Here is a 243793-nt window from a genome sequence, read left to right as displayed (position 1 = left end):
TAACATAAAATTTTTTAGATTTCTCCCCTAGGTATACAGTACCTAAGTAGGTACCTAGTTAAGTATATAATATCTGTTAACTTTTGGAGATAACAAACTTGATAAATCAAATGAGTCAAAGTGTTATTTGTAGTAACTTACCTACATAGGTATTGTAATTCTGAACATAAATTTCCGAAAGACCTTAAAATAATATAACTACCTACTCTAGGTGTACCTACGCTACGCATGTAGGAATGCAATGCACTTCCTCGGTCCTCCACTATTCAAGGAAACATTATGCCAGTAAATATGATATTAAATTTTATGAATTTTGTTGATATATTTGCTACGTATTTGAGCGGAAGAAGCGAGATATTTAACCTTTCAACACGCCGCTCGTTTGCTTTCTGTATAAATACGATTATTTTCGCGACAATTTTGAAGTTTACTGCGATGAAAGGTATATAATCGATGAACTTATTACAGCAAAACTGTCTATATTCAGCAATTTTGACTTTTTAATACCAATTAGTTAAATATTTAGATGTGAGAATATGACGGGAACCACACTGTTTAACATAATTATCTGTGATAATTACCTTACAAAGTATGTAAAAAGTAAGTAACTACCTACATATATGTACTTTATACTTCATAGGCAGGGGCTATAATTTATAGAATTAAGGTAAAAGGTACCTAGAAGTAATTATAAAGTAAGTAAGTTATAAATAGGTACATTTGACAAACACTAGTAATCGATAGAGGAAACGAAAAGCGCTGAAAACATGACAGTACCTATACCTAGGCAATAACCCAGAATTAGCGCTAATATCCTGAAAATACATCTGCCGGTCAAACAATTTAACGCGACATGTATTAATGTTTGCAAATTCCTGTTTTTCATATTCTGAAATCTAGAATAGATATAGAATAACTAAATATATTGAGTTTGTGCAGTAGGTAGGTAATTATTGCAGGTAGGGTAATTGCGCCTGTTCGCGTCCACTTAGTGCAGTTGGAAAGTTTGAAGGAGAAAATAAAAATGTTCCAGAACAAATTTCAACGCAAAATTTATGTAACGTGTTTATTACATAGTCTATTTTAAGATTTACTTTCAATTGTGTTGGAAATATCATGTGGTTTTTATTTATCTAGACAAATAGCAGAATTAGGCGTTTTACCCAGTTCGCGTCCAAAAATTCCAGTTTGCGTCCACCCGTGGACCAGTTCGCGTCCACCAGCTTAGAAAAAGAATTAAGAGTGTATTGGGTGATATTTTATCAGATAAATGCAAATAAAAATTAGATTTTAATAAATTATTTATTTACGAATATAGTTATTTAATAAAAACCGGCCAAATGCGAGTGGGACTCGCATACCGAGGGTTCCTTATTAACCTGTCTTTTTTCATATGTTTTAACTGTAAATTATTATTTTTTCAATGTTTCCCTTATTTGTGCTATAAGACGTTGCTTTGTACCAAACTTGAAGTGTCTGTGTTCACCTAAAGTACCCTGTAGGTTTTGATTCCCTTGCGAATGTCGAAATTTGCGAAAATTTGCAGCATAAACGGCTGTATCTTTTGATTGCTTTGGCTTATAAGTGTGATTTTTTCACTGCTTCAAGGGACCGTAGACTTGAGTATTCAAAATAAATTTCAGCTTTATACCTCTACGCGTTACTGAGAAATAGGGTCTTGACAGAAAGACAGACCGGCAGACGGACATACAGACGGACGGATATCAAAGTGATCCTACAAGGATTCCGGTTTTTCCTTTTGAGGTTCGGAACCCTAAAATCAACATTATTATTAATATAATTCACTGTGTGAGGCAACTGGAAAAACTTATTTATATTTATCTTCTCATCATTATTAGAACCAAAAATTAACAAAAAACAAAGTTACGTTATGTAAATAAATAATAATCAGTTCTATTAAGATTACCTACCTACCCTATTTTATAGTTTCTAATGAATTAAATTTCTTTTTTGTTTATATTATTTTCTTAACCACAGACTTATTGACTGTCATTCTCAAAAATACTAGTCTCATTTTTAGAATACCCATTTTAAAATGAAAAAATAGCATAAAAATTTGCTAATTTGAATGAAAATTTAAATTATCAACTTGTGGTCTTAGTCAAAAATTTACAATCTATTCTAAATTACATATTTTAGCAAACAATTCATTGCTACGTAATGAAAAACAATGTGGACGCAATATGTTCTATTGTTATGCACTATAGGTATAGTTTGCGCCCACCGTGGACGCAAAATGGAAGTTTTACAAATTCGGTGTAGTAATTCGCGTCCACCTTATTTTAGCTATTAATTGTAAAAGAAATAAGCTGATTTATAATCCATACTATTCCAAGTTTTGTTAGCAAAGCAAAGAAACAGTTACATATTCAAAAATTCACATTTAACAATAAGATACTTACCGTCAAACGCGACGCTGCGCACTATTTTTTTCTCAAAATTCAGCGCGTTTTAGCTTTCTCGTTTAATAGCCAAAATTAAATATTTTTTTTAAATAGGATAGGCGTTGCGCAGGCATATTTTGAATATGTGTGCATGTCTCATATACATTGAGGTATTATCGGAAATTTTTCTTATTACAATTTTACATAAAGTATACTTATTTTCGTGAATTTTCTAAAAGATATCCGCAAAATGGACGCGAATAGGCAGGTGGACGCGAACAGGCGCAATGACCCTAGGTAAGCTAGGTATGCTGTATTCTGTGGAAATTTATGAAATTTTATAAAATATTAGCGGTCCGCCCCGGCTTCGCCCCATATTTCGCAATAAAAGGTAGGTAGCCTTTGTTTTGTTCTGCCAAATTTCATCAAAATCGGTCCAGTAGTTTATGCGTGAAAACCATACATACATACAAACCTTTCCTCTTTATAATATTAGATAGTATAGATAAAATATTTTTTGATGTTTTATAATTTATTCATCATATCAGCGAATAAAAATTACCTATGAAAATTGAACACTTCGAGTTCATGTTGATCTCTACATTATTGGCTCAAATCTAATATTGAGTCTTTTTTCTTTATAAAATGTTTGTTACTTATACCTACTTGTACCTACTGTACATTGGAAGTAAATATGTAGCAAGTCGATTTAAAGATAATAACATACAAAAAGTAGCATTTTTTATCTGTGCATTCCTAGTTTATTTTTCAGGTAGTCTTTTTTATTCGACAGGAAGGCAAATAGTAGCTTGATCCGAAGCGACAAAATCCACTCAAAACGAGCGGATATGCTAAAAACTACACATTCCTCAATTCCTGTAAAGTATCTAGAAAATATAGGTACTTAGGTACCTTATAAATAAGATAGAGTCAATCAAATAACAACTTACTTGCTAAAGTGTTTTGTATGCAATTTTATTAATTTTACATTCACATTTCATAAAATGAGCAATAGGATGATTTTATAATAACGATTATTTTTTACATAGCTTTTCTCTAAGAATAGAATGCGGTAGCACACTAAATCCTGACCCATGATTTAAGAGAAAAAAACTACATAAATTCTACTTTTTAGATAGTAGGTATACAGCGTTGACAATTATCACGTATTAGGTAATAATTAAATTATTTATTTAAGATTGAAGCTAAGTAAGTAATTAGTTGGCAGAGTTCCGAGTAGGTAGGAATGTTGGGGTAGCGTTACCTAACTGAAACAAAACATTTCGTGAGAATCGGACAATCAGGGAGATGTGACGGTGACCAGGCGCGTGGAATTAGAGGGACTGTTTCATTGTTAGAAATTTAATTTAATTATTAAATAAAAAAAGATGTCATATGTAAAAGCTCTTTGACACATATCAGCTGAGTTCATTCAGAAAATCAGATAATTTCATGTGTTTCTTCTTCAATAAAATATAACTATGTAAACAATTTCTACGCATTTATCTATCACTGTTCATACAATTAATGAGTTTTTTTTAATTTTTATACAAAACTTCCGTATGTTGAGTAACCTACCTAACCTACCTAAGATAAAATATAAAAATATACCTAGTCATAAATTAAATATAAATATCTTATTTAATATATAATAAAACTGTTAATACATTTAAAATAACGAATTAAATATTAATTAACAGAAACATGGTCACAATGGCCGGAGAGCTCAGTCTCCACACATGGGACGCATCTGTGCTACACCGACTCGCTGGAGGTATACCCTGAAAACCGTATCTATAGTCCGTATCTGTATTTCATTTGAAAGTTATAAATTTATAATACAGAAATATATGAATTAGTAAAGTATTTGTAACAAGCAACAAATTGCTTTAAAGAAGTGCTCAAACGTTCCCAAATTCCGATTAGCGACTTATTAGACTTTAGAGCATTCGTGAAAAACTTTATTATTATTTACAGTTCCAATTGAAAGCATTCCCTGAAAATATATAAGATTTTTATAACTAGTTATGTACCTAAATCGCCAATTGAACATTCCATATTGCATACATTTATGATTTAAGCATCACTAAATAATAAGTTTTATCTTTAATTCACAATACCCAAAAAGAATGTCGAATTCAATGAATTCCTAACTTAACAGAATGCAAATCCATTTCCGAAAAATCGTCTATATCCGACACAGGTGTTCGCAACATTAATGAAATCTTTTGAATTAACCCAATAAACAATAGAGCGTTATCAGTTAAACAGGTAATGCCGCTTGGCCTGGACTATGGAGTCAGCACACGTGTGACGTTTCCCTCTACGCAGCTGCAGAGGCCTCGCAGATGTTTTATGGCGCTGAACATTTCCAAGACGTTTTATTATTTATTACGCCGTTTAGAACCTAATCCTCATTTTTACTATCCAGAATAAAACAATGGTCATCATCGGTCACTATTTTTGGCATATTGCGCGCAGATGTGCGTTCGCATTGCGTGGGAAAGTGCTTTGCTTTATTACCAAACTTAGAAGCTTACATTTAAATAAATTTTTGTAAGAACTTAAAACTCTTGTTTTAATTGGTAATTTACCAAAATCTAAGAATATTTAAATGAAACAATAATGGAAAAGAGATATCTTTACGCCGACTTCACACTGAATAAATTATCTGAAATTTTCAAATCGCTTTGATAAATAAATAAACTAAGTGGATATAAATTGAAGGGTTTTCATAGTTCAATGTACCTACTATGGTAACTACAGGCTATAATCACCTATAATAATTTTACTTAGGTATTTAGGTACGTGTGTACGGGTACCAACATATAGGTAATTGTCTACATTTAAATCTATACATATTGGTTAAAATCTTAGAATGCATTTTTTTTTAATTCCATTTAGATACCAAATAATTAACCATCTGTGAAATAGTGGAAGAAATGCCTAGAAATTAGAGAAAATATTTAGTCAAGTGGTACTGCAATTTATTAGCAATGCAAACATTCTAAGCTTAAGTAAGTTTTCAAGCAATCTCGTTATCTAAAGCAGGTGTCACTTTCAGCCGCAAACTCAAAAAAATTAAAATAAACCACGTAGTCGTAAAACCCTTAACAAAATAAACTTAGCTAGGCGTTAATCTCTCGGTTAAAACATCTGTAGCGTACTTAAAATAAGGGGATGACACCGAAATATCTTTTTCATACATTAGAAGGGATTATTATATTGATACCGACGCGAAGCACTTACCAACTGATAAATAATACCTTATAAATGCACCTACTAATAAGATTCGAAGTAGATTCGTTCCTAGTAAATAAAATAATCGTTGAACTTTCAATGAAGAATTATCTACTTAGCAGTTATTCCTAAATATTTATTTGGATTGTGGATCTAGGATAGGATTATTTATTTATCTATGTAAATTTTTGGAAAATTGCTTATTTGATTACGATATAACGTTAGTAGTTAGTACCTACATAGAAATCTGGTTATTAAGATTTCTCTAAGATTTTTATATGGTGGTCAGTATAGTATAATATTATCTGTGATACAAAAGCAAGAGGATAATTTAATGAAGAACCGAGAATTGTCCCATTAATATTAGTTATGTGGTCATCCTAACCTATATTCAAAGTTTAAGCTTTAGCTAGTATGTATTAGTAAATACATATTTCCGTATCCTGCAACGTAGATCAGTTATCACTAGTCATTTAGGTAGTATTAATAAGGGGAGAGTCAATATAATAGTTCAAAAATAAAAGCATTAAGGCTTTTGTACCTACTAACCGTTTACCTTTTTACAACTCCATTGACAACCCCCTTATCAGCTATGCGTGAGAAGTTGGCAGATAACTGTTATTTTATGAATGAAGCTGATTACGGGAAGGAAGACTGTTCACCACATGTTGACAGTGTAAGCATGACTCACAACTTGCAGAAACATGCAGATTTTTAAACATTACACCACGTACTATTCGACAATTCTGTACATCTAAATTAGATGTGTATGACAGATTTATGAGTAACAGAGAAATTTATTGTAATACGGTTTAAGTGAAACGATTTTTATAAATATAGTATTGAATAATGAAGCTATTAATATATCGTCGCTCGACGATACTGCGGTTGGTAATTATTCCCGAAATAGGTACACTAAGTTAAATAACCCCTTTTGGACGTTAGAATGGTTTGAATTATTGTTTTTGAATTTTCAACGCCTGTCTTTTTTCAATATGTGTGTGCGTGGTGCGCCATAGTATTTTATGGTATAAAATTGTGTTATAAATGTAGGTAGTTTTCACTTAGGTTGATAATAAGCCTATGTTTTCTAATTTTTATTAATTCATATATTTTCATACCATAAACAAGTTAACTTTTGGCAACCGTTATTTCGAAAATTTTGTCTTATAGGTTTGTAATTTACTTGTCTATTACTTTCTTTGTGGTTTTAAGCATATTCCTACGTAACTCGATACAAATACGAGTGTATGTTTTAACTCAAATTAAAATACCTATAAACATGGCCAATGCATGGCCATTATAAAATGTCTGTCATACATTAACATTGTCCAGACATCGACAGCCGAAGCGATCTGTTAAGAAATGATAAACATATTAAATATTTATATTCCTTGTGTAAAGCTCGGGTCTGCCGTGGGATAGACTCCTTGGTGTGATGTGATTGCGTCAGGATTATTTTTAGATTACCGGCGACCGGGTGACGAGACGACATAAAAAGTTATAAGCAAGGGTGGCGCCCGCGCAAGCTCATTGTTTCCTAGCTACCTACGGGCTAACCGAATAAGAATAATCTAGAAAGTAATTAAAATCGTTGAGAAATTATTTTAAACAAATAGAGGAAATCATGGAGATTAAAAGACATAAAAATACAGACGCTACGAAAATATGATATCATCAACAAAGGTGCCATTTTAAGTTCGACAAATCAAAGGCAGGATGCAAATTTATTGATGCGATCAACATGGCGACCGAGCCAATATCTACCTACTTAAGTATATAACGTAGGTAAATGCGACCCCAAAGATGATGGACAAGATAAGCAAACGATGAGCGTCTCGATGTTGCCGTCTCACTCTAGCGCATGCAACCCTGCGCCGAGAGTGGGAGGTGCGCTTGGCGGGAGGCGCTTGCAGTGGTGATGGTTATTTTTTTGTATCTTGTCAATGAAAAGACGGGAAGGGGCTTGGGCGGGCCGCGTCTCAAGACATTCAGTCTCTTGCTACGAGCGGTCGCGGTCACCTCGCGCACATGTTGGACGATATTACAAACTTTTCGCCCGCGTTCCGACATCTAACTATGAGTTACGACTGTGATAACAGAGTGCCCATCAAACGCGAAAACCTTGAATATCCTGAAGAGGAAGATTATTACGGTTACGCGCCAGTGGAAGTCAAACGGGACACGGACATGCAAGGATTCATATCGTCCTCTCCGACGCATCTCATGGACCTCAGCAATGGCCCGGAACGACCCGCGCTACAGCAGTCGTGGCCCAATAACGTGATATTCGAAGGCGAAGAGAGAGATTACCAACAACAACAGTACCCGCCGTACGATCAAATGTATGATCAGCGTCAGAGGCATTACTCCCGTTTCTACTTCGAAGATTCCAATTCCCAAGACAAAATGGGTACCTATTATGAGCCGGGAGAACCTTCGAAAATGGCAGAACAGCCGTACCGTGCGTCTACAGAAGAGAGAAGCGAAGAAAGTGACGATCAGAGGAGATCAAAGAAAAGATCATCAAAGTCGTCTCGAAAGAAAACTCAATCGTTCGAGGAGATGCAAATTCAACGAGTGATGGCGAATGTGCGGGAACGGCAGAGGACGCAGAGCTTGAACGAAGCGTTTGCAAGTTTGCGGCAAATTATCCCATCGTTACCAAGCGACAAGCTATCTAAGATACAGACGCTACAATTGGCGACGCAATATATTGAGTTTTTGTATCAGATTTTGTCCAATAGCGAATCTGCGACGAGCAGCGATAGCAGTGACGCGGGCAGCGAACATGGGAAATACTTGGCGCCAGATAAACTAAGTTACGCTTTCTCAGTGTGGCGGATGGAAGGCGAGTGGACCAACGGACAGACGTGATAACGAATCCGAACCACACAAAAGACACTCTAAATATTCCATATAAAACGACTAGTGATAGTATTTGTAAAAATGTGAAGTTATTAAGATTAGATAGTTTAAGACGGTTGCGTAATGTATAAGTTTTAAATGTGATAGTCGATAGTTGTACAAGAACCAAATATTAAAGTGATATATCTAATTAGGAAAATTATATTATGTAAGATATTGCACAGCTGCATACCAAAAATGTAAAATTCCAGTTTTGTACATTTTATCTTTAAAATTTATAATAAAATTGATTATTGAAATGTTTTTGTTTTCTATTTAAAGAAACGACCTTATTTTATTAATAATTTATTGATTTCTCAGTATTCACCTTATAATATAACAATATCTATGAATTAAATAAAAGGTTACATGGATTTAATCTTAAACATATTGATTTATGAGCACAAATGTTACAAAATGAAATAAAAATCGGTTTCTAACATAATAAAATAAAGCAATTGATTACGAGCAAACCAAGTAAGCTGCATCTCTCTTAATATTTTTAATCTTCTATACAACAATCGTAAAATACACATCTCAGACAGATTTTTATGATAAAATGATATATTTCGGCATGATTTGATATCTAATATTAAAAAGACGAATCAATAATATCTTTATAAACCGTTTTCATTATGATGGATGATTAAAATTTTAAGTAATGTGTTAAAGGAAAATTGAAATACCTATTAAGGCATTGCGAATTTGACTTCCAAATAAATAAAGAAAAATTATTATTTCATATATTATTATATATGAGTCTATGTTCGCAATATATCATATAAATCGTAATATAATTAAATATATTATGCTATCTACAAATTGTATTAAAAATTCAATTCCTACCATAAAAATGGCTGCTATTCAAAACCTTTATATTTGAACATACTATGTTCGTTGCACTCTATAAAATACTAGATTTCCGCCCGCGGCTTCGCCCGCGTTTGCAAAGGAAAACTCGCATAGTTCCCGTTCCCGTGGGATTTCCGGGATAAAAACTATCCTATGTGTTAATCCAAGTTACCCTCTATATGTGTGCTAAATTTCATTGTAATCGGTTCAGTAGTTTTTACGTGAAAGAGTAACAAACATCCATACATCCATACATCCTTACAAACTTTCGCCTTTATAATATATATTAGATATAATAAACTAGCTGCTCCGCGCGGTTTCACCCCCGTAGCTCCACTCCTGCTGGCCTATAACCTTCCTCGATAAATGGGCTAACACCGAAATAATTTTTCTAATCGGACCAGTAGTTACCGAGATTAGCGCGTTCAAACAAACAAACTCTTCATCTTTATAATATTAGTATAGATATCAATTACAAACAAAAGGACACTTATTTTATTACATAGGCCTGATCGCAAATGCGGTAATGTTTTATGGTACTGTTTGAAAAACAATGACTTTGTACGTACTTTTTAATCCTCCCTTTTTAACCGTCTCTTTAACAATAACTTAAACTAATCATTATAGGATTAACTCCTATTGTATTGTTTTGGATAAACAAAATTGTAACAATGTGTTTTTTACTAATTCGATTTTTAGCAACATCGCAATTCGTAGAACGTATTTTTTACATTCCTTAAAATCTAATGATTCTTGGAAAATTAAATTGATTTATTTTTTGTTAAATTATTACAAAATATGATTGTTACCTTATAAAAGGTAGAAGCGGCATACGCGTAAAAATACAAAATACGTTCCGTTTGAAGTCAGCTAATTAGCTTGGTTGCGTTTAGTCAGTCACGTTGCTAACTCTTTTTAGCTAATGCTTTAAATGTATATTCTGTCTTTGTCTAACGCGGAACGGCTTTAACTGCCAGTTTGTTCGCATATACCGCTTCTACGTCAGATTATATATGAAGGTATTTAGAAATTAAAGATTCTTTAACGGATTTTAAACCCCGACGTTTCGAACACTTTACAGCGAGCGTAGTCACGGGGAGACTGCTAATATAATGAATAAATCGCGTTTAAAATCCGTTAAAAATATTTTATTTCTCAATTATATATGTATTCTAAGGTAACAAAATATGTTATGAATCAGTAACATCCAATAAATTACACATTTACTTATTTTTATTACACTCAACACTTGTAGTTTTTCTTACGGTATAATAAGTTCTCCTGTTTTCATTTCTATTTCATTGATCTGAAACAAATAAGATTATTGTAAATACATATTTTTTATTTGTTAGTTATGTACCTATCTGTTACCTATATCGGCTAATGTGAAGGTATAACGGTGCATTTACATCAAACGACCATACAGCAAGAGCATTCTTTCGTGATCTTTTAGTATAAACTGTAAACGAAAACTCGTATTCAGTATTAGAACATTGTATATATATTTTCGAACGCACTAAGAACAACGAAAGAATGCTCTACGCCTGTTTACACTAAAATAATTTGACATAGTGGGGTTAGAATGAGCATTCGATTGTTTGATGTAAATGCACCCTAAGACATTTATACACAGTAATTTACATAGGATTTAATTATACTATACGATTTGAAAATATGCTAATATTTGAGCGTAACAAAACTTTCAACACGTTGTAGTCACAGTAAAATAGTTTCAACGTGAACTTCGTGTTATTATGGCTCTAACGAAAACCCTCACGACGCGTTGTGACAATCACAAAAAGACCCGCAACATTTCTCTTCGTTCTCGTTCGTTCTTCGCATTTATAAGTTGATGACAAAATACAGCTTTTTGGTTAATTGAAACAATTTTAAATTGTAAATTCATACAAAATTTCGATTCTGGCACCCGCCGGCTCGTTTTGTGATTAGCGGTCAAATTTTTTACTAAAATTTTAAATTGTTTCGAGTACCTAGATAAGCCTGTTTATCGTGTTAATGTTTTGCATTCAGTTTTAATTTCTTTCAATTTTTAAGTCGATTTTTTTTTCTTAAACGTCAGTGTGGTGCAAGTAATATAAATGTGTTATTTATTTCTTTCTAAATGTCAAAATCCTAACTTGGCCAGCGTGCATATAACATAAGGTAAAGAGGGCCCCACACAGTACTGCTACGACTTAATAATAATAATCATTCCGCCCGCAGCTTCGCCCACGTTGTCCAATAGTTAAGAAATTATATTCTAAATCTTTGAGAACAACAATATAACGAATCTTTGTTTTTTATATTTTTGCTGATAAAAAAACCCTTAAAATTTCCTAACAAGATATCAACAAGTTAGAATGGTAGTAAGAATGGTTGCTTTTAATAAGAATGACACAAAAAGATACTATTGAAAATCTATATTATTTTTTTGAAGGAAAAATACCGCCGCTTTACTAAAATTATCAACTTTGATTTAAAGATGTCTCGGGGGAAATAAAATAAAATTTGAGTTAACTTACATCATTTGGCAGTTCCTTATTAAGTTCGTCCGTCGCGAGTGAGATTTCTTCTGTTTCAGGCACTTCGCTAACTTTTAACGTGTTGTCTATGAATTGGGTCTGTTTAAAAAAATAATAATAATAAGATACATAATATTCTAATTTAATTATTATTAATCATTCACTTGTGGAAAAAATTAAAGAAAAAGTTCGGGGCAAAACAAAGGATTTAAGCACGCATGTTTCGCCTAATATTTCGTCTACTATATTATTAAAGTAATCACGTGTATAATTATAAGTATGGTAAGAATATTGTATACCTATGTATGTATGCATGGCTGCATTTATATAATAGTCATATTTTGTACGTGTATCTTTTCTTACAAAACAACAAGGCGTTCTTTGTAATCAGATATGAAATATATACATATTACATATGTATCTATATATTTTTTGTGGGTTGTCCACATCCATATGTGGAAGATTGTGTGGTAATGAACACTTAATAAGGACGCATTGGGTTATTATATAAAGTAAGAATGTATGCAGTATATATATGTCCGTGTGCCTCGCAATATTTAATGTATTATGTATATATGAGCGCAAACGCAACGCACGTAGTGCGTTATTTTTGTGTGCGTGTGTGATGCGTTTGCAGTATGTGAGTACACTTTATTATGTATCTTTATTGCACACACGCTGAGCGGCTCATGTGTAGTATTAATTGTGAAGTGTTTCTGCGGTTTGTAATGTACAGTGAGTATAAATAAATAAAATATTTCTTTGAATTCATACATTAATTTGTTACATTGGAATGAGGTACAGGCCCTCTTACTAGGCCTATCCTATTAAGGGGACCTGTTTCTTCCCTACAATTTGTCGCATGAATAAAAAAAAAATAAGAAGTTAAGAAAAAGCTAATACAAAATCCAAAATGGTTGAGTGGGTGTGAGATGTGTGAAAATGTATACAATAATGATCTAAATACGTAGTAAATCAAGACTGTTTCATATCATAATGATATGTCATTTTAAAATTATATAATAGAATATTTACAGTTGATCATAACACAGATATTTATTTTTCAATACTAAGCTCGTTCAAAAAACATATTGTTAACACTTTAAACAAATTGTATAAAATTTAAGTTTTTACTTTTTAATTTCAATTTATAATTTAATTTTTATGAAAAATTGTTAAAGCGGTGCCTACCTGTAATTTAGATACGTAAAGACTAATGTGTAATTAGTTAATTTTGAATTGTTTGAACAAAAAATGATGTATCATTTTTTAATCAAATAAATAAATAAATAATGTTTATGGCTAAAGTGCAGCGTGCACAGTGCCCACTCACGTGCGGCAGGCGGTCGGTGTGCGCGGTGCGCTGGTGGTCGCGCAGCGCGAAGGCGCGCGCGTAGCTGGCGCCGCACGCGCTGCACGAGAACTTCAGGTTGTTCTGCCGCGTGTGCACCTCCATGTGCACGCGCACCGCGTACAGCGACGCGAACGGCCTGCACCCAACACATGCTTATACAGGGTGTCCCACTATTGATATACTAAGCGCGAAGGGACTTGTAGTTTTGCATAAACTGATCACGTAAAAAATACTTAAACAACAAAATTACGTCAAACATTTTTTGCTAAATTTTTCCCGAATCTCCATGTTGTCTTCTCTAGTTTCGCGCAACCGTCATATACCGCTGCTCTAATGTGAGCATTTTGTCTATGAAAACATAATTTTAAACGATAGCGCGTATTCAGCGTATGCAAAACTATAACCTCCTTTGAGCTTAGTATACCAACAGTGGGACACCACATATTAATAAAGTTCTTCTTTTTGTGTTGCGTTGTATATGTCCCCGTAAGATTCAAAAACCAGATTATATTAGTAGACTAGCTGCGCTCCGCGGTTTCACCCGCGTGGCTCCACTCCTGTTGGTCGTAGCGTGATGATATATAGCCTATAACCTTCCTCGATAAATGGTCTATCTAACACCGAAAGAATATTTCAAATCGGACCAGTAGTTCCCGAGATTAGCGCGTTCAAACAAACAAACAAACAAACTCTTCAGCTTTATAATATTAGTATAGATTACACTTTACTATGCTAGTTATACAAATTACTTAAAACTAAAACTTATAGCTAAACTAGCACATAATAAATAATTAGCTTTCCGCCCGCGTTTTCAAAGAAAAACCCGCATAGTTCCCGTTCCCGTGCGATTTCCGGGATAAAACCTATCCAAGTTATTTTCTACGTGTGTGCTAAATTACATTGTAATCGGTTCAGTAGTATTTGCGTGAAAAAGCAACAAACATACACGCACACACATCCTCACAAACTTTCGCATTTATAATATTAGTAATACATAGTTTTTTTTATGTTACGTTGTATAATGTATATTATGTCCCTGTAAGATTCAAAAACCGGATTATATCGGTAGATTACGGATTATAAATTTCCCTGAATGAATCTATGATATTATATAAAAAGGCTAGATAATGTATATGCGTGTATATCTGGCGTTACCCGCTCTCTATTTTGGCAAGAAAAAACTCAGCTAAGTGCCCGAGTTTCACTAAGTCACGCACCATTCAGCGTCGTAGCTGGACGTTCTTTTTATATTTTAATCGGCAGTTGTTATTACGAAGTACATGAGTGAGACATGTATTATGTCTCGTGCGTGAGAGTGAAAGAGAGAACAACTGTATTGGTGATAATGCGTTAGTAAGTAGGTATGTATTAATTACGCTGTTTTTAACCGACTTCAAAAAAGGAGGAGGTTATCAATTCGGCCGGTATTTTTTTTTTTTTTTTTTTTTTTATGTATGTACACCGATTACTCCGAGGTTTCTGAACCGATTTACGTGATTCTTTTTTTGTTCGATGCGGGATGGTGTCGAATTGGTCCCATAAAAATTTTATTCGGATAGGCCCAGTAGTTTTTATTTTATGAGCATTTTTGTCTGTAGGTATTTGTAAATTTTGCAAGTGCAAGTTTGAAGTCGGTTGTTTTTAACGCAGTTATCACTTGTTAGTGCAATGATGTTGGCGTATGCCGCGTCTACTAGTATAATAGGTCATTGGAATGAATACGTTTCGTGTGACTATCCCGCTCGCCAGCATCAGGTAAATCATCGGTCAGTCCATCACACTTGACTTGACAAATATGCACTTGATAATATTAGTAAGTAACTGAGAATATTAGTTCGCGTTCTGCGCGATTCACGACTCGCCATCTGGAGTTGCGTTGACAAGTTCGTACATGCGCGCGCGCTCCGAGGAATCGGCTCCGTCGCTTCATAGTGTGGGGACATTATCCCAATTTAGTGTTGACTTATCTTTTAAAAATGTGTAAGTATCGATAACGCAATATCGACTAAATCACACCTCTAACTTGAACATTAGCTCACGACTCACGTGCACGTACTATGTGTTACTTTTTCATTCTAATATCACAAAGATTTCTGAAGAATTTATCCTGCTTTTCGTAAATAATACTTGTTTTAATTAATCTCACCGATTACACTGCTGGCAAGAGAAAGGCTTGGTGTGCGAATTCTTGTGGCCCGCGAGTTGTACCGACGTCTTGAACGCTTTGGGGCAAAAGGGGCACTTGTATGCGCGAACTTCCGAGTGCGTTAACAGGTGGTGGTTGTAAACGCTGTGCGCTTTGAACCTGCGGGCAATATGGCATTTAATAGGTAAAAAGGGGTAAAACAATATATTTTTAATACGTTAAATGTGGAATGAAATGTATTTTTTCATTTTGTGATTGGTAGAAAATTTAAATGTTTTTAACCCATTGAGCCCCAAGCGGCTCGATCGGTCCCAGACACAATAGATTTTCTATTGTGTCTGTGGTTCCGGGGCCTGAGTTATTAACTAGTTCTGAATATTTATAAAACCTATTAATATTTATAATTTTTTGCAACACAATGTTCTATAATTAATTTTATGACACACTCTTTCATGTAACGCTTCATAAGGTACAAAAACTGAAACAAAATTTTAAGTGTAAAATCTTCAATCAGAAAGAATTATTTAACATTAGTTTAATTTTCCTAAATCAAAAGATGTCATCATTTGATTTAGGAAAATTAAAGTAATGTTAAATAATTCAGTCAGTGAATCATGTTACCTTTTAGGACAGTGTGGACACTCGTACGGTCTCGCGCCGGTGTGCGTGCGCATGTGTAGCGTGAGGCAATACGACACACGGAAAGATTTGCCGCAGATTTCACACGAATGTGGCTTCTCACCTGCATAAAAATAAATATAATAATTTCAAATTATATGACAGCACCTTATTTAATTAAAACTGCATGGATCACGGTTCTGGACTAGTAAGCTTTATTTTTTTCCATTAAAATGTTTATACTTTTTAATAATACAATAATTTATATCACGAGGAAGCATACAGACTGACCCGTCACCAATGTGTATATAAATAACACACGTGTTTATAAGCATTAAAGCATTATTCCATGCATAAAAAAAACAATTCTTCCTATATCTATAAATTAATAACCCTTACCCGTATGTATCCTTTCATGTTTCACTTTCTCATGCGGCCGCGCGAATTTTCGATTGCAATACAAACAGTGATAGGGCAGCGTGTTGTCCTGTTTGCCCACTGTCACCTGAAATTATGCTCTGTACATTCTTCGCATTTAATCTTATACTTATTTCAATGTATTCGAAATATAGTGGTTAAAAAAATATTAAAATTTAAACGACTTTGCCTGTATCAACTAAAACTTAAGAAATTATGGAAAGTGTAAACAACATTCAATTCATGTTTTTAAAATAGCAACTATGGGTTACTTGCCGGTTCTTCTCCATAGATGCTGATTTCCGAATCGATGGTAAATGTTAAAAATAATATGTAATCACGATTCAAAAGTGCTTCTAGAAGAAGTCTAATTGAATATAAATTAAAAAAAAAATTAATCCATTTTAGATACTGACAAAAAGGTATTATGATTTTATCTACGTATCTTGTGATGTGTTATGTTTACTGTTTTATCAATGCAAAAAACTCACCTTATCCATATTATGTACATTCATGTGCATCTCCAGATACTCCTTATTGGGGAACTTCTTATTGCATATATCACATATCATTTCGCTGCTGACCTTGTGCGAGTTCTGGTGTATAACCTTATAGTCTACGGGTATTAACTTGAAGCAAACTAAACAGAGGTATTTATCGGAGCCCTCTGTTGTCTCTACCGGTGGTTCTATGGGTCGAGCCCTGGGGGTGTAGAAAGAGGTCATAAAAATTTTTGTATAATAATTATTTTCATTTATTATGTTGGGTGTGCGTGTGCGTATGTATGCGTGTTTGTGTATGCGTGCGTGCAAGTGTGCGTATGTATGCGTGTTTGTGTATGCGTGCGTGCAAGTGTGTGTATGCGTTCGTGCAAGTGTGCGTATGTATGCGTGTTTGTGTATGCGTGCGTGCAAGTGTGTGTATGCGTGCGTGCAAGTGTGCGTATGTATGCGTGTTTGTGTATGCGTGCGTGCAAGTGCATACTTAAGTCGATAATAATTAATGAAAATTGTAAACTTATTCTATTTTAATATTTTATTTTAAACTAAACATGTAATGCTTTGGGGTAAAACCTGTCAATTACTTGTTATTATGAAATAAATAAATAAAGTGTGCTTGCGTGCATTTGTGTAAATGTTACCGTAAAATAAATAGACTTTCGTATTTGTTTTGTATGTTTTACCATTATGTGTGCGTACGTGTGCGTATGTGTGTGTGCATGTGTGTAGGAACTTGCATGCGTGTATGTGTGTGAAAGTTTATCCGTAAGCACACTTTATTTATTTAACACAGTTAACATTATAGAAATTATCGTTTGACTTACTTTATAGGATCATGCATCCGTTTGTGTAATTTTAAAGATTTGCTAGTTGGAAATTTTGTACTGCATACTTCACAGTCAAACCTAATTGGTTCCAATAGAGATGATGTATCTGAAATATACATTTAAAAATATATAACAATGCTGCGTTTATTGATTGTATATTATTTATTATTTACCTAAAATGTAACATTTGAATAATTTTCAATTTTCGTTGATATTGCTTTATTATTTCAGTTTAATTATATTTAGTATAAGTATACAAATAGTAGGTTTTCAGGTATGTAATCGGTAAATAATACATGACATGTCACATGCCACTTCTGACACAGTAGTCAGTAAGTACTATTTTGATTTTCTCAAATACATTTTATAGTGCATTCACACATTCGTCATTCACCTTGTCACAAGACAAAACATTCGTATACAAATGCCGTCGCGAATTACTGTTCACTGTGCACACATTCACAAATAGCAATTAGTTCAGTAAGTTCGTGTTCGCTATTCGTGCATTTGCATTGTTTACATATGCGTGCTCATTATTCGCCCCTATATTCGCACAAATGTGTCAATGCACCATTAAATACAAATTATAATACCTTTCGATTTTTCACTACCAATATATTTTAACCATATATAATGTATCACCTCGATACGGATCGTTTATATGTTATCTGTTATGTTACCTGAATTTCCTTTATGCTCATTTATATGGTTACACAAAGAATTCGGTTCGTCAAAAACATCGGGACACACAGGACACGCGAATGTCGCTGAAATGCAAATATGACCGTCATAAAGTAATGTGAATCTGTAACATGGTTTGATTGCTTGAACGCGCTAATCTCGGGAACTATTGGTGCGATTTGAAAAATTATTTCAGTGTTATATAGTCCATTTATCGAAGAAGGCTATATAACATGCATTTATTTATCTCATTTATCTAGCTGTAAGTACCTCGTTTTGTAATCTTAATTGGCTCATAGTTCTGTATCAATATATTAAGAAATGTTATTTACTGTAATGCTGTATGATTACGAAGAAATAAATAAGTAAATAAATAAAATAAAATAAAACATCACGCTAAGACGTATAATTGGAGGGTATATCTGTCTTTTTCGTGTCAGTTCGTAATTTTATTGGAACGAATCTTATGAAATTTGGCTAGACGGAGAAAAATGGATTAAAAGTTGTAACGACACTTTATGCTATTGTTGTAAGCCGTGCGGCGGGCACGTGTTTCTCTGTTTGTCTCTCTCTCACAAAAATTAGTTCCATCCGGGCGTCACTAGACACCTCTCAAGCTTTTCCATAAAAACTATTCAATAAATAGTAAATAAATAAAAGATAAGCTAACATAAATAACTGAAAATACATAAAACAAAATAAATTGTTGTTGTTGTTGTAACAAAATTAAACGAAACATAAAGGAATACCAACGAAAAAGTAAATTTAATAAAATAAAATAATAACAAATCCAAATTAATAAAAAATATTAAATAATCTACATAAAAGAATAAATGTTGCATTTTTTTATTAAATTATGATTTACCTGGTTTCTCTTTATGAACTTTCATATGCGCACATAAAGATTTTGGGTTGTCATACATAACGGAGCAATGGGGACAAATATATTTTTCTGAAATAACACCTATAAAAAACACAAATAAAATCATAGTTATTAATTTTTTTTTTACTATACATACTTAAAATAAAAATTGTCTTGCAATTTAACCTAATGTCACACCCCGGACACTCCATACAAAATTATAGTTTTGACAGTCACACTGTAGAGACTGCAAATGTGTGTGTAAACTCTTTATGGTTGGCACATTTATGACTAGCGTAAAAAAAAATTCGCGTTTTTCTGATGAAATACATCCGTAAACAGCACAATATCTAACCATTTTCTACGAAAAACGATAATCACAAATCCAAAATAATAAAATTGCTTTAAGTCAATTTGATTAATGTTGTCAATCTTCGTTGCGTTTCGTCTAAAGACGTCGTTGGTATCGTCCTTGCGGGGAAATGGGTACCATAACATGTCTGATCGTGCGGGGTGAGGTAAGTGTTTAATTTTGGCGGGAGGCGGAGAGTGTCCGTTCTGTAGCGTTTAGCTACTATTATGTATTCTGTGCTAATGTTTTATTATATTTTATACAATTTATTAATCGTTGATGTTACGCATAATTTACAGAAAAAAAACATGAACAGAAATAAAAGCATGAAAAGTCATGACTTACGATTTTTGCACGGATGACTTCTGAATTCCGACAGCGAGGATACCAGGTAATTGCAAGTTGTGCAGTTATACACTTTTACTTTATTTCCATTTGGTGCTTCCATCGTTTTCATCACGACTTTATGAAATTTCAAATTACTTGTATCTGATTAAAGAAATACTTTTAAGTATTAACTTATATTTACACTAGCTTCCGCGCTTCGCCCGATTCGTAGGATATTGAACTAGTTATATACAAAATTATTTCTCAAGAACCATTCTATCTACTAAAAAAACCTCATCAAAATCTGTCAAGTAGTTTTAAAGACTTAAGCATACATAGCAACTTTTTTGTGTAGTGATTTTAGCTGTATAATGAAGATTATCATAAAATGCTTAAACCTCTTATGTTGATACACCCTATAATACTGTACCTATCTAGTTTTAGTTTCCCACTTAATAGCATTGTACATGATCATTTTTTAGAATTAAGAATAACCATAGAAAGCTTATCTATAAATATGTGTTGTTGCAGTCTTATGTTTAGAATTTATAGTGATACTAGCTTACCGCCCGCGGCTTCGCCCGCTTTGTCTAAAACCTAATAAATTATATACTAAAACCTTCCTCTTGAATCACTCTATCTATTAAAAAAACCGCATGAAAATCCGTTGCGTAGTTTTTAAGATTTAAGCATACAAAGGGACATAGGAACAGAGAAAGCGACTTTGTTTTATACTATGTAATGATACGAGTAAATTACCTAAAAAACTTAACTTTTCCGTAAAACATGTATTATACATGTTGAGGAAAAGTTAAGTTTGTAATATAAATAATGTTTTATATTGTAAATCAACAATAAACAAAATACAATAGAAATTAGCCATCTTACCAACAACTGGTGCGTTTTCCTTAACAATACTATTTCCCAGTTTATCAACTTGGATGTATTGTTTATTCTCCAATTTCACATCACCATCTTTATTTATAGGAATTATAACTCTGACTTGTCCATTTTGCTCTGAAATTAAATAAAGGCTTGATTAACATTTTTTATATCTTTGAAAAGTGAAGTGTGGTATTATTATGGGGTATGAGACAAAATCAGTTCACAACTGTTATCCATGCTTGTTTAAGTTTAAATTTATTACAAACGAGCTAAGGGATAGCTAAAGGATATATAACAATCACCAACAATACATTTTGATATTCGAATCCATACTTTAATATTATAAATCCAGAAGTAACTCTGTCTGTTACTCAATCACGCCTTAACTACTGAACCAATTTGCATGAAATTTAGTAAAGAGACATTTTAATACCCAAGAAAGGACATAGGCTACTTTTTACCCCGGGACATAGCCACATAGGATAGGTTTTATTCCGGAAATCCCACGGGAGCGGGAACTATGCGGGTTTTTCTTTGACGGCGCAGGCGATGCCGCGGGTGGAAAGGTGCTTTATAAAATATGAGGAAATGGAAGGATGAATTTTAAAGAATATATCTATTACCTATTTATATACTTTAAAAATTTCACACCAACAATACTTTTAACAATAATAATAGTTTCGTATATCATCTAGATATTCCAGATAGAAATTTTTTATTATAATAGGATGATATGGTCTCTAACCCACATTTTACACTCATAATAATTACCATTTTGTCTAAGGGGTTCTTCTATAATATCGCCGGTGTCTGTGATCATTCTCCGTGAAGCCTGCTTCTCGACCACAGCCTCCTCTGGCACCGATTCGTATTCCACGGCCACTGAATCTGTAGTGCCATCCTCTAGTGGTTCCTGAAGACAGGAAATGTAATTAATATGATCAATTATATACAATGAGTACATAAATACACAACTCTTATAATTTATAGCACTGTTTATGCTACAAATACAAACTTTTTATAGCAGGGATCATTTGAAATTAAACCCTTTAGGAGGCAAGAAATAGAAAGCCTAAATATATAGTAGAACACAAGGATACTTCATTATGTTACACAACTGTTGTGTGAAATTTTTTTTTAAATTAAACAGAGAAATATCAAGTCAGAAACCTCAACGACAACATCCTCATCGTTATGGTAGTTTTGTATATGATCCATCACTGATGTAAATGAAACGCCACATGTGTTACAGCTGTACATCTCTTCTATATTATCACTATTCTCCAAATCCAGTTGGTTCTGATTTTCTGTTTTGGCATCCATTTGTTCATTTTCCACTAAATCATTAGCCTCGGACACATTGGATTCTTGAAATAAATATTCAAATGAGTTATTAATGTCACATGATAACAAAAAGTTGTAACATGATAACAAAATGTAAAGCTGTTGGATTACCTACCAAAATAAATAAATAAATAAATAAATAAATAAAAGGATTGTGTTTTGATATATGAAATTATTAAATTGAAACGAAGAAAAATGCAAACTCTGGTAAAAATCTTCTTTACTAATATTATAAAGCTGAAGAGTTTGTTTCTTTGAACGCGCTAATCTCAGGAAATACTGGTTTAATTTGAAAAATTCTTTCGGTGTTAGACAGCCCATTTACCGTGGAAGGCTATAGGCTATATATCATCATGCTAAGACCAACAGGAGCGGAGCCACGCGGGTGAAACCGCGGTGTGCGGCTAGTTAAAATAAGATATCATCATATTGGTAGAGGTGATAAAAAGTGATACCTTGAATACTGAAGGAAATTGTTCCGTCATTATTTTGTTTTGATACTAGTGTAGCCCCTCCATTGAGTGCCGAGTCATTATTTGTAACTAGTAAATATCTATTTCCATTTTCCTTTAAAAGTTTTATGTCTTGTGTTTTTATATCTATATGTTTACTTAATAATTCTGAATATATTTTACTGACTTCAGAAATGTCTTCTGAATTGTTTTCTATACAGTTTTCATTTTGTTCAACATTTTCTAAAATTAAACAAGAATTTACTGTTATATTTTATTGTTTTATTAAGCCTTATAAGCCAATATCACAATAAGAAAATTTAGCAACATGTAAACAATTTTGAAACCTTACCATTTTCCTCAAAATCTAAGTTAACATCAGTTTGCTCTACTTTATTACTATTTCCATTTGTATACTGGCATAATAATATAGTTTCTATACAATTATCATACTTTAAGTGTGTTATAAGACTATCTAATGATGAGATACTGTTTTTGCATATTGGGCATACTAATCTTTCGACGATGTGAGACAAATGATCAACTAATGATTCTTTAGAGCTGAACGTAGCAGTACAACAAAAAGGGCATTGAATCGTTAGGTCTTCCATATTCCAAGAAGACGCCTTTAGGTGACTATTGGAAAATCATGAATAGTTCTCGCTAGAAAAGCTGTTTCTTTATTTTGTAAACATTGATATGTTTTGTAGTTGACATTTGTGTCTCTTCGAATACTTTTGAAGAACTTCACACTAATTTACAGTTCAAATCGCACAAAACACTTCACACTTTACGACTTCACGCCATTCGAGTACTTTGCCCCGTCTGCAATAGGTAGCCATGACATAATCACTTAATGTTGCCATTCTGCTATGTTTACAATAAAGCGAGATACTCACGCCGCGGCCGTGTACGCCAATCGGGCTGCATCTTAGAGTATATATTAACAATAGTATAGAGCGAGTGTATTGCACAAATTGCCTAGTGCGGATCGTAGGCAGATGAGCTATAGATACTATATAGATGTGTGTGTGACAAATAGGGATGGGTAGGTATCAATTGCGTGTTGAACTATCGATAATTTATGTAAATAAATATGTATCATAAGTAAATTTTATGTTCAATAAGTTATTAAAGGAAAAATATATGAATAAAGTATAAATATGTAATTTTTTTATTTGTTTACCAACTGAATAAAGTTTGTTTATTCCATTTGAATATTAAATATTATATAAGAAATTTTCTTGTATTAATTATAAGTACTTTAAAAAAATATGTTTAATTGGAATATCAGAAAAACGTGAGTACTTTTTAAATAATAAAGTTAATAAAATAAAAGATCGGGTTTAGTGCTATTTCTTTAATAATAAATCAAACAATAATAATAATGTTTTAAAAATGGTAAAAAATATTAAGGAATAATCAATAATTTAAAATGATAATATAATAAATAATATTAATAATTTTTTTATTTAATTTTATCCATTCTACTATCAAAATCTTCAAAATCAATTTAGCGGTTCAGAAAATATATCGTAACATTACATACTTTACATTTACACTATATTACATTCGCATTCATAATATTAGAAAGTGTATCATACAAAACACACCACAAATTTATTTATAATATACATTTTTAAAAGAGTTTTAATTTTAAAGTTAAATAAATAATTTGTTAAAATATAGTTCTTCTAGTAAACTTTATATCGAGTACAGCGTTGGTCAGGTCACATCACTACGATCACGTGACGGCAGTGAGGCGCGCGAGCGAGCCTGCGCGTGTCCGCCTCCCACCTACCCTTCACCCCCGCGATGCTAGATTTATTTTCATAAAAATAAGTATAACAATCGACTTACTGATGAAATGTGATAGTGGATTTCAATTTTGTGTATTTTCTAGTATCGTTTTTGCAAGATAGAACTGCACATTTCACCATGTTTATTCGTAAATATAAAAAAAATCCAGAGCAACGCACTTCGTGAGCACTCAACCACGACTGCGAGCGCTCGCGGCGGGAGCGTCGTGTTGTTCCCACCTGTGCCTACTGTTCCCACTTGGTTGTTCGCACTCTATAGATAGTATATATACTCTAAGGGCTGCATGCTGCTGCAGGCATTGCGAAAATTTTGATTACCATTTTTTAAGTTTTTTCAACTACCTAGGTTTTTATAGAAAATCGTAAATACTTCGAAACTAACTTGAAGCGAACAACCTTTGTAATTTTCGTCTCGTAGGGAAGTGTGATTTATATATAGCAGTTTATATTGTATTATCTCTTGCATTATTGTATTATCATTGCGCTCTAAAATCGAATTAATTACGGTTTAAAAAATGTTTCAATAATTATATCTTTAGTCTCTGACATTGCCTGTACCAAAAAGCGTTGTCATTGGTTCATAATCGCCAATCGCCATTTTGTTCATTTTTGGGTTTGGCGTTTGCATTTGGTGTTTTCGTAGTGTAAACATTTTGAGTGTAATGTTTTTACACTTCAGTATACAAACGTGATAAACTTGAAAAAAATCCAAACAAAAACTAGTTTAAGGTAATGTTTCTTTTGTAAAATAGTGAGGGCATCATATATCTATACTTATGGTATTTATGTGTATGTTTATGTACCTACGCGGGTAAATTAAATTGTCAAAATGTTAGGCAAAAGAATGCATCATAATAGTAAAGGAAGACTGGCGACGAAGGGGCATGACAATGGAAAACCTGCTAGCCCAGGTTTATCTCCTTACACTAAACCTGCGAAAATACCTGGCTCAATATCCGCGGGGAAAACAAGAATGGAAATTTGTCCAATACCTTATATTCGTCTACAAGACAATCCTGTAACTTTACCTAGGCTTGCTACTATTGCCGCAAGATCTGCAGATGAACCTATCGGAATGGATGAATTGGATGCTCTACAGTTAGAGCTTGAAACTTTGCTATGTAATACCGCTTTGCGCATTCGTTATTTCCAAGGAGAAATAGAAAGTATAGATACAAATGAATCAAAACGGGAGAAAAAAAATAAAGCGGCTGGTAAGCAGCTTCAGTATCCAGGTAAAAGGAAATTTCCTGACGACAAATTGGTTAAAACCAAAGATTATGCAAAAATATCAAATCAACCTAAAGTGCCAAAGTTTAAGAACTACAGTAACCCTTCATCTGGGGCGTCACATGGATATTCTAATGACCAAGCAAATAATTCAGATAATTCTGTTAAACTAGAGATGTCTCAACTGGCATTACCAAAGAATAATATTCCATACAAATTTTGGAATTCTGTTGATCCATATTGCGCTCCCGTCACAATGGACGACATAAAGTTTTTGGAATCACTACTTGTCCAAAGCAGCAACACAACCCTGCCTCCAATTCCTCCTTTGGGAAGACACTACTCAGAAGTCTGGGCAGATGAACATATATCTGAAGATCAAAATGCTTCAAATCCAAATAAAAAGTCATCTGGCTTATCACCTGATGCATCAAATATGCGAAAGAAGATTGAAAAGAACTCAGAAAATATGATCACGGGTCCTCTCACACAAAGACTGGTCTCAGCCCTAATGGAAGAAAATGTTATGTCATATGAAATGCCCGATATTAAAATAAAACAATCTGCAACAACAAAAAACAATTATAAAAATTCTTTAACTCTGGAAAAATGCTTAAGAAAAGAATTAGTGGAACAAGGTATTTTGGACCCAGAAGACTTGCCTCCTCTTACTAATCCAGCAGATGATGAAATACTAGCTGAAATAAAGAAATGTCAAACTGAACTAACTGCAGTTAGAAAGGAAAACTGCAGGAACTTGAAAAATTTGATAGGCTTATGTAAGCAGGAGATGATAAGACTTAATTTGAAGAAACAATTAGACAATGTAGATATGGAATGTATTGATATTTATAAAAAGATGGTGGCAGCTAAGCAAAAGAAAAGACCGATTACTAAAAAGGAAAAAGAAGATGCTTGGAGAGCAATTAATGAACAGATAAGACTTAATAAAGAAATAAATGCTTTGCCATTGACAGGACCAAACTCCAGCTAATTATTATTACTTATTATCACTCATTATCAGGGCTTCTAAAGAAATAAATTGCACATTTACTTATTATATTTTGTTTTTATTTTTATCAACTGTCCGTATAGAATTAGTTTTATGTAGGTACCTTGCACAAATAAATTAGAGCAAATATGGAAGTAAATATTATGTAACTACATAATTATATTCTTGTTATCATTTTAGATAGTGCTGGTTAATTAATGTAAAGTTATTTTCTAGCGTAGCTTCAAAACCCCTTATTAAAAAAAAACAAATAATATGATTTATTTTAAGAAATTTTTTTTCAGAAACTGGCATAAATAAGCCATCTATCATACAGCAATAATAATATTGCAAAAATCTTAGATTACAAAATAAAGTACAGATGGAGCATGACAACCGCCCGTCGCCCTTGTCAAAGAAAATACGAAATCAAAAACAAATACGTCGCTGCACCAGTGCTATAAGCGCATATAGTGTCATGCAATACGTCAAAAAGGGTTTGCAATTTTAGTAAAAAAATGCCGTCTTGTGATAATAAAACGCTGTAAAATTTGTTCCCGAAAACAAAAAAAAAGATAAAACATCGTTTCACAGGTTTTCTGTAGATTATTTGGCTGATTTATTTCTTACGAATAATAATTTTACAGATATGAAGGAATACAAAACTTCAACGTATGTTGCCAGTATTTTGAAAATGAATTTGCCATTTTTATTGGTAAAACGGTAAAATGGTTAAAGGATCTTCAGGGTAATGCTGTTGGATTTTCCGATCGTGAATGTGATTATTTGTATGGTGCACTAAAGGTTCATGATAATTATTAGATTATTTTAATAAGCATAATACTTTATTTTGTTACTTTTATAAAGCTTAAAAACGTCATAGTCGTTTTCGCTGGCGATTTAATTTATGTGAACTCCATCATGGATATGATGAAAATAAAGTGTCCCGTATTCTCGACTAAAAACTACCGCTATTCGTATTCATATATTATGAAAAATAAAAAATAATATAATTATTATAGTTAATATTGAAACTTTTTTTATGTAATTTATTTAATAAAAAATTGAATACAATTTTTTTGTCCATATATAACTTTAGTAGGCAGGTACTTTATGTAATAAAAGAATTTAAATAAAAATTAAAACTTGACTTCTCATTTATGTATATAGCCTACGTCACTACCGCCACTAACATAATAATTCAGATCATTGCAATGAAACCACACAACTCAAAATCGGTCCAACGGTTTATACTGCAGGGCGTGTCAAAGAAATATTATACATACATCCATAAACTCGAAAAACATAACCCTCTTTTTTGCGTAGTCGGGGAAAAATTTGGGAAATTTTTCAATATCTGGCAACATTACACGCACACAGAAGCACCGTGTACGTACAGTGCAGCGGCGAAATGACAGCACACATAGCTTTATTGAAAATGACGATAAATTATTCGGTTTAGTTCGGCAACGCTCCATCTGTCTTTTATTTTGTAATCTAAGGCAAAAATATTCCTTTTGAGAGCAGTTGATTAATAACAATTTGCATGGGCTCCATGGGCTAGTATTTTAAGTGCTCCAAGGATGTTTTGGCACGTAGCGAAAATCGGAACTAATGCCATCTTCTAAAATGTCATTTTATGACAGATCGTTAAATGTGTTGCTTGATGCGGTAATGATGTTTCCCTATTTACAATAACTTTTATTTTATGCCATTAATAATTTAATAAAATTAAATCCAAACTGCACCGGCAAACCTTATTTCACACCCACGTGACGCCCGGGCCCCCCTGAAAAATTCATCCAAATGCTAAAAGATCCTAGTACTACCATATCTGCGGTTATTTTGATTACTCATTTCAACATTTATTTATCACTAGCTTCCGCCCACGACTTTGTACGTGCATCTCCGTTTTTCCCCGCTCCCGCAAGAATTTCGGGAAATCCTTTCTTAGCGGATGCCTACGTCCTAACATCTACCTGCATGCCAAATTTCAGCCCGATACGTCCAGTGGTTTGAGCTGTGCGTTGATAGATCACTATATCAGTCACCTTTGAGTTATATATATATATATATATATATTTATAAAGTTGTATAAATCTGATACATGATGTATTATCATTTATTATACCGTGTACGTCAATGAGCTATTATTAATACATATTTTATTTATTTATTTGATTTGATTTGCCAACAGATGTACATCTTATATTTATAATATATTTTGAGTATGTGACATAAATTAGCATATTATCACTATATTTTAACTATTATAAATATATGTACTGTACATTTAAATAAAATACGCATCCTTCAACACAAACAATGAAGTGGTATCATTACTACATTGTTTATAACAAAATCGCTTTCTCTTTCTCTGTATACTTAAACAGTAGGTACTTATGCTAAAAATTTTAAAACTACGCAACCGATTTTGATGCCGTTTTTATAATAAATAGAGTGATTCTTGAGAACGAAAAGAGCAACTATGGAGTTTCCTGTTTCTTGCCGTTTCTTCTCCATAGATACTGCTTTCCGAATCTGTGGTAAATGTTAATAAATGTTATGACGATTCAAAAGTGCTAAAAGAAGTCTAATTGAATAAATAAATGTTTGAGATGTTTTTGAATATAATTTATTAGGTTTTAGACAACGCGGGCGAAGCCGCAGTTGGAAAGCTAGTTTTCTATAAATCTTTTTATGTTCATTTTCCGACTCTGAGGGAATTTGAATATACTGGCAACATTATTTTAGGCGCTGACAGCGCCGCTCGGGATTCTTCTTCCCTTTTGTCGTTTTATTCATTGGTCGTTTTCAATAGGAATTGAATTGACATTTGATTTGACAAATAAAAGTGAAAGTGAAAACATTCAAATAATAACGACCGCAGCAATTATTTCCTTTAATTAACGTATTGTTTTGCGAAGAAGTAAATTGTTATCCTTTTGAAATAAGGTTCCCGATTCATATGCTGTGCTCTTTGTGAAAAATGGATAATCATTTAACGCCGAATAGAATACAGAGATTGATACATTTAGCCGAAGATAAGTCGTTTAATTTGCCCAGACGCATAGCACAAAATAACCATGATGATACAAACCGGTACCTTTTATTTTAATTAATGTTTTAAATTGCAACAACTACTGGATTATTAAATTATTTTTCTGATTTCAGGAGTATTTCGACGAACCATACACCATTCAATAAAACCAGCTGCGAGTCGTCTTCAGGGATTTTGGACCTAGAGCGTGTCCAAGGTACCATGGATGGTGGATTTTAATAGTTTTTGTATAATTACTATTTACTACTTTAACTAGTTATACCTAATCTTGTCAATCTTTATTACAGGGTTTGGCGAATCCGGGATTGGAAATATGTCTTTGAGTAAATCTGTATGTATTGTTTATTTTATTTAGTGCACGAAATTTCACAGCTGAGCAAAGATTTGTATGACCCTTCCCGAAAGATGACAATATTAAACTCTCTCAAATCTATCCATAGCCTACTTCTTTGCTTTATGTGCTCCTGCAAAAATTTATTATTTACCTATTTATTGTAAATGACCACTACAAGCCAAGAAACACTAGTATTTTTAATCTCATAAATCTACCATATCCACAGTATATCTTTAGTGAATTTTTATCTAATTTATATAAAGTTAAACTATATTAGTAAATAATGTGTTTATTTTTATTTAAGTCTGCTTTTAATCCTGGAGAGATGACTGGAAGATCAACTGGTGCTGATGACCTACAGAACCCTGCAGCTTTGGGCACAAGGCTATTTGAAGATTACGGCCGTCACTCTGTAGCTCTGGATAGCATTACGAGTCATATGGATAGGCAGACCTCGGAGATAAATGATTTGATGAGACATTCTATTGCTACAAATTACTCATTTAATGGAAAGGTGAGTAAATGAAATGACTTTGATCAATACCTAATAACATTCTGCAGAAATATTTGGAAATGTTTAATAGGATTTGACTTTTTTATTATATGAAAACCTTAGTAATTCTATATTTCATTCATATAGCACAGATGGACAATGTCAAACATTGTACAACTGGCTGTTATTATACAATGTTTTATAAAGTAGTCAGAAAAAGCTTAAACTTAATGTTTCCCTTAACAAAGAAATCTTTGGAATCATGGCTTAAGCACTCCATTTTTTGTGTAACTGTTTATTAGCAGCTATTTACTTAAGCTATGATTTAATTTTGTTATTCCTTGTAATGTTACAGAGGGACTTGACGGCTGATGAAGCATCACTAGTGATGAGAGAAGCACCTATGCCTGTTCAACAAAGCACTGAAGTTAACTTCCAGGATAGCATGTAAGATTCTGATATTTGTATTATTATTTCTAAAATCTACACTGACCGTCACAGATCTTGGTCACATACAATTACTGGGAAATATTACATAACTAGATTTCCGCCCGCGGCTTCGCCCGCGTTTGCAAAGGAAAACCCGCATAGTTCCCGTTCCCGTGGGATTTCCGGGATAAAAACTATCCTATGTGTTAATCCAAGTTACCCTCTTATATGTGTGCTAAATTTTATTGTAATCGGTTCAGTACTTTTACGCGTGAAAGAGTAACAAACATCCATACATCCATACAAACTTTCGCATTTATAATATTAGTAGGATTTATTTTCTATTCAATAAAAATTTATGTTTTTGGATCATCTTGAATCCTCTTTTAACTACTTCACTTTCTAATAGACTTTCATACCAAACTTCATCATTTTACAATCAGTAGTTTCGTCTGTCTGTCAGTCAGTCCTTTTTAGAAGAGTTTAACTAATATTGATTATACATCATATTATATCGTCATACTGTTTAAAAAATGTAATTATTTTGAATTTCATGTTTTCAGAGTGAGTAATTCAAACATGTCTGTTGGAGCATACTTCAAGAATAAATGCCCAATGCTGGTTAACATACTCGGCAATACAGATAGCCCTGATAGATCTATGAATCCTAGTATTACGGAAGGTAAGTTGAATATTTATATGAAAACATGTACATATTATAATAACCATAAGAAAAAAAAGTATCTTTACCTATCAATTATTGGAATGATTTGTTTCTCTAAAAATTGTATAATTTTATATCTAATTAATACCTCAATATTAAAGATTTCTTAGTTAGTAAAACAAGAAATTAAATGTATCATTTTATTTTGCAAACAGTTCAAAATAGTTCAAATATAATATAATAATATTTTTAATTGTACCAATTTTATTTCAGTATCATCACATGTGCCTATAGACTCTACACCAAATAAACAAAATAATACATATAAAATAGATCCCAGCTTGGACAGTGTCCCAGTGAGACAGCCCAAATCAATCAATTTCGAAAACTATGAAACTTCCACTAAAAATAAAAACGAACATAACTATATGCCTAAACCTACAGAAAATAGAGATATTTCTTCTTTAAAATGTGAGAAAAATATGTATAAAGGCTTGGATCCTGAGGTATCTGTAAATAAGTCAACTATGAAAGCCGAAGTTTCAATGCTTTGCCCTTTGCCAAAGGCTGTAGGTGCTTTGAAAGCCAAACCTCAATCTTCTTTTAAGCTGCACACAGAGGAAACTGAAAGTTCCTTGGAGAATTCTTTAAGCATTTCCAAAATTGCTGATTATATTCGTGAGTATTATATATTTTAACTAGTTTCAATGAATACGAAATTTGTAAATAAGGTTATCCCTAAACATTGAATAAAAAAAATATTATTAATATTGGTTTGCTTTTAACCAATAAATGCTTGGCAAAATTGCTTTTAAGCTATGTAAATGTAAAAAATATAGATAAATAGACTCACACTTATATTTAAAGCTCAAATAATGTATTAAGTTTTTTTTTTTCCAGGCCGACAATCAAACTTAAGTGTAACAGAATTAAGTGTTCAACTGAACAATCAAATGAAACAAATGAATAGAAAGCAACCACTGAGCGAGCTCCAAATGAACTTAATAGACAATAAACAGAACAACCAAGAAGTTTACGTCACAAATCTAATAGACTCAAAGAAAATGGAAACAGCCAGTTCATCAAGCACAGTGAAAACAGTTATATCCCAAGATAAATTGAAAATGTACGAGAAAAATACTCCATCCGTGGTTATAACGAAAGATTCTCTCGACGCGGAAAGTGTAGAGTTAAGGAATCTTAGAACACCAAGAATGGCTAGATCCAAGTCTCCGTCTAGTAAAAGTCAATCTACCCTCACTACTGTACATGAAAATAGGAGTTTTAAATCGTCAAATAGTCCATTGCATTCTAGCAAAGGTAAGGTTTTGGTAAACACCAATAATTGTATTACTTGGTGTGTTGTTTGCGGAGTTTTTTCAAATCTTACTATGCTTTTAGTTTTAGAAAACTTCTATTTATGAATTATGAATAAACTATATATATTATAAATTTTTATAGTATATTAAAAGCACCTATAAAATTATTACAATGTATGCCATTGTATAAATAATTATTTTATAAATCTATGTACTTCTTCCAGTGCTAACATTGATTTGATTTGTTTGTGAAAATCATTATCATTATTTAGTATAAAGTCACAACTTCTCTCTCAGATTATATTTAGCATATACTTATTTATGTATTTCTTTTTTTCATATAAATAGTGCTTCACTCTGCAAGTAGAATATGTATATTTTACATTTTGAAAAAGTGCACTTTGTGTGTAGTGATAATAAGTAGTTATTTTCAGGCGAGGCTAACGCATCACACATACCCTCCCCAAATGTTGTTTATAAAGAGTTAGATAAGTCTGTAGATTGGCACGAGGTTATGCAACAGAAACATTTCCATGAAGAACGCTTTGCTAAAGGTTTGTGGGCCTCGCTTCAATGGACGCAGAATTAACAATCGACTAATACTATTCTTTCGTTTCGTATGTTTTGCCGCTAATATTGCTTTGGGGTGTAATTTCTTCCAAATTGAATGAACAACGCTGTTGTTATTGGTGAATTAATCTTTATAATGTTTTCAGATCAATGGGTTGAAATTCTTACAAAACCTGTTGAAGGATATGTAGGTATGTATGGTATTCTATTAGGTAAATTAATAAAAAAATTAAAATTAGAAATAATTGTCTTGGACACTTAATATCTTTTTGATAGTTATTTGTCTTCCCGTGATTTTTTTTAAAGATGAAGAAATAATTAATTTTCTAAATTTTAGGTGTCAGTGAAGCTGTAGTCATCGAAATCACAACCTTAACACAGACTTGGTTAACAGCGAAAATACAATTTGAAAACCTTCCGAATGAAGGAAAAGACCTAACTATAGAACTTCCAAGACTGCCTTTACTTTTATCTCCAGGCAAAACGGAAAAATTCACAGTGTACATAACTTCTAATATAGAAATGAACACAAATCTTCCATTCGCGATCTATTTAAAAGACGCATCTATTGACTGTGAATTTGAACAAAAAGGAAGTTTAGAAGTGGATTTTAAAATGCCGTCGATACAAGCTGTGTCATGTGACGGTGTGAACAAAATATCTTTCCCGCTTATTCAAGAGAAGACGTCACTCACGAAATATTTCGTTCTCTTGAGCGATTGTCAGGCTGATCTGCAATTGGAACTATCTATTATGACAGGAGATAGTATGTTTGTGATAAAGAATGTTCAGGAAATTAAGAAGAGTGATGTTAGTAAGGCGTTAATGGAACGACAAGCTTCAAGTGAGGAGCAGCCGAAGTCTAAAGGCAAATTGATAAATAAGTTGCTGTGTAGGTTGAGTGGGGGTAATGCTATTAAAGTGACTATTATGTTCACGTCGCCGAAATTATCAGATTTGGGTATAAGTAAGTGTTTATTTTAGATTTATTACATAAATATTTGCAACAATTTTCTTTTTTTTTATTGTTAAATACGTGTCAAGGAAGTTTTTACACGCTTTATATTAGCTTCACCTGTATGTTTGTATGTTTGTAACCGACTTCTTTGGGGCGCGATTTTGACCCACTTTAAAGGGCCAGATTTCGTTCAAACTTTGTAGATTTATTGAGGACCGATGACAATACACTAATTTGATAAAATTTTCTATTTTTTAGTTCGGTTTTATATAAAAAGCGTGTTTTTTAGTTTTTTTAAACTATTATTATTTGTAGGTAGTTTCGATTAATAATTGCTTACTATAATAACGTTTTATTTTCTAGTGGACCAAATGGCGACATTCAAGGGATGCTTGAATGTAAATCTCATTGGAGTTAACACAGTGCTGAAGAAAGTGAATCTGCTCGCTTCAGTTGGAACAGCACATCTAGAAGTACAGACATCTGGCGATAGAATTGTTGTTTCCACTGGTAAATAAGTAATTTTTATTGTACAAAACAAAGTTATGCTGCTTGGAGCTTATGAAAGCCTGGACTTATTTAAATGATTTGTCTATGCCTGTAAATATAAATTTATAAAGAACAGAAAAATTCGAGCAGGGGTGGGATTCGAACCTGCGTCCTTTACGCCAATTCGGGGCGGACGCTTGACCAATTCAGCCACCCGTGATCCCGCCAAATTTTCTATGCTTACCTATAAAAAATTTTAACTTAAAAAGATATTGAAAATATTAATTGTAAATTGGGAGATTTTTTATATTTCATGTAAATTTCTTCATAAGCAAATTTTCATCAGTTTTAAACTAAATAAAATCGTTCTTTAACTCATTTAACTCAATAGTGTTTGTATTTGTTTACATAATATACAACATACATATCAAAATTCACCTATAGCATACATAGGTAAAGTTCTAAAATTACTATCTAATATTTCAGAGCCAACAAGCATTACTATGTACAACAGTGGCATGATACCGGGAGCTTGGGTAATAATGTTTAAAAGTGTGAACGGGGACACCAACTTTCCCTTCAAAGTGTCTGCGAGTAGGATCGAGGTGCGGCCCGGAGAGTCGAAGCAAATACATGTCGTGTATACAGGGCCACAAGATGTTGTTCATGATGGGTAATTACATTTGTTATAGTAAAAACATTGATAGTTTTTTCGATAATTAATTAAAAACTCAACTTAAGACAAAGTTCAGGATGAGAACTTAATATTGTAATTGTAATTAATATATAAATTAAACCAAGATATTAAAGTATATGTGCATAAAAATTGCGTTTTTTATGACAAGTAATTCATATTGAGCAATAAATTCTAATAAAAGTAACTTTTCTGTGAATTGGATACTTACAAAATTCGAAAATGATTAAGGGTTAATTAGTTAAATTATTCAATTGCAGAAAACTGATACTTGAAGAAGTTACAACATCCACGAAAACTGAAATAAACATAACCGGCGGGTCAGAGAAGCCAAAATCATTTCCCATCAAAACAAACTTCAACAACATGTCCTGGGTTCGTGCTGGCAGGAAAGAACTTAGTTTAAAGAATTCTACAAATAAAAAGATACAAATTCGCTGCCAAATAGTTGGCGATGGTTTTGCTATAGATTCTCCTGGATTGGAATCAAGAGGAACGTATTTATTGACGTTCGGGCCTTGTGAATGTCGACCGCTGCCTATTCTATTCTCACCTACTTCGTGTATGCCGTTCGCTGCTTCGCTGCACTTGGTGTATGATAAAAATAGTGATTTTTCGAGAAAGGTAAGTGTGCAAACTGAGTTTGGAATAAGATATCTGAAAATGATTTGTTATTAATATAAAAAAATAAATTGTTATTAATTTAAAAAATCAACAATTCCTCCAGAAAGGAAAGTTTCCACTTATGTAAAGATATTTTTGTGTTACTTTACTAACAATCAAACACTGCTTGAATATCGCTTCAACAAATTCCCAGTTCACTAACATAAAATATTATAATGCAAAAGTGTGGTCGTTTATTTATCTGTTCTTCAATTCGTAACGGAGTTACTTTACTATAGATATCTATGCATGTAATATGTACACTTTGCAATAATAGGGTTAATAGTTTTACATCTTAGAATACATCATTCTTTCCTAAATACAGGTAACCTAGCTAGGGAAACATTGGCTTGTATAAATTGTTTTAGTAGCCTTTTTATATAATTATACTTTTACATGAAAATAAAATTGTATGTATTGTAATAATTTGTAATAAATTGTAATAAGAAAATTGAAATAAATTGAATTGAATTATTTAATACAAACCGGTTATATTTTTGTGTATTCCCAAGATGTTCAATAAATAATGTATCCCATAACAATATAAATTACATGTTTACAGATAAAACTGCACGGTTGTGCACTACCTTCCAACGAAGGCGTGCGATGGGGCGGTGCGCTTGTCACGTACGGTGAGACGGCACTCGTGCGCGCCGCGAGACGCAAGCCCATAGACCTGACGCTGTATAACCGGGCCGGGGCACCCGCGTTTGTAGCGGTCGCTGTGCATTTTAACTGTGAGTTGTGTTCAAACGGAGAATATCAATCAATAGAGACATAAGATTTTCCTTTTATAATTTTTTTTTAGATTTATTTTTTAAAGTTTGTAAATTTTTTTTAGATTTATTTTTAAAATGAATTTGCTTCCTGTTTTCATGATTACAAAAATATTGATTAAACTTGAGTAAAAAACATAATTTTTTTGTTGTTAAACTTGAATTTAATCTCAAGTTCAAAAATGATATTACAATTAATTTTACTATGTGTAAATTAGTGTACCGGAAACGTAGTACCTACTCAATAATTCACGACTCATAAACCTACCATTCCAGTACAATACCGCAGCTTGTCCGAAGACGCGGAGCTGCTAAACGGGCGGCGCATTATCCCGCGCCGCTCAGCGCACACAGTGAGCCTGCGCGTGCGCTGGGGGCGGGTGGAGCGGCGCGCGCGAGCGGCCTGCACCAGCGCGCTCGCCTCGCTCACTGTGCTCGCGGGGCCGGAGGTCACGCGCCGCAGGATACTGAGGTGAGCAGGGGAGTGCACGAAATCATTTTTTTGTTCATATACTGAAAAAAAATGTTGTGTGGTTTTATGAAACCACGGTAAAAGTGAAACTGTTCGAACGGTTCCGAACACTGCTTTGTGTAGCGCATGTCGCGTGCCGAGTAGGTATACCTACTCGGCAGCCGCGATACACGCGACATGCGCTACACAGACCAAAAAGTTTGAGACGATGTAATAAAAGTTTCACTTTAAAAGTACCTATACTTTTTCAGTTGTTTTTGGAAATAAATAATTTTTAAATCGAAAAAATCAAATTACAAATGATATAACACATGGCTTCACACATAATATATCGCACTTGACATCACATTTGACTTTTTAAAACAGTAAAGTTATCGTTGCCAAAGGAATGACGCGCCCTTAAGAAGTAAATTACTTGTGGAATGTGGTGTCTTAAATAAATTAAATACATTACAAAATCGATATCTAGACAAAAATAATGTAAATTACACTTCTCAAAGCCTTCTGTTTTTTTTAGTAAAGTATGGTACAGGTATGAACTATTATAATATATAAAGCTACACTACCACTCACTGACTGACTGACATCGGGTTTCTCGGAAACTACGCGGAAAATTGGGGGGATTTCGACGTGACCGTGTAGAGGTGCGCCGAGTGACCAGAGGAAAAATATAGCGATCTCGATCATCTTCGAAAACCAAGTGGACCCCTGGAGGTGCGCAAAAACGGTGCCACCTGGAGGGGGGGTGTCTGAACAAAAAATGCTCGGAACTGGTGGCGATTACCAGGGGTGGTGGAAAAATGGGGATTTTCGCGAAAACAAGATGGCCGCCGTACTTTGCCAAAATCGCCGTTTATGAATCCTTACGTCTCAAATTTGGCACACGTGCTCTGTTCGAGCCGGCGAATCGATCGGTGCCCCGTTCGAGTGGCTCCGGGCCCCAGTTTCCAACTTCCATACAACGTAAAATCCAACGGCCCGCGGAAACGGTGCGAGTTGGGTGGGGGGTGTCGGAACTAAAAATGATCACCACCCTGGGACGCTACCAGGGAGCCGTAGTGGGATGCTCGATTTTGGAATTTTTCCATTTTTGGCGCAAACATAAAAACGTAAATTTAGCCGAGGTGGTGCAATAGAGAAATAAACCAATGACGCATTCATACTCGCCCAACTCCCAGGATATCCAGAAAAATCCGAAATCTTAAACTTTCCCACATCTCGCGAAGACGGTCAACGGCCCGCGCAAACGGTAGCAGCTGCATCTGGGGTGCTGGAACTAAACTTGTAGTAGACCTCGAGCAATTACCACAGAGTGTGAAAAAAATTCAAAATGGCGGAAAAAATGGCCGCCGCCATACAAATTCTAAAACGGCCATCGCTGATGTGATCGCGCTGAAACTTGGCTCAGGGGCTTTAATCGAGCCGCAAATTAAGTTGGCGTACTCATAATCGAGTTTCCACAGCTGGTTTCCGAGTTTCATACAACGCGAAATTCGACGGCTCTCCGAAATGGCGCGAGATAGGTGGGGTGTGTAGAACTAAAAAATGATCAGGAAGATGGGGCGCTACCAGGGCAATCGAGAAATTTCAAATTGGACGCAATTTTTTTTTCAAAAATGGCCAATTTTTCAAAGCAAGATGGTGGCGCCGGTTCCGTCACGATCGGTCTGAAAATTGACTTCTGTGCTCTGATTGATCAGATTTACAAAACTGCATACTCAGAATTTCTCTCCGACCCCCGGTTTCCATTTTCCATACATCACGAAATTCAACGGCTCTCTGAACTGGTGGCACTTAGGTCGGGGTTGCCGAAGTAAAAAATGTTTAAAAACTTGGTCCGCTTCCAGGCACATAAAAATTTTTGCTAAAAAGCGAAATTTTTTTTTTCGAAAATTTTGTATGGAAATTTTCATAGTAGGAAGGGTAATTGAATAGCATCGGCAAAAGACGGCACCGCGGGCTGCTTGCTGCCCACGCACCGCGCAACTTCGAGGGTTGACAGCCTCCCGGAGTAGAAAATATTTATTAACTTTTGAACTACCGCACGAGCCAAGCGAGCGAAGCGAGCGAGTCACGGCAGCGGCCAGCGTAAATATTGAAATAGGTAGCGAGGAGCGAAGCGACGAGCGTGTTAGGTTAACTTTTGAACTACTTACCGCACGAGCCAAGCGAGCGAGTCGCGTCAACGGCCGGCCTAAATATTCAAATAGGTAGCGAGGAGCGAAGCGACGAGCGTGTTAGGTTAACTTATGAACTACCTACCGCACGAGCCAAGCGAGCGAAGCGAGCGAGTTGCGGCAGCGGCCGGCCTAAATATTCAAATAGGTAGCGAGGAGCGAAGCGACGAGCGTGTTAGGTTAACTTTTGAACTACTTACCGCACGAGCCAAGCGAGCGAAGCGAGCGAGTCGCGTCAACGGCCGGCCTTAATATTCAAATAGGTAGCGAGGAGCGAAGCGACGAGCGTGTTAGGTTAACTTATGAACTACCTACCGCACGAGCCAAGCGAGCGAAGCGAGCGAGTTGCGGCAGCGGCCGGCCTAAATATTCAAATAGGTAGCGAGGAGCGAAGCGACGAGCGTGTTAGGTTAACTCTTGAACAGTTTATTATGAAAAGTCACTGCCCGCTATCGATAAGACGTTTCAAAAATTTTAACAATATTTGAATAAGTAATTTATAAGCAGTTTAGGTAGCGAGGAGCGAAGCGACGAGCGTGTAAGGTTAACTTTTGAACTACCACACGAGCCATGCGAGCGAAGCGAGCGAGCCACGACAGCGGCCGGCCTAAATATTCAAATAGGTGGCGAGGAGCGAAGCGACGAGCGTGTTAGGTTAACTTTTGAACTACCTATCGCACGAGCCAAGCGAGCGAAGCGAGTGAGTCGCGGCAGCGGCATGTTACAAATGGAAAGGAAATTCGAATGCATTTTCAAATGACTGAAGATTTCTGCCCTGGGATGAGCCGCGAGCTGCTTGCAGCTCGCGCACCACGCACCCTCGAAGGTGGACAGCCCCCCGGAATAGAAAATATTTGAATGGGGAATTTATAAGCATTACCGACTGACTGTAGAATCGCTGTTAGCAGATGTAACAAATGGACAGGAAATTCGAATGCATTTTCAAATGACTGCCCTATTGCTTCAACTCAGGGGCAAAAGGGGCTCGCGGGCTGCTTGCAGCCCGCGCACAACGCACCAGCTAGTCATATATATATAAAGCTACACTACCACTCACTCACTGACTGACTGACATCGGGTTTCTCGGAAACTACGGGGAAAGTTGAGGGGATTTTGACGTGATCATGTAGAGGTGCTCCCAGTGACCACCGGAAAAATATAGCGATCTCGATCATCTTCGAAAACCAAGTGGACCCCTGGAGGTGCGCAAAAACGGTGATACCTGGAGGGGGGGTGTCTGAACAAAAAATGCTCAGAACTGGTGGCGATTACCAGGGGAGGTGGAAAAATGGGGATTTTCGCGAAAACAAGATGGCCGCCGTACTTTGCCAAAATCGCCGTTTATGAATCCTTACGTCTCAAATTTGGCACACGTGCTCTGTTCGAGCCGGCGAATCGATCGGTGCCCCGTTCGAGTGGCTCCGGGCCCCAGTTTCCAACTTCCATACAACGTAAAATCCAACGGCCCGCGGAAACGGTGCGAGTTGGGTGGGGGGTGCCGGAACTAAAAATAATCACCACCCTGGGACGCTACCAGGGAGCCGTAGTGGGACGCTCGATTTTGGAATTTTTCCATTTTTGGCGCAAACATAAAAACGTAAATTTAGCCGAGGTGGTGCAATGGAGAAATACACCAATGATGCATTCGTACTCCCCCAGCTCCCAGGATATCCAGAAAAATCCGAAATCTTAAACTTTCCCTCATCTCTCGAAGACGGTCAACGGCCCGCGCAAACGGTAGCAGCTACATCTGGGGTGCTCAAACTAAACTTGGAATAGACCTCGAGCAATTACCACAGAGTGCAAAAAAAATTCAAAATGGCGGAAAAAATGGCCGCCGCCATACAAATTCTAAAACGGCCATCGCTGGTGTGATCGCGCTGAAACTTGGCACAGGGGCTTTAATCGAGCCGCACATTGAGGTGGCATACTCATAATCGAGTTTCCATCGCTGGTTTCCGAGTTTCATACAACGCGAAATTCGACGGCTCTCTGAAACGGCGCCAGATAGGTGGGGGGGTGTAGAACTAAAAAATGATCAGGAAGATGGGGTGCTACCAGGGCAATCGAGAAATTTCAAATTGGACGTAATTTTTTTTCAAAAAATGGCCAATTTTTCAAAGCAAGATGGTGGCGCCGGTTCCGTCACGATCGGTCTGAAAATTGACTTCTGTACTCTGATTGGTCAGATTTACAAAACTGCATACTCAGAATTTCTCTCCGACCCCCGGTTTCCATTTTCCATACATCATGAAATTCAACGGCTCTCTGAACTGGTGGCACTTAGGTTGGGGTCACCAAGGTAAAAAATGTTTAAAAACTTGGTCCGCTTCCAGGCACATAAAAATTTTTGCTAAAAAGCGAAATTTTTTTTTTCGAAAATTTTGTATGGAAATTTTCATACTAGGAAGGGTAATTGAATAGCATCGGCAAAAGACGGCACCGCGGGCTGCTTGCTGCCCGCGCACCGCGCAACTTCGAGGGTTGACAGCCTCCCGGAGTAGAAAATATTTATTAACTTTTGAACTACCGCACGAGCCAAGCGAGCGAAGCGAGCGAGTCACGGCAGCGGCCAGCGTAAATATTCAAATAGGTAGCGAGGAGCGAAGCGACGAGCGTGTTAGGTTAACTTTTGAACTACTTACCGCACGAGCCAAGCGAGCGAAGCGAGCGAGTCGCGTCAACGGCCGGCCTAAATATTCAAATAGGTAGCGAGGAGCGAAGCGACGAGCGTGTTAGGTTAACTTATAAACTACCTACCGCACGAGCCAAGCGAGCGAAGCGAGCGAGTTGCGGCAGCGGCCGGCCTAAATATTCAAATAGGTAGCGAGGAGCGAAGCCACGAGCGTGTTAGGTTAACTCTTGAACAGTTTATTATGAAAAGTCACTGCCCGCTATCGATAAGACGTTTCAAAAATTTTACCAATATTTGAATAAGTAATTTATAAGCAGTTTAGGTAGCGAGGAGCGAAGCGACGAGCGTGTAAGGTTAACTTTTGAACTACCACACGAGCCATGCGAGCGAAGCGAGCGAGTCACGGCAGCGGCCGGCCTAAATATTCAAATAGGTAGCGAGGAGCGAAGCGACGAGCGTGTTAGGTTAACTTTTGAACTACCTATCGCACGAGCCAAGCGAGCGAAGCGAGCGAGTCGGGGCAGCGGCCGGCCTAAATATTCAAATAGGTAGCGAGGAGCGAAGCGACGAGCGTGTTAGGTTAACTCTTGAACAGTTTATTATGAAAAGTCACTGCCCGCTATCGATAAGACGTTTCAAAAATTTAACAACATTTGAATAAGTAATTTATAAGCAGTTTCGACTGACTGTAGAATCGCTGTTAGCAGATGTTACAAATGGAAAGGAAATTCGAATGCATTTTCAAATGACTGAAGATTTCTGCCCTGGGATGAGCCGCGAGCTGCTTGCAGCTCGCGCACTACGCTCCCTCGAAGGTGGTCAGCCTCCTGGAGTGGAAAATACTTGAATGGGGAATTTATAAGCGTTACCGACTGACTATGGAATCGCTGTTAGGAGATAATAATAAATTGACGGGGAATTTAGATGCATTTTCAAATGACTGCCCTATTGCTTCAACCCTGGGGCAAAAGGAGCTCGCGGGCTGCTTGCAGCCCGCGCACAACGCACCAGCTAGTTACATATATATAAAGCTACACTACCACTCACTCACTCACTGACTGACTGACATCGGTTTTCTCGGAAACTAAGTGGAAAGTTGGGGGGATTATGACGTGATCGTGTAGAGGTGTGCCGAGAGACCAGAGGAAAAATATAGCGATCTCGATCATCTTCGAAAACCAAGTGGACCCCTGGAGGTGCGCAAAAACGGTGATACCTGGAGGGGGGGTGTCTGAACAAAAAATGCTCAGAACTGGTGGCGATTACCAGGGGAGGTGGAAAAATGGGGATTTTCGCGAAAACAAGATGGCCGCCGTACTTTGCCAAAATCGCCGTTTATGAATCCTTACGTCTCAAATTTGGCACACGTGCTCTGTTCGAGCCGGCGAATCGATCGGTGCCCCGTTCGAGTGGCTCCGGGCCCCCGTTTCCAACTTCCATACAACGTAAAATCCAACGGCCCGCGGAAACGGTGTGAGATGGGTGGGGGGTCCCCGAACTAAAAATGATCACCACCCTGGGACGCTACCAGGGAGCCATAGTGGGACGCTCGATTTTGGAATTTTTCCATTTTTGGGGCAAACATAAAAACGTAAATTTAGACGAGGTGGTGCAATGGAGAAATACACTAATGACGCATTCGTACTCGCCCAGCTCCCAGGATATCCAGAAAAATCCGAAATCTTAAACTTTCCCTCATCTCTCGAAGACGGTCAACGGCCCGCGCAAACGGTAGCATCTACATCTGGGGTGCTCAAACTAAACTTGTAGTAGACCTCGAGCAATTACCACAGATAGTGAAAAAAATTCAAAATGGCGGAAAAAATGGCCGCCGCCATACAAATTCTAAAACGGCTATCGCTGGTCCGATCGCGCTGAAACTTGGCACAGGGGCTTTAATCGAGTCGCATATTAAGTTGGCATACTCATAATCGAGTTTCCATAGCTGGTTTCCGAGTTTCATACAACGCAAAATTCGACGGCTCTCTGAAACGGCGCGAGATAGGTGGGGGGTGTAGAACAAAAAAATGATCAGGAAGATGGGGTGCTACCAGGGCAATCGAGAAATTTCAAATTGGACGCAATTTTTTTTCAAAAAATGGCCAATTTTTCAAAGCAAGATGGTGGCGCCGGTTCCGTCACGATCGGTCTGAAAATTGACTTCTGTGCTTTGATTGGTCAGATTTACAAAACTGCATACTCAGAATTTCTCTCCGACCCCCGGTTTCCATTTTCCATACATCACGAAATTCAACGGCTCTCTGAACTGGTGGCACTTAGGTTGGGGTCACCAAGGTAAAAAATGTTTAAAAACTTGGTCCGCTTCCAGGCACATAAAAATTTTTGCTAAAAAGCGAAATTTTGTTTTTCGAAAATTTTGTATGGAAATTTCCATAGTAGGAAGGGTAATTGAATAGCATCGGCAAAAGACGGCACCGCGGGCTGCTTGCTGCCCGCGCACCGCGCAACTTCGAGGGTTGACAGCCTCCCGGAGTAGAAAATATTTATTAACTTTTGAACTACCGCACGAGCCAAGCGAGCGAAGCGAGCGAGTCACGGCAGCGGCCAGCGTAAATATTCAAATAGGTAGCGAGGAGCGAAGCGACGAGCGTGTTAGGTTAACTTTTGAACTACTTACCGCACAAGCTAAGCGAGCGAAGCGAGCGAGTCGCGTCAACGGCCGGCCTAAATATTCAAATGGGTAGCGAGGAGCGAAGCGACGAGCGTGTTAGGTTAACTTATGAACTACCTACCGCACGAGCCAAGCGAGCGAAGCGAGCGAGTTGAGGCAGCGGCCGGCCTAAATATTCAAATAGGTAGCGAGGAGCGAAGCGACGAGCGTGTTAGGTTAACTCTTGAACAGTTTATTATGAAAAGTCACTGCCCGCTATCGATAAGACGTTTCAAAAATTTTACCAATATTTGAATAAGTAATTTATAAGCAGTTTAGGTAGCGAGGAGCGAAGCGACGAGCGTGTAAGGTTAACTTTTGAACTACCACACGAGCCATGCGAGCGAAGCGAGCGAGTCACGATAGCGGCCGGCCTAAATATTCAAATAGGTAGCGAGGAGCGAAGCGACGAGCGTGTTAGGTTAACTTTTGAACTACCTATCGCACGAGCCAAGCGAGCGAAGCGAGCGAGTCGCGGCAGCGGCCGGCCTAAATATTCAAATAGGTAGTGAGGAGCGAAGCGACGAGCGTGTTAGGTTAACTCTTGAACAGTTTATTATGAAAAGTCACTGCCCGCTATCGATAAGACGTTTCAAAAATTTAACAATAATTGAATAAGTAATTTATAAGCAGTTTCGACTGACTGTAGAATCGCTATTAGCAGATGTTACAAATGGAAAGGAAATTCGAATGCATTTACAAATAACTGAAGATTTCTGCCCTGGGATGAGCCGCGAGCTGCTTGCAGCTCGCGCACCATGCACCCTCGAAGGTGGACAGCCCCCCGGAATAGAAAATATTTGAATGGGGAATTTATAAGCATTACCGACTGACTGTAGAATCGCTGTTAGGAGATGTAACAAATGGATAGGAAATTCGAATGCATTTTCAAATGACTGAAAATTTCTGCCCTGGGATGCTTCGCGGGCTGCTTGCAGCCCGCGCACTACGCTCCCTCGAAGGTGGACAGCCTCCCGGAGTGGAAAATACTTGAATGGGGAATTTATAAGCATTAACGACTTACTGTAGAATCGCTGTTAACAGATAAAAGCAAATTGACGGGGAATTTTAACGCATTTTCTAATGACTGAAGATTTTTGTCCCTGGGATGTACCGCGGGCTGCTTGCAGCCCGCGCACCACGCACCCTCGATGGTGGATAGCCCCCCGGAATTGAAAATATTTGAATGGGGAATTTATAAGCAGTTTCGACTGACTGTAGAATCGCTGTTAGCAGACGTTACAAATGGAAAGGAAATTCGAATGCATTTTCAAATGTCTGAAGATTTCTGTCCTGGGATGAGCCGCGAGCTGCTTGCAGCTCGCGCACCACGCACCCTCGAAGGTGAACCGCCCCCCGGAATAGAAAATACTTGAATGGGGAATTTATAAGCATTACCGACTGACTGTAGAATCGCTGTTAGCAGATGTAACAAATGGACAGAAAATCCGAATATATTTTCAAATGACTGCCCTATTGCTTCAACCCAGGGGCAAAAGGGGCTCGCGGGCTGCTTGCAGCCCGCGCACAACGCACCCTCGAAGGTCGACAGCATTCCAGAATAGAAAATATTTGAATTGGGAATTTATAAGCACTTCCGATTGACTCTGGAATCGCTGTTAGCAGAAAATTACAAATGGACTGGGAATTCTAGCACATTTTCTAATGACTGCCCTATTGCTTCAACCCAGGGGCAAAAGGGGCTCGCGGGCTGCTTGCAGCCCGCGCACAACGCACCAGCTAGTTTACTATATAATTATGAATGCATAATTCTAATAACATATGTATAAATTTATAAAGAATAGAAAAAATTCGATCACGAGGCGGGACTCGAACCCGCATCCTTCGCGCCATTCGACACACCGCGCGCCATCTATTGAGATGATTTAACAACCATCTCAACCAATATGAAGCACTTTTCAGTGAATACAATATTGTAACGATGGAACACGACCTTTTTTGTTGAATTTATATTTTAGGTTTTATGGCATTCAAATGCTTTATAAATATAAATTTATAAATTTTTTCTATTCTTTATAAATTCAACATAATATGTGTTTTGACAGAATCCTACGTAACGAGGGAAATGGCCAACTAGATACATCTTTATTGCCTGAACATGTGAAAGTGCTAGCTGAAGAATTCGAAGGTGAAGATCCATCAATGGACAACTACTTGGAAAACTTTAGCGAGACTAAGGTTAGTTGATTGAACTATTAAAATATGTATATAGATATTTTCTTGAACTTGATTTTACGCGTGTATTACACATTAAAAAATTAAAAACTTTTTAACAGATTTTCAACGCGATGTATTCATAAGAATAAAAGAGTATGTTTGTTTCGCGTACGTAAGCATATTCGCACGACATTATAAACACCCTTAATACAACACTTATATCGGAATTCAGAATATAATCTACAAGAAATTCCATTATTTTGACATACATATTAAAATACAAGATTTAAAATATTTTTAGAACCTTAAACTATATGATAAGTATTATCTTTTCCTTTTTCAGGCATCCCTAAACGAGCTGATCGAGAGCCTCCAAGAATTAACGGCGCAAATAGATCTCCCGCAAGATTTCTCTGAAGATAACACAATATTGATCACTGATGACACCATGGTTGATCATCATACTCTCTGTGAATAATATTTATGTACTTTTTAACCATTCCAATGTACTTATTTTAGTTTAAGTATCAATAAGAGACTGTTTAGTTATGTAAAAACTCATTTTGTTAGAATGGCTGGTTATGTCCATGGAAAGTTCTGAAATTATTATGTAATAGATTGGTGTTTTATATAGCACAAAACAAAAGGAAGAGACAGTCAATATAATATTTATATCTTATGTGAAGTCGTGTTTGAAAAATCAGCCCTAAAAAGTTTTAAGATTATTTATAGTAGGTAGATAGAGTATTATTGCCATTATTAATAATTTTGTATACGTTATTACTAATTATTTTAATATGAAAGATAATAAATGCATTAAAAAAATCTTGGTGTACTTATTTTGACTATAAAAACATGATAAAAACTCATTCAAATATAATCAAAATCATTTGAGTGGTTCGAAACTGTAGGGATCGTCATATTACTATAAATTCATCTTATGCATGTAAGTATAAGAATCACAAAGAAATAACAGAAAACTTGTTCTCCAATAATAATGTGGTGCGAGCACAGAACTATATATGGGTGCGAGGATGCGTTGCGAAGCTGTGAAATGTGATCGGTGTAGTGGATCGGTTTCAGTGTTTCTAATGCTTAAAATTATAGAACTCTTTATCTCGGTTCCATTTCTATATCGCAAATGGTAAAATAGTAATATCTTCCAAAAAAACTCTGTCTAATACGCGAAACATGACACACTACCCGCCTCGCTACCCGCGCTGACGTGCGGACGCTCGAGTCTTCACGAGTATGTACGCGCACTGATGCGCGAGCATGCGCTAGACTGCTCGACACACTCATCATCATTCATCATTCGTTTGGCATTTTATCAAGAGATACATGTGTACATTTTCGAATAAAATGATGAATTAGGACATGTTACTGATTACATTACTTGTAAAATAATAAGAGGAAATAAATAAGAGTAGAAAAAAAAAAAACATTTTGGGTTGTCAAAATTTGCGAGCCGCGCGAGCGTGTCGGTGGCGCGCCCAGCAGCCGGTGGCGATCGAAAGCGGGTGCGCGCGGAGTAACGCGTCACGCCCTACCATTCGCATGTGATGCTCATCGGGAATAAATTGAATTATTTGATTTTGAATGAGGACAATGTCGATAATAAATTTGATAATGAAAAGTGCGCTGCGCTGCGTCTCGCCATATCTGCGCCAGGCTTAATACTAGTGCTAAGTAACTACCTGTGCTAACTACTAAAGTTGCAATATTATAGCATGGGAATATACGTAAATAACACCATAATGAACGTATTAGATGGGGGTCTATAAATAAAACACAACATCTACTTTATACTTTATTCGTTATCATAATGCTGAAGATATTTTTTAATATACTGAGTGCCTTCCCATTTTATGTCGGTTGGGTTTTCAGTAATTATTACACAAGATCCTGCTACATCATTGACTCTCATTGAAGTGTCTGTTTCGTTGTAAAGAACTTTAGGTTTTTCGTGAATATTTTCACCACTGTACCCTTCTACTGATACTATATCTGACTGCCTGCAGACACTCCTCGTGAATACAAGGAGACGATCATCTGTGGAACAATAAAAATATTACAGTTGAAACAGGATAACATGATACAAAAAAAAACCAAATTAATTATGACAATATAGGTAGATTTAAAGAATGATTTTAATTGGAAAATACACAAGAATAGTAACTATTACATATTATGCAAATTATATATATTTAAAACACTAGCCGTATTCGAGTTAAGCATGATTAAACAAACAAACTTTTTTATAGATTTTGTTACGAAAAATCAATTCAGTATTGTAACTTACATAAATTGCACATAGTAGCTGGAGGACTTGAAAACGTTGTAATGACCTGCAACCTCACATCTTCATCAGGCCTGAATCTATACAAGTGACTGAAATAGCTCTGTGTACAATAAATATACTTTTTGAATGACCTCATGCAACTCATTCTTATATCAGTACGAACAACACTATTCCACTGCTCTGTGCTTCCCACATCTTCAAATCGGTATATATATTTGTGTCCTGCGGCATACACCATGTCATTGTGTAAACATACTGCAGGACTTTGAATTGCATCCGCAAATTTGGCAATTTTTCTAAATGATCTCTGCTTCAAATCATATACTATTACTGTATCTAATACTACCCTGAAATGAGAAATTATCATGTGTTGAATATACAAACTATATAAAATTAAACAATCAGACTGTGGTAATTCTGTGTTATTTTAGATTTCTATAACTACTAACTGACCTAAATGAACCTACTCCACCAACAATATACAAAGAATCACCCTTGACAGCAAAGCCAGCATGCCTACGTGATGGCAACTGAACCCCATGGTTGGTCCATGATTTCCTCAATGTATCATATACCTTAACATCCTGCATGAACATTCCAGTGCCTCGTCCGTGTTCCCCGCAAATAACTACAATTTTACTCAACCCCCAAGACACCACACTCCACCCCCATAAATTTTTATCAGCGACTTCAAGCCATTTTTCAAATTTATTTTGCTTTGTATAGGAATAGAGACAATGTGGCAGTAACTCAGGTTTCGACTCTTTCAACAGCCACATTGGTACCACAGGAGTGCGATTCATTTTACGAGCAGAATTATTTTCAACTAAATTTAACACTTCATTGCATACTCTTTCTGTGAATTTTATACTTATTTTAATCTTGAGTTTGGACAAATTGGCTGTCTTTATACTATCGTAAGTATGAAGTAAATAAAACAAGCACTCCACTACTTTGGCAGGAAGACTATTTTCAAACTCTTTCATCATGTTAATAATATCAGATAATTCGGATATAGTGATTCTAGTGACATCTAGGCAGCCAAGAATAATTAGTAATGCATCTACACCGGTTTCCTGTCGCATTACCCACCAAGCGCCAAACTTATATACGTCTAGTTCACTTTCACAGTCCAAGTATGGATGGGATAAATACCAACTGAGTATTTTTAGTGTTGGAATGTACTCAGGCTTCATAGATTTAAACGATAATAAACCGTGCACGATAGCTAGTTTCTCTAATTTTGGGAAATAACATTGGTCAGCTAAAGACATAATTTCTAACCAATTGGATTCAGATAATTGAAAATCTAATATGTATTCAATTTGTTTTATAAGTTCCGTGATTTGAAGAAAATTAGCGGCTATTGCGATTTCCCCTATAACGGGGATTGTATGATCCCCAAGATCTATGAGACCTACATTCATATATTGCAGTATAATTTCCATTATATCAGGCTCCAACGTCTAAAACAAATTTAAACAATAAGTTCAATAAATCCTATTGAACCACCTGTACTTTAAGAATATTAAAAGAGGACGTACATCTATAGAAATTTCTTTTCGTTCATTTTCCACATAATTCCCACTAAACATAGCTTTAAAATAATCACTATATTCACATAATAGATCTTTCTTTACAAAGAATTTACGATCCTTTATCTTTAACCAAATACTGTCCATTTTTATTTGTGATTCTTACACAGTTAAATCTATTTATTGTACTAAATAATAAATATTCTAATATCTAAACAATAAAAAGCAAGGTAAGCAGCACTCAGCAGCAGCTGTTGTTACTTGTTGACTTGTTGTAATTCTGATTTCTGAAATCTGAAATGTCATCGTCAAGTGTCTACTGTCATCTATCAACTTTTTTCTTTTTGGATATACAGAACAAAGACTAAACTTTTGGTATATAAAAGTTAGCCATTCACACAAGAGATGATGATAATTACAAATTATAAGTGGCCGGTACTTCGGTAGCGTCAGCTTAGAGCATTATTAACCAACTTAATGCTCTAAGTATTAGAGACCTTAGAGTCTAAGGTCAGCACAAAATGTTAGGAAGAATATGATTGTCTATGGTTAAGAGGGAACCCTGGGGAAATGGAAATATATAGGTACCTACTAAATTCAAAAATAATTAATAATTTTCCAGAGCCTATGAGATGCCATTTTTTTACAACCAAAAGTTAAAACTTTGTACAATATAAATAACTTTGTACTTTAATCAACAAAAGAGTGCAAATGTTTTAATAGTAGGTACATATCATATTAGGCTAATAACTTTTGATCTTGTGAAAATCCTGTAATGTCTCATGTCTCTGATAATATTTTCCTTTTGCTTTTAGACCTAATCATAAGAAATTATATTGGAAGGTATTTTAAATAATCTTTTTTGGTAGATCATTAATTAATTTTCAGGTTATTTGAGTAATTGGTTATTGATATGAAACTGAAACAAATCACGAGATTTCACCCTAGGGATTTTGTCATCTAGATCAGAAACTAGTATATTGCTAAGGCAGTATTTTTATAAAATAAATATACACATATTTGATATTGCCACTATTGTCCCTGTAGCTGTAGTTCAGTTGAGTGAGTCGGTGTTAATAATTAAGACCTAATAGGTTGCATAAAGGAAAGGGATATGTCAATAAAAAATAATCAATTTCATATTTTTAAATAACAATAAAAAACTCAGACAAGCTTAGTTCATATTTATTTTCTTAACCGGTCGAATTTGTTTATTGCAAACATTTTATTTTCATAAAATGATTGAAGTAAATAGGGTTATGCATGCAACAAAATGTAATAAGTACACTGTACACGTATTACAGAAAAAAACATAACTCATATGGGATGTATAGGTATGTTTAAATTACAATAAAAGACAATGATTAATTTCATATTATTTTTATTTTCTTAACCAGTTATATTTATGTATTCCAATCGTTTTTCCTATTTTGTAATCAATGTATCTAAGAGATTCGAATATCAATCGTATTTCTGTTTAGACATGACTTTAAAATATTGCCTACAACTTATAAAACTAAAATGCATTTTCACTTACAATAATAAAGTCATTGAACGTCGCAAACGATGTTTATTTTATATACAGGACTAAACGCGGTTCATAGAACACAAACAATTATCGTTTCCACGCGAAAGATCCTTTATTGGAGCCCCCTTAACACAATATAATTAATATAATAACCATGCAAATAAAATAATGCACACAAACTAGTCTCGGTCGGGAGGGGGATCTAATAAAGGATCCCAACAATAATATGTCGAGCTTGCTGTCTTTATATTACCTTGATTGTTTTTCTCTTACACAACGAAACCAAAGTACCATTCTACACACAAACACGCCGCATACTTCACGCAGTCACACACGCATACGTCTCTCGCATACAACGCACACTCACACATACATTTCGCATTTGGCAGTTTATCATAATTTCCTCACAAGATCGATATTCACATTTGACTCCCATTTGAAAAAGTAATATATAATCACGTTCCCGTTGAACAATCATGCATAAAAAAGTGTATTTGTCGCGGAGATAAATGTGAATATCGACGATTACAAAGTGAGCTCCCGCTCGGGATCTAGACATGCGATACAAACTACGTACGAAAAAAATCTTATTAAATTGGAAGTACTTATATTTTACATGGTTTCAATAAGATACAACTAATTTGGGTCTAAAATGGCTGACATTTTATTTAGTACAGTGCTTTTATAAGACTATGCTCGTTAATTTATTGCGTTTACCTAATCTAATGTCACAACAGAAGACACAATGGAGCCTACCATTCGAGGTACGGTATCTAAAACACCTGGAATTTTCGACGAAAATAATGTAAATACATCTAAAATAATGTTTTCCAGTGACTTTCACGTAACGTGAGTAAAATGCGTGTAGCCATAGATATATACATCACACACTCACACGATTTTATAATAGGAATTAATATCCTAAACTAAAAATAAACCAGTCACTTAATTATAAATTAGTGTTAAGATTGCCAACGATTACACTGGCCTAGTGTACGGGGCGAGTTGCGACCCGTCGTATCATTAAGTTATAGGACAATGACATTTCTAATATTTTAATAATAATTACCGAGGCTCGTGAGTTTGCTGCAGTAGTTCCAAACATTTCCTAACACACTGATACGAGTCTGCAATTACTAGACGCAATGCAGATACCATATTCTATAAGAGATCATTGTCGCTTTATTGGTGTCGAAAGGAGCTAAATAGTTTTGGTAATTTTTAGTGTCACGTCTAACTTACATTTACGTTTTATTATAGTTAAATTATTTATAAATGAAATAAAAATATTTCAACCGCGTACGGACGCGATCACGATAATATGTAATTGTATTAAAAATGAGACATGAGCACAATTGTTGCAAATATTTTGTATCAATGATCATATAGACTGTCGTTTTATTAAAGTATAACTATCACAGACAATATAAAAATAAAAAAGTTGATTGTTGTGTAACATCGTATAAAGTAATCGATTCACATTATTGATCATCCACACTGCTAACAAAATATAATATTGGCGTGTGATTTATAAAGTGATGTGATTGTTATAGAGATATTTCTAAAAATTTCCAGCAGTGTAGATTCACCGAGAGTTAGAAATAATTATTATTTTTAACATCTCTACATATATGTAGGTTTTGTTTTGTTAAAGCGTAACCTTATACTTTGCTTGCTTGTAAGTAGCTCGTGTATTTTGTTTCTATAGGCACAGATACAGCGTTCGATACATCTAAATACCTGTTAATACATAATGTCTATAGCAAACAGTGACATTGCTATGGTTTATTATACAATTCGATGGCATATGTGCTGCTTTACAACAATACCGTATATAACAGAGTTTTTTTTAATAATCTTTCAATCGTAAACTATAAATTGGAGTAAAGGCATTTAGAATTACGGTTGCGTTTAACTGTCTTCATTATCACATTCAAATCGGCATAGAATATATTTTGATATATGAAACTTTGTTTTATACGGTATTATAAAACGATAGTCCTATTCTATGCAACAAAAAAATAGTGGGCTAATTTACAGACCCGCCTGGTAAACATCACAGTTACGTCCGCGCTTTAGTACCCGCATATACCCGCATACGTGACATACGAACTCACACTATGACACTAGTCTATACATAAATATATTCTATATAGGCTATAGATATCTATGGAATATTTATATAGATCTGTGACATTTGCTAGCATTTAAAAGTGTGTGATAATAAAAAACATAATATATTCGACGACGTATATTACCGTACACGTTATTGCATGTATTGCTATCTCTAAATAAGTTTAATTTTCGCACGTGTATACATTCATAAAGCGTATTTATAAGGCATGTATTTCAGGAAATTATTTGTTGTTATAACTAATTTGTATTATTATCCGATTAGTAAATTCATCTATATACGTATGTATAACAAATCTGCACAGATGTATATAAAGTTTTATATTTTCCGAGTCAAGTACTTTAAATTAAAGCTATTAAATTTGTTGGAAGTGTATACGTTATCATTATATAGTTTTTTTATGTCTTGAAAATGTTTATGTGGCTAAAATGTGTGTGAGTGCATGTCGTGTTTTGTGTTTTCAGTGATAGTTTGATTAGTGAAATGGTTGCTTGTAAGTGAACGTGTCATGCATTACTCAAGTTTCGGTGTTGAGTCTACCTCTAACTCAGGTAATGCACATCTAGTTTAGTGTGTCCAAGCTACGCACGAATTGCGCGATCGTCATTGCTGTACTCAAAATGAGTACAGTAGTGTCACGTTTTGCACATGAGTCAGTTATATACTACTTCATACTATAAATCACCAATCTGTGAATGCATTTGTCATCTATCGTACACCAGTAGCGAGTCCGTCGATTACACGTGTGTATTCTTTTGTCACGCATTTGTACAAGTTCATATGTCACGTATGCGAGTGTCCCATGTCACGCTCGCAAGCGTGAATCACGTATCACGCTTGCGAGTTTGTCACATACAACGTGCACGCTAGTACGAGTTCGTATATAACGTTTGCGAATGTGTCGTACTATTTGCACGCCAGTACAAGTTCGTACACCACGTATGCTTGTGCGTCCCACGTGTAATATATCACGCGTACACTTGAAGTTCGCATGTTGCGCTTGCGAGGGTGAATCTCATATCCCGTTGGTGAGCGTGCGTTGCGTGTCACGCTGGCTAGTAGCACGTATCCTTGTTGGCGTCACGTGTCATGCTTGCGGGTGTCACGTGCGAGTAGCACGCATCCTGTTAGCGTGCGTCACGTGCCACGCTTGGGAGCGCGGGGCGCGGGGGCGCGGCGGGCGGGGGCGCGAGCGTCACGTGGCGGGGCGCGGGTTTACCTCGGCGGAGCGCAGGGGAGCCGCGCGCGGCTAGGGCGCCCGGTACAGCAGGTAGGCGGAGAGCGCGGGCGGCAGCGCCAGGCGGGACGCGGCGGCGCGGAGCCGCGCGCGCCCCACGCGCTGCCGGATCACGCGCCGGCACAGCTCCATCAGCGGCAACGGCTCGGCTGCGAATAAAACGTGGCGTTACATAAATCATATCAGACACGTGGTAAGAGATATACGATCTTTATAAAATTGCGTACAGTAAAATTATAAATAACTTCATCAATTTATTAATATATTTATAGACAGGATAACATTATAAAGTGTGGTATAATGATTGTGGAGTTAGTTAAACACTTAATTGTTCGGTTCACTTTTTGAAGAACATACTAAACAGTAACAACAGCAGAATGCATCCGTTAGAAACTTACGAATTTACTAATTAGGTGCATCTGTAAGAGTACTGTAATTCCTAATTATTGTTTAGTGTAACGTTATTATTTGTGCATTTCAGCTAAATGGCAAGGTACTCACGGTCGAGGCCGCCGATGTACTTCATGGTGATCTCGGCGTGGCCCCACACGGCGGACACGATGGGGTAGAGCGTCTTGCCGCGCAGGCCGCGCGCCGCCACGCCGAGGTAGCGGCCGTCGGCGCAGAAGGCCAGCGTGCCCTCGTCCATGTCCAGCACGACCAGCAGCCGGTCCGGCACGAGGAACTGCTCGTCGGGCCGCAGCAGCGCCGGGTACGTGCTGCCGCCGCCGCCCGTGCCCTTCGCGTTGTGGTACACCTGGAAACGTTAAGGATCATTCATTGCTACAGTTCTCAGGCAATTCCAAATGCATTTCATTCATTCCATTTTGTGAATAAATCGAGTATGTACTGTATTTTTTTTATAACTGTATCTTTCAGCACTTATTGAGCTTCTTTAAATATTGACTTTCAGCAAATAATTTCATTTAAATTGAAAGATATGCTGCACACGGTCGCATGGTAATACAAATGTCATGTAATAACCTGACTTCACGAGCATACCAGATATAATGTGTTTTATGCGTGAGAGTAAAAGAGAAGGTTAAAAAGCTTATAAACGACCATTGCCAGATGGATTCGGATTTCCAGAGGTCAAGCTTAATTATTGCGGTACTGGTTTGTATCATAAGTTTGCCTAACACTTATCAACATTATTAATACAATCCAAAACGAGCACAAAACAAACCTTATTTCTTCCAAGATCCCATCCCCAGCTCTGATCCGTCGCACCGACCAGACTCTGGTAGCCGACCGAGTGGAGCGGCGCGTGCGAGGTTGCCACGCCGACGACCGCGTGCGTGCCGCGTTGCCGCGCCGGCCACACCACCTCCCAGCAGTGCAGCCCGCGCGAGTAGCCCACCCGCCCGCGGATGCAGTCCGTGCTCTGCGCGACCGGGTGCCGGTGGAACGTTAACGCGTCCTCTTCTTTCACGAATATGTTTAATGATCTGGAATTGATAGAGTATTGTTTAATATTGAGTTACTCTGATTTTGAAATCTTGTGAAGAAGAAGATAACTAAAATATACCCGAAGCTAAAGATGAAAACACTCTCACTTCCACAGTTGATACATTAATTAAACATGCAAGTGCACAAAACCTTTCTTCTGAGGATATTAGCCGCTGCCATCGTATGGGTTCTATAAAGGACGGCAAGCCCAGACCTGTACTTATAAAATTCCGTGACCTCAACACAAAGCAGCAGCTATGGTCTTCCAAGACAAAACTAAAAGGCTCTGGCATCACCTTGTCCGAATTCCTCACCAAAAGCCGTCATGAAATTTTCATGGCTGCTCGGAATCAGTTTGGTGTCTCCAAGTGTTGGACCAGGGATGGGATAATATTTGTCTTAGACTCAGATGGAGCACGTCATCGCGTTGAGAGTGTTGGTGATCTCAAGTGCATCCCTTCAACTGTTGCAGACAATAACAAGCCTCCTCCAAGTGCATCAGCCTCTAATAGTGACCTTGCTAAAGATATCAAAGGTGTTCCTCGTTCTAAAAGGCCAACTAGAGCTAAGTAGTCTTATTTTATTTAACATCAGGTTTAAAAAGATTATGTTTTGCTTTTACTCTGAAAATATTAATTATCTTTGTACTTTATTGGTTAAAACTTATTAATTTCACTTGACTGTTTGCTGACTCCCAAAATTACTGTAATAGCTAATTTTCATCTCTGTGACTTGATTCTTTTTTATTTTCTGGTTACGGTTATATGCAAAATGTATTTAATAACGTACCTTCACAAAGTTAATTAATATCAATTTATAAGTTTGTTTTGTATGTGTTATTTGTTAACTGTCAGATGTCATGGGTTTGTCAAATGTCATAATCAAAGTCATTTCGGTTATTGCCAGTAACAATTTTCGGTTAAGTTTTGTCTGTGGTTTTTGTTAAGTAATTATTGATATTTTGTCGATATGTGTAAACTTTTATATTGTTAAATTGATTTTTTTTTTTTTTTTTTTTGGCTTGTTTTTAAACTGTCAAATGTTTACCTATATAATGTGCTTAATTGTGATACTTTTACTGTTGCGGTGGGTACAGGGTAATCAAGCGTACCTTTAATTTATAAATTTAAAAGTTTTAGTTTATACTAATATTAATATTTATCTATATTATATAAATATTATAGTTTTATTTAATTCATATTTATATATATTATTAATATTTATTTATATTATATTATAGATGTCTGATGTTAGTGTGAATTTTGATATCAATGCCGATTTATTATCTGATTCGTCGCTTTACAGCGAAGATAGTTTTCATAGTGCCATTCCTCCTCCTCTCGATTTTTCCCTTTCCTCCTTTTTTAATGATGTCCCTAAAAATTTTAATGTCATCCACATTAATGCACAAAGTATTCCGGCACATTTTCCTGACATGCTCTCAGCGTTTACGTCAAGAAATATCCATGCCATCCTTGTTTCAGAATCCTGGCTCAAACCGTGTCATCCATCCGCTGCTTATTCTATCCCTGGCTTTCACCTCATACGCAACGATCGTGTTGGGAAGGGTGGTGGTGGCGTGGCGATCTACCTCCGATCTCATATCCCGTTTAAATTAATTTGCTCCTCCCCTCAACCTCCTCCGTCCAATTCAACCGAACATCTCCTCATTGAAGTACACTTACCACATTCCAAAATCCTTCTTGGCGTTTTTTACAGTCCTTCTCTCTCCATTGATTACTTTTCCTCTTTTGAATCCCTCCTTGATAACCTGTCTCCACAATATGAGCATTTAATTTTGATGGGAGATTTTAACACATGCTTGCTTAGAGGTGACAGCCGTGCTAATAAGCTGCTCTCCATCATCAACTCCCACAACCTCCACACCCTTTCCTTAAATCCTACTCACTTCTTTCCTGGTTGTAATCCCTCACTCTTAGACCTGATGATTGTCTCCCTACCCAACCTCATATCCAAGCATGGGCAGTGTGCTGCCGATGCTTTTTCCTTCCATGACCTTATTTACCTTTCATACAAGCTCCGATCACCTAAATTCAAACCCTCCACTGTTCTGCTCCGTAATTTTTTGGGGATGGACAGAGATCTACTCCGGTCTGATGCGAAAAATATCTGTTGGCGTGAGGTCTACGAGGCAGAGCTCATAGATACGAAAGTGTCCTTATTTAACAAGCTGCTTGTAGATTTATACGACAGACACGCGCCGTTACGACCAGTTAAAAAGAAGCACACACCGGCACCCTGGCTTTCACCTGAACTAAAAAGCCTATCGTTAAAAAGGGATCGTGCTAAATCCAAACTTAAAACGGCTCAATCGGACGAAGCGCGGGCAAAGTACAAACGAATACGCAATCGCTGCAACGTATTGTGCAGAGACGCTCAACGTCGTCACATCCACAAGTCTCTTGAGAACGGTGACTCAGTCTCAAACTGGAAATTCTTGAAAAGTTTAGGCGCTGGTAAAGTGACTCATAACTCTCCTAACAATCTCGACATTGAAAAGCTAAATGGGCACTTTACATCGTCTCCTTCTCTTGAAACCAGTAAGAAAAACCGTACTCTTGCCAACCTCTCCTCGCTCCCTACTCCTGACTATCCTGCCTTCCGTTTCAACCTTGTTACTGAGCGGAATGTTGATAAAGCGATATTGTCAATATCATCAAACGCAGTTGGCTGTGACCTTGTTAGCCGTAATATGATCATTCCTATCCTTGACCTCATTGTTCCCATTATCACTCACATTTTCAATACCTCCATTTCCACTAGCGTCTTTCCAAGTGTTTGGAGAGATGCACAAGTTATTCCATTGCCTAAAAAATCTAATCCTAATTCCTTTTCTGATTACCGTCCCATCTCTATACTACCTTTCCTCTCCAAAGTCCTCGAACGTCTTCTTCATAACCAACTCACCTCTTTCCTTAATACACACAATATCCTTAGTGATTTCCAATCTGGTTTCCGTCCTGGTCATAGTACGACTACAGCTCTTATCAAGGTGACTGACGACATTCGTGCTGGTATTGACAATAAGCAGCTCACAGTACTGACTCTGCTGGATTTCAGCAATGCCTTTACTACCGTTGACTTCGACATACTGTTGGGTTTGCTGCGTTTAATTAACATATCTCCTTCGGTAACTGACTGGTTTCGTTCCTACCTTACCGGTCGGAGGCAGCGTATCATGATAGGTTCTAAACACTCGTCTTGGTGCGCAGTCTCTGCTGGTGTTCCGCAAGGTGGTGTCCTATCTCCTCTCCTCTTCTCCATTTTTATCAATTCCTTATGCTCCCGATTGACGGCTCTGTACCATATGTATGCAGATGATTTACAGATTTATACCCAGTCTACTATCTTTGACTTACCTAAGGCAATAGATTTCTGTAATAATGAATTAGCTTCTATACTTAGCTGGTGCGATGATTTTGGACTAAAACTAAATCCTTCTAAAAGCAATGTCATCATAATCGGCAGTCCTTATCTAATTTCTGAAATCGACTGGGGTATTTTGCCTAGCATCAAAATCGGTGACGTAGTCTTGCCTTACCAAAAGGTAGTCAAAAACTTAGGTGTTCTGTTTGATCAAACGTTGTCCTGGTCTAATCATATCCAGGAATTGAGCCGTAGGATTTATGCCGCTTCCGCTACGCTCCGAAGGCTTCGTAACTTTTTGCCCATTCCCACTAAAATTATGCTAGCACAATCCCTTCTACTCCCTATTCTTGATTACGCTGATGCATGTTTTCCTGATTTATCAGTAGAGCTAACTGATAAACTTGAGCGACTCCAAAATTTTTGTATTAGGTTTATTTTCGGCCTTCGAAAATACGATCACGTTTCTATCTACAGAAAAAAGCTCAAGTGGCTCCCCATCCGTTTTCGCCGGAATCTCCATTTATTGCAATTACTGTTCCGTATCCTTTTTGATCCTTCTGCTCCTATTTATCTTAAAAACAATTTTTCCTTCCTGCACAATGAAAACTATTCTCTTCGCTCGGCTGATAGACTCACCTTGAGTGTTCCTGTTCGACGTACTCACTTCCTCGCTAAATCGTTTGTTGCCACTGCTGTCAATCTTTGGAATTCTTTACCACTGCCTATTAGACAAGCTAAAAATATATCTTCATTTAAAAACCTTTTGCGACGACATTTTCTCACCTCTGCTTTCAACTCGGCACATTAACTATGTATTTTCATATTATTATCTATACACAGATATGTATATGTATGTATTTATAGTATTTTATACTTGTTTTATGTAGTATGTATGTATTTAATTATATGTATCATGTATATAAATTATAGTTATTTATGTATATGCGTAAATTGTATATATTATTATTAAAAATATAATTGTGTATATTCGAGTGTAGTATATTTATTTATATGTATCAAGAATTATATAATATCTACCTGTATATCTATTTTAATTATTATTATTTATTTATTTATCTTGTTCTTTTTGTTCCTTGACTTTTTTCTTCTTCCTACCATCGAAATTTCAGTAGCTTGTTACCTTTTGCCCAGGTTGCCTGGAAGAGATCACTTCTAAGTGATAAGGCCGCCTAATAAACTGTACTGTTCTTTGTTTTGTATAAATTAGTAATAAGTTTCCCATGTTTGGTGTATAGTTTTATTAAAGGGTAATAAATAAATAAAATAAATAAAAATAATAGGTCTATGCAAAATATTAATTATTAATATATGTATTTGTTGAAATTGTTGTCACCAAATATATATGCAAAATATGATTAGGTACTTTATTAAGGCAGACACAGAATATTTATCATCTTTCTTTTCTGACAATTTAGAAAGTCTATACTTATTACACAATGATTTCGTAATAAAATCGAAGTATTTCCGTTAAATTGTCGTTAAGTTGCATTAATTACAAGTGAAGACCTATTGACCTACGACTTTATCGATAATACAACCTTGTGCTGCCAAATACGAAATGTATGAGGAGAATTGGTTGCTAAATGGCAAACGACAAGGACATACGTATTTGTGAAGGTATACAGAATAATGGCTTGTTTAATTTTTGGTTTCCTGAACTAGTACAGGATCTCGTTATTTACGTAACATTAGATTTACAATTATTCATCTAATTATACCATACGGACAAAACGAGAATTTTGGAACAAGTTTGGCATAAAACAAGATCATAATTCGTGGCCTAGCAATACAGCTTTTATGCTTTAAAATGTTACAAAATATTCAAATTGAAAGCTTTGACACATACATGCGCGAACTCCGTGTAAATAATACTATAATATGTTAGAAAGTTGCTCACGGATGCAGGGGATGTAACTCCGAGTGTTTGTTCTTTAAGTCAATACAAATATCCGCTTAAAATGTGTTTCGGCTTAAATCTCTTTGTTACTCAGAAGCAGTTTTGTGAAGAGGAAAAAACCCTACACTAGTTAACATAGACTGTTTAAATTTGTTTTGTTCTCTTCGGCTCTTGCAATGAAAGTTTTTAGCATTTTGGGAAGTAATTATGCACGAGCAGATTTACTGTATAATTCATACAAAACATTAGGAAGAAGAAGTTCGAAGAAGTTTATGCCTGTACGTGTTCTTATTTATTTTACAGGCTCCGAAAGAAATATCAGTCTAAATATTCATGTAGCAGTTAGTACTTGTCACAGACACAACACTCTCATAAACCTGATGGGTAGGATAGATAGCTGACCAAGTCGCAAATACTCAATATAAAAAGCAATCACCTGTCATCTGGATTCCACGCATGTTTGACTTGCGTGTCGGGATGCGCGGGCGGCGCGTCGAGCAACGCGTCGAGCCGCGCGGGCCGCGGCGGCTCCGGCGCGAGCTCGCGCGCTACCACCGCCTTGAACGGCGCCGGGCACTCGCGCGACACCGACTTGACACTGCCGGAGAGCTTTTGCCCCATGTTCATGCCCCTGCAGCGAGTGCGGGCGCGCTTCGGCAGCGCCTTGAGGCCGCCGCGCCGCGCCTCCTCCGCGCCGCCGCCGCCCCCGCCCCTCACTGAGCGCTCCCCGCTCTTGTACCTGCAATTATACATTTCATGTTATCATTAACTGTTTTTTTACAAGGAACAATATAGGTTTCATAGTTACGTTGAATAACTGTTAAATATCAACCACAAAATCAAGGGCGCTCATAAAATATTCCATATCTTTACGGCGCATAATGCAATCACAAGCGGATAACAAATGGTATTTCGTTGTACTTTCTAAAATTATGCTTATTTAAGTAATGAAAACGTAACTTTAAAATGACATCGAATTTAAAAGTAATTAGAAGGAGTCTAATCATTATTGACCATTAAAAAAATATATTAGGCGTTGGTTTGAGTATTTTAAAACTAACATTGCTATCAAAGCATCAAGTTTGATAAACCGGTTTAGCAGTGTTAAGTGAATGGTTACAATGACATCACAGCAGATGCTGGCGACGGGCGTCTCCGCATCAGTATCGAGCGCTCATCTTATGTAACAAGCGGCCGTCTAACCGTGAAAGTCGCCGCTCAAAAGCCAAGGTTACCGCGGCCCTGGGGCGAGCTTCTAACACATGCGAACATTATCTACAAATCCACATCTATAATAACTTCGTTTTACATTGGGCCGTTTTTGCGTCCACTATGATGTCAGAATGTAATTGCAAACGAAATCTTTAAACGCGACAGCAGGAAACCGCTTCCAAATATTATTAACGATGTATTGAATTTCTGCACATGGTTTCTATTAATTGGTCCTTCGAGAATACTCCGTCTTACGATGTCATCTATGTTTGATTCTGTGTAAATTATACGACGAGAAGGGACGCTCACTGGTTATGCGAGGTACAAGGCCGCCTCCGGTCGCCCAAAGCGGTATAATAAAAGCGGGAAGTGAAAGGTAGTGAATGTAGGGAACATTCACGCCTCAATCGTGACTGCAAACTTCTTCGACCAAAACGTGCGGTATTCTTTAAGTCAATATTAGTTTTTCTTTAACAACGTTGAACGATCACTATTCACTTTGTTAATGTGTATTAAATACTCTGTAACGTCTGAGTGAACGACAGAGCTATTAGTATTCTAGCGATAATCGAAGATTACCGTAGAGTTCACATGGCGGGCGGTAAATAAACAGACGATTGACACGTGATACACGCTTCTTGGTTACAAATAATTTCAATCAATTTCTGCACAAAGGCTTTATTTTACTGACTATCATATGTATTATTATGAATTGAATAATTATAAGCAGCATAATTGGATGATGAAGTAAGTCAATTCTATGAACTGATTGTAAAAAAGGTCGATGACTCATATCATGATTTATATCGTGGGAAACGTATCGGCTCGCAAGTGATATCGGTCGAGGCGATGGATAAGTATAAAATTGGAATATGTGCTAGTAAATGTAAGACCGGGTGCGGCAGTATTCAACATAACCGTTCACGCTCGGTGAGAGGTGAATGGAATCGAGCGTTGCTAGGCCGACTACATTAGCGTGTGCCAACGCGCTCGAACAATGAACTAGACAAATGACGAACATTCGCTGCACACCTCACTGTAAATATTGTGCCCACACCTACTTACAGTTTACATTGTTCCGCGCTGCTAACATACGGACCGACGCGGCTGCAAGACAAGCTTTCCTCAAGCCGCGCTTTATCTCACTGAATACCTTGATTATTATTAGGTTTGTTTGTACTTTGTATTCTTAAACAGATACATCGACTATATTATAATTGTTTCTTAGAGTAATTATTTATAACTAGTTGTAATATCCTTGACGTGAGTCACGTGATTTAATTACTGTGTACATACACTTCACATCGAAGTAAATTAATACGATAAAACCAAACATGGTTAAATTATAAAAAGTACGTACCAAATGTACGTGCATACCAACAGTCAATACATTCGGACTTGTTGACTTCACGTATGCATACTTGAACAATGAAACAATTCGTATCATTAACCACCATGTAGCATGACGTAGAACACGGAAATAGTGATCATTTGTACGTAGGTTTAATTAATGAGTAGATGGATGCGAATTACTCGATCGCTGTGACGGAAACATAGGTTACAGGGGTAGATTAGTGATAACTACCGTGGACACTGCCAACACTGGGCGTTTAGCCGGCAACGAGCCAGACACTTGACCGGCATTAAGCTTATTGACTGCTTTACAGCTTCTGTAGGCTTTGTGGGGGCATGCCTTTATGTTTATGGCAATTCGACCATAATATGAAGATAAATTGCGTAGACTATCAATATATTGGCTACTTACATTACACGTGTTAAGATACCACACTATGTAAAGGGAACTAGTGTAGTAAAACGTTTTAAATGTGTCTTTAAAATAGTACTGAAAAAGGCAGACAATGATATAATTGGATTTTAAAATCTATAGTTGCCGAGCTCGTTATATTCGAATAAATTTTGATTGGCAACATGGCAACGTTTAATTCGGAACACAAATAAAAACAACACACCCGGCCGAAATTGAAACGTCCCGAAACTCAATTGAATACCGACGAGAGCAGCGAGGAGGATTTATTATTAATTGGATCATAGACAATGCATAATTCATGGTTTATAATTAAATGCTTTCAAACGTTCAAGGCAGCTCTATAGTACATACGTGCATTAATTTACGTTTAAAATTAACATTCAAACCAATATTTGATGGGGATGCAGAATTTTCGGTTACTCTATTTTATAATTTTCTATAACATTAGGTATTTCTCTTAGTATAATCAGGTATTTTTATATTTTATATTACAAGATAGTTTAATAAACCTTGATAATTCCTTTTATCATTCTGTAGTTTCATAACTACACAATAATAATTCATCCCATTATAAAACAAATGAATTTCAACACGATCTACTTAGCCCAGTTCCATCAGGAACACGCGGTGGTGTCTAACAATAAGACTAAGTCGAATAGTTAGCCTTACACCCAACTACTTCCGCAACACCGTGCCGTAAACTTCTCGTGGAAATGAGTTCTGTTGCGTCAGTCATAATTATTATTGTTAATATCAAATTGTGCCATTTACTTATAGTTTTATGCGACTTTTTGATACATTCTGAACGGTTTAATCTCTTGTAATTGAAGTATGTCTTTCCGTTAGTATCTTAAACTTCTCCGAATACAGGAAATAATTGGTTTGGTTATATTATGCACGTGAACAGCGTGTCGAATGTGGTCCAGAACCGTAGGGTTTGTATGTATGCAGATGACATGTGCCTGCTGCTCGCCGGCAACGACACAGCAGTCATGGTGGACAAGGTACAGAGGGATTTCGAGAACGTGTGTAAGTGGGCACATGACAATGGCATAATCCTCAATATACAAAAAACCAAATGTTTATATATTTATTCACCACACAATAAAAATGCTAAAAACTCGACTTTTCAAATTAATTTAATAGGCCACACATATGATTGTTTTCATAATAATAAAACTAACTGTAAATGTAGTAAATTGGATGTCGTTGACAATATTAAATATTTGGGGTTGATAACTGATAAACATTTTAATTGGAAATTACATATAAATTATGTGTGTAATCGTTTGAGATCAGTCTTGGAACAGTTTTACTACCTAAGTCGGATATTAAATAAACATACTCTGTACGTTGTTTACTATGCACTTGCTGACTCAATAATAAGTTATGGACTGAGTTGTTATGGCCTAACTTTTAAAACATATTTAGATCAAATTAAGAACTTACAAATAAGATTAATTAAGTACTTAGTTCATAAGAAAGTTCGAAAAAAGTTTAAAAATAATTATGACAAATTATTTACATATTGTAACATCCTACCTGTAAATTATAAGGCTACTAGCTTACCGCCCGCGGCTTCGCCCGCTTTTTCTAAAACTATTTGAGATTTAAACTATCCTATCTCTCAAGTTGAATCGAACTGCACATGGTGTGCGAATTTTATTATAATCGGTTAAGTGGTTTAGGAGTCCATTGAGGACAAACATTGTGACACGAGATTTATATATATTAAGATATATTTAAATGCCATAGATACATATTATAGTAATGACTTTAAAATTGTAAAACAGTATAAATTCAATACAAGAGCGTCAAAAGTGAAAAAATTTTGTGTGCCACCAGTAAAAAATTGTTATGAACAGCGATCTAGAAAATATTATATACCAAAAATTTGTAACATGTATCCGATTTTACTAGATGATAATAAATTAAAGATAGGCTCTGTAAAGACTAAATTAAAAAAATACATTTTGTCAACTATCTAGTACTAGCTTTCCGCCCGCGGCTTCGCCCGCGTTGGCTGAAACCTAGTAGAATATAGATTCTAATATATTGTACTAAAACCTTCCTCTTGAATCACTCTAACTATTGAAGAGAGACTGCACCGAGGTCCATTGCTTGGTTTTGGAGGGCATACAGAGAAAGTGACTTTGTTTTATACTATGTACTTAGACTTTGTTTTATACTATGTAGACTTTGTCTTATACTTTGTAGACTGTTTTATACTATGTAATATGTATGTATTTAAAGCGGTTTGTAATATTAGTAATAGGAGCGCATCGCCAACAAACTGCTCTACAGTTTGGCGAAAATTTGTAAAAGCAAAGATTTTTATATCAATAAATAAATTATATATATAAAAAAAAAATTGAATACTGAGAATAATGTTCAAAACCAAATTCTACAAAGACTGATGAGTTGAATATACGTTTTCCAATCAATTTATAATTCAATTCCAACACAAAACATTTTAAACTCAATCCATTTAACACTTGCCATGTAAATATAAGCTGCATGTAGGTCAGATTACTGCATTGCACGAAAACTGAAAGCGATAAATTTTCACAGGTTTAAAGTTCACAGGTGAGGAGGAGGTTTTAAGTCGAATTGCATAAAGTGCTGTAGAACATTTCACATTATTCGAAACGTCGGGAGAAAGTGCCGACTCAAGGGTCGCCTTACGAAACACTTCAACTTTGGTCCGGCCCCGTATAAGTACATTAGTGTTACGAAAACTCATTCCGTCTTTAAATATTTGGATATGGGAGATTGATTTTTGCTTTTAAATGCGATTAGTGATTATTTTTATCTTTCAATTATATAAGTATTGCATGTTTTAATACATAAGTATTTTTTTCAATATGTTATTTTGTCTTTGAGATTATTTATATTAAATTAATGTGATGTGTTTACTATTTAGTATGTAAATTGTAAACTATGATAGAATAACAGTTAATAATGTTTGTAGGAGCTAACATTGCCATCGGCTCGCTAAGCCCTTTATCTTCTAAAGTTCCAATTCAAAACTTTGATAAACTTTATAATCTAGTTTGAGAAGATAAGCTACATAACATGATATGAAAATCTTGTAGCTAATAACATATACTCATTCGCAAACCAGGCTTTCATAGGAAGCCGTATCTTTCCCTCATATTAAAAAAAATAAGTCATATTAAAGAAGAGTAAAGATTGAAAAATGTATTTTATTTTGGTTTTTCATACATGAACTTATCCGCCAACCCGCACTTGGCCAGCTTGGCGGATTATGGCCTGTACCCTCATAGGAGGCCCGTGCCCCAACAGTGGAAACGTATATGGGCTGATGATGGTGATGATGACATGAACTTAAAATTCATCAAACTCGAAATTAATACAACTTTCATAACCATAAATTTATATCCAAGATCCAAGAATTTCATTCAAGCGTGTGTCGCTTTTCTAGGCTCAAATATGTAGTTCATTTTATTGGAATAACGTAATTCTCTCTATCTATTTGAGTATGCCTAAACAACTTTCCTTTTAAATGTCCCTTTTTAATAACAATTAAATAATCGCTAGGGCGTGTCACATCAGCCTTGTGTCAGTTGCCGAGTTTCAACAGAGTCTTGTGTCAAGGAAAAGCCTACTTAGCGGTTTCCCTGGCCCTGAACAGACCTATGCGAAGTTGTTTTTTCGCGAATACTTGTAATATACAGTGCGTACTGGGGCTAAATTTCTGCTTCATTTCGTCAAAATAATGTCTATTTAATTGGATATAATATAAAACCTGGACATAGAGGTTGATTGTGGTGTGAGTTCTCATAAATTTGAAGAAATATTGTTAGCACAGAAGATTATATATAAATTTTGGTAGGTACCTACTAAGGAGATTAAAATCTTGCATTAGGCAAATATCTGTAGGTACTGTATGATATCCTTATATTATTGAGATAGGTATATTTAGTTGGAAAACGACCTTATCACGTGAACCTTATTAACGTTTCGTTTAAATTATAAATTCTAGTATTTATGCCAAGCAAATGGAGGTCTTTTGAACGTACCTACCTCTTGTCAGTTAAAACTGCATTTTTGACCTTGGCCTGAGCAATTATATGAACATCTTCATGGCACACGTTTTAAATATCAAAACAGGCATTTTGTACATTTTTTTCTCGTGTGCATCATTTACTGTGAATAATAAATTGATTCTTATCTTATATTATATTACGTATTTAAATTTCAATCAAAAGTGCAACAAAATGGTGATTGTATAATATGTTTGAGATGCTGTTTTATTTCATAAGTCTTCGATATAAGATGTTGCGGGTGGTCCGCATATTGCATTACTTACGATACCATTGCGAGCTATATGCGTATTGGTGTTTGTTACTTCGCCAAATAACAAAGTGCACATATTAACTTAGTTTCTAGGTATAGATTAGAACGTAAAATATTATAAAGTTTTCATTTGCGTTCAAGGTGTCGTTAAGTTACCTAAAAAGGCGTGCACGTGTCATAAAGGAATGAATCAATCAACACAATAAAACAGCTTTATAGGAGTCGACCAGTGCAGCGTGAACCTAACAATTTGATACAAAAAGTATAAACATTAATCATTGTGATGAATTCCTGGGATAGCATACGAGTGAGATGACAGTGAATCGGTTAGATGTTATGATATGAGTAATAGGTAATGTTTATGTAAGTTTGTACTGCGCCTGCGCCGCCGGTAGCCGAGGGCCTTGACTGCAATGCGCGTACGCCGTAGCGTGTCAAGGGAGCGCTGCTTTCGCTGCCACGCCTGTAGGGAACCTACATAAACAGTCGAATGGTGACAACTATGGTATGGCTATCCGAAATAAAAAAGATCATGAATTTGAATAAAAATGCCTACTTTTTTCTGGGATATTCAGTTGCTCTGAATATTAAATAATGCGGGTGTTTTAAAAATCGATGAAAAAGTTATTCACTATATTCTCAATTGGCTTATACGCATTATTCGTGTCCTCTATACTAAGCAGTAGAATCACCATTATCAGTCTGCTGTGGCCTGTGTATACGTAATCACAAGAACTAGGTACTTATGCAACAACCTTACTTGAAATGTAAATCAGAAAAAAAGACATCATCAATTGATCCGTAAATTGAAAAGCACAACGTGAATTCTAAATGTTCAGTTGCTAAAACGGTAGAAAAAAATTAAACGGGGAAATAAAACTTTGACAATGTGAAGGAGAAACTGGGTCATTGAGTGTTTGGCTGAACATTGGCGCACAATAGGTTATAACAACAGACCGAAGGTAAAAACAATTTAAACACGACCTCCGTGTCGGGGTATTATTGTGTGTAGGTTCAGTGTAGGCTTCGAACGCACTGCGTCGGGCAAAATGTCCATAATTTTATGTTTGTGCATCGATACGCCACGTACGTGATTAGATGCAAAAAGATTTCACCTTGTGCACGTTGGTCGTTTTGTGGCTAATTGGCGACTACTTACGGTGCAAACGGCATTTGCATAATGAGCCGTACGACGGTTTAATGGCAGAAATGTTGGTTAGCTCAATTAATTAACGAAACACAAGTTATTGGCATATTACAAACTTTAAAAAAGCGAATTTCAAAGTGGATTATAATATGAGTACTTTAGAAAATATTACACTTGGACAAGATGGCTGAATACACGGGTCACGGACCAATATAATGAAACTGTATTCATACCAATTTTCATATAAAAAAAATAAATTGTTTTGTAAAAAAATAATTACGTTTCCGAACCTAGAACAAATCCCAAAGCTATTAAGCAAAAAGTAGTGAACGTAGTAAATTGTTTAATACTAGCTTATAATTGGCATCAACAATCCTCCAGTCCTATGAGAAATGGGAAAAACTAGAACAAGAACAATTAACCGATATTTTTCTCATTATATTTTTATGTAAAGTAACAAATTTCAATTTAAAAGGCTCGAATGATTGAGTCACATATAATTCGCCAGAACATCAACACCACATCATTAATTCATCAGTAAGTGGACGTAACGAGCAAAAAAAATATACCCAATAGGTTTTCTACGTCTCCAATTGGGCTTCAACGTCGTTAAATAAACGATCATCATTATCATCAACGATATCATCATCATCATCACTAAGTCTACAGATGAATAAGATATTATTTAATAATAAAGTCACGATACCATTTCTATAGAAGTATATTTATGGGCTATTTCCATTAATTTTAAAATTACCTGATTAGTTTTCATCTATATCACTATGGTACCAAAATTATTGGTATAACACCTTTAAAACATACTTATGGGCTTCCAGAAAATTGGCCTGCGATAGTAATTTAAAAACAGCCCTTCAATTCTTGTCTGATTTTGGGTAAAACCAATGAAAGTGCTACAGGCTTGAATTATTCATGCACTTCGTACCTTAGTCGTTATATGGCAATTCAATCTAAGGGACTATATGGAAGAACTTCGTTTTAAAATTGAAAACATTCACTTTTGCTAAAACTATTTTTGTCACAAAATAATCCTTCGGATTAAATGTTGTTTTTTTATTTGAAAAATTAACTAAGTATGCACTTGGAACTGTATAAACATAAGAGTATGACGAGAGACAAATTTAAGTTGTTAACATCAATTCTTTGAATTTGTCTGATGAACGACAATTGCTTGCACTGGCCGATCCAGGTTAAGTCACAATCAAAATTCATTGTAACTTTCCCCTGCAACGGCTCACTATCAATATTGTTTTAAGATCTTGAATAATTTTACATACATATTAAGATTGTTGCATGTATTGCCCAATGCCCATTGTCCATGTTCAAAATTCATCACAAAATGTAACAAAACTGGGCTGGCTATCTTCAATTCCATACCAGTTGCTACAGAGTGAGGATCGTGTGATGGCGGTGTAAAAAAGAAACTAAAAGTGAGCGATTGTTTCATTCGTTTTCTTTTGTGGTCGATGCAATACGTCTGGGCTGGAAACCGGTACCGCAGTGGTCGGATGAGCCTCGCGGGTATCGACCATAACGTAAACTTTACACGAAAATTACATTCTTTTGTGTGTTTTCGTAGTTAAATACCATGCATTTTACTGCGACGAATGGTAAATCATTCGTCTTATGAATAATTTTAACATAAAATCGATTATTTACTTAGTAACGAGCGATAAGGAAATATGTCATGACACATTCGGGCTAAATATATATTAGGCAGAACGAAATAGACAGCATTAGCATCGAACCGTGCGAAATGCATATCATTGATAAAAAGAAGAGCAGACTAAAAAGCAGGGACAACTGTTTGAACGATACTAATAAATAATAGGCAACACAAAGGGCAAAGGATAAATGATGTGGTGTATGTGTGTCGAGCATGGGGCTGCAAGAGGGGTCAATGACACGCACCCCGACCCACGTTGGGCTAGATATATACAGGACGTGAGTCACTTCTGGGGGTAACCAGCTGCTGTGCACAAAAACCACCCTCGGCTGCAATGTAAGCGCGCGTGTCCGTGCATACGTCTCTTTGTTATAGCTACTAATTAAATAAAAAATCAAACATTAATTTGATTAATTTTACAGATAATCTTATACATGTAAAAGTACATTTCGTGTAAATATTACCATCGGTATTTCAATATCAGCTTTCTATTTATCATGAAACTTTTAGGTTAACCATTTGGAAACAAAACTTTGTTGGCAGTTGGAGAACTAAAGTAACTGCATTGAAAGCCACGCAAGTAGGTATCGATATAATGTCGCGATTCAGTCTGAAACTTTGAATAACGTACGTAACAATGATTGTGATGCAGGGAGTGAAAGCGGCGGCATATGCCGGCCTCATTCGCTTTGTAAAGTGTGGATCTGTCGCCATATGGTTACTGCACTGGGTCACCCAAAATAATCAATACAGCCATAAAAGTATGTAATTTATGGGTTGGTCGATATTTAATGTTGCTACATACATTTCATGTTTAAATTGAATGGATTGTTTTTTGAATATTATTTTAAAGTAATTAAAGTGCATATTCAAGGAGGGATGATGAAATGCGGAGGATAATGTAGCTGTATCTTGTCAATGAGTGGTTTTCAAAGGGCGAGGAACTACAACAATCGGCCTTCACCTAGGGCTGGCTGGGCATCGATCCTACGCAGTTCTTGCCAGACGAGTATATTTATAACTATGGTTGAGAATGTGAAAATCCATTTACTCTGAAGGCACATGATCAAGGTAAAAAATATTAATGTATGAGCGGTTTCAATAAGGACATTGCTCTCGTCAACGTTCGATTTAAAGATCATTTGATATAATATTATACTATTACAACAATATAAATTTCGTCAGTTGCGTGACTCATGTCGTTAGCAACCGAAACTTTGAAGGCGGAAACTAGCTTAGCAGTGACGTAATAGGCTTTGTACTTAATCATTTATATGAAATCTTTGTGAGAACGATCGCATTCAAGGAGAAGGCAAACATTAGTAATGTCAAATCTATTTGTTACGAGTTCTCATGAGAAATGAATAGTTGTCTCGAGGCGTCAATAACCTCGTCGGTACGGATCGTGGAATTGCAATAAATACGACATCGGCGGCACTGGCCTGGTCAAGAGCCTTTCAAGGCCGGGAGGCGAGGCGGGGAGCGCCCCATATCTGTACCTGGGCTACTTTTGCTTTATTGCTCGCATTCCAACAGATTCTAACCAAAGTCCTAGGTCCTGCGTAAGATTACTTGTTGGATCATTGGAAAGTGCATAAGCCAAAATAATTGACTTGTGCGCATCAGTTTTTTAAGCCTTGCAAGTTTTCAATGTTACAGACGGATCGGGAAGACAAGAGTCACGGTCACCAATTTCATCGAGATTACATGTGCTCAAGTTGCTGGTTTCATAACTTCGTCAGTCAAGGTCGCGCATTAATGGCTTTGTACTTGAAATGCTAACGTAACCAACTGGAAACTCATTGTAAATTACTTCTTCAAGTAAAATCCTTGCAGACAACTTAATAGCACTATTATTCGCTTCCTCAAACGTCTTCACAGTAAATAATAATTGAACAATCAGAATAATTTTATAACTATGTCGATATCTATTGTGTTCGTACTTTATACACAACGAAGCATCTGATCGTAAGCAGGTAGCCCGAGTTGAAAAGGGACAGACGCATATCACTCGTAAGGAACATAATAAAAGGATCCTCGGGCCACGACAGGAAGTACGAAGCGGCGAACTCACCGCAGGTCGAGGAAACGGGCGGCCTTTGTTCTCCTTTCACAGGACATATTGTTTGTTGACAAATTCACAGCGACACAGATGACACTTCACAACAGAGGTGCAGGCACCATGCTCACAATGTAGGCGCGTGCGTCCGCGCACCTCGGACACTACCACCGGCGGCGAGAGAACGCGCGCACTGACGGTTCGGCGAGCGATACGCGGGCTACCTGCTTGGTGGTCGTTTCCGCGGTGAGGTGAAGCGGAGGTGCGCATCGTGCCGACCAGCCACACTACACTCCACGCGTGTTCCTCCGCCGTACATCTGTTGTGCTAACAAGTGCATTTGTTTCCTTTTGCTATCATATTATCTAGTGTCTGAAAATTGCACAGCTTTCTCCCACATCTATTACTATAATTGATTCCTTTGCACATAATTCATGTTCAAAAAAATATTTTTTATAGCATATAAATAGTACAAAATTTATATACCATTTCATAAAATTTTAGATTAGTTAAACGTTAATTAGTTATTTTACTTCAAGAATAGAAATTAGAATGTACAAATATAGCAATTTACTAACTAGTTAAATGAAAGTTACTCAGTAGGTAGGTAGTAATAGCTTTGATAATTGTTCTAAACAGGCCAACTTCTGCCTAATTGCCGTAGAAAGGTTCAGGTAAATATTAACGTAAATATGAAATTTCAAATTGAACCATTATTTTAAGTGGCAACGACCGATGTATTTACGGACTGATGGCAATAATGTCGTGAAAAAATTGGTCAGTTAAAAGGGCAAGGAGAAACTTTACCAACTTGACTTATAACTTTGTCCTAATTTACATGTAAATATTGTTTATTGAAATATGAGTCATTTTCGAAGGCACGGTCAACTTTCACCATTGCTCGAATACAATTAACGAGTAGACGGTATGAATGACCCCGAATTAATGTGGTGTTATCAACTTTTTGAAAACAGTTGCCGAGTTTTCTTTCTTTTTCAAGGTAAATAGGCTTTATTTTTTAAAACTTTATTTTTATAATTCACATCAGTATTTTCTAAGTTCAAACTGGCTTTGATAGGATTGTCCTTTGATTAAAATAAAAATATAGCGTATGCCACTCTGTGAAACAATTTCCAAAACAGGAGCATTTTTCCATTTGAATTCATTCAATAAAAACAGACAAAAATCAAATCCTTCCTAGTTCCTAGTACATTAGGGTTAAAAGGTGGAAATTTCTTAGCTTCATGTCTTGTTCTGGTTTTCATGACCATAACAATATATTTGTAGCAAAAGTATGATATTGCTATCAAATATTATACGATTGACTATTTGTAATTACAACTGGTTTTGTTATACCTGACTACATTAAAATTAACTTCGGGCTTCTTGTAAGCCATCAAGTAGGTACACCGTCCCATGATTCTGCATGGGTAATGAAAAAGTTGAACCCAAAAAGTTTCATTTGTCGCGGTCGTAACTTTGAACTACAACAGGCACATTGTAGTAGCGATGCGAGTGTTTCTCACTTCTCACTTTCTACTTATCCCACTTGCGGAGGACACAAAACAGGACGAGATGAGTATTCCCGACGGAGCCTCAAACGACCCTCTTGTTTTTTTCCTTCAGCCGAAATATCATCGCCGCCTCGCTCCCCGTTGTTCTTAGAGTAATTTACTTTATTGTACACAAGACAGCGAGCGGGCGTTGTATTTCGTGTTTTCAAAGAGCAAATCTGCGCCAAAATGTCCGTAAACAAGTTCAGCGAAGGCGCTTCGAGTTAATACTTTTGAGAATAAAGGCATTTTATAGCTATCCCTTCATTTGAAGCGGTCGTTACAAAAATTTAGGTTTCTTTAGTCGCGCTAAAGAATAGAATTAAACAAAATAGAGAACGACTTTTTCATAAACTCTAAAAATCTGTAGGATTTAATAAAATTTCACTTAACGTTAAGGCGCTAGTATTTCTGTGAACAATATTTCACAGAAGAAGCACTTTAAAAATAATTCAAACGAGAAAAATAAACAGTAGTTTAATTATTGAAATATGAAAGTTCATTTTAAATTGCAACATGAAAGTCCGTTTTATATTGCAATACTCGGCGATAGCAATTAAAATTTCGGTAAACATTTCCGCACTGAACATGGGGTTTTGCTTATTACCTACTGACAAAGATAAAGAAAACTTAACTTTTGTTGTCACTTCACAGTTCACACGCTGAGATCTATTTAGAGTGTTTAGATAGAATAGAACTCATTCATATTATGACGGTTACAACTTTTACAATTTTTAGGATCGTAATATCTCAAAAATGTTGGGTATGAAAAAAAATATTAATACGTTTTTTGTCAATCATATTATGATCTACAATTTTTTGTCTGAGATATTTTTTCCCGGTAAAATTTTCCCTGAAAATCACTGTCAAAATCAATGTCATTTATATGCATCATATTCAAGATAATATGCTTCAGCTCTAAAATAATTAACCTTAACAAATTTTGTAAGAATTTAAATAAAGGAGGCAAATTTCAACAGATACAATATATAAGATATTTCTAACGAAAACTTGTCCATAAAATAAATAAACTTTGATATGAATTTTACAGAAAATATATTGAATGACGTATAGATTCTCAAGAACATATTATATTATCATGCTATAACTATGATGCTTTTAAAATTTTTAAACATTTTCACAAAAAGAGAGAAATGAATGAAAGATGACCTATATTCATATTTCCTAAGAAACGTTATTCACCATTATAAATTTAAACGTCGTTGAACTCGTACTTATTTAGTTTTTGTAGTAGTTCTAGACGACAATGTCGACAATTCTTTATCCTGACTAATTTGAACTTATTAAATTACTAGCTTCCGCCCGCGGCTTCGCCCGCGCAGTCAAAGAAAAACCCGCATAGTTCCCGTTCCCGTGGGATTTCCGGGATTGTGTCATTTTCCCGGGATAAAAAATATTCTATGTCCTTTCTCGGGTATAATAATATCTCCATACCAAATTTCATGCAAATTGGTTCAGTAGTTTAGGCGTGATTGAGTAACAGACAGACAGAGTTACTTTCGCATTTATAATATGATATGAGTAGTATGGATTAGCGACGGATTTATTAGTAAAGACAAATTGTAATCATAATTATCAGTCCTTATATATACATTTCAATATTGCTTATTATAGTTTGCATTATTGATTATAATTATTAATTATGGTAACAACATCATTAAAATAACTGACTGGACAAGAAGCAGCATAGGTACTATGTTATTATGTTTACGATTCGTATAAATATAGCAATCTGTTTAAAAACACGTACGTACATATTATACGTGATATACCTACCTATACAGGGTGTAATCGTTAAGTGTGCACAAGCGATTATTCCGTAACTATTGCAGATACCAAAAAACTTTAAACTGATATCGAAAGTACTTAACCTAATGAGTAAAATGGCCATAATAAATTTTTAAAAATAAAACGAGAAATATCCAAACATGTTACATTAAACGCTCCCATACATTTTATTTCCCATACATTTTGTATTTATAGCAGATTTTCGAAGTGATGTCCTCATTGTGCAATACAATGAGGAGCTCTATTTACAGTTTCTAAATGAACTTCCCTTCAAATTTGCGAAGTAATTAAAGCAGAAAACCAAAAAAAGAAAGAAAAAGCTAAAATCTTTCATAATAAATGTACTAGGTTGATCCAAAAGTAATGATAATTGGGTATTTCCTGTGCACATAAAAATATAAAATAAATGTTTTTTGCTTGCTCATGTATTCACTAAGTAATCACAAAAAAATCATATCAACAGGCCACGTTACCAATTATTTACATTAATTTGAATATGAACCGTGCGTGCCAGAATGTTTCCCGACGAAAAGAAGAAACAACGATTCGACATGTAGAGGGTAAATTTCTAAATTTTTAATGATATCAGGATAATTTTTTGTCACGTTTTGTGATCATGGACGTTACCCAAGTTCACCATGTTTATGCTGAAACCAAAAAACAATCAATGTCCTGGATGCGAGCTTCCAAAGTGACGATGAAGAAATTCAAAGTGAAAATCAGTAGGTAAGATTAAAGCGGTAGTTTTTTGGGACGCTGAAGGAATAATTATGGTGGAATATTTTAAAAAGGTAGCCACTTTATTGGGCTCTTACTAAACAGACCAAATCAAAAGATTGCGGTAGGATAGTAAGGAAAAGAGACATGGCAAACTGCGGACCTGAACAGTGTTTCTCCAAGACAACGCACCAAATCACAAAGCGTCAGTTGCGATGGCTGCCATTCAAAAATCGGCATTCCAAAGGCTTGAACACCTACCCTATTTTTTAGATCTAGCTCCTATTTACTTTTATCTCTTTCCTCGGCACAGGAAACACTTTTTTAGCAATAAATTATTTTAAGACGACAGCGAAGTGATGGCCGCGTGGAGGGGTTTTTGTGGATGAAGTCAAAGTTTTTTTTTAAGTTTAGGAAAAAAATATTGAAGTATATTTTCTAGTTAGAAGACTATCTAGAGAACTACATAATTATTATAACTCTAATGACCTTGTTTAATATTGATTATCATTACTTTTGGATCAACCCAAGTACATGGGATATTCGTATCTCATACTAAATGTATGGGAGGGTTTCAAGTTAATTTTTTAGATATTTCTCGTTTTATTTTTAAAAATTTATCATGGCCATTTTACTCATTAGGTTAAATACTTTTGATATCAGTTTAAAGTTTTTTGATATCTGTAATAGTTACGGAATAATCGCTTGTGCACACTTAACGATTACACCCTGTATATACGGAAATGGAAAATAAATGTATTGTATTTCAAATACCACTGATTTTAACAAACCACATAATATTCGTTTAAAAGAGCGATAAAATAATTATATTATGATCTGGTTTCTCTCGTAAATTTAATTTTAAATTTTAATTAAAATAAATGCTCATAAATAGGCTTTATTAAAATGGCTACCTATGTATGAGTTTACAGTATAATGAAGAACCGACCCGGTAAACGTTGCTAGGATATCCTTATCACTTAGCTTTATGAATAATAGATTACGATAGATTCTCAGACTAACATAAAACTCATTAAAATTGGTTTAGCCGTTTCCGATGAGTATGGCAACTAGCAATGTGATACGAGAATTTTACACAAGAGAAATAAAGGTATAGATAAAAAATTTAAAGAAATAATTTTTTTTTTACTTTAAAGCCTTGAACATGAAACTTTCTAGGATCAATCAAAACATATGAAACGATGATCACAGAACTAATATAATGTAAACAAATTGGACAATAGTATAATAGATTCTCGGATAGCTAGACGTATTTAAAAGCTAAATGCACGCGAAACCGCCATTAGGAAATGGGCGCTGCCGCAACCAACATACGATAACGATTTCGCCAGGCAGCCGCACTGAATGGGGAAAATTGCGCTTTTCAGCAAAATGAAAGCCAGCTATGCTTACAAAATTCCTCCTAGATAAAAAAAGCGTATAAAATTTTGGGGGCGCCGCTTCTTTGATATTATATGCGTCCGTAAGCCGCAATAGAATCCACCGAAATTAAAAAGCTCCTCTCGTAATGAAAGATTTTAAAATGTTTGTATCGAATTTTTTTATTATTCTACTTATGTCCTTACCGTCAGTAATTAACCACCGCAGTCAAGTACAAAAATAGACAATCCGAACCAGACTTCTTTCAGAGGGCAGAATTGAAACAACAATGCATTAAGTTTTATTTAATTATAATAAATTGATTGACCCAATACTTCTTGTATTAAGAATAAGAGTAAGAGGTCGAGGTGAAACCTTGATTATGTGGTCGAATAGGCTTACCAGCTTAGATGTCAAATGCTATTTAAAAAGTTGACCGTGTTTCATAAGTAAATTAGATTTCCCTTGCGCAATGCAATCCTGCTATTAGGTCCTTAAAAGGTTTAACTAGTTATGAATGTAAAATTCGTTACTAATTGCTGTTCATCGACGTATTTTGCAATATTCAATATTGCCAAAATGCGTTACTACCTACGATTTTCATGTACTCAAACAAAATTTGAACACGTCTGATTAAGAAAATTCAACATGAAAACATACGACCATTGCATCAGTCTTTTCCTCATGCTTTGGTACCTTATTTCACATGAATATAAAAAATGTTGTGTGGTTTTATGAAACCACGGTAAAAGTGAAACTGTTCGAACGGTTCCGAACACTGCTTTGTGTAGCGCATGTCGCGTGCCGAGTAGGTATACCTACTCGGCAGCCGCGATACACGCGACATGCGCTACACAGACCAAAAAGTTTGAGACGATGTAATAAAAGTTTCACTTTAAAAGCACATTTTTTTATTTGATCGTTTTGCTTGCTCTCATAGTAGGTATAGAGCGTAGCTGTAGGTGTGAAAACGCTTGCCAACCTACAATTAAAAACACGCCATTTATTACACCTGCACCGGACCGTATAACTGTGACACAAATTGGAACAAAAGTAGTAGCTACGTTATTACTGTGTAAACAAAGGAGACGCGACTCGAGAGCGGCGCGGGCGGTCCAAGTGGGGCAGGCATTGTGGCTAGAACAAGGAAGAGGAAGCTTCGCGAAGGCCTAGCGACAATACCCAAATATCCCTTAACAACACTTCGTTCAATGTTACTTGGTGATGTTTATACGGAGCGGCGATTTTGCAAATTGTACTTTGAGTCAGCTTTTCTGCATATTTTGCTTGTTGTAAAATTGAATTAGGGTATGAAAGAAAGTTGATGACTTGAAATAATTGATGACTTGGTCATCAATTACTAAACTTCATCTAAAATTCGAATAATCGTCCAGTTGTTTGGGAAAATACTAAAGAGAGGATTAAAGAAGCATTTAAAATATTTGACCCAAAATAAAAGAAGAGCTTCGCGTCAACCTACCCGTAAATAATCTCACTACATGTATAAATAATTCAACAGAAGCTTACAAAACGAATTGTAAAGCTGTATCTATTTGCTCAAGTCGCCCGACAAATCTATGCAGCATTGTAAGCTGTATCAAGTAGACGAATTAATAATTGGTTGCGGAGGCGACATCGTCAGGTCGTCGGGATTTGCTCAAATCCCGAAACTAACGAAGCCGTTTGTTTGAGCGAACAATCCGTAGTGTTGGCTGTGCACCTCGGTACTCGGTAGCTAACCTACATTTTTCCTAATCCCGAATAGGCTTTACATAAAGCTCTACGTTGTTAGTGGTGTTACTCAGCAATCTGCTGAGACCCGGCGCTACAGGATCAAAGTACATTTTTATTTGTTTTATCAGACTAATAGAATTACGTAGGTATCTTTCTATAGATTATTTTAAACAAATATAAAACAAGGACCAAACGTTATGAATTGGTCCATGTATCGATATTAGGTAATTGTGCCTTTTTGTTGTACATATTTATTAACTAACTGTAGGTAGCTTTCTATTACTGTCTCTGGTGCATTGACCTATTTTCCACAAAATGTACTTTGTACCCTTTTCGTTTACAATTAACAATACACATACCTACTAAATAGGAGGTTACTTTCCAAATTAGCTAAGAGAATACATGTACAAAATATAGAAACAAAAAACTGTGCTAATTTAAAAGAAGCAGTTTCACAACCAATTAAAACACTAGTTCCTCATTCCAACTAAGTACTTAATCAAAGATGACAATGTTAAAACGATTGTTATTCCTTCCTCAGCACGCAATGAAATTTAAATAAAAACTTTATAAACCAACTGAAGAGATAAAGTTGAGATGAGGAAGTCGGTGGAATTGGTTTTTAATTATAATTACAGAGTGGTCGATAATAAATGGAGACTTCTATAAACATTTAGATTAAATCTTTAAAACGGATTAATGAAATTGCAATATTGCTAAAAGTAAAGGCTTTATAATAGTAATTAGTATAATAAATCGTACCTATGCACGATTAAAACAGTTTTCAGCAAACATGGTCACGTGATGATGATGAATAGATCGCGTTTTCATTTCGTTGTAGTCTTTAATAATTTCTTGTATACTACTCGCGTAAAATGAACACAATTCAATTCATAAAATGAAAAACTAGAAAATAAATTCTTTGTTATTCAGTTACAGTAACCGGAACTGAGTCGTAAAACTATAAAATATTCAAAGTAAACTAACCACTTAACGAGTTAAAGTCATGCAAAATTAACGAAGGATAATGAGATAGGGTTCAGACTTCAGAGGCAGTATTGCGAGCGGCTGTAGTTCGGGGAAAAACCTTTCGAGTATAGCGTGCTTCGTGAATAAGTGATACGTTAGACGTAGATTATACATAAACATAGACCGGGAGATACTGACACAAAATTTCGAGTCATTTTTAACAGGATGGCGGTTCTACAGGGGTCTTAGTACGCAATGACAAAAAGAAAAACGATGGTGTGAACGCTGGTACCGGCGCGGCGGCTTAGTCGCGTGGGCGTTAGTCGAACTCGTCGGAAAAATAGCGAAAGTCAAACGATTTGTAACACAAAAATTTTAGAATTTACCGATAGCCCATAAAAAAGAAGTAGGCGGTAGTGTCATGCCATACTTTTCCGGTGTGACTTACAGCCCGCCATACCGACGCGAATGTGTTGATTTAAATAAAACAATTATTCAACCATTTGTATCAGGCTAACTTTTGCACAGGTAACCATCGTCGTGCAGCCATTTACGAAAATCGCCATGCCATACTTTTCGGACGATTCCAAATGGTCGCCATACCGCCGAAAATCTGCAAAAAATTTTTATTTCGCCAAACTTTTTGTACCAGTATTGCATTTGGATTTTTGGAGAGTATTTGATAAAATGTGACCATTATTATATTTGCCATACTTCTAGTAGGGGGAAAAAGTGCTGTCATACTTGAAAAATTAATTTAGTATTAATTTATATAAGTGAAGATTTCCAACACCTAGATCTTTGAAATTTTGTATTTATATTCGTTGATCCTCAAACTTACAAGAAAAATAAGTGCCATACTGTTACAAATCGTTTGACTTTCGCCATTTTCCGACGAGTTCGACTAACGCCCACGCGACTAAGCCGCCGGTACCAGCGTTCACACCATCGTTTTTCTTTTTGTCATTGCGTACTAAGACCCCTGTAGAACCACCATCCTGTTACAAATGACTCGAAATTTTGTGTCAGTATCTCCCGGTCTAACATGTAGATATTAAAATATCAATGTTTTACATTTTTGAGAAATAGAATGATAGATTTTTTGGCGGATGGCCATTGTGCACGTTAACTATAATAAAATCAAACACGCTAAACATACGTATTTTTATAAATGTTTAAAATTAATCGAATTTAAGTATTCGAGCCTTATAAAAAAGGAGAAAACACCACAATAGGCTAACGTTGCTACATAGTCACATTTATAGACTTGTGAAATAAGTATCGTGGTTAATATAATAATCAAATAGGTAGATGATCATAACCTTCAATTTTCGTAAATTAAACCTTTACCTACTTCCAATTATATTAATGGTTTTATGGTGCTAATGAAATATGACAGTAATCTCATATTTTATTCTATGTAGCATAAAATGAGTCTATTATTACATTGATAAGGTTACATTCTGAAACCCATAGCATGCAAGTCCGAGGTAGGTGATGTTATTAATTACAGGTTAAGTGAATATAGTGTACCAGCGGTCCGCCCCGGCTTCGCCCGTGGTACATATTTCGCAATAAAAGGTAGCCTATGTTCTTTCTCAGGGTCTAAAGATTATCTGTGCCAAATTTCATCAAAATCGGTCCAGTAGTTAATGCGTGAAAACCATACATACTATACAAACCTTTCCTCTTTATAATATTAGTATAGATGATAATAATTAATAATATCATTATTATACAATTTTTTTATATTAAAAAACAATTTTATACCAAAATATTAACACTTATCCTTAACCTCTTACATAAATAAATAGCATATCTTATTTTTCCGATTGTTTGCGCATATTGAGTGAATGTAAACAATTCACGAGTAAATAAAATTCTTAACCCTAATCTTGCCTAATTCGTAAATTCTAAATATTACAATAATTTATCTGTGTGTTTACTTAGTGTTATCGGCCATGTGACGTCATGAGCATGAATATTTGCACAATCGTATGTGGCCGTCAACAAACAACCGTGCAGGTCCCTACTCGATAATACCAAGGCTTTCCACTTTCCGCAACTGTTACTGCTTAAACAATGTTTAAGGCTTGAGATTTCATTTGCTTAATAATTTACGCAATTATTTACAATTATTGGCCATTATTAAATACATAATTTGATGGAAAAATATGTGTAGATACCTATAGCTAATAAACTATGTTCGTCACTCGTCATGGCTAAAACAAAAATATGTTGTTAATACAAACCGATCCGATATAAAAAACCGCAGCGATCGCACATGTGAATAACAATATTTCCGGTTTATAATTGTAAGAACTGCAAGGACATACGAAATGAGTCCATTCCATAATTCTACAATTACCTTGACAATCTCCCACGTTAAAATAAACCCAATGATTGCCCTCGATATCCAACAAACAATTATTATTACACGTTTGAATCGATCAAAAGGTTTCAGTCGATCGATGATAAATGAGAATCCCAAATCAGGCACAAAGTATTTACAAAACCTCGACGGAAACTTTAATGGAGATTAAAGATATATATATATAAAAATAGTTAGTATAAATACGTTTAATGACGTCCTCGAGGGAGGTCATTAGGAGCATAATTTCCGCACAGATAAATAACACACAAACACCAACAAGGAATTGACTAAATGTGTTAGTCTTATTCAGTAAGTCTGAAGTCTGCAGCTACCAAAAACATCCCACTCAATAACTAAATGTTTATGCAAATAATGTGTAGATGAGAATTACGTGTACCTTGTTAGTGCAATTCTGGGCAGAGGTCATTGATAACGCAGTCAGACGATCTAGTTTTGTTTTTATGATAACCATATCGCATCGCATTCTAAATAAACGCACAGACCGATTAATTAATGTTTACTTTGAAAATATGTATGTTAATGACAGAATTATGAATACGTAATAAAATATTTTCCGTGTTCCTTCTTCGCAACTAAGTTTCATTTTTTATTATTATTATGTCGTTATCAATAGAATTGCTTACCGGAAAAAATAAATAATTTATTTAGCTAAAGACAATATTGAATACGTAAGTCTTTAAGTCGCACATAATCAGTGATTACAATTATTCATGTGATTCAATGCTAATGCTAATGCAAAATATAATGGTTGAGAAACTAATCTAATCATAATGGTAAAGTTTTTTAATAGTAATACAATGTACAGGAAAGGGATAACATTACCACGGGACCATAACAATATAATGCAGTAAATGTCAAAACAATATCTAAAAACAAACTAAAGTTTACGACTTAACCGATTAGTACCTGCCCGTAAACTTTAAAACTGGCACACCGAACGAGAGATAAAACATACCTCAAGCAACACACCGCGACACTGATCCATACAAAGTTTCCACGTTAAATGCATTCATTTCATCGCAAGCACAGTTGGAACTTCAAAGCGAGGATAGCACTAAACGTTAATAACAAGAAATGGTTACACTATAGATACAACACGTGTACAGAGCAACGCGCCGAAACGAACTGGGACGGACGATCTATTATAGCGGTGCGCGTACGCAGGACGGCGACTGCGGACCATTTCCCCCACACTGCTTGCTCCGTTAGATTTTGTCGCATTACGTTTTCTCTATCTTATAAACAATAATATACTTGGTGACGTACATTTTCCTGGTACATTAATTTATGCTATCGACTTTTTTGATAACCTCAAATGACAAATCTATCGTCTTACGTACTTGCTTCTGTTTAGTATTATTCAATCAGTCTGTACTCTGTACCTACATAATATGTAAAATGTATGGACGAAAACAGTTCTTATACCGACTCAAATCTATATTGCCTTTCCAAATTTAAGGTCAACGTGGTAATTATTAAAAGCACAATTCCTTCGCTCTGTAGCTACTTGTATGAGTTTGGCCGTGTACAGTAAACAAAATTTATGTAGTTTGAGATAAATATGACAAAGATTTCATTCTACTAATATAATTCTATAGTAGAAAGTAATCATCAATTATAGGTATGAGCAACTTGGATATGCAAAAGTGCTTTTTAAAATTCAAGGAAAACCAGATGTTTTATTTTTCCTCAAAAATATTTTATGCCAATTGCCAAATATTCAAACATTGATGATTCGTATTATCTGCGAAATTGCATATATAGAAAATCTTTAATATTTTATCAGTTGCTACTTATTTTCTATAAGTAAATTATATACCGCCACACCTTACCAACGTGCTGGATCTACAACTTACAGGTTCGTATGGCATGGCGGCACAAATAATTACTGGCGTTTACCAATGTGTACCGGAATGGATTACTAGAGCGATTTGCAGAAAGACAGTACCGTTATGCACTTCTGCAACTTTTTCTGATGCATTCGTGGTGTTCGCTGCAAGGCCGTTATTCACCGGTTCTGAGACAGGTGTCGTAGTTACCGTCAGTTTGCGTGAGCGCAGCGTCTCCAATCTTTAAACGTTAAAGTACTTTCTTATCGCTTTGTAACTGGGTATTGGGCACTCGATATACCCTTCACTACATCGCATTTTACTTAGGACGCTAATGGACTAATTCTTTGTCGACGCTTACGACATAAACGGTCTTCGAAACTGTTGGTTTATGGTTAAGTAACAAGTACCTCAAATCGACTACACAATATCAAAGTCGCTGTGGTTTGATAACTCCCAATCGTCGCAATATGTTTTTTTTTTTTTAATTTGTCTAGTAATAAGATGACATTCATCATTCATGTTCATTGAGCGTACATGAGCACTACGTGAAAAGAAAACTGTGTTTAAATATGAAGTTAAATGAAGGACGTCAACGTGATCAAAATAATGCCCAGAAAAACCATCTCGACTGCAGCGACCTGCCCTCGACATTCCACATAATTTAAAACCTGACACAAGCTGTTTCTGAATACGGCCTTACGACTTTCAAAAGATTTTTTTACCTAATGTACAAGAAAACCTTGCGGCTCAGCCTCGGTGTCAAGCTAATAGAATTTATAAGTTTTGGCTATTGCGGCATATCTTTCGCCAAAAGGCACAATAAATTACGTTGATTAGGCGTTTGTGTATATTGACGAACTCTAGACAGTTAATTATTAAAGTCTGTTTAATATAGGCTATTACGCGTAAATGGAAAGGTAATAACATAATCAGTTTCATGAAAGTTTTTCACCGTTATTTTGTTATTCACCGTTTGTTTCGTCTCGTTCTACCGGTTCTCCCAGGAGATGCACACCGAAAACAAAGATGTTATAAAGATTACAGCTAAGGCTCTTAGAATATCATTGTTTTTGGTTTCAGCGAAAGTTCAAATAAAATTCAGTGTTAAAAAGTAAAATGATAAAGTCGTGTATTTTTTTTTGTTATAAAGAAATACCTATTTCATATGGCCTTTTTTACACTATCTACTAGTTCCTAGCTAGTTGATATTCAAAACGTAAAGACGAACTTCTCTGAAATCCGCTCTTCTGTTATTGAACTACGATTTTATAGACGGACATACCGACAAATAGATGTGTTAAGCAGTAAAATTAGTATCTTGTTTTTAGAATGGGTAAATATGGTGGTTCGGAAGTTAACAAATGCTACAAAAATTAACATACAATATTTATTTTACAAAAATAATAATAATAATAATATACAATACTGTAATGAAAGGCGAGTCACAACATCGAACTGCGAGTCTAGACAAAAGGCTATCTAAACTTACCGTTATGGGAAAATTATATTCCAAGCTGCACCCATATAATTAAAAACACTCTGGAATTGTTTATTCGCCATTGCAAGAAAGTTATTACCTGAAACAAAAAAATATAAAGTTATATTTTTATGTTATAAGTTTTCAAGGAAAGATATCAGTGCTCCCATATTACAGTGTAGGATTCCTACAGAACACAAGAAATAGTGAATTACATAAATATAAAAAATTGATGATGTGAAGAATTGATTTTCATAAATAAGTAATTAATTATCGCAGGCCAACCAGGCAGATAAGCTCAATTTGATTGTAGGTAATATACCTTAGATATAGATAGGTACTCGACGACGACAGCAAAAATATTCAAATCGAACCCATCTGAAGAGTGTTTATTTTCTGGGAATATCCATAAAATGTCACAAACGTTTGTAATATGACAGGATAAGGGGTTAATACGAGTATGTTGTCTTGTGAATATGGTTGAGCCGCGAAGCAAAGTGAGAGGGACGCGATGTAATATCGCCGTTATGAATAGCGGAATATGGCATTCAGAAAGTATTTTGTCGCGGTATAAAAATTCACAAGTATACCTAACATTAGAATTAATAGTCTTGTCATCTTTTCGGAATACGTGTGCTGGAAAAACACGCTAGCGCTCATTCTCTTGTTGAATATGAAATGTTGTGCACATTTCCTGGTTCAGTGGTTACCGTACACGACAAAAATTATTTTAACGATGTCCTCCCTGTGTATATAAATTTTTAGATAAATAAATGTAGGGTTTTTTTTACATATTCTAAATGTGTGAAAAACCTTCAAAAACAAACATAGGTTAATACGTGCTGCACAATAATGACGCCAACTAATTGTGTATTAAAACCAACTCGTTTTGCGTAAGGGGGTCAAGTTCGGAGCTAATGTCATTATCATCTTCGCCATAATATAAATCAATAGACTGAACCGAAGTCCACTACGGCTTGTGTTTGGTTAGCCAATAGTTCAAATCTAAGGAGAGGTGGTTACGAAACGTTCGTTACGTATAACTTAATTTGTGAATTCACAGTCGAACGTCACAATCGGAGGAGAGGACCTTGCGACTAACGAGTAGATGCGACGGTAAGCTAGCGTTAGCTGGCGAGCGGTGCAAGGTCAGCAGTCAAGTGTACGACACAGGGTTACGATATCTTATGTACATATCGAATAACCACAGCATTCCTACCAGCTAACAAACGTTGGTCACGCCTGATGAACGTTTCATTACAACTATATTGCCTTCATAGAAATAGTTTTATGCGTGGTTTTTACCTGGTGCCTTTCTTGAACATGTATAAAATGTATTTTTTTTAAATCTCTGTTTAGTAGTAATATTTGATTTTGATATATATATATAATTAACTTAATGAAGGTAACTTATAGCGAATTTTCAATGCTATAGTACTACATAGGTATTATACACATATTTAAAAAAACACCACAAGCCCGTAAGCAACTTATATAATGAGGGTGTTAGAAAACATTCAAATGACTAAGCTTAATGCATACAAAACATTTACATTTACACCGTAATCCAAGTTGCGAATGCGCGCCATGCTCGCAACATGCATGTAAACACCATAAATTGTGTTTGTATTGCATTTGGAAGCTACGTTCTCTAAAAGGCTTTGCGTAACACAAACGCTCCTTTTATACGTGCATATAAGATGGAAGTTTTAAGTGAATAAATGAATGAGGTAATGTAACATCGGATAGAGCAGGGATCTTAGGGTTCAAGTGATTAATCACCCGGGGACTCCCGATAAGAGAAGCTCGAAACTAAATGGGTTTCTCGTTCACTTATATAGAAATCGAGCTATTTAAATATACCTAAATATAAACATAGGAAAGGGAAAAATTAATGCCAATGACGTCAGTACATAGTCGAGTGTGCTGTAAGCTATATTTTTTAATATTAGAGAGATGTCAAGGAGGCGTTTGCGAGTTTCTTAAGAAGTCATTCGTCGATGACCCTCTGATGGGCCTAAGTGTTCACTCGAGTTCTTGTGGCACACCGCCGAAACGCTTCAACGATCATCTGTGTACACTCGGTCAGAGCCTGCGCGCGCATCGCGATCAATATCCTTGGCTGCGTCGACTTCGCACCGGCTCGTTTTGAAATTTCTGAACTCATTTGCAATAAGTGACAATTTTAATAGCAAACATTAAACTTCAAATTTTAACGGCCACATCGACGGTAAACTGTATGGAACGATCGGTGCAAAGTTACGTTAATAGTAACGTAGTTTGGAAGCGAGCATCGATACTGATAACTTATTTACGACTACAAGTAAAGTTGTAGTTAGTTTGTAGATTCAGTGTCAATATCCTTAGTGGTCTAGCAAACGATAGCCTTTACTCATATTGTAATGTGTGATACCAGCGTTGTTTAGTAGCGCAGTATCGCGCAATAACCGTAATTTCGCGTTATTTCCCTATAAAGAAAAGCTTTTTCTCCTCTTTCGTAACTTTGCGCCTTGAAAATTATTTTGCCAAATATTCTTAGAAAAGTGAACTTTCATTTCAATATTAAACATATCAAGGTAATTGAGCAATTTAGTATAATGGAACTTTGAGATTCTGTTATCTGGTGCCGACAAAATGCCGCCGGCGTTTAATTTTCTTAGAAACAGCTAAGAATCGTGATACATAGTATTATATTGGACGTTTTGTGTCTAACTTCTAATTTATATAAAAAAAAAACTTTAAACGAAGACAATTTAACTTACAAAATAAATTAACTTTGATCCGTTGCCATCTTATTAAAAACTAAATTCAACGAGAGAACATTAAATAGTTGAACGAGGAAAACAAACAAAACACAATTAAGTTGGAGTTGATAAGTGTCTGGAGCAGAGTGAATGGGAAAGTTGGAGCGAGTGTTGGCAAAGTGGCCGGCGTATAGAGGCGTACGTATTGAAGATGTAACGTACTCAGGAACTAACAATAGAAGTGTACGCCGAGCGTCACAATGACACGGGTGGGCGACGCACGGGGTTCATTGAACGCTATTGTGCATCTTCCAGGTACAATTTAAAAAACATTTACGCGTTGTGAGATTTTTGCGAAACCTGTCTTGGCTCTTTTACAGCGCGTCAAAGGGCAGGCAAGGGGCATTTTACGAAAGTTTAAATACGTCGTGTCTAATATAGCGCTCTCCAACTGTGTCGTGCTGCACACGTGTTGTCGTAGTTAAATATAAACCGGCGGTTCAACGCACGAGGGGACGCTACGCCTAACCTACTACTGTAACTACTAGCTTACTATCCGATGAATTAACGTTTATGGTATTTAGTTCATCAATTTGTAACATGCTCTTACAGTTTAAATTGTGCTCTTGTTCATTATTACATCTCTTGACTCGTTGAATGAATTACTTTTGTTATTATATTAATAAGCTTATATTGTCTCACTGTTCCGAGACTATTGTATGTGATAAACAAAAATAAATAAGGGCATGGTCCTGCATAAATGAAATATAAGTAATTAGTTATCAGTGACCTAGCTGTTTGCTTATTTCGCTCACACTGCGTATTCTCATTATGCTTACATGGTGGAACAAAGGCGAACAGCATTGAGTCATCACAGGAAAGTCAACAACAATGATTTATATATGTCATTTATTTTGTTTCCGTAAATATTTATTAGAAACTGGTTTGACATGGTAGAAAATAAATAAACATAAAGTAGGTTTAATTTCATCTCGTTTTGTGAGTTGTAACACTCAGAAAGCGCGGAAATTCATTCTAGCACAATGCTAGTAAGCGAGTAGTGATAAATACAACCAGTGCAACTTTTAAAAGTGTATGCAATGGGAATGGCGAATGAGTTAACTGTATCGTCATAGCTGCTATTGTTTGTTAACGCTTCAGCGCTTACGTTTCTTTGCCTAGATGAGGACACTCAAGTGAAGTAACAATCACTATTTAACGAAACGCTTAATATAAGCAAAAAGCCCAACGGAATATTCCATGTAATGAAATGAACGAATTGCCAACGGCCAGTATTTTCGTTTGTTTTTACGAGGAAAGCAGATAGCTCCTTTAAATCTAATTTCGTTAATTGAACCAAGTTCGTGTTTCGAGGCTGTTACGAATGTAAAGCACTGAGTTTTGCTTTAATTTTACGAATTCATTAAAATATAATAACCTATTCAAAGTCCCACAAGTTGAAATTAAATGTGGCAGTTTTTTCGAAATTCAGACTTATTTAATACTTTAATTTAATAAGATTACACAAATAAGTAACTAAAATGTGTTTCTGGAAAATTTACATGTTTGATCGAGTAATAGGTTCGAGGTTTCGAAATCGAACATTTAATTAATATTGATTAAATGTGTACCTAATTGTTCAATTAAGTCACGTTTCAAACCACAAACGGCGTCGATATTTGTAAACTATAATGACAGAAACACTCGCTTATTATGAAATCGGTTCGTTTGTGAACCTTTATGGCGTTATGAGCGGAGGCGATATTAACGTTAAATTAGTTTTGGCACAAAGCTGTTCGTTGTTCGGGAAAATACCACAAGTTCATGCTATTGCACTAACTGCGAAACAGCCGTCGGTTATTATCGTAAAAACATATGATAACTGTCGACGAGGATTTTGGGATTGTTCAAATATCTTGTTTTCAAGGTATTTCATAATAAAATAAGTATATTAAATACCGCAAACGTCATGAAGGTATTTAAATGTTGACATTATGTTAATTATTAGTTATTACCATTTAAATACGTAATAACAAAAAAAGTGCCGACACACCTATCGATATTCTGTTGGGACAGAGGGAAGACCATCAATACCGATTCAATCATATAGCTACAAGACACGATTCTATTCTCTACTATAATTTTACGTATGTATATGAAATATCAAATAATGTTTTATGTAATAATAAAAGTTGAGTTTACTTTTTAAAATAACGTGTGTAATTTATATTTAAAGAATGATAAGAAACATGATAACGGCGGCTATGGGTGCTAAGGATCAATAATGGAAATCATATCGTAATGTAGAGCAAAAATAACTATGAGCAATATAATTTATTCGTAGACTTGATTGATTTTTTTGCAAACCTAGTTTTGGAAAAATGGGTCTCAAGACTTACCTATGATGTTTTAAATAATTGAATCCGTCCATTTATTTTACGACATAGCTATTTCCTACCTCACAGTATGCGGCTATTTAATGAGTTTTAAAAGCTTCAATTGCTTGTGTCTTAAATGAAGATTAGTCAATTAGTTTGTTGTAAATATTTCTTTAAAAAATCGGTTTAGTTATAAGAAGCGATATCATATTTCACTTTATTCCTCTACGATACAGCGTGCCGCCCTAGCATTTAAACCCGTAACCTTTGCCTAAAGCAAACGTCCGTCCCTCAATATGACCGCTCACCTCGTCGAAACAAAGACAAAGAGGTTCGCACGACCTTGCCGGCGTGTGCTATCTGTATCTATAGTCTGACGAACACGGAAGCGCCTAACGATTAACGAATCAACGCCTCCAGCAAACTTTGAGCACACGAATTACCAATTAACCGTATGGAATACCCACCGACGTGTCTTTTATCAACGCTACGAGGTAAAACGAGATGATTTTTTTTTGTGTTCTTAAATCTGATTTATCGTAAGATAGGTTTTATATTCAAATTCAGATAGGTCATCAGAAAATCTAGTAAATGGAACGAGTTTTTAAATTAATATTGTATTATATATCAACATAAATTATAAAAAGACAGAATGTTTTAATAATATCCCGATTCGAATGCAAATACAACGAATGAATACGTAGGTACTTTGGAACCTTAAAAGATTTTTTTACTGGTCACTAAACTTATTTTTTATTCGGATATTCATTTTGCCAAACTCACAACAAAGTACATTATAATGAAACCGCATTAATTTAGCGGTTAGGTTATTTTTTTCAAAACATCACCGACTGTGTACATATTTTCGATCGCGTGCGTTGAACCCCCGCATTCGAAGCCGTGCGGGAGCAAAGAAATTGATTAGAGACACGTTTTTCATTTTAACAACAACAGCAGATATATATTTATTTGAATTATGAAAAATTCAAATAATATTGTATATCACGTAGAAATATTTTGCATAATTCCCTTTTATAATGCAAAACACTCGACTCGCGTATTATAAACGTAAAAGTAATAAAAAAGAACCGTGGAAAGTAATACATAATATATGCGTATACTTTTAAATTACTGGAGTGAGCTCTCGAAGCGATGCGGTCGGTTAATACTCAACGGTCTCCTATTCTAACTTTAAATTGTATGGAGGATAAACTCCAAAGTCATTTCAAGAATACGTTTCGGTTTAAAAAAAACTAGCAGGTGTCGGGACCGCTGGAGGTCGCATATTGAACGCACAAAAACCGTCTCTTTTTACGTAGGCCACAAAAAATCTTAAAACTCAGATTAAACTTTATTATGATTTCAAGACTGGCATTCTTAAAAATTATTTTTGTATAATTTCCGGGCCGTTCTTGCTAATTAGAAGAAAAACAGTAGTGACGTATCAGTGCTGGCATTGAGTTCTCGCAATGATAACATTAAAACGTTTTTTTAATATTATATCGTCAGTGCTATCAAAAAGCTTCCTATTTTATATTTAACTTCCTATATTTCTAGCGGTAAATATTGAAGTTTTTATATTAAAGGTAGGTAAATAAAGGTATCTACCAAGTACCAACTAAATAAATTGCGAAGGAAAAGTGCAGGATAGGAACCGGTATGACTCGTCGATTTTTTTTAATAAAAACAAATATACCGTGTGATGCCAACGTTATTAAAAAATATTACCTGCATAGTATAATGTCAAAAATACATGAGAGCAAACGAGCATTGAACTTGAGATAGGTACACAAAATATCTGCTGTAAAAGTGGTCAGGTACGTATCGGACTCAGTTTCCATATATTGTTAAATGTCGCGGTTTTCGCAATAGGTATTTGTTTGTGATTATAGCTTACAGATATAATGAGGTATTTAACATTTTAACACAATTGTTGTTAACAAAGCGATTTGCATTAGGAAACCTTCATGGAACATTAAAAATATTTTATGGGGTTTCATTCTTAAAAAATAATTTTATATCTATGGTAAGAAATAATAGTACTTTCTGTTGATTGAAAATAAATAAAGAAGTAATAAATTGGGTATCGCACAGTTATAACAGCTCGCGTGCTGCCCTACACTTACGAACCGTTTTTCAGGTAAATTACGTTAAATCGATAAATACACAGAATTTATATATTAGGTACGTATAAACGATACATACATAGTTGATTACACGTAAAATATACATATTTTTAAAACACGCAATATTTGGACGTATTGTAATTAGTAATTACTCATTGACCATTGTGCCTTGCTGCTTTTTGTATGCAAATTATTAATTTTTAATTGCTGTAAATATATTGTACGATGGATTTTATAATTTTTAAATTGAGAGGCTTTACATCTGTGTAGTCTTTTATTCAAATTAAAAGTTTAATTAAATTATTAATTGCAAACAAAGGCGAACGCGTGACTACGTAACACAGACCGTATCGTAAAAACTAAGTACTTACGGTTATGTTCCTTTATTACAATAGTAATAACTAATATTTTATTGTTATAATAATATAATATTAATAATCTCAAGATCCGCCTCCAATAAAGGTACAAAACAATCGGAAGCAATAACACCTTACATGCAAATGTAACAAGGAAACTGCTATAATATATGCTCGGTTACGTCTTACTGACTCGATAAAAGTTACCAACTGTTTGACGGTCTCCAACCGTAGGTAAAAAATAAATCTTTATTCAGTTCACCCTTATCTACAATTCCCTAGAGCGCGGCGTCCGTCGTGCAGGAATCGAGGATAACATTCCCGATTCCTGACTGAATATGGTATGAATGAAGAAATTTATGCATTTTCAATGCTCTTCGTTATGTCTAGCTTGTGTTGATAAGCGATATAGCTTTAAGTACGAGCTTATCGGAGTTAACATCAGCAGTTTGCTTATAGCTATAGCTAGGAATATAAGTTGATGTATTATGATAGACGATAGAGGATCATAATAAAAAAAAGATTAAAGAAAAGTATTATATTTAATATTACTCAACTACGAATAAACATTTTATATTTATTTTTGTGAAGCCTAACTTTTTAACATAATAAAGACGAGATGAGTTTCAGCAAATTGGATTAGGGCGTTGGTAAAAGGGATGCAAAGTTTAAAAAGAATTGGCCACACTACAAAGTTCCAAATTCATTATATTTCACCCTGTGAAAGTGGCTTATTTAAAGTCACTTTTTATCTCGCCATGTAAATTAAACTAGCGAATAAGAAAACTCATAAAGTAAATGAAAATATATCTCGAGACTAAGTAAAATTTACGCGAAGCATGTATAACTAAGAAAATAAACGTAATCAAGTTTCAAATATAGTGTAATTTTATTCATGCATACTTAAAACGTTTTATAAACAACGGTCTCGAGGGTTCTCTATAAAATATCACTGAGTGAACACGACTTTAATAACTAAGTATTATAAGTTTTAACATTTGTGCGTGTTCTAACATCACAAAGATGAGAAAATATCTGTGCCTCCAGTGAATAAGGGAGTAAGACGAGTTATTCCCTTTGGTTTTTATTGCACCATTGGATTCAGCTCGTCAAAATACACAACATATCAAAAGGTCATATCTCTAGCTGCATCCTAACCCAGTTTTTCGAATGACCCAAACGGTATAAGTAGGGTGTGATAAACGGTATAAGTTACCTTATCCATCATTTTAGGCAATCGCAAAGGAACTATTCGTCTCGAGTCAAAATAACCCACGAACACAAAGACATATGTGTAGTTATACTTTTTGAATAAAGACATAATTCATTTTGTTCCATCCGTGCTAACACTGTTTTAGTATAAACGCAGTTGTGTCATTTTTCTAACATGAGCATAAAGGAACAACTCTTAGTGTCATTGGTTCAAGTGGCGACATGAGACAGTTTTGCATTAATGCCGTGTTACTATTGGTCCATTTGAATACTGCACGGAAACAACGGACACTATTCCTTTGTGCTTAATAATATTTTTCAATCTTTTTTTATTTATCAGTTAACTTGGGAGACTAATAATATTTCTATGGAAATTAACTATTTTTTGCAATAGATATTAAAAATAGAGTTTTAATTAACACATTAAGTGCTAATATTATACTCCTTGTTTATATAAATACAGAACGATAATTGAATCATCTAAAAAAAGCCAACAAAAATGTTAAACTTATATTTTCTTCTTATATTTATGTAAGTTTTATAAAAAATAACTAGTTTTTAATCTTTTTTTTATTTTATTTAATCAAACTACAATAATACTATAATTATAGACGCATAGAAAAAAAAATTATAACCAGTCTTGACAATTATGAATATTGTGTTCTCTCTCATATAGCGTTTTAGCCACTGTAAATTGCCTTTTTATAGGAAAAAAGTCCGCAATATCGAAACTATTTTGGTCCTGCATTATCGTAAACATATTATGGATACTCTAGTACCATATATTTTGAAAAAATTTGGATATTGTCACGTAGAGTCTCTTCAAGTCGTATTTGCATCCAAGGCACCTTCAAATCTGTGCTTAATTTTTTCATAAAATCTTTGCGGCTCATTGTTTTTTCTTTATTTATCTATATTATTTTGATATTATAAGATATAGAAATTGTTAAAATTCCATATCATGCCGTAAAATATCGGAACTGACCACCTATAACTTTCCCTGTAAGGTAACTGAACATACCTACAGGAATATGGTTTTCGAGCTTCTCTTATCTCTTAATAGTGCTTGTATCCTCAATATATAACCACCATGACATATTCGGTTTTTCTCCAGACAACATCTTCAGTCACAGTCACATACACACATCACAGTCACCCAATCCTCTTGCTTGGAGTCCAAATCCAGCGGAGGACAATAATCGTCATTTACTAAAATTGAAGGTTTTTCGTCCTAGTGTTAAAGTTTTCTGGATCCTATTTTATACTCAATATATAGTATATAATACTATATCATGTAAAACGTGACTTGGAAAAAAAATATTCAAATAAATCAACACAAAATAATTTTTTTAAACAATCGTAAAAGTTACGAAAAGCCCAATTATACGTCAAAATGACGTACAACATCCTCTTTACTACAAAATGGCGGAATTTACCGGGATGAGCCAACTATGTACTACTAGGTCTCGACGGCTAAAGAGTTGTTTCTGGATTTCGAAGCGATTCGATGGTAAATATAGAAAAGACAAAGTTATTTCGCCGCGGTGTACATTAAATTTACGTAGATTGGACTTCTAGGGTTAAATGCAGAAACACCTAAATGTTGTTTTGTTTTTATTATATCTAATAACGATAAAAAATCCGTTGATTTTATTCGATTTTCAAACTACGTGCATGGTTGTTCCACTAAAAGGCCTCAATTGAGTCATAAAGTACACAAATTTCAAGCATAATAAGTCGCATCATTTCTATAAAACCAAAACTGGCAATAATATAAGTCGTGTTATGCGTCTATGAACATAGTGCATTAGGGCATAAGTCGTTATATTGCAAAGAGCAAAAAAAAAATTATGTGAATACATTGAGTTATTCCATGAAGTACTCGTTCATAAGGGCACAACTACAAAAAAACACGAAAAAAGTATATTTATGGGGTTGTTACAATATCTGTTCATATGTAAAACTAAAGTCTAACATCATATCTTACCCATACAAGCTTAAAAATTTGAAGTTATAAAGATTTAGTGTTGATATATAGTTTTTTGTCTCTCCTGAAAAGTGCTGTTTTTGAGTTATTCCCTTATTCACTGGAGGCACAGATATATTACCTACAAAGTACATTAGTGAATGATTTTAGCACACAGGTACATGCCGCAAATCGCAATATTAGTTTACACATTATAATTACACAGGCACATTCTTGCTAAATGCCTAGAATACATATAAACCCGAAACGAACCTTCAAATAATAATTTACTCAGATGGCAATGAGCATTAAGCACATCCAATTTTAAGTCATGTAATACTAACTAGGTTTATTAAAGTTTAAATTTAGAAGAAAGATAAATATAATTTAGTATCGGTTCGTGCCTAGATGTTAACAAATAATAAGTTTCCAGTCTGAGTTTGCGGAGTTCAAAAGATTTTCCAAGCGCCTATAACTGGAACAGAATGTTTCCATTTTTAAATCAATGGAATATAACTGTATAATCCACATATTGTACTTATAGTGTAATATAGGATGGAATTACTACATCGCTGTGCTATAAGCACGCAAGTTTATTGGTAGTTATCTAAAATAAATGACTAATCTAGCGCAAGACAAATCTGTCAAATTAATTGAAGCTAATCCAAACTAAAAAAAGAATTGTATTCTTAATTATTATCTGTCAAAGCTATATTCAAGGTAAATAAATACAAATGATTGGTGAAAAAAGCAGTTAATCACGCGCGACCCACATAATCGCAATGTCATTTTTTTCGCTACGTGAAAGACATTATAAATCACAGATAGGCAGATCGTTGTTAATATCTATCCAATAATTACGTGATGTTCGACCCGTATCATGCATTTATCTGTAAATGTTTTAACATTAACTCATACTGCCTACACAACTCTTACGCAAATACGTGTGATAATAACTAACAGTGATGAATCGAAAGAGAATTTATATTTAATTACAAATAATAATATATTATATTCAGATACGAAAAGAATTCCTATTATGTTTAATTTTACATTCAGATAACTTTACAATTCAAAGACATTTGATAATATCGGTCCATAATTAATATTCGTCAAGTCAAACAATTTCCAAGTCGATCAATTAATTTCAGAGTTGATTAAAATCCCCATTCAGACGATCATGGAGCCCACAATATTGCATTGACATGCCACAGATGATAATCGAGGACACGGGAACGCTTGGTTCCGTATGAATAATCAATTAATCAGGTCACAGACTTAGCAAATAGCGCTCTGATGCATGTGCCTTGATCCGATATAGGCTCCAATCAACATCAGATATTAGATGAATGATTTACAATGCGATATACCCACAATTAAACCCACAATATTAAATTATTAGTAACCGTGTCACGTGTCTCGAATTATAAAATATCTAATTCAGTATTAGTATTTCTATTTGATAGAATATGAATGAAACAGGGCTGAGCTAAATAGACTAGAAACCTTTTTTTGATGCTGGCCGTTAAAATTTCGCAAATTTTCATACTTTTTATAGGCCTGTCTGAGTTTGGTAAATTCGGCAATGAAACGAAATGATGGTAATGGATTTTGTCAGAACATAGCAAATATTTTAGTGTCAAAAAATTGCAGTGTTTATTCTAGAATAATGAGGCTAAAAACGTTATGTTAGTGTTATTTAAAAGTCCTAATTTGTACAAAAATAATATCACGTCTAGACATGACATCATGCTGATCTTAAAAGAGAAAATGGTAACATAAAAATCCGGCTAGAACAACTGGTTGAACAAAGTACGGGAATTACACCGTCCTATTTTGAAATTCAGATTCACAACTTCCTTGAAGATCGGCTCTAGATACGCAACTATACATTACAGATACTTATGAACCGTGATGAATTCAGATGACGAGCTATGCTTCCTGCTATATATATAAAAACCAGTACAAGTAATAAATGGCAATATTTTTGTCAGAATTATTAAACAAAAACAATGCCATTTCATAGCAAGCATGATCTCATATCTAGTCACCTCAAATGTTATGTTTGTAGCCCACAGACATACTTGTAGCCATTTGGTTTATGTTCATGTGGTGATAATACGCTATCAGCAAACGTGTCATTGTATAATGTATTGGTTACACAACAATTAAAGTTGAATAACATGTTAAAACAATCAATATTTGGACTTGCATCATGTACTATTTAAATACAATATATTATAGTATTCAAATAAGTTGATTTTGATATGTCATGCGACACATTATGTATTTATGTAATGCACTTGCATTAGTAGCGATTGGGACTAAAGTGTCGTGAGAAATATTTAATATTGTGTTCACATTTTGCATAATGAATTTATTCAACTTAAAACTATTTTATGTTTGTTTATCACAAGGATATGGTACATCGTTTCAGATTTTTATGTAAAAAATATCAATGCGTGTACAGTGTACATACCTATTGTAAAATAATGTTCATGTCATAATTAATTGATTTTACCTTTAGTAGGGCTATATCTTGGATCATCAATTGATACTTAGATATCTATAAAGCTATAAAATTAATTAATTCAATTTTAATATCTGTTCCTATAACAAAAGGCGTCAAATCGTGCGTTAGTACGTTACTAAGTATTCAATCCATTCTTAGTAAAACAATATAGCATTTAAATGATCGATAAGAAACATGTTTCCTTAATCGATACAATGATTTTCTTTGAAATATTACGCAATTTTTAACAAACGGATACAGAAAAGAATGAAATCAATTCTATAGAATATTAACAAAATGTAAGCTTTTGAAACATCGTGATTGTCTGAGTTTCTTACATGTATATTATGTAGTTACATGTGATTATGAATGAGTACTGCTTCAATAAAATGCCATTAATATGTACAATGTAGGAACAAGGAACTAGCCTGTACCTATTTTGTATGTTGACATCTATTATTTATTGCATTGACGCAATATCTGGCATGTGGCAATAAATAAAACATCGTTAATCGTATTAGAATTGTAATAATGAAGTTATTAAACGAAATATAGATACTGATAATGTTAGCATTTACATTGCCATAATATTTATTACATACCTATTAGTTCAGGATACATCGCCCATTTTTGCAAGTGACTACTATCAAGCTAATTTTCCGTTTGTAGCTTTATTTTCATGAGACGCCCAATAATTTCGTGTACGAAAGTCTGGATTGTGGTAGCTAACAGAGATAACAAGGATAAAAATTTTTGATTTGATGGTTCTCAAATATTTATTACTAACTGAATGATTTTTTTTTTGTTCAATCTCAAGATAATTACCTAAATTATTCGAAAAAATATTTGTCCTACAAAATCTATGGTTTGTTCAAAGAGTCCCCCTTTCCAAAGTCTATCGATAACGAGGTCATCATAAATGATTACTAACAAGCTGATTTTTTTGTTTTCACTTAGTTAATGTTTATATAATTCAACAGACATATTGTCCTACAAATTGCGTAATAAATATTTGAGAACCATCAAATCAAAAAAATTTATCCTTGTTATCTCTTTTAGCTACCACAATCGAGAGTTTCGTACACGAAATTATTCGGTGTCTCATCAAAATAAAGCTACAAACGGAAAATCAGCTTGATAGTAGTCACTTGCAAAAATGGGCGATGTATCCTGAACTATATCTTGCGTTATCACTATCTGATTTTTTGTTTCGTGTGAAGACGAATAAAAAAGGTTGGTTGTTGTAAGCTTTCATGGGGTAGTAAATGAATGATTAGTGTTAGTAATGCATCTCCACATAGTAATGTGGATAGTATGTTGGTTAGTGTAGTCAGATGTGCGGTGTACCTAGTAAGATTAAGGGCAGCTGGCATTCCAGCCGGCACAAACCACCAAGAGGGCAGCGGCGTGCACATCCGCTGCGAGCGCGCGCCTCACACCACCATCCACGCCGCACCACTGCCAGTCCCGGCAACAACACTGCAATTCACCATTCGCACTCGGGATAACTATGCCGTGTCAATGTCAACGCAGTGTCATGGTTCACTGGCTCTAATTGACCCGAATATGGATAACTGTGACGCAAACTGTTTGCCAACTCGACGATATACAACTTTCCGGTTGCAAGCAAGGATAAATGACAAGCCGCGCTAGGCGATTCGGCTATCGAGGAAACGGGGAAAGGAATGCAAGGGAGGAAAAAGTTACGCTGAAAAAATATGACACAGTAGTCAAATTTATGGCGACGTATAGCGTTCGATCGAGTGCGTCCCGTTTGGAAAGTTTAGGGGAGAACAATTAAAGGGAACGCGACAGGAGAGTAAGGGTTGACGTGGGGTAAGTATAGATAGGGTCGATAAACTTTTGACTGGCGGGGCTAGAAGAATGTTTCGTTCGGTACTTCGAAAAAGTTTTGGCGGTATCGGAAAGTTATTGCGTGTATGCGAGGGTAGGTTTTCGAGCGACTCGTCGCGTGTAGGCGCGAGGCGGTCGGCCCGTGCGTCGCTCCGCGTTCAACTGACGTATTACATCGCCGGTCGGCGGCTGGCGGCTGCAGTCGCTCGCTCTTCGGTAGCCAGCGCGTGCCGTACTGAGCGCTGACGGCGCCCGCCCCTGCGCTGTGCCGCCCTTGTGATAACGCACCCCGCTAACGCCGAATAATCCCACAAAATTCATCACAGTATAAAATACGAGCTTTTGAATCGTCCATAGAATGTATGGTGAATAGAAAAAGCGATTAAATAGGCAAAATACATTTTTGCGTACATTTCACATACACGATAAAGAAGAATTATTGCTTAATAAATTACCTTATACTAATAAATAATTATCTATTAATTAATACTTTACGTGAGATTTCCATTACAAAATATAAGTTGCAAAGGTAGACAATTAAGTACTTAGAGCATTTAACTGTTAAATACTTTGATTGTGACAACAACGATGAATACTTAGTTAATTTATATAGTAATTAATAACTTATTCTCAGCATAAACAAGCGATATCTTAATATGAATGCCTATCCGCGTAATTAATGTGCAATATGGCGAAAAGCTTTACGAGCTCAGTGGTGGTCGGACAGATGTGAATTCCAGCGAGTCGACGGCCTAGAATCTACCACCCCTGACACGTCCGACGCGGCCATAAAGCACTCGGGTATCGGACGTCGCGTCGCCGCTCAACCGCACCATCCAAATTGAGAGATTCAGAAAATCGACAAGGGGAAAATAACCGCGTCGCCTAAAAATTTCTGACAATATTCTCGTGAATATTTCAGAATCTCTCTATGTTTACGTTCGTTCGCGTGCTGTGCGTGTCTAGTTTTAAACATGCTATTTTTTAAACTAGTCACGCATTATTCAAAGCCCTATTTTTATGTTTCGTTGATTTCAGTTCAATCACAAATAAATAATCAACAAAATTGCAGTCTTGGGACAACGTGGAATCTACGTTAGGGTTTTACGATTATTTTATCTGAAATTTATTCATCTGGATGTTGTGTGTGTACGAATTGCTTTATTATGAAATGTGTATGATAGCATCTCATACAAAATGACAAATGGTTTCCAAGTAAACATTTTATGATACTTTTGTAGTATTTTTGACGCAGGGCTGGCCACCCACGATGTTTGCCAGACTAGGTACACGTATTCTTTTGACACGTGGTGTATTTGTGTTATCATAAATAACTTCAAACCAACTTGTATATGCTTTAAAATTTAACATTTGAACTTTAAAACAGTATTTTTGTTTTCAGGTCACAATATAATTTGTATTTATACAAATGTGCTTTGTTGCATGTAAAGTACACGTCTTGAATATTTTGCCACAACATAAGGTAAGTATTTGTTAAAAGTACTTATATGGTACTGATAAAAGTTAATAGCGTCACTGAATAGATATAACATCATCAATGTAATTATTTTATTTTATTAGGACAGACAATATTGCACGAATCTCTTAGTCATAGCACTCATAACTATTCATTTGTTTATTGACTTCCATTGTATTGTGTCAAGGTTTTGTTCTTTATTGGATTAATTTAATGAGGTATTTAGAATATTACATCTAGGCGGCGATGGTTCTGAAGATGGTATTTCACAATAGATTTGTTCCAAATAAAAAGTATTTTTAACCGACTTCAAAAAAAAGGAGGAGGTTATCAATTCGGCCGGTATGTTTTTTTTATGTATGTACACCGATAGTCCGAGATTTCTGAACCGATTTACGTGATTCTTCATTTGTTCCATGCCTAATTGGTGTCAAATTGGCCGTAGATAAGCAAAAAGGATCCAACCCACAACATGACCGAAAATGAGTTAAATATACCAAACTGCTCGTCTAGGTCTATATTTTCGATTAGCAAAAACAATCCAAGTAAAATATAAATATTTTGACGTTAAATTATTGGTCCCATAAAAATTTTATTGGGATAGGCCCAGTACTTAGTTTTTATTTTATGAGCATTTTTGTCTGTATAATTGTAAATGTTGCAAGTGCAAGTTTGAAGTCGGTTGTTTTTAACGCTTAAAACGCTAAAAGTTAACGCTTAAAGTTATCACTTGTATTAAAAGTCAACGTAAATATTCTAAGTATTTACAACTTAAATATAAAACTGAATCTTTCAATTATAATCCAAATAATCAATAATCCAAGAATTTGTAACTACATAAGAATTTTGTTGGATAATCCTAAAATATTGAAACAGATTCTAAAAATCACAAAAATGGCAACATTATCACTTGTCAAAGATACATTTCAATGCAGCCGTATAAAAACAATAACCACCGACCTCTTATATTTAACGTAGCATGCCGTGTACTTCTTACACTTGGCTAAGCTACGGCTTGCTAAATAGGCTTGGATGTTTGTCATGAAATGTAACGGGCCACAAAATATGTGAACGTAAATCTAAAATTGGGTACGAATTATTGCTTTACGTTACTCGAGCACTGAATTTAATTCCGACTGACTAACAACGATACGATATTTTAAACACGGACGTAAACTCAGTTTGAACTGGGTATTAGGAGATTAGATAGGTACGTGTATAATTTATTAATGTGATATAATATTTAGGGCAGCACACTGTTTGAAGTTGGATGGAATATATTAAATTCTTTATTTTTATTTATTATTATTTATTACAAGCTCTGCATGTTTAAGAGGCCTACACCATCGAAACTAGCGCCACCGAACATTTTATTTTTTTACTCCTTAACCAGATCAAATTTAAAAAATCTAGCTCGGTACTTTGCTAGTATATTACTTGTAGTATTTTTGGTATTACTTTTCACTATTCTAACTGTTCATTATTCTAGAGAACTTTTGATTACCGCCAAAAGTGGCCACTTTTGGCGGTAATCAAAAGTTCTCCTAATTTACCGAATGCAAAATAATGAAAAGCAATACCAAAAATACTACAAGTAATATACTAGCAAAGTACCGAGCTAGATTTTTTAAATTTGATCTGGTTTAGGAGTAAAAAAATAAAATGTTGGGGGGCGCTAGTTTCGGTGGTGTAGTCGCCTTAATATGACTCGTGTAATGTTATTAAAGTAAAGTAAATGTCCAAATTAGACTATAAAACAGTTGCTTTTGACAAGTACCGTGGGGACAGAAAGTTAACGTAATTATTTTGACCATAACTTGACTTCACAATCATGCCTAATTCAATGTCCTAATTTTACTTTTCGTTACTTTCTATTTGGATTTCTAGATACAATCGTCGCTAATAAAAACGTTAACGTAATTTCCTTTTGTAACTTCGGAGTACATATTTTGAGATGATAGAATAATTTAATTACATTTGAGTACAGATGGAATAGCTGTATTTGTGTCACAACGAGATTCCAATCTAAAATGGGATTGACGAACTGAGAGAAAATAAAATATGAAGAATGAATATTCCCTAAGCTCAATTATCGTGAAACACGAGGCTGTCTGGAGACTAAGTTTGTAAAACATTAACAATGTTAATTTAATTAAGTTATCTATTAAAGTCAAACAAAATATGTAAAATGTTCTTTAAATTGGAAGCTGTAATATGCAAAGTAATATTATCATGATAGGATGGCACGTCAGAAGCACACATCCACTAAGAATATCAAATGAGGACATGATATCTAATACAACTTTATTTCGGATCTAGTATTTTGTTCGCGACGCTTTATTTTTATAGCATTTTTATTGATTATAAGCTGTCGTTTTATGTTCTTATTTGAGAATCATGTCTCTGTCGTCGTTAAATGATTAAATAAACAATGTCGTCATGATTACGCGTACGGTCATATGGACAATAAATTCTATCAATTGTGCTAAAGTTATCAGTCAATCACTTTATTTTCCTGATTGTCATGTACCTAATGTACCTACATAAACAAAGAAACTATAAACTATAAAGTATCCTTGTAGAATTAATTAATTGGACAAGAGTTTGATCACAGCTTGTTTTCATGACGGTTGTGACACGAACGAAAATATCTTGAAAAAAATTAGAATTACAAGTTTTAGTACCTATGTAATGTTTCATGATAAAATTGCATCATATTTAGACATCTTATATTACAATTTAATTGAAATATTTATAACAATTTCAAGTATGCATAAATATTAAAAAACCCGAACAAGGAAATATAATAATCCGAAAAGATACGAGTTACATAAGCATTTGTTTGGCAGCATAATAAAACGCTGATATAATATATAATATGATAACAATAATACGCTTCCTAGAAGAAACTGTTGAGCCAAGCAACGCGAATATATTATTGTAAATTGTTAGTACGTAGGTATACGAATAAACTTGAGAATATTTCCGTTTTGATAATTAGGGCAAAGTGTTTTATTAGTGCATTATCTTATTTTTGGAGGGAAAATTAATCCATGATGTGAGAAAAAGCTTACTGATAACACGTTTTAATTACAGTAACGTCTTTATAAGAAAAAAATAAATTTATACAAGTGTAGGCTTCTGAAATAATCATACAATATGTATGTATATGTAAAGGACATTTGGCTTTGTTAATTTAGTTAACATGTAAATTTGAATTGGGAGTAATAAACTTTAAATAGATATTATTATGGCATTATATTTGTCTAAATAACATTCAATTAGCGTAAATTAACAACTACAACCAGTGCGTTTATTCAAGGAAATGAACGAAAAAATAAAGGATATCAAAATAAATGAGTTAATAAAAAAAAAGATAATCGCTTCCTGCACCGTAAATATTATGCCTCCGAATAAAATGTTTGCTCGATGCAAACACAATTTCGAGTGAAGACGACGCAGCGGCCTTGGAGAGCCTCAATACTTTAGTGGACTTTACCTCGTCGCAACCTTCAAGACCACTTACAGTTTGTGTATAGCGAGGTGCTATTGCGAAAGTTGACAGCATCGTACGTGCGTAGCGTACCGAGCGCTGTCGCCGGCCACAAAGCTTGCTACCAGCATTCTGATTGTAATTTGAGTTTAGATTTTACATTCGACGACATTCACTAATTGTAATTAACGAAAATTACTATCCGGATATTAATGCTGTTTGCGGTCATTAATGACGTACCTAAATTGCACAGATATTTGTGAAATTTTGTCATTTTTTTATTTAAGTACTGTACAAAAACTCCTGCTGTAATAATTACATTTTGTCATTTTTAATTGGCTAAATTACCATTAATTTAGGCATATGTTTCAACACGAACTAAAAATTCTGTCCTAAATATACACCTTTATCGGTCAACGTTAGACTTCTGTGACGTAGATACCTACCTAGTTGATTGCGAAACCAACTTTTGTTCCGTTTGTCATATAATTGGTTTTGTTGGTAACAATGCCACATTACGACCTACTCGTATAAACATAAATGAGTCTATGTTAAGTCGGTGCCGTTCATATACGTAAAATAAATGGGCGCTTTGCAAGGTTACAGTGGGTGGCTGTGGCACAATGGTGCGCTGACGAAAGAATCTTGTTAACGCCATGAATTGAGCTAACTATTCACTAGTCACTAGACAAAGATTATTTAAACAGGCGCCTTTTACAAAAGCCAGGCGAAAGGACGAGCGTCCGTTCTAGAGCTAGCCTTGTCGTTGCGAACCAAATGAAGTTTCTACGAATTCTAAAGCAAATGTCGCAAACATTTAATAGAATGAGTGGAGAATGTTGATCGCTGAAGTTTTCTCAGACAATAGAACGAGTTTGTATAACTACGCGTCTAGCTTTGCTTTGTTTTGATAAATCAAGACTATTGTTTCCATGCAGTTAGTTATTGAGGCACGTAATGACTGAATGACGATGATTCATATTTAATTTTGAGTCTTGGCAAATTGATATTCTAGATGTTAAATATTCAATTTTGCAATGAGATTTATTCGACGTCAAAATTTATAGCCATTATAATGTATTACACAGTATATTACAGTATTCTGGGTAACAGATTGTAGAAAAACGTAATTTCTCAAATTCTTTTTTTTCCTTATAAGTAGGTAGGTGTGTACTTTTTAGTTTTTACATGATAATATACTATACAGTAAATGTTGTTCTCATAAACGTACATTGCATTATCCTAAACGATAACAGCTAATATCTACATTGAAACAAAGGTTTAGTCAGTATACATATAATAAGACCGACACTTCATTGCTAGGAATCTTAAGTACATACATGCCAAGTTCAAGGAATTCTCAAAGTAATTGTTTATTGCACTAATAACATTTGTATGATTAATTGTAACGCAATCACAGCAACACGTGTTCCAGCGGCTATAAATTATCATCAAAATATTAATCCGACAGAGGTAATGTCCAGAAAATCGTATTACAGGGTGTTTAACGTTCAATTGTTTACCGGTTCGCAACAACTAGCTACAATAGATCATTAATTGTTCCCACTGACAGCATTGAAATTAATAAATTTGTAATTTGCAAGTGAGACCGTGGCGCAAGTTCTGAGGCCTTTGCAATCGTTGACGCAAAGTACACGTGCAAATTTATCATGAGAAGTCTTACTGAAGTTAGATCAGCGACGATACTTTTCAACTTTTGACTATACTGATTAGAGGCAATTTATATTATGAATATAAATTATGAAAATATATATGCTATAGAAATTGATGTAGTGTGTGTGAACCAGTTTTTTAATATTTATATCTATTAGTACGATAGATAGTAAAATTAAATATATGTACCTAAACTTATTAAAACCTAGATGCTACAAATATGATAAAATGACGCAGCATATTTGATATAATATAAAGTGAAAAAACTAAAACCCAACTACGACAATAACCGGCGCTGAAAAAGTATAAAACAAGATTTCAGAATACTGAACTGAACAAAGTTGCTAATGTAGTTGCAAGTAAATGGACACAGTAGACTCTACCAAGATGCCTTCGTTGTAAATTGACAATAATGTCATACAATACTATTCTGAAGTATGCAATATTCCACTATGTAAAGATAAATTTTCATGTTTGGAAAGGCGTAGTCACACGTTGTTGAAGTGCTACGGTAGATAGGTATATTATGTAACGTGTGACTACGCCTTTCCAAACATGAAAATTTATCTTTACATAGTGGAATATTGCATACTTCAGAATAGTATTGTATGACATTATTGTCAATTTACAACGAAGGCATCTTGGTAGAGTCTACTGTGTCCATTTACTTGCAACTACATTAGCAACTTTGTTCAGTTCAGTATTCTGAAATCTTGTTTTATACTTTTTCAGCGCCGGTTATTGTCGTAGTTGGGTTTTATTTTTTTCACTTTATATTATTTGTACTATTTTGGTGTTAAAGTGTATTTGGGGGCATAATATTAACAAAAGTTAAACTGATGAACTAATAAAGAAGCTATGGACGAAAAGATGTGAATTATATGCAATCAGCCCATGAATACAGGTAAAGTCACGAGCAAATGCTAGTAATATATATATATTCAAAATGTACAAGGAAAGCGCTTTCAAGTGATACCAAACACGGGATATTTATCTTAACTTTATTTTTTTACTCTGTATGTTTTGTCCGATAGAGGACGCCACATTAGATTTTGTGAAACCCCATATAGCCTATAACCAGCGGACAATTAAGACGCTTCTAATGATATGTCATTTGTCAAATTCTGATAAGTAGTTTAGACGTTACGAGGGAACAGATGAACATACATACATACATACATACATACATACATACATACATACATAGCCTGTCAAAATCATAACCCTCCTTTTGCTTTGCCGTAGTCGGGTAAAAACAATTCCAAAATTATCGCCAGCCTGAAATTCTAGTTCTGTTTTCCACGTAATGATCTTGTAACTAAGACAGATAATTCAGATACACATTAAGTTATATTGTCTTTCGTTCGATTCGCCAGAAGACGGATGAATTCCTCTCTTACTTGGAACAAAAACGCTCGTTAACATCTAACTCGACATTTTTTCCTGTTTCCAAGTTTCTTGTAAGACGCAGAGCTACCGTCGGACAATAAATTCACGTTTAAAAAAATAGGGCATCTAATTTAGGTTTATATGTAAGTAGGACTGTATTTTAAAATTTATTTGTTAACCTTTCAAAAGGTTAAAAGAAACTAATTCCTTTGTCTGTGCAATACGTCAATTTGAATTTCAATTAATATTTATATGGTCCTTTCACTTGGCGCACGACAAACGAGACAATCAATTGGACAGTTTCTAGAATAACAGTGTTACGAGCAAATGCTTATTGTTATATTAATTGTTATTGGTTAACTGATTAATAAATAAATTTTAGAAGTTATTATCAAATTGACATATCGGGATATCATAGAGAATATCTATATTATTAATAATTATATACTTTGTATTTAAAAATTTGTTTTATGCATCCCTACACTATTCCTTTAAAGAGCTTGTTGTATGGTTGGTGTTACACAATCACCCAAAAACAGTCGAACGGAATGAGATATTTGTTATTTAGCAACATTTAATTCCGAAAACCTGAACTTCACTACAAAACTTAAACTTGAATATAACTAGGCGTTTATCTAGTTCTATTATTAGCTGTAGTAAAATGATCAGTACACCATATTATATACCTATAACCGAACCGTCATCCGAAAATGTGCTTGGTTATGAATTGTATTTTTGTAGCTATATTCCTATCGCAAAAACTTAAACAAACGTTTTGGCTGACGTAAATGGAATAAGAATAAATTAAGGAATAAGGTAGCTACACTTTATCCGGGTAACATACGTAAACCCACGGGTCGAAGCTGGCAAAATATAAATAGAAGCATGTGTGGGCGACGTGTTGGCATTAGCTAATAAATATATAAGAGCCAGTGATTTCTGTCAGAGGTTATTGATTCGGAACTTTTTTCAGGTGATAATCGTGTGACTATTTCAGTGCTAGGTTGAATGTCCTAGACACGACCAAGGCCTACAGCATTTCGGGACCAGCTGAGTTGGTGACCGGAGCTTGGTTCAAGGGCGTTGGGTGAATGCCACTCGGTTTTTTGCTTTCAAAACTTCTTAGCTTATCGAAACCGGATGGATATCGTCAATTGATGTCTAATAACTATTCTCGTTTGGTTACGATTTATAATAATTATCGCACGAATGGTCTCCATCGAAATATCGATTCAAATATTTTATGGCGACAACAGGGTCACTAATTAACTTGTAAAATTAAAATTATTTGTTTATTGGTATGGTAATCATATGTGAAATGTGTGTAGGTAATATGTCCCTTATAGACATTTTCACGCTGTATACAGGTAGGTAATTCGTTCGTGAACTAGTGGATATAACAACACAGTTCTTTTTATTTATTTCTTAACGGTTATTTCTGTTCAGTTAACAATGGAGACTATTCATGTAAACATGTGCCACTTATTATTCAGACTTAAAATAAAGAAAAACATGTTCAACGTCCGTACATCTACATCGTTTACTACCTAGGTACCTAAACTTCTTTTGGACAGCGAAATTCACTCAACGAATGTACTTTCATATTATCAGGATAGAATTGAATAGAAGCTGATAGAAGTATAGATATATTTTCTAAAGCAGTTTGTTCGTAATAATAACAAAAATGGTTCGCCAGATAACAATGTTACACCTGTGGGGTGTATTGGGTAACTAGCTATAACTAGGTAAGAGCATAAAGCCTTTGTTCCTTCGCGTCTGTGGCGCGGCTCTACGAGATATTTATCCTTTTCTTTTTTTGCGCGGTTGCGCCGACCGCCCGAGCAGGTAGGCTGAATACAATAAACTTGAGCAGACGTATATAGGTAGGTACGTACCTAGATGTGGAACTTAATTTTGTGCGTGCGGTCGGGCGGACGAACACGCGGTTTTGGCATAGTTTAATGAAGGCTTTTAAAAAATTTGGCTGTTTCTGAATCGTCTAAACATCATGCATTCAACATATTGTAAATTGTTAAAAACATGCTGATGTTACAATTTTTTTTTTAAATAATACTATAGTAGACCGTACAATATGTGATAATGATGATAAAGATATTCTCCATAGATACGTACCTACTGCTTTCCCAATCGGTGGTAAATGTTAAAAATAGATTATGACGATTGACGATTCAAAAGTGCTTCTAGAAGAAGTCTAATTGATTAAATAAATATTTGAGTTTTAACAATTGAAAACAAAATTACTTAGGGAGTTATTAATAATAAATAAAGTTATTATTTACAGTTTTTGATTGCAATGAATACACAATAATAAAATATGCATTTGATTAATAAAATTTTGCATCAGACGTAACATATGTACATAGATATATTTCATAACAATGACCAAAGCGTTACAACTATTAAACAAGTACTTATAATCAGATTAGCACATACTTGACAGTATAATAAAATAATACGCAAGTTGAATTATAAGTACCGCAAGTTTATCATTGATCCATTCAAGGGATCATTTTGTGGAGCAATCGCAGAGGTCATCTGAGGATAACAAAGAAACTAATTCAAGGCTAGCTGCTGACTTGAGCATTTCCTTTGAGGCATTAATATTTAAATGTCACCTTTTGTTATGATAAATAGCTTGTGACATGTGACATGTGCAGTTTGGGCGCGGGCTTGATTGAGATTTGTTTGAATTACATGTATGTTGGCATATGTTTATGTTATTGTTTCAATTTGATGAATAAATTTAATTCAAATATTGGATAAGTGTCTGTAATAATGTTATACAATAAAAATCAACAAGGGTAAATTGCAACTTGTAAGAAAAACCGGCTGACAATTCAAACACTTAAAAGTACCTATAAGATAAACAATATTTTCTGTGATACTAAGGTACAAAATGAGAGAAACTCAATTTGAATAAATTCTCAATTTATGTTGTATTCAAATGTAGGATAACTACAGACAATAGTATAATTATTATTTAATTTTTGAGCAATTGGTGATAAGAAACTATTAAAGATAATAGCAAAACTACATGGGAATATAGTACACATTTACAAACGATTAGCATTCATTTTAACTCAAGTTTTGATAATCATTATTTATTATTTTATCTTCCTCCGATAATTCATAGATACCTACCACCAGAAGGAAGACACCTGGTAGGTACTCAAACCATTCAAAATTATTAATTTTATTTCGACTGCAATAATTTAAATGGTAGGTATATCATTCTTTATAGAATATAAGCTTGTCAATAAGGAAAAATCTATTAGGGGAAAACCACAAATTTCAGATTTAATACAAAATATAGTAGTAGGTAGGTAGGTATAGTTGTTTATTTTGATGGAAGCATGAATAATTCTATTATTTTGGTAGGTAGCCTTTAACGTTGTTCATCATTTTTTATTATTTTTATTTGGATAATTTTATTTTACATGCTATTTTTATTTACCCCTTTATGGAAAGATTTCATCAAATTTGTTTAGACTAGAACATACTTGGATTTTGGACAAGTTGTGCGACTCGAAACAAAAATCAGAATGTAGATATGTAGTATTTACATAATATACCTATTTAAAATAGTTAACAAACAATGTTATAAGTGACAAAAGTTTATAGTGATTAAAAAGTCTATCAGAAACACGCTCAATATTAAATACAAGTATTACGGCAAAATCGTTACGAATGCAGAGCCCAAATCGATTTCCAATTTTTCTTTCAAACCAAAGCGTCAGTAGAAACAATGAAGTTTTTTTACCTTCGTTTTCGTGACTCCACGATGCCGCTTTAGATTCCCAGCGCGTACTACAGTTATTCACAGCACTTATCATCACAATTCTATAACGAATTTAAAACTATTTCTACCATTAAAAGATAGATTAAAACTTTATGTACAAATAAAATAATATTTTAACATAAAATACACAAGCTGGATACAAGCAAGGGTTCGAGCATGACACAAAACAAACCAATAGAAAAAGAGAAGGAGCGGAACGCGACGCGCCTGCGTCCAATTGCGGCGTTGTCGGTAAAACAGAACACAAGCGGATACTTTGTCTGTATTAAAAACAGCTGATTATTTTACAATTTACAATTTATTTTATAAATATACTTATATTAATTTTTAAACACTAAAAAACTCAAATAGAGTGAAACTAGAAACAACAGCTTTTATAAAATATATTAATATAAGAATTCAATATTTTGTAATAGTGTATTATATTTTTCATAGATGTCACTGCACAACACATACCTTTGAGAACTAAAATGTTTCACTTAGTTATATAGATTGGCACAAGATGTCGCAAATCAGTAAGTTCTGCGAGCGAAAAAGTGAAAAATCACAGAAAAATGATATTTAATATTTATAGATTGCGACGATTGTGGCGACGATAGATTCTATAGTACACTGGATAATTTTAAATTTTGAGTTCGTACACACCAACTAAACTTTGTTGTTTATAATTCACCGTTTTAATATTATTTTATTTCAAAATTTGCGCCCTCCATTGTACTGTTACGTAAACATAATATCAAGTCGTGTTAATCAGTTTCAATATAGATGGCACCATATTTAAATACAATCACGAAGTTCAATAATTATTGTCTGTTTAATTTCAGCAAGATTTCAACATAATTGAGAACTTTCAAGGGTTTGTATAGGGCAAGTACAGGGATATTTGAATTTTGAATTACCTTCTTGGTCATAGATCATACACTTATAGTTCAGGATACATCGCCCATTTTTGCAAGTGACTACTATCAAGCAGATTTTCCGTTTGTAGCTTTATTTTGATGAGACACCGAATAATTTCGTGTACGAAACTCTCGATTGTGGTAGCTAACAGAGATAACAAGGATAAACATTTTTGATTTGATGGTTCTCAAATATTTATTACGCAATTTGTAGGACAATATGTCTGTTGAATTATATAAACATTAACTAAGTGAAAACAAAAAAATCTGCTTGTTAGTAATCATTTATGATGACCTCGTTATCGATACACTTTGGAAAGGGGGACTCTTTGAACCAACCATAGATTTTGTAGGACAAATATTTTTTCGAATAATTTAGGTAATTATCTTGAGATTGAACAAAAAAGAAAAATTCAGTTAGTAATAAATATTTGAGAACCATCAAATCAAAATTTTTTTATCCTTGTTATCTCTGTTAGCTACCACAATCGAAACTTTCGTACACGAAATTATTGGGCGTCTCATCAAAATAAAGCTACAAACGTAAAATTAGCTTGATAGTAGGTAGTCACTTGCAAAAATGGGCGATGTATCCTGAACTATTAATAAAATACGAGTCTCTTTTACATAAATTGTTTTTAAAGCGACTCTCGTGGGTTTTACTGTTTGTAGTACCTATAATGTCATTATAGTCAATGAAGTAATAAAAGTATTTATATTAAAATATTAACTCCGAACATCCTCAGTGAAGATCGTGTGCAATACCTACTTATCCGTGTGAACTAATTTCGTGTAATTTTTCAAACTAGCGGTTGAAAGGAATAAAATAATGATACCCTCTTTTTTGTGTTCCTATTTAAATGTAACTATCAATTTTTTATTAAATAATATTTGTAAAAAGTATTTTTACATAGATACCCCTACAGATAATCTTCTTCTATAATACAAGTGATAACTGCGTTAAAAACAACCGACTTCAAACTTGCACTTGCAAAATTTACAAATACCTACAGACAAAAATGCTCATAAAATAAAAACTACTGGGCCTATCCGAATAAAATTTTTATGGGACGGGGGACCAATTCGACACCATCCCGCATCGAACAAAAAAAGAATCACGTAAATCGGTTCAGAAACCTCGGAGTAATCGGTGTACATACATAAAAAAAAAAAAAAAATATACCGGCCGAATTGATAACCTCCTCCTTTTTTTTGAAGTCGGTTAATAAAAATGAATCCCAAAATGTGTTGGTAAGCGCATAACTTGAGAACGGCTGAACCGATTTCGTTAATTCTTTTTTTATTATATTCCTTGAAGTACGAGGATGGTTCTTATGTAGAGAAAACGTAAATATGTACCACGGGCGAAGCCGGGGCGGACTGCTAGTCTATAATATAAAAATGAATCCCAAAATGTGTTGGTAAGCGCATAACTCGAGAACGGCTGAACCGATTTCGATAATTCTTTTTTTATTATATTCCTTGAAGTACGAGGATGGTCCTTATGTAGAGAAAACGTTAATATGTACCACGGGCGAAGCCGGGGCGGACCGCTAGTTTTAAATATAACTTTGATAACTTAATGCTAAAAGTCATGTTTTAACTTTTAGTCATTTATTTCGTAGTAGGTAGGTATCTACCAAATTAAAGCCAAATTGATATTAAAATTAACAAACATTACCTTTATCGAAATAGAAACGTTACCAATTGATCCCTAAACAAATGGTTTTAACGTTCCTTTATACGACTTTGTACCGAAAAATTTTGCTGACGCTACCTCCGTTTAAATTGGCCTCATTTTGTGGGCCACGTCAAAGGAAGGCCAGAAGGGCGTGTGGAGGTACGTTTGCTTCCTCGAGTGGCCCTATTAGGTCCAGCCTCTTGCCTTTGTTGAGCTACCGAGGTTAGAATGATGTCTTTGAGATAAAAATTGGGTCGCAATTCATGATTACTTCAAAGTTACCCAAGGTAAGGTAATTGCAATATTACCATTCTCGTATTATTTAATTGGATTTATTGTAAGGAAACGGCGCTTTAAAATGGTTTAGATTTTTCATTCAGAATCGAATGATATACATTTTATATTATTTACTCGTACTTGTACTATCATTTAGGTATAATAATTTTAATTTTATTTCTCTTATCATTTTTCAATTATCATTTTCCTTGTAATATCGCTAAGATGTAGATATGTTTGTTTTCTTTTGTACTATCGCAGTTAAATGAATGGTGGTGCGTCTGGTAATGTTTTAAATGGTAAATAACTAAGGTAAAATGTAAATAACAATGTTTTTTAATAGGAAAAAGAGAACAAGTTCATTTGCTAAATTACCTTAATCTAGGTATATTTAAATGTTTTTTTATGGTTTAAATCAATACAATATATTGAACTATGTACCTAAGACACTCAGATATACTTATGGCCTTAAAGCTGTGCTTATAGCATACACAGAAATAGAACACAATATGCTCTTTGTACTTGTTTGAAACTTTTTGTTGAGATGTACGTCTAACATCAAGTTAATAAAGCAAGTTCATACATAATGTTTGCTTTCTCAGAATTAATCTAAGCAGGTTCTCGGTTAAGGCTTCGAATGACCTGGATACGTGAGGAGGCTGCATCAGGGCAGGGGTGCGGCGAATCGATGCGTTGCCATAGCAACCGCGACGTCTGCCGAGGAGCCTGCGCTCTACTGTCCCTTTCTGTCTCGCTTCGATATCATATCACACCATCTTGAGGTCTAGAAGATTGTAAGACGCAAATTCGTTTCAGTGGAAATTAAACGTAATTCGAATGCGACGAAGGTACGTTTTCTGGAACTCATGCGAGCTTCTTGCGACTTTTCAAAACTCAGGTGCGATCTTACGATATAATATAAAGAAGAAACAGTTTCTGAAGTCAATAAAGACAAAAAGACAGTACACGTTACACAATTTATGTTCTTCAGGCTGTAAAGATAAGGTCGAGAATGGGTAGTGGGGCGGGCAGATGTGTTGGAGTCACCTGTGTGTGTGGTTAAGTTATCCCGGCTCGGTGGGTGGCTTTACAAGATATTTGGGGTTTGTTCCGAGTCTGTTAACATCTGGCCCCTTGAAGGGTGAAGTCTGCATTTCAGGACGGTTCCGTTATTAATTATTTATTTTCGTTTCGGCTTGTTTGTGGTCTAATTAGAAAGGGTGGATTGTTCTGGATGAGATTTGGTTCTCTTCCGATCGCTGTTATTTTAAAAGGATGCAATGAAGATATGAATTGTTAAGCTATTCATAACATTTTATTAAATTTACGATTTAAATATTGTTTATAAATTTTTAAGGGTTTTAATAAGTGTTGGCATTGACTGTGTTTTGTAGTGAAAAGAATTTTAAGAAGTATTAGAAATACTCTCTAATACAATTTTAAACATATTCAATACTTTAATTTTCGAATAACATTGAGCTACTTATAACCTTTTTTAGCTTAACTTTTTTTAAAGCCAATTTCTACTATTTGACAAAACAAACCTTCTGTTGAGGAGGCGAAGATTACTTGATATATACTTATATAAGTGAATAACTATGTATTTACTTATTAGATTATGGCGTTTTAGGAAATGGGAAATTATTGGACGCATCAAAAACGGATCAACCGTAACTAATTGTTTTGTTACGGTTGTTAGTCAGTTTTCATTAGAGTATTGTTAATTTATGTCATAGCATAATATCTACCTATGTGATCTGTAACAAATATTATTTCTTAAACTTCATTTATTATAAGTATTTAGAAAATGTTGTTTTAATTTAAATAAAATATAAACAATTTAATAAGTAAAATAATTATTACTGAATAGGTAAGTGTTTTATAAAGTTAAGAGACATAGAGCCAGAGTTGCAACGGCTCTATTATTGACACAAGTAAATATACCTACTTATCTACTACGTTTAAAAAATAGTAGGTACCTAGGTATCTCCTTCTTTCTCAAAAGCTAAATAATAAAACTTAGCTCTAGAAAACCCATTCTTATAGATTTAATATTAATAGTAATAAACTCGTCGAATTGTCATGGTTAGGGAGCCAGGTGCAAATTTGGTTAATTATTTCCTCTCAAGAGATAATTCGTCAGACGCATCAGAGTATAGTATTATAAAGCCTCGTGAACGTCAGCTGGCGCTCGGTTGGGGGGGTGAGCGGTTGTAGCCTCCCACGCACGTAGGAAAAAAAAATACATTCATTCATTTCCTCTCAGCTAAAAATTTGTCAAATTGTAGCTAACCCAATATCTCAACGAAAAAAAAAATCAGCTGGTTACAACATGGTGTATTATACGTCAGCTGGTGTCTCGAACATGAAAAAAATAAAATTATTTTCCGTGATTTCCTCTCAAACAAAATTTTACCTGACGATAGCTTATATGTAACTGTGGATATATATATAGGTCAGCTGGCTGTATCTTGGTGGAAAAACCGTCAGCTGATACTTTGAAAGTTATTACATAGGAGTTAGACAGAAGCATCTATTGCCAATTTATATGCATCAACTGACTAGGTTTTCCTCGAATTATTGCTAGCTGATTTTTTTTATTTATCGCATCAGTATATTAACAATCAGCTCACAAATTTTCATCTGAGATGAAATGACGTATCTTTAATTATTATCGTTATTTTTAAAAATTCAAGCAACACACGCTAGCATAATATAGACAGTAATAAGGTACTTGGAGGTGGTTAGTTGTGCGCATGATCGGGGTACTACGTACATTCAGCCACATCGGTAAACATGTTTTTACAAATATTATAAACTGCATTTAAAAATAACTATCATATCATCAAATTCACATAACTACCTAAAAGTGTAATAAATATGAAATAACCCACTAAAACATTAGTTAACTATAATTATTAAAAAAATAATAGTATAATATATAATTAATAAAGTTATTACTTATCTTTTACGGGGACTTATGTTGATGGAACTCCACGTATCTCGATGATTTTGTTAATGTCTCATTATATTCGAGACACCAGCTGACGCATAATACACCATGCTGTAACCAGCTGATTATTATTTTTCGTTGAGATATTGGGTTAGCTACAATTTGACAAATTTTTTGCTGAGAGGAAATGAATGAATATACTTTTTTTTCTTACGTGCGTGGGAGGCTACAACCGCTCACCCCCCCAACCGAGCTCCAGCTGACGTTCACGAGGCTTCATAATACTATACTTTGATGCATTTTACTAATTACCGCTTGAGAGGAACTTGGTCATAAAATCTGCTTCTGGCTCCCGGACCATCAAGAATTTTGGTAACTATCGTGTCGGGTTCACATATTCTTGTCGAAGTTTAACATTAAGATTTCATACTTACAGCTTAAATGAACATCGTTACATAATATTTAAAACGATTGACGTCATACAAACAAACGTGTAATAAAAATCGACAAGCGTCTCTTGAATATGCATAACAAACACGGTCCCCTACCGCAATGAACATTAATCACTCATAAAAAAGACAAAGCCATATCTAACATCGGACTTCATTATAAGGACGGCGAAGCGCCGTAATGACCGACGGCCCGTGTGTCACGGAACACGCTAATATTTATGTAAATTGCAGAGAATATGATTAGTCCGTCGCCTCCCCCCCTGATAATCATATTTACGACGTGCCCCCCCGGGGGTGGTTCTGTCAGGCTACAGATTTCCTGGGACTTAACCTGACTTTATGTCGACGTTAAAGCGCCTGCTTTGCTCCTTTAGTGCCTTACTTTGATTGTATTATCCTTCATAAATGTTGTACGACTGGTTCTAACCAGATTAAATTATTATTTTATAGTAAGGTCTCTTTCTTAATTAATATAATAATACATGTATAAACATACATAATATTTAATATTTATTTGTAACTCGCTATCTTTACAATCTTACAAATATTATTTTCAATGTACCTAAGTATTTCACTAGCTCTACATAATCTCTACACAATTTTATTAACGTCAGGTCTTCATTCTCAACACTAGGAGTATAGATAATATGTATTATATCTGAAAGGATCCCTACCTCTACATTAGACATAACAACATTTTTTTTAGGTATGTACAGAAGCTTTAAGAAATAAAAAGAAAGTGAACACGCACTATACTTCTAAGGTAGAGCGAGCTGGCGAGACAGCCCTTAAACTTTATATGTATGTTACTAGCTGTGCCGCGCGGTTTCATCCGCGTGGCTCCGCTCCTGTTGGTCTTAGCGTGATAATATGTATATAGCCTACTAGGTTTCCGCCCGCGGCTTCGCCCGCGCAGTCAAAGAAAAACCCGCGTAGTTCCCGTTCCCGTGGGATTTCCGGGATTGCGTCATTTTGCCCGGATAAAATGTAGTCTTCCTTTCTCGGGTATCAAAATATCTCCATACCAAATTTCATGCAAATTGGTTCAGTAGTTTAGGCGTGATTGAGTAACAGACAGACAGACAGAGTTACTTTCGCATTTATAATATTAGTATGGATACTACTCGTGGATAATGTAGCTTTCGAATGGTGAAAGAATTTTTTAAATCGGTCTAGTAGTTTATGAGCCTATTCATTACAATCAAATAATCAAACAAACAAAGTTTTCTTCTTTATAATATTATTAGTGTAGACAATAAATAGTTTTTAATCCACACTATCCCTTGCTTTTTCATTCACATTACAAAGAAAATCAGCGTAAACCACATTTAAAAGTGTTGTTGAGTTTTGTTTGTGGCGCGTCAAATTGCGAAGTAAGTATTTTTTTGTTCTATTCCATAATGACACTATCCACTTTAGTAGGTAATACCTAGGTAAGTCACAAGAATCTATCTACGAAGATATTTAAGATACAAAATTATCAAATTTATAGGCTTTAAATTCTTAATGTTAGCTTAAAATACGAATCTGTCTGACAAAAGAAATGCTTTTAACCTTGAAGCAAATGCTAGAGGTGAGATTAGAATAGTATACCTACATACCTTATATAATCACTAGATTTCCGCCCGCGGCTTCGCCCGCGTTTGCAAAGGAAAACCCGCATAGTTCCCGTTCCCGTGGGATTTCCGGGATAAAAACTATTCTATGTGTTAATCCAAGTTACTCTCTATATGTGTGCTAAATTTCATTGTAATCGGTTTAGTCGTTTTTACGTGAAAGAGTAACAAACATCCATATACTTACAAACTTTCGCCTTTAAAATATAATATTAAGATTTACACAGATTTAATTTATGATTGCGAAGAAAATAACTTCTAGAACAATGAAGAAACTTCAGAGACTAATCATAATATAGTAATTAGTACTTGCTGTGAAATTGTGCGAGTTCTTTGTTGATTGAATAAAATTTATGTAATTTATTCATTATATAATGAAGAACATTAAAGACTTGCACACGTGGAGCTTGAATAATGATAAATGTTAATTTCTATTTATTATTGACCTTATTATGTGTATATGATAACAATTAGGTTGCTAAGGCATTTTCTTTATAAACAAATTTTTACAATGTATAACTTCGATTCTATTCACTTTAAGAAAGTATACCTTTAAGTAAAATATGTAAGTATTTTGCCGAAACCGATATTAAACTATAGGTAGTGGAATTAAAAGTACCTACTTTTTAAACAACAGGTAACGTCAAGCAAAGACAATTGCAATTTTTCGGAACTGTTCAGTAGTGGTTATTAAAGAGCTGTATTTTAAGAGTTTACGACAAACAATGATTATCAACACAACAATATTAATTTACTGTTCGATTAAATGAGTGCCGTGAACGCAATGGACTGCATTTCGACGATATTATTTTTAAGAAATAAATTCCCATATTTATATGCACTTTAATAATTAATAAACATTTTTTCAACACACCGCTTACTTTTTTTTTTATTCATCCACAAAATATAAACTTTCTTTTGAGACATCCTGTACAATATTTATTACCACGCATGTAACATGTTCTTTGTACTTACTTACTTACTACTTACTCCTCTGGCGCTGAAACCCCAAAGTGGGTCTTGGCCTCTGAGACGAGAACTCTCCATCTTCCCCGATCCTGAGCGGTCTCTTGCCAATTATTGTTGGCTCGTAGCACGCGCAGGTCCACCTCTACTCGATCGCGCCAGCGATACTTAGGTTGTCCAACCGGCCTGTTCTTTGTAATAATAAATAAATAAATAAAATAAATAAATACAATTAGCAAAGATATAATGTCCAAAGTAACTCTTTTGTCCTCCATAAGTTTGGTATTATGTAAAAGTAAAAAAAAGATGAATTAATTTAAATAAATTGTTTCGAAAAACTCTACATGGTAGAGATAATAATTAAAGCGCGTTTTTTAAGTAGGTAATATCTATAGGTAGGTATATCGGAGGTGTATAAATAAATATACTCTTATTAAGTTTCTTGTTTAATTGCCAAAATCATTCAATGATTTAACCTAAGCATGTTACATGATATGATTTAATATTTTATGAAATCTGAAAGCTCTACAGCGGGCGTTGTAGTCTGTAGACTGATTCGTAGATCTTTGTAGGTACTGTTTTGTGTTCATACGTTAAGTCATGAAGTTTAATAAGAGAACCCAATATGAGCATTCAATAGTATAAAATAGACAATAGAAGAAAATATTTCGGAACGAGTAAGTTTCGTAGTATGTACCTCTACGCTCTTGAATGTATGTAGGTAAAAAAGTGTATTCGTATAAAATTTCATTCGTCTAGCTTTTGTTACTAAAAAGTTCTAAATGTGGTTACACAGTTCAAGACTGACATTAGGGTCAAGGAAAAAAGTATCTTCCGAAGCAAAGTTTAATGGTGTCGAGCAGCGGGGCGGTGAGGCGGCCTGAAATGTATAACTCTTAGTGACAGTTGAGAGCGGTCGCGGGTCGAGACAGCGCGGCCGGTCACTATCGCGTTTCCCGCGTGAAAATTGCTTTCCCCGCGGTCGGTGTGCCACCACGTGAACGCAGTGTCCCGTCGACCGCTCGCGTGACACGCCGCGCTCTTCGCGCCACCATCATCCTGCAGGACGTACGAACCCGCCGCCCGCCGGCCCGACACTGCGCCCTCCCGGACCCAGCTCGCGCGCGCAACCAAAAACATTCCAAATTCAAAACTTAACTTTTTAATAGTTTGTGTCATCGATTTGTCATTACGGCGGCTATCTTGTTCACTGAGGCGATGCGGTCAAAGGCTGTCGCCAGGCGTTTACACGCGCAAGGTAAGAATAAAGTAAGGAGAAAACTGTCAAAACATATAATATTTTATATGGAATGAGGAAAATGCGTGTAGACATTCAGTAGGTATAAAAGATAAGGACAGTGTGATGCGCTCATGGCGCCTCGCTATTGGCTAGCGCCTCCCCCGCCTGACAAGATAGCAGCGGCATCCTCCGTTAGCGATTTAGATATTGTGTGCCGCATGGGAAGGGCATAAAGCTTGTTTTGCTCTGCATCGGCGAAGAGAGGGACGATCCCTCCACTGTCACTTGTCATTGGATGAGCACACGGGCTTTTCATTATTTATTTACATTATGTATTTGTGGAAACGTGACGCGGGCTTTTGTTTTATTGGTAGGTATTTGCTGATAACGTAATTATTATTTGTTGTTTATATCAAAAGATGGAATATGATTTGAGAATTAATTTTCTTTTATTCATTTTAAAATTAAACCATATATAATAATTTTATGTTTAATATTAAATATTACTTATATTAATACTTTGCAAATGTCTATACATCATACATAAGTATATCGAAAATATAAAGTAACGCGATTAAATTAAAAAGTTACAATCAGTGCAGTATTTATTGATATAAATGTGTTGTGATATTTCTATTGGTCGGCTGTTATCAGCGGGACAGCCTCCAAAACATCGTTTTCACAACGCAAATAAAATCTCCCATTTTACGATATATTTTATAGCAGATTTCTGAGTGCAAACATATCTTCGGCAAAAGAAAATAACATTTTTATAGCTCTATACTCTACCTACAATCTAAACTAACGTGTAGGTACCCTATTCTAGTGATGTTGAAAATTTTCTAATCAATTATTCCATCGAAATTAGGTACCCTACCTACATATTGTGTTAATTTATTAAGAATAATTTAGATCTATTATGAAGATCATGATTATCAATGTGTTTTAATATTGTAAACTTTATGACTTTTTCTAGTCGATTTTCTACTTTGCTCTATTTTCCAAAGAAACAGATACTTAGTTAATTTATTTTCATTTTTAATCATTACATATCATCGTTTTTATAATAAAATTTGAATACAAAATTAACCTTAAAGATTTTTAGGGTAAAGCTTCTTGAGCTTTCGCAATCAATATAGGACATATTTCAGGTTTTTCCTTTGAAAATTATGTAAGCAGACGAATCTTGCTATAACACTTTTATAAATTATATCGAAGCGCACAACACAACATTCTTACCATTACGACGATAAAAGTGGAAGAAATAAATATTTATAACGTATACACAAAACAACAAAAGTATGAAGAAATATTTGTGAAAATTAGCTTTTAACCATAGAGACAGAGAAGAAGTAAATATTTGTTTTTGAAATTTATATTATTAGCAGGATTACCTATCTACATACATATACATTACTATCTGCTATGAGAAAAAAAAATACAAGATTGCGTACAAAATTTTCCATTTACACCTTCCTAAAAATATATCGTATAGTAATGAAATATCGTGATAACGTATTACTGATAGGTATTTTGAATTAATTCTTAGAAACTTCCTCACAAACATATCTTTAATTTCTCAGTTCCTAGGACACAATCGTTGTCTTCCGCAAATAGCCAGAACAGTTTTCAATAAGCTGAGGTTTATTTCTCCAGGAATAGAAGTCGTTAAACTCGCAGACATACCTATGGACGGATCCTCGAATCACAATAACGCTGGAACTCAGCAGAATCCATAATCTTATTTTTGTACCGCACCGCGAAGCGTGAATTTCGCAATTACGAGAGCGACGATAAGGGCACACGAATAACCTCCCAAGTGCTCCAATTTTAGTGGCCATTATCCTTTGCCGGGACTTTCTGAAAATAAACACTTCTTGTCTGTACACGTGCGAATGTAGACTTTATCTCGGAGACGGAGAGTTAGTCGGCGGGAGAGGGCAGGTAGCGCGTGAAAGCGGACTCTCTGCAGTGGGAGGAGGGCATGTTATGCGTCGCAGATGTCGCGAGGCGACATCCATTGTGTTCCCTCCTATAATTTTATCGAAGCTGATTTACGATCGATTGTTCGACCGGTGGACAGCAGCGGCGCGCCGAGGTGTGCGTGCGTGTGCGCATGTGTGGGTGGTGCGTGCTTCGCCGGCCGTCGTAACTTACCTGCAGATGGCGCTCGGATAATGACGATTTCTCTTGCCACACAACGCCGTCGTAAATTAAGTAACGACGAGCGCTCTTTTAGTTTTATTTTAGCCTTTAAAACTTTACCATACTCGTTAGACTTAAGCCGTAATACCTTAGGGTTTTACGTCACTTCCTTAGATTGTTCTCATAAAACGAAACCTTTAGCCATCATAAACTGCCTTCGATATGAAAACGATGTTTTCACAAGGTTAAATTGTTTTCCGGCACAATTAAGATTGAGTTTCTATGCCCATTGGTTAGCTGTTATGGTGCAATCGATAAACCCTAGTAAATTCCAGGTGAAAACGTAATGTTAGTGTTGTTAACATTTTGACAGACGTTTGAAAACAATAACACGAGGTTTCCACTCGGCAAATGGCAGCATTTTGCAAACATGGCCGTATTGTGTATAACCAACGCTTTTTTGTTTGGAAACTTTTGATATAACAGAAGACAAGTTGCGGTCAGCAACTAGCTCGGTGCTTTGTTTTGATATATCGTTTGTAATATCGTTGCCTAATTAATTTTGAACGTTTGTTACGAAAATAACATGAATATAATGTTTGATGTAAATATTTTACTTACCATTGGCAATTGAAATACAGATAGTTTTTCAGATCGAATAGTTTCGATTTAATCCAAAAAACTTTGATACAAGTTCACCTTAACGCGTTTACATTCGGAAAATTTCTTCCAATCTTTATAGAGATTTCAGGAAGCTAGTTGTTTCCATATTAATGCATATCTATGTACCTATATTAAAAAAAATAATTTCCTAAAGTAAAATTTACAACAATACAATTTACCTTCTCTTTCTCTACATTTCATGAAAATTCGTCTTCTCTAGGCATTCTTTTTTTCGTAAAACTCTATGCCTCTATGCATGTGGCAGATTTGATCACAAAAAAAAACAGAAATAACTATTTCATATAAATTATGCTCCATGTTCATACTTCGTTAAAATTATAAATCAGTTGTGTCACTCTTTACAGTGTAATTATTCACAAACATTTTCAGCGCTCAAGGAATTTTAATTAAAGGTTGTTGAGTGACACTTTATTAATTAGAGGCAAAGACAACTATAATACAAAGTTGTTAGGACTTAGGTCATGTGGGCGAACACTATAATTGCTAAGAAACCGGGTCGGGGCGGCCTCGCAGGGCTTCTATACTTTTCAATTACATAACTTGTGTAGGTACACATAAATAAAAATAGAATCTGTATGAATAGTAACGCGTAAGTAATTAATTATTTAGATATGAGAACGTGTGTTAAGTTGGTTCAATTTTAAAGCGAAATGTCACTAATTTATAATTTTGGATCGCGGTTTCAGTTAATTTCTTTAAATTAGATTTTTGTGTACCGTTGACAGGTTATATTAGTAAAAACATATAACATTTCAATTGATAATTTATAATTTTGGTTAAGATTATACACAAATGATTAAGATTTTCTGCTTCATGTGACTGGAAGTCTCGTTAATTTCATTCCGTAGGTATCTATTTCTATGATCATTTAGTTCGTGAGGTATTAATTTTAATATGAAAACCAGAGACTACTTATATACCTAATATTGAATGTAAATAAAACTTTTCCAACTGATAAAATACTAAAGTACGTATAAAAAGACAATGGAAAAGCGATATTTTATCAGCGTAATGTAAGTTTCATAACCGTAGCCGGTGATCTCAGCGAGATAGCGTAATCTCTGAGTCACAGCCAATGTTTCATGGTAGATAAAGAACGCACACACGCTACTGTAGGCTATCCAACCCCATTGTTGAATGTTTACTGAAATATTGAAAATCGTTCGTTATTCATAGGTAAAGTGTAAAACGCGATCAAGGTAGAGCATATTATGATAAGTAGCGTTGTCTCTGTTTTTGGCATTCTCTGATAAGTCATAAAGGTTGCTAGAATCTAGGTTTATTATTTGGAAGTTATATGAACAAAAAAAAATTCTAATTACATTTAAAGGTATAGGTACTTACCACTAACGATATAAGAAATAACACATAGTACCTATAGTCTTTTTAGCAAATGATAGGTAAATATTAAATATTTTGTAAGACGTATCACAATAACCAAAACCAAACAATATTTCGCCTTCACTGTTGTTATATGCAATAATATTAAACCTTGACATTAAGCAGATGGAACCGTCAACTTCCTTAAGTAAGGTCGCGAGGAACCCTGCAGTGAGATGGGTACTCCAAGGTATTATTGATATTAATGAAATACCTAATATTTGGGGCCAAATTCTTATCGATAGAACGAACATTTTGTTAAGCGAGGTCTTAGTTGAAGGCCAGCGACTGCGATAATCAGACACGCATGATTATGGGCAGTATTTTAATATTCATTAATATTAAGAGGTTGTTTGTAGGATTGTGTTTTTGGTGTAATTCGGATCTAAGTACTTTTTCGTTTGCTATATAAAGTGAGTTACTCATAATGAATAAAATTAGATAATAAAATCTGTGCGGCTGTGATCCACTACATTGACCATGTGTCACTGGTCACATGCTGATGTCACATGCTGCGAAAATTTAATTTTGTTTTACTCGAATACAAATTTTCAAGAACTAAGATCGTTGGATATTTTGCAAAACGAAGATTTAAAAAGATGCTGCAGAATGCTTTTCATCTTTATTTCTAATATTAAGAAATAAATTCCAAAACATTATTCTATAGGAACTTTACATTTTTCATGAATGTAACATGCAGTCACACTTTACTATCTATAAAAGAAATTGAATTCATTATGATAACAGGATTATAATTAAATGATTACTTTCTAACACGTTATTGGTGATACTGATAAAAACTTCTTAAACCAGATAAGACAAATAGCCTAGCACGTGAACATAAGCTGTCCAAGAAATCTTACTTCATTTAAGATCCTATGTCCGATAGAGGGGCAGAAGGCCCGTTTTTTAACTTGAACAGGCAGAATAAGTAGTTTCAAAGGGAAATTTACCTTATTTTAGTTGATTTTGAAAAGTTTTTCGATACGGTGAGACAAGTAGTATTCGGTATCAACTGCGTGATATTGGCGACCCAGAAATGATCCAAGAGAATAAGAACTATTCGCATAGTGTCCAAGAAGGGTGTATGTTATATACAGAAGAATATATTTATGTCTCAGGTTATTGTCCAGTGCGCGTAATTCGATGGTATCTAGCTTCCGAGCGTCGCGCCACCGCCATTATGATAATAGCCACAAGACACGAACATTATTAAAGCCCACTTGTTTATGACCAATCTGATTTTCTTCGTCATATTTAATAATTTGATTTTATATCTAAATTGTGCTGGCGAAAATAAGTCGTAGTTTCATGTTCCAATGACTGTTTGAGCTCTGTAAGTATTTCGTACATGTTTCAGTAAATCAAGAAGGCTCTTTTGAAAAAGACCCAGGTTTGACAAAAGACTCTAGTGGAAAACTTTTTACGCGTACGTACATTCTGATAAAAAAATATTTATGAACTAGAGGATTGGAACCGTCAAATATCGAAAAGTAATTATTTGAATTTGCTGCTGTGGTTACGTCGGATGTACTACAAACGATTTAATTTATAATCTAACGTTGATTTGCAAGTCAGCAAATCATTGAGTTAGTTATTTTTAGATTTACGACAATGGTGCTCGTGTTATGACAATGATGTTTACTATGCATTGACTATGCCAGTAGCACGTTATAGTAAAGTAAGATAATGTTATGATAAATTATTTGATAACCACATGAGATTCTGGCTGTATAAGCCCAGCCTTATGTAATCTGATAAAATAATAGAGAATCGCTTTTTAAATTTGTGTAAAATGAAGATAATTAATGTAACGTCATACAGTAAACACAATAGATTATTTATTTCTTCTTTATTATACGAAGTTGTTGCCATTTTTGAAATTATGACCATCATATCAGCCCATTTCCATAAGGGTCATAACGTCTCAAGATAATTTGCACCAAAACGCGTTTAGCGGACGAAGTATAAATTTCATTTATTTAACAGTTCATATTTAATCATTTTCATAGTATCTACATAATTTGAGGCATAAATTCAGTTATAAACAAAACATATTATAGTGAAGGAGCTCATAGAAAAAGATAATTATATAGTGCAATACGTAGTTTTCGCATCTATCAACTAGATTAAGTGATATTCCCATCTTCGTATCGCGATAAATTGACATAAGGTCAGGTTCGATCCGTCACCGGACAATGGGACCCTATCTATCACTGTGATAACGTATTGATGGAATGAGAAACTGTTCTCTATTGTTAACAATCCCAGACGTAAGTAGATTAACTACTTACGTCTGTTGGAAGCGCGTTAAATTTCCTTACTGTAAGTGGTTTTCGAGACAAACTTTTTTAATGTGCTTTTAATTTGTGGTAAACGCTACTGATGATGTAGAGAACTGTGATAATGTAGAGGTATATTATTTTTTAAACTGTAGTGCAGAAGGGGAATTTTTACTATGAATTCCTATGTGTGGCCAGTAAGCCACTATGCACACAACATAGATGATAGTGAAGATATTGACCTGAAAGATTTTTTACATCACATTTCTTGTTGTACCAATCTTATGTTTTAAATAATTATTGACTTATCATTTTTCAATTATTACTACTTTTATAAACAAGAGGTAGATAGGATACAATTAACAACTTGATAATATTATACTTCATATTTACTCCTTAAACAAATAAAAAATTAAAGAGAATGCTTTCCTACATTTAATGCAAAAAGAAATAACAGATAGAGTTTGATAGAGTTTTCTGATATTACAAGGAAAATAGTGACAAAAGTTTTTGTAGCACCTTCAGGATTTAAAACACCAGCTTAAATGAAAATGTAATCTACCTAACTTGAATAAATTGTTCTACAATACTTTGAGAAAGTATTTTTCTTTATTTGATCTATAAAATAATGATGTTAGATATTGTAGCTTATGCTACTGCTAGACTTTTTCTATAGTTTGATCCTTAATAGTGACAAGATTGAATGGTGAATAAAATGGAGTTTTTTTGCTTACAGTTACAATGGGTTCGGTCACTAGTTAGGAATATGATATTATTATCATATTTTTGACACCCTATAGGTATTGTGTTAGTTGTGTTATTGGATTTCGTTTTTATTAAACGCAGTCAAAATAAGTTCTCAATATCAATAACCTATCGGACATTGGGAGACAAAACATCATCAGTGTTTATATTTTAGGCACGATCAAATTGTAAGTTGAATATTCTTAAGGTTTTATATTCAGCCTATCTCATTAGTTTAAACGACATGAACCCAGCATACTTTGTTTGTTTAGTTATAATTTGTCAGATTATGTTTCACGGTCTACCTATATATTTTACGTTCCTTTTTAGACATAGGTAATATCCATAAAACATAGTTGATTCATGAAAGGTAAAGAGCAGATAGCGATTAAAATAATTACATAAAAATTGAGGTTATCGCTTTTTATTGAAATTATATTTTTGACTAGCTGTGCTCCGCGTTTTCACCCGCTTAAATTGCTCCGCTCCTGTTGATCTTAGCGTGATGATATAACCTATGGCCTTCCTGGATAAATGGGCTATCTAACACCGAAAGAATTTTTCAAATAGGACCAGTAGTTCCTGAGATTAGTGCGTTCAAACAAACAAACAAACTCTTCAGCTTTATAATATCAGTATAGATTATTTTATTAGTTTGAAATTGAATCTTCATAACCAAACTTAAAGGAATTGTTAAAATAAATTTAAATATAGGTCCGAATGTGTCATAGAGTAGTCGTTAAAGTATTGTGAAACGTGCGTCATTGCGGAAGCGATACATTGTTGTGACTAAAGATGCTTTCCTTATGGCCAAGAGTTATATTCTGTTTCAGTTAATATTTCTATTATTTCTATTGTTTCAACTAATATTGAATAGCCATAAATGCTATAAATATGTTTGTTATTGTATGTCACTAAAAAGCGCAATCAAAATAAATTTGAAACTTATGAGCTCCGATTTTATGCCTAAAGTCTTCGGTTTCATTTTATATACGAAGTATGAAGTTCTTTTTTTTTTGCTCTTGACTGTCAGAAACGAAATCAGCTATATAGATTTACATATTTATTAACTTTATCTTTAAAAAAATCACTTATCTCCAAAGTAGTTAATAATGTGAGATTCAGATCTTTCGTAGAGTTGCTTGTATTTAGTAGTCAGAAGTATAGTAATAGTTCAGTTATAATATAATATATAAATATAGTAGGTATTCTTCAGGTAGTAAACTAAAGTACATGTGCGCATCGTCAACAATACAAATCTTTGTATTAAAGAATAAAACAAGTCAATAACTGCGTTAAAATTTTTAAAACAACCGACTTCAAACTTGCACTTGCAACATTTACAAATACAGACAAAAATGCTCATAAAATAAAAACTACTGGGCCTATCCGAATAAAATTTTTATGGGACCAATTCGACACCATCCCGCATCGAACAAAAAAAGAATCACGTAAATCAGTTCAGAAACCTCGGAGTAATCGGTGTACCTACATACATAAAAAAAAAACATACCGGCCGAATTGATAACCTCCTCCTTTTTTTGAAGTCAGTTAAATACACAATATTAAGTGACCTTTAGCTGTGATAAGCTTAAAAATTGTGTACAGGAGCGTGAAATATTAAGGATTAATCAGAGGAGAGGTGCGTTCACAACATTTACCTAGCAAGCTCCTCACGCAAGATTTTACTGATAATCATTTCATATTTTAGTAAATATTTATTTCTTCGTATAATGGTCGTCTACTTTCCATATATTTTTATGGAGAATGATTGAACTAATATTTCAGTGGTTATCACGGGTGAACATTGCTTAAATTGTTATTTTAACGATGGCGTTTTAAGATACAATTTGTCTGAGCTTTTATGAAATTCCTTTTATATCTATTATTTTTTAGAAAACCAAAATGATGATATTATACACCAGTGTTTTTGACTATATATTTTTATTATTCATATATGTACCTAAAAAAGCTCCTATTTTTATGAAATTTATGGTTGTAAAAATGTGAAGACTCAGACAGACTTTTGGATGAAAGTTTTTTCCATTAGTCACTTATATTTCAAAGAAAATAACATTCAATTTTCCAGAATATACATTGCTCACAATATGGAATTGGTTTGAGAGCATCGTAAACAGTAATTGGTGATAAAAGCGGTTAATTGGTCGCGCCTATCGCAGCTCGCACTAATGAAACAAATCTTACACCTAGCGTTATCTCAAACGCTCTTGTTTTTCTGTTTTATAGAGAATATTTTAAAACTTCACTGTATCACACAATATGATTCAAAACAAAATATAATACGACGTATTTTAAATTAAAATTATCACCATAATAGGAATTTAATATAATAAATTAAAATACATAATTGTAAAACAAAGCAAAGAGCAAATGACAGAAAACCGAGTCTTACTTTATATTCTTTGTTGCGAAATTATTTCAAATTAGGTAAATGAAGTAAAGAGCTTTAAAAGCTCAATGTAAATACGCATACCGTGATTTATTATTTTATACACACATGTTTATAGTAACCAAATATTAACGTGCTCCAACTATTTAATAAACAGTACGCAAACCTGATAGATTTACAGCTTATAAAGTTTCAGACGTTACATTGTATATAGGTTAACTTTTTGATAACACAAGTTATGTCGTTACCAGTGCTTATTAAGGCTTCGGGCGTAGTCACGTCAATTAACGTTAACTGGCTTCGTGACTTTTGACTTATGGTCGATCTTCGATGCGTGGCCAGTGTGGCCTGACGATTGGTATCAGGGGTTCACGGAATGGGCGTACCATAATAAATAAGACTATGTCATGTACGGGTCAAAGATATGTTTTTATTAGTTAATTGTATTATGGTTTTTCACGCAATTTTCATAGCGGTTCTTTTGTTTCGTGGAGTGGACCTTGATTTCATTGGACTTCATTTCATTTCGTCAATTTCATTCGAAGCGCTTATACATTTGTAGGTAATTGAGAAAACAAAGAAACAGATAAAAGACTGTTTTAGTTCTCAACTGTATGGTTAGTTTATTTACAATAAATTGAATAACTAATGAGGATTAAAGACTTTGCTAAAAAACAATTACCACAATTTATACGTCATTTAAAGATACATTTTTACATTAAATAATAAATACATAAAAATAATGTTATACTATTAATACACCCGGTTATTAAAGTATGGACGCCATTATTTCCTTGGATAAGACAAAGTAAAGGACAGCATTCATTACAAAACCTCACGTGTATAAAGGTAGTTAGGGGACGTTAAAAATTGCCGACTTTTAATAGTTGAGCTACTTAAATACAATTTAGTGAAGGCGAAGCGAGGTATCGTGCAATTAAATTTCAATTTGCACAAATCATTTGCGCAAACAAAGAAAGGATATCAGGAACATGACTTCATTTGCATCTATGTAAATATTATAAATTGTTTAATATTATACTAAAGGCACGGTGTTAATTAACTTCTAGAAACAAAGCCATGTTAACTGAAGCAGTATAAATCCATTTTTCATAATATTCCGGCATGCACGAGCTTATTACCTACGTAAATAAATAAATAGTCAGCTAGCGGATTAATCTCGTATTTTCTTTAAGAAACATGACAAACGCCCTTTCAATACCAATGGAAAAGTAAGGTAGATTCATTTTAAAATTCATAGTCTAATTTTATATTTGTAAGCAGATAAATAAAAACTACAAACATATCAATTATGAACTTCACTTTAGAGGCTTTTGAATTTATTCCACTTAAAGTGAAACGTACAGACGTTGATAAAGACAATTATTTTAATAGCGATACGGTTGAAACAATTAAGGAACTTCCTTTACAAATTGGAAAGCCAAATAGTGGTGGAGCAGACAACATTGCAGCTATTAGCGCTTATCTCTCAAGTAATTTCGTGCTATTTTCCCTGCTTTCGTGACGGTATGTTGAATTTCCATCATTCCCTCAGCTACAATTGAAATAATTGGATAGGACGGATTCTTTTCATACGGGAACAAGCTTCTCTTACAACACTGGTGTAATTAAGCCCGTTTGTGTTTGTTTTAATTTTGGATGAATACACCAAATGATATAGGTAAGATTGTTGATTATTTTTATTTTTAATCGCCTTGTCAAATGATAAATCCACCATTTTGACGCCACCAAATGTTTGTGGATAAAATATGATAGATCGTCAGTTTTCCATATTTGGTTTACAAATCACGTAATCCTTAAGCTTTCATATTTAACTTATATGTTAATGATTTGATTGTGGAGCTGAGTAGGACTGAAGTTGGACTTAAACTAGATGGCAGATATGTCAATAATTTGAGTTATGCTGATGATATGGTCCTGCTCAGCCCCTCAATCAAAGGGCTTCGAAAACTTGTTGGCATATGTGAAAGATATGCTCTTTCACATAGTCTACAGTACAATGTAAAGAAAACAGAAATGTTGATATTCAGATCGGGTAAGGGACCGGATAACATTCCGCCAATCTGCATTAACGGTCACCCTATTAAAATAGTAGATAGCTTTAAGTATCTTGGCCACATTGTTACATCCAAAAGAAAAGATGATGCCGATATTGAGCGACAACGACGTGCACTCTGTGTCGTCGGCAATATGATCATCCGGAAATTTCGTAGGGCATCCAATTCCGTTAAAATTCATTTATTTAAGACCTTCTGTCAGTCCCTCTATACTTGTCAACTTTGGACTAATTACACCAAAAAAGCATACGATGGCATTCGAGTAGAGCACAATAACATCTTCCGATATTTGATGGGGCTCGACAAATTTTGCAGCGCTTCGGAGATGTATACCAACTTTAGAGTAAACTCCTTGAATGCCATCCAGAGACACAGAATTGCTACATTTATGTCCAGAGTTGACAAGTGTAGAAATAAAATTGTACGCAGTCTGGCTGACAGAAATATAACTAGTAGTATGTATAAAACTTGGATCTCAATTATTATGATTTAATTAAGTATTGGCTTTATGTGCTCATTGGTTTTTTCTGTATTAAAAATTATTAAAATTGTATAAGTACATGTAAATTATGGGACTAAATTGTTCTGAATTAAAGAATTTATTATATTATTATTATTATTATTATATTTATATCTAATCAAGATCTACGACAAAAACGTGATATTTATCTTCGGATCAAGCCAGGCCGAGTGGAAGGCGGTTAATTAGGTGGCGGCAGTCACGCATGTGGCTACCTATCTCCACCTAACATATTTTCTTCATTACCCTGTCCGCCTCCTGTTTTAATGTCGCTGTAAAAAGCTTAAGGTCTTTTCATATTAGAATATTCGCGTGTGTGCCGGCGTAAATCACTGGATTGTCACTGTGCTCGACTTATAATTTTATTGTCGGAGGAAGGCGACACGACACCGCGCTCGTCACGCGATCCTGCGACCGATCGCCTCACACTACTAAGATCTTTTATTGTCCAAGCTGAAATTATGGAATTAAACAATAGATCTTACCTGAGATTAGTAGTCTAGACTTATGGTTCTACGATTATTGCGCTCGTCATGATCGTGGTAATTAAAGTCGATGATTAGGTACGCTTTCGGTATTGAACATGGTACGAAAACTTGTGCCATGAAGTAATATAAAGATTTTGGTAATTTCAATGAGAGTATTCTATTAAGAAAAGGTTGTCTCAATGGTATTCATTACAAAATTATTTGACAGGTTTCTTAATATGAATAATATTGATTTGAATCTGATAAATTGAACATTATTAACGTAAAGACTTCGAAAGTGATAACAAATAATACTATCAATCTGTTCAACAAGTGACGTAACTTCAATATACCAGACTAAAATTATAATTCTATAATTTTACTCCTATAATTTATTATCACTCTTAAGTCTCTACGTTATGTCCACTGTAACTCTACTTTCCACACTCAACAAAAAATAAATTGAAACGTAACTGAAGAATATAATTACGTACAACAAAAACAAAGAGTACATAAGCTGAATAAATGACACATAATTTCTGTTCTTCACCTCGCAACCTCGCGTCACAGGTAAAAACATGGAAGCAATTAAACCGTTTGACATCATAACGTGCATGCACGTTCCAATGAAGCCTACGCTGAAAGTAGGTTGTGTTCGCTCCGCCCATGATGCGGGGCTATTATGCGACAGGATGGCGAGTATACCCTAATAGGTGTCATTACTGTGTCGTAGAAATTGCTCCACTATCGGACGAGTTATCAGCGACTTTATAGGTCCAGATTACATGGTGCCTATTTATGTCAAGCGCTATTACCTACTTTATTGTATTGTTGTATAAATGTTACAGGTTAAATGTGTGTTCCAGTATTATACTCGGGTATTATAGTGGACTAAGAAATTTCTTTACGTTGAACATCTATAGACGCTACCTACATCGAAATATGTATGTATTTAGCGTTTTATTTACGCATTATATGTACCTATTTAAAAATAAAATGAGATGTAAGTACCTATTTATAAAACATTCCTTCTAATCATTTGGAAAAAGAACTTGTTAGAATTTGGAACTTTTATTAAAATCTGTTCCAAGTATTATGTTTGACCTTTAAATGATAAGTACAAAGTGGTTTGTTATATTAAAAATATTATATTTAATTTCTAGCCTAATTTACCTGACCTGAACTTAACGTAATAAACATTAAGTTAATAGATTAACATTCGTCGCGTCCTACTTAATTTACTTTGGTCTAAATACCTTACTGCAGAGCTACATATTATAGTCTTAAGTTGTATCTACCTCATATACACACAAAAAGAAAAAGGTATATGCATAGAATGTATTCTAGATTTAATATATAAAAAAAAAAACATATATTCGCACTAACTTCGGATAGGTAGTTAGTTCTTGGAGCATCGTTCACAAAAACAAAAAATCGACACTTCAGCGAGCATATTAAAAGCATAGAACTAACATCGCAAGGAATTAAATGAAAAAAAAGTCTTGAATCTGAAAAGAAATGTTGAACTTTTCTTAAGATTGCAACATCTTTAGAACCTACTTCATAATGTTTCCATGTATCAATTTTTGAATTATGTGCATAAATTATACACATGATTCATATAATGTGTATGGTAATACGTGTTGATGGTAGCACCTACATTAGAGATAACAAGGGTTGTTTTCGTGATTTATGAAACCGGCTAATGAAATTAATTTGATATAAATTATTATCATTTGATAAATAATCTCATATTTATCGCTTGTAATTGTAACTTTTTAACAGCCTTTTTTGTCTATTTATATATTAGTACATATTTTTTTACAATGAATGCAAAATCATCATAATGGTCCATTAAAAAATATTAATCTCGTCTTAGAATAATTAGTGCAGATAATAATGATTTTTTAATGACAAGTTTGAACTTGACTTAAACAAAACGAAAAATAATGAAGTTTTATTCTAAACATGTTTCTAACATCTAAACATGACAAATGTTTACAATAAAGTCATATTATAAAAATAATATAGTTATTCTTGTAAATCGTAATTAATTTCACAACTTTGATACTATTTACTGCGAACACTTGATTGACTCATTGTTATGAAATATGAAAATAAAAAATGTTACAGGATTATAGCTACTAGAAAGGACCAAATAAAATTTTACTGAAGGGCATAGATATGTTTCGGAAATTTTGTTTTTGTTAGTTATGGATTATTGTACCTATAGCTTACTTTTTACCTATAGTAAAACGGGTTTAAAATTTAAATACTTTTTGTTGCTTTAAGAATATTAAATTATTCGATCGTTATCCATAAATCTAATTCATCATGTTATTAAGAATTAATTATACTTAAAGTAAAATAATCTTCATAACTGATAAGAATTGATAATCTCAATTGGTATTAAGTATTTTTATGTTACGATCATATTGCACAAAACATATATTGCGCAGGTAGGTACTATTTTCTACAATAACGATTTGGTAAATATAAAATAAATGAATATATTGTAATATTTTGCGTGAAATGCACTAGTAAATGGATTTAGAAAAAAAATAGCAGGTATACATAACAATTTGGTGTTTCATAATTATAATAAAAAGTCCCTATTAGATTTACAGTTTAGAAGTGGTATATCCCGAATCTATATATCCGTGTTTTGCCCATTAGTTCATTTTAGGGTAGATGATGTTTCAGATAGGAGGGTCAAGTGTCCCCCGGGGGGTGAAATATCCATAAAGGGGGGTAATTTCTGACCGTCAGATTGAAAAGATAACTGCTATGGCGGAAAACAAGACAGCGGTTTTATGTGGAATTCAGAACTGCTTAATTGACTTACAGATATTATCGTCTGATAGTTAATGTTTTCTGTAAGTGCTATGAAATTTTAATTTCATATTGCTATGTTATAATATTCATGTTTATGAAAACTATTTCGATAAACTGAAATAGATTTAGAGGAATTTAGATAGAAACATCGAAAATTTGGTAAAACAAGAAGCAATCACGAACAAAAAAGTTAGGCCGGTTGCAGAGCTTCACCGACCATCAGTGCGTACGTCAGTCGCGCTTGTCATATGCATGGAAATACGCGTGCGTATGGTCGGTCTAGCTATGAACGGTTTTATGAATTTCCATACATATGACAAGCGCGACTGACGTACGCACTGATGGTCGGTGAAGCTCTGCAACCGGCCTTAATGTTTTAATTTATGACTCTTCAGATAATCTCTGTACATAATAAGATCTAATAGGATAAGATCCTACATAGTACTTAGAGCATTAATGGTTTAATGCTCTAAGACATAGTATGATCGAAACATAAAAATATATTATTGTCTTCTTTCTGAAGTTTACTAATAAACAGAATAAATATAGAATAATCTGCCATAATCGTTATATAAGATATTTTGACGCAATTCTTATCTTATCGTTATATTACATCATATCAACATCCACAGATTTCAAGCTAATACCACCAAATACAGTCTGTATAATATTAGCTCTCTTACACGCAACTATCACAAGCAGGGTCACATGAGAAGGGTAGTTTTATGACTGGAGGCAGATGGCGCCTGTCATTCGAACACCCCCAACCAAATTGGTTGAACTCTCTACAATTCCTTTCTTAAAATGATAAAAAAATGATATTATAAAAAGATGAATTAGGTAGTGCGTCAATTAGTTATCAATCAATTAATCACTGGACGTAATTAATTTGATTGTTTGTTTTTTAAAGAGATATTATAATAATTGCATTGTAATAAGAAAAAAATATACTGGTGCATATAATATTTTAATGCTTTAGGGCTCGTAGCGATATGTAGCTCTTTATGTAGAGACATATTCATGTGAAGATGAACCATTTCTATTAATGTGAAGATACTTTCATCTTTTAAATACTATCTTATCTACATCTACACTAATATTATAAAGAGGAAAACTTTGTTTGTTTGTTTGTTTGATTGTAATGAATAAACTCATAAACTACTGGACCGATTTTAAAAATTCTTTCACCATTCGAAAGCTACATTATCCACAAGTAACATAGGCTAGGTTTTATCCCGGAAATCCCACGGGAACGGGAACTATGCGGGTTTTTCTTTGAAAACGCGGGCGAAGCCGCAGGCGGAAAGCTAGTTTTATATATTGTGTATCAAAACTATATTTATTTCCAAATAAATTTGTGAAAACTCTTTATTCTTTCTGGACTACGTATCTGGGGACTGCAGGGGTCAACTAATACTGGTCGATTCTAGTTCAGAGGTTAGATGTCAAAGAAATCTGGCACGCTGTATTACAAGGACAATAAATGTGAGTAATTGATTGTTGGATATAACAATATCATCGCTCAAATGGGTCCACCTTCTGTATTAAATTTATCTTACTGCTACTATTATAAGATATTGAATCCTTTGAATTCTATAATAATCCAAACATTAGAAGAACAAAGCTTTTTTAAATTAATTTGGAGATGTACCCAAAGACTACTAATAGGGTCTTAATAAGATTACCTATAAAAAAAATAAAACATAATTTTTACTTTCATTAAAGTAGCTTTCCGCCCGCGGCTTTGCCCGCTGTGTCTAAAACCTAATAAATAATACATAATAAAAACCTACCTCTTCAATCACTCTTTCTATTAAAACAACCGCATCAACACACGTTGAGTAGTTTTAAAGATTTAAGCATACATAGCGACGTTGTTTTTATACTATGTAGGTAGTGATAACGAGTTTCAAGCCGCGAAATGCAATTAGCAGGTATATTTTCGTAACATACAAACATATATCTTATTTAATGTAGGTACATACATAGAGATAATATATGTGTACATATCAAATTATTCTTATTCGGAAATTCTTCTATACAACATAATCCAATTAGAATGTTCTCGAATAAAAAGATTTAGAGAAACAACGTAATTATTTTTGTAACAAACCAATTTGTATCGCGGATAGCACGCCATTCCACTATCTTAGTAATTTTAACTAATGACATGAAACCTTTCTTTATCGACTTCCTTACAATTTACTTGATGAGTTTTGTTGATTCTTTAATCTTTTATTTATTTTTCAGCGGTTGTAAGGACGATACGTTACTATAGAGAATAATATTTTGGGTATATATGTATTACGTAGACTATATAATATATTATCTGCTAATAATAATTAGGTATGCTTTTTTGCACTACATTACGGTGACTACGATATCTCATATTAACAGGTAATTCTTACACCACCACCAAATTATAATAAAGAAACACCATTAAATTATAATAATCCATACAAGATCAATGAAATATAGCAGCATACCTACTTAACAAATGATTTTTCTTATCACATCTGTTTACTGTTTGTTCTTTCGTACCTACAAAGAACAGAATATTGGTGTTTCTACGAGTCGTATTTTAAAACTTCTAATTTCGCTTCTTATTAGCATCTTAAGATTTAAGAAACAATAGGGGAGAACGGCCAAAGGCCGAGTGTTAATTAAACAATAAATAGCCGGCTCTAACGATTATTATATTCAAAAGCGGCAGCTTTGAATTCGCATCACTCTCTGGTAATGTGTCAACGCAAACACCGGGGTCCTATTATGGAAGCTATGACATATTTTCGTTTTGTATATAAAAAAAAAAAAATATACAAAAATAAACTTCTAAAAATATTTTGGTGTACGTAGTACAGATAAACCGATCGTAAATTAAATTAGTACGTGATTAATCAATAATCTTTGTAAGAAGCTTATAAAATCTAAATATACGTCATATTTTCACATTTATCACATTAGCAGCAATATTTTAATTTTGATGTATATTTTATATGGCAAATCTGAAGAATCTGAAAAATCTTCTTAATTATAAGTAGAACAAACGAGTCTCTTGGTGCTATAGTTTAAGTGGGTTAGATTCATCGTTTTACAATGATTGTTGAAAATTAAGATTTGTGTATTTCTATTATCCTAGTAGTTACTTATTTAATTGATGCACATGATTAGTATTTAATCGTCAATATTTTAATATTTCGCGCACTACGTACCTATTCTTCTACCGATCATCTCACTATATTCAGCAACCCATTCGAAACACGAAATCGCGAGTGCTGAGAATAGGCCCCCGCAGTCATTACCGCTAGCTCGTTAACGCTCTCTAATTGCATCGGGTTAATATAGACTTTGTTAAATAAAATCTCTCATCTCCCCCTTCCACCGCTCGTTGAGTTTTTTCGTTATTTACCGCGCTGCAGATGCCCTTAATGACGCGTTTCGAAACTTACGATGACACTTGGCTTCGCTCGCGCCAGGTCGGCCTGCGGATGTTAATTGCGCAAGAAATTAAAGAATTTTCATTCTTAATGGGACGCCCTGATGCGGAGCGAAACGGTACGCTTTATGATTCGACAATAGTGTGGGTGCGGTATGTAGTGCTTTGTTTATAGTGTTGCTAAGTCGTGCGCTTTTAGAATAGGGGTCTAGATTAGGCGGGTACATGTTCATATTATGTGGATTACAAAGGAGCGTTCAAGATCACTGAAATTTTGTTCCTATATGAATCGCGTAATGTTTGAGAAGAGAATCAAAATTCCAATAAGATAAACAATACACGTTACACATATTCGTATAAGTTATCCAATATCGTTTATTACTACGTCCCCTAAAAGATTACAGTAGTCAAAATTAAAACGAAATTCTCTCGAACTCCGTTCAACTTCCAAGGTTAAAATATAGGGAAAGGATTATTATAATTTTCCAAAGATATTCGCTCAAGATTTGAATGTATGTGTAGTTGTGTCAAGAATTAGGAAGGCGCCACGTGGTTACACCATTACTTCTTCAATTAGCGAGCGATTAAAATGATCCTTCGCAAATATTGCTGAGGAAATGACGAGCAGGACCATAGAGTTACGAATGTTCAACTATAGACGGTATATTTGTTTTATAATTAAATTTACGGATTACTATCGGTCTGATATGTTGATAGTGTGATTGCATTAATGTTCTTAACTTATAACTAGTCGTGTCCCACGATTACACTTGTCTCCCGCAATTTTTAGTTGTTTCTTCCTTTTTAATTCTGCCTGTACAATGTACATGATAAATATATTTAAATGTGATCTATTTCCATCGTTTAGTAAGACGCATGTTATTCAAATATGTACATGAGTTTTAGGGATAAGAATTTATGTGAAAACAAATACACTTTTTAATTTATCACTTTATTTTGTAATAAAGGTATTAGTTCTGTGTAAAGATAGATGGAAACACGTCAGTATAATATATATATGTATTATATTGTATAATATGTTTGTCAATAATAAAAAATACCTACTTTTTTGTAATCGCCTAGTTAATTCATTATTTATAAGTTCGATAAGATAAATTCAATTAATTAGATAAGATAATTCTCACTGGGTATTCACAATGTGATAATATTGTTCCGTTTTTAATATTACTGTGCCAGTATAACAAAGGAATAAAACAACATTGTTTTATTATGCTAGCAACGCAATTTTAGGTCCCCAAATAATGAGCTTACGCATTTTATGCAACAATTTTCTTTGTTGCTTATGCATTTTATGCAAACATTTTTTTTGAAGCATGATTTTATAAGTTATAAAGCTTTCTTTGATAGGTCGACTCATATCTAAAACAAGTAAACTAGAAAAACACACACACACACACACACACACGCGCACAGACGCACACATATAATACACATAACATGCTACGTATAGATATAGATGCATATTTTGAGTCAACAATACAAAATGTCAATTTACACCCTAAGTAAAATTTGAATTAACTGAAAATTCAAAAATTTGTGCGTGGGGAAACAAAGTATTATTTTTGATCACGTTCACATCACATAGAATCTAAAAAATAATATTTTATTAAATTAAATACATTATACTATTATAGATACCATAAATGAATTAACAACATAATATGTTCATCATAATGTCAACAAAAAACGCCTCAAACTTTACAGGTAAATAACATTAAGTTATATTTAACGTTGACCTATATTTCTTCATGATACTCTATTATAAAGGTATTTTGGCATAAAAACTCGATAAAAAGCGCCAATACAATATACTTATATTATCTTTGTTATCAGCAAGTTATCGTCGATAGTATCTTAAACAAGAATTGATTAATTTTTAAGCCTCGAGTATACTCATATCTTTTTATAATATATTTTCAGCCCAGAATGCGGAACAAAGACGGCGTTTGTTTATTTTTTATTACATTGTTATTTCGAATGAAATATTTAATTTATAATATTAATGATGGCGCGATGTATAGCGCAACGCAATTTGTTATTGTAACACTGTTATCAAATCATTAATTTTTTATGAGTGCTGTATGAAAATTCGATGTCGTAACAATGAAAAGCTTGTAACAATGATGCTCAACTTGAAAATTGAATATTTTTTTTAATAATTAATAGAAGATATTTTAACCTTGGGTCACATTAGTGATGTTATAGATACGTATTTTTTTGTCTATGATGTATGAGCATCTAAACGGCTAACTAACTAAATCCATGTCGTTCGGTTTGATTTTTTTTAATTAGTCCCAATCACTTGCATAGTGTTATTGAACACCAAATCATGACTATGTTTAGTCAGAGCAGCGTTATCAATTTCAATAACAATTCTTTAAAACTTATTACTAAGCAATAGTCATGACCCCTACAGTTTCCATAAATTTTTTTGCATCATTATTTTACAAAGGCTGGTCTATAATCTATCTAACTCTACATCGCGATGTAAACTAAGACGTTCGCTAAGATGGCGTGGATCGGGCGAACGCTTGACGACGTGATTGGCGCCGTACTTAATTAATTCAAGGGCCCTCTCTAATTAATAACAATAATTCGAATGCGAGTTGTCGCTGCGATCAACAGATGTCGCTCACTCCCCGACGATAAGCGTTAGCCCGGTCTTCACCGATATTAACAATTACCATCGGATATTGTTAGATTAAGTTTTGGGAAATCGGGAAGTAAAATTAAAGGTCTGGACCTGGAGTTAATTGAGTAATCTTAAAGCGCTGTGTGTTTAAGTAGATTGTAGAGTATGGTAGAATCTACATTGTAAGTATTATTTTCAGAGATCAGACTCTTCGATCGTAGTTTTCATTAATTATTTTTCAAGTTAGATTACCAATCACATTGTTTACATGTGTACCTACATTACATCTTTTTATTTTAGCCTTATAGCCGTACATTAGAAAATCTATTTATTTATTTATTTCGTCAACCAACATTTGATAACAATGATTCTTAAATATAAATATTACATAACATATTATAGTTCTTGCGATAAAGCAACAAATAATTAGAGGCTAACACAGCATGCGCCAATTATAGAGAACTAGGTATTTCTTAAAAGTAGAATACTTATTATTATTTTCTAAGGTTTGATTTTACGCGAGTATTATACATATTAAGAAATTAAAGACTTTTTAACCACGCTCGCTGTAAAGTGTTCGAAACGTCGGGAAAATAATATAACGAATAAATCGCGTTTAAAATCCGTTAAAAAGTCTTTAATTTCTAAATACTTATTAGTGTTATTATTAAAAGAATAAGAATAAGAATTATTTTATTATGATGACGACAACAATTTAAGGTGTTAATTTTTGTTTATCCTTCACTATAGAACGGAGCTTGTTGGGTGTTATCAGGTACATACTGGTACATATTACACATTTATTTACATACCAGTAAGAAAAATACTTTACGTATTATATCGCCTAAGTTATTGCCAACAGAAGCTTTAAAAAAACTCATAAATGATTTCATGCCCCGTATTCTACTTTGATACAATTAATAACGCTATCAATTGAGAAACGAAACAATTTCTCTACAAAATCAGTTAATAAACTTCGCGCTTCCCCGCTATAATTATTCGAACAAAACCAAGAAAGTTCGCGAAGCAAATTGCGTATTTCACAAAACCGTACAAGTGACGGGGGTGGATAGATCAAAAGAGCTTTTGTTTTATCTCTGCGTGACAAACTGAACACTGGCTTGGCTTCCCGGCTTTGTGTACTGCTGTAATGGAAATGTAACATTGACTTGGATTGTTTGTTTATACACTTACCTTTACTTGGAAGAAAAGTTGGTATAAGTTTAATAATAATGTCATTTTATGTTTATTTCGGTAAGTTATTCATTTGAGACGACTATCTCAATCTATGTTGTAGCAGAATTGTTGAATATTTGTTTCTTAGCCAGCTAAAAATCCGGATTTATTTTCTTATTAAAATTGTATAGGTATCAAATTGAAGTCAGCCAAAACTCGACTTATAAAACAAGATTTGATATGGGTAGGTACCTACTCTCTATGATTAAGCAGCAGTTTGTTTTCGTTTCTTAAGATTATAATTATATCATCCACGAGATTTAAGTCGAATAAATCAATATTCCAATAACGTTAAACTCATAAAAAACACAAAGTCATTACTATTTTATCAATTACAATGTTAACACCTACAGCGTTATAATGGGGACATTACAGATAATGGTGAAATGCCATTTCATATCTATATTATTTGCGAACGGTTAGGGACATGTGTAACTCAATAATTTTATTGTGTCGGGGATTTAGTCACAATTGCGTGAATTATTATCATTGGAGCGGGCATATGCTGCTAACCCTCGCGCGCTCGCGGTTACGACGGAACGTGGATTCTAGTTTGAAAGCAGAACTCGGAATATGAATCGAGAATTTTTTGTTTTGGGATTTCTGATAACAATTATTGTTCTATTTAGGATTGATCAGATTCTGATATTTTGACACTTTGCTTAGTTTTATTGGAATGAGTGGTACATATATGGAAATTGGATTCCTAATTTTTATTTTCAATATTAACAGTTTGGAAGTAAATAAAGTTATCTCTCTATTATATAAAATTAGCCGGCTCTATACAAGCTCCATAGTTATGTATATGATTAACAACGAGTGAAATATATATTTAAATGCTGTTTTCCAAAATATATTTTATAATTTAGAACATAATATTTAAGAGCAGAAATTATAATGTTCCGCTTATTTTATACGTAAGTGAGAGGGTGCAGAATAATGCATCGCATTTAAATCGGGAGATATGAATGACATCTCTATAATAATAGCGTTTAATTGTACTACATAAATGCCCCCTAATTTATATATAACATGAAATATATGATAAAAATAATTCATTTAACGAAAATTATTTTATAAGGATTACAATTTAATACGTAATTAATAGTATATAATAATATGTAATTATAATATCAATATTACATATACATAATCAAATAAGACGATTAAATTTATAAGTACAGAAACAGAAAGGAAGTGAATTAATACATGATAACAGATAATCAAATACATATTATCTATTATTTTATTATCTGGTTAAAACTAAACCATTTTAGGGTTCCGTTAACGCTCTACGTGGCTCTACTATATAAAGGGTGACGCGAATTAATCAATCTTAATGGATCCAGAAATAACTTCGCAAATCCCTGACAATTACGTTGACATCATTACTCCAGCGTATCTCATCTAAAGCGACAATATCTGTACTGTCGCGTGTCTGGTAATCCCTCAACCGTTCGCCCAGTGTGTCGCGTGAGAAGTGAATTAAATCGCCGCGGGGTCCGATAGACCACTTAACAGATCGTGTCCGTGTCTTAGGATTGATAGTTCGAGGGAGGGTTGTTCTTGAAAGTTAATTCGTGTTTGATGTTGCATTCACTTTATTACGTTGGAGGAAGTGCCGTCTCATTCGATTGCTTTTGGTTAACACGAATCGAGAAAAAATTGACGTAATGAAGTAGGTTATTAGATGTTATTCTATAATTCATTAGTCTAGAAAAGAGTATAACAGAAAAACTAAAAGTTTTATGTACTTATCCAGTGCTTATGATTGATCTTATTGATTTTCATTGAGAAAATATAATTTCATTAAAACAACGCATTTTGTAATATATCTAATAAACAATCCATCGATTTCCATTGATGCACCCCCTTTGAAATATTAACCCTTACATAGTAAATCCACCGTCAGTCACAGTTGTGGACGAACAGACATTATTGCTTCACGCTGTTTGTAATATCAATAATTTTCTACGATTATGACGAAATTTCGAAGAATCAATATATCTCTAAGATTTTTATTATTACGATTAAGAATATCGATTTTTAAGATTATATCAAAGGAAACTAAACTAATAAATACCCAAATATTATCTTGTAAATTAATTTATAGATTCTTGATATTGAGTGCTGATATAAATATAAATATGTACGTCATTAAATTTAGATTTTTATTTTAAATTTTATTGAGAATCTTCCCACTAAAGCAAATTATAAAATTTAAATAAAATTGTTACATTTACTTAAATATAAATATATTGTGGGGTGAAAAGCAATATAGTATTATCGTTTGATCCGAGATGACAATAAATCATCTAATTTAGCGACGAAATGCGACTTGTCGACAATTACGGCCACGGTCGGATTTATTCTGTTCAAACGACAGTTACACATGCTTATTACGGCATTTTAGTACAATGTATATAAATGATAATATATGGGGGTCGGCTTCTTCGAAGTTATGAGTAGGTTCTATAAGCCATTATGTAAGTATGTGTGCATCGGATCGATGTGGCTTGGTGTAAACACTGGCTAGAACAATAGAGTAAGGCGTCGATACAATGGACAATGCCTGCTCCTTCGATACGATAACTACTCCCATCTAATATGCGTCTATGTGTGTAGTCGTATTGTGTAATAGAAGAACTGCGCTAGTGGAAAACATACGAGTATAAAGTTACAAGTCATGCTTTGGATTTTGAATCATTGCTTAGTATGTAAGTATTAAATTTAAAGTAAAATGAATAACAAATTACACGTGTGTGTGTGTGTGTTAAGATAATAACAGTTTAATTATTACTATATATTTACTAGCGGTCCGCCCCGGCTTCGCCCGTGGTACATATTAACGTTTTCTCTACATAAGAACCATCCTCGTACTTCAAGGAATATAATAAAAAAAGAATTATCGAAATCGGTTCAGCCGTTCTCGAGTTATGGAATTACAACGAAAAGTGGCATTGATTTTTATTACTATACTAGCGGTCCGCCCCGGCTTCGCCCGTGGTACATATTAACGTTTTCTCTACATAAGAACCATCCTCGTACTTCAAGGAATATAATAAAAAAAGAATTATCGAAATCGGTTCAGCCGTTCTCGAGTTATGGAATTACAACGAAAAGTGGCATTGATTTTTATATATTAGACTAGCGGTCCGCCCCGGCTTCGCCCGTGGTACATATTAACGTTTTCTCTACATAAGAACCATCCTCGTACTTCAAGGAATATAATAAAAAAAGAATTATCGAAATCGGTTCAGCCGTTCTCGAGTTATGGAATTACAACGAAAAGTGGCATTGATTTTTATATATTAGATATTTATATCTGTCTATATAGATTCACGTAAAAAACGTAGGTACTATCTATAAAAATAAAAGATTAAATAGATAATGCGATAAAAATTTAACCTGTGGAACTATACAGTCTACACGTGTAAAGATATGCCATTATTTTATATCAACACTAAACCAAAATATTTCGTTCTTATCAATATAAGAATACTGACATATCTATATAGAAAAATAATAATGCCTATAACAGATGTCCACGATGCTTAAGCTCATATTATAGAAGGCGTGGTTGCAGTAGATAAGTAGATTTGTGACAGTACGGTAACGACACGACATAAATTTGTGACAGCAAACACCGTTATTGCAGCTTAGCTTCCGCGCAAACGAGGGCCGCGTTGTTCCACCAGCGGCGGAGGGTTTATATTGTTGAGCAGTAGCTTCAGAATTACTATGGTTCTGTATCACTTAATCATTTTACATGTTAAAAATGACAACTAATTGATGTGACGTACTTCCTATATCCTAATCCTATCTATACCATCTATCTTGAGAATACTAGATATTGATATGATTTGGAATTTCCTACTCGACCACAGATAATATAAGAGCGTTATATACCTATCTACTAGTATACTATTTCTATTTATGTTAAAAATATAGGGCTGAATGAATAGATTGGTATGTGTTATCTTTTTCAGGAAATTGGTTTTCAAACCTTAATAAAACAATAATAGTAACCATTAACCGCATAACAATTAAAATTATGCCATTCGTGCTGCGATCTTAAACATCGTGAGTACTTTGATAGGAGCACTAGTCATAGAACGTAATCCACATCAATTATATTTTATATGCAAATGGTTTTCTTATCACGAGTTCCTCGACCCGGTGTGGAGGAAGGCGGAATGACCCCATAAAAGCTGAGGTTAAAAGAACATCCGTATTGCATACCAAGGAGGCGCGTGCGCAGACGGCTGTGCGCTCTCAATGCAGCGGAAGACGTATCGCCGCCCTCGGCAGATGGCACAAGACCATCTTGAAACTGGTTCTGATGAACGCGAATTTATTAACCTTACCCCGCTTATGAATGTCTCGAACCTAATAAAACATACGCCGTTGCCGGCCGGAAGAAATTTTTAATGACGCTCGTCGATTGTTTTTTGTTATTTCCTCGTGCTTTTCAAATGCAATTTCGATTGGAACTAAATGTGTAAGTTGAAAAATAGTTGCTATGGAAACCAAGAATAGGAGATTTTCAAGTTCAGAATTCCAATGAGAGCTGTAGCAGTTGTAGGGTTAAAGTAAATTCAGTTTAGCACATTTGGCGCACTAACAAACATGAGACGCGGTGTAATTTCATTTTAAATAGAGTTAGGAACTCCCTTTAATATTCAAAAACCGGTTCTGATATCATAGAACTGGCACGCGTGCACACACACATCTACATATGCGTAGTTATAAACACAGATAAGAACACGCGCCAAATTGAGTGCCGTAATGAAAGAGCCCTAAAGTAAAGCGTCGTACAAAGGGCACATCTTGTATTACACTGTTTTGTATGAAGAGGAAGTAGGAAGGCAGCTGGCTGACTTCTTTTTCTTCGGTTTGGTAATGATGGTTTGTAGTGCATTGGCTTTGTTCCGGTGTCCTGTCGCGTGCCTCAACTATTTGAGACTGTAAGTGGGTGGAAAGGTGTTCGGTACCGTTGCAAGTCCAAGATGTTTTGACGAAAAGCTGGCTAGATTAGGGTGGTATCAGATGACGTAGGAGCGTAATACATTAGTGATATTTTTTAAAAAGAGTTGGTGGCGCGTCGGAATCGAATTAGATGTGCGATCAACTCCTAATTATTCCTTCATTTGGTACACACAGAAAGTTACGTATTAAGATACGTTTTATAAATGTCGGGTCGCAACACATATCACACAATTTTCTTATTTTTACAGATAAATGCATTATCTTATATTATTATATTCATTTAGATACTATTTCATAATGTTATTAAACATTCTTCGAAATATCTTTATCTTTTCCAAGAAATTGACCCATTAAATATAGATAACTTGATTGGATTTTCGTTTTTTTATACACACCCTTTTTTGTCACATTATTTATATTTAGGTAATTGACACACTGCAATTCATCATTATGATGAAATAAATAGTATTCACCAATCACTATTCTATAGAAATAAATAAAATGGTACCTAATACATATTAGAACAACTCTAATTTTAGCAGGATCTTCAATGGGAGTAATAACATTAGGATTTATTTAAACTTCGGGGCAAAAATAGGATATTCTTTATGTAAACATTTTAAAAGCCATAAAAATTGATTAATATCATTATTTTTCTTCACCCAAACATATCTAATTGAGGCAAAGAATTTTAATGATCAAAATATTTATTGTACATTAATCAACAATTATTGTTTTTTCAGGCAATGAAGAAGATGGCGAACCGACAGCAAATAATGATGATAACGGAGGTAAATTTTTTTTATCAGTAGGTATATTTAATGTGGAAATTTATATCTATTTAGTGAATCCATCTGGATATAGGTCCTATATGTTTTGCAGGCTGGATGTAGTTAGAATGGATTTTTAGTTTTACCTTAAAATTAATTATGAAGTGTGGTTCCATTTGTCAAGAAAACAATTACAGTATTGTAAAAGACAAATGGGTGAAGGTATTTAGGTACTTTTGCAATAGTAGGTAACACTGATTGTAGGAGAAAATCTAAAACTGTGACGTTACGTTGATCAAAGTAAACAACGTAAAGTGACCTATTAATTATAATCAGTTAAGAGAAGCGAAAGACAATTCAACTAAACATTTATCAATTTTAAAGGGAATAAATCAACATTTTGCGTTTCACGAAATTGAATGGGAAGGCGATATCTCTGTATTCCGATAGTTTTAGTTCGATAATATGTCCGATTGTCACAAGTATTGCGATACAACAAATACTGATTACTTGTCACAAATTATACTTTTGTCTAATCTACAATTTATCATTCTGATAGTAGATTGGCTTCGAATGATGCGCTGGTAGACATCGTTTTGAGTTTATACAGTGCGAGTGTGTCGTATTTTAAATGAAACGAATGTGAATATATAGGATTTTATAGGTAAGTTTTTAGTTGTGTTTTTAAGAACGCTTTACATAAATTGTTATGATAGTACATTCATAATGCTTCATTTAAAAAGGACTCTAAAGAAGTAGTAAAAAGGTGTAAAAATATTTTAAATATGTTAATGTGGTCAAATTCGTCTTTCTTAGTGAGTTTTTATAAATTACTAGCTTTGCCGCGCGGTTTCACCCGCGTGGCCCCACTCCTGTTGGTCTTAGCATGATAATATATAGCCTATATTATTAATCGTGGATAATGTAGCTTTCGAATCGTGAAAGAATTTTTAAAATCGGTCCAGTAGTTTATGAGCCTATTCATTAAAATCAACAAACAAAATTTTCCTCTTTATAATATTAGTGTAGATTATGAGTTTGTTTTAATTATTATTATGTATTTTATGTCATACTTACGTCATCATTTGAATTTCATAATTATCAAGCCGAAATGAGTGGTCGAAAATTGCTATCACAATTTTTGACCACTCATGTTGACGGGCATTTTTGTAAAAAATTATATTGTTTGCATGATTTTGGCATTCACATATTGTTCAGTAAATTATTGTCAGGTATGTAATGACGAATTGCAATAAAAAAGAGCGTGTGTGCCGAGCACACGTGTCAGAAGTGAAATTTCTTCGGCAAGATTCAAAGATACCAAAATCGTCGCCTTGCTCCATGACGTAGGTACCTACTCCATGACGGCATTGCCATGAAATGTTACTGTCAACGCACCTAAAGAAGATTTAAAAATTAAATGAAATAATCATTAAAAATTAACGCGGTACTTTTTTTCTCGTGTTCATCGTTATATACGTGGATTTCCAATCTATTTGTCAAAATGTGGTGATTCGCAATGAAAAAAATAAATCGAAGTGATAAAAATACCACGTATCTGTTATCGCTTTCGAGTTCGATCATTTTATCTTTACAACAGTTTATTGCTGTTTCGCTTCCTCGTAATAAATTTACCTATATCCATATATAATATAGAATAAGGAAAATAGCAATTAATACTTATTATTATGCTTGTATTTGTATGAAAGCTTTCTTGTAAGTCGGTTAGACCAAAGTTTCATTAGTAGCGAATTTTACAAATTGTACTATTATAAAGATCGCGAGTGTAACTTTACGTGGTATAAAATTTGCAAATAAAAACAAGTAAAATTATTTATTTTTATACGTATCTCAGACTTAGATACGTAGATACGTAAAAGATAGTATTATACAACGGATGAAAAGACACACGAAAGTAAGTTTGCTTGAAAATGTGCTTCTCCAACACAACTATAACTTTTCAATAAACATACCTACAATAGTACAGTTTACTATTTAACTACTCGACGACCATATCACAAATTGGTATCGAGATAAGATTTGTAAAATCCTTTATAGATATTACAAGTTGGAACGTTTAGCATGACCTCATATTTACTCATGCATCTTACTACGTAATTCAATTATAAGAAAAGAGGCCTATTCTATTTGTGCGGCCAATTTCTGTGAATTACAAAAAATATAAGTCATCTAAAAACTAAATCGCCGAAATAAAGAAAAATAGTACATCAAACGAATTCAGTTGGTGGTTGATAAATAGACGATAATAAGTAATAACTCATATTTATTTTATAATAAAGGTGGATAAATCAACAAAATAAAAGGCAGTACCTATTATAAAATTCGCGGAATAATGACATAGACTTTTTATTTAAATGATAGGAAGATTTATACGATATGCGGAAGTATGTTAATAATATTTTATGATACAAGTACCGAAGTAAAAATCCCGGGCGAATAATATAAACTTGCATGGTAGTCGAATGAAAAATAATCGAGGCATCTTGCAGGACATAAACATAAAATTTCGGTAGAGCCGATGTAGAGCAGATTTCAAATGAACAAGGAATTCATTATTTTGGCTTTGTTTGCTGCTTTTCCACCTCCATTTAATCATCTCAGTACTGACTGACTGAACAGCTTGATTGTAGGGAAACGTTCTAATTTCGCGCAACAGAACACATGAAATATTGGATACGTTCTCGTTCTTTAAGTTATACTTCAGATGCACATAAAAGGTATATGAAAGAATATATTTATTGCGGTCGCTGTGGTCGTCAAATCTCTTCCCGGTCGTTACCATGTGTCATTAACTGTGGTCGTAAATTGTCCCGGGTCGCAGCCAACGGTATGCAATATACGGCACGCCCGCGCCGCGATAAACTCAGTCTCTCGTCTTGTCTTTCGTCGTCAAGCAAAACAAGTCGATATTTTGATAAATGACGTCACGTAATCTTTGATTACAGCTGACCTTCAGTTTTCTGATCGTGGATGTGTGTGTGCCTTCTCGGTCGATCGATAGTCATTAGTAACGTTCCTACTTGTGTTGTTATCATTGAAAATATTTCTTGTTACTATTATATTTTCTTGGAAATTTTGTTCAATTTAACATATTATTTTGTAGAAAATATCTGGGGTAATTAGCTAAATCTGATAGCTAAATAAATTAAAATCTACGATAAAATGAAATAAATTATTTTCCTTATACGATTAAATTCGTTACTAAATAAATTGCGAATTAATACGTAGTAGGTACTCGAGGAAATTGTTTTTAATTTTTATTTACTGAAGACAAATGACGTAAAATAGTAATGAAAATGAAAAATATATTTATTTCATACACACAATTTGTGTGTGTGTGTGTGTGTGTGTGTGTGTGTGTGTGTGCGTGTGTATGCGTGTGTGTGTGTGTGTGTATGTTTGGGTATGTTTGAGCTATTAAAAATTAAAAAATGTAGTGTAGAAGCGCCTCAGTATCCTCATAGGAAAGTGTTTTCAAATATTGAATAACTGTTTATTTTAAATCACGATGATTAAGTCTATGTATATCTAAAATATTATTAAGACGATTATAGAGGTAGATGGACCTAGCTTTAAATTGGTGTTCAAAAACTCAAAAACTGTTTTAGTACATGTAGTGTTAAAAACGTCTTTCTTTCTCCTTCTATTTTCAGTTAATTTGTCAAAAGGAGACATTTTACGAATTTTAGTAGTAACCGAAAAAATGTACAACTGTGCTGTTAGAACATCGCAGATTTTATATAGCTCCCAAGTTGAAAACCTTCGCGGCTTAAAGTGTAGACAACGATGGCCACGTTCCACGTCCAAGAGTTAAGTTTTATTTGCTCCACCCCAGATAGGGATGCAAAAGCTAATTACAGATTGTACAAGAGATTTATATTGATGCATGGATAAAGCTCATATTAAACGAAATAACGTGTTAAATAGTATTTGATGATAATATACGATTACGGCTATGTCTACCAGATATATAGGGGCACTGTATACAACCGACGAATGATTATAATATATAGGGGTGGCGCGTGCAACAGTTTTGCATGAGGACCAGCGCCAATTAGAAGCAATACCAAAACCATCGCCTCAAGTACCATCATTATCTCGACCCGTGTAAGCCAAGTTAACTCTTCCTCCCTAACAATTAGACATAAAATCCAATAAAAAATTCACGGGTTTTCGGAGACAAGTGGAGTGAGCAATCCTGAAGTATGGGGTTGGGACATAGTTAAAGCGTTTAGGTTGAGAGTCGTTGAGGGAACAGCCTTTTGTAGATTTTTCTATCGTTTTTGAGGCTGAGCCATTTTATCAATTCGAGGGGAGTTTGACAAACCGTGCGGATGTAGTGTCGCGTTAAATGTTTCTCTCGTATTTACACTGCTATGTTATATGCTGTTTAATGTATCGTTGTAAGAGAATGAAACATATAGGTACTACATTACTTTTGAATATAGTCGTAAACATAATTGTAGCGTTCCTAAATAAAATGGATAAATATAGTAGGTACCTACACCCTGCTCTATCAATATATATATATATATCTTTCAATATATCAATAAGTATATGTATTTTCCAAACAATACATGCTCTGATAATTTTGTTATTTCATGTGTATTATTATCTATTATCTCATACTCAACGTAATGTTTTAAAAATATGTTAGCGATTATCATTATTTACACGATCTATAAAATATTTCTCTGAAATCATTTATCTTTATGATAAAAATGTCTTACGTCATAATATAAAGGTTGATTGAAGATGTTAGTGTGCAAACGTACTAGTATCAACAGTCCGTCATAAAGTATGCAATATGAAAATCTCTTCATATGGAAACGGTCGGTATGCAGTCACATAAAACTAACTTAAAATAAGCACACATTGCAAGCTGAGACGTCCGTGTGCGGAGGCCGTATATTACCGCCATAAAGACTGCATAAATGCATCGAAGCATGCCACCACTGATTGGATACCTATTTCTGATTTAATAGGATTCGCATATTTAGATATATCCGATACGCGTGATATTGCAATAAAATTGCCATAGTAATACTTATTTTATCAGTGTACTCAATTTTATGCATTCTTGTACACTTGGAGAGTACGCAGCACACTAAATAGAAAACGCTATTTGCGATTAAAACATTTCGTACATTCGTTTTGTAGTACCGTTTTGACATAAATACAAACCGAATTATCATTAAAACGTAAACAGCATGGCGGTACTTGACATTGTTATAAATATAATATATAATTTTTAAAGGCTCTTCAGAGAGTGAAATATGAATCAAATGCGGAATAAAATTTCGCTTCAATTTGAATGATTTCATCATTACGAGAGTCTGTTCTTCCCATATTCAAACATAATAGTCGCGAACTCTCACATTAAACTGTGACCATTGTTTTGGTCTTTTGTTCGTTTTGTTTTAAAACCCCTTTGTTGTTCAGCGGTGCGGTGCCCGAAGAGAAAAAGATAATATTTCTGCAATGACGTGACCGTTTCAATGCAATCTATATACCAGAAATTATTAAGTGCTTTTGTTTAATTTTTAACGATGGGTGTCTTAATAATATTCAATAATTATATTTTCTTGATTGTGCCGGGCTGTGAAGTTTTGGTTAATAGCTGTGAAAGAACAGAAAGTTAGGTTATTGTGCCGCACACTTATATTTTTGAAACAAACCTTTGAATTTAAATTTGAGTAGGCACAATGAAATTAAGTTTTATTACGTAATGATGCTGGTACAAAGCTGCATATTAAAATCATTTTTTATTTATTTCAAACGTTTCCTGCTAGCCGGGTATATAAGGAAAAGTAATAAAAAAGTATAAAGTATTTATCATGAATTAATAATTAGATAATTAAACAAACAACTTTACATATTAATTATCACATTAGATCTTCAATTGTTGCATCATAGTGAAACGAACATTGTTCCTATAAAAACTGCAGCATTAAAAACAAGTTTATTCAATCCAATAAGCCCAAAGCTGTTTGCGGTTTAAAATATGATTAGGTATACATTGCACGTGTCTAACCGAGATAGACTTACCCCGGCAGGTCCGCCGCAAGCTATGTGAAATTAATTTTGACTGCTACCAGTTGTGTACATTGTTACAGACAACGTATAGGGGGTCAAGTGAAATTTTGGGAATTGGCTATTTTTAAAACGGCAATTTATTGTTTGTAATCCTAACAATAAATATATTGCAATATATTGTAACTCGTAGCGGTTTTTAGTGAGGTTTATTAATTTTACTGTATCTTTTAAAAGCAGACGAATAAAATGATTGCATATTAAATGAATTGTTTTAAGGAGCTTTCATTAAAAAATAAGTATCTGCCATGGTTGCTTCCATGTCAATTTGTACAAAATTACACACAAGGAAAATACATGATGAAAATGAATTTCAAAACTAAAAGTCAAGGTATTTTCGGGTTTAGCAATCCTTATCCCCGGTTATGATAATGGATGGAATACATCACATTAATAATTTTAATACCCAAAACAGTTGCTACGTTCTCATAGCCAAGCCAGTACGGTAACGGTAAACATACTGCAGGATATTTACTCGCTTCCGATTCCACTAGTGACTGGACTATGTTATCTACTCGTTGACGTTTATAACTTCAACCTTACCGATATATAACATACAAGATAATACTGTCAGTGACATAGCATCGTTTTATCATCAATTATCTATTATAAACAGACAGACGAGTTTTCGATTAGACAATAGAAATAATGCATATTTAAAATTTAAGTCGGATTATATGTATTTATAATCATTATCAATGTTATTGTTTGAGTAACTTTATTTACTTGATATTGAACTTGTTGTGTTTATCTTTATTTTTGTTTATGTTCATTTTGAGTAACTTTTTGATTTTGTTTTTAATAGAAATCGTGCAGCTCTATATTCTTAAGTGCCTATACGTATTCTATAGACAAGAACGTACGTTAACGTAACGTAACGTTTGAATATATTCTATTGTTTCATTCATTCATTATTCCACATAAAGACTCAGCATTCAGCATCATAACGTCTAAGATCAAAATTGAAAGCACGCACGGATACACATAGTAAAACGCAGACAGCGATATACCACACACTGAGCCCTCAGCTTTTAAAAGGAGTGGAGAGCAATGTCGCGATCGGCTCCACTGCTCACCCTGACGACAGTAAAAAATATGAGCATCCCCTACGCCCCCGCGCCATCTTGAAAAAGTTTGTCATTTGTAGCCACAAATCGATGAGACTACGAGCTACGACGTAGCGTAGGCGTAGCGTTGTTTTTTACGGACAGTGAAAGCTCTGTTTATTCGAATAAATTGAGAAAGTACGTATATTTGATATAAAGTATTAAGATCAGAGTTACATTGCTGTGATAACGATTGGCCTTGTGGTACATATACATACAAGACATGCCCAATTCTACCTTAGAATTTATAAATTATGTATCATAAAGAAAACGTTTACGAAAACAAATTATGTAAACGCTACTAACAAAAGATGCTATATACGCATGTGCTAAGTATACAGCTATATGAGCATGTACTTGTGTGAATTATATATTTATCAGTTATTAGTACTGCCCTTGTGAATTGACTTTTTATTGTCATTCAAATGATAATCGGTAAAAGGATTTCTAAGGAGTTATTCACATCATTACCTTTACAGTATAGATACGCCCTGTGGCTACATTCTGTGTAATTATCAAGGGATATTTTACCTTATGCTTCCAGACATAAGGTATAGAAATTGTTAAGATGTATACATACATGTATAGCATGGACTATTAAGGTATGGACGCCTATGGATCACAGCGTGTGTCCAGTGTACGAATGCTTTTATATCTGTCCTGGTGTGAGATACAATCTGGAAAATACTCATAAGTGTAAAGAGAAGCTTTCATAGGTATTGGGTTAAAATGAATACTGATTTGGTTTAAAATTATTTGCATATATTTTTATCAAGTCAATTCTATGATCACGATTTTGGGCAAATAAAACACAGTTAGTTTGTCGTTAGCGTAGGTACTATAAGAAGCTAATAAATTGATAATAGACAATGTAAATTTCTTAAATTTTTACTCCGTATTCCACAAATTGATATAAATATTAAATTGTAACTAAGTAATACAGTAGTTAGATAAACAAGTTAAAATCGGGTCAAAGAGTACAATTGTGTCAAAATAATAAGAATCAAATGCGAAAAGGTGACACAGTAAGATAAGATTTTGTATTAACAATAGGCTCTGATTAACCTTATACCGAAGATTCACACATTTCCAAAAAAATTAACCTCTGCCAGAGGTCAAGGAAGGGATCAACCCTTTTCGATTTTACAAAGACATCTTCTGAAGATAGGGCCTTTCTCATCTCCAAACACCTAACCCTTTGGCCGCTGAAGGGTTTAAAACCAAAATTAGTTGTATTCAACTCGGCGTGACACTTTGATTGTCATAACGAACCGTGCGAAATTCGTCACAATGCGGATCCGAAAATGGGGAAAAAAAACACTTTTTGTATAAAAAACGAAAGAGTAAAATTTGCAATTTGTCACATCTGCGTATTTTTATGGATTGTCGTTATATCTATGGATTGTGTAATGTCGTGTAATTAGAACAAATAGAGTTAATTAAACGTGTGAGTTCAGACCATTACCTACTTGTGTTTGTTTAATAATAAAATAATATAGATAGGAGTCGTAAAATATAACGAACCCATAATTTTCAATTCGTGTTAATCGTTCTGGACTGGGATCACTTAAAATCTATTTGAATACCGTTAGTTCGTAAAATAACGTGTACTTATGTTGTTGCAAAAGTAAATTCAAAAAAAAGAGTCCAAAGAAATAATTCTTTTTAAAAATCATAACAGATTTAATTAAAGTCTAAACAAATATGCCATAGGTATACTAAAGTCTAAACGAATTCCCAAGAAAAATGAAGTATATTAACGAATGCAATGATTTTATCAGAACATCTTTTGTCCGCGGACGCAGTGGGGTAAAAAACAATTGTGTATAGCAGTAGATTCGATTCCCGTACACAATGTGGATACCTTTATTATTTCAAGGGCTTCATCAAGAGAGCTCAGTTTTGTTCTTCGATCTGTGTAAACGGTATACAGCTGTTCATTATTATTTATTCGTGGATTAATTAATTTATACACAATACATTAATAAACTTTTATAATATTTTGTCTTGATATGTTTTATTGTTCTAATAATAATCATTGAAAACAATAGAATGATTTTTTTTAAAGAAGAAACTAATGATACGTAGGATATAATCTTTATCTTACATATACAAAGCTACACTAATATAATATTAGATATTACCTATCGAATTGATACGATTATCAGTTACTTCCTTAAATAAAAAAAAAAAAAACATTTCCAATTCAAAGCACACGCTGTTTATATGCACACGGACATAAGAAGTTAAGCATTAATTTAACTAAACTTTTGTTTATTGACTATTTTCTTTAGTAGACACTCGACTTTCAATAACATTATCGCATTACGCAAAATCAATTTTATGCTACGGTAATAAGGGTTTGTTTTGATTGAATTGTACTTTCAAGGTAGGGTAGGAGAAGAATAGATATGGGGTCCGACTTTGCGATAGAATTCTTTTGATTGCAAGAAGCATAACGGACCCTAACGTATATTTGGACAGCAACCTGAGAGGTTTGAAGTGGGCCGTAGTTTATAATTACGATAATTTGAAGGCAGATGACGAAAACTATGTCATTATACGCAATACAATTATTGTTCAATATTACAAAAAATCCCGAAAACATTTAGCGGTTATTCTCTCACGCATTTTGTTTTTATATATTATTTTATAAAATGCTTAAGTTTATATATTTCACATGGTATTCCTTGTTGGTCGTAATTTTGTACCACATTATTAGACTGCCTTTTTGAAATAATATCCAAATTGAAAAAAAAATCCTCTAATATATTTTTAAATATATTAAATTAAAAGTATGGACTTAAAATTGTCTGCTAGCTCCAAAAATATTTAATCACAGGTCAGATTTTACAGCTTCGAATTTTTTTGAAGTGAAACTTCTTTATCGGGGTTGGAAAAAAATTTAGTGTACCATTTTTTCGTTACGCCTGACATTTTTCCGTTACGCGCCATCTTTTTCTTATCTCTACCACGCGTGATTCGACGTATTTCTGTAAAGTTGCATATAGTAAATTATTTTTTGAAAAATAAGGTCATAAAGAAGTTTCACTTCTTACGTGTGTACACTAGTACACGCACACATTTTTGATTACTTACTCTGTACTAGTAAGTACTCTTATTAAAATAACATTTTAAACCTTAACTTTATCTCTATTTTGGCTTGATTTAAAGTAGCAGATGTTTCATATCGTTTTTACGTAACCTATATCACTGAGATATGAAGATTAATAAAATGTTGATATATTAATATCTTATCCATTTGTGATTTTTGTGTGTGTTTTGGATAATACTAAATAGCAGAGAAAATTGCGAGGTTGGACGATACTAATATCGTCTTTAAACAAGTTAATAATTTTATTACATTTTTAACAACCATTAAAGTAACAAACATGAATGCTGGAATTAAACAGTTGACTCGAAATAGATCAAGTCATTTTTTTTTATTTTAGGTTTAATTGTATTTTTATTAAGCACTAGCTTCCCACCCACGGCTTCGCCCACGAAATTAAAGAAAAACCCGCATAGTTCCCGTTCCCGTGGGATTTCCGGGATAAAACCTATCCTATTTTGCGGGGTAAAAAGTAGCCTATGTCCTTTCTCGGGTATCAAAATATGTATCTCTATACCAAATTTCATACAAATTGGTTCAGTAGTTAAGGCGTGATTGAGTAACAGACAGACAGAGTTACTTTCGCATTTATAATATTAGTGTTATATAGGATACATTTCTTTATCAATATTAAAATGTGCATCCATAAACCTATATTCATAACATAACAAATACTTATAATCAAACCAACGGCTCCCAAATTCGTCTGAAACAGTTTTTAATAAAAACCTGATGAGCACTGCATGATATATGGACACCATTCGTATGCGATATACAGGATGTTCGAAATGTACCATTTTTTGGGTCAGGTAATAAATTGTATCTTCAAAGTGGAAAATGTAAGAATTAGAAACGAGTATAGTTTTGTGAAAAACCTTCTTACAAAATTAATAATAGATAAAACGATATATTATGAATGTCGCGAATTTATAAAAAAAATGGAATTTAAATTTGGAATTATTGTTATCTATACATATAATAAATCTGTAGAAGGGTCAATTCTGTACATTGAAAATATTGAAAAAATAAATACCAGGGGGTGTTACTGGATCGATACCAAACCCAAATATGTGATTAAAAAAAATTTTTGTCTGTCTGTCTGTCTGTCTGTCTGTCTGTCTGTCTGTATGTGAAGGCATCACGTGAAAACTAGCGGTTCGATTTCGATGAAACTTGGTATAATTATACCTTATTATCCTGGGCGTAAAATAGGATACTTTTTATCCTGGAAAAATACGTAGAAAAAAATTAATCTTAATTTTTCAGTTTTATCCATAGACGTTGTTCCGTAGAACCGCGAACACACGTTGCGTATTATTATAGGCCTAGCCGTATTTGGGAATTGGGTCCAATAGATATTTATAAGATGTTATTGTCAGAGGTCTCAAAATGGAGAAATAAACCATCCACGCGAAGACCGACATCCGCGCGGACGGAGTCGCGGGCGGAAGCTAGTTTGGAATAAGAAGATTTAAATTCCGTATAAATTGAGTCGATACATATCAAACTCCGGTAAGTCCATTCTAACAGAAATGTGGGAATCGAGGTATTTTTAATAACTTAAAAAAACAATATGTTTGGACCTTTATAATTTATGACGGATATAATATAATACATTAGAATTATTTTTACGAAGAAAAATAAATGTATTACTTGATGATTATACCACAAAATTAGATTTAAATCTGGACATACAGGCGTTTGATATGTACCAGCAAAACTTACCGGGTTTTGAAAAACATTGTCTTGGACTTACAGGAATTTGAAAAATCTCTAATGGACTTACAGGGATTTGATAGAACTCAGTTTTGGGACGTACTGAGGTGATGGAAATGGGTAGATAGTTTGTCGCGTTGTAAGTATTGGACATTAAAATAAAATATGTAAATTAAAAGATACAAATTATTATTATTATTAACCTTTATCATCCCACTGCTGGGCAAAGAGAGGGGTCAATAAATCAAAACGGTTGAAAAAATCTCAGTTCGGCCCTGGGCTTCATGGCTGGGAATAACTACTGTGCGTGTGCTGTGCGTCTAGTTTCATTTATCTTTGAGCTGTTTTCTGAGCCTTGTCTGTTTTAGCTTTTGGTATTGTTTTTTTCCTTGCTTTGTCTAGAACCACCACCTCTATAGTAAAACTGTCATATTCCATCATTTATCAATTAAAACGATTTATAAGCATTGGTCACACGTGTTAGCTTCAACAAAATTGAGAGAAATGGCAGCCATTTTAGTGCCATACTGCGCTGTGATTGGTCGAAATGGACTTACCTGAGTTTGATAAACCACTGTCGACGGACATACCGGAGTTTGAAAAAAAACATTTACTTTAAACCTTATTTTAATATAGATACGATTGACTTACCTAACATTGAAAAGTACAGACTGGTTTAGTTTTACAATTCAAAATTGGCGCCATTGTTATCTCAATTTTGGCGGGGAGTGGACTTACCGGAGTTTGATATGTATCGACTCAATTATACTACATGTTACACAACAGCGATCAAACTCATACCACAATGAATTTGATAAAATTAATTTAGAACCTACGAAGTTTCAATGTTGTTTTATTACTTTTTTATTATAAAATATTTAATTTTTACAATTTATCTTCTTTCGTTTTGTAATATTATTCAGAGCTGATCAATGTATCTTAAAAAAAAAACACCCTGTATAAAAGGGAAATAGCATTTTAAAATAAGCAATTTTTCACGGATCACGCGCCATGTCATGAATCGCATAGTCGAGTTAAATTTGATTTACTGGGACCGAATGTGCATGCAATATCTGTTTGAGTTGTTACTTTTTTATCAGCTATTAATTTGTTCAACTGTTAATATCGAAAACTGTATTTATCTACCTATCTATTAGGTTATAGGTAGGTATGTTTATTAATGCTTTCTCGTTTAAAATACATATTTTGTAAGCGATGTTTATGTGATGATAATGACATCACGAAACAGATTTAGATTAAATTTAAGAACACATAGATATAAACATTTAATCCATGTTTTATCGCGCCCAAAATTCCCAGACGAAAATAAAAAGATTCGTAAGAAATTAAGCCCATTGCTAATTATTATTAATCACTCATTATTAGATAGGAAGATAATATTTCCTTAATAATAATCAATTGTCTAAATGTGTTAAGAGCAAACATTATGAATTCGCGTAAAAATACAAACAATTCCTATAATATTAGGTACCTATGTATTTTTATCATCATAGTTTCGCTATCTCTGTCTATATCATACGAGATTTGATAAATAGTAATAAATTAATTATATTTTTGAATAGTGTGGAATTTTGTTGATATGATGTAGACTTGATCAGGTGAAGCCGTCGTTGGATGAAGTTAAAAGGTGAATTAATATAGCACTAATACTAATACTTAAAAGAACACTTGTTTTAATCTCATTATAAATAAAAACATTAATTAAACCATTACATGGTTTACAACACATTTTTTTTAACTTAAAATGAGAAATAAGAAGTCATGAGAATGAGTGAGAACTTACGATAAGTTATATTTAAAAAATACGGAGAAAGCCACGGAACCAAGCTAGTATAAATGAAAAATGATTAATTGACAATATATTCGCCCGCGTGTCGATGCAACATGCATCGATTATGCCAATACATCTGTTTCGGACGTCCTTTGAATGTCGCACAATCGCCTTGTCATAGGGCAAGCATGCAGCTAATTTAATTAATTCCCTCTGAAGCCTATTACGTCGAAATTACTCCACTTCTTGATACATACATGCAGGTTAATGTAAATTATACGTAGGTAATTTCTCTTACAGCGTTGTGTTATTCGTATAAACAAATAGGTAATTACTGAGCAATAAACGGCTCTTAAAACTGTATGTTCACATAAAACAACAAAACCAAAAAATATAATGTGTAATTACTGTAGAGTTTAGATACCGAAAAATAACATGAACTTATCGTAAACATTGTTCCAAAGTATTTTAACGCGCCAATATTTCATTATTAATTTTCCTTATAGATTTTTAACTGGCAATGTCAAAGTTGAAATTGAAATATAGCGACAAAGAATAACTGTTATTGAAAAGTTGCGGGGATAGCTCTCTAGGGCGTCAAAAAGAAAATTAGGATGTGAGCCGTCAAAACTTCAAAACCAGCCCATCAAAGCGACATTTTAGAGGGATGCCGCCCCCGCATTACACCTCTCTTATTATTTATCACATTGTCGCCGAAATTAATGGCAAACCCTCGTCAAATGATTTTTATTATATAAATAAAGCCACTGGCTTCTGGCAGCTTAATAACATCCTCGTGTTCTGGCTTAGCCCTCTGTCTGTGTTTAGATAAATTATCTCAAATTACTTCCTATTTTCCCCGGTAATTATGTTTTTAACAATATTTTTTCCTCTCGACTGATTCTTTCTTGTGTAATTCTATGTGTTAGGTACCTACGCATAAGAATCCATATTAATATTATAAATGCGAAAGTAACTCTGTCTGTCTGTCTGTTACTCAATCACGCCTTAACTACTGAACCAATTTGTATGAAATTTGGTATAGAGATATTTTGATACCCGAGAAAGGACATAGGATAGGTTTTATCTCGGAAATCCCACGGGAACGGGAACTATGCGGGTTTTTCTTTCTTCTGCGTGAGCGATGCCGCGGCCGCGGGTGGAAAGCTAGTAATAAATAATAATTCAAAGTAAATTTTCTCAACTCCCAATCCTTATTATGTTTCTGTTACCTGAAAAATATGTTGTTTGTTACGTTTGCATTACTTGTGCTACCTAATTATGAACTCTCACTTTGTGACGGAATCAATAACTGACCCATTTTAGGGTTTCCTTAAATTTCTCTGAAGCCGAGTTAAGGTCACGTAACAACCACTTGATAACCATTGAACGATAACAAAGCCCGCACATAAAAATTTAATTAGGGGAATATAGATGTCAAAGGCCAGTTGGAGGAAACGACTTTTGCTATTGAAATTGCGCCATAAAATAACTATTATTCCTAATCATCATTTTTATCTTTTCGCCTAACGAACGGTTTTAATTACGGGAAACTGAAGCTTCATTAACATTATCACTCTGTCCGTCACGGCATGCGCGGGTATCTTTATATTTATTTAATGAAGTGATAACGCGGTAATTATTACCATAATGCCCCAATATAAAACACTTATAATATAGATAGAGATAGAGACTTGAGTAATACTCTACATATAATAAATAACAATTTCCCCACGAAAGTTTGTTAATTTGTACAAAATGTGAATTTTATTTCCATTATAATAATTTATCAAATATTTTTCTAACTCGAGACTGTTCCAATCGAATATCGCTTGGAACTTTTCTCATCTTCAAGCGTATATATTATAAATTGAGCTTTATTAGAAGGATCATAGGGTTCTATTTAAAACTGTCTGTCTGTAGGAAGATGTGAAATTTATAATTGAATGTCGTAAATTAAGGTGACATCGACAGTCGTGGCTCGCGGGGTTGCGACATCGTAAGGGAAGCTGTGCCAATATTTTATCGAAACGGTAATTATTTGATCGAGTAACAGATGAAATTCTCCCCTGTCCTTTCGTTATGAAATTTATGATTGATTGATTAACTTTAAGTTCAAGGTTTGTTTACGCAACGTGTTTATTCAGAGGTGCAAACTTTATCAAAGATAAATTAGTAACAATTATGTTTATGTTATTTATGTTTGTTTTCTTGTATAATATGGCTGTTATGAACTATAATACAATTATAATATTGGTGACTTAGTTTGGCATGGTTTAAATTTTTTGAATGAATTATATAATAGTTATCTACCTCGGCTAGATGATAAACGTGATAAGCTATTCTAAACGTGATTCAATCGCTCCAATTTTCATCTGAGTCACTACATATACAAAGATAATAATATGAAGATATACGAATATACAAATTACAAACAAATGATAAACGTTCGTAATATCGTATGACTATAATTTAAGTACGTATCAGTCCATTTTTATATCACGGCTAGTAATCTGTGCCCGCGGTTTTACCCGCAATGTTGGTCTTAGCGTGACGACAAATGGGCCTTCCTCCATAAATGGGCTAGGTATCTAACACCGAACTAATTTTTCAAATCGGACAAGTAGTTCCTGAGATTAGCACGTTCAAACTAACAAACTTCAGCTTCATAATACCTATTAGTATGGATTGTGTAAATCTCTATCAAAATTAAACTTATGACGTTAAATAAAATTGTGTGTGTGATTAAATGAAATCTCTCGTGTCCATAGTAACGCCTAATCTAGGGGAAAGAGTGACACACATAAAGACCGGATATAACCGGTTACGATCAATTGCTCGTCACCTCTGAAGCCTCCCGCTGGCTGATTTAATTCGCGCGACAAAACCCTTTCGACTTTCGCCTGTGACAGATCACAGTGGGTGCCCTGCGACCTATCACGAGGACTGAATAATACTGGGAATGTTTTGGAATTTCGTATTACTAGCTTCTCCATGCTTTGATATAACAGATTATTTCTATTGAAGAATATAATAGAAACGTAAATAATATTTGTCTAATTAGTTTCTTACAGTTTTTGGTTATGAGAAATAGGACGGATCTTGGTTGAAATTAATAGGAAAACTTATCTATACATATAATAAATCTGTAGAAGGGTCAATTCTGTACATTGAAAATATTGAAAAAATAAATAGCAGGGGGTGTTACTGGATCGATACCAAACCCAAATATGTGATTAAAAAAAATTTTGTCTGTCTGTCTGTCTGTATGTGAAGGCATCACGTGAAAACTAGCGGTTCGATTTCGATGAAACTTGGTATAATTATACCTTATTATCCTGGGCGTAAAATAGGATACTTTTTATCCTGGAAAAATACGTAGAAAAAAATTAATCTTAATTTTTCAGTTTTATCCATAGACGTTGTTCCGTAGAACCGCGAACTCACGTTGCGTATTATTATAGGCCTAGCCGTATTTGGGAATTGGGTCCAATAGATATTTATAAGATGTTATTGACAGAGGTACTCAAAATGGAGAAATAACCATCCACGCGAAGACCGACATCCGCGCGGACGGAGTCGCGGGCGGAAGCTAGTTTTTTTAATAAATCTTGACTTAGGAATTCAGCGAAAAAAGTAATTTAATAATTTCTTAATTATATAGGTACTTCAACAGCTAAGACATGAAAATAAAATTGATCTCATTAATCCATATTCCGTTTAATTTCCGTAGAAACGACACAAGAAAAAAAATAGATTCTGTCACTCAATGCAAAATTTTAACTAATGGGACCTACGTTATTATCTCGTTTAATATCCTTTTAATGTGTGATATATTTTGGTGTGTTTATTTTTAGTACAAAATACCAATTTATAAAGGAACGTAGAATTTTTCAATGCTGAATACCCATTTATAAAAGAAGTACTTACAGTAAATTGAATATTAAACCACCATTAAAAATGTAACATCGTAAATTCAATACGAAATCTTCACCTCTGACCTGGAAATGTTTAACGATAGCGTAAAACGTACAGATATAAAACTAATAAGATTAGTATACTTAGTAGTGTTTAGTAAACAGTATTATTCTGTGAAAACGTTCGGAAACGAGGTGGAAGGTCGTTCTATCAATTCCCAGAGTAGCGGAAGGTCAAGCTTACATTGTAGCAGATAGCTCTATCTAATGATAAAAAGTTCAAATAACGCCGACACGGAATAAGGATGTTAGATTAGTTTTATAATAGTATTTTAATGTCGTCGCTGCTTGCATCGATGATACGTTTTATAGGATGTATATTGGTGTTTTTAACAAAGTTTATGATAGGACGTCTAAAAGATAATACCTACATTTTCAAAGATTAAAAATATGTGAATTTGAAATAGAAGGGAGCACCTTAGATAGCACAATTTTGCCAAATTTTCCAAAGAAAAGTAACGTTTTCATAAATATTAGATTCTTGATTTATTATTCAATGTGTTATGTAATGACGTTTTTAAACAAATACACAAATGCAACTGTTGTAGTCACACGCGAACGTAAACGATTGATATTTTTAGACATGTTTATTATAACTTGCGAAATATCAGCGAGCATACAATAGGCGAGTAACGCCATACGATATCATGTTACTTTAAAACACATTGTCATACAAATGTATCTGTTGTTAGCGATTGGTAATTGCTGGCCCGGAGTGCAATTGCGAAGGGAACTGAAGTCAATGGAAGTCGGTTGTATTGTACTATCAAGTCAAATATACCCTTGTGTAAGAAGGAACCGCGTCGGACGCGGTTATAACCGTTATGTTGTGAGTTTATTATCATAAAAATTTAATTAGGAAAATTTATGTCTGAACTGTAAAGGTATATATATGCATTATTTACTATCCATATATTGATATTGTATGTTTAACGCCCTAATCTAAACAATCTAAATTATAGTAATAAAAGTAGTGAAAAATAGTACGGAGCCGCATTTTGTTTCAGTAAAAACGGTTATAGAGAATCCATCCAAGTATTTCCAAATAATGAAGTGAAATGTTACAAAATATTTAAGTGTAGATGCCACAACCTAGTGAATGTTTATTGCAGGCTGCTGTATAAGCTTGAATCTTTACTTAAAAGAGAGTTAAAAATAAAGTTTGACAAAATTAAAAATGTTAACCAAATAAAAATTCTAATTGTTCAATCCGAAGCACTCAACATACACAATGTTATGGTATTGAAGCTATAACTAAGAGTTCAGAGCAGTAAAAACGGCTCTATACATAAAGAGCATTAATTTTCAATCTGTCTGGCTCCCCCACAATACGCGGTGGCAGACCTCAAGACATTAGCGAGATTTCCTCTAATGACTACTAAAACTGAAGTGAGGATAACGCTCTAAGTGGCTTTAATGTTACGGTTTAAAATATAAACTTATAGCGATATTTGTAATGTAAAATTGTAAATGAATAATTATGGAAATTGAAATGGTTAAATAAGAAAAAAATGTTGTGATTTTTGTAGAGATTTATTAAAATGTTTTAAGTGATATTTAATTTAAAAAATAGTGATTTTAGACATTCAATATTAACACCAAATAAGAAAATATTAATTTAATTGTTATAACAAAATCGAATTAATTTAAAAATACGACGTCTCGTAATACCAATCAACGTAAAAAATCCTGTCACACATTCCATATTTATCAAATTTCCAATTATAATTATAGAAGACATGAAAGACAAACAATATTCCGCGAAAGCTTATCGCGTGTGACACAATGTGTAGGGTGTGGTGATTGATGATGCCCTTGTTCACTGATCGTCGGTTCAATTACACCACGATTATTTAATTTGACATGATACTTCAAATTAACACTCTTTGTTATCAATGGGCGCTAACGTAGTGAAAGTTAGACGGAAAAGCGAATAACGTACCTGTATTTTCAATTGCGTATCTTTAATATGTTGATTGGTATAAAGAGTACAACATTTAATAAGTAGCATTTAAAAATATCCTTCAATTTTTAACTAACACTGGCCGTCTAATTTCATGATATTAAAATCAAAAGACTGACCGTAACAACTGTATGAAACAGATAAAGCAACAATCTAAACTTGATAAGAGCGATATAGGTACATTTATCAGTTCAAGAAAAGTCCCTTGAAAATTTTCCCCGTGTCATCTAATTCAAAGAAATACCTCTAACACTCTAACACTCCAATGCACGTTTATTGCCTCTATAAATTCTATAGATCGCCCCAGGAGGCTAGCGGCTATCGCACATTTCGATTCGCTCTCTTCGTTAAATTGAAATGGCTCGCCCTTTGTCGGCGCGATTTAAATTCGACATTTTAAACCATTTCTTTTGGTGACCATTGATCGGGACTGTTATCGGTTAGGATTTATATGCAAGTTAAAGTTCTTATCGAGTCGCAATGATGGGCTTTGTTGAATTGAATGTTGACCTATCTGTCAGCTGATGAAAATGTTTTATTTAAAAGAGCAACTTGGTTTTGTAATAGATAATAGATGATTTTTATGCAGTGTCAATAGTTATTAATACATTAGTACACTATTCAAAAGTGTCACAATAGTTTTCACTTAGTGCTACTCTAAAATATCTACTTAATTATCTTTGACAGTGTTGTGTTAAGATTCTTCCAAGAAATAGGAAATCCTTTATCACATATGTATAATATATACATAGGACCGGTATATTTTATCACAAAACATTTATACTCAAACGTTTATCATCGTCTGCCACTTCAGTCTAGAATTTTACGTGTGCTCTACCAAACACACTGATCGCTTAGAAATCATCAATCATCTCCCAATATCTTTTAGAAAAGAAATAGCACTCAAAAACAAAATAAGTGTTACATATTACGCAACCCACCTACATAGCAATTGGCAACAAAGGGAGGTGTGAGGGTAGTAAAGTTAAATCGTCGCACCGTCCACGTAGTCATTCCGAATTCAGTTGGCATCGCGTTCTCGAAAAACTTTCTTGCTAAAGGATTTATTTAGGAACCTGCGCTGTGCCAACTATTTGTGTAATGGTTTTGTATGTCCAGTTATATAAATTATGAGCTGGGTGTTTCGAAACGTGGGGATATTTTGAGGAACTTATCTTAATAACAGACGCGGTAGCAACTAATTACTAGGTTGTGTGGATTCTGATTCGTGAATAGGTTTTAAGTATCTATTGTTTAAAACTAAAAGTGAGAATGTTTAATGTGTAAATAGAACTATAATATTTTACGGTCAATCCTGTAGTGTACCTACTTAAAAACAGATCTCAATAATATTATCAACAATTGGTAGAGTCTTTTAAGTTTCCAAATAATATTTTGTATCTGTATTCTGTATGTAATTTTTTCGATTGAGAATAACGTAGTTTGTTGAAAGAGTTACGCGGCTCTTGTTAAATGTTCATTATGTAATTGTATCAAATCAGGTGATGATTTAATAATCTCTATAGAATTTTTACCTCGGTACCTTGTCCAATAATTACACTTGTTTGGATAGCCGCAATATATCAGATAAATTTACAGATTACAACATTACATATATAATTGTTTATCGCATTGATACAACTAAAAATATGGGTACCTATATAGGTAGGTAAGTATTTATGTGTGTGTGAATGTTTATAATTCATGCAGATTAATACCGAGAATAAATTAAAAATTCTGTCACGTTTTTCACATTACGTTCATATCATACTTATCATATCGTTTGACAAAGATTTAATACGGCGAGTGTGAAATCGATTACATTTGATGAAACAGGAATCGATTATCAGACATCGTGTCTATCGCAAATCGATTCTCGTTGTCACCTTCACAAGTGCGTGTTGTTTATGACGGAATCGTAAATCGTTATAAATATGACAATTTTTAATTTATTATTTTGTATAATCAGGATGACCATGATAAAAATGGATGTTTTTCCTTGTTGATAAATTATAATGAGAATTTATTGGATTTTGTTTTGGTATATTTGATATCTAGGTAAATTATAAAGATGGCACTTTGAATTATACCTACCTAGGTATAATTCAAAAATGCAGTTCATTCTGTACGTCACGATTTTTCAAGTCGTTTTTTGAGTCATAAAGAAAAAGTAAGTACCTACACAAACTAAATCACTTTTTAAATGAAAAAGAGATAATATTATATCAACGCTTTTAATGTTAAATTACTTAGATTTATCAATTATTATCAAAGAGAGAAAAACCCAAATTACGTCACGTTTTGATCATATCTTATCACTCCATTGTATTAATAATTTTTGAGATACAACATTCTTTAATCACAAATAAAACATTATTCGTTATGAGTAATTCTCAAAAGTTTAATTTCAAAAGATTCTAATTCGAAATATCGCGATTAGAAATTAAAATCCAGAATAAATCGGCTCTACATACGCTCGGCTGTACTGAAATGGTTGGCACCCGCCGGCGGCCTACATAACCACATAATATATGAAAGCCTCAATCGGTTCCTGCGACTACGACGTGCGACGCAGGTGCTACAGACTCCGGTGACAGACAAAGACGCAGATAATAAGGAGCATCCCATTGGTGCATCCGTCGCCCGACCCCGCCCACCGCCCGCCTCGGCCAATCGCTTACCGCTACACATCTTGAATATTATCTAGTTATCTGCCGTCTCACTTGCCACTACACACGACGCTTTCAGACTGAAATTATAACGCTTTTCTGAAAATATATACCTTCCACGCGTTTCATGCATCTCTACCTCGCATGAAGCGGTTATTATACATTTAACGACGGTTTTATGTCTATTTTAATGAGTGATCTTTGACATTCGTATTGAATTTTAATTAAGCTACGTAGCTATTCGTCGCTCAAGTACGCTACTGTTCGACGTTAGAATTCGATACGATAACACGTTTTGTTTTTGAAACATTTTTATTCGGCGTCGTGTTCCATATCCATTATTGTTTGACCTGCTTTGTTTTTTATTTGAACACGTTAAGTCTATGCAAAGGGTCGATCAGGTAAAAAGAATGGGGTCAAATACTTCTGGACGCATTACGCAAGTGATTTGTTATTACGTCGACAGTTAGTTTCTTTGTGTCGAACGCAATGAACTCTCACTTCTAAGAAGTACCTAATTAATAGAGAAACAATAAGTCTTTGAAGCATTTAAATCTTATGATAATTGTAACAAACCACTAATCGTCGATTAAATTGTAAAGACAGTGTGTTCTAAAACAAAGCGGCAGACAAGATTTTCAGACGGTAAGCTTGTATATGCCCGAAACCCGCACGAAAGAGAGGGGTGCTTTACAAAGACACAGTCGGGGTGCGAGGGGAGGGGCCGGCCCGGGCGAGGGTATGATTCGGGATTCTAGGGATGAGCTCTCGCCTCCTCTCGTTACTCTGGGACCGTTCGCCGCGGCCGTCGCACATATCTCGATCCCGCGGCATCGATACTGCATCCAATGCGTATCAAACGCATCGCGAAAAAGACAATTACATATTTGAATATCTAATCGATTCGTCAATAACATCGATTAATAGTGCTGTGACTTAGTTGTATTGGATTGTTTTTGTACAAATAGTTTAATCGAATCGAATTTTGATTGATTAATTAATTAATTATATTATAATCGATGAATTATGAGACAATGAAATGACTGAATGCAGTGTTCGTGAGTCATGAAACAGTCGTTTGCTGTAAATTTTACAGTGATTGTGTAAAAATGAAGATGTCTGGTAAGTGTGAAAGGCTGATTAGCGTTGAAGCTTTTTCAGGAATTTTTAATTATTTACACTTATTTAATAACTCTTTTCAATCAGTAATTTGAATAATTCTGAACAGTATCAATAGATAAAAATTGAAGATTAATTATTATTATTTGCACGTGTTTTAGGTATATTATCTAGTATGATTAACCTGGGTATTTTGTGTGAGTGTTTTTAATATTTCACATTTCTGATTATATTTTTTAAATAACACTATTAGGTATATTATAGGTATTAGGAGCTAAAGATATTTAAATATTTTAAATATAATAATTATAAGAATTTTTTATCAGATCATCATCAGAGATAACTAACATTTATGAATTTATTTATTGAATAGCGTTCAAGTAAACACAATAAGTACATATAATGTAGAGTCAAATCCATTGCATTAAATTATTACAAAAATAATTAAATATTTTTAAACATTCTTCCTATTAAAATCATACCTACCTTAACAAATAATTTAATAAAACTGTGCACATGATTATTATCAACAAAGATTGTATACATTTTCAAGATTACACGAGGAAAATACGAATTGATAAAATTCAATAACACTCAATCTTAAATCGTGAACGTTCCACGTTGTTTTTCGTGTAATAAATATTCAGCATGCGATCCCTTTTTGTATCATGTCAAGTGTTATCTAATTCTATTAAGTGCGTGCGAAAAGACCCGAGTCCGGGCCACAATTTGATTATTATTTGTCTGTGGTAAGATGGCGGGTGTTACCTTTTGGCGGGCGCCGCCGGTTCCAAACATTATTTGTGTTTCTTGTTTGAAACAGCTTAAGTTGTTAAGGATTTTGTTTACATCGTCGAGATGCGAACGTTATCTTTTGAATAATTTTGGAGATCTGAGCCATTTTTTTGTGCGTTATTGGGAATATGTTTTTTTAAGGGTAAGCGTTTAAAATAACATTCGTATGATTCAAACTACAACTTAACACCTATGTTTGTTATAATAAACTTTATACATAAACAGCTTTTGCCTCAATTTTATATATGTATATCAAATTCCAAACCGCATTAAACCTAGTAACAGTAAATTCACCTACTATAGTGGATTATTTAGTAGATACATGTTACATGAATTAAATGGAATTAAAATAAATATTTATGCCAATTTTGATAGGAATTAATTAATAGGATAACGGAAAATAAAACCCAAGCGGGTATTTTGTGATGTGTATGAAATTATTTATTTCCTTATAGCATCAATCAATATAGGCAAGTAATATTAAAAATATATACAGGAAATACATATAATATTAAAAAAAAGGTTGAGTGAGTATTTGTTGCGGAACAAAATACACTTAAAATATGATAGGATACATCTGCAACGTCGAGAGGGTGTCACGCATAGTATGGCTAAATTAATATCATACCTATATCAAAATTGATTGAAATTTAGTGTATTTTTTTGTTTGAATAAGCAAATACTACGCCTATAGCATATAATATAGAAACACGTCTTTAAGTGTATACGCATGTAGAGTTAATTTTATTATCCTCCTATGTACCTACTTATAAAATTTTGTTTGAAATTTAAAGATTGTTGATTGGATATTTGAACATAAATAATTATGATTTCATTTCAGAAAAATAATATCATTTTGTAGTTAATATTATCAGATCATGCAAGTAGGTACCTCTCCCTGTCTCCTCATCTACTTATTTATGTGTGGTATAGTAGGTAGTTTATGTATTGTTTAATGTTTAGGTAGTAAATTAAAGATAACTTTTCAGTTCAATGAAGAAACAATAGAAGTTTCAAAGGATATGTATACTGTTTCTTCATATGCTGTTTTCTATGGATGTGTAAAACAGCAACTAAAGATACATACAGCATAGAAAATTAGAAAGTCTAACTTTCCGCGAACCGAGCTATTGTTGTCCCTAATGAATACGTATTTAGCGAATCCGTATGTCCGATGAGGCTTACACACTTGTTCATTACATTTGCGGTTAGAAACCTAACTTTCAAGTAAATATATACCTTATTGAAAAGGAGTAAAAGCGTTTTTTGGTTCTAGTAAGATTATTATGGTGGTGCTAAGAGTATTTTATGATTGAAGCCGGGCCGTGAACTCGGTGACAGAGAGACGTAAAACGCGCTTATTGTCAGTGCCGTAACTAACACGTGAAATCGACTTGCACTGGGGTCTTCGGACAACGACATCTGTGTGATACATTATAGATACATTTTCTGCTTATTTATCAGCCGATTAAAGATTGTGTAACCCCTTTTCAGGGTAATCTGGCTTGAAGCGCCTCCTATTTGCCTTTTTATTGTGATTGCTTTTTCATATTATTACTTAAACATGAATAAGTCTATTGACATACGTATCTGTACCATATCATTAATTATTACATGATAAACTATTAGCCAAAGGACTGCTGTAGCCTATATAAGAAGAATAATTAAAACTCATGACACAACGTCAACTCCATTCCATCCTATATCCAGCCTATGTTCTTATTTAAAATCTGGCGCGAATTTCTACGGAAACCAGGGATTTAACGACGACTCCTCCGCATTGTCCGTGCACGAAGCCAACGCTCACAAAACGTCAATGCTCTTCGCGATGACTAATTTGAATTTGAAATTTGAACAGATTTTACGACGTCTCAGTCTTGCCAGTCAATAAAAATATGACCATAGACTATGCTCTGTTCTAAATTAAGAAAAATAAATTTGACTCTATTGCTAAATGCTTAAAATTAGTTGCGACAGGTGAACTGGCATAGCAACGGAGTATTTAAATGAATGCTATGCCGAACTGGATTGAAAAAGGGTTTCTTTAGACACGTTCACGAACATCCTGCGCATTGTTGATCGGAACTGCACTTTTGTGATGCTAAGCAGTTATCATTCCTGTCTTAATAGCATTGTGTTAACATTTATCAAGCGTCTAATTTTATAGCATTTTTTTCAATGCCACGTGCTGAAGAAAACGTATGGACAAGATAGGGGTTGTTTTAACAACTACATTAGCGGTAATGGGGTGGTTATGATTTATGGAGTGTCTCTTTCAGCTGTATTTGCTTGGGGGATGTAGTTTATTGATGACACGCGTCCGTTGCGTCGCTTGTAGGTAATGAATTTGTTTCCTTCGCTAAACACCGTGTTCGCTATTTGTCTATCAATTTTTTTGTTTGTTAATGACCGTTTACACAATGACGTAACGATACCCCATTAATAAAAGAGTTACATGGGTTTGATGGTGTATACATTTATCATTATTTAACGCCCCGAATTATTTTTATTCCTATTGTAGTTAAATGATTGGGTTATCGTTTTAGTACCTAATACCTAAATGTTATTACGTATTAAATTTTAAAATTATATTTATATATGAATAAGTATAAGTGCTTAAAATAAAAAATCTTAATTAATATTGATAGAGCGTCGTCGTAAATATTCATATTCGCCGCGACTTCTTTAAGATCTTAATGAAAATAAACGAAACAAAGACATATCTCCATGTAGTTCATTTGCATTTCGGAGGGATGCTCTGAGACACAAGAGACAAGCGGAAACGCTTTGTGGTGAGCGGAAATCAGGCACAATGCCTCCATCTTGCATTCCATAATTTTTTTTATGTCTGAAATAAGGACGGCAGGTTTGCGTTGTCAGGATGGAGATCGCGATTAAGATAAAGGATCACTTGATTAAAACTGTTTAGTCATTTGTGTCAAAGCACCACATTCAATGTAGGGACAGGGAGCATGCATAGAGTCCTAAGAAATAATTATCTGTGAAGCTAGATTACTTATGTTGAATAAACATGACGTTATTTATCGTCATAGTGTATAACGTGGCACTACTGATTGTTAAAGTTATCTTAATTCATTATAAATACAAAACAAGAAGATACCTCTATTTTTTATATTAGAGCGAAGCAGTAATTCTCTATCTGTTTTCATATCAAACATACTAAACTATTCTTCTTGTTACAGCAGCTGACAGCCAGGAATCTGGCAGTCCACCTCCAAGTCCATCCGAATCTACAACCTCAGAGACAGCTCCCACCCTAGTACATATCAAACAAGAAAACATGGTGCCTGGAATAGACAGCAAGAAATACTTCGGAGCCGCTGACTTCGGCCTCCCAGACACATACCTACCGCAGAGCTTCTCTGAATATAGCCGTGTTTACAGACCATTAGATATCCCTAACCAAGGCTTTTTAGACCATGTATTGAAAATACCAAACGGGAAAGACGATGATGGCAAAGAGGACAATGTGTCGGAAAGTTCTGACTTCAATCTACCGTCAGAGTTACTGTTTAAGTCTGGTGGGATTTTTGCGCGGATTAATATTACAAATGGTACGAAGTATGGACCGTTCAATGGAAAGTGGGAAACGCAACCGTTGGACAGGAGATTTGCTTGGGAGGTAAGCTTCATACAATTTAATATTTTTAATTGTACCTTTTTTTTCTCTACATTTGATGTTTAAAATGCAAATAAATTATCATCACGAACGTAAAGAATTGTAAATACTTATAATATTGTCAGTTATATAGTTATAATAGGACCAAAGAATGATTAGATATTTCTCTACAAGTACCTATTTGTTTTTTGTACAAATAATTAAGCTTTTGAACATGTTGAACACACCAACACCTCGTTAACGAAATTTACCGTTTTTAAGATATGAATGGAGCACTTATACAAAAATTGAGTGAGAGATTTCAGTGTCAAAGCAAATGAGTGGCCGATGTTAATAAATAACACCCAAAACTGAAGCTGTGGTAGTTTTGGTGGATATGTCAGGAGAGCGTCGTAAAATGTTGGTTTTATTGATGTTCTTAAGTAGCTCTGTTCACTTGAAGCTTGATTTTTTGTTCCGTCACACTTCGTTACCTTTTACAAATTGGTTTTGTTGATGTGTCTGCCAATAGTTAAATATCCTTGTTGACGGAATGTTAATTTCTCTTTGAATTAAGAATTAAAACAAGTGTAAAATAAATGTAAAATAAATTCTTTTATACTTTAAGGTAACAAAATAACCTAGAGAACGTAAAAGAAAATTATCGTTATAACGTTAAAATCAACAAACTGCGTGTATTATAGTGCGACATTTTTTGTACCGAGAATTGCAATAAAATGATAAGCACAGATAATAAATGAATAGGTCTGAATGCTCTTAAACATGAGCCGAGAGGCGTGGCGTTATCTGCGCAGAGGAAACGGAAGTCAATTGTCTGTTCTTATTCCACGATTATGCCAATATTATTTTGCAAAAGTATTATGTTACAAGCACTGCATCTTGTTCTATTTTAAGAGGTTTTAGTATGTATTACAATTGCAGTATAATGTGAGTTTAATAGTTAAATATACTAATTGATTGAAGGAAGCTAGAGCTACCTATATATTATTGAGGCGTTAAATTAAAATTTATATACTATTTAAGCTACATACATTTTACACATGAATTCCGTTTATCAGTCAGAATTTTCTATTTAAAAAAAAAAGTAATTAATTTGATAGTTTTACAAGTCTATAAATTGTATACCTAATCAATGACATCTGGTTTTAATTTTGTTCATAAATAGCGTAATAAAACAGATAATACAATACCTGCTAGGGTAATAGGATAGCATAAAATGTAGATACCTACATCAATCTGTTTAGAGATGTACAAAGAATAGATTCAGTAAACGAGACAGATATCTCATAATTGTGGGTGTCGCATTGCAGTCAAACCACGCTATTGTGATCACATGAAGCGCGAACTTAGTTCCGGTCCTTTGCGTATTCTATGGGTTTATTTGGCTATGAGTTTAATATTGTCATTTAGTAATTCAAGTATTCGATAGAACGGACGATTTAATCTTTAAGGCGGGAAAAGGCTGCTAATGTTTTTTTTACTTAGCGATTGTGGATGGTCAGATTGTCGTAGGTTAGTAGGTACCTATCACTAGACATGAAAAGTAGATTGTAATATTTGACACCCACCGACGAACTTTTTCAATATAGGTACTTGATTGGAATACCTAATAACGAATACCTTTTACCCAACGCGACGATACTCTTTTATTTTTTAAGATAAGTCTCTTATTTCGGCTTATAGAGACAGAATACAATAGACTCTATTCGTCCTAATTCGCACGTGATATTATAGTAAAAATGCCAATAATGTACGTCATTATGTGGTAACTATGCTGACCAAGCGATTTCCGCTAGACGGAGCACTTTGATGCCTTGTGTGGCCATGATGTAATGACATCGTGGTAACAAAGGGGGTTTGTTCTTGTTATTGATTTGTAAGTTTATCGATTCATAGAAATAGTAGATTTTTTATGAGATGGTCATTTGCCTATCAACTCTTTGTTAGATTTTATTACGTAAAAGTTATTTAGAGAAGGTAAACAGTATATTTTTAAGAATATTGGTAATTAACAATATCGATAAGTAACTCTACAATAAGTTTTATAACAAGTAGAGATGAAAATTTGACATAAATTGTGTTGTCGATGAATTTTGTTACGTTCTACGTAATAAACCAAATTCGTTTGAATTCAAAATAATACAAATTCTTGGAAATGTGTACAAAGAAGTGGGTTACATCAAATGCGTCTGAATAAACATAAAAGGATTGAATTAAATTCGCAAAGTTCACATGTCTATACGTAAACTTAAGGGGTTACACCCATTGTGTGCAGACATGGTAACATTATTTAACCACCGTTTCACAGATCTTGATATCTCAATAAAGATCTTAGTGAAAAAAGCGGGATCCGGGTAATCGAAGAATTCTTTGCGAAGATCCCGTGTCAAAGTGCAATAAAAGGTTGCGTTCGAATAAGCGTTAATTTTGGCCGAGGCGTGACCCCCGTCAACAATTTTTTCAACATTTTACACTTTTTAAAGAAAAAAAAAAACGAGTAACGGTAAATTTAACAAAGCGAGATGTCACCGAATTTGTACTTAAAAATTAAAACTTGATTGGCGAGTTTTTTCTAAAATAAAAATGCCACGAAATCTCGAAAAACTTATCTCTTCAATTATTATTGGCTATTGTTATAAAACGATCTTTTCGAACGAATCTGTATGAGCGGAGTTCTCACAAGTTTTAAAAGGTCGTTGGGAGCAAGTTTGTGATAAGTTTTGATTGATAAAAAATAATAGAATAATGTAAATTCTCCGTATGATTTTTTGCATGCATTAAAATATATTGTAATTAAAGATATCCATATCTATTTTTACAATCCATGGGAGTATGCGGATCCATCGAATGAATATCAATTAGAAAAACAAGTTCGATACAATGAGATATCGCGGGATGTCAATCAAAATTATAATTTTTATTTGAGTGGCATTATTTGTCGGGGCGCGGTGGAAATTGATGAGATTGGCAAGTAATGTATTCCGTTAATTATTATTGCAAATTTTGTGAATGAAAAAATGGAATTTAACATCATGGGTATATTTGCTGTAGATCTGACAAAGGGAATTGGTTATGAATGTTTTATTGGTTCCTGTTTATATTTCGGAGAGTCACGCGTCGGAGCGGAGTGTTTGTACAAGCGTTTTTGGTTATAAATCCTGGTACTATAAATACTGAAAATTTTAAATTATTGTACAGCGTAGCTTTTACGCAGAAAAATGAATTAAATAACTAAGAAAACATATTCAATTCATATGGTTCTTCAATAATACGGATAAAAGCAAATATAAATTACTATATAATTACTCATTTATATGAGCAATTCGCGATCTAGCGTTATTGAAAAATTGCTAATATAAAAACTAATTATCAAAGGGCAGCTTTAAAACCGGTTCGCATATAATCAATCAATAAATTCACGAGCGTTGATTTAAACTAATCTCTGCGCCTAGCATCCGTTGCATTACTGTCAAAATAGCTGTCATATTTGTGTGACATCTTTTCATAGTTGGCCACCCCCTTCGGAAAAGGATTAGTGCGGTCCCCATTACATCTTCATTACGGTAGGCGGCTGACGTTTTGTATTGTAGCGGGAATAATAATAAATGTATTTGTTACTATTGATAATATTTATACGATCCGCGTATGATCTCGGTTTACAATGGTGCAGATGTTATATTTGGAAGTAAAACTTACGTTTGACTAGATATCGTTGTGATATTCAATTGTCACATATTTATGTTGAGAAATAGTGAATGAATTAGTTTGTACCTAATTCAATATCTACCTAACTAAAAAAAAGATTTTTAGTTAGGTAGATAAAAAGATTTTTACTTGAAACAAGTAAACTAAACTAATTAATTAGATAATTAATTAGTTTAGTTTACTTGTTTCAAGTTTTTGCAAAAAAAAGTCGTAAGTTTCCACACTATATACCTAGTTCATATTAGGGAGGTATACATTCGTAATTATATTTGATTTTTGTAGTTTTAACTTTTAATAAGGATATTTTCAAATTCAGTATCACATTTAGGTACCTAATACAAAAAACAAAATTGTGTAGTCATTATTGATCCATATTCAATTATTTTTCGTCAAAGTTCACTTTACAAAAAAGGTCGAGGAGCACACATTGGTCATTATTGTACAAATAATTAATATTCATTTATTCATTTATTACAATTGGTGTGTCATGTATAATGTGACATCGTAATCAACCAATTGCAACTGACTAGGTATTACGAAATTATACTATCCACTTTAAATTTTGGTAAACAACGGTTTCAACTCAAACTCAAACATTTATTAATTCAAAAAGACTTCGTATATTCTAAGCACTTTTGAATTATCAATGAGTATATTATAATTTATAATATTAACCACCTGTTTCGATATAAAAATATACTTATTACTAGTTACCTACATAATTATGTTGCTCTTACAACGTAGTATAAGAAAATTAAACAAAAGAATCTCAATACTTATATTACAAATATTCTATTGCACATAAAAACTGCATTTAAAAACATCAAAAACATCCGATAAAAACATGCAGTCTCTTCTCGAATTAATAAACACCGCTATAAATAATATTAGGATAGGGCGCTTCCACCCCATCGAGCTGTTATCCAAACATTATTATTAACAAGAAGACACTTATCAGTTAATCTTACACCATTGCACAATAGCAGCTAATCTCCAGGCGTGATAGAAATTTATCTTCCCAATACGAGGGATCATTGTCGCTGCCCCCTCGCATGTTGAGAAATGCGACCAATATTCAGGGGAACTTTAATTGAGATCTGAATTAAAAATTGGAAATTTATCCGTCAGAAATTTTAAAGCAAAAAGGTATCTATCTAAAGTTGACACAGTTGAACTAAATGTTTTAACTGCAGTATTTTTCAACGTACAAAACTTATTAGTATTTATGAAACAATATATCAGAGCCGGGATAAATATACGAAATTCATTGTTCACGGAGGTGTAATAAAATCTCATTGCAAAGTTAACACACGACCCATGTCTCTGCGGCTTCTTATTTTCGCAAATATTTTTCGTTCGCAAAACAGCGTGCGCCAGTCGAGCAATATTTCATCTGAGCTGGCCTGAACAATAATAGCGCTTCGAGTCGAAGCCACGGCACGTTCGTACCACAATGTAACCGACCGTCCATTATTTCCTGACCTCTCTACCCACGGCTGTTTGCTTCAAGTTTCAATCTGGGCCATACAGATTTTAAGAGCTGAAAGTTCAAGCGATTCTGGCATCTAGAATACCATCGCCAGCATCCGTGTAGACAAAATAACGTATTACTTCGAAAGCAATGCGATATATGCACCAATTATTGGGTTAGGTTAAGACTTGTTTACACTGAGAACTCGACAGAGGCGATTGTTGATGCGTGGGATGCCAAAAGGCAAACTTTGACGCAGCGCTTTCGAGCGATTGTTTTTCAATAAGCTACTATTCTTATTGAATGTCAAAACATTTACGGTTCATGCGTGCACTAATTGTAAACCGGCGATTAAAATTAGTTTTCCTTGATATCTAGATCGCAATTTAGTTATAATACGTTATAGCAATTAGCACCGTCATGATAGTTTGACATCGAAAGACAAATTTTAATAAGAGATTTATTTATGAATCAAGAAATTGATAAGATATGGAAGAAATTATAACGTCTGATTCATACTTTAACGATTTAGAAGGTGCCTATTATTTATATTTTTATCTGTACAGCGTTAAAAACATTACCTTAATAAACACATGAGTTCAAACACATTCGAACACCCCAATCCATACAATTCGATACGCGAAACGGGAGCAATGATAGCCAAAAAACAACTTTTACAACTTACCGAATAATTTCGGATCTCACCAATTGTCACCGTGACGAGCGTTCGGTGTCTTTGTGATTGAAATAGTTTTTTTGCTTGTAATCTTCTGGTTAATCCGTTTTAACACGTCCAGATGTGAGCTTGCATCTCGCAGGAGAAATGAAGGAATTCGATCTATTGAGTTTTTTGCTGACGCTACTTTTTAATAATGCCACCTAGAACAGCTTTTTTCAAATATTCACCTTTTTTCATGAATAAATCATTTTAATTGATTTAAATAATTAATTGTGTATTTTGCCCGAATAATATTCTAAAACATTATTTCCAAATCGCTTTTTTAACTTTCAACTGTTTTATTGGCACAGTAAATGCTTTAATTAGATAGACAATAATATATTTCCTATTCAGAAACACTTTTTTCATGCGTCATCATTTAACATCAATACAAAAAATATACTAAGCAAATTTACACGATGCTCTATTTGTTATTTTTACAAACAAATAACGTAAAAATACACAATTGGCGGTGGCGATTGTTCACCGATCACTGAACACACGATGGCCGCTCTTTGTACCAATCTATAGGGTGCCATTAATACCAGATCAATGGGACATCGCATTTGACACCCACTGCTTTTGACACTGGACACATTGGAAAAACCACAAGCTCTTATTTACCAGAGAATACAGACTGAATTCGAGTGCTAAAGCTTTATCCGAGTGCAAAATCCCTGTGTATGTTTTAGTTTTTTTGCGCAATGATAGCATTGGTTCGTGGATATTTTGTCGCGTTAGGAATTAGGCCGTTTTGTCTCCGTTTTAATGTTCGAAACGTGACCGAAGAAACATATCCTAATTTCTCAATAATTTGTTCGGGTTACGGTGACAATGATCAATGGATAAGATATTTCAAAGTGTTGTAACAGTTTACGGGACGGAAACAGCTATGTTAGCCTTAATGAGGAAAAAAGCCCTATAAAATAATAGGTTCTCGTATAAAAATGGGGTTTCTCGCTGACAGTCACGGAAGTAATACTTTTTCCTGCTGATAGCGAAGACAAGCTAAGGAAACGCGCTTCCTCACTTCAGGTCTGAAATGTGGACAGCGATTATAGAAAAACTAGAGGGTTGTTTCTTGGTAGTTTCGGAAGTTACAACGGACATAGATACAAAGTGCTGGATTTTCATTAATCAGCTATTTATTTTTTGACTTTTGAATAATTGTAAGTTGTAACGTAACATTATTTTATTAAATACTAGCTGTGCTCCGCGTTTTTACCCGTAGTGCTCAGCTCCTGTTAGCGAGACGATATAAAACCTATAGCCTTCCTCAATAAATGGGCTCAAGATTAGCGCGTTCAAACAAACACACTCTTCAGCTTTATAATATTTTTAATCGCCATAAAGTCTAAATAAGAGACTAAGCGTTATCTGAAAGCCTCAAACTTGCATCAGCTAAAGAGTTCAATGTACCTACATCTATTCAAACGCTAACCTAAAAGTTTAAATTAAATGTATAATCTTCAAACGAGGCCACATATGTAGTCAGTCCAATTTGGCGCAGGCGTGGTGCGGTATATAACCACATAACGTACAAATTGTTATCTTGTGAAACGAGACGTGTGATTCGCGCAACGACGCGTGATAACCGCTGCCGCACCGACTGCTCTTCAGTTGTAGCTAGTGCTGTGTGCTTGTCGATGATTTGTGAGACCTAGTTCTAAACATCTGCTTCATAGGAATTTAGTACTAGTTGTGCACTTATGTCTGGTGTGCAGTTGATTAGCATCATTGACTGATTTTCGGACAAGAATTGTATTTTTATTGGAATCTTGTTATTGTTTCCTATTTAAGATTCGAACGGAAGTTGTTGTAAAGTATTAAGGATAAGATAAGAGGGTATTTTTAGTATATATGACAATTTTGAAGATAGATTTAGAATGCTGATATAAAAAAAATAATATATAAGCTGCATGCTTAAAATAGATAGTAAAGACAGTAGTATCTTAATATGTACGACTTATAAAGATAAAGACGTATTTGCCTCTTTTATAAGGAAATATTGTTTTGTGACGTTTATAGGTTGCATATAGATAATTTGATCAATGTTCAATTTATATAAAAAGGTGATGTGTTTTTAATCACGTAGAGATAAGGAATATATCTCATTGATACATTTGATAATGATTGATTCATTGATAATAATAAATATTATAAGCGTAAAAGCTCTACATATACTTTAAAACTTACGTAAGCGACGAAGTATTATTACAAGCAATTTTGTGTTATACATTATTATTTGGGCTAGAAATATGAAAACGTAACAGCCATAAACATCGATAAACCTGCTGGCACATCACTAAAATTTATGAAATGTAATTTTCCGGCGCGAGCGAGTGGCGAACATTTGTAGCTTTTCCGAGTATTCTGGGAAATTGCGATCTCCGCGCAAAATATGAGATCCGCAGCAGTTCGTTTAAATTACAAACTGAGTTTTTATAATAATCTGCAGTGCGGTGCCGACTGAACCGGCTTCCGTTTAACAGATGATAAATGCGGTGAAAAATACCGGGGATTTTTATACGTACCTACGTTTTTCATAACCAATTTGAAATTAATTAATCCTTTTGCCAAATAATGGGGAATATATTGAATATAGCATTACAAAAATACATGCATGTGTGTGCAGGGGAGTATTACGTTTAAATAGAGCAATTAGTCCCGTGTCCGTTGTCAAAACATATTAATATTCGGTTACAATATTTGAGTACGATGTTCGGTGCAATCCATAAGTGTCGCTAACAGCGGACACTCATATTTCAGTGTCGAGGCTAGTGTCCGCGATCCACTGGGCACATCGATGACTGATTGCGTGCATGTGCTGCCTCTGTACCCTTTACTAATGTAGGGTTGCCACTTTATAGTAATTACCGTTGTATCTATAAGTATCTATTCTTAAACTTAGGTACTTAAAATTTTAAAGAGGAAAGGTTTGTATGTATGTAAGTATGGTTTTCACGCATAAACTACTGAACCTATTACAATGAAATTTAGCACACATATAGAGAGTAACTTGTATTAACACATAGGATAGGTAGATAGGTTTTATCCCGGAAATCCCACGGGAATGAGATCTATGCGGGTTTTCTTTGAAAACGCGGGCGAAGCCGCATGCGGAAATCTAGTAGGCTATAAAGTATTAAATTATCTTTGGCGGTATTGAGGAAAATAACGATAAAATTATCTTAAGGTAATACAAACTGATTATTATTTCACACAGTTGAAGTGGTTATGCTCAATTAATTAAATATATCACAAAAACGTTGTTATTACATTGTCTTTTATTCAATTTTAAAATTATAACAACACAAAGTAGGTACCTAGAGTTACAAAAACGAAGAGTTTAAAAACGAATAATTGAAAGCCCTACTTTTTAAATTATAGTTGAATATAATTTTTAACTGAGTGCATTTTACGTGAAACAATAAAAGCTTATAGTTATAACGTCTTAATAACGTACTCAAGCGTTAATGTATATTATTTAAAGCAACGCAGTGCAACGTAAATTGAGCATGAAATTCGTCTGAAGCAGCCCTAGCTAAGACGAGGGTTGGTTTAAGATAATTATCTTTTTTACTACACCCGACGTAGTTTTAATAACGTGATAAATGCTGCGTAAAGGCTTGCCGGTGACGCGTAAGGAGGGTTTCCTAACTTGAACTTTGATTAATACCTTACTTGCTATGATACTTTTATTGTGTAACAGATGCTTTTTATTTTTCAAGTAATTTTCTATATTGTTTCCGCCGCCGAATGGGGATTGCGTTTTAATTTTACGCTAAATTAGACGCACCTTGTTTCTCGAGTATTCGATTTGTTGTTAGCAAAATATTGTTGTTAAGTGTGATAAATTCATCTCATTACTATTTTATAATCATAAAGCGTCAATCGCATTTATTAGATTCAAATTATCTCGTATATAATAAAACATTGTTCAAATTTTACGCGGTAAAGTTATGAATATTTTCCTTTACGGTCACGGTCGGTTTACGGTCTTTCCATATTTACCTACTAATCGATAGATCAAATTTTAGTGGAGGAATAAATAAACATATAACCTCTCTATTAAAGAACACATCTTTTATAAAATATGGCCTATTATTGGCTATTATGACTCAATCGAAAATGCTCTACAATCTTTACAATTGGAGAGCAAAATTTTGTTTTCCGATTATAGCCTTTTATTCCTGTTATACAAGGGTTGTTATTGCCTGGGTTATTTATGGAGTTTTATTTCATATTATATTTGCTGTATGCAGACGTAATGTGAAGTGTCTGATGGAAATTGTAGGTTAGAGCAACCCTCGTTTTCGAGTACAAGCAAACTCCCTTGTTTTACTTATGCGGAATTATGTTTAATTTGAACAATTTACTCCCTTGATGTAAACAACGATACGATATAGACACAATTTCTTTTATTTATTTTGAATACCTTTTGAGTTCTTGTAAATATATCTAATGTTTTTGTAAACAACGAATTTTTACAACAAATAAAGGAGTGCAGCTGTAAAATATCAGCATATCATAAAATAACTTCAGGTATTTTTTTTTAGGTTAACTAAAATAATGAAAAAATAATATTTTTAATTGTCGATATTTAGTGAGGTCAAGTCAAAATTTTAAATTAACTTTAACAAAGTATTTAAAAATAATCTTACATTTTCAAAGCACATAAAGTTTTGGTAAATCAATGAAACGTAAGTGTACATACAAAGTAAAAATAATAATTATTATCATCACATGCAAAATAAATTATCAAGGGTGGTTTAGTGATAAATGGCCAAGCTGTGACAATCTCAACAGATTTGACAACGACTAATGGCGCCATCTATTATGAAGCCGCAGAATTATATTTATTGATAGGTATCGACAGGTGGCGCTGTCAAACCGAGTATGAAATCTTTAATCGCATTTCAATGTTACAAACTAATATCAATTTAATTTTGTTATTTAAAAGAAAATGTTTTCACGTAATTTATAATGAGAATAAATATGTTTGTGATAGTTTTGTTTTCATTTTGCCACAAAAAAAGGAATGTCAACATGAATGTTAGTACGGTCTGTGCGTTTCATCAAGACATTGTAGTTCTGCTATATTCTCATAGATGGCGCTTATATCAAACGAATGAAACTTAAGTTTTAAAATGAAATAATTGTATATTTTCAGGTACTTGGCAAGAATGGTGTCCGAGGTTGGCTAGATGGTACTACAGACAAGTCGAATTGGCTGAAATTCGTGCGATCTACAAACTATTCGCACGATGTTAATGTTCAACATTTGTTACTCGCTGGACAAGTACGTTTATATAATATTTTTTAAATATTTTTATCTATAACTAGATAGCTCGTCTTACCCGTTATTATATTTTAAGTTTCTTATCTGCACTACGACAAAAATTTCAAAATCAAAATCAGCTAAATCGGTCCAGCCGTTCCCAAGTTTTAGCGAGACTATTGAGCAGCAATTAATTTTTATAAAAATAGATATATGCATTATTTAATTTTCAATATTCTTGTATTATTTTAAAATCCTTAATATTTTATTTATTTGAAATTTATCCTGAGAAGAAAATATAATAAAGAAAATATAATATATAGAAAAGCCTTTACAGAATCCCAATTCACACTATAGATGTGCTTGTAGGCGTTTATTGCATTCACTAAAAAGTGCTGTAATTAAGTTTTTCGCGCGAAACTACAATTACCATCTAAAGAACAATTAACTCAAACGAATCACAACCCTCATTAAAACCGCGTCTTTCACCCCAATAAAAATTTGAATGTACGTTGGCAAGTTCCGGTAGAAAATCGGTGTTCCCGCGAACAACTGTGACCTACTTCCGGTCAGAGGGGAGCGAACAGATGCGTTGATTAGATTCACTCTGCCCCCTTTAGGTTAAATGCCATTTGATGTTTGCCCTATGGACTGAACTTTACGTAAAATATAAAAATTAAGGCATGATATGATTCAATTTTGATTGAAGATAGTTAAAATATAAATAAAATGGTTCATTGTTTTTTCACATGGCAATTGTTTTAAATAGTATATTGAAACTTAAAATTGGTAGATATGAATATACTCTTTCAGTGGAGTTTCTTATTTTTATTCGTTTTCATGTTTAGGTATAAATTTGCCTCTGCAACATAAGGCATCATAAAACAAGAAAGGGACTCATTTATGTAGAACGAGATACATAAAAAATATTCCTTCCTTTAAATACAACTAAAAAAAACGGTTAGTTAAAGGATTGTATTCTAAATTTTCAGATTTGGTACAAAGTAACCCGTGATATCCCGTCAGGACAAGAACTGTTATTGGGACCTAGGACACCTCTACCCTTGCAAGATGTGCTGGCTGCTGGTGGTAAGTTAATAAAATGTTTATAATATTTTTCTTGCAAAATGACATAAAAAATAAAATGTTGTGTGGTTTTATGAAACCACGGTAAAAGTGAAACTTTTTTTCACACTATAGACATTTAACTAAAAATTATCGTATTTGTACGATAATTATTATCGTACGTATCGTGCGTCACGTGACATGCGCTACACAGACCAAAAAGTTTGAGACGATGTAATAAAAGTTTCACTTTAATAATTGATATTTTCGATAAGTTTTTTTATGTATTGGATTACATAATTATTCGGTAAGTGTCCTATTCAAGAATTAAGTTTTATTTTGAATTTTCTAAAACTAGAAAAACGGATAGAAAATATCCCTATCCCTAACACTAACAATGCGTTCAGATGCGTTATATCGATTGAAAAATGCAAAATTTCATATTTTAATTTAAATACAACACCATAAATATCCCAATGCATTTTTGACTCATATACACATAACATTATTATTATATACATATAAAAAAGAACCGTTGTCCACCCGTTAAAAATCACGCTCATGTCACGGCAACTAACTCTGACGCAGTTAATTGGAGTCACCTGCGTCACACGTGTGACACCCTGTAGGTTATAAACTATACAGGTTGTTCATATTTTGACCATATAGTATCAAGTATAGTGGTGGAAATTTTCGTGTAAAAATGGTTATTAATTTTTATAAAAAACATCGTATTTTATTTATTTTAATAACAAAGTTTTACGTCAGATTGAAATACGATAAATATATAATTAAATTTACTAAATAGTATGCTACAATAAAAATATATATATCCCATAATATCTACTCACTAATATATTATGGGATTTAAATTGAAAATTAAAACCTCACCGATAAATTAAATCTCATTTACCTAGCATCCACTCTTAAAATTATAAAACACATACTGTATGCGAAACAAAAATCACAAGGCACACGGCGCGGGCGGCACGCGCGCATGCGATATTTAATTTAGATAAATCGCGACGTGCGTTGTGAAAAATCACGCATATGCCATATAATGTTGGGGTGGAAATCATTATTTATCACTGGATACGCCTTCGTCTTAGTTAAACAAAAATCATATTTATCTTGTGTGTAATAAGTAAAAACAGATTTTTCATTGATTTTTCGCATTGTTTACCTTTTTCCGTCTATCTAGATACAAAATTATAATCTAAAGTGTAAAGCTAAGCAGCTTTTCCTTATCAAAATACGATTAAAATTCAATTAATAATTCACTTGAATTCATTTTATGAAACGAATATTCTGAAAATAGTACCTACAATTATTTTTAAAATGAAAGCATATATTATGACGTCAATGATATTCATATGATAAAATTATATTTAGAAAACCTTGATCATCAGTCCTTCTAATTACAATAATTTTTATTTGAATACAATTTCCTGAATTCATTAAATATTATTAAGTGCTTTATGAATTAAATAACATATGAAAGGCATAATATATACTTACGTAGTTAATCTTAGTAAAAAGTGTAGATTTTCCTATGTTTAATTTTACGAGATTCATTGACGAATACATGTTATATTTTTTATATAATTGACTTTTGGACTATTGTCATATCTAGGCTCTATCATTCTTTGTTACATTCTTCAAGCTTCCTGTACGACGCACGTTTCCGGCGCACTCCTGTGTTTCGTGATTTATTCGATCCCAATTGCACGTAATTACCGTACTGTTATATAAAATTATCCGCTTCTAACTTTGACACTTGTCTATTTTCTACTCTAGGGTCACTAATGAGTCAGTGTCGTGTGCTTCAGGAACTATAGGGTTTTTATGAAAGTATTTTCCTCAAGCGTTCGATTTTTTAATTGCCATAAAAATGGCGTAAATGAAAGTCGGGAAACACAGCTATTATACGTCCATAAATAACATTGACAGGCTTTACTTGCACAATACTTATTCTCATCGATTTTATTTTTAGAATTGTGTTTTCCAAAACTTTTATTATAGCACCGTAATTCTTGTTGAGTCGTATGTACATACCCACATTTATTCAATCATCATCAGCTGTGTTGCACTTAACTGTTCGACAATGACTCGAATATTATCCCTAATTAGAATCGATTTGCAGTCGCTCCATTCAAGCATTTGTCATAATGCTCCGGGCCTCTTGCGCAAGACATGATTGATAGCATATTTATCCGAGCTCGTCGATTCTTTCATTCACAAATTTGATAACGCGGGCTGTGCGAAAGGATTAATGGATTCGGCATACTAGAGATAAGTAAATGAAATGGGTATTGATTGATTTCTCATATGTTTCATATGCATCTGTCCTTTTTATTTTTATTAGATTTTGTGTAGGTGTTGATATAGATACTTACTACTTTATATCATTCAATATGTGTAATAAGCAACGAAACAAGGGTAGGTACCATAGTTGCCACGTGACACATTTTTACTGGTTTTTTATAAATCATTATGAATTCATACAAAACATAGATAAGCGGGTGGATTATGATTATGAGAAAAATATGAATATTTAAAATAATCTGACTACCACTGGAGCAATAATAATACGAAGCTTAACCCTTTATTAGCCGCGCTTTTTTTGAAATTGGCCGCGTGCGTTCGTGCGCGTAATGAATGAGTGTCGCGTTGACATTTGTCATCGCGCAATTGTCGCACAGATTAAAATTGATGACGTTGCTTTGTCCGCCGCGACGCATGCTCTATTGTTGTGAACAGAAGCCGTGTTATCATGCTGTACAATTTTATTTTGGAAAATCTGATAACATGCAATCATGGGCCGAACTTATGCGCGTGTTTGTGTCGTTAAGAATCAGATCGATCAAACATGTATTTTTTTTGTTAGCAAAATTCTTTGGACTTTTACGGCTTAATTTATTCATATTTTAATTTTAAAAAGAATGCAAAGCACTTAAATTCTTTGAAGTATAATATAGCTCAGAAACAAATACAAATCTATAATTTTAAAAGTATTTACTACCTAAGCGTTTTTCATAGCTTTGCACTTTAGTAAGGTATACTTGAAATTAGCTATCACGAATAAATAAAACTAAAATTAGCAGTGACATATTATTCGTAGAATATAGAGACGTAACTGAATCGCAACGATCCCTCAAAAGTAGAATGATTAATCAAAAAATTAACCAACAACAATAGTCGCACACCCCATTAAAGCGCTCACAATCGCTCGGCGTCCCACATCGCATATTTATTTAACAATCAAATAAATATTACGGACAATAAAATGAAATATTTCAATTTAATATTCCCGCCCCCAGTAAAGGGTTAAATCTGTTGCGGGAGCGTTTGTCTCGTTTTTTGTTCGCAGATTAGACGGTTTTGCGCCTATCTAGATGTAACGCGAAATTAAACAATTTCGTATACAATAACTATATTATTCGCGGTTCAATTTTTACCATTATGTAACTCGACAAACAAACAAATACCCATCGAATATGTTCCTATTATTTTAATCTTATCCGAATTATCTTATTTATCTACGATAGCAATGTAATAACAAACACTATAATAAAGTCATCTGTAACCTAGCTTACCTTATAATCATTATGCTACTAGAGCGACCACATACAATTTAGCTCCATCAGTACAACAGTAATTACAGCAGCAGCATAAATTCAAATCAGCGTGTTATCAGCATCCTGTACTATACCGGCAGGGACCGTTCGCACCGGAGGGCTTAACGGTAACTTGAGGTCGCACCTGATGCGTCCACGCAGGGTTACGGAACCAGATCGTGTAGTATATACTTTATACAGAGAGTGTGCAATGCCCATTGTATTATTCAAACATTCTTACGCTAATGGGAATCCGCTTCCAATTGGAATGCCAAAGGTTTGGAGTAAATCTGTTTTCCGTATTACGGATCTAACTAGAAATTCTTAATTTTACTACAACGAGGTTTTTATTGTGGGAATAAAAACGTTACGGCCGCGGCGTACAAATAATACTATGGTACTACAATGAATCTTTAATTATTGGTATAAACCGTTACGGTGATATATATTTAATCGTAACAATAAGTAGTCAACTGATTTGTTCAGAGTAAAGGTAGGAAGCATAATATTATAGAGTAATAAATAGTCTTAACTATTATTTTAACATTTAAACACAAAGAAATATAATAAAACTATTATTGACCATTTGAACACAAAGAAATATAATAAAAGTACTGTTTTAATTGTAAAGATAACAACCGTTTTATTAAATCTTTCATTCCTATTAAACGGATCTGCAATGAGTAAAAGTAGGAAGCAAAATACTGCACTTATAAAATAGTTTTATTAAACATATTTTAATGGTCTCAATAATTTCAATATTGAGCCAAAGTTAACGGTTAACAAGGAATAACAGTGAGGGTGTAAGGGTCACTTAATTCATTTAAAAGATCGGTAAGTCACCGTCACGCTGGTAACCCCGCCATTTGGCAGTCGTGGGAAAACATAACGCTTCCACGGCAACTTTAAGCGGGAAACCCCGATTGACGTTGTTATCTTTAACTGAATATAAAGCTATGGAATCTTGCGAAGCTTTTAGTATGTATGTACAGTTTGTAAGAATACAGGTAGGATTTAAATGGTAGTGATTTTGTTCTGTTGGGAGAAAGTGTTTATTATTTTTAGCTGTCTTAATTTATTAGATATTTACGTTTTGAGTAATTTTATTTGAAACACAGTTGACTGTTACATAGTAGATTATTTAATAATACCGGTTTTAAACTGTAATTACGTAAAAATTGTCAAAAAGAAAATATTATTTCACATACTTTACAGTGTCTGAATTTATAAAAATAAATAAGCTTTAAAAGCTCTTCAATTGGTATTCTTTTCTCGCGTAGATCCTCTAAAAAAACGACTTAAAGTACGATTTTTTTCTATTGTTAGACCAAATAATATAAAAAACCCTAAACATATTAAGCAACAGTAAATCGCTAATGATAAAATCATGCATCACGGGTGTGTCACGCATAGGTGGTTTCCTATATTCGCGTTAGTTGGGTCAAGTGAGCATATTAACCCTCAGGTGGGGTGGGGGTGGACCCCATGATAATGTATAACAAACACTTCAGTGCTGTGTTGACATCAAATAGTAACCAGTTGCCTCCTGAACTTAGTGCATCCTAGTGAATCCGTGAATTGATTTTGCTACACATTTTTCGGTGAGCTTTAGCTCTTTTTTTGGTCTCGTATTATCATAATTATTGAATAATAGTCATGGGTTTAATCTTTTTATATTTTATTACTTTTGTAATCCGGCAATTTTTATTTTTATCAAAAATGAGCTTTTTCATTTGGAACGTTTTTGCACTTTTTTCCAAGCACTCGAAGCGGACGTAAGAAAATGAGTAATAGCCGGAGCCTTACAAAAATTTCTAACGCTGAATATAATTTTTCTCACAACAACATGACATCACTATCCTTGTCTAGACAATGCTGGAGGCGTGGTTTCGCTCGTGATTTCATTCGCATTATTCAAACGATCCGTACTTCCGACGTTATGTCGTGATCTTTTAATCGTTTGTTATAGATAACTATTTGAACTGGCATTGAAAACTCTTTTTTTAACTCCCGGTCTACATATTTGTCATCACTAATTTCACGACTTCAACGTAGCTATAACACCCTTTTTTAGGGATACGTAGTAAGTATATTAATGTGTAAATTGACAGTTTCAGGCCGTGAAGGATCCAGTGTGAACTCGTCGAGTGGCTCGCAGGCTCTTACGGAAGACGAAGAACGTGAAGATACGGAACCCCGCTGCTCCTTCTGCGACGCACCCTTTCCTAATATTGACGCGTAAGTTTATAATCATTATAGCAATATTTTATCAATATATAAGTGTAATGCAACTGACATAATTAACAGAATCATCGTTACATTCTTCCAAATTTCGATTAACATTAATCTGCAAAAATATAAAATTAAAATAAAATCGTTGAGCTAAATTAAAGATGCTTTTACGAACTGTTAATTCCCGATTACCAGTTATACAAGTAGAGAGGAACGTTTTCATAATTAAAGTCACGTTACCGAAAGGTGAATTAATTCCCTTTGTTAATTACGCATGTTAATCTCGTTAAATAGCCTCAAAATGTAAAGGCAGCTTTTTTGATGATCGAGATTCCTTTTATTTAATGATGATTACTGCACAAGAATCTATATTAAACTCATTTCGAACGTAAGTAGAAAGGAGTTCGCGAATTGCAATATAAATTACTTAAGGATAATAAGGGGCAACTTTAAAAGTCAATTATTACGTCGTGTAAAAGTCACCTCATTACTTCTTCGCAGTGAACTATTTGGTTCAGAGTATAGTCCGCTAACTGTAGAGATGTGCTCGTTCGATAAGACACGCGTCGATGATTTGTTGCTGGTCTAGTCGGTGGCACGCGACGTCGCAACATCTCTTAAATTCCTCACGCTTTCGACATCGCTTCTTACGGTGTGTAATTACAAACTGAACCTATTGAAGTAGAATTGCTCGCGAATTAGAGGCCCAGTTTCGTTGCTGACAATCGTTGTTAGACTACGCTTCGTTGATGCCTGTCGCACTAATAAATTATAATGGTTTTTATTAGACTGGGAGTAGTTAAATATGTTATGTAGATACCGCAATGATTATGTTAAATTAGTCCCAGATTTAGGTTTTGATTGATATTTTTTTGTGAATAAAAATAGGTAAAGCACAGCACGAAAGCAATAAAGCAATAATCATAGATTCATTTAGCGACAAGCGGCGAAGCCTCACGTGTCATCATATTCAATTGAGGCTTCGTTAATAATGCAAGGATTCGAGATTATCGACATGCACAGGTTTAACGTATCACCCTTATCGGCACATCACTAGTGAATGAATAGTTTAAATTGTTTCTAGGACATGTGACATCGCTATTAATGTTGATACACAATTCATTTTTCAATATACAAAATCGAGTCTATTATAGGTACCTACCTGGAAATTGGTTTATTAGGAATAGTATAATGTTTAAATCTGTTCGTTCGTTCATTCGTTCTATTATTGTTATCCTTTAATTTATAAGAATATTAAAATCAATTTTCTTAATACGTTAGCACTCTTTGAGTTTATAAAATCAATCCATGTTGCGAAGTCTAATAAAAAACAACAATGAAGATTCCTCCAATAAATTGATTGTAACATGACGATTTATTATAAGTGACTCAGTATGCATTCCACTTTTACTTTTGATGGAAGCAGGACAATTGAATAATCTGTCATACGATAAGCAATCTGATATGACAGTAGCAGTTTCGAATAAAAAATAGACAAACGTAATCAATCTTTATGCAACTATTTAGTAATTTATTAGCAACTATTTGAACTAAGTTATGAACTTATTTTCAACTAGCTTCCGCCCGCGACTCCGTCCGCGCGGAATAATTAAGAAAAATTACGATTTTTTTTTCTACGTATTTTTCCGGGATAAAAAGTATCCTATTTTATGCCCAGGATAATAAGGTAGAATTATACCAAGTTTTATCGAAATCGAAAATTTTATCGTTTTATACGAGCATAAGCTTAAAATTTATAAAACCGGTTCAGCCTTTATAGTGATGAAGTAACTTAAAAACATCCTTAAAAAGAGCATCGAAGCTATAGAAATTTCCTTTCTTGTCTCTCAGGTACTATTGTACTCATTAGGTATAGGTATAATAGTATAAAACAAATTAAAGGCTGGCATTTAAAACACATTCTGAACATCGACGGCTATCGTTAGAATCAGGATTGCCATAGCCGATACGTACTAAGATTAAATTTACATACAATGTATCTCGAAGACTGTTATGATTGATGTATCGAGCGCGGATGATCAAAAGATTTCGATCGAAGATGCTTCTGCAATTAATGGTTTTTAAATAAATGAATTACAAATGCGTTGCTGTATCGCTGATTAGATATCTCAAGGGAGAGAACTGGAGATATTTTTTACAGTATTTTGTTACAGGAACGCTCTTCTGCTAGTATAGCATTATATTATCTACTAGCTCCGCTCCTGTTGGTCTTAGCGTGATGATATATAGCTTATAGCCTTCCTCGATAAATGGGCTATCTAACACCAAAAGAATTTTTAAAATCAGACCAGTCGTTCCCGAGATTAGCGCGTTCAAACAAACAAACTCTTCTGCTTTATAATATTAGTATAGATATAATATCTGACTCTACCATAGTTCTAAATTACTTTTTTTAGTTCGGTACATTTAGTTTTAGCAAATGTATATTTACCGTTGATAGAAAATTGATTAGGTACGTCGTAAATATGTAGAATAGAAGAATATAATAGAATATGAATTTATTCGCAGTAAAAATCAAACACAATAAAATACACAAGAAAAATAACAGTTTACTACGAAAAGGTGTATGTACATTATTTTGATCAAAATGTGTTTCACGCAGAGAACTAAAATTATTCGATTATGTCATAAAAATAGATATATCGACAATTATTTACAAATAAAAGCGCTCAATCTCAATAGAAAAGTAATATAATAAATCATCAGTTAATGAATACCAGTATCAGATTATTGGCTATTTCCAATAGAAGTTATCGGTACAACAAATAGAAATTGTGAGTCGGCAGGTGGCTTCATCAGCATTCTACAATAGATTGTTATTAAAATGTAAGCACTTATGTCGGTAGTGCATCAATAGTGCATTTGGCGCCTAAAATGCCACTACGCATTGTTTTTTAAATATTTTAAAATGTTGGCAAAAAATGAATAGATGTTTGAAATATATGTGTGTTTTCCTTTCATAGCTTCGTTTATTTAATGCATTAAAAATGTTCGATTTTCGACCTACAGATCTAGGCTTTCTTTTTACAACCAACAATGTAATTCTAATTTCGATTTCAAAACCATTACATAAAAAGTTGCATATAATTAATACAAGTGGCATAGGTCTTCAATCTAGATAATATTTATAACATAGTGTAATAGATTTTTTTTTGTACTGTAGCGTAAATTAATTCACTAGTTTTCACATTAGAAACAGCAGCATTTTATCACACCATCTGTTCCCAGTGGCGTATGTGGGTGGAGTTAAATGATCCGGCCGGAATGAAAGTTGTTCATTGGATGTTATCAATCCGCGAACATGTTGATCGTTTTCTATGATCAAGATCTTATAATTGTCTGTTGGTACGTCCTGTAATTTGCATGGAACACGACAACTCTGGCGAGATACGTGCGATAGGGATTAGAAATTATTTTATTCAATGTTGAACAGGAGTGGTCTGGTTGGACATAATTGTTTAGGGAATTCCCTTCTGGTTAATTGATTTTTGGTTTAACGTAATGTCACTACTCACTAGTAAAGTAAGAAACTGCAACAAATAAACAAAGAGAAAAAAAAACACAGTATTAGTCAATTTGGATATAGTTTCTCTTTTTCTCTTTTAAGTCACAGCTTTGCTTTTTATTTAACACGTGCGATTTATATATACTTTAGCAAAAGCTCACAAGAAAAATTTAATTTGCTCTTTGCCAACGTCGTAATTCTGAATTTATAAATAGACTGACAAGAAATTCAATTCATTGAAAAAGAGGACAAAACACGCCAATTAACTTTACATAACATATCAATATAATTATTCAATCTGATATAATTCTTTATTCTGAAAGACTTTCTTGTAATTCTTTCTAAAATGTGGCCTACTTTCGTCCGTATCAATCTGACGCTTGTTATTTTACGTAATACGCTATTAAGAGGTACACAATCGGCATCTGTTCAAGACGTTTACTCGAATGTTATTTGCTTGTAATAAAAATATCCATGTCCGAGATCTGCAGGCCGATATGGAAGTCACAGTTGTAGCTCGCGGCATACAACTACGAACAGTTGTATAATCTATACGCTATATAGATCTAAAACACGTTCAGACAATTTTATTCATCTTAGTTTTTTCATTGATTGTTACGTTAATGTAACTCGATAAGATTTAGATTTTCTTAATGTAATAAACTCCATTAAACGAACTATTTATCTTAAATTACCCGTCAATATAAAGTATGTGTTAGATTAATGAATAATTCAAAGCTTATGAAACGAGTCTTACTCTATATTACTTATGCGCGAGACATCTGCGCTAAATATGGTCTAGCTTAGATTGATTTAAATTAAATAACCACTTTCCCGTTCACTATTTTGATTACTAAGTGCAACACGAAATAGACGAGCGGACGGTACCATTACTGACGTTAGATTTTATTCCTCAGATTAATTAAAAGATATGGCAGCGGCTAGTTGTCGAGAGTGAAAACGCTCCATCTTATCAAATGACAACACGAAACTTTCGAACAACGTAACATAGTCGGTTATGTTCTTCGCGAGATTGATCCATTACTAGTTGATAAAGCGTCAATGTATTATAAACAAATTATAGTCTCCATTATGGCGAGACAGGTGTAACATAAAGAGCCCGAGGCAAGGGTTGCGTGCAATGGACCAGTTTCTATCAAGGAGAGTCACTGATACCGTTTTCGAAAATCACATATGGCTCGCGTCAAATGTCGGAAGACGTTATAGATTATAATAATTAACTTAAACGATATAGCAGTTATTAATCAATGTTTTAAGGCATTTTGATTATAAAATAAATGATGCAGATACGTAATCTGTCACATAATCAAATGTATACTGGTTTTTTTCGTGCACTACACTGATTTAGGTTTACCTAGGAATTCTAATGATATCTAATATCTATGTAGGTAGCACCCAGAGGTCAGTACGTGAGGTGCAGAATGTGAAATATATTTTGTATGTGCATTTATGACGATAGTTGAAAGTGAGTAGTTGAATTTATTGCAAAAATAATTCGTACATTCGTCGTGTAGAGTTGAAACACGCTTGAATTATGTATGGGGCGACGGGCTATAAGTTATCTTTGCGTAGGTGGTTCATGCGCAATAATGTTATTTTGTTTTCCTACCTTGATATCCTAAATTCAGTCGCAATAACATTACATTGCGCTTTGAATATTTTTTGTATGAAATATTTGCATTGTATAAGGACTATCTTGGTTAAACAAACTTTGTAATATTTTCAAATTTATTTTATAGCGAATATATAAGCGAATAAATAATACTTTTAATCGTAATTGTTACAAATTTGCAATAGTGTTTTTGAAATAATTAACATTGCTGTTAATTTTGTAGCTTTCATTACAGTTATACAATATTGTTGCCAACATTTAAACAATTACTTATACCGCACAATTTCCTAAAATACAGATAACATTTCATATAACACCACCAATTTCTTTACGTTTTTCCAGACTCGACCGTCACCTTATCCAAGCGCACGCGCAACCCGCAGCAGCCTACCACTGCGAACTCTGCAACCGAGCCTACAGCTCCAGAGCCCTCCTCTTGCGACACCGGGCCCTCACCCACACGGACATTAGGAAATACCCCTGCGAGAACTGCCCTAAGGTAAGGCTAAAGAGGTTCATTAGCATCCAGCCCAATCTCATTTGAATTTCGCGATTAGATCGCGATTAGGATAATGAAATTAAGATTGAACGGTTAGTTCTGGTGTAGGCGTTTGTCATTTGAAATAAATATCGTATTGTAACAGTTTTTGGTTGAAAAAGTGGCTTGGGTGGGTGGATTAAGAAGTGTTCAAATATTTCTAACTGATCAATAATAGTAATCAAATCAATAGAGATCACTATAAAACTGACAAATTTAAATGAGTTTTTAAAGAAGCAAAACAGATATGTTAAATGCAACGATAATTTTAATATTGCCATATAAACAAATCATTTAATTAAACATCTATTACTTTAGTCCAAACCGTAGTTCTGATGATATATAATTATTACTGGTCAATTCCTTTGGATTGCCTGCAATAACTAGGCAATTTTAACTATCGTTCCAATGAATTCGTATTATGTCTAATTAACTCTTGATGCCCAATGGCATTCAATCCAATTATAAATAAGAACAAGACTCTCTGAATCAGAAAAAAACACGGCTCATTTACTACATCAGGCCAATAACGTTCAAACCAACCACCAATGAGAACAAAATTCTCCAAATTAGAAAAGATCTCTGTAACTTACCGAATCTTTAAAATTGCTCATTTCATCAGTCCAATAACGCTGTCGGTAAGAATCCGACATAGCCCACGGCTTCTTCCCCGTGGCCGTGGGTATTTAGGCAAGATTTTCCCACTTAAAAAAGGCCAATAACGCTGAATCCGTAAAAAACAATATCAGAAAAAGATATATCACGCTCCGAAACCTGACACTTTCAGGTATTTACCGATCCTTCCAACCTCCAGCGCCACATCCGCGCGCAGCACGTGGGCGCGCGCAGCCACGCCTGCCCCGAGTGCGGCAAGACCTTCGCCACCTCCTCCGGCCTCAAGCAGCACACGCACATACACTCCAGCGTCAAGCCGTTCCAGTGCAAGGTCTGCTTTAAGGTGAGACAAGTCAATTTATAAAGGTTTAGTGTCAAGTTCAGCCTTCAGAATATAAGAAATGTCATCATCAACGATTTTTTGTTTCATTTTTATAATGGTTTTTCAGTCCTTTGGACCATACTTTCTTTATCTTCATTAAAATATTTTTATTGATTTTATTCGTCAACATTAAAAAATTAACTCTTAAGTCAGCGCTTTAACTTATAATACTTACTCTATAATATCAAATAGATATTTGTTTAACTAAACAAAGATTTTGTATGGATTTATAAAAATATTTTTTCTTTTCTTTTCAGGCATACACGCAATTCTCAAACTTGTGCCGACACAAACGGATGCATGTTGCGTGCAGAGCTCTAGTGGAATGCGGAAAATGTGGACAATCATTCACATCCTATGCTTCTCTGACCAAGCATAAGAGATTCTGCGACACCGCCACTTCTAACGTTAACCTACGAGGACAATTGCCGCAAGGACTTCCCCAAATTTCGCCAATACCCAACGTCATGAATACTCCAAATAATAACAATCCGTTCCCAATGTACAGGCCGACGTTGCCTTTACCATACAATACTTTTGCTCATTACCCGGCTCTGTTCTCTGCTGCAGCTGCAGCTTGTCCTCCAGAATTCCTTAGTCCACTTCTTTTTAATGTACAAGGAGCAAGATTGGCCATGGAACAAGATATGGCATACAATGCAAACTTGGTAGCAAAGCAACAGCAAGAAGGACGCATGTCTGTTAAAAGTGTTGATAGTTCAGCTTCTATTGAAGACGTGAAGAAAAAAGATGACATTGATATGAGTAAAAAAGATGACGAACGGTCAACGCCAAAACCACAGAATATGTTTGGACAACAATCATCTCCATCTGCTGACGAAATGAATGCTAAGCAACACTCCTCACTTATGTCACTGTCTCAATCGCTAGCTCCGTTCAATTTCCTACGAGACGAAGTGAAACATTCACCATACAATTTATCTTTGAAACTAAACAACAATGACATAACTGAAGCTAAACCATCTTCGCCATCACCGAAAGATTTAACAAAAAATATGAAAGAAATAGAAAATAATTCCAAATATTCTGACGATGAAGAAACTGAAACCAAAAAGGAACAGAACGACCAACCATTGGATTTATCCATTACCAAGAAACAGAATGACAAAGAATCTGAAGCGGAAAACGATGATCGTTCCTTTCGCAATTCATCCGTTAAATCTTACTCGCCGCCTGAAAGTCCCGTAATGAGGGAAAGTAAGACTCCAGAAAATGAAACGACAGATGTTGACGTAGAAGCAGTGGAATTGAAACGAGAGGATTCACCACAAATTGTATCTCCTCCCTTAGCTTTTCCGATGCCCGTACACCCGCAACACAACACGAGCCTCATCGATGCGATGTACCGACCGCGCTTCCCGCCATTTCAGCCATCTGATTCTATTCTGAACTCGCACTCTCCCTACGTTCCGAGTCCGTTTAATTTTTTATCCCCACTTCTCGGTACTGACGGGCCAGAAAGGCAGCCCAGTGCTTACGCGAAATTTCGAGAACTGAGCGCCGGGTCGGGAAAGCTGCGAGATCGTTACGCGTGCAAATTTTGCGGGAAAGTGTTCCCTCGGAGCGCGAATTTAACCCGCCATCTTCGCACGCACACCGGCGAACAGCCTTACAAGTGCAAATACTGCGAACGCTCCTTCTCTATATCGTCGAACTTGCAGCGCCACGTGCGCAACATTCACAACAAGGAGCGGCCGTTCCGGTGTCCTCTGTGTGATCGGTGTTTCGGTCAGCAAACAAACTTGGACCGGCATTTGAAGAAACACGAAGCTGAGGGGGGGGATTCTCCTAGTTCCGCGGACACGGAGCAAGATGCGTGTTTCGATGATATTAGGTCGTTTATGGGGAAAGTGACTTGTTCCCCCGGGGGCCGGTCCCCCGCGGGTTCGTCCCCGCACCCCCCTCACCCCTCTCACCCCCCGCACCCCGCACACGCCCCGCGGCCCCCGCTTGCTATCTCCACCTAGCCAACGATGTACCCGATGCTGATGTGGCATCAACGCTTCGAATAACGTGTAACATCGTAATGTTTTTAATGAACTCTACTAGGTGAATAAATAGATAGTTATGTCATTTGGAATAGTGGAAATGTGAAATGTTAAGAGAGATGGATAACGATATTGGAATGACGTATTTAATTTCAATTTAAGTATTGTTTTGTACTTAATTAATATAAATCGAAATTCTAATACATTTTTATGAATCCGTCATTCATGGGGCAGGCTTTCTGTTGGAAAACGTAATGATTTGGTAATAATGATGACTCTCTAGTATTCAATGATAGCAATAGCTTGTTAGTCGTAACATTTCAATATTTAAGTGATAGTGCTTAATTAAATATTTGTAAATATAAAGTTAAGTTATCCTTAATAGTAATTATATTTAGATTATAAATTCGTATTAAAAATGCGAGTAACGACAATTTTTGTTCCTAGATTTAGTTGTGATTGCAGTTTTTTGTAAATAACTATTTACGTATAGGATAGATTTAATAAAACGATTAGATTTTTGTAAATAAATTATAAAAATAAACCCCACGATGAAATATATTGGGCTGACGATATGAATTATTATTTGGTAAAATTTAAGGTAAAATTTAGTACTGTTAGAAATATAATATAATGTAACTAAGTACACCAAAATTTTAATACTAGTGTAAGAAATCTAAACATTGTCGTGGGATATAATTTTATTATGATTGGCTTAAATCGAAATTCATGATTTTCAATCGTTTTAGTCAAAAATTCTACCAAAGCATTGATTCAAAAATTATGAGTATCAAAATTGTAATATAAGTTCATTGGAGTATAAATTCGTTGATAAATTAAGTCGGGAATAATATCAATTTTATTTTGTTAAATTTGTTATTTACACGTTATTGTAAATATATAAATACATATTAGGTTTTCGAGCATACGTTACTTTAAATGAAGCTCAATTGGTTAGCTGTTTTAAATTAAACGAAGAGCTATATTATAAATGTAAGTTTTAATCGATATGAAATAAAATATAACATCTTTACATCTATTTATAATATATTCTAGAATAACTTTCCATTCACTAAAGGTTTAAACTACTTTTAATATACATATTCTATAAATGCTACAAATAAAAATGCACATTAAATATTACATAAATTTGTTTCGATAATAACCTTAAGTGAGTGGCGGTTTATAAATAATTTTAATGTTTAGAACAGTGTTTTAACAAATTTGTATTTACGGTGATCAATGCAATATTTCTACTTTGACAATGTTTACGTTTAGATCACGAATTCGGATTTAAAGGTATTTAGGCAAAGGTTTAATTAATATAAAATGTAAAGCCTATTTATCCAATTTCGTGAGATAAACAACAGATCACACAGCACTAGTTCTATAAGATTTTTGTCACGATTTATCGCGTCTTGACACAAGTATTCTAAATCTGCAAAGACTCTTCCCTCTATTGTAAAGCATCAACAAATAAAAGTTATAATTAAAATGTCTGGTATTTTTATTTTACCTACTCATTTATATAAATACTTAACTTTGATCACTTTCTACATAATCTATACTAATTATTATTATAAATGCGAAAGTAACTCTGTCTGTCTGTCTGTCTGTTACTCAATCACGCCTAAACTACTGCACCGATTTTCGAGATATTTTGATACCCGAGAAAGGACATAGGCTACTTTTAATCCCGGGAAAATGACGCAATCCCGGAAATCCCATGGGAACGGGAACTATGCGGGTTTTTCTTGGACTGCGCGGGCGAAGCCGCGGGCGGAAACCTAGTAGTCCATATATATAAAAGTGAAACCCGTTTCGCGTTGTCACGACATATGAACGGCTGAACCGATGTCGATATTTCTTTTTTTATTATTTTCCTTGAAGTACGAGAATAGTTCTTACGTAGAGAAAACGTAAATATGTACCACGGGCGAAAACGGGGCGGACCGCTAGTGGAAGATAAATCCAAAGAAGAAGAGTATTAAATTATTAGTTTTTGAAGTAAAATACTATTAACAACTATAGTACTATTAGTAAGTTATTGTTTTATATTTAGATAATAATTATTTACTACAAGGAATAGTTCGATCATCCAGAAGTTTCTTTTCGAACATCGGGAAAACATTGATGGTAAATTATATAAACCTATATACACATATAATAATGGGGTTGGTTCATTTAAGGCTTGATTACTTTGTGTATCAGATGCCGTCTGCGCAATAAAATAGCTAGGAAATGGCAAGCTAAAGAGGTGTGTTTAAAATAATTAGATAATGGAATACTAAAATTCCAATATGATTTATTGCATTCAATCCAATTTGCTTTGATTATGTTAATCCAATACCTAATAAGAATAAAGTATGAAAGGTTATATTTAATTAACCATTCAGCCATAAAGCTTAAAGTTTAATACCTAAGATTTTTAGTACTTATATAAAATCTATACGTTATGTGAAATGATGTTTGATTTCACAAAAGCTCATATTTCTTATGAACATGTGTAACTTTGTCAAAATCAACATTATAAAAAATTATAAGAAGTCTGTTTCATCTTTGGATTATTATAATATAAGGTATAATAATCCAAAGATGAAACAGATATAAGAATATACCTTATATTATAATAATCCAAAGATTCGAAACAAATCTTCGCGAAAAGTATTCGGATCTTCATCATCCCACTTTTGTCATAGCAATACAATCTTGATTAAAATAATCAACACATGTGTACCTAATATGAACCATAATCCTTTTAAAAAGGGAAGAAAAATATACGTATAAAGAAAAAAAAAGCGCGTAAATTGAGATGCAATACGGGATGTGCTTCCGACGCCGATTTAAGAAACCAACCCGATGACATTCTGTGGTGTCGCTTTAATAGCAACTGACGTTTTTTTTGCACCAACTATCTGGAATTTACGTAGGATCGAACATGTTGATCGCATACTTCCACTGACGTTAGTGTAATCGTTGGATTCTTTGGTTTTTACAATAAAAACTCGCCTTCTTCGTTTGGTGCGGTTGTGAAACACTTTTACTTCGATTATGTGAAATGGTTAGATCTGCTTTGGTCCTATAGATGTTTATCGATAATATCGTTTATAGAAGTATAATATTCCTGCATTTATTTTTCTTACACAAATCCATCAGTTTTGAATAAATAATCTAAGAAAAAGTAAAATATTTGTTCACACTACTAACTTTACTACATAAATGACAAAATAAATTAAGATGTCATAAGTCATAACAGGTCATAACAATATTGTATCGGCATGTTACAAGCTGTTAATAATTATACAATTCATTCAAATGTGGTTTTAATTAAAGGACAAATAATAAGTTCCTGAACTCAATATGTCCAATGTGAATGGCAATACATGAATTAAAAGCTAGAGTTAAGTCCACAGATTAAATATTATATAAGAGATAGCAAGCGAGCGGTTCGTTATCAGTGAAAGCAAGGACTCAACAAGGACGCAGATAAGGCAATTACACTTATTATAGAGCGGCCATTCGCTCGCAGCCGAGTCTTTACCCTTTAGGCAGATGTTCCAGAGTAAGCTGCGCGAATTAATCTTTAGGTCGACCGTATAACTTTGTGTACATAAGATTTTTATAAAAAGTTACTAGTGAATTAACATAAAAAAACACACAAACACATGAAAGTAAAAAAAGCACTTTATTACTAATACAGCAATCTTGGATAGAATACTTGAATATACTTAGTTAATTTTCTTATAAGAATAATTCACAAAAAGAGCTTTTTCATTTTAATTACTCCTAAACTGAATAAACGACAATCTAGCTCTACGTCATTACTCTTCAATATACTCTTTTTATTTATATTATTGGCAAGTGACTCTTACATTGGAGAACAAGCCTAACAATAGCGAATAAGTGGGCGATAGAGCCTAGCTCCGTGACACGCCTTATTGTTTCTGCTCTACAATGAGCCGAACGGTCGACTCTTATTTATGGCCCCCCTTTGTGACATCTTTATGAGCTGTACACGCTATCAAATGTAATTTGATAGCCTTGAAATTTCGGAGTGATTGTGCTTTGTTTTAAACTACTGTAGAGGCAAAACATGGGATAAATAAATTTTGCGTTTATAAGTATGTATTCCTCGTCACAAAGAGACTCTACATGAATTAATATGCGCTTTATAGACCACAATGACTATACGTATCATGTACAAGATATTACCATTACATATAATTGGTTACGAATTATCCTTACTCAAGTTTTTCAAGCGTAAAATTGTACTATCAAGAAACTCTACTTAAATTATTAGAGTAACTTGATAGAGTCTTTGTTTGAATTAATAGACTTAATTATTAAATAATAATAACAATAATACGTCATCATTATCAAACAAAGAGACGCCACAGACCATAGAGGCAATACGATAATACGAGGCAATTTATGCGATACGATGTTTGAAAATTACGAAATATGTCGGCGAGTGTAAAGGCACGGGTCGGACATGTGCGAACCTGAATAAGGTCTGGGATCGCGCGACACTATCATGACATGAATACTGCCCACTCTGAATATAATGAACAGCTTACATGGTATGGACTAAATATAAGGGCTTAATTGAATAAATTTTATTGAGGCCGAGATATGTTTTAGAGTTTGAGCAAGTCTGGTTTATTGATTGATAACATTTATGGTGTGTTTGATTTTATCTTATCCATGATAGGGTAGGCTAATGCTCTTTCCACTGAATATAAAAAAATACCTTCTTTATTGACTTATGCTTTTTTGTTTTGGTATTGTAATCGTAACCTGCCGCCATTTGTCAGCATAGAAGTATCAATTGAAATGAGCTTTTTCTTCTTTTACTTTCTTTTTTAATCTTTTTAATAACTGCAAGATCTCATGATTTTATTTTTACTTCTAAGTGGTATTTTAACTTGTGGTATGTACATCTGTGTGTCTGCTCCTATAATATACATCGTTCAAAATAAGGTACCTAATCAATACAATTTTTTCATTATTTTAACATGTTAACAAAAACTATAAGCACAAACACTTATTGATAGACAGATGCTAGCTTTTTATAAAGGTTTTATTGAAAAGCTACAGAGAATAATTAAGCTAGAGAGAGCAGGCAATGAACCAATTAACATAATACACTATACAAATCTTAGTTTTTATTGAGATCACTGACGATCTATTATACGAATTACGTCTTCTGTAGCAAACAACCAGATTGCAAATTGTATGTAATGAATATTTAATAAAATGTTACTTTACATAAAGACGGCACGTTTGAAGTGAATACAGGTGTGGTTTTTTTCGAGTTATTTCGAGTTTTTTCGTTACAGCGATTATATCAATTCTAATTATATCATCAAATGTTTCATTTAATAGATTCTAACAAGAGAGCATAGTCAGGAAAACATAAATTAAATCCAGTTAGAATTTTCCTAATAAATAGGTAGTGTGTTGTGTTGAATGGCAGAATACACAATATATTTGTCACTCATAAAATAGTATTCCGAAATACCGGGATAAACAATAAAGAACTTTTTAAATTCAAACTGAATTCCTTATTTTATTGTTAATTTTATAACCAACATATAAATTATATAAACTCTCCCATTTTTTGTCTACATAAATAGATTGCAGTGAAATATAACAAAGTAACGGTTAATTTAATTGAGCGTGGCATATAAGCCGACACTAAAGACACTAACACTACACGACTATGCTATTGTGCGTCTTCTATACAAGGTGCCACAGTCCCGCTTGGCACAATCGGGTACACCCCACGAGAAATGTGTCTTATTAGACTCTTTGCAAATGTCATACAGAGAGAAGCCTTATTAAGGAATCTGATATTATGAGATGCCCATGAAAATCTGACTGCCGGTCTTTGAAGCGCCTTTTGAATTCCATTTATTCAAGTTCTATTGTATGCTATTGGTATAATGCTTACATGAGACGTATGGTTTAGTTTGGAATAATATTAACCTTGTGGAAATATTCTATACATATTACAGAATGTAACCAGATACGGAAATGTTTAATCAAAAAGTACTTAAATATTGATATAAATTCAACCCGAATACACATTTATCTTTAAGTATTTACGTTTGGAGAACCTAAAAAAGTTACTCATCTCCGGTGATTGGTCCGATCTCTACATCCATAATTTTAGCACCATTACATAAAATTATTTCCCAACAAGCACATGCTTAGTATTTCCAATTAAGAATTTTCGAGAAACAAAGCGTTAACACCGCGTTGAAAACAATCGTTGTTAATAACGACTGAATTTTCCGAGTACTTCGCACCAATTTGAAGACAGAGCAAATGAAAGCTCACGAGAAACATTTCTCAGCAATATGAACTGCACTTCAATACGTTTCTTATAACGCACGTGACCCGTACGGTCCAGTTTGGACAATTAAATACAACCTGAGCGAATATTTTTGGTTATTTTTTTATGTAAGCACCCGTCATTACTGGGGCAATAAATCTCTCCCCTGTCTGTCCTTCGTCGTTAAGAACTTCATTACCTTTCCGCAGACGAAAGTTTTTCAATTGAAATAATGAGAGTGGGAACTCCAAGTATTTTAATACACAACTGCTATGTGACAAAACGACAGAATTGAATCTTTTCTGTGTGCATTGTGGCCATCAATAATATTTTTTGCTAACGTGCGCTGTGGGAAACGAGTATAAATAAATTTTATAACTCATAAGCGTCATATTAATTAATCGTTAATTTCTTTAATGATTTATAAGGGATTTAAAATGAATTGTCCATTGCGCAGTTCCATATTATAAAATGTTCCATATTAAAAAACCTACCAGAAATATACACATGTCGGAAAAAGTTGGTCATAATAATTTTAAAGGAAAGTACCAGGTACATTTTGTATGAAATGAGAATTCTCACCAATGAATACTTTAAGTATACAAAATAATAATAATCTGGGGATATACGAAAGTGCTATAAATGCCAAAGGTGACTAAAACCCAAGATTCTTTATCACGTGGAAATTATTCAATGAGTCACAGTTTTTATATTTACACCTTAATTGTACCGGTAAATACGTTTTATAGGAAACGGAGACAATACCCATAGTGTTAAATTGATCAGTTATTACGGGTTGTTCCCAGTGTCTTAATTGAATAAATTATTGTTCACCGAGCCTTACAATGGAAACCTGTTATTTAGTGTGTACAACGGTCATTTGTTTGGTTTCGTTTACGATTTTTGTTACAAATTTGATACGATTTTTTTACTATTTATATAGGTATCGATAACGCATGTTAGGAATTAGTTTTTTTACTGTCGTGTGTGTGTTTTTTATGTAGTTACAAAAGTAGAGTTCGTAATTATACGGGCATGAGGTTCTTTGCGAGCAAGTATATTATAATGCCAACTATTTTAATAATTTTTTATACAGTTTTTCTAGTTGTTACAACGGTAAAAAATTATTTATAGGTACACGTGATTCCATTTTTTAATTCCTCATTCTTGTGAAGCAATTCAGGCTGAATTTAAAATATTAGGAACATTCCAAGTTGTCAAGAAAAGTGGCATAACTTTTATTATTAATAACTTATACACGTAACTATACGTAATATATATTTACAGTTAATATAATAGCGCCGCTGACCAATGACCATGTATTAAAAATTCATACCGGCAAATCCTGGATTCCGATGGAATGGTTATAATATTTTGTACAATCACTTGGTCTATAAAAATCATATCAATGCAATTAAATAGATTATGTTTATTGTGCGAGCGTACTGGGCTTGCGTGGCGCGTGCTTTTGGTATACACTAACATCTTATTGTACTATCGCTGGCTCTAGTGATGTTCTTAGTTTGTTGTTTGTACTATATTTTACAATTGAATTAGGATAATATATTTGTATGTTGTTAAAGCCAGTTATAGCGTAAACTTGAATGATGAAAATATGGTATTTACATGACATCATTTAAATATAGTTTTTATTTAAAAAGTTTATTGTAGATATTTAAAATAAGAGGGAATGATTTCTATGATTTCCTTAAGAAGAATGTAGGTAGGTATTTCATTCATGAAAATATGCGAAATTTAGATTTAGATGTATGTTTGTACACCTCGCTTGTGTTTAGGCTGTTTTACTGACAATATTGTGAGCAAAATGTTCAACAAGTATTGTGTATAACATAGGATACTTCAATAGATAACTCATATTGAATTTGTAAATGTAAAATTTGATTAGAAATTTATGCGTTTGATTTCTATTTGATTAATCCGTAGACCAGTGATGTAAACGCTTTAAAGATTTATAAACTTATAATGCGTGCAATCTGAAACATCGATAAACGCGGAAGTATGATAATCGATAATCGATAACCGAGCGGCACGCACTAGCTGGGCGCGGCTGTGTCGCAACCCCGGCACGCGAACTCGTGTTTAGCCGTTTCGATCTTTGTCATTGCGCTCAAATTCTACAATTTTTGCTCCAATTCCAGTTTCCGTGATGTCTTTCTCTTTATTTCGTTGAATTTGTAAATATTGCCAAGTACAATGGTCACGTTTCCACTGCGTAGGGCTGCGTAATTACGTAAAGCGAACGCTTTTTCTTCTATTGCTTTGGTGCAATCTTATAGAAAAGTATTGATTCTTCAAACCAAGCGATAAATCGATGTAATCGTGAAGAAATATTGGGTTTTGTAAAATATAACAATATCTAATGAAATATTTTACGGTGTGAAAAATAATAGAGTTTTGATGGTGGATTCAGGAAATTGAATTTATTTTTTACTGTTACATAGCCTACTATTAAATTTGGATTCGTTTCGTTCCATTTAATACTGTGGTATGATCTTTAAACATATATTAAACAAATATTTTCTAAAGAATGCCGCACAAGAAAACTATACAATGCAAGAAATCGCTACCATTAATTGTTATTTCCTTATTTTTATGATCGCTTTAGAATCCTTTATGAATGGCTATAGTTCTTTAATATTTATTATGTTAGAAGTAGATAATTAAACAGGAAGACAGGGTATTACTTCGAACATACTCCATAAATAAGAGAAGTAAAGTATATGATTAAATTTAAGAACGTTCAGAAGAAAGAAAATTTAAATTAATCAACAAGTTATGATTTTTTATAATGAAGTTGAAAATAATTGAACTACGATAGAAAATATACAATAAATGAACGTAATTTTTTAAAATTGTATCAGTGATGTATCATGGTTTAATGAAATACACTTTTATATGATTTTTTATATAATTTACACCACACAATACATGTTAATATGAAGTTATTAATCAGGTGTAATACCAAGAAAACTATGTTTATGAGCTATATACATTACGTTGGGAACGTGACATTTTATCATAGTTTTTATGAAATATAACTTAATTAATGGACGGGATGAATAAATGGCATTATTTTTTTATTTATGGTCATATACTTTGTTTTAATGAGTAATTCAATAAACCGTTTATGGCTCTGTTAACTAGTTCTGTAACCCAACGTTACTAGGAGACTATAAGATATAAATTATAGTATGAGAAAATATGGATTAAATCATAATTTATTGAAATATGGACTCATAATTTTATATAGTTTAAAGCATATTTTTGTTTAATACTAGCGGTCCGCCCCGGCTTCACCCGTGATACATGTTTACGTTTCCTCTACATAAGAACCATCCTCGTGCTTCAAGAAATATTATAAAAAAATAACGAAACGAAACGAAATTGATTGAGCCGCTCTCGAGTTAGGCGCTTACAAACACATTTTGCGATTCATTTTTATATTATGAATAAATAAATAATTTATTCGATTATTTTTCTACTATATATATCTAAATATAATTATTTATTTTAAAATAACCAGCATTATTTTACTAAATATATTTTACCATATAGACATTGGTTGGATAGCATTGTTGGATAGACATTTCAATTACATGGGACGTTGTTTATTGGACGTTATATAGAGAATAGAGACTGAGCCCGTGAAGCCTTCAGGCAATACATACCTGTGTATTATTGAGACGTCAGAAACATAGATCTTAGGTCGTTTTGGATATCACAAATAAGCATTGAAGAGACTATTACGAGTACTGGCTTTAAGTAGTGTAAAATTACAAGAGGTTATTTATATTCTTTGTTTTATAAACTATTTGTTGTAAGATTTTATTATTAAAATCAGCAAGTTTACAGGATATTATTGTCAAAATTAAATTGGTATTTGTACAAAGTTATTAGAGCATCTTTTGTCAATTTTTAGCTCTGAACTAGATAACTCAATTTAGCAGTAAATTGAATAAAAGACAGATAGACATTCATATAAGTTTTATATATTAACACGTCTTATCTTTAATAGGATTCGCAGCGGAAAAAAAATAATAATTAAACCTTGATTGTAACAAAGCTCTGATTTACGATACTCAGCTGCCGTATTAGATAAAAAATATTATCAATAGACCTTACATTATGGTCATAATTGATTTTTATCATCGTAAATATCACTACAGTATGATCATTCTGAATGAAATAGACGTAAGGGTATGGGCTAGAGCATTTACAAAGTAGGATCGCACGTGTTTACTCAAAGTGCGTGATGTTTTTTTCAGAATTGTATTTCTCCTTTATCGGCATTGGAAAAAAAATTAGTGTAACATTTTTTCGTTACGCGTGACATTTTTCCGTTACGCGCCATCTTTTTCTTATCCCTACCACGCGTGATTCGTATTTCTGTAAAGTTGCATATAGTAAATTATTTTTTGAAAAATAAGTTCATAAAGAAGTTTCACTTCTTACGTGTGTACACGCACACATTTTTTTTTAATTATTAACATGACAACGTGTGCAAGAGCGGGTAATTTATTTTCGAAATTGTAATATTTTTGTTAATAATTACATTGTAGAGTAAATAACCTTATTATTTTGCATGTCTCTTTTCTATTTGTAATGGCGTAGATACAATAAAGAATTTTCATTCATTCATAATACTATTAAATTGTTTTTTGTCCATATTTCCCGTGTACAATAAGTAAGTTTTGAGAAATTCAAACAAATATTACGATTTAAGAAGAATGCAGTGCAATCAAGTTCAAACAGGAAAAATTTAGTTTGTTCAATTTGCCAGTTTCCTAGTTGAGTCATTGCATTATGGACCTCGAAATTCACGAAGGTTTATATGTCTGGCGATATATTATCGTGAATGTGGATCATAAAATATTTAATTGATACTTAGGTCTGTTGTACATTGGATGCTTCCTTTACGACACCTTTTATTGAGGTTTGGATATCTATATATAAATATTTATTCTTTATAGCGATGTGCGTAAGAATATTCTCTGTTTGTTGTAATGCAATCTTGTTTTTTATGTATCATTAAATTAATAAATTTGATGATAATAATATAGAATTTAGCCGATGTAAGAGATACGCAAGCGAGTATAATGAAAATATATTTATACTGTGGTATTAGTTTTGGCTAATAATAGAAACAAACGTACATAAAATTATATAAAAAACGTTGTTGTTTATTATTTCCTAATCGGCTTCAAGAGAGTTAATGCTTTTTCAAGCAGACTATTTTAATATTTAGAGCAAATACCAATCCTTACAAGACACATCTATGTCACATTTATCAATAATATCGAATAAAAACTAAAGTCATTTAGAATTAATCACTACAATAAATATGGAATCAGCCATAGATGGTTGCAGAATTATGATTTTTTGTAACATTTAACAGAGAAGTATGAAAAAGGAACAACTGCTATTACCGTGTTACGACAAATTTAAAGACAGAATTTAATAATAGACATTTTGTTCGAAAACGCCGTGACCAGCTGCCAGCAAAGGACATGTCTTGAAAAAAGAAGATCGAATTAACTCGACAAAAATATGGTCACGCTACCATTTAAGAAAAATGCGTTACGAAAATCTAGGTGGCTCGCTAGTAATCAATTCGTTGATCACCATAACGCTAAGGAAGGTACCACGATCCTCGCATCGCTGTCGTCTGAACAACTTTTTTGACGCGTCGCGTATAGTAGTACTCGCAAAAAATTAGATTAATCTGTTATTTCTAAACATTCGAATATCACACGAAATAGCCAACCCTACGCTGTATTTAATTATATTGTAATTAAGTCTTTATTATCGCTCGTTTGTGTCTTCTACATATGGTACTGAAATTGCAATTAGTTTGTGCAAAAACTGGCCCTATAAAATAGATGGCACTAATTTTTTATCTCGATTCTAATGAATCTTTCTTTGAAGTTGGTTTCGTTGTGTAATCAGAAGATATACCTATTCCTTGTAATGTCGACGGTATGTGTAATTAGTTTTATCTTTGAAATATATTCCAAGCAAAACCGGAGCACGCTAAATAATTACAGACAAGTAATTTTTTCGTCGTGTAAGGATCGAATATTTTCTCTGTTTACGATGGTTGAGATAAAAAACATTATGGTTCAAAGGTATTTGGCTAGGCTCAAAACGTTTAGAAATCAATCCAATATAGGTAAAACTTGAAAAACGTTAAAATATTGAAATCTAGTTTAACCTTATAAATTGGAAGATTGTAATTTAATTTATGATAGGTAATATTTGCTTTGCCATTTTTAGATGTGATTGCGACATTTGCCGCGACATCAGCGATAATATGTGCAACAGATGATTATGACGAGGAAAACCTAAATTACCGCGAATAGCGATTCAAATTGCGGATCTGATAATTGCGTCGAATGATTAACATCCATTTATATCGATTGATGCGTCATCAGTCCTTATGGTGGCTGACTTGTGTGCCGGAAATATGCGTATTATGTGGAAGATGTCACAAGAGCCTTGCGTGTCGGAGCGGCGATCGAACAAGGCTCGACGTAATCGAGTAATGGTTTCTAATTGGGTAAACTGATCTTCGACATGCAGTTTTTATGCGGTTGCATATGGAACGTATTAACGATGTCTGGTTATGCAAAGACCACACAGTGACGTTTTTTGTTCACGGTTAGGGGACAAGATGACTCGTGACCTAATGTAGAGGGTATGGAATGCTGGAGATGTACTGTCTTTAATTGGCGACCTCCCATGTCAATCAGCGCGGAGGGTCACAGGAAGCTCTTTTATGCTATTTTTATTCATAAGGTTATGCCTGTGTATGTGTTTGTGCCTTTCTTTAGTTGAAGATTTCATTAATATTTGGAGCAGATTTTTGCGCATATAAATAAGGATGTGGTGTTTTCATATCGTAAATACTGTTACTAGGGGACCTTTTTTTTATAGTGGGGAAATCTTCCAAAGATACCCACGCCCCCCGGGGAAGGAGCCGTGGGTTATGTCGGATTCTTACCGACTAAAACCCCACTGTGTTCCGTCGAGCCGCTTTAATGAGGGGGCCGCGGGTATTTGTTAGAATTCTTCCGCGACGTTACTAGGGGACCTAAGAAATATTTGTATCACTCACTTATTCTGATTTTTTTTATAATTCTTATAATCAATTATTTTTTTTGTTAATTTGAAAGTTAACTGTATTGTATAGTACGTTTGTAAAAACTTAATTTATATTAAAACGCCCAAATGAACTTGCATTAATTTCCGAGTAGCTTTTCTTTCAATTGGGATTTTAATTTACTTCCTTTTGGTTAATAATAAATTAACGTCGGTATTAACTGAAAATGACTGAAATAAATATGGGTATCGAAAAAAGTAATTAAATGCAACCTTTTAATGACACTAATTATTATTAAAAGTACGGCCATTTAAAGTTATTGGGAAATCTGAAAAGTGTTTAAATGTCAAACAATATATAATGATAATGATTGTGCTAAATTAACTTGGTCCAGATTGGAAAATAAAAACGAGTTATCGGCTCAATTACGAATAATTGCGAAATATAATGAATTATTTATTCATTATTTCCGTTTGGTTTTTACCGAATTATTTGATATAAAGACGGAGATAACAATACCCCTTTTTAACGCATTAAATTAAATTAATATAGTCAAATTTTTTATCACGTGTAGAGTCGTAAGTAAATTAGTAACAGACGTTTTCTGGTTATTAAATTACTAAAATAAAAAAAAAAAAACTAATGTAAACAAGTTTCTTAACTTAGTCCAAATATTTTTACCTTGCCAGAACAAATATTTAATTAACGATTATGTTTTCATTTCTCCATAATAATACATAAGAATCTCAAAAATGTATAACAACTTCACTTTTACATTCCTCGGGCGCCACTCCTAATTGACAATTACTCTTCATAGCTGTGAATCAACTTCAAACCCGGTCTAGTTACGCATAAGGCGAAGTGAGATCGATACACACTCCATACGGTCATACATACATATTTCATTAAAAACAATACTTGACAAACATTGCTCATGCGATGTGTCGAATTGAAATATGACGATAGGCGACACGACACGTTTTGAATCACTTTTTACTTGGAAATACAAGCAAAAAGCATAATTGCAGCTCATCAGCAGGAATGCATAACTTAAATTACGTGTCATTATTTATTTAAACATGACAGGTTTTACACATATTTATCGCCAACCTAATTATAGAGGCATCAAGTATTGAGACAAGTTTGTTCTTGAATAACAAAAAAACTGGGACGAAATACGTAAAGTATTACTAGATTGGTTATAAAAATGCATCAATATGTATTTTTATTAAACCAAGCAAAGATAGCTTTCACTATTCGTCATTAAAATATTTTAATCAATCGATCAATCTATGAACAATTTCTTATATACAATTACCGCAAATTCTATAACCAAAGATTGCATAAGCCGAAGATCGCGATGACATCTTTAGAAACAAAACATCTAGAAACAAGGAATGGACAATAAATTGTAAGTTTATCTATTTAAGTGGTCCATTCAATTGAAACATTGCGAAAGTACCCCTTGTTGCGATACAAATTGTACGGGTTAGTGAAATACAAGAAAGGGGGAAATCCTAGCGTGTGCTTTTAATTTAGAGTAAGCCGCCGGTCTAACCAGTTTTAGAGTAGCTAAAAGGTTTGTTATACACTGTCATGTATTTTGTGAACATATAGATTTTATCACAAGTGTATAATCATTCTGTCTCTATAAAAAAATCGGATATAAAAATAAATACTGTCATTAGTATCAACAAAATTTAATCATTTTATGTTTATCAATTAGTACCGTAGTAGTACTTTTTCTGATTTCTGATTATAATATAGACTATATCTATAAGTATCTACAACATAGTACGTGATAAGAGCAATCAGCCTAATAAACTTAATATTTAGCTGAAGTGCATTTCTTTCGTTCACAACATTGTATTGCTTTTAACAATTGGCCGTAGACCGTTAAATTATCGCCCTTTGTATAAATTTGAATATATTCATTATTTACTTAACAGCTTACGATTTAGCTTTGTGCGCAATCACAGGGCAGTTGCGCCGTATCAGAGCGCGGCGATATTTTAGCATTGCTATCACCTGTCAAAGTTAGCAAGTACTCCACCCGCTTGCCTATTTTAATACCACTTTAGATAACTATAAATACGCACTGATTATCAGGTGTTAAGGTTTCTAATGTGTAACGTAATATGCAGGTATGCTTCACGTCCCGATTTATTTAATGCTGATAATCGAGATTTATAATTTAATATACGCTTGCTTAAAAAGGATGTAAGGACATCTATGTCCTCTTACTTTTTAAATGTAGGAACTTTATAAATAAAGCTTTATTTTATTGTGCAAAATACATTTTTTATACAAAATTGTTTTAAGAAACTAACACTATTTATTATCCCGTTATATGCGGTAACATTATTTTTATAAAAATAATAATGTCCAACATTCTTAAATCATATAAAACAATTGCCCACACACAGAGCGCTACTGCAAAGCGGTACAATTTATGGAGCTTCCAAAACACATATTTCATAACAAGAGACGACTTTATTTTACATACATTTACATCCACTTTGCCTCATAAACCATCCTCAGATGTACGAGCATCATCGCGTGTCATCCGTACAAGCTTTCAAAACTGTCTAACTCTACTTATCCATACAAAATATTTATAACTCTTTGTATGCAAAACACCTAATGCATCTCACTGTCAAGCTTGACTCTTTATTCGAGCGTTTTACGCGATTTTGAACCTTATTTCCTAGAGATTTCTTAGCACTTTCGACAGGGAGGCTTTGGTTGCATTCTGATCACGTGGGCGGATGTGATCTCTGTGAATTTGAATAAAATCTGCATAAGTTGTTTTGTGTTTGATAATGCCAAGCTCGAGGGATGCGTACGATGTGACAATTTTGACTTGATACATAGCCTTGCAAACTGAATGTGTTTTCAATTTCATACAAATATTTTAAGACTCAGATTACACAGGATTTATTATATTATAGATATATATAAGAAATATTTAAATTTTACCAGACCCATAATGTACGAGTCCATCTCTGTAAAAAGCCATTACTTGTAGTAGGTAAAGCTTTCTTAAATTGCTTATAAGTTGTGGAAGAATCTGATACTGTCATATCTCATAATACGGCTCGCTTTTTAAAATAAAAAAAATAAATAAAAAAAATATTGCCAAGTTAGTAGTAGTTGTTCGCTCTCTTGTTAAAGCCGTACAAAATAATCGAATGATTTTGAATGCTCTTAAAGGTAATATGCTGAAAGGTGACTGTATGCAGATTAGCATCGTGTATTTATTCAAATCATGTTATCGATTGTCTCGTCGGTTCAAGGTCATCGTTTCACTTTTGACACATCTAATAAAATCGCTATGTTTGCTTGTTGTATTTCATGTCTATAAAATTACTCTTGTTCGGTATTTGTGACTAGTCACGCCTTTGTATCGAATTTAGTTCTGTTACACAAAACGTTTGAACTTAGATTATGTAAAGGTTTCAGTTACATAGGACATGAGCATGCGCCTGGAATGGAACACGCTCGCATCAGGGAAATTATTACGCTACTATAAAGAAAATGTTAGTGTAAAGTTTAAGGTATATATGTATTATATAGCTTTAGAAGATTATTAGAATTATACTACCATCCAATTTAGTTGTTATCCTATGGGCTCAAACCTTAATAATAAAGAGATGCCTACTATTTTAATAACAAGGTGAAGATAAAAGATAAAATTCCGAAACCGAGAAAGAAAAATTCTTGTTTATAATAATATTTATTTTTTCTCCTAAAACCACTGTGTTTTAAAAATTCATTTGTTTTCAGACTCTTTGTTACAGCATCTAGCTCAGGATATTACGTTTAATCTAATTCTCATTACTACATTAATGGATAAATAATTAATTATATAACTACAAATATAGTAATCGTTTTATGATTAATCTATAAAAACCCATATTAGTATTATATACATGCACTTTGTAACCTACACTTATGTATTATGTATGCAATTCGTCATTGTAATTTGTTCCTCACACGAACACATTGTGATATATTGTTATTGTTTAATAAAAGTGCTCCTTGTCCAGTTAGAAATGACTTAATAATACATACGTGAGAAATAAATGACATATTATTAAAATGCGCAAGCCTAACACACTGAATAAATTTTAAACTTTTCTTTTATGGTCTTAACTGTCATGATACGTGGGAAAATGTTGCTGACATGATTTATTTATGAAATTGTGCATGCGAAATCCGATATGTCATAATCCAATGGATATAGTACAGTGCATGGCTAAAGACAGTAAAGAAACGCACGTGTACCAACTTATTGGTACTCACTCGTAGTTAACATGTAATATGTCTTTCATTACTCGTAAAAAACTTCACACAATAACTTTGATGAAATGAACCTTTAGGATATTTCTAGAAAAGTGTAGTAACAAAGATTTGATTTAAAGTCATTTAGTAAAGAATTAAATGTGTAAAACAGCACCACACTATTTTTTATTTTACTGCTAACATTGATACGAGTTCTTTCTCATTTTGTTATAACTTCGACGTTCTTTGCTCTATGGAATAATAAAAAGGCAATTGAAATTTGTTAAATAATAGGTTGCAAATAATTTCATTCACTATCATCTTACTTGTTTATATAAGTGTTATTTTTCTATACTTATCAAGGTATACCGCTACCCAACCACGCTCTATACACCAACCTAAATATGTAGATACTGGTATTCAATTTAGCGTCCACTAGATGGTATCACTGGCTGTAATATATCTGCTGCTGTCTCGACGTCTGTGGCCGGCCTTTGTTTTGTACGGCGAACATCACTAACATTCTATTCAATATGTGCTTACATACTTCAACTGCTTAAGGTGTTCTGGAGTCCATACGCATGTCAGCCTGGCCCGCGTAACATCTCAATAGCTTGGGAGACGTTTGCTATGTCTTTGGACGTACTTATTTAACGGTGTATGCGAAAATTAAGATTTATTTTGTTTGTGGTAGCCGCTTATGATGTAGCGTTGTAAGAGGTAGTAGTATAGGTTGTTTTATTTTTATAATTTCAATTTCTTTTCAGTTTTTTCTTTATAAGAAAGGAGAGACTCGTGGTCCTGTCAAATTTAGTGGTAGCAAAAGTTTTATAACTGCATGTGTTTTTTATCTGCGAATAATCGATTATTCTGCATCAAAATAATGTCTGAACTATAGTTCAGACATTATAATGTATTGAAGCAAGAAAATAAAGTTTATCAATTATATTTTACTTCTTCACTGTTGCAAAATTTAGTTCATTTAGTAGAACAATGAACATTAAATTCAGTTCAAACATAGTTAACGTGTACCAATATTATACATACAAACCTATAATTAGTTAAAGCCACGTGCATCGAACATGCAGCCTGTCGGAAGCATATTAAACATAAGGAAATGTTATCATAAAAAGCAAATAACAGTCATTATTAGAGAACTTAAACCATTATAATTAAAATAGAAAGTTTGAAAACGGCGTGTCAAATATTAACGTAACAAGATGATACGAGGCGTCAATTTTATCTGATTAATAAGTAGCTGTATTACCTGCAGGCATTTGTAATTATTTGGCAATTAGTGGACTTTCAATTCATGAGTTCGCTTCAGGGCGTCGATTTTAAACAATCAAATGTTTTGTTTTTCATTTAGCGTTTTTAAATGTTTAAGGTTCGATGTATATAGTTATGTTTGTTTAAGCTAGTTAGCTTTTGATTGTGTTTTCACGTGCACTTTTCGAAGCTCCATCCCCTTTTTCACCCAATGCATTTAAGATTTTTAATTTCTATTCTGCTCTAAGGGGGGGAAATTGTTACAAATGAATGATTGCTCATATTTTTGATAAGCTTAAACACGTACCTACGTTCAAATTTAGGTTTAATTTTATACCCGTACCATTACGTACGTTCGCGATTGCAGTTTAATAAAATAAGAAAACGTATCCTCTTAAGTAATGTTTCTAATAAAAATTCCACACACGAAAATCATTCACACTAAAGGACGAGGTGTTGCAATAAGAAAATAATTTATTGCGCACAACAAACGGCCGAATCACAACGAATATGGTATTGTGGTATATTATAATGGGGCAAAACGAGCAAAGTGCTGTGTGTTTATGGTATTGTTAGTTAGGATATTACCAAGTTTGGTCGGGGAATGCGACAGATGTTCTGGACAAAGGTACAGCGCAGTAATTGCTTAGGTGATAGTCGGTACACGTAACTAGCGATGTATTTGTTAGCGAGAAAATATTGCTGGTCGGACGAAATATATTGGTCGGGCGCTGAATGGCGGGAAGACCAAATTATCGGTTTTGAAGTAAGTGTGTTGGAGTACTTATTATGTGCTAGAGTTGTGCTACGATTTGGTCACTTTTATTTGATGTTAACCTATATGAATTATATGCATAGAGCAAACTCTACATACAACTTTCATTGTTATTATATCATATATCGTGATATACTAGGAAGGAATAAAGAAAACTATTTATTCTCCTAGGTAGAGCTAAATATACGAAATATACAGATTGCCCCTTCTTTCTACTTATATATAGTTTTTTTTATGTTATTTCCTTTTTCATGTTTCATGAGACAATTTTAAACAAATTATGAGTTTAAATATTTTATAAATGTTAGTGTTACTCACTGTTTGTCCTACTCTTAATTCGTTATAATTATTTAATATGTCGCATTAAAAAATCATCAATATGTAGAGCAAAAGACAGGTTAAAAAATCTATTTATTACACCATAATATATATTATGTAAATCAATAAAACGAAATCAATTCACACGATCGATCATCAAAAACTTTCATACACTTGTATCAGTGATAAACAAAAATTAGCGCCAAACAAATATTTGCCTTGAGCTATACTTCTCATGTTTATAAAGAAATAAACCACTACATCAATCGTCCATTGAATACTTACCTGTTGGAAAACTAAACAAAACTTTAATAAATTATTACGTATATTTTCCCACGAAACTTGTTTGTAACTGGATTGTTAAATGTTAAACAAACATAATATGATTACAGAGTAATTCATTTAACGTTTTAGTACATATTTTCTATATGAATCATTAGTTTATTCAAATCCAAATCTTGCTCTAAAAACAAAGAACAGGAAAGGATTTTTTGTGGTATATTGAAATTATAAATAGATCAATCTCTCACTGGTCGTCTTCGTCGGCCGACAGTCTTCCACATCATCGGACTTTGAGCATTGTGTACCTTCTATATCATCTTCTGTACAGTTGGCTAGAATAAAATATAGGGATTTACATCAGTGACCGAAATTCAGTTCAGTAACAATTATTACACCAAAAATAATTACTTTTATTTGCTTATTTTTTCAGGTACAATTAGATTATGGTACAGTAATGAAAATAGGTTAGGTAACATTATTAAAAAAAGACTATGTGATATCTTACACGTCTAAATCGTTCTAATGCACTTTGCATTATTAATCTGTTCTACATAATGTGTGTACAATATTAGCTTAGCTCCTCCAACCTTTAACACAAACTATTAACTCATCCATATCCAACGCGTTAAAATCATAGCGAACTGTGTAAATACTCGTAACAGCAACAATATATCTTTAAAATGGCTTGAAATCTGTAAATAAATAGCATGCTAGCTGTCGGCGCGTGGGCCAGCAGTGTCCCGCGGCGTGCATCTGCGCAAGCGCACATAAATAACCGGGATACATCTAACAGCTTCTGGCTTTGATAAATCCTTCAGTGTTCTTCTTTGTGCTGTGCTGACTTAAATGTATTGTATCCTGTGAAAGCATTGCGGGAGCAAGGTAGCTAATCGGTATGCGTATGTGGTTTGTTACAATGTTGGATTCATTGTATGACGAGGTGCTTTAATGCGAATATTATAATATTGAAGACAATATAAAATTTTATTAAGAAGAAGGTAATTAATAGGAAAAGAGGTGTAAAGGTTCTAAATTTATTGGTGATTCTAAATTGATAGATTGAATGATTAGGATTACAGGATAGGTACATCTTTAATTTTTAACAGATCTTCTTGATTTATACTAAGGAGATGATTTGTTGTTATACATTGTCATAATATTTCTGTTTATTTCTCTTTTGCTATCTTAAATACTCTATATAAAAAATATGCAAGTGCGAGTGTGTAAAACTTATTACTACTATACTATACTTATACTTTATATACTAACTAATTGTGCAAATGTATTTCTATTTGTATTAAATGCAAAGCAAACATGACTGATCGTTCTCGAAAACGCCTTCGTTCGTGCAATTGATATACTGTAGTCCGTACCAGAATTTGTACAACATACAGCGATTAGTTTCATTAAGAAACTAAACAAACTTGTGGCTTGTTAAAATAATGGATATTTATTTAACAAATGTAACAATCTAGGATTACGTCTAGCTCGTGTTCGTTGACAGATTTATGCCATCAGGTGCGTTAAATGGATGCAAAATGTAGATTCTAAGGATTGATCAACCTCAATTGCGAGACACGAGGTGAATTTTAAGTGATTTAGTTAAAATCTCGTCTTGCGTTGAAGTGTATATTTTCAACACTTGCAATATTGATCAGTTTGATTGAGGAGTTTGTTTAGTGGCTTATCATTGAAAATTTGAATATTATAACACATAGGTATTGGTCTTATTATTTACATTTTGCAGGTACATTAACTTTGGGAAAGTTTTTGTATAAAAGTTTTGTATAATATGTAAGTAGTAATAATTATTACATTTGGTAATAATGTTTTTGTTGTCCATTATGTCATGTTATGTATAGATACATATTATGCATATGTATCTTTAACATAATATAAGTCTTTGATGGAAGAAATGGATTTATCAATAAAAATATCAATGTTACAAAAGGTATCGCGACTCTCCAAAACAACTACACAGATCGTTGTATCTACTCCATATTTTTCAACATAACATGGCATACAATAAAGACAAAACTACATATTATGTGACACTTGTACAAAGAAGAAACCTCAGATAATGTTCAGATGTTAGATAGAAAGTAACCCCGTTGATCTACGGCTATCAGATCGCGGACCATATCGGCTACTGGCTAGGCTTTTATGGGATCCTAGTACATTATTGAAATATTATACGATATTTATTTTTTATCAAAACCATCTTTGAATCTGTTTTACAATAAGTGAATTCGTAAGTAGGAAAATAGTTTCATATTACATAATAAATTTATACAGAGCTTAATTTGATTTTTTTTTATAAGTATTATTTCATCTATATTGGTTTTTTTTCGTAAGTTTCATCAGAGTTAGATTTCGATTCCATTACTTTTCCTTATGGTTAAGCGGGTGCCTTAGTCTTTGGACAAAAATATTTTTGATTAGTCTCTACCAGAGACCAGACCTATTAAAAACCTATTAAAAAAAGAAATTGATGACGCTCTGTAAGGCCTAATTATTGAAAACAATTGAAAATTTAAACCTAAATAACTATGCTATCATTATTGGCATGCCATGAAATTATTAAACGTGTGGGAATCTGTCGTTGAACTATACGTAAATTCGGTATCAAGCAAATTGAGATATCTAAATAGTTTCGATGTAACTTCCCGTACTGCAATAACACATCGCAGATATTATCTACGACTATCAGTCTTCCGCTGTCGCAAAGCCTATGCTCTAAATTAAATTAGAAAGCCGGACATATCGATTTTGTGCCTATTCCGCGTAATTAATATGCGTAGGCTAATTGTCCGCGTTCACCCATCTCTATTATGTTGTTATGTATAGAATTATAATTGCTGGAATAACTCTAATATATTTTTTTTAAATGTGACTTGTGTTACATTCAAATTTTTGTTATTAAGGTGTCTTTGCATTTACTTGTTTTATGTGTACTTACATTACAACGAATATTTAAAAATTAAAATCATATGCTAATAAAACATTAGATGAAAACTACTCCAGTGCATTAATTAGTTTTATTTTGTTGTCTTTTTTTTCCTTTATTATACTGCTGCATTACTTGGTACTTTTTCGTCTGGGGGAACCTGGAACTAAAAAAGCCTGTCATTTTTAATATGTAGTAAAGATTACCGTCTATTAAAAAAACGGCCACTTCCAGAAAACGTATCATGTTAACAACAGCCCACACATTTTGTTGATAAATCTAAAGGCAGATTCGCTTAGAGGTAATAAATTTCACAAGATTACCGACCACGTGATTAATAATGAAGCGCGAACAAAAATGAAGAGAGCCGATCGATCAACGTGGGTGTTTAATATCTACGGCTGTTCATTTATCTTACGTTTAGTAACGTATACTCGTAATGGTACAGGGTAATGTGAGGGTAGGGCATAATAGTGACCTTAGCTAGATTTACGAACTGACGTCATTTGAACTTTGCGGCTAATTATGGCCAGGCTAGTTTACTTCCAATTTCGTATATTTGTGATTTATGGACGATCTGGTTGATTAATGTAAATAATGTAGAGTTCAGGAGAGATGTTTTTTGACCTGGGTTTGTTTGACAATTAACCTACACATAGTTTAGTATTTCTTGGATGTGTGCAATATCTAAGTGGCTTTTATAAATATTTTAATGGAAAAAAGCGTAATTTTCATTTTTCTTGTATATTCAAGTAGACCTACAACAAATAAAAAAATAATATTACATTTTTACAACTGTAAAAAGGACATTTACGACGAGACTAATTATGTATCAACAAAGTTTATAAAAAAGCAAGAATAAAAAAAGCTTATATAAAATTGTAAAGATTCATTACTCCACATTATAATGTAACTTTCCTCTGACGTGAACGATACGATCTTTTATCTCCAAATCTTTATCGTCACGACGAAATCGTCGGAGCGTGTTAATTAAAATTACCCTTGTTACGTCTAGTGTCACTTTTGCATTCATGCATTAAGTCGGTGAAATATTGTTGGAAACGGTCGTATGTTTAGTGTATTATATTATAAATATAATACTTATTAAAATTAACTTTATCGTTCGTGTTAAAAGGTATATAGTTGTTATAAAACAAATTACTGAAAAATAGTTATTTTTTTTAAACGAAAGTAAAATTACGTTTCACTCTTTTATAACAAAACACGCGTTATTTTAAACTTAAATATTTATCACTTACATATTCTTTATAATAATATGATCTTTTGGTGATAGATAATTAATGTTTTTTACACCGATTAGCGAAGTATTAGATATAAATATACTTCTCTTCAAAAAAATATTATAGGTACACGATATACCATTTAAAATGGTGCACCAACATGTGCTCTACCTTTATTTTTTTATAGTGGGGAAATCTTCCAAAGATATTTATTTATTTATTTATTTGACACTTCATTACACACATTGTTTTTATAAAATATAAAAGTATATACCTAATAAGTCACAATGTTACAGCTTAATATGTGTAACGGGGCGGCCTTATCACTTCAGAGTGATCTCTACCAGGCGACCCCTTAGGCAAAGGACAAGTGTTTGCTGTATAAAGGGAGGCATCAAAATCTTATTTTAAAAACTAAACAATATTTTACAAACATACATATTACTTAATAATTACATAATAATATATACCTACTAAATGATAAACATACACATATAAAAATATAGTTAATAGTTATTAATTACTTAAAGTATTAAGGTCACTACTCAGAGCCATATTCCAGATCTAAATAATATTTATGTATTAGACGTTTAAAAGAAGTCAAAGATTGTGCACGTCTTATATCCACAGGTAAAGAGTTCCACAATCTTACAGCGGTTGAAGCAAATGAATAACTTAAGAAATCAGTTTTTTGAGTAGCCACACGCAGTGTGAGTCTTTCTTTCGACCGTAGAGTATAAGTTTCATTCTGGAGGAATTCAAAGTTATTCTTAAGGTATGAAGGCGATTTAGGGTCAAAAAGTACTTGATACAAAAGACGGAGAAAATGTATATTACGACGAGATCGGATTGGCAGCCACTTGAGTTTTTTTCTAAAATACGAAACATGATCGTACTTCCGAAGCCCAAAAATGAAACGTATACAAAAGTTTTGCAGACGCTCCAGTTTATTTAAAAGCTCCTGCGTAAGATCCGAACAGCAAGCGTCAGCGTAATCGATAATAGGCAAAAGAAGGGATTGTGCCAGTATGATTTTCGTGGAGAATGGCAAGAAGTTACGCAAACGCCTTAGCGAGCAAGATGAAGCATAAACCCTACGACTCACCACTTTTATGTGATCACGCCAAGATAAAGTTGTATCAAGGTACACACCAAGGTTTTTAACAGTTTTGCTAAAAGGTATAACAATGCCATCAATAGAAATAGGTGTGAGGTTCTCCCAGTCAAGCCTTGAGATGAGACGGGGGCTACCAATGATGATGACCTGACTCTTAGATGGATTAATGGTAAGGCCATAGTTTGTGCTCCATTCAACAATCCTGGCTAAATCAGCATTAGTTGAGGCTATAGCATGTGATATATCTTCGAGGCTTGATTGAGTGTATATTTGCAAGTCATCGGCGTAAATGTGGTAGAGAGAAGTTAAATTACTTGTGATAGAGTTTATAAATATCGCAAAAAGAAGAGGAGACAACACGCCACCCTGCGGGACACCATCAGTAATGGATGACCAGGATGATATTTTATCATCAACTATAATGCGCTGTCGCCGTCCACGCAGGTAACTTTGAAACCAATCAATCACCTCTGGAGATATATTAATTGAACGAAGCAGACCTAACAATACTCTATGATTGACACTATTAAAAGCATTACTAAAGTCTAAAAGAGTTAATACGGTTAGCTGCTTATTGTCCATACCTGATCTGATGTCGTCGGTAACCTTAACCAACGCTGTCGTAGTACTGTGACCAGGACGGAAACCGGATTGGAAAGGACTAAGGACGCTGTTTTTGTTCAGAAAGGTGGTAAGTTGTTGATGTATCAAGCGTTCTAGGACTTTGGAGAGGAAGGGTAAAATGGAAATAGGGCGGAAATCAGTGGGATTACTGGGATTATTTTTTTTTGGAAGAGGTATAATTTGAGCAGCTTTCCAAAGGTCAGGAAAACTGCACGTGGTTACGCTATAATTTAAAATATGGGTGAGGATAGGAGAAATAATATCAAGGATGGGAATGATCATACTACGACAGATAAGATCACTTCCGACCGCATTAGAAGATATGGACAGAACGTTCTTCTTAATATCACAGTCGGTGAATTGATTAAAGACGAATGATGGGAATTGAGGTGTTGGAAGTGATGAAAGATAAGCTAAGGTACGATGAATTAACTTGTCATCGAAGGAGGTAGAAGAAGAAGAGAAGTGTTGATTTAAAGAATCGATGTTAACATTATGCGGGAGATTGGTTTCTGATTTTCCAACACCTAAGGTTCTAAGAAATTTCCATGTTTTTGCAGTGTCACCACTGTCAATAGATTTATGGATATGGCGTCGTTGTGCATCTCTACACAACATGTTACACCGATTCCTGATATTCTTATACTTCAATTTGGCTGCATCAGTTTTTGCGGACTTCAGTTTTGACTTCGCTCGGTTTTTCTGATTCATAATAGCAACAATATCCTTGGTGAGCCACGGCGCAGGCAGATGTTTCTTTTTAACGCGCCTTAGCGGTGCATGCTTATCGTATAAATGAGTAATGATGCTATTGAATATACCCACTTTAGCATCAATTGATTCAGCTTCAAAAACATCTGACCAGCTCATTTGTCTGGCATCAGACAAGAGGTTCTCCTGATTAATTCCACCAAAATTACGTAGCAACAGGACAGATGGTCGAAGTTTTGGTGGACGTAATTTATAGGACAAGTAAATTAGTTCATGACAGGAAAATGCATCAGCAGGACATTGATCAAACTTCGCAACAAATTCGGGAGAGGAGACTATCATGAGATCTAACAGAGAAGGGATGCAACCAGGCATAAAGTGAGTAGCATTTTGGGAAAGAACATGAAGGTTAAACGAGTTAACAAGGCCAAGTAATTTGTTGGAACGGTGGTCACGTTTCAGAAGACACGTATTAAAGTCCCCCATAAAAATAACATGTTTGTAAATCGGTAAGTAGTTTTCAAGCGTATTTTCTAAAGATGCAAAGTAGTCTACTAAAAGGGAAGGGCTGTAAAATACACCAAGTAAAATTTTTGAGGGAGAAAGATCCAGTTCTAAGAGAAGATGTTCTGCTGTATTTAAAGGTGGAGGCTGGGGAGAAGTACTTACAATTTTATAAGGCAAGTGTGAGCGAAGGTTTATGGCCACACCACCGCCACCTTTCCCGATTCGGTCATTACGAATTAAGTTAAATCCGGGAAGGGAGTAGGAAGATGAAGGAAGACATGGCTTAAGCCATGTCTCAGACACAAGTATTGCGTGAATATTATTCGACACGAATGACGCCAGCATATCCGGAAAATGAGCAGGGATGCTTTGAGCGTTCATATGAATAACATTTAAATGTTTAGGTACGTCGCAAAAATAAGCAGAGAGAGTAACGTCCAAAGGTTCTGCAGAAACGCTATGAAAACTATCATCACTGAACGAACACTGTGATGAGATACTAGATAGACAATCATTAAAATCTGAAATATCGCTCCGAGACATTTCTGTAGAAAAGTAATATATTTTAAATAATAGATGAGAACAAATAAAAAAGTACAAAAAATACACAAATAAATAAGTAAAAAGAAAAGAATGAATGTGCAATGTAATAATATGAAAATAATAACTAAGGTATAGGTACTAACACTAAGGGAAAACAATTAACAAATATTAAATAAACTAGACAACTTTAAAATATAGATTATATAAATACAAGAAATACTACTAATACTTTTAATTTATTGATATATAAATAAATGAACAATACTTATATTACTAATAATAATATAAAAAAAAATATAAAAATAATAATTATAATTTTAACTAAGTTCAAAAAAAAAATTTTTATCCTTTACCTAAGGCATCTTACATTAATTATTATGACGGCAACACAGAGGTATACAACAATAATTATCAGTGTACTGATCTAAGTCTTGCATATGTCATAATATTGACATAGGACATTTGACAGATTGACACTACAGCAATCATCAATTCAGTTTTTGTGGCTTTTACCTTTTACAATAAAAAGCAAGGAACCTAACTGGTATACCTAAAGTTGGAAATTTTGAAAAAACTTCATTTTGGCGGCAAGAGATGAAACATGTGCCAATCGATAGTACATCAAAATACAAATAGGAAATACTCTTTGGTAAAATGTCGTAATTGATACGGTTTCGGAATAAATAAGGGTTAAAAAAAATTTTTTTTTTTTCAGTTTTTTGAATTATTTGTTACTTCTTACACTTAAAGGTTAAGACAAAGCATATAAAACTTCTAATTTGTAAAAAAAGGGTTTTAAAATGTTGCATTACTATCTAAACCAAAGTAATAAACCAACTTTGGGCTAGGGATACGCACGTGCGGTGCGTCACTTATCGACAACCGTTATCGATATGGTTAGTTACGATGAAGATTAGTTTAGTTTCAGTTTCGGATGCAAATAAATTATTGAGTATTGAGTATTGGAGTAAATAAGTTTTTTTTTTTTTTACTTTTTAATGTTTCTTACTTAAATGTAAACATTATAAAACTTAGAATTTGTAATAAAAGGTTTTTAAAAATGCTACATTACCATCAAAAGCAAAGTAATAAAAATTAAACTCGAACCATTATCAAGCCCGCTTTGATTTTCAGGTGTCAGATCCATCACGATTCATCCCAAAGATATTATCAACGATGGAAAATCCATATTCCATAGCATAAGCATGAATCTGACGCATTTCAAAACGGCCCTATAAAAGTATCTCAAGCTTCAAGCATTCATAATGTTTGTTATTCGGCCGCACTATGATCATAACAACTTACCACTGATAAATGAACGATTTTGATTTTCTAAGAATCGATAACGGTTGTCGATAAGTGACGCACCGCACGTGCGTATCCCTAGCCCAAAGTTGGTTTATTACTTTCGTTTTGATAGTAATACAACATTTTGAAACCCTTTTATTACAAATTAGAAGTTGTATATGCTTTGTCTTAACGTTTAAGTGTAAGAAGTAACAAATAATTCAAAAAACTAAAAAAAATTTTTTTTTTTTAAACTCTTATTTATTCCGAAACCGTATCAATTACGACATTTTACCAAAGAGTATTTCCTATTTGTATTTTGATGTACTATCGATTGGCACATGTTTCATCTCTTGCCGCCAAAATGACTTTTTTTTTATCGCAAATTGGTAGGTATACCAGGCTTCATACTAAAATGTCCCATGCTCTTTACATACCTACATTTTAATCTTTGAATCTGTATTCAATTTTAACAACAAACTTATTAAGCTAATAGTGAAGCTAAAGAAGACGTAAACAAAATTGCAAGTTACATTTGCAATCAACGATTCAATTTTAACATATTTACATATTTAACTAATATAGTGATTAATAAAAAACACATAAACAAATTTGCAAGTTACAGTTTAAAGCAATCAACGATTCAATTTTAACATACTTATCTAATATAGTGATTAATATGAAACACATAAACAAATTTGCAAGTTACAGTTTAAAGCAATCAACGATTCAATTTTAACATACTTATATAACTAATATAGTGATTAATAAAAAACACATAAACAAATTTGCAAGTTACAGTTTAAAGCAATCAACGATTCAATTTTAACATACTTATTTAACTAATATAGTGATTAATAAAAAACACATAAACAAATTTGCAGGTTACAGTTTACAGCAATCAACGATTCAATTTAAACATACTTATTTAGCTATTACCTAGTGAATAATAAAAACAATCAAAATTGCAGGTTAGGTACAGTTTATAGCGATCATCAATACAACTTCCATATACTAATTTAGCTAAATAGTGATCAATAAAAAACCCTTAAGTACTTAATCAAATTTGCAGGTTACAAATGAGAATAAGAATGAAATTATTGATAATATAAAGAAATTGAATAAATCAGTTTTATAATTCATAATAATAGGTGAGAAGTGTACATCAAAAACACTAGCAGGTAACAAATTAAAGAATGAAGTTAATGATAATATAAAGAAATTTGAAAATAAATTAACAGCTACTATGTTTAACAAAGTATATAGAAGTAATTTATAACACAAAAATTATTAGCTAGGTATTACTTACATAATTAATTAATTTAAGTACCAATTCAAATCCTTACATCACTGATTAGATACTAGCTACTTTCAGTTTATAGTTGCTTACTACAATTATTGGTTTATTAAGATGATTGAGATTTAGATTAAACTTTAATTAGGTAAGCGGCTAGCCAAAGTTAGTTAAGGAAATAATGAAAATGAAAGGTCTACCAAAATAACTAAAATCTTTTATCTTTATATCACAAATAATTATAGGTTATATGCAATTCTTGATAATGCAATGAAATGAGAAAAAAATAAACATTAATTTAGATAATAAATTTAACAAAAAAGGCATAACTAGAAGTAGCATGTATGTTGTGATGGAACTATAATTACTTAGGTACTATTTAATTATTAATTATACATAGGCACAACCAATCAAAGAAGAGAAAAGAGAGTAAGTATATAAATAAAAATAGGTAATAGATTTTACAACATTACTTAGCTTTACGTCTTGACCGCTGAGGATATTTCTGAGCAATTGTATTGTCTTTTGGGGGCGCAGGGATATTGTCTGAAGTAGCCTCAAGATCTGATATGCACTCAATACGCCGTCGTGAACCATCTATCACTGCAAAAATCCGGCCATTAGAAGTCCAGCATTTATTCACACCATAGCGATTTCTTGCTGCCATGAATACTTTGTGTCGCTCATTAGTCAAGAATTCAGATAAAGTAATTCCTGACCCTCTAAGATTAGACTTTGCAGACCAGATTTCTTCTTTCATATTAGATTCATGAAATTTAATAAGTATAGGTCTTGGTTTGTCACCTTTTAGAGCTCCTAACCTATGACAACGTTTCAAACTGACACTGGAGAAATTGGTCACCTTAACTTTTTCAGTAATCACTTTAACAACACAATCAGTCGGATTTTCATTACTTTCCTCAGTGATTCCATGTACCAAAAGAATATTCCGCCTACTCCTCATCTCCTGCTGATCCAGTAATTTTGCAAGTGAAGCAACTTGATTTTGGAGACACTGCAAAGACGACAGGACAAATGTACGAAACGCGTGGAATTCCGAAATCAGTTGCGGAGGAGGGTCTGCTGATGAAGAAGTCGAGTTTTGTAGTTGCTGGTGAAAATCAGCCATCTTTTTTTGAAACATTTCGGACATATCCATCATTGACTGCTGAATTGATTCCATTGTTACCTAAGTGCGGTGCAGTTTTCACAAACACCTGTTGCGTTTTACGTATTTAAACTCGGAGAAACACAATGGATGTAAGACACAGTAGGCAAATTAGGGCTTTAGAACATATTTTATACTAGTTCTACCCAATAAATATAAGATACCCATGGCCCCCGGGGAAGGAGCCGTGGGTTATGGTTATGTCGGATTCTTACCGACTAAAACCCCACTGTGTTCCGTCGAGCCGCTTTAATGATGGGGCCGCGGGTATTGGTTAGAATTCTTCCGCGATCAACATGTGCTCTACCTAACGGTCCGAGCTCCCGTTGAAATCTTTTTAACGAATGGTATTAAAAAAATAAAAAAATACAATATACCTATTTAATTACGTAACTAGTAAGAAAATAATTATAATAATTACGCTCTAGTTTTATGATGACAAGAACAATTTCTTACTAAAATATCTTACTGCAAACTATATAGTTACTTGTTGAACTGTTTTATATACTTTACGATGTTATACCACAAAATTAATAACTCCTTTCTGGTTTATAAAAACCAAAATTAATCATTGATAGGGTGACAAGATATAATTCAGGTGAAAGGTTGACCTCCTTTGGTAGTCTTTCGCTTGTCCAAATTACTTAATTATCCAAATTGAAGTAATTTTTAATTACATTTCGCTGTTGATAAACGATAAACGTTTTATTAGATGCAATTTAATAGATTCATTAAATTGTTTTATGACCTTTTTTTGCTGATTTTAAATCATTGTCAGTTTAATGTAATAATGTAATTTCATAATTATTTACGTTGTAAGTGCATATTTCCATTATTTTAATATTGAAAATGTTCAATGTATATAAAATATTTTGGGTTTCAATTGGGTAATTACATTTTATTCTTCTATCGAAGTACCTCTTATTTTTATTTCATTCTAAAGAATAAGATTATTTGGGAATTAAATAAAACTATCTCCTTAACCCTTAACTAGAGTCGTGGGTCCAATGGACCCAGGTTGAGTTTTTAAAGTCTCGTTTACTCCACGGCACTTACCGCAGAACCTCCCACTGCTCAGTACCTTCCTGTAGTACGCCGGAGCGTATCCTGTGAGACAGACGTGTTCGGCTCGGTACTCCTTAGGTAGGTACTGACCTTTAGAGGGGTCCACTGGACCCACGACTATAGATACGTAACTCTTTTATTTTCGTTATTAAATTTATTATTGTATTTTTTTTTTAGTTTATTGCTATGTCGAATCTCAGAAGTGTCCGTGTTGATAACGAAGAGATGTTAGAACAATGGTTAAATGAAGAATTGTTAAGAAATGATGAAGACTCCGATGAAAACTCAACACCTACCCGTATTGCAGAAACTAGATCAGATAATGAGTTTTCCGATGATGATGTAGATTTTGTTGTCGAGAGAGAAAATGACACGAGCTCTGAAATATCTAATTGTGAAAGTTCTGATCATTTGTGCACTAAAGGCAGGGAGCCCATATGCATGACTTGTGCAAATATAATTTGTAAAACTTGCACGTAATTAGGGATTGCTATTTTTTTTATATAAGAGTTTTTGGTTTGTTTTTGTTTTTTTCTAAGAAGCAACATACTTTTTATAGTTAGATAAAAAAAATTGATTTAAAAAAAATAAAAATTTTGTTGAGATTTATAATTTTTTTTAAGACGCCTTTTTGTTGTGTAAGAAAACAACGACTGATTTTATGAGTGAAATTATGTTAAGTAAATAAAAGTTCTAATTGTTGATTTTTATAATATGCATTCATTATAAACTAAAATATCATATTTTATTTAAATTTACCTAAAAAAAATGCATAAATAAGTAATTATGATCATTTCAAAATACATGGGTCTAATGGACCCACGACTATACATACGTAACAATTGTTCACGACTCTAGTTAAGGGTTAAACATAAGATATTGCTGATTATCTACAAAAATAATAAGCGAAATTTCATTTTCTATAAACCTTTTTTCTTAGTCATTATTCCTAGCTTTACAGTTATTTTTCGCACATATTAATTAAACAGCAAATATTCATTTTAAAAACCGAACTATGATGTATTAATAAGATTTGCGAGTTCATGGTATTAAACGTCGACGCCCAGTAACAGAAACAGTTCAACATCTTTAACAATCACAATTAAACCGCGCATTACATTGCTGCGAACAGAGCGACGACACACCGAGTTCGCTTGTTCTTTTGTCACAAAGACGCAATGTATCACGTAACAATTGGAACGGTCGTAGAATCAATCTATGTCGAAGCCTATATACTATATTAAAGCTAGGGCACGCGCTGCAGTGCGCGTGCGGCCGCTCTAATTTCGCAACTCTACAGCGCAGTATCACTGGGGTTATTTAGAGCCAGCCACCGCCTCGTCACTCGCCTTATCTGTTATCAATATGTACATAGTACAACGCTCGTAATGTATAGTACCGACTTCATTACTAGACATATAAAGGCTGTATAACACTTTCGAAAACGTTAAAAGGATTTTGTGCACTAATTAGTTTGATCAATGACCGTAAACTTTAATCGTATTAAAATAAGTAAAGTTAAATATTTAACG

The 243793-nt window shown here is 33.9% G+C and overlaps 7 protein-coding genes across 17 annotated transcripts; 4 read left to right on the top strand and 3 right to left on the bottom strand.

The window, feature by feature from the left end:
* The first annotated feature begins 7566 nt into the window (after positions 1-7566).
* On the top strand, positions 7567-8812 carry LOC123697921 (twist-related protein 1). Its single transcript, XM_045644495.1, is given in 2 exon segments — positions 7567-7609; positions 7612-8812. Coding segments are annotated over 2 exon segments (954 nt in total). The 3' UTR covers positions 8523-8812.
* Positions 8813-9808: 996 nt separating this feature from the next.
* LOC123698067 (zinc finger protein 852-like) lies at positions 9809-23524 on the bottom strand. Of its 3 annotated transcripts, XM_045644660.1 has the most exons (16): positions 23044-23524; positions 22695-22934; positions 22066-22262; positions 21667-21808; positions 20899-21027; positions 20029-20172; positions 19335-19433; positions 18469-18555; positions 17786-17894; positions 16953-17163; positions 16444-16549; positions 16048-16168; positions 15427-15585; positions 13260-13416; positions 11927-12025; positions 9809-10710 (listed from the first exon to the last, which is right to left on the bottom strand). In XM_045644660.1, exons 1-16 carry the CDS (start codon positions 23300-23302, stop codon positions 10666-10668), a joined length of 2304 nt encoding a protein of 767 aa, XP_045500616.1. In that variant the 5' UTR covers positions 23303-23524; the 3' UTR covers positions 9809-10665. The 3 variants fall into 3 exon arrangements, with proteins under 3 accessions (XP_045500616.1, XP_045500617.1, XP_045500618.1); XM_045644661.1 differs by lacking the exon at positions 18469-18555; XM_045644662.1 differs by lacking the exon at positions 22695-22934.
* A 1556-nt stretch (positions 23525-25080) lies between these two features.
* On the top strand, positions 25081-26801 carry LOC123698069 (transcriptional adapter 3). Its single transcript, XM_045644664.1, has one exon. It carries the CDS (start codon positions 25341-25343, stop codon positions 26733-26735), a length of 1395 nt encoding a protein of 464 aa, XP_045500620.1. The 5' UTR covers positions 25081-25340; the 3' UTR covers positions 26736-26801.
* Positions 26802-29548: 2747 nt separating this feature from the next.
* Positions 29549-48134, top strand: LOC123698024. The gene is made up of 18 exons (XM_045644614.1): positions 29549-29834; positions 29907-29989; positions 30081-30124; positions 30432-30641; positions 30976-31067; positions 31613-31731; positions 31987-32391; positions 32614-33033; positions 33467-33586; positions 33749-33793; positions 33940-34569; positions 34924-35070; positions 35536-35722; positions 36004-36367; positions 36969-37143; positions 37459-37654; positions 47204-47336; positions 47659-48134. The coding sequence occupies exons 1-18, from the start codon at positions 29722-29724 to the stop codon at positions 47791-47793; spliced, it is 3618 nt and encodes a 1205-aa protein (XP_045500570.1). The 5' UTR covers positions 29549-29721; the 3' UTR covers positions 47794-48134.
* A 978-nt stretch (positions 48135-49112) lies between these two features.
* Positions 49113-51420, bottom strand: LOC123698267 (kelch-like protein 28). Of its 2 annotated transcripts, none has more exons than XM_045644849.1 (4): positions 51162-51420; positions 50071-51083; positions 49618-49964; positions 49113-49367 (listed from the first exon to the last, which is right to left on the bottom strand). In XM_045644849.1, exons 1-4 carry the CDS (start codon positions 51297-51299, stop codon positions 49126-49128), a joined length of 1740 nt encoding a protein of 579 aa, XP_045500805.1. In that variant the 5' UTR covers positions 51300-51420; the 3' UTR covers positions 49113-49125. The 2 variants fall into 2 exon arrangements, with proteins under 2 accessions (XP_045500805.1, XP_045500806.1); XM_045644850.1 differs by having other exon boundaries at positions 50071-51086; positions 51232-51420.
* A 1096-nt stretch (positions 51421-52516) lies between these two features.
* Positions 52517-116082, bottom strand: LOC123698269 (protein gustavus). Of its 6 annotated transcripts, none has more exons than XM_045644854.1 (5): positions 115827-116082; positions 63245-63547; positions 57238-57499; positions 56553-56808; positions 52517-56200 (listed from the first exon to the last, which is right to left on the bottom strand). In XM_045644854.1, exons 2-5 carry the CDS (start codon positions 63433-63435, stop codon positions 56064-56066), a joined length of 846 nt encoding a protein of 281 aa, XP_045500810.1. In that variant the 5' UTR covers positions 63436-63547; positions 115827-116082; the 3' UTR covers positions 52517-56063. The 6 variants fall into 6 exon arrangements, with proteins under 6 accessions (XP_045500810.1, XP_045500807.1, XP_045500809.1 ...); XM_045644851.1 differs by lacking the exon at positions 115827-116082 and adding an exon at positions 103506-104220; XM_045644853.1 differs by lacking the exon at positions 115827-116082 and adding an exon at positions 103548-104220.
* A 38482-nt stretch (positions 116083-154564) lies between these two features.
* Positions 154565-210860, top strand: LOC123698057 (histone-lysine N-methyltransferase PRDM16-like). 3 transcript variants are annotated; one of them, XM_045644651.1, is made up of 8 exons: positions 154565-154598; positions 182144-182583; positions 193648-193776; positions 194748-194844; positions 200549-200675; positions 206171-206327; positions 207154-207324; positions 207621-210860. In XM_045644651.1, exons 2-8 carry the CDS (start codon positions 182242-182244, stop codon positions 209349-209351), a joined length of 2754 nt encoding a protein of 917 aa, XP_045500607.1. In that variant the 5' UTR covers positions 154565-154598; positions 182144-182241; the 3' UTR covers positions 209352-210860. The 3 variants fall into 3 exon arrangements, with proteins under 3 accessions (XP_045500607.1, XP_045500606.1, XP_045500605.1); XM_045644650.1 differs by lacking the exon at positions 154565-154598 and adding an exon at positions 177895-178148 and having other exon boundaries at positions 207181-207324; XM_045644649.1 differs by lacking the exon at positions 154565-154598 and adding an exon at positions 177895-178148.
* Positions 210861-243793: the final 32933 nt, after the last annotated feature.

This window comes from Colias croceus, chromosome 15 (genome assembly GCF_905220415.1).
Source record: "Colias croceus chromosome 15, ilColCroc2.1".
Lineage (NCBI taxonomy): Eukaryota > Metazoa > Arthropoda > Insecta > Lepidoptera > Pieridae > Colias > Colias croceus.
Note: the sequence above shows the minus strand (reverse complement) of the source record. Positions and strands in the feature narration are given on the sequence as shown.

Excerpts from the sequence above, each read along its gene's own strand:
- LOC123698067 (XM_045644660.1), bottom strand. The coding sequence starts at position 23,302 with ATGGAAGACCTAACGATTCAATGCCCTTTTTGTTGTACTGCTACGTTC. Across the intron at positions 17,895-18,468 it reads TGAGCATAAAGGAAATTCAG|ATACATCATCTCTATTGGAA; the intron begins GTAACATAACAG and ends TGTATATTTCAG. Across the intron at positions 17,164-17,785 it reads CGGATGCATGATCCTATAAA|GGCTCGACCCATAGAACCAC; the intron begins GTAAGTCAAACG and ends CTACACCCCCAG.
- LOC123698069 (XM_045644664.1), top strand. The coding sequence starts at position 25,341 with ATGTTAGGCAAAAGAATGCATCATAATAGTAAAGGAAGACTGGCGACG.
- LOC123698024 (XM_045644614.1), top strand. The coding sequence starts at position 29,722 with ATGGATAATCATTTAACGCCGAATAGAATACAGAGATTGATACATTTA. Across the intron at positions 34,570-34,923 it reads ATTATCAGATTTGGGTATAA|TGGACCAAATGGCGACATTC; the intron begins GTAAGTGTTTAT and ends TTTATTTTCTAG. Across the intron at positions 36,368-36,968 it reads ATAGTGATTTTTCGAGAAAG|ATAAAACTGCACGGTTGTGC; the intron begins GTAAGTGTGCAA and ends ACATGTTTACAG.
- LOC123698267 (XM_045644849.1), bottom strand. The coding sequence starts at position 51,299 with ATGGACAGTATTTGGTTAAAGATAAAGGATCGTAAATTCTTTGTAAAG. Across the intron at positions 51,084-51,161 it reads GAAAAGAAATTTCTATAGAT|ACGTTGGAGCCTGATATAAT; the intron begins GTACGTCCTCTT and ends AATTTGTTTTAG. Across the intron at positions 49,965-50,070 it reads GGTGGAGTAGGTTCATTTAG|GGTAGTATTAGATACAGTAA; the intron begins GTCAGTTAGTAG and ends TTCTCATTTCAG.
- LOC123698269 (XM_045644851.1), bottom strand. The coding sequence starts at position 103,573 with ATGTGCACGCCGCTGCCCTCTTGGTGGTTTGTGCCGGCTGGAATGCCA. Across the intron at positions 56,809-57,237 it reads GGGATCTTGGAAGAAATAAG|GTGTACCACAACGCGAAGGG; the intron begins GTTTGTTTTGTG and ends TAACGTTTCCAG. Across the intron at positions 56,201-56,552 it reads GTACATCGGCGGCCTCGACC|CCGAGCCGTTGCCGCTGATG; the intron begins GTGAGTACCTTG and ends TTTTATTCGCAG.
- LOC123698057 (XM_045644649.1), top strand. Across the intron at positions 182,584-193,647 it reads ACAGGAGATTTGCTTGGGAG|GTACTTGGCAAGAATGGTGT; the intron begins GTAAGCTTCATA and ends GTATATTTTCAG. Across the intron at positions 206,328-207,153 it reads CCTGCGAGAACTGCCCTAAG|GTATTTACCGATCCTTCCAA; the intron begins GTAAGGCTAAAG and ends TGACACTTTCAG.